This window comes from Pinus tabuliformis, chromosome 3_2 (assembly GCF_031772625.1).
Source record: "Pinus tabuliformis cultivar Carrire ecotype Pingquan chromosome 3_2, CPIR1, whole genome shotgun sequence".
Taxonomy (NCBI): Eukaryota; Viridiplantae; Streptophyta; class Pinopsida; order Pinales; family Pinaceae; genus Pinus; species Pinus tabuliformis.
In genome coordinates this window covers 412466980-412755337 of record NC_142302.1, presented here as the reverse complement: position 1 = coordinate 412755337, position 288358 = coordinate 412466980, and the positions used below count along the sequence as shown (strand labels likewise).

The 288358-nt window shown below is 39.3% G+C and overlaps 3 pseudogenes; all 3 read left to right on the top strand.

Annotated features, from left to right (window-relative positions):
• The first annotated feature begins 55086 nt into the window (after positions 1–55086).
• On the top strand, positions 55087–55997 carry LOC149181129 (ubiquitin carboxyl-terminal hydrolase 14 pseudogene; annotated as a pseudogene).
• Positions 55998–60672: 4675 nt separating this feature from the next.
• LOC149181128 (ubiquitin carboxyl-terminal hydrolase 14 pseudogene) lies at positions 60673–61528 on the top strand (annotated as a pseudogene).
• Positions 61529–61537: 9 nt separating this feature from the next.
• On the top strand, positions 61538–183606 carry LOC149181127 (uncharacterized; annotated as a pseudogene).
• The last annotated feature ends 104752 nt before the right edge of the window (positions 183607–288358 follow it).

Sequence of the window (288358 nt, the reverse complement as noted above, 5' to 3'; positions counted from 1 at the left end):
AAACAATGATGGGTAGAGGGGAACCAATGGGAGTTGAGAATGACTTGAGTTAAAAACTCTTTAAAACTCCAAATCCTAAGGGAAGAAAATTAAAACGAAATTAAACTAACACAGACCTTTGTCATCGGGCTAGGATAGAAAATTATATGCATCAAATTTTTAGTTCTAAGTGATAACAGTGGCTCCACTTGGGATAGTGTGCTCCTGTAGTACACTAAGAACTCGCAGGTCCAGTGCTTTGTCCAATTTATGAAAACATAAACAGAGTTGACAAGCATCCCTTTCTAGCTTTGTGAGCCTTCACCTCGGGCTTGAGCTTCTTGTTCAGCTTGTCATTTATTTGCAACAAAGAAAGACTAATAAAACGGTTATATACAATGTTTGTGAGATACTTGGCAGAAATTCAATCAATTGTAATGCTTTAGGAACCTGCCATTAACAGGTCCTCCAGCATATGGTGTTCCATCAATCTCTTGTAGAATGTAGGTGTTATTCCCATGGAAAGCAGAAATTTGATATGGCCCTTTCCACAAATTTTCAAATTTACCATGTTTACCTTTCTCCTCAATTCTAGCTTCCCATTTCAAGACTTTATCATGAATCTGGAATGTAACTTCTTTGATCTTTTTGTCAAATGCTCTCTTGATCCTGTTCTGGTTTTGTTGATGACTGTCAAACACCTCATTTCTTTTCTCTTGTAAAGCTATTAGCTGGTTGATCCTTCGTTGTATAGCATTTGGTTCCTCTTCTAGTCCTTGAATCAACTTCATTACTGGTACTCCGAGGGATGTGGGAAATATAGCCTCTGCCCCATATACTAGCTCATATGGTGATGTTCCAATGGACCTCTTTGTGCAAATCCGGTCAGCCCACAAAGCATATTTCAGTTTCAAATGCCAAGCTTTTTTATTTTCTTGCAGCAGCTTCTTAATGATTCTCACAAGACTTTTGTTTGATGACTCAGCCAAACCATTTCCCTGTGGATAATAAGCAGTAGAATGTCCAAGGGAGATGTGATACTGATGACAAAAATTAATCATTCTTTTTGACTTGAAAGCTTGAGCATTGTCTGTAATGATCTTGATTGGGCAACCAAATCTTGATAATATATTGTTTTCTAAGAAAGAAATAATCACTGAATCATTTGCTTGCCTTGTGGGTATTGCTTCTATCCATTTTGTAAAGTAATCGGTGGCTGTGAGAATCCAGCGATGCTGTCCTGATGAAGGAGGATGGATTTCCCCTATAAAGTCTAATCCCCACTGCTGGAAAGGTGCTTCAACATAAATAGGAACCAAGGGCATTGGCATAAGCTTTCTCTTTCCTTCAAACACTTGACATTCATGACATGTGGCTATCTTTTTATAGATATCTCTAAACATAGTTGGCCAAAAATAGCCAGCTCTCAAGACCTTGTTTGCAGTGGCTTTCCAATAGTGATGTCCTCCACAATCCCCTTTATGAAACTCATCAATTACTTTATCAGCTTCCTCTTCAATGAGGCAGTTTAATAATATTCCTCCTGCATCTTTCCAAAACAAATTTTGGTCATACACAAAATACCTGAGAGATTTCAATTTGGTAAACCGAGCTTTGGATTTTGAAAGATTATCAGGAGCTCTATTATGCTGCAAAACAAATGCTATATCCTTGTACCATTCTGAGATCAAGAATTTTTCATTTATCTGGACCAATTCCTCTTCATTTTCAGAAATTTCTGAGATTTCTGTGCTTAAATTAATATCAATACAGTCCAGATTTGACTGAGTCAACAATTTGGCTAGGCCTTGACCCTTTACCAACTTGGTGGGTTTGATCTCAATATCATACTCCAACAGTTTTGCTATCCACTTTCCCCTTTTTCCATCTGGATCAGCTTGTGTAAGAATATCTTTAATAACAGCATTTGGGACGTATGCAACAATGTGAGAGTGCAAAACATAGATTCTGAAATCCTCAATTGCTTTCACCAATGCATAGGCTTGTTTCTCTAAGATATTATATTTCAATTCAGCATTGGCCAATGTCTTGCTAAAGAAAGAAATGGGTTGTTCAGTACCTTGACTTCCTTTTTGCAATAAAACTCCAGCAATTGTGTCTTCAGAAGCGAATGTAAAGATAAGGAACTCCTTGGTAAAATCCGGGCTGATGAGTACTGGCGCTTGAGTAAGTGCCTTCTTGATCTCTTCAAATGATTTCTTTGCTTCAACTGTCCATTTAAAATCTGCTCCTTTCTTTAACATCTTTGTTATGTTCTTGACAACTTCAGCAAAATTAGGAATAAATCTTCTAACAAAGTTAACTTTCCCAAGAAAGGATTGAATCTCCTTCTTACTCCTTGGTAGATCTAATTTTTGAATTGCATTAACTCTATTAGGATCAATCCTAATTCCTTCTTCAGAAATAATATGACCAAGCAGTTTGCCAGAAGTTAGAGCAAAAATACTTTTGGTTGGGTTTAGAGAAATACCAAACCTTCTACACTTCAGTAGGACCCTTTCAAGGTGCTTTAAGTGGTCTTCTTCCTTTTTTGAAAAAACTGTGATATCATCAAGATAAACCACCACTGATTTGTCCTTTTCTTCAGCAAAAGCAATATCCATTGCTCTCTGGAAAGTGGCTCCTGCGTTCATGAGGCCAAAGGGCATCTTTGCATACATGAATGTTCCCCATGGTGTAGTGAAAGCTGTTTTCTCCTGATCATCTGGGTGAACAAGAATCTGATTGTACCCTGAGAAGCCATCAAGCATAGACATCCTTTGTGAACCAACAATGTTTTGCAGAATGAAATCCATTTTAGGGAGAGGGTAATTATCTTTCAATGAAGCTTTGTTTAAGTTCCTGAAGTCTATACAAATTCTGATCTCTCCATTCTTTTTCCTGACTGGTACCAAGTTAGCAAGCCAATTTGAAAATCTGATTGGGACAATAATTTTAGCATCAAAGAGCTTTTTCACTTCTTTTTCAATCAGTGGCATTAGAAGAGGATTAATCCTTCTTAGCTTCTGCTTAAAAGGCTTTTCATTCTGCTTAATAGGAATGGTATGTTGTATAATTGAAGAGTCATATTGTTTCAAGTCAGCATAGCTCCATGCAAAAACATCAATGAATCTTTTCATCATCTCAACATATTTAGTCTTCATATCAGCTGAAAGGAATTTGGAAATCTTGACTATTTTAGGCACAACCGAGTCACCTAAATTGCAGTTTTCCACTTCCTCTTCATTAGCTTGTAGTCTTGGTGCTTTGAACACATCATTTTGATCAAATAATTTTTCAAGGGAATGAGACCTTTAGGAATTAAGTTGTTTTGTAACTGTAAGACTTCAGAACTTTCCTTTGACTCTATTAACATATTCTGCTGATCTATCTGATTGTGCTCAAACTCTTCTTTTAATTCAATGAAGTTCCTTACCTGCTGATCATCCTCAAAAACTTGCCAATTTGTGATATTATCCGGTATGACTGGTCTATGGCGAACCTCCACTTCATAGCTTTCAGAAGAATGCTTAGGAATAATAAAGAGACTGGCTGAAACAGCAAGAGAATCTGCAATAGAGTTTTGATCTCTAGTTTTGATGCTGAAGGAATAGGATTGAAATTTTTCCAACATTTCCAACACTAAATTTCTGTATGCTCTCATCCTTGCATCTTTAGTTTGATATGTACCTTCTACTTGTTTAATTACCAATTCAGAATCTCCACAAACAGCAATGTTTTTTGCTTTCAACTTTATCAAGGTTTCCAAACATAAAACCAGAGATTCGTACTCAGCCATGTTGTTGGTACAATCAAAGTTTAATTTGTATGAAAGAAACTTACTTTCTTCAGTTGGACTAGTGATCCAAATTCCAGCTCCTGCCCCTTCTTTTCCTGCCGATCCATCAAAGTATAATGACCAGCAGCCCATGATGTCCCTTTCATCTCCTTGCTGCCCTTCTTGACACTGATTTTCCGCAGGTTTATCTTGTGATTCTCTTCCAACTGCTTCATTGAAAAGGATAGCTGATCCAAGACCAGTATCACATGAGTAAATAGGAAAATTCTGAGGCTTTTCTTTGCTGCTTACCATGTAGGCCATCCTTGTTTCGCGATACAACCTCCTTTGTTCACCAAACACTGGGATGGTAGCATATGTAAGATCCATCTGCATTGTGCCCTTGATTTTTGCTGCCCATGACCTTGAAAGAAGCATCCCAAACTTTGGTGGAATGTCTGCAACAACAATGTCCATAACAGTTGTTTTTGCTGGAATTTGTGTGAGCCCCACAACAACATCTTTTATCAAACCAATGCAATGGACTCTTTTTGAATCAAAGGAAAATAAATCCTTATATGGCCTAGTTACCTCTAACCCCAGTCTTTCCATGATTACCTTAGGCATGAGATTATGTGATGCCCCCGAATCTAACATAGCATTATGTAGAGTCATATCATGAATGGTAATGCTTATGTAGAAAGGGGGAAACTCTTCATTTTGTTCATCCTCAAGTCTTGGACCCAAACAGATAATAGGATTATCTTCTTGTACATTTAGGATATCAGCCACTCCTGGTTGTGAATTAAGCATTTCAACAATTTTGCTTCTGTATTTGTCTACCTTGAGAATTTCATTAAAAGGGACTGATATTTTAATTTTTGCAATCTCATTCTCAATATTAAAAACAGAAGTAGTCTTGTCAATTTCTTTGGGAGGAGAAGAAATTTGAATATCCTTTTTGTCAAGAGGAGAATCATCTTTACCTTCAACTACCTTTGATTTTTCCTTTTTATCATCAGCTGTCCTTGATGTATTCTTCTTGAGCTGTGCTTTGTTTGCTGTAATAGGAACATCTCTATTCCTAAGATTATACTGCTTTTGCATCTCAAAGATAGCGTGCTGATAGCCCTTTAAAAAATCTGAAGGCTCTTCTCCCGATTTTATCATGCTGGACTCATCATGTTCCTCCTTGGTCAAGAAAATCCCTGACACTTCTTCATCAAAACAATGGATTGATTCCTCAGGGACTTCAGGTTCATCTTCTTCATCTACCAAATTTTGCTGGAAGGGAGGTCTCACTGGAGGATCTGCCTGCTGATTTCTGTTGTCTCTTGGCCTTTGCTGATTCTGAGGTCTTCTGAACTGAGGGTTCCTGAATTGAGGTTCTTGCTGTGCTGGAGGAGCAGAAGCATTTCCAAGAGCTAGTCGGTCCATCAATTTCTCCATGGTTTTCATCATTGTTTCAAACTTGTCTTCTTGAGCAGAGGTAGAAGGCTTCTCTTCTTCTTTCAGCTTGGTCTTTGCCATCTTTGATTTCTTAGCAGCAAGCATATTCACCTCTACCTTAATTGCATCATTTTGCATGTCAGCAAGAGTGGCAGACTCTCTTTCTCTGAGTAAAAGAGAGAAATCTGAATCAAATGATTCAGCATATCTCAATTGTGCCAAAGCTCCAGGAGGTTTCAAATGAGCTGGAATAGAATTGTATATTTTATTAAACCTCTTAGAGAAGTTTTGGACAGTTTCCTCTGGAGCTCTCCTAAGATTGTTGTATTCAGTAAGGGCTTGGACAGGGTTGGTTTTGTTTCCCCATTTCCTTAGAAAGCTGTCTTCAAATTCTACCCAACTATGAATACTTCCGGCTCTAAGGGCTTTAAACCATTTTCTGACTTCCCCAATGAAGGTTTGAGCAAACAATCTTAGTTTTACATCTTCATCATCCACTTCTTCCCTGTCAACAAAATCATTGAACCTATCCACGTGTTCCTCTGTTGTAATATCTTCATCTCCTCCCCACGTTGGAATTCTGGCAGCATATTTACTAGGAAGATCATGTAAAACATCAGGGAGAGCTAGAGGAGCATACCTAGCAGGTATAGCCATAATGAATGGAGGAGCAGTGACAACAGGTATTGTATGACCAGTGGGACCAGAACTAGTGTGAGATAGTGTCTGAGGACTATTTGGACTAACAGAGGCAGAAGATAAAGTACTAGTACGAAAAGGGCTATTTGGACTTTGCAAACCGCTGACAAAGGAACTCCAATTTGGGAGAGGTAAACCAGTTTTGGATTTGAGCAAAACTTCAAAAGGATCAAGCTCTTTGAGTTGGTTCAAATCTTCTTCTTCTAATAGTAATTCTGAAGTAACAACCTCCCAAAACTCTTCCTTATCTTTTTGTGACACTAAGGATGAAGTATCAATGCCTCTTTTTTGCAAATCTAAAATAATTCCAATAAGCTCTTCTTCGTTCTCAGACCTCAACAATACCTCATGAATTTTATCATCTACAATTTTATCTTCAGGACTTCTAGAAAATTCAGGGAACAGAGATTTTGATACAAATGAAGTACCTGGTATATCAGGAAATCTTTGCCTGCTCCTTGAGATGGTGTTCGGATTATCCACAGGAGTAGGTGGATTTGGGTCAGGATTACTCCTTGTATATCTTCCTCTCGAAGCCACCTTTTTAAATTTAAGATTGTATGGAGTCACCAAGGTAGAATGCAGCCTCGAAAACCCTCTGAGCTCCTGCTACCTTCAGAAGTTCAACTTCATAGTTTCGGGAATGAGTAATCTTCAGACTCCCGGCAGACGCACCAAAATGTTATCTCAAAATCAGACCCTGATAGGCTGCTGGTCAGGTTGACTCTAAGTAACTATTTCAAACCTACTTTAGGCTGAGGCTTAGCCTCCTCAACCTGAGAGGGCTCTCTCTGGATGGGTTAATGATTTTGATTAAGATAAGATGGCTAACTCTTTGTGAAATAACTGAGACAAATATGGATGCTGGAAAAACATTAAACAAGTTTCCATTGGGCCTATGGAGTCAACAACATCTTAGTAAACAATGATCTTGACTTTACATAGAAGTCAGGGCATTCAACATTTGAATATTCAGAACACAACTCATATGGAACCACAGTTTATAAATGCATACAGGAAATCATAGCACAATCAGTGAATTCTGAGTGATTATACATTTATACAACTGTAAAAAATTAAGGAAAAGACAAGATCACACATTCTGAACATAAAAATCCTTCATGAATCCTGAGAAGTAAAGCCAAATTATATTACTGAAACTCTGTCTTTACATAAACCAAATACAATGCTTTGTCATAAAGTTTTCCAACCCTCATTACATTGTTGTTTCAGCTATATATAGAATTCTTATTCTAATTGATCGAGATTCCTCCTCCAGCATGAGGGGAATTCGATAACTACCTCTAATGACACCTATCAACTATTTAACTAACTAATAAATACAATAAAGTGCTGACTGGAGCTTTTTTTAGAGTTCTAAATCTACTATGACTCTAACTCCATATTATATGCATGATGGCTTCTCCTCGTTCTTTGACACCTGGTCCTCTTTCAGTTTGGTTGAGATGGCTGAGATGGGTATTTAATGCCCCATGTTGACCTTGGATGTTGAAACTTTTTAACTGCTCAGAAATATTAGGAGGTTACCCTTGCTTCTCGGCTTCAGTTTTTTCCAAAATCTTCGAATGCTCAGAAACATGTCTTTTAGCCTTTAATTACCCAAAATGTGGAAGACTGCCACGTTTTTGATGCGCTGTAAGCTTTGTCCATGAACATGTGTGTAGGCAAAAGTTTTTTGCAGGCCAACCGTTTGATATATCTTGAACGGTGATCAAGGGACTTTTATAACAAAAATTTAAAATCAAATTTGAATATTCAACCTTTTAAAGCATCCACCTGTCTTGACCTGATTGACTGTTGACGGCTCCAGATGATCTCTTGCATTCCCTTTAGGCGTTTCCTTTTCAAAATTCCCGCTCATAATTCAAACTGTTTGATTTACGTTAAAATCATCACTTTCAGCAGTTTCGTAGCGCGCTACGAAACTGCTGAGTTATTTAAAACAGTTTGCCTTTGACCCGAGATTTTTATCAACCGAATATTTGATTGCCAAAAACTCCCTTCAACTTTCCACATGTTGAACAGGGATTTATATTTCCTCAGAGAAATAAGATTAAGCAAATTTGTCAAAAATTTGAAACAAAACCTTACTTGAAGTGAAAACTCATTTAGCAGGCAGTCGGCTTAGCTGTGTCTTCAAATCTTCAATTTGTTTCCTCATAGCTCTATTCCCAGCTCTCAGTTGCATATTAATCCTTCTGATATACTTGGCTTCTTTGATTTCTGGTACTGTCCAGGTGTCAAATTGTGCATGGCCATCAACCACTGAATTCAACTGAGCTTCTACAGCTTCATTCCCTTTCCATAAGGTTTTATAATATTTTGCATGTATGGCTGCATGTTTTCTAGCGGCCTTCTTCAATTTAGCAATCTCATACTTGGCTGACTCCAATTGGCTTTTCAAGGCTGCTATATTTTTTTCTTTAACTGTAATGAAGGTTCTGCCTGTGTCTTTTTGTGTTCCTTCCCCTGTTTCCTCTGTTCTCGGCAGTGCTTCCTGTACTTGTTGGAATCTCCTTTTCATAGGTCTTCTAGGTTTAAAAATGAATTCTTCATCTGGCTCATCAAATTTAAGCCTTTTTGAAGCCTTGGATTTCTTGGTACCTTCTTGCTCTGACTGCATCAATTCAATTTGGACTGGTAGAGACTGCTCGAATTCAATGGCCTGTAATAAATCATTCAAATTTGCCTTGGACACTGGGCTCTCTTCAACTGCTACAGCTTTACCTTTTTCCTTATTTATCTGGCTTCTTGTTCTTACCCTTGAGACTGCTTCAGATGTGCTTGTTTCAGGTATAGTCTTCTTACAATGAGCTTTTCCCTTAGTTGATTGCTGAGGTTGATCTTGAATGATTAGTGGCTTCAATGGTTTTCTTAGTTGTGACTTTGGAACCCTTTTAGCTCTTGCTTCTTTTTGGAGCTCAGCTATTGTAAAATCTCTGGCCGGTTGTGGAGTGAGGCCAGTCTTGCTTTGGAATCCAGCCATAAAAATAAAAGAATTCCAGTCTCTGTCTATCTTTTGGAGGCCATCTAAAACCAGCAGCTTGATCAAACCATGATGAAACAAAGAGGTTTCAGAATCCTCTTTCCTCAGCTGTACCTTATCACACATATTACTCAAGCTACGGAAAAGATAAAACGGCAAGTCTATGGAGACCTTACCGGTGAAATGCAAAAGTAGTTTGAAATGGTAAGAATAAACCTTGTTATACCTTCCTTCACAAGTCAAATATTTCTGAATGCAGGTGAGTAAGAGAGCATAATGTTCTTTGACATAATTCCTGGGCACTCCCCTACTTAAATCTTCATTTACATAATCATCCTTCAAAAACTCCTTGCAAGGATTCATGTCAAATTTGAAATTTTTGAACCATTCCTCTTGTCCCCTTGGGATCTCTGTCACAGCAGATATCACTTCTGGAGAAACCTGCACTTCTAACATAGCTACCTTTGAATTCAAACCAGTGAATTTAAGTTCAAATTCCTTAGTTACCTGTGCATGCCCTCCTTGTAACTTTTTGCAAAAGTTCCAGCACCCGGCATTTTTAAATGCTTTCTTCACCTCTTCATTCCTCAGCGTTATATCCAGGCCTTCAGGTTCAGTCCTTAGAGGTTTACCGGATCTGTGCTCTTTTTTCTCCATTGATTCTTTCAGATCTTCACAAACAATGACTGCCAGCTCCAGTTGGAATTGTGACTCGGCCTCGCTTGATTATCAGCCTCGCTTGAATTTTGAAATTTTCCGTTTAAAACCGTTCAAGATATAATCTTGCAGATTTGTCATTCATGCAAGACTTACGGCCATCATTAAGGTTTATGCACGGTGAAATTTCTTGGGAATGATAATACATGCGTATCAACATATCTTAGTGGTGGTGATAGTGGCAATGAGCGTTAAAACGTGATAGGAGAGATATATGAACTGACATGAGAAGACATGGCTGATGACTCACCTAACGGACTTGACATTTCGGGAAAGATTCGCTGCGGAAGTACGAATCCATGATTTCGCAGCGCTGTTAGTTTTAAATTTTGATGATGCGCTACGAAACTGCCTAATCATGATGCGCTGCAAAACTGCTTAATCATGATGCACTGCGAAACTGCTTAATCATGATTGCGCTGCGAAACTGGCAAATTGGAATTGTGCTGCGAAATTACTAAAAGACACGGTGGCTCTCATAAGACACAGAGGTGGCTACAAAACAATGATGGGTAGAGGGGAACCAATGGGAGTTGAGAATGACTTGAGTTAAAAACTCTTTAAAACTCCAAATCCTAAGGGAAGAAAATTAAAACAAAATTAAACTAACACAGACCTTTGTCATCGGGCTAGGATAGAAAATTATATGCATCAAATTTTTAATTCTAAGTGATAACACTCCTTTTGTAGTGAAAGACGAAATTTTCTCCTGCATTCAGATTCTTCATCACCAAAGTTGTTACAAATCAAACATTCTACTTCATTTTCAAGAGGAGAAAAGTTATCATAGGAACTTTTTTTGATTCCTATAACACTCTTTTGATTGTGTGCTTCTTTATTGATGATGGTTTTGTGAGAAATACATTGAGCAACCTTATGCCCAAAGTTATGACATGAAAAACATTGCCCATTAAAGAAGTTTCTACGATTATAGAATCTTTTGGTATTGTTTACCTGTTGGTTGAAGCTTCTACTGATATTCATCCTTGGAGTAAATTGGGTATGATTTACCTGATGAGTAATTTTAGGCCTTTGCTAACGATTGACATATTGTTCACTAGTCTTTGCTACATCAAGATAGCTTTTGGTGGAGGCTAATGACTTCTGTGTTTGAGATGATTCTTTAGTATATCCAAGAACTGTGTTTATCATATCCTTTAGCAAATCTAAGATTAAGATATTTTGTCTTCTCAAGTTCTTTTCTTAGACCCACAAGTTCACATTCTAGATTTTCATTTTGTTTTTCTCTTTCAGTTAGTTGGTGAGTCAACGTATCGATGATTATATTCTTTTCTTCTAAGCAGATTTTGAGTTTAGTAATTTCTTCAAGAAAATATTCCTCTTCTAAGGCATCCAAGAAATCATCATTGTCATAAGCCATGAGTAGTCTATAATCTTGGCTAGTATAATCTTCATTACTATTGGATAAGCCATCACTATCTTCATGCATATAGTAACTCCTTATATTCACAATCTGTTTTCTATTTCTTTCTGCATATTCCTTTCCTTTTTCATATTTATATTTATGAGGAAATTGGTAGCATAATGGCTGACTTTACCACAAGCAAAGCATTTGAAAGGTAGCTTACCTCTGAATCTTCCAAAACCCCATTGAAGCTTCTTGACAAAATTTACCCCATCTTCTTCTTCTGAAATGTGTTCTGATTCATTGTGGTCTTTCTTTTCTTTTCCCTTTGCTGACGCTTTAAAAGCATCTTCTCTCATATCTGATGGACCTCCTTTTCTCATTTCAACTATAGTTAGGATTCCATGGAGTTGAGTCACAATAATAGTTTAAAGATCTTGTTTTTCTTATATGGAAGACACTTTTGACTCAAATTTAGAAGACAAAGATCTCAAAATTTTCTCAATTAAAGTAGCTTCCTTTATCTCTTCACCCAAATTCTTCATATAATTAACAATATCATCTATACGTAAAAAGTAACTAGAATATCATCACTATGCATCTTAAGGGTTTCATACTGAATTCTGAGAGTTTGAAGCTTAGCACGTTTTACCTGAGAGTCTCTTTCATAGCTTTGAATGATTTTGTCCCATATTTCTTTGGCTATCTTGAGCTGCATGACTTTGACAAATTCTGATTCTGACAGACTTCCCAATAATGTATTGACAACTTTGGCATTGGTTTCATATAACTTCTTACCTACAGAGTCTGTAGGAATTGTTGCTAGAAATTGATATCCTCCTTCCATAATTTCCCAAACATCGGCTCCATGCGATTGTAGATAGGCTCTAGTTCTTATTTTCCAATATACTAAGTTTCTCCCATTGAAGATTGGTGGTCTAATAGATCCCATGCCTTCTTGATTATTTAATGTGAAATATCTTCCTTCAAGCAATCAAGCTTCTTCTAAAGGACCTACTCTGATACCAATTGTTGGAAATAATACTGAGAGGGGGGTGAATCAGTATTATCAGATCAATAATTTTTCATTTCCCAAATAGATTTATATATGTTACTTTTGTGAACTGAACTAGCATGTACACGCTACTGTGATTAGTGAAACTAGCGTATACCCATAGAACTTGTGATTTAGTTAATTTATCATGTGTTGATCTATAACCAATGCATCAATAACTTATTAAATAGTGCAGTCAAAATAGAATAACCATCACACATAAGTAACACACATGAACACCAAGATTTAAGGAGGAAACCCAATGTGGGTGAAAAATACCTACTGTTGTCATCTTTGTCTTCCTTTAATAATAATAAAATCTGTTTGCAATCTTGTACTGGTGTAGACTTATACTAGTATGCAGGCAGCCACCTGCTGAAGGCTACAACCTTCTCTCATTTCCCAGCTTCTACTCGAAGGGAGATACAACCCCCTAGCTCTTGTACTAGCCAATTTGTTTACTAGTACGTAAGCACCGACCTACAGAAAGCTACGACCTTCTCCCTTCCTCTAGGGACCAAGTTTCATAAATTTTTAGATTGGATGCTATTGGTACACAACAATACACATGAAGGCCTCATTTCATCAAATTTTCATACTGGACCCATCAGAAACTTTGAAACTAAAAATGCATCGACCAACAATCAATTAATCTTACCAATCAGATCATTATCACAAGAAAACTGTGCTGAACCTGCATCGTCATTCAGAACCAGCCGCAACCTCAAAAATCATGCATAAGAATGTATACGCTAATTTATTGAACCCAACCTGCGTGTATATGCTACTTCCTTTAATAAAACCTACGTATACGCTCAAAACTACTGAAAAATAAAACTTTTGAATCAAATCTATACCAACCAGCAATATACTGAACATCTACTATCAATTTACAGAGCCTTACACAGGTAGTAGCAGAGATCACCCTTCTCACTTATACAATCAATAAATCATATATCAAACTCCTCATGCATTCAGTTTTACATTAAGGTCTAATAAGACTTCATTGACAGAAAATAGTAAAACAGCAGCACTAGTCAAATAGATCAGTTATCCCTGAACAACATACTTTTCTTTTGCATATGCAACTTGGAAGAGTCGAACCGGCATGTATACGCTACTTCACCAAAGTGAACTAGCATACAGATCTTTAACTCATAACTTCACTTCCATTCCAGACTTCAGACAAACCCAGATCATGACATTCAAAGAATAAAACAAGTGTACACAATTAGATCTGGCCCAACCAATATCAGATCATTCAATGATAAGTCATTTTAGGTCTCATTATCCTGATCCAACATTGAATTCAAGGTGCACAAAATATTTCAGATCAAATCACCAACATAGCCCCTGCAACATAAAATATACTTCAGATAGAAATATTCCTTAGAAACTCTTTTTACTTATGCACTTTGGCAATATGATCTGCTCCTCATATAGTTTTATGCCTTTCTCAATACCTCAGACCAAAGCCACTTAGGACTCATGGTATTCTTAGGCAGGATTAAATAGTCGTTACTCCACTCAATATTATGGGCTAATACCATGGTATTGACCCCTGGTATTCTCTACTCTTGAAATTCCTTGATTTTCCAGCCTATACGCACTTTTCCTCTTGCATGAATGCGTGTCTACATATACCTACTTTTTGTTCTATGGACCTGCGTGTATACGTTGTTTTGACTAAGTGTACCTACATATACATATTAAACTTCTTTTCACCATCCTTTACCTTCAAATTCTTCATTATGATTAGTATACTTTAGTTCCATCTTCCTATTCTTCTATACCAATGCCCTGTTACATCGGAATGGATCTATTTACATTGTGGGTTGCCTTTCATCAAAACTGAATTGATCTATGAATGATTTGCCATCAACGAGAACACTTGTATCATAATTCCAACAATAGATGGTATTAATTATGTTATGGCTAAAGTGTGGGACATAGAACATATTGAGTAACCTTGCATGCTCAATTCTAGCCACCCACTTCATTGGCTCAAGCCTTATGACACCCACCTCCTTGTAGTAGACAGATTTCAAGAATTTACTTGGTTCTAACTGAGGAAACTTCACATGGTCGCCCAAATCTCAATGCTCGATCTTCCGAAATGGTACATGGCCCAGCAAGTTGCCCTCAACAGGTACTTCCTTCGGCAGCAATGGTGTGAATACCTTGTATTTCAATGAGTCTAGGTCCTTAGTCACTTTGGCAGTGGATTTCCTAGGGGGTACATATGGTGGTAGCCAAGTAATTGGCTTCACATCCTCTACGCTAATGTCATCAATCCCCATAGTTAGCTCTTCTTCATCGAGATCCAGGGATTCTGTTAGCTAATTATTATTATTCATACAACCCTCCTATCTAATCTCAGTTGGGTTTTTGCATGGTGATTATCAAACTGGGGCTTTCTATGGTTTCTTCTACTTTTCCTCTCCTACTGCAGAGGTAATAGGTTTTGGCCTCGGCGACCTAGGTGTTTTGGTAGGGACTGGTGGCGTTGTAGTCATCTTGTCAAGGCTCTCCCAGTATAGTTTCTTCTGCCACTCAGAAAAATCTGTCTCAAACCCAAACCTCTTCTGTGAAAACTCCTTCTCTACTTTTGGCCAATCGCGTCCAGACATAGAACAGTTATCGATGTTCACACTTAGGCACAAAATATCGAGACAATCTCTATAGAAGATAAAATGGGGAGTGGGATGCTATATTTATAACCATTTTTGAATTTAAATCCATCTATTCCCTCTAGATCTCCCTCATTAATTCTCTTTTGGCAGCAGATTTCCAAAGATATGCTCCTTAAATGCTTTCCCCCACTCCCTTTAACAGAAAAATAGCCATCTAATCACCTACAGTGTTTTCAATGGTCACTTTTTGGCCAGGATGCATGAGACACACCTTACTAGTGTAGCTCTATCATTGTAGCTCCCATTTGCGCCTTTCCTCCTAACCATCACGCAACCCAATCTCTATTTTGAATTGTTCTCCTCGCAGGATGGTTTATAGTCTTGTACTTACTTCCAACTACCAGGAGTACTAAGACTCTTCTGCATCCACATAGTCATTACGCAGGAGTGTGATGTACAACTTCAACTGGCTTATATTGATTCTTCCTAGAAATAGCTCCCCATTTAGCTTCACGAGCTAAACTGCTCCCCCATCTATAATATCCTTCATGATATATGGTCCCAGTCAATGCATCTAAAACTTTCCTAGGAACTTAGTAAACTTGCTTTCATATAGCAATACTAAATCTTCATTTTTAAAGGTTGATTGCTTAATGTGGAAATCATGCCACACCTTTTCTCTAGCATTCTGCACCTGCTGATGAAAACCTACCAAGAATTTATCTTCTTCTAACTCAAGTATATGTGCGAGGCATTCTTCCATTACATCTCGATCTGCCATCTCTGTGGCTGCAACAATTCTCAAAATGGGCACTATGTATTCCATTGGAATCACTGCTTCTTGTCCATAAACTAGTCAAAATTATTTCCATCTAGTCAACTTCTTATAGGTAGTTCTATATTCCCAAAGAACAATTGGTATGTGCACATCCCAATTTTTCCTATTCGCATTACAGATCTTTGTCAAAGCATTCTCTAGGATCTTATTGAAAGCTTCAATTGTTCCATTTGCTTGAGAATGGTATGGTGTGCTCTTCTGATGATACATATGGAATTCCTCTATGAAAGCAACAATCATTTCATTCAGGAAATGTGAACCCCTATTGTTCATCAACATCTTAGGACAGCCAAACCTAACAAAATGTATTCAAATAAAAAATTCACTATTGTAGCTGCATTGCAATCCTTTACGGGCTGCGCCTCAGCCCACCTGGTCAAGTATTATGTCATCGTGATGATGTAGCACGCTCTTGTATTTTTTCCTGGTGGTTGATTAGGTCCCACAAAATCTATTTCCCATTTTTCAAATTCCTATAACGAGACCTGTGGGTTCAGAGACAATTCATCCCTTTGCGATAACTTCCTAGTCCTCTAAAAACATCACATGCCCTACAATATTCCTTGAAATATTTGTGCACAATTTCCCACCATAGCCCATCTCACAGGATCTTCTGCATAGTTTCTCATCGAGCATAATTTCATCCAACAACTCTTCCATGCATTTCAACGAGGATGCTTTGTATTTCATAATCTGGTACATACATGTGTACAACTTCATCTGACCCCATTTTATACAAGTTCACTACAATTACCGAAAAATCGTAGCTCTGACCACCAATTCCTTCTTCTATTGTATCGTATATCGTTCAGGAGCTCCATCTGTAGACATGAATTGGATTATGTCTGCAAAATGTTCATCTGCAACGCACATATAAAAGAGATGCGCACTAGGCAATCCTTCATCCAGGCTTGTAGGTTCTTTGCCATTCTCAATCCATGAAAGGTGATCCGGTCTAGCATTTAATCTTCCTGGTTTCAGAATTACTTCAAATTCATACTCCTAAAATAGCAGTAACCACCTACAAACCCCCCCCCCCCTCTAACACACTCTTGTTGACCAGGTAATTTATAGATGAATGGTATTTATACATTTTGAAGTCCACACCCAACAGATAATGTCTAAGCTTCTAGAGTACATATACCATCATCAATCTTTCGTGCCCATGGTTGAATAATTCTTCTCCACCTTAGACAATTTTCTACTCACAAATGCAATCGGGTGGTCGATATCTCTTGTGCCTGGTTGGGTTAAAACTTCTCCTAGCACTATGCATGATGCATCCACATGTACATGAAATTCTTTCTTTCAATCCAGGAATACCATAATGGGTGTTGTAAGAATCTTCTCCTTTAAAACATGTAATCTTTTCTTGCGATCATCATCCTAGCAAAATGTCGCATCTTTCATCAATAATTTCTCCATGGGCATTGTTATATGCATGTATGCCTTAATAAATTTTCTATAGTATCCTTTCTGGCCCAATGTTACGCGCAATTATTTTACATTCCTCGGGGGATCCAAATTGATAATAACTACAATTTGGAAGGCTCCACCATCAAACCTTGCTTACAAACAATGTGGCCCAAAAGTATTCCATATGGTATGCAAAATATACACTTCTCCAGATTTAGGGAGATATGACAAAATTTACCTCATCTTCTTGTTCTGAAATGTGTTCTGATTCATTGTGATCTTCCTTTTCTTTTCCCTTTACTAATGCTTTAAAAGTGTCTTCTCTCATATCTAATGGACCTCCTTTTCTCATTTCAATTATAGTTAGGATTCCATGGAGTTGAGTCACAGTAATAGTTTAAAGATCCTATTTTTCTTCTATGGCAGACACGTTTGACTCAAATTTAGAAGACAAAGATCTCAAAATTTTGTTAATTAAAGTAGCTTCCTTTATCTCTTCACCCAGATTCTTCATATAATTAACAATATCATCTATACGTAAAAAGTAACTAGAAATACTCTCATCACTATGCATCTTAAGAGTTTCATACTGAATTCTGAGAGTTTGAAGCTTAGCACGTTTTACCTGAGAGTCTCTTTCATAGCTCTGAATGATTTTGTCCCATATTTCTTTGGCTGTCTTGAGTTGCATGACTTTGAAAAATCTAATTCTGACAGACTTCCCAATAATGTATTGACAACTTCGGCATTGGTTTCATAAAACTTCTTACCTACAGAGTCTGTAGGAATTGCTGCTGGAAATTGATATCCTCCTTCCACAATTTCCCAAACATCGGCTCCATGCGATTGTAGATAGGCTCTAGTTCTTATTTTCCAATATACTAAGTTTCTCCCATTGAAGATTGGTGGTTTGATAGATCCCATGCCTTCGTGATTATTCAATGTGAAATATCTTCCTTCAAGCAATCAAGCTTCTTCTGAAGGACCTGCTCTGATACCAATTGTTGGAAATAATAATGAGAGGGGGGTGAATCAGTATTATCAAATCAATAATTTTTCATTTCCCAAATAGATTTATATATGTTACTTTTGTGAAATGAACTAGCATGTACACACTACTGTGATTAGTGAAACTAGCGTATACCCAGAGAACTTGTGATTCAGTTAATTTATCATGTGTTGATCTATAACCATTGCATCATTAACTTATTAAACAGTGCAGTAAAAATAGAATAACAATCACACATAAGAAACACACATGAACACCAAGATTTAAGGTGGAAACCCAATGTGGGTGAAAACTACCTAATGCTGTCATCTTTGTCTTCTTTTAATAATAAGAAAATCTGTTTGCAATCTTATACTGGTGTAGACTTATACTAGTACGTAGGCACCCTCCTGCAGAAGGCTACAACCTTCTCTCATTTTCTAGCTTCTACTGGAAGGGAGCTACAACCCCCTAGCTCTTGTACTAGCCAATTTGTTTACTAGTATGTAAGCACCGACCTACAGAAGGCTATGACCTTCTCTCTTCCTCTAGGGACCACGTTTCATAAATTTTTAGATTGGATGCTATTGGTACACAACAATACACATGAAGGCCTCGTTTCATCAAATTTTCATACTGGACCCATCAGAAACTTTGAAACTCAAAATGCATCAACCAATAATCAATTAATCTGACCAATCAGATCATTATCACAAGAACATTATGCTGAACCCAAAAACCCGCATCATCATTCAGAACCAGCCGCAACGTCAAAAATCATGCATTAGAATGTATATGCTACTTTACTAAACCCAACCTGTGTGTATATGCTACTTCCTTTAATCAAACCTGCGTATACCTTCAAAACTACTGAAAAATAAAACTTCTGAATCAAATCTATACCAACCAGCGATATACTGAACATCTACTATCAATTTGCAGAGCCTTACACAGGTAGTAGCAGAGATCACCCTTCTCACTTATACAATCAATCAATCAGATATCAAACTCCTCATGCATTTAGTTTTACATTAAGATCTAATATGACTTTATTGACAGACAATAGTAAAACAACAACATTGATCAAATAGATCATTTATCCCTGAACAACATACTTTTATTTTGCATATGCAACTTGGAAGAGCCAAACCGGCATGTATACGCTACTTCACCAAAGTGAACTAGCATATAGATCTTTAAATATTAACTCATAACTTCACTTATATTCCGGACTTTAGACAAACCCAGATCATGACATTCAAAGAATAAAACAGGTGTACACAATTAGATCTGGCCCAACCAATATCATATCATTTAATGATAAGTCATTTTAGGTCTCATGATCTTGATCCAACATTGAATTCAAGGTGCACAAAATATTTTAGATCAAATGACCAACATAGCCCCTACAACATAAAATATACTTCAGATAGAAGTATTCCTTAGAAACTCTTTTTACTTGTGTACTTTGGCGATATGATCAGCTCCTCCTTATATAGTTTTATGCCTTTATCAATACCTCAGACCAAAGCCACTTAGGACTCATGGTATTCTTGGGTAGGATCAAATAGTCATTACTCCGCTCAATATTGTGGGCTAATACCATGGTATTGACCCCTGGTATTCTCTACTCTTGAAATTCCTTGATTTTCCAGCCTATACTCACTTTTCCTCTTGCAGGAATGCGTGTATACATATACCTACTTTTTGTTCTATGGACTTGCGTGTATACGTTGTTTTGACTCAGTGTACCTGCATATACATATTAAACTTCTTTTCACCATCCTTTACCTTCAACTTCTTCATTATGATTAGTAGACTTTAGTTCCATATTCCTATTCTTCTATACCAATGCCCTGTTACATCTGAATGGTTCTATTTACATTGTGGATTGCCTTTCATCAAAACTGAATTGATCTGTGAATGAGTTGCCATCAAGGAGAACACTTGTATCATAATGCCAACAATAGGTGGTATTAATTATGTTATGGCTAAAGTGTGAGACATAGAACATATTGAGTAACCTTGCATGCTCAATTCCAGCCACCCACTTCATTGGCTCAAGCCTTATGACACCCACCTCGTCGTAGTAGACTGATTTCAAGAATTCACTGGGTTCTAACTGATAAAACTTCACATGGTTGCCCAAATCCCAATCCTCCATCTTCCAAAATGGTACATGGCCCAACAAGTCACCCTCAACAGGTACTTCCTTCAGCAGCAATGGTGTGAATACCTTGTATTTCAATGAGTCTAGGTCCTTAGTCACTTTGGCAGTGGATTTCCTAGGGGGTACATATTGTGGTAGCCAAGTAATTGGCTTCACATCCTCTGCGCTGATGTCATCAACCCCCATAGTTAGCTCTTCTTCATTGAGTTTTGGGGGTTCTGTTAGCTGCTTATTCTTATTCATACAACCCTCCTATCTAATCTCAGTTGGGTTTTTGCGTGGTGATTATCAAACTAGGGCTTTCTATGGTTTCTTCTACTTTTCCTCTCCTACTGCAGAGGTAATAGGTTTTGGCCTTGGCAACCTAGGTGTTTTGGTAGGGCCTGGTGGTGTTGTAGTCATCTTGTCAAGGCTCTCCCAGAATAGTTTCTTCTGCCACTCAGAAAAATCTTTCTCAAACCCAAACCTCTTATGTGAAAACTCCTTCTCTACTTTTGGCCAATCCCATCCAGACATAGAACAGCCATCGATGTTCACACTTAGGCGCAAAATAGTGAGACAATCTCTCTAGAAGATCGAATGGGGAGTGGGATGCTGTATTTATAACCATTTTTGAATTTAAATCCATCTATTCCCTCTAGATCTCCCTCATTAATTCTCTTTTGGTAGCAGATTTCCAAAGATATGCTCCTTAAATGCTTTCCCCCACTCCCTTTAATGGAAAAATAGCCATCCAATCACCTACAGTGTTTTCAATGGTCACTTTCTGGCCAGGATGCACAAGACACACCTTACTAGTGTAGCTCTGTCATTATAGCTCCCATTTGTGCCTTTCCTCCTAACCATCACGCAACCCAATCTCTTTTTTGAACTGTTCTCCTCACAGGATGGTTTATAGTCTCGTACTTCCTTCCAACTGCCAGAAGTACTAAGACTCTTCTGTATCCACATAGTCATTACGCAGGGGCAGGATGTACAATTTCAACTAGCTTCTATTGATTCTTCCTAGAAATAGCTCCCCATTTAGCTTCACGAGCTAAACTGCTCCCCCATCTGTAATATCCTTCATGATATATGGTCCCAGTCAATGCATCTAAAACTTGCCTGGGAACTTAGTAAACTTTCTATCATATAGCAATACTAAATCTTCATTTTTGAAGGTTCGTTGCTTAATGTGGAAATCATGCCACACCTTTTCTCTAGAATTCTACACCTGTTGATGAAAACCTACCAAGAATTGATCTTCTTCTAACTCGAGTATATGCGCGAGGCATTCTTCCATTACATCTCGATCTGCCATCTCTGTGGCTGCAACAATTCTCAAAATGGGCACTATGTATTCCATTGGAATCACTTCTTCTTGTCCATAAACCAGTCAAAATTCTTTCTATCTAGTCAACTTCTTACAGGTAGTTCTATATTCCCAAAGAACATTTGGTATGTGCACATCCCAATTGTTCCTATTCACATTACAGATCTTTGTCAAAACATTCTCCAGGATCTTATTGAAAGCTTCAATTTTTCCATTTTCTTGAGAATGGTATGGTGTGCTCTTCTGATGATACATATGTAATTCCTCTATGAAAGCAACAATCATTTCATTCAGGAAATGTGAACCCCTATTGTTCATCAACATCTTAGGACAGCCAAACCTAACAAAATGTATTCAAATATAAAATTCACTTTTGTAGTTGCATTGCAATCATTTACGGGCTACGCCTCAGCCCACCTGGTCAAGTATTATGTCATCATGATCATGTAGCGCACTCTTTTCTTTTTTCCTGGTGATTGATTAGGTCCCATAAAATCTATTTCCCATTTGTCAAATTCCTATAACAAGACCTGTGGGTTCAGAGACAATTCATCCCTTTGCGATAACTTCCCAATCCTCTAAAAAACATCACATGCCCTACAATATTCCTTGAAATATTTGTGCACAATTTCCCACCATAGCCCATCTCACAAGATCTTTTGCATAGTTTCTCATTGAGCATAATGTCATCCAACAACTCTTCCATGTGTTTCAGTGAGGATGCTTTGTATTTCATAATCTGGTACATACATTTGCAGAACTTCATCTGACCCCATTTTATACAAGTTCACTACAATTACATAAAAATCGTAGCTCTAACCACCAATTCCTTCTTCTATTGTATTGTATATCGTTCAGGAGCTCCATCTGTAGACATGAATTGGATTATGTCCACAAAATGTTCATCTGCAACACACATATAAAAGAGATGCGCACTAGGCAATCCTTCATCCAAGCTTGTAGGTTCTTCGCCATTCTCAATCCATGAAAGGTGATCCCGTCTAGCATTTAATCTTCCTGGTTTCAGAATTACTTCAAATTCATACTCCTAAAATAGCAATAACCACCTACAAAATCCCCCCCCCCCCCAACACAGTCTTGTTGACCAGGTACTTTAAAGATGAATGGTCTATATACATTTTGAAGTCCACACCCAACAGATAATGTCTAAGCTTCTAGAGTACATATACCATCGTCAATCTTTCGTGCCCATGGTTGAATAATTCTTCTCCGCCTTAGACAATTTTCTACTCGCAAATGCAATCGAGTGGTCGATATCTCCTGTGTTTCGTTGGGTTAAAACTTCTCCTAGTGCTATGCATGATGCATCCACATGTACATGAAATTATTTCTTCCAATCCAGGAATACCATAATGGGTGTTGTAACAATCTTCTCCTTTAAAACATGTAATCTTTTCTGGAAATCATCATCCCAGCAAAATGTCGCATCTTTCTTCAATAATTTATCCATGGGCATTGTTATATGTATGTATGCCTTAATAAATTTTCTATAGTATCCTTTCGGGCCCAATGTTGCGCACAATTATTTTACATTCCTCGGGGGATCCAAATTGATAATAACTACAATTTGGAAGGGTTCACCATCAAACCTTGCTTACAAACAATGTGGCCCAAAAGTATTCCCTATGCTATGCAAAATATACACTTCTCTAGATTTAGGGAGATCTGATACTTCCTACAAGTATCCAACATTAGGCAAAGACTTGAAACATGATTTTTAACTAACCTAAACACCATACAATCATCAAAGTATACGTTCAAGAAATTGTGAATAAATTCCTTAAAGGCGACGACTACCACCCTAGAAAAGATTGCAAGGGCATTCTTAAGTCCAAAGGGAATAACTATATACTGAAAAGAGCCCCATTCTATGGAAAAGGTAGTCTTACTTCAATCTTCTGGCATAATCTTGATCTGGTGATATCCTAAGAATCCATTTGTAAAAGAGTATGATTCTTTATTGCCAATGTTCTCAAAGACTTCATATATGAACGACTTAGGGAATGGATCATGTACACAAGCATCATTCAAATTCCTTAGATCTATGCAAATTTTGATTTTTCCCTTTGTCTTCTTCTCCTGAACCACCATAGGACTAACCCAGTCTGATTCATCTACGGGGTCAATAATTCTTGCTGTGAGCATCTTATCTAGCTCTTCGCGCACCTTTTCTTTGTATCTAGGATTCAATTGGTATGGGTGCTTCTTTACTGGCTTCACATTTGACTTCAGATTGATCTTCATAATGCACATAACACCTACCATCCCCTTTAGATTAGAGAACTTTCTTGGAAACAAGTCCCAATATTCCCATAATAACTCCACAACCATGTCAATTGTGTCCTCATCTCAGTAACCACCTATATTCATGAACTTTAGGTGTGCTTCTGACCCAATGTTCACTTACTTGGTCTTTAATGGTTTTGAAATATTAGGAACCTCTACCTCTACCTTAGGCCCAACGACTTTGCGTTGTCCCTCGGACTCAGGGATACTGATGTTCATGGGGTCTTCCTCACCTTCTTCTATGGTAACATTGTAGCATTCAAGAGCATGTCACAATTGTGTACTCCAATCAGGTTGTACCCATGTGATAGGCTTTACAAGCATTCTGAATATCAAAGCCTTGATTTCTTGTAATGCATCATCAATACATTTGAATCCGTCCTCAAAACTGAAGGTTAGCAGAAAGATTTCCTTCACAACATCCCACTCTGCGGTTCCATGGCGCAACTTTGTTTCTAAATACCAATTCATCGGAATAGTATCCAATATATGGCAGAATATATGTACCCATTCAGGCTTTGGTTCTTCTCCCCATGCCTTCGTCCAATGAGATAGATGCTCACGCGGGTCATCCTTCCCTATATATTTTCAGAAATATGGGTATTTTTGTATCCAAATCACAACTTCATAATCCTTTGGTACTCCTTCCAATCTGCAGAGATATTATTATGTGTACCCCACCATTTGGTAGTCGTAGCTCTTAGTGCAATTTCCAATGACTAGAACTGATGCTCCTCCAGTACATCCCTTTCAAGTTTCATACCTTAGTGGATATGCACCATAGTGATTTAGTAAGTTTGTTGCATCACAATGTTGATACTTCATGCAATCTATTCTACCAATGCTCGAGCTCCTCATCTGAATCTAAGTTGTAGGAGTTGTCCTTTTCCCAAGTAATTCTTCCATCCATCGTAGGGTTGATCCAATGCTCATTCCATGTAATAAGCTTATAGATCTGCTCAATATCATCCTCATCATAGTAATCCTGGACTAGTTTAGTATATCGTGCACCCTCGACTAGATCCATAGGAACAATGACTCTCAGTTCCTTATTCTCAAACGGAATGTTGCGCTTCTTCATGTTGATGACTACATTCATATTAAACACCCAATCGATTCAAAGAATTTCTAGGTAAGGATTACTATCATCTAGTATTTAGATTACCTTAAATCACATATAGCGCGAGCCCCTTCAATGTCTACAGTTACTCCATGTAAGTGTCCAATAGGAATAATATTTTGTTGGTTCACCATTCTCAACTGAATTGAGACCACTATAGCGACGTCTTTCCCATTCTTTCCCAGGTATATTTAGGAAAAACATTCGCATCAGATCCCAAATCTAGGATCACCTGGTCCATTTCAAATTCTCTGATTTGTGTAGTCAATCTCATCTCCCAAGCAGACCTTTTCTTACTTTTGTCTACTTTGTGCTTTGATATTTCTAGTCCCTTAAGAGCTTCATGTAGTTCTGTATGAAGGATGTCAATACTGAAGAATTTGTTTCCTATGTAACAATGATCTCTTCATGTTTTTCTCTTCTTCCACTTTGCTTCTTTGATGTGGAAGATCCTGAATCCAAAAAGCTCTTCTTCACCTCCATAAATGTTTCTTTTGCCTTATGAAAATCGAATTTAGTATCTTTGTCAGTAGCTCTGCACACCCCTGGATTCCATTCTGGTTGTTTCCCTGTGGCTTTATCTTCCCTTGTAGCTATTCTGCTTCATGTAACTATATTAATGTTAGGGCCATCCTCGTGTGGTTCTGACTTCATCATCTATATGTTCTCAGTGGGTTGTTGGTTCTTCTTTTCTTTGATCATTGCGATATAGGCCAATCCTCTATTACATGGTTGAACTTTTAGCAATACTGAAAAGAGGGGTGTGTCAGGTTTTTACAATCTCACGCAAAGTGGCCTGGTTCCCCAAAATTGTAACAAATAATCTTCCCGTAACCTCTTCCAGCTCCTCCCCCTCATCCTCTTCCACAACTATGGAATTCTCCATTCACTCTAGGTGCATCTTGATCCTGCTATGGATGTGTCTCAACTTGAAATCTATATGTCGGAGTTATGTCCATCATTAACTCATAGTTTCGACAATTACGCTCATCATGGCCTACAGACTTACAAAAAATGCAGAATAATTGTTGGGGAGTTTGAACGAACTTCTACAACAAATGGAAATTTTCAATTGAGTTTTTTCCTATTATTTGGCATATAGTGCACCATGGCACTAGATCATTATTTGACCTAGTAGAATTTTCTGCCTTCAGGAGGATAGGACCTCCCACAATTAGATAGTTCTAATATACTGGGCAATGATCCTTGTCATGACCATTTACTTTGCAATTTAAGCACCATACTTTAGAACGGATCTCATTTTGGACCTCTTTCCCCTTTTTGAGATCCTGCTACTCCATATGCAGGATAGCCAACTGTGACTGAATCTACTGCACTCCCAGATTCATATCCTGAATAGGAGAGGCCTCCAACTTCATATAAATTTCCAGTGCTTCAACCTGTGATCCCAACTTTTGTTGTGACAATGGTAACCTTAAATGAGGTAACAACATAGAAATATACCATCCCTTATGCTACTCATCTGAAATCTGTAGGTGAGCCTGTTGTAGAAAAACTTTCAGCCTTTAATTAATATCCCATGCAGATTCATTCACATTCTACTTAATTTCTTTGACCTCAGTCACATACTAGGCTTGAGATTTTGGCTTTCTGAATTCATTATTCAGAGCATATTTTGTGTCTTTCAATCATGCAGCTGGATGACTTGTACTATACTTGATATACCAACTTAGTGCCATGTCTTGCAATGTTATAACTGTTATCTGCTACAAACTTCTAGAAACCATCTGCTACAAACTTGATGGTGGAGGTGGAGTGGATATAGTTGGTATTCCCACAGTGCCCTTATCTACTGCCTACAGTGCACCTCTAGGCATCTTTAGACTATTACTTTCTTCTTCGTTGTCGGATGCTCCCAATAGAGGATTGTACTCAACAATTGTATTGAGATATTTTTTGAACTGTTTCCCACTTCGCGTATCTCTCGTCGAACCTCTTCTAAACATTAATTTGGTGGCATCACCCATTTGTTACACAATAGCATTTTAATCCAAGTTTTTAGAAACTTCAGATACTTACCTCTTTCTCCTTTCAAAAATCATCATTTATCTTTGCTATAACTGATAGATGTATTGATCGTGAATTCAGTAATAAATCTGACCAAAATATTATCAATCCAGTAATCGACAACCTTCACGACCTTGTATTCTAATCCTTCCAAGTGCTTCACTAACTCTGGAGTCCATATAATAAGGTTATCCAACTTCCAGGTAGGTTGACCATTCACCGATTTAGCCAACCATTCATATAATTCACACGGAAGAGAAAATAAGAAAACTTTGTGTTCTTCTGTATATAGATATCTATGAAATCACTCTTCTTTCAACATGCGCAGATTTCTATTCTCTTGAGCTATAAACACGTGCAACTTCTGATCTATCCACTTTTCAATCTCCTTCTTAGTTGGTATCTACTTATGCCACATCACATGTCCCTCAAATAGATCCCAATCCTGGCAACAGAACCATTTGTTGGCCTGAGGGGGCTTGGACCCAAGTTCAGAGTTAGTTGCGTTGACCAACAAAACCCTACACTACCGGCTCTTTTGGCAACAAGCCATGCAGTGTAGGCTGTAATATCACTCAAGGAAGTATTGGGAGATGTTAGAATCAGGTTCCCGCATCCAAAGGGATATGTGATGTGGTTTCTATAGGTCTAGGGATTATCTTGACCTTCACGAACCGTAACCCTTGAAACCCAGAACTTACAGTAAATGACAGTAAATAGACTTATTTCCTTCATCGGTTGCAATAAACATCCATAAAATCATATAAATAAACAGATCTATGTCTTTGCAAATCTATTAAGTACTTTTCTTGATTAATTTCATTCAACATATCATAAATACAGTAAATTCATATATAAAATAGTAATACATAAATGCACATATAGTTCAAAATAGGTCTTTATTATGCTTCAAATCTTCACTTACAACTCTTTCCAACCCTATGCCTGCACACTCACCTGCAGACTTCCCAAGGTCTCGGCACACAACCCTGCAGGAGACTTCCCCTTCGCCCAAGTACACGTAAGATAAAATCAAAATCAACTCATGCACTTCTCTCTTAGCTCTCTTATGACTCCTCTATGACTTCCTTTTATAATCCTCTTCATTACAATACCATGGTTCGCGAACCATGGGAGGGTCTCAAAACAACTTGACTTTAACAAATTAAGTGGCTTTGACCTTCTTAAATCCCCTTTGATTCCTATTGACTTGTGCTACTCACACTCCGGTCCTCAAAATGCAGAGACTTTACAATAAATTTAGCAAAACTTAACCAGATTTGACCCACGTAACCACGTCCCAACATCTACATAAAATATATATATATATATATATATATATATATATATATATATATATATATATATAGATATATATATATATATATATATATATATATATATATATATATATATATATATATATATATATATATATATATATATATATATATATATATATATATATATATATATATATTTTTTTTCTGGGGTGTTGCCCCAGACCCCATGATGCATGGAAAGGATATAACACACACCCAACAAAGAAGCCGAAGAAGGAAGATGTGAAAGATATTTAATATTAAAGAAGGCATATTTTTTGTCAAGTTCTTTATTAAAGTTGGTCGTTCCTTTAGGATAGTATGCATTGTTGTTGACTATAGAAGAATCTTAATTTTTTATGGAATCATAGATAGAAGCATGTGATAGTAGCATACTTATATTTTCTTTGTAGAAATCATATAGCCTTTAAGAATAAACAGATATACCATTTTTCATATTGTTCATCTAGTCATTATCTAACATTATGTTAGAGTTAGTCATGTTGCTAATATGGATCATCATGATCCTTTGAGAACTATCATTTTGGAGGTTCTTGGGAGATCATTATAACAAGGTTAGCATAAATTCCATATAGTATGGAAATAATACTTTCTAAAGGATGAAGGAATGCAATGAGCCAAGCTGCAGGCTCATTATGAGATATATAGCTAGATGATGAAGTAAGAGCATAAAAATGCATATTGAAAGTAACTCTTGGATAAGATTCATATGTGAAAAATCTTGTAACATGATTTGTATGATTATGTGATGTTTTAAAGGGAAGAATTTTACTTACTCAAGGATGAATAAAGAATTAATACTTTCTCTAGATTATGTAGAATAATGATTAACATCCAGTATAATCTACAGAAGAAAAGTTCTAACTTGGTAATCAAGTTTGATCCTTGGGTGCTTTTATGCACGAAGGAAGATTCAAATGGAGATGGACCATGAGGATGTTGATGCTTGATGAGAAAGTCATCATGGTGAGGTTAGTCTAAGTTTAATTGTTTTTGGTTATCTCGTTAACATATTATTTTTCTACTTGGAAAGATATTGCAGGAATACATAAAGAATGTTGAGGAAAGCTCATCATAGGATACCTAGAAATTATGAAGTCAAGATATATCCATCTTGAGATTGAGAGGTAGTAGTGCAAGAAGATAACTCAAAGGTCAACAAAAGAGATAAATTTCGTGCAACATCTATGATTAGCTTAATGTTTAAAAAGGCTCAATGTAATACCTTCATCTATGTTGTCTAGATGAAATTGATGAGAAAAATAAATAACTTCAATATTATCACAAGTTGAAGAGTGAATATGGCTCCATGATACCTTGAAAGGAAGTAGGCTTGATGCAAAGGAAAAAGAGGGAGCCATGTAGCTATGAAGAACAATTAGTTGTTACTCTTATAAATAAAATCTATAAGGGTTGTGGTCTTAACTTCCCAAATAGAAAGGAAGTCTATAATCTTCTTTGGTTTTGAGAGGGAGAAAAGGAGCCTCCTTAAATTGGAGAAAGGATCTATTCTCTAATAAAAATGAGAATAAGGATATCCTCTCTAGTTGAGAGGGAGTGATGTTGGAAATCATGTGCATTCTCTTCTTCATGTGTCAAGAACTTCACCGGGACTAACAACTATAAGTTTAAGTGAAGGTCATTAAGAGAGAATGGTAGAGGATTGGATAATCATTTGTAGTTTCCTTGAGGATAAAGCATCCAATAAAGGAAAGGAACCGACATTGTTTGACGATGGGATAAGTATTCAAGATAAGAGTGTTTGAAAAGGACCAATATTCTTTAAGGATTCAAGAATGAAAATCCAAGATAATAATGGTGCTAAAAAGACATACCTTGTGAACATATATATGGGGTGTGTACCTATAGGTAGTGTGGTATCACATGTAAAGCATCCTAACGCAATCCTCTTGAATGAATTTGAGCTTGGCTAGTTTTTTCTCAAGGATAACTTTGGTCATAATGATGATGCTTAGGAATCTCTCTTGAAAATGGGTATAATGATGAATAAATGATTATGGGTATTGTTGGAATATCTCTTGAAAATGTTCAATCTAAAGTTAGAAGATACAAAGAAGGTGGAGTGAAGGTTTAGAAGGAAAAAGAAGTAAAATAAAACTTGTTTTTGGGCTCTATATCTCTCACACATGTGAAATTATATGGTTTCCATAGATATAAAGGAGGTTGAAATTCCAGGTCCAAATTGCAAAAGAGTGTGTTGCAGTATCAAGTTGTTGGAGGAGAGAATAATTTATCTTAACCTCATTGACATTAGGAGGATATGTTTTTCTCAAAGGAAGGTCTCTTCAAGAAGCTATATTAGGGTCTGTGTAGCAACTACAAGGCAAAAATTATAGGATGAAGTTGTAGGAAGAAATTACAGGGCAGAGGTTGTGGTCAAAGTTGAAGTGAGAAGCTAGTTCTATTGGAAGGGTTGAATTGGTACATGGAGGAGGAATTGATTTATATTTTGGGTCTTTGTTTTCAAAATTTTAGTAGATTCTATAAGAAGAGAAGAGTTTCTAGGTTTTCTCCTTGAAGGGGTTTTGTTGTGGCTTGGAGCCTAACTTCTGTGTCCATTGTATTTATTATTTTTCTCTTGATATTTGTTTGATGAAGAAGATCTATTAAATAAACATAAGAAGGGTAATAAATCTCACAAGAAAGTATTAATTCTAAGGAAAACTTAATCAATAAGCTTCCACATTGCATTTTCCAACAATACCCATAATCATTTATTCATCATAATATTGTCAAGGATTTGAATTACTTTTTGTACCCAACACCAGAGTTTCAAGTGATGGTTATAGATGGAGGAACTAAAAATTGCGTTGGGCAGTGTCATAATACCAATCTAACCATGGGGGAATATGTATTGAATAGTCCAATGATTTTCATTCCAATGGGTGGTCCCGATGTTGTATTAGGAGTCTAATGGTTACAATATCAAAGGAAGATAAATTTTAATTTCCAAGAACTTTTCTTGAAATTTTTTGGTAAAGGAAAGGAAATTGAATTAAAGGGTATCACTAGGAAACATGGAAATATAATTATTTCTAATGTCATGAAAAATATTTTTAAGAAGTTACAACGAGGTGTAATTGCACAAATATTATCATTAGATGTTCAAACAATTAAGCCTCCCATTTTTCCAGATCACCAAATAGTGCCTCAAAAATCATTCCAAGGTATTTGAGACTCCCAAGGGTCTCCCACCTATTCATGATCATGATCATGCTACTCACTTGATTCTAGTAAGTTCTCCTCAAAACATTAGAGCTTACCGATATCTGTATGCCTAGAAGAGTGAAATTGAATGTATGGTTACAAAAATGCTAGAGGCATGTATAATTTAACCAAGCCAAAGTTATTTCTTTGCTCTAGCAGTATTGGTACACAAGAAGGATGGATCACGATGTATGTGTTTGGATTATAGGGAGATAAAAAAGCTCACTACAAAATATAAATCTCCCATTCTTGTCATCGATGAATTCTTGAATGAATTACATGGAGCAATTTACTTCACCAAGCTTGATATTCATTCAAGATATCACTAATGAAGACATTTTGAAAACAACATTCAAAACTCATACAGGTCATTATGAATTTTTGGTCATGCCTTTTGGCCTTAGTAATTCACCTTCCAAATTTCAAGGTTTGATGAATTCCATTTTCAAATCCTTCTTTAGAAAATTTGTTTTAGTATTTTTTGATGATATACTAATCTACAAAAATTATGGAAGGATCACGTTCAACATGTTGACAAGGTTCTCAAGCTATTGGAGGAGGAACAATTGTATGCAAAAGGGTACAAATTTTTCTTTGGGGTATAGGAGGTGGAATATTTAGGTCATATTGTATCTAATGAAGGTGTTAAGGTATACCTTAACAAAATTAAACCATTAAGAAATAATTTAAAAAAACCCCTAATTTATGAGAAGGAAATGTTGGCAATTATACATTCCCTGAAGGAGTGGTGCCCTTAGCTAATTGGAAGATACTTCAAGTAAAAATAGATCATGATAGTCTTGTATACTTCTTAGAACAAAGACTATCTTTAGAAGGGTAAGAAAAATGGGTCTGAAAGATGTTGGCTCATGACTTTGAAATCATATACAAGAAAGGGAAGCAAAATGTTGTTGCAGATGCACTCGCAAGAAAGGATGAGGATGTGGATGCATTGCTCTATTCCATTTCTGTTATCCAAATTTATTGTATAAATGAAGCAAGGGATTAATGGAGGAAATATAAAGAGGTGTGGACACTCACTCGAAAGTAGAAACAAGATCCTATTGCATCTGATACTTTTATTTGTAAAAATGATGAACTATGGTACAAAGATCTCTTATATCTATGTAAGAACTACAAACCCAAAGAGAAATTTATTTTGGAATCACACACCTTTCCTATAAGAGAGCACTCAATATTTTTAAAACTTACCATATGGTCAAGAAGGGATTTTTTTGGGATGGCCTTAAATTTGGTGTTCAGAAGTTTGTGGCTGAGTATTTAGTTTTCCGACAAATTAAAGTCAAGACAATTAAAACTCAAGGTATTTTACAACCATTAGCTAATCCAAGTCAACATTGGCAAGAGGTATCAATGGATTTTATCAAAGGTCTACCCACGTCTGAAGGAAAGAGTTTCATTATGGTGTTAGTTGACAGACTTACCACATATGCACACTTTTGTGTGCTTTCTCATCCTTTCAATGCTAGTACAATTGCTACAACATTGTTGAAACAATTCAAAAGTTACATGGAAATAAAAAGATTATTGCAAGTGACAAAGATCCCATTTTCATTGGAAAATTTTGGACATAATTACTTTCTTATCTTGGTACTCAATTGGTTCATAGCTCATCTTATCATCCTTAATTTGATGGGAAAATTGAGATAGTGAACAGACTTTCAAAAGAATATCTTCGTTGCTTTGTATATTATAAACAAACACAATGGGTCAAGCGATCACCTCTAGAAGAATGGTGGTATAACACTCCCTTCCATACTACAACAAAAATGACCCCATTTATGGTGCTTCATGGATGCCATCCACTATCCATCACATCATCTCTAAGAGACAGTTATAAGGCTCAAGTAGTGGAATATCACATCGAGCATAAAAAACATGTTCTCCAAATATTAAAGGATAATCTAACTGTAGCACAAAATCAATTGAAGCAATAAACAAATCAACATTACAGCAAAATAATTTTGACTTGGGTGATTGAGTATTTTTACATATACAACCATACAAACAAATGTTACTCAAGCAAGCTAATAAGGATAATAAATTATCACTCAAGTACTATGGCCTTTATAAGGTATTGCAAAATATTGGTAATGACCGCATACAAATTGGAGCTACCTACATCTTCACAAATATACCCAGCTTTCCATGTTTCATGTTTGAAGAAGATTATAGGTGACAAGCTTCTAGTTCAAGCTATGTTTCCAGAACTTGATGAGGGAGGAATGAAAAATAATATTGGAGCCTGAAGAAATCACAGAAATAAGAATCTGGCAGCTACAAAATCGATCAATTTCAGATTATCTCATTAAATGGAAGAACTTACCTACTGAATATTCCACATGGAAGGATAAGTGTTTTATACAGAAGTATCTAGAACTACTCAAGTGTTGAGGAAAATACTTTTTGAAGGAGAGGGGCATGTTAGGTCCCTTTAATACTAGTGTATCTCCCATATTTTTATTTTGTGTCCCATAAAATCCCACTATTATTATTATTGTGCCCCATAGAAGCCCAATATTGTAATTATGTGTCCTTACATTATTATTGTTATGTAGGCCCTCATTATATTTTTACCCTTTAGACTCCTATATATAATAAGGAGTTTTTTTCATTTGAATCATCCAATAATTGTTCAATTATGTGATGTAAAAGGAGGTTTCACCATTAAAGAGGATTATTTTCAAGTTGTTGATCTATCTTTTCTTCTGTTTTTGTGCTCTGGTTACATAACAAAAACACCCACAACCTTAAGGCATCTTCGTGGATTTCTTGGATTGACAGGGAATTATTGCAAGTTTGTTAAGAATTATGGGAAAATAGCAACACCTCTAACAAAATTACTAAAAAAATATGCATTTATTTGGACTCCATAAGGAACTAAGGCCTTTGAACATCTTAAAGAGGCAATGTGTCAAGCTCTGGTTTTTAGCTACACTAGACTTCACAAAAACCTTTATTTTGGAAAGTGATGCCGTAGGAAATGAATTGTTGTTGTTTTAATGCAAGAAGGAAGACCCATTTCCTTTGAAATTCATCCAATCAAGAGAAAGTATTTACAAATTCCTATTTATGAGAAGGAAATGTTGGCAATACTATATGGATTGAAGCAATGATTTCCTTACCTAATTGGAAGGCACTTCAAGGTAGAAACATATCATGATAGTTTTAAATACTTCCTGAAAAAAATATTATCTTTAGAAGAGAAGCAAAAATGGGTCACAAATATGTTGGGTTATGATTTTGAAATTATCTAGAAAAGAGGGAAGAAAACTATTGTTGCAGATGCACTCTCAAGAAGGGATGAGGATGTGGAGTCATTGCTAGGTGTCATTTATATTATCCAACATAATTGGATAAATAAAACAAGGGATGAATTGAAAAATGATGAAGAGGTATAGACACTTATTCAAAAGTTGTATCAAGATCCCTGTGTGCCTGATATATTTTTTTGGAAAAATGTTTCACTATGGTACAAAGATCACTTATATCTATGTAATAACTCTCAACTCAAACAAAAGATTCTTTTCAAATTTCACACCTTTCCTATAGGATGACACTCAGGGTTTTTAAAAACTTACCACAGGGTTAAGAAGGATTTTTTTGGGATGGCCTTAAATATGATATTTAGAAGTTTGTGGTTGAATGTTTGGTTTTCCAACAAAATAAATATGATATTGTTAAGATCCTAGGTCTTTTACAACTATTAGCCATTCCATGTTAGCATTGGGAGGACGTATCAATGGATTTTATCACAGGTTTACCCAAGTCTGAAGAAAAGAATGTCAACGATGGTGGTAGTTGATAGATTTACCAGGTATGCACACTTGTATGCACTATCTCATTCTTTCAAATCCAGTACAATAGCTATTGCATTTGTGGAAATAGTTGAAAAGATACATGGAAACCCAAAGATTGTTGTAAGTAATAAAGATCCCATTTTCACTCGAAAGTTTTGGACAAAATTATTTTTTTGTCTTGGTACTCAATTAACTCATAGCTCATCTTATCATCCTCAATTTGATGGGAAAAATGAGATAGTGAACAAATGTTTGGAAGGATATATTCATTGCTTTGTATTTGATAAATACACACAATAGATCAAGTGGTTACCTCTAGCATAATGGTTGTATAACACTTCCTTCCATACCACACTAAAATAACCCTATTTATGGCACTTTATGGATATCATCCACCATCCCTCACATCATCTTTGAGAGACAATTCCAAGGTTCAAGCAGTGGAAGATCACATCTAGCATAAACAACAAGTTCTCCAACTCTTAAAGGATAACATGAATCTGGCATTGAATCAAATGAAACAATAGGAAAATTAACATTACAGTGAAAGACGCTTTTATGTGGGAGATTGGGTATTTTTATAGCTACAATCATACAAAAGAATGTCCCTCAAGCAAGCTAAGAAGGATAATAAATTATCATCCAGGTACTATGGCCTTTACAAGGTGTTGCAAAAGATTGGTAATATGGCATACAAATTAGGGTTTCCTGCATCTTCGTGAGTACACTTAGTTTTCCATGTTTCATGCTTAAAGAAGGTTATAGGTGACAAGCTCGTAGTTCAAACTATATTTCCAAAACTTGAAAAGGAAGTAAAAATCATATTTAGCTTGAAGCAATCACATAACAAGAATCTGAAAACTATGAAATATATTGATTTTATAGTATCTCATTAAGTGAAAGAACTTACCTAATAAAGAATCCACATGGGAGGATGAGTATTTTATTCAAAAGCATCCATAATTACTCAAGTGTTGAGGACATCACCTTTTTGAAGGAGAGGGGCATGTTAGGTCCCCATAATACTATTGTATCCCCTTTATTGTTATTGTTGTGCCCCATAAAATCCCTATATTTTTATTGTTGTTCCCATACATTATTATTGTTATGTATGCCCTAATTATATTTTTACCCCTTAGACTCCTATATATACCAAGGGGGTCTTGTCATTTGAATCATCCAAGAATTGTTCATTTATGTCATGTAAAAGGAGGCTACCCCCTTGAAGAGGCTATTTTCAAGTCATTGATCTATATTTTCTTCTTCTTTGTGATCTGGTTACATAATGCTGACCCACATGGAGAGGCACATACAATGTGAATTCAACCTATCAATTCCCCTAGGTACTAGATTAGAGAAGCTTGCCCTAGTAACGTCATGTGAATCCTAGATGGATACTTGTTGTGTTATGATTTTGATGGTTTTTTGGTACCTCAGGAACCTTTTGTTGTGGATAGCACAATATAGTTCATCTAATGTAAATTTTTTGGTAAATCACCTGCCGGCTAACAAATATAGTAAGAGCGAGGTTGGTATAATTTTGAAAAGTTGTAGAAAATAACGTAAACTTTTAACTTAATGAAAAATTCTTGACTTACAAAAAAAATATAATGTATATTAAAAAGTATAATATAACCTAGGAAAACAAGGAGAATAAGAAGATAATTGAGTGTAAATAGAAAAAGAGAGAAAGAAAAAAGAAGATCAAAGGGAAATCGAAAAACACACAAGAAAAAGAAGATGAAAATTAAAAGAACAAAAAGGAGCTGAAAGGAAAACCAAAATGGAAGAAAACACTAAGAGTAGACAAAAGAAAAGGGATAAAAATAAAATAAGAATATAATAATGAATTATAAAGGTGGGGGAAGGAGGGGGAAAAGAGAAGAAGAAGGAAGGAAAAGGGGAGGAAAAGAAGGGAAAGGAAGAGGGGAGGGAAAGCAAGGTGACCACAGAGATAAAAAGGAAATTAGGAAAAACTATGGCTCAACAAAGGAGGAGCTTAAGAGGATCTAAGTTAAGTTATTGGATGAACTGGATTGATTAATTAGTGTTAGTCAATTCCTACTACTTTCAAGGCCACCATCTCTAATTAAGTTCCCTGGGTTCTTAATGATTTCCAAGACTCCTCTTGCACGTCGCTTGAAGTTTTGAGTCTCCATGTCTAGAACCTGAGTGTCATCAATGGCCACATGATTTTTTGTTTGGATCGAATGTTTATCCAGAGTTGAAGAGTGAATGCATTCATGTTTTATGTCAATTATCTATTCCCTTATTCTAGACTTGAAGGATCTCCCTATTTCACCAATATAGATATTTCCATAGGAGCATGTAATTTTGTAAACCCATTTACATTGGTGATTATCAACACTATCTCTAATCGATTTCATCTTGTGTTTCAAAGTGCTCAAAGGTTTGAAAGATGTTATGATATTCTTCTTCTTTAGGACCCTCATGATTTTATCAGTAATCCCTTGAAAATAGGGGAGGTAGGCCTTCCTAGCAATGTTATCTAGAGGATGGGTATGGCATGACCTTCTCTTTGTTCCAGAAATAGCCTTCTTAATTGATTCATTTGTTATAGTCAATATTCTTGAAAACCTTTTTTAAGTGGCCAATTTCTTGCTTAAAATGTTATCTGTTGGATATTCGTGTTGTTATTGTAGCTAGGGTTCTTAACATTCCTACAACTAAGTTCCCACATGCCTACATTGTTACATGTAGTGTGGAGAGTAGAGGTAGGTTTCCAAGTTTTTCCCCTATCAATATTTTTCTATTTTCACATTCTGCAAGAAAAATGTAGAGAATCTTGTTGCTAATTTCTTCTCATGGATGAATATTTACATTCCCAAATAGCCGCATCTAATTTGAAGTGTGTAACCAAGTTTTAAAATTGTTATAACCTTACATTCATTTCCACATCACACATACATAATGAAAAATTCATAGAGTCTTGTTGTTATTTCTACCCGTGTACAATTTACCAAATTCCCACAACATTTTAGAGTGTAGACCTAAGATTTTTAGCCATTCTTCCCTTACATGCATTTTCGACAGTCCACATGTAGAATGAAAAGTTCAGATCCATGTTTCTCTTTATCCCCATGTCCAAGTTCTTACATTCCCACATCATTGTATAGTGCAAAGTTGAGCTTTTGAATTGTTATTTCCTTACATGAATTTCCACATTCCACACCCATAATGAAAAATTTAGAGATTCTTTTTGGTATTTCTCTCCATGTCTAAGTTATTACATTCCAACATAATTATAAAGTGTAGATATGAGATTTTGAAATGTTCTCCCCCTTACATTCATTTCCAAATTGCACATGAAAAAACAAATTTCAGAGAGTCTTATTTCTCTTTCTTCCCTGTCCAAGTTCTGACATTCCCACATCATTGTAGAGTGTAGATCCAAGATTCCAAGTTGTTATTCTCTAGAGTTTTTTTTTTTTTTTTTACATTCTATGTGCAAATTGTAATATGTAGAGAGTATTGTTGCTCTTTATCCTCATGGTTAAATGCCAACATTCTGGCTTTCAACATCAAGTGAAAATTACAAATCCAAGTTTCTAGGTTTTAAGTTTATGATGCTACTTCCAACACCTTCTTCCTTGCACCCCTTGCCTCTTATACTAGGTATATCCATCTACACTATTGACGGTGCTACAAGCATCCTTTAAGAAATTTTCTTCCATCTTTTCCTAGTTGGTATCTATCTCTTGATTGGTCATTGATGTACCTTCATTGAACATATGTTCAACCAACTATTTTATTTATGTGTGACATGAAGGGTGATGAGCATAGGGATGCAAGAAATGTAATTGGTTATTATTTCCAAGTCTAGATAGAGTGACCAATTATCCATCAATGTGTCTAAAAGGATTCCATTTAGAAATGATTTAAGAGAATTTACTAGAACAAGAGAGTCTCCCTCTAGTATAAAATTATCATATCCTTATGTGATTAGTACACAAAGCCATTTTTCTAGAGCTACTAGTTCATCTTAATTGTTTGTATTTATCCTAAGGAATCCCAAAGCACACTAAGAATAAGTCACAAGGCATCTCTGAAACTTCCCCTCTACTTATGGGGTTAGAGTTCTCTTTTGAGGTCTCATTCAAATTTAGTTTTATGAAGTCCAAGGATTGTGGGGACCATGTTTCCAAGGATTTAGATTGAGGAGAGGGTGCTTTAAGTTTCTTTTTCAACTCCTCTAATTAAATTCCCAAGATATGGATAATACTTTTCTCATTATTTGAGCAATTTTTTCTTTTTAATATCCATGATATTAAGAGTTTGGTTTCTTTTCCATTTTGGGAGATACTAGCCCACGACTCCTCTATACATGTTTGTTCCCCCTTGAATATGTGTTGGTTTCATTATTTCCAACATGACCATAGAATATATCCTAGAAACGGTTAGAAAACCTCATTTAATATTGGGTTTACAAAAGGAGTGGAGTGGAACACCATTCTTTTAAAGTCGAGAAAGTATCATGTCTTTTTATATCTATTTTCCCAAAAGTTAGGGTACATTTATCCCATAGGAGATCAACCTGGTTACATTGGTTGAAGAGGTGATTCATTGTTTATGGATATTCTCTACACATGAAGAAGAGAGATGGGCTTTTCTCCTCATGTCTACCTCTATCTATGTTTAACATGATTGTCCTTAACTTCGATGTTTCTTTTCTTGTAGTTGTATGTCTAGAATCTCAATTCTTACTTGAGTTATTGTTGATGGTCATGTATCGTTTTTTTCCTAAGATTTCCATCTAGTGTACATTAAATCTATCCTTTCCTAATAATATTGATCAACAATATGCTATTTTTGTGGAATCCATTTGTAACTTATAGGATATTTTCTTGTTTGCGTAATTGTGCCCACTACTCCTAGGAGTTGTTTCACTAAGAGGGAAAAGTAACCATTTATAAATGCCTATAAGGATTGATTTTGAAGGTTGTTTTCTTCCTCTCATTATTAGTCAAAATATGTCAAATCTATAAATCTTGGGTATTTCCCCTCCATTCTTATGAGGTATGTTTCTTACATCAGACACATTTTTTGCACCATATTTTACCCCATAGTTTCTTTGCTATTGGGCCACTTCCACATGAGATTTTTTGTTAGAAATGTATTAGGGATCTAAAGGTCATGAACTCCTAAGCCTCCTAAATATTTTGGATGAGTTGAAATTGTCCTAGGCTACAAGAGCCCATTTTCTTTGCCCTTTAGAACCTCTCTAGGGAAGCGAGTTTTCTACATTTTTAAGGATTTTAGAATTTTAATTGTTGTTAGAATAGAAGGCCACTATTTCTTAAATTTAGATATTTATGAAAAATATAAACTAAAATATCATGAATTTAAATTCTTAAAGTGTTAATATTTGCCTTCCTAAAGTGAAAAATTGGGTTCTAAAATAAAAAAATATTGGATTCCAAATGTGCTAATTTTGAATAATTTCAAACCTAAAACATGCACATTTTATTCCAAAACTTTGACTTTTGGTTTCAAATTACAATTTATATTCAAAAATGGGATATTTGAAACACAAAAGTTTCAGATTCAATTCCAAATGTGTGAATTTTGATATCTAAAAGTGTCAATATTTTTTTTCTGAGGAAAGAAAGTAATCTTCCTATCAACTTGAAGGCAAGAGTGAGGTTGTTGATACTAGGCTAACCCATAATTATACTCACTTAGGAGTGCTTGGTTCAAATCCATTACAACAATATTATTTAAGGAATCAAAGATAAACATGTCACTAGTGGGTATTTGAACCTTGGTAGCTAGGATAACAATTATTTTACTCAACCACTTCAGATAACCTCACAATGACTCTAAAAGTGTCAATATCTAATTGCTACAATATGTATTTAATCTTTTTTTTTTTTTTGGCTTAATGCATATCTAATATCTAGATCTAAGATTGATTATAGATGTTAATATACTATTTTTGTTTGTGCATGCATAATATCACAATGAAACCCATTGCTAAATATATCAAGATTGAAGAGATGCAATAAAATAAAAACACGAAATACAACTAACATTATATTTCTAAGTTGTAGTTTTTATTAAATATAAGGGAAAATCACTTAGAAATAGTTTCATTCGTCAACATCACCCTCACTTTCAACATTATGCCCCATCTATCCTTGTTGTGCCTTAATTATTGTAAGGAATTTCTTAGTTATTTTTATTTCTCTCTTGTCCATCCTACCCTCAACATCCATGACCATATGATGTTATTAACATCAATTAATGTATTTTATTCTAAACCAACGACATGTTGTTGCTTTTAATTTAAAAAATTTCATACATTTTTGTTAACATTTGATGTTCTAGTGGGCTTCCACTAGTGAACCTCTACTTTTAAAACTCAATAGTATTATTTGGATCTTAATAAAAACTTCTCTTTGACCTAGCTCTCCATATTGCACAATATTGACTTAGTGATTGTACTATGAACAATTATCCATCTACAACATCATCCTTTGAAGGAAATGAACTTCTAGGCTTGTTACATAGAGGTATATATCAACTATGGAATTTATAGGAGAGATGTTTCCTATTTCCTGCACTTTGGATGGATAGAAATTGGTTGTTGAGTTCTAAGTTGGTTGTTAAGTGTTAAATGAAGTGTCGAAAGCTTTATATATAGTCTTGTAATACATAAATTTAGATGTCAATATTGTTTCCCACCATTATTAATCGGTTTCTTCCATAATGAAATATATATTTTTAACATGTAAAGTCCCCCATCCCATTATCATCTCATTCCTACCTCCCTTTAAGAGCCAATCACGTGCCAATTACCCCTAGTACCTTATTTTTTGGGAATTCCCCTTTTTCTGTATGGGAAATTCCCACCTAGTGAAATTTATAAATGCATGCTTAAATGCAATACACATACACATGCATATTCTAGTATGATTCTTAAATTAAGATTTCAGTTACATTTCAGTAACATTTATAAGCATTTCAATTAAAATAAACACAAAAGACAATACGTATCTTTTAGTTTGGGCTCAACTGGTTGTAGACCTTTAACATTCCACTTGGCCATAGATAATTCTCTTCATTTTCTCTTAACAATGGGTCACCCCCGTTATGGGGGTTTTACTCCATGAGCTTTAAGTTGCTCAAATCATGGTACATGCTAAATGTTGTCAACTAGACAAGGTACCAACCTTGGTAGCCTCCAAATAGCAAACTCACATTCGCCATCAATGCCTACCTTAGCTAGCCAGGGATGTTCAGAGTCCTGTAGCTCTTGGAGTTCCACTACCCTCATGGGTATTCTAGGTACCCTTCCAAGCCCTCACATAGCTAATGTACAAATCAAAACAACCTCCAATTGAACTTGTTCACATTCCCCATCAATCTATACCCAAGTGATGAACACGCTTCTTTGCACCTGTTATCACTCAGGTTGTGCCACCAACTTTCAATGTGCCTTACTTGGTTGAACATAAATGTTCAGATTCCTACAACTTCCAAAAGTTCTTATACCCTCACGGGTCTTCCAGGTACCCTTATAGGCTCTCATTCCATATCTATCTTCATGCTTCCATGGATTACCGAATCCATGCCGTCTACAAGAATGGTTGAATATACCCCTTCATGGTGCAAACATACTTCCTTTTATATTCATGGATTTTTTTAGCCAATTGGAATTCACCCAATCCACTTAGTGGACCTTATTTATATGCACATACATTTTTTCATGATTATTAAATCATATGAGCCTATTTCTACTCACACATGGAGTCTACATCCATTATATTATTTTATTAACATGCATGTGTTATCACAATTACATTTCCAAGCCTTATTTCCTCAAAACACATATACAATTAACAACATGTATGTCGGGCATATTAGCATTGAAACTCAAACACACATGTACACAGGCACAATGCCCCTCAAATGTTCTAGATCACCAGCCTATGTTTCACATATACATGTTATTTATGTTCTAGGGACTCAGTAGGGGTGTTACATTCCCCAATAAAAATTAAACACTTCTATGTTCAGAGCAATTTATCTATCTCCTCTATGAGGTTCCCCCTTTTACTTAAAAAATAAGAGGTTTATATACAAGATTACAATATCTCTTACATCCTTCTATATTTCAAATTTAAAAACAATGTAATTACAATGATAATAATAAAGAGACTTTTATTTGGGGCAGATGGCCGACCATAACAAAACTAATATTAAAATAAAATAACATGAGAAAATTTAGGATTATGTCCCAATTCAAGTAGGTTCTTCCCCAAGTAGAATGACAACAATTTTCATCAGAGATTTCACCTATGATATACATAAAAAATAGTTAAAAAAAGAGTATCAAGCACATAAGGTTGTTACAAAGTTAGAAATTTTGTAACATCCTTTTATTATTATTATTGTATTTATTCTTAATTTATTAAATAAAAACTCAAAATAGCAATAAAATCTTACCTCAAGATTAACCGGGAAGAGATATGAATTAAAAACTTCATTTAGCATTTTTGGTTCTTGAGAAATGGCCAACTTGACTCTGGTAGACTGTAATATAATGTCAGTGTCTGGTCCCTGGGAGATTTCAACATACTGAGTAGGCTCATGTTGTTTGGGATTTATATGATGGTTACAAGAAACCCTTAATTGCTCGTTCTCCTGGGTCAATTGTTTAATTTGATGGGTGAGTTGTGGAATAGTCATCAAGTATTGTTGATGCCAATAGAGATCTAACAACGCCTCAGAAGCAACTTTGTGTCTTTAAATTGTGGTGAATTTCTAGTATTACAAGGAGAACCTTGATATTGGATGACATATGTATTAACCTTATTTGGCTAAGTTTCCTCAAGATCTACAATATTTGGGTCACAAAGTGGTTTTTTCTTGTTATGAAATAGCCTGGAAATTTTCTTATTTAACAATTTTTCCACTAAATGTGTATTTTTATCTTGATGAGACTGATTATCTGTACACTGTGTTTCAGGGTTGGGATTGCAAGAGTTGACTTGAGGCTTATCCTTTTTAACTGCAAGTTTACCCTGTCGGATGGACACCTTTTGAACTGCACCTTCTTCAATAATAGGTTTACTATTTTGATTTTGACACAACACTAGGATTTCAGGTTCTGAGCCTCCATTTTCTCTCTTCCCCAAAGACACAGGTTTTGAAACAGACTGAGGGTCATTGACATGAGTGTCATTTACCAAAGGCCCGATAAGAGCATCGTCAGTTTCTATATTACGGTCTAAAGGCACCCAAGGGAAAAACTGCTCAGGTTTGGGTTTGTCAACAAAACCATTCTTTAATAGGAACGACTTGCATTCTAAACCTAGTTTCTTCAATTGAAACTTAACCAAAAATGTAAATAAGCCATGATGAATCAGATAGCAATGGTTATGTCCCTTGTGGTATATCGAAGCCATCTTAATCAATAATACATACAAGAAATGTGAAAGATTTAAAGGAGATGCCAAGAAAACCATTAACAATCAAACATGATATAAAAACACTGAACTGTATAAACCTTCACATGCTTTCTACGTTCTGAAAAATAGTAATGTGTTTCACCATTTGGGTTTTAAATGGGTAACTGGCATAACTTTAATGTCATAGGTATATCCTCTTTTGGCCAACAATTTCTTCGAGTGAACATTCTTAATTATCTTGGTCTTCAACCATTTTTCACCTTCGAGAGACAAACATGCATCTTCAACAGTAAACCTAGGATCCACTGTAAAATGAATGTCCCCAATTCTAACCCTAGAACTATTGAAAGAGGTTGTGATAGCCTCAATGATTTCCTAGTTATGTCCTTGGAAAAATTTCAAGAATTCAAACCATCTAGCAGTCTGAAATGATTGAGCACAGTCCTCATAGGCTTCCAACATATCAATTCCCTCGGTCTCAAATCATACTACTCACGACATGGTGAGACAATACAAGATTTCCACATTATAAGATGACTGTAAAATAAGAAAACCCTTAAAATATTAACTTGTTACCGGGAGAGAAAAAACCCAAAAGAGATCAACAAAGACAACAAATGGAATGGACATTGAAAACTTTAATTACTTCAAGAAATGAATAACAAGGTACATACATGATAAGGCTTGAAATCTCGACCATCGAAAATCAACAAGTGCACAGGGTGATCTCTATTGTACTAACACCAATTTTAATTGCCTTGATAATCCAATTTCCCAAACCTCATGAACAAAACCTAATTTGAGAGGGTTCAAAGCATGATTATGATGTTAAGAGACAAGGTCTTAGAAATAAATTTCGAATCATACTCCGATAAGTGTTAGGTATAGGTTTAGATAATAATCACACCACCATCACAATATGCATGAAATACATAGGTTAGGATTAGGTAGATAGGCCCCGAAAGGTTATAACAAAGAAAATGATATTTTCATTTGAGCATACCATAGAAAATGATATTTTCATTTGAGCATACCATAGAAAATGATATTTTCATTTGAGCATACCATAGGATACAAATTTAAAAAAAAACACACATTAACAGGGATATATTAGGGATTGCTACAAAATTTGTGAAATTTTGTAATAATTTCTATTTCTTTCATATAATTGTCATGTGCAAGTTCAAATGCATGAGAGATTATAACCTTGGGAATACCATTATCGATGTTTTGTAAGATATTATCAAATAAAATCAAAACCAAAATGTGCAATGAAATGAATTCTTAGGTAACCAAAACACAATAAAAACACAACTCAAAAATCAAATTAAAAATATTGAAAATTGAAAAATAGGGGGCCCATATCATCAACAATGAATGAGATGGGAGTGGTTGGCCTGTCCACAACTTGCAACTCATTAGGAAGGACCAATTTTCTATGCTTTAAAATTAAAAGAAAAATATTAGTTGATATTAAAAGTAAGTGGTAGATGTTGGACATGTTTCTTTCCACTAGAACTGCATATAAACAAGAGCCATAAATAATTACAGAATTAAGAAACCAAAATATAAAATTTGAAAGGAAGCTCAAAGTAAAATAGAAAATTAATAAGCATATTTTAAAAGAAATACTAGTTAAGAAATTTACTTCAATGCCATTGGTAGAGCCACTACTTCCAGTAGGCATCCATAGCCTCGATAGGGTTACCATTTAACTTGGATGTGTAAATATCCCATTTGTTTAGTATTCAGAGTTAGTAGTATTGTCATATACATATTTATTATTCTTGTTTTTCTCCTTTTTTTTTAAAGCACTAATTGAAATCCAATGTTTAGGCTTGGTGACCTATAAGATAACATTGCCATTCACAATACGTAACAAATGTGAACAACCTAGCTTGTGACGAGACCCCACAAGGAAGTCCCATGGCTTGGTGACCATATACGGAAATATATCATTTATTAGAATCTTATGATCATGGTAGGTAGGCTCATGATGAGACTCCCTATCTTTCAATTAATAACTTTTAATATTTTTGAATTAAACTCTGAAATTTTTTAGCATTTCCTTTTAATAGATGGGAAGACATATCCAATCCTTAAGAGAGGGATGGCATAAGAAGTTTCAAGTAACTCACCTAAAATAAATATAGCCAACGAAATTTGGGACATAAGCTTTCTGGAAAACAAGAGCAAAATTTTTCCTGTAACATATTTCAGCTGCTTTGCCAATTTACATATCTAGAGAAGCAAATTGAAGGAAATATTTCAATCAATTAGCACAAATAAGCATACACTAGCTGAGGGCTTTATAAAATTGTGTTGTAGACTGATTTACCATGGAATGAAACAATGTAAAGTAATCAAAACAGAGCACTCAAAAAGAAATAAGAAAGGAAAAAGAAAATGCAATCAAGAGAAAAATATGTACAAGTGTCCAATAAGATGGACTATGCAAAATAATTTTTCAGAAGAAAACCATTTACAGGAAGTGACTCAGACTGTCCTTCCAAGTTTTGCAGGCGAAATGTGTTGTGACCCAACCTTTTTGTAATAGTGTAGGGTCCAATTCATAGCTTTTGGAACTTAGTGTTCTCTCCTTTGTCTTTATGGGCTTTGTCCCAATTTAACACCAAATCACCAACCTCAAAATCTCTCTTGGAGGAAGATTTATTGTCGAACCAATGTTTTACCAGTTTTTGATGTTGGTCAAATTTAGTCTTAGCTCTAAGTCTCTCTTCTTCCAGCCTTAGTAATTCATTGATCCTATTTTCCATGGCTGATGATTTGAGTTCCTAAACATTTTGGGACAATTGAAGGGATGGAAATAAAATATGAGGTGGCAAGATAACTTCTCTACCATAAACCAAAAAGAAAGGAGAGTTTCCAATGGAAGAATTTGGAGTGACCCAATCAGCCCACAATGCATTAAACAAAGCAACATGCCAATTTTTCTAGTTTTTATATACAATCCTTTTAATAATTTGAAGCATATTTTTATTGGATGACATAGCTAAACCGTTACGTTGAGGATGGTAGTTTTTCGAGTATTTACTTTTTATTCCTTTATTGATTTCATATAAATCTAAATCATGTGATGAAAAATACGACACATTAACAAAGACCAAATATTGAGGAATGCCAAAACATGAAGTGATATGAGTTTCAGAAAAATTTATAACCTGATTTTCTTTCAGTACACGCAGTGGTGCTGCCTCAACCCATCTTGTGAAGTAGTATGTTGTTGTTATAATATACTTGTGTTGTTGAAATGAAGTAGGATTAACAGGGCATGTAATATCTAAGCCCCATTGTTGGAAGGGAGCGTTAATGGAAACATGTTGCAAAGGAAAGGCATGCTTACCGAATCTGCCAACAACCTTTTGGCATATCTAACACTTTCTCAAAAAAGCATGAGAGACCCTAAACAGGGTTGGATAGTAATAGTCCACCCTTAATATTTTGTGAGCAGTAGTCCAACCACTAAAATGGCCTTCAAGAGGACCTGAATGAAGTTCATGAAGAACTTTAGAGGCTTCCTCTTGCTCAAGACAACAGAGCAACACTCCATCATAATTTCTCCTAAAAAGAACATCACCAATAAACTAATATGGGTCAAATTTTAGTCGCAACACCCTTATTTGGGTTGAATTTAAATGTGATGGAGTGGTACCATTTTTTAGATAAAAAATTATATTTTCATACCAAGAATCAAAATGATGATCAACGCACAAAACTCCATTCTGAATAAAACAAATTTTGTTTTCAAGAGGAGATTGATAATGACCAACAAAAGAATTATTTATGGGAGGAATAGATTAAACCACCAACTTGTAAAGACCTTAACTTATAATAATCTGAGCAAGTTTAATTTCAATATCAAACTCTTGCAAGGATGTCATCTAGTGTGCCCTCTTTTCCCCGAGTTCCTTTTGAACAAACAAGTTTCTAATTGTAGGGTATGGTACTATTACTTTTTTCCTTGATTTTAATAAGTAAAAGTGAAAGTGATTGACTGCTTTATAAAATGTGACAACTTGTTTTTCAACCACTACATAATTTAATTATGCTCCTATAAATTAGGAGATAATAAAAGCAACTGAGATTTCTGCATTCTAGTCAACTTTCTGGATATTAAGGACAATAACATAAGTTGAACATAGGCAAAAGTGTATTAAAGTAACTTAGAAAAATATGGGCTTATAATAGCATGCGCTTCTGAAATAGATTGTTTGATAGTGTCAAAATCCTTTTTTTGAGGCTCATCCCACCTAAAAACAATAGTCTTTTCAACCAGTTCCTGAAGGGGTTTAAAAATTTCTGAAAAACTTGGGATAAAGTGTTTTACAAAGTTTATTTTACCCAAAAAGGATTGGACTAATTTCTTAGAATTAGGAGGCAGTAAGAATTTAATTATCTGAATCCTCTTTGGTTCGGTCATAATTCCATCCTTAGACATGATACATCCCAACAATTTACCTTTGGTGATTGCAAAAATTGATATTTTGGGTTTTAGGGAGATTCCTATTTTCCTGCATCTTTCAAATACAACTTTTAAATGTTGGAAGTGGTATTATCTATGTTTTGAAAAAATGGTGAAATCATCAAGGTATATGACAACAAGTTCATTGATAATTCATCTAAAGGCTATGTCCATGGCACACTAGAAAGTCACCCCAACATTTATTAGTCCATAGGGAATCTTCTAGTGTGTGTGAAATTACCCCATGGAATCTTAAAATCGGTTTTCAACTAGTGAGCTATATTTACCATAACCTAATTATGTTCTAAGAAACCATCCAAAAAGGACAACATCTCGAATCCTAAAATGTATTGAAGAACTTGTTCCATGGCTGGGACCTAGTAATGATATTTTTTAGAGACTTGATTTAAATTTTTGAAGTCTACACATAAAGGGATATTACCATTTTTCTTTCTACAGGGGATAAGATTTTCACCCCACTATGTATGTCTCACTAGAAAAAATATCTTGGTTGAGAAGAGCTTATTTAGCTCTTGTTGGACAGTTGACTCCACATTTGGATGGATCTTCCTTTTTTTTTTGAAAAGGTTTACTCTAGGGTTTTATAGGAATGATGTACTACATGATATTTGGGTCAAAAGTCTTAAGATCATCATATGTCCAAGAAAATACATCCTTGCATCACTTGAATAGATGGATAAAGTTACCCCTTTCATGGGGTCAATAGTTGACTCCTAAATTAACATATTGGGAGTGTTCTTGTGCGCCCAAGTTTATGAGCTCAGTTAACATGACATAACTATTACTCTTAAAATTAACCTTTTTGAATCTATCATGTAAATCATAAAGATATTCTATCCTTACAATGGACTTAGGTACTGGTTCTACCATTTTAAGAAGCTCATCAAACAACTGCTCTTTATTTTTCTATGAAAAATACTATAGATTTCACTCATGTGTAACCTCGTTAATGACTGAATCCTTGAAGGTGCCCTCCATATGTAGGAAATAAATGATCTTTCTATCATCATCAAACACTTGGTAGTTAGAAATTGTGTCTGGTACTAATGGTTTAAAAATAAGTTCAACATAAAATGGACCAAGATTAAAATTTTCAACGGGAATTAATTTTGAAGAAACATTTTCCAACAAATCAGCGTCTTGATTAGTTGTTTGAGGTATAGATTGAATATTAAAAACCAAAAATTTTGACGTTAAGTCCCATACCTAGTTTTTATAGGCTTTAATATGAGTTGTGTAACTATTAGCTTGAGGGGGCCTTGACCTAGGTTTAGAGTTAGCTGCGCTAACTAACAAAACCCTACACTATTGGCCCTTCCGGCAACAACCCGCTTAGCATAGGATGCAATCTCACCCGAGGCAATATTAGGGGATGCTAGAACTAGGTTTCTACATCTAGAAGGCTATGTGACATGGAGTTAGGACGTTTCTTCAGTTCAAACATGATCTGACCTTCGCATACCCTTATCCATGAAAGCCCCAAACTTAAAGTGATTTACAGTTAAACAGAGTTATGAACTTCACGTAAATGTCTAATCCTGCATAAAATGATGTACAACAGTAGATATATATTCATGGAGCACTTAAGAAAAAAATAGAGATAAATAATATTCAATTGTGCTTAAATATAGAAAACACACAAGTATATAAATTGGACACATAATTACTTCAAATATTATTTATTACTTCAAATCTTCCATATACAAAATTTTGAGATCATGCAAACGTACTTGTAGGGGCCCATGCACTTAGTTGTGGAATTACCAAGGTCTCTGTGCACTCAGCTGCAGGAGCCTTCCCCTTCACAAAAAATACAGAAAGGCCATACCTTTACAGACTTAAATCATATCAAAATCCAATTCTATTGATTTATTTATTAGACTTGCTAAGACACCCTTTTATATAATTTTTCCCATTACAATACCATGGTACACAAACCATGGGCGAAGTTGAAAACAATACAAAAACTAAGGAGTTTTGACCTTCCTAAAGCCTATTGACTCCTAGTGACCTGCACTACTCGTGCTCTACTCTACAAAATGTGGAGACTTTACAATATCTTATCAAAACTTGACCAGGGGACCCTATCCCAATAGGCCCCGAACACAAAGATGTCACTCATCCTTGAATCACTCTGTTGTATATCCTCGATGCATGCTTTGAGGTCATTCAATTTAGATTTCAAGGCTTGAAGTCTTGTTGTACTCTACACAGCGACCTGTCGAACCTCTTCAACCAATTTTTTTGTAGTTGGCCCTATGACTGCTAAACTCATCGTCCTCTACATCGCTAAAGGGATTTTAATTTTCTATGGAAATTCTACGACAGTTGGATTTCTTCGTTGACCCATGGATACATCCTTGCTGAAATGATAGAGGCCTTCTGACATAGCTCATCAATTTGAGTCTATATGAATTTCCTTTCTTAGAATCTGGTGAACATCCACACAGGTGCTAAGGTCTGAGATGTTGCCCTGATCTCATCAAACTGAAGTTTCTTTTCATAGATGTGAGCTTCAAGTTTCTGCAGATGTGGGTCCTCCTGCATCAAGCCCCGCATTTTCATTGTACTTTCAAAAATTTGGCTACAGTCGTTAACTGCAGTGGCAAGAATTTCCATACCAGCTTTAATAGTAGCCTCATGCCTCTGTCGAAATTCTGGAAGGGTGGTAGGTTACAGCTTCATCTGAAGCTCGGCGATCTACAACGTTAGCTCAAACCACTACTTTCCTACCTTAGCCTTAGATTCTTTTACTATGGTTGCCAGCTTTTGTAATTTCTCACCCAAAGTTGTCTCTATTGGAATCTAGAGCTCTAGAAGATCACTACATACCTGCGTTATTTATGCTTCTAATTATTGACTGCGCGCAACGATCTCTTCACATTCCTTGAGTACCTACACCTTTTTAACGAAAATTTATTGGTTGTTAGTCTTGACTTCACTAATAACCAATAATGCCCACTATTCCTGGACCCTAAGCTCATCCAAGGCCCCTTGATGCAGCTCATGTAATGACTGAATGGGGAGCGCCACAAGGTTAAGGCTCATGTTCTTCATATGTAGTAGGTGTGCCCTATCTTCTAAAGTGTCAACAGGTAATGACCCCTCTAGAAAGTGCAATGTGTGGAGTTCTGTGGTAATTACTTCTCATAAGGTTGCGACACTTGCTTGTTTCAAGCTCGCTTGACCCACACTCGCTTGAACCATGCTTGCCTATCGAACATTGGTATGTACCTGCAATTCCTGAAGGCCTTGTTGGACATTTTTCAAGATGGATTGGTATTTCTCTTCTATGTGCCCCCAGATGTCTTCCATTGTGGATCAGAAAGTATCCTGAATTTCATCAAGATCCCCCTCCATAAGGACCAGTGGCTCTACGCTGGTGGAAATATTTTAGTTTTGTTTCTTCCATTCACTGCTATCACTCTACTTATGTTGCTTCTTGATAATGAATGAAGAATCAAAGTTTTATGTGCCCATAAAAGGGTCTTTGCCACCCTTTTCCTCCTCAACAGTTTCTGTGCCGATTGTGTGCTCTATCTCTAGCATACTTGTTTCCTCCAGGTCAATCATGACCTTCTTGGGATCCTTTTTGCGATCCTTCTTGGGACCCTTATTCTCAGCATGTGTTTTTGCAACGGTCTTGCTTGTACCTGCTACTATCATTGGCTCATCCAAGGTGAGACAATCACTCGACCACTTACTGTTGATAACCAAAACATGTTCTTCTACTACCAGATATGGTACTGCATGCCACTCTTCTGTCAAATTGTTCTTGGCACAGAGATGGACATTGTGGAAGTCAACCTTGAAGTTCACAACATCACGATACTAAGAAAATATGGTAGGTGATAACTGTGACTGTTGATTAATCACTATGCACAGATATGTTTCAAATAGAACCCAGAACATCTTATTCTCCATGGCCCTTGTAGGATCTTTGGATTCCCATAATGAAGCATATAATAAAATTCAAAGATATCTGGGTCCATTGTGGGGAACTATGATTCCTCTAGTGCTCTCCAAGTGATTAATGCAATCAAAAGCAATAGCCATGCATAATGGAATGACTTGCCTTCCTTCTATGCTTCGTGGTAGTCATCCAAGAATTCCTGGCATAGGTACCTTACCCTGTTGAAGTGGACCCCCTCACTATACTATGCAGCGAAGGACACAATAGGTGCCAACACTTCATCTGAGCGACACTTTAGCATAATCTTCCTGGCCAAAATATAGGCGGAAAATTGCAGAACCTCATCGTTGATAGAGCTAACATCGTAGCCCCGAGACTTCTTGATTAATCCAAAGTCACTCTTCATTTGATATGCTAGTTTCTTATTCCATGACTTTTCGATAAAAGTGTCATCCATATTCCCCCCTTGACAGGGCAACGCGGTAATTCGTTTGATCAACATCTCATTAATAGGGATGGGCTTGCCTAGCCATAGGCACCCATCATGGACCAATGCCAACAACTGGCGTACACAAATATTTTTGATGATACTATGCCTGAAATGGGGAACATACAACATGTCCAACAAACCCACATGCTCAATTCCAGCAGTCCACTTCATAGGTTCAACGCATGTGACACCTGCTTCTTCATAATAGATAGATTTGAGGTACTAACTAGGCTCAAACTGGGGATATTTACTATGATAATTTAAATCCAAATATTCCATCTTCGATAATAGTACACTAGAGAACATCCACTTCATTGCAGCTTCCACCTACGACATCTTCAAAAGCATCACGCAAGCATCCTTCTTCGATAAAAAATTTCCTTGATAGAGTAGTTTATAGTCATGCGCTCTCTTGCAACTGCCAGAAGCACTAAGACTTTCCTGCTATCATGTAGTCATTGGGTAGGGGTGGATTCATCCCTATAAACCTTTAGTCTACTCCCATTAAACATGGTAGTGAATACTTCCCCATTCAGCTTCGCGAGTTGAACTGCGCCACCATCTGAAATATACTTAATTACATACGGTCCTAGCCAATGCATCTGAAACTTCCTCAGAAATTTTGTAAAATTTTTGTCACATATCAAGACCAAATCACCATTCTTGAAAGTGTGCTTCTTAATGTGATGATCATGCCATACCTTTTCTCTAGCTTTCTGCACCTGCTGACGAATACCAACCAAAATGCAGTCTTCCTCTAATGCAAGTAGTTGCGCTAGGCATTCCTCCATTACATTTCAATCTATCGTCTTCATTATTTCTAGGATCCTTAGGCTGGGCACTATGTATTCCATCAAAATTACTACTTCTTGTCCATAAACTAGTCAAAAGGGTGTTTTCCTAGTCAATTTATATAAGTTATCCTATATGCCCATAAAACCGCTAATATGCGCACATCAGAATCATTCTTATTAACATTGCAGACCTTTTTGAGGGCATTATCCAAGATCTTATTGAATGCTTCGATAGTGTCATTCACCTAGGGATGATACGGTGTTATCACCGCATAAATCCTTTTAGCAGTTTCGCAGCGCAACATGTTTTAGGTGATTTCGTAGCGCATAATTCATATTGCGCTACGAAATTGGGGATTTGTTTGAATCCATAGCCAATATTTCGCAACCGACAAAGCATCATATCAGAGAGTCCACCTAGTAATTATGTTGGGTTTTTCTTTGGATCAACACCACCAGACAACCATGGGGAAACAATGGCATCCTCAAAGCTTGCATCTTTTCCTCATGGATCATGTCTTGGTAGTGGCAGTTTTGCTGGAAGTAGTTCGCCAGTTGGTTCCATGCCAAAGTCTTTTCCTCCTTTTCAGCATCCAAGTCATGAACTTTAGGAAGATCATGGTTTTAAATAATACATTACTGTCTGTGTCTCAATCTCAAGCAATTTTGGAGTACCATTATCAGCATGTATAGCGAGTTTCTCAGCACCAGAAGAGGTGCATGATTTTTATAAGCACTGCACTGAATGCTAAGACGACAGCAGTTAAAACTGTTGGTCTAGCAACATTTCCTGAATATTTGGTACTACATATGCACAAGTTTGTCATGGAGGCTGGTTGGGTTCCTAAAAAACTTGATGTTTTTATTGATGTTCCTGACACAATAGATATCAGCCATATGCATAGGTAAGGTTTGCAACCAGGAGAGGAGCTACTATCTGAAAATGTTCAGAGTGGGCCTTCAGCCAGTGAACCTATTGTGTCACAGCTTGCAGCCATGGGTTTTCCTCATCTTCATTGTGAAAAAGCTGCAATCAATACCTCAAATACAGGAAATGAGGATGCAATGAGTTGGTTTCTAAGCCACATGGAGGACCCAGATATTGATTCACCTATATCCACTTGAAGGAAAAATAATACAAGCTGATTCCACCCGTTGATGAAGAACTCGTGGATACTCTTGTCGGATTTGGATTTGAAGCAGATGTTGCTCGAAAATCATTAAGAGCCACAAGTGGTGATATTGAGAGAGTAGCTGAGTGGATCTTTTCTCGGCCAGAAGATTCTGTTGGCATGCACTTAGACGTCAATTCTAACAGTGCTCCTAGCACATCTGACCAGGCATTACCAGATGGAGAAGGAAAATACAAGCTTATGGGATTTGTAAGTCACATGGGCACGTCTACTCAGTGTGGACACTACGTAGCACATATATTTAAAGAAGGAAGATGGGTCATTTTCAGTGACTGTAAAGTCGCAGTTTCATCTGAAACCCTAAAGGATATGGGATATCTGTACTTGTTTGAATGTGTTCATGGACATGCTGGAACAGCTTAGGTTGAGAACAACACATTTCGTTTTCTTAGTCAGTGTGCATTTGGAAAGAGTGAGGGTTTCATCGAGGATGCCTTGGCTAATCTAAGCGTAGGGCAAGATTATGATGGAGAACTAGGAAAAGAAGCAAATGAACTAAGCTGGTTGCGACAAGGTGGGAATTAATCTCAATCGCCATTCAAGGATGGACGGGATCGACCTGCATATACACGGACTGGAGAAATATAGGGGATGATTATGCTGGAACCTTTAGCATCACCAGAAATTTAGTTGTTGAATCATTAGTCTTTTATCTGTTGGATGATAATACAGAGGAGGCCTGTCGTCTTCTTCCAGAAATTGTCAGTCCAACTACACATCCGAAAGTGGCACGTGTTTTACTTGAAAGGAAAAATCCAGATGCAACTTTGATGATCTTACGTTGCTCTGGATATGATGACCAGTTTGGAATCACAGATTCAGTCTTCCAGAGGACAGGTGTAGTTGCTCTTCCTGAGGCTGTGACGGCTGTCAGAGTCAGGCTTGAGTGTGGACTTCTAGCTGAGGCTTATCTTTATCAGGAAACACACTATCAACGAGTCAGAGCAGAGCAAACAAAACATCGTCAAATGACAGATGGAGTACGTGGAGTAGAAGATATGATTAGGTGTCGGGATTGGCTTACAGAAATGGAGATTCTAGTGGGTGAGATATGCTGGTTATGTATTAGAAGAAAATTAGTGGATAGGATGATTGAGTTGCCTTGGAACAGCAATGAGGAAAAGTTCTTGTAAAAGTGCCTTTTAGATAGAACTGTTCAAGATCCTTCATCTTCTACTGGAAATCTTCTAGTTGTGTTTTTCATCCAGCGATGTCGCTACCCTGAAGCATATCAGATTCATAAAAGGCTTTACGACTTGGAACAACAATCTATATCCCAAAGTATTGATAAGAAAATGGTCGAGAGAATTGAAGTTGCGTGTGAATGGAGAACGCGGTTGATTGAAAAATGTATTGAGTTGCTACCAGAAATACAGCGTCGAGATCTAAGAAGTGGAAATATTTCTGAATGTCCTGTTTCTCCTTTAACAGGAGAGCAGTACCAACCTTTTGATATGGAAATAGAGCAAACAATATTTTCCGCTGTTTCCAATCCATCTGCTGAGCAAATCTTGTTGATATTTGAGCCATCAGTTGCATATCTTATCATATATCAGGATTTTTGCTGTGTTATTCAGTATTCCAGTCTCATTTTCAAGGGAATCATTTCATAGCTGCCGACCCTGTTTTTGGTTGCAATCAAGAGGGAACTATATTAGCAAAGTTACACAATCTTACTCTTGCATTTTCTGCAGAAAGTTCTGTGCAGGAAGAACTTAAGAGGGAGAGCACTGCTGATGTTGTAACCATATTGATCAGCTACATTGTCATGTTTGCCTACATATCAGTGACACTGGGTGATATTTCACCACACTTTTCACCTCTTTATGTTTCATCGAAGGTGTTACTTGGTTTGTCAGGGGTTCTTGTTGTTGTCCTTTCGGTACTTGGATCTATTGGGATATTCAGTGCACTTGGAGTGAAATCCACTTTAATTATTGTTGAAGCTATTCCATTTCTAGTGCTTGCGGTGTTAGTGGACTTCTTACTGCAAGTGACTGCATTTGTTCCTCTTATGACATTTGATTTGATAAGAACAAAAGGAAACAGAGTTGATTGCTTTCCTTGCATTAGAGTTAGTCCATCAACAACTGAACGTGAACATGATAATTTGGGCAGGAAGCACCAACAACCTGACCTTTTGGTGCAGTACATGAAGATTTTGGTGCAGTACATGAAGAATATCCATGCACCTGTACTAAGCATACCAGCAGTGAAAGTTACAGTCCTATTGGTGTTCAGTGGTTTTGCTTTTGCAAGCATTGCATTAACTACAAGGCTTCAACCAGGTTTAGAGAAACAAGTGGTACTTCCAAGAAACTCTTATCTCCAGGACTATTTGTCACTCGAGCTGCAAATGACTCCAATATTACACCAAATGGCATGCTTCTTTGGATTCAAACATTTTGAGGCAAATCAAGGACTGACAAACAGGGGCAGTTTCCTATGTTTCAGGAGATTGGAAAACATGTGACATTAAAGACAAACATGGAACCTTGAAGACCCATCACAGCCATCGCCAGAAGGAGAGCAGATGTCAAAGAACGAGAACCATTGTAATTAAAGCCATCATGCATAACACGATGTTAGAGTCCTACTTGATTTAAATCTCTTAAAACTCCAGTCAACAGTCAGTTGTATTTATTAGTTAGTTTCAAATGTTAGTAGGTGTCATCATAGGCAAAATCGAATTCCCCTCATGCTGGAGGAGGAATATCGATCAGCTAGAATAAGAGTTATATATATAGCTGTAACAGCAATGTAATGGGGGTTGGAAATTTTATAACAGAGTACTGTTTTGGCTTATGTAAAGACAGAGTTCAGTAATATAATTTGGTTGCTTTTCTTCTCAGGATTCATGAAGGATTTCTATGTTCAGAATGTATGATTTTATCTTTTCCTTAATGTCTTTTACAGTTGCATAGATGTACAATCACTCAGAATTCACTGATTGTGCTCTGATTTCCTGTGTGCATTTATGAGCTGTGGTTCCATATATGTTGTGTTCTGAATATTCAAATGCTAAGTGCCCTGACTTCTATGTAAAGGCAGTACTATTGTTTACTGAAGTGTGATTGACTCCATAGGCCCAATGGAAACTTATGAAATGTTTGTCCAGCCTTTATATTTGTCACTGTTATGTCACAAGAGTTAGCCATCTTATTCTTAACCAAAATCAATAACCCTTTGAGAGAGCCCTCTCAGGCTAAGGAGGCTAAGCCTTAGTCAAAAGATTGGTTTGAAACAGTTACTTGAAGTCTTCCTGGTTTGCAGCCTTCCAGGGCTTGATTTTGAGATAACATTTTGGTGTGTCTGCCGGGAGCCTGAAGATTATTCATTCCCGAAATCATGAAGCTGAACTTCTGAAGGTAGCAGGAGCTCAGAAGGTTTTCGAGGCTGCAAATCTACCTTGGCGACTCCATTGTTGAAGAATTCAAAATTCATACATTCATGGTGATTCCACTGGAGTTATGAAGGACCCAGATGCTACCATTCTTATTTCAAGGTATGCATGCATAAATTTTTCAGGAATTCATGGTTTCCCAAATCATTTTCCCAAGGATGCATATTTTCTAAGGAATGGTCCAAAATTCAATGGAGAAGATTTGAGTTTAACTTTGAAGCATATATCAGATTTCTGTGATTTTACAGAGCTTCTTAGAGTTAAACATGAGGATGTTTGCATTAGCTTGTTCTATGATTCATTTCAAGGGAAATGTAAACAGTGGATTGAAAGCTTTCCTGCCAAATCCATTAAGTCATTTGAAGACTTTTGGCTTATGTTTTTGGAGGAATGGATGGATAGATCAGAGTTGGTGGCAAAATCTCCTTCAATTCAAGGTTTCAAACAATGGAATAATGATCATAGTAATGGAGAAACAGATGAAAATTTTTCTTTGTCCTTGTCCTCGTATTTAAAATCATTTGAGTGTAAGGCAGAGGATAAGATGAAATTTTTGGATGAAGTTGCTGAGGACATTGAGAAAGACATTGAAGGTTTAGAAGGTCAAATCCAGGCATATAGTTTTCATAATCATGATCGTTATTTTCAGAAGCTTTCTATGGCAGAACACAAGGAGAGAGTGTTGCTTCCCTTCTCTTTCACGATGGAGGAAGTGTACACTGTTGTTGAAGATCAGTTTGCACAACCAGAAAGTTACAAAAATCATCAAGCTGATCATGTATTCTGGGATCCTATAGCTGACTACATGGAAGATTTTTACTCTCCAGTGTTTCAGTTTTTCTATGAAGATCAAAGGCAATTTCAATGGCAGTGGTCATCACAATATCATAGTGGCTCTGAACTCTGATGCAGTCAAAAAACTCAAATGTCAGATAAGACAAATGATTGGCTACATTGGCAATTTCACATTGATTGAGCTGAAAGAAATTTGAATTGTTAGGGTAGGTAGGTAGGAAAATGCAAATAAGCTCAAGGTTGACTGAGCATTTTTTTTTCAGTAGATGTAGATTTCTTTCTTCTACGATGGTCATCAAGCTTAAGCCCGAGGTGAAGGCCCCAGAAGCTTGACAGGGATGCTTGTCAAGCAAATTTCTTTTTGTCATAAATGGATAAGGCACTGGACATACGAGTTCTTAGTGTACTACAGGAGCACACTATCCCAAGTGGAGCCACTGTTATCACCGCATAAATCCTTTTAGCAGTTTCGCAACGCAACATGTTTTAGGTGATTTCGTAGCGCATAATTCATATTGCGCTACGAAATTGGGGATTTGTTTGAATCCATAGCAAATATTTCGCAACCAACAAAGCATCATATCAGAGAATCCACCTAGTAATTATGTTGGGTTTTTCTTTGGATCAACACCACCAGACAACCATGGGGAAACAATGGCATCCTCAAAGCTTGCATCTTTTCCTCATGGATCATGTCTTGGCAGTGGCAGTTTTGCTGGAAGTAGTTCGCCAGTTGGTTCCATGCCAAAGTCTTTTCCTCCTTTTCAGCATCCAAGTCATGAACTTTTGGAAGATCATGGTTTTAAATAATACATTACTGTCTGTGTCTCAATCTCAAGCAATTTTGGAGTACCATTATCAGCATGTATAGCGAGTTTCTTAGCACCAGAAGAGGTGCATGATTTTTATAAGCACTGCACTGAATGCTAAGACGATAGCAGTTAAAACTGGTGGTCTAGCAACATTTCCTGAATATTTGGTACTACATATGTGCAAGTTTGTCATGGAGGCTGGTTGGGTTCCTAAAAAACTTGATGTTTTTATTGATGTTCCTGACACAATAGATATCAGCCATATGCATAGCAAAGGTTTGCAACCAGGAGAGGAGCTACTACCCGAAAATGTTCAGAGTGGGCCTTCAGCCAGTGAACCTATTGTGTCACAGCTTGCAGCCATGGGTTTTCCTCGTCTTCATTGTGAAAAAGCTGCAATCAATACCTCAAATACAGGAATTGAGGATGCAATGAGTTGGTTTCTAAGCCACATGGAGGACCCAGATATTGATTCACCTATATCCACTGGAAGGAAAAATAATACAAGCTGATTCCACCCGTTGATGAAGAACTCGTGGATACTCTTGTTGGATTTGGATTTGAAGCAGATGTTGCTCGAAAAGCATTAAGAGCCACAAGTGGTGATATTGAGAGAGCAGCTGAGTGGATCTTTTCTTGGCCAGAAGATTCTGTTGGCATGCACTTAGACGTCAATTCTAACAGTGCTCCTAGCAAATCTGACCAGGCATTACCAGATGGAGAAGGAAAATACAAGCTTATGGGATTTGTAAGTCACATGGGCACGTCTACTCAGTGTGGACACTACGTAGCACATACATTTAAAGAAGGAAGATGGGTCATTTTCAATGACTGTAAAGTCGCAGTTTCATCTGAAACCCTAAAGGATATGGGATATCTGTACTTGTTTGAATGTGTTCATGGACATGCTGGAACAGCTTAGGTTGAGAACAACACATTTCATTTTCTTAGTCAGTGTGCATTTGGAAAGAGTGAGGATTTCATCGAGGATGCCTTGGCTAATCTAAGCGTAGGGCAAGATTACGATGGAGAACTAGGAAAAGAAGCCTATGAACTAAGCTGGTTGCGACAAGGTGGGAATTTATCTCAGTCGCCATTCAAGGATGGACGGGATCGACCTGCATATACACGGACTGGAGAAATATAGGGGATGATTATGCTGGAACCTTTAGCATCACCAGAAATTTAGTTGTTGAATCATTAGTCTTTTATCTGTTGGATGATAATACAGAGGAGGCCTGTCGTCTTCTTCCAGAAATTGTCAGTTCGACTACACATCCGAAAGTGGCACGTGTTTTACTTGAAAGGCAAAATCCAGATGCAGCTTTGATGGTCTTACGTTGCTCTGGACATGATGGCCAGTTTGGAATCACAGATTCAGGCTTCCAGAGGGCAGGTGTAGTTGCTCTTCCTGAGGCTGTGACGGCTGTCAGAGTCAGGCTTGAGTGTGGACTTCTAACTGAGGCTTATCTTTATCAGAAAACACACTGCCAACGAGTCAGAGCAGAGCAAACAAAACATCGTCAAATGACAGCTGGAGTACGTGGAGCAGAAGATATGATTAGGTGTCGGGATTGGCTTACAGAAATGGAGATTCTAGTGGGTGAGATATGCTGGTTATGTATTAGAAGAAAATTAGTGGATAGGATGATTGAGTTACCTTGGAACAGCAATGAGGAAAAGTTCTTGTAAAAGTGCCTTTTAGATAGAACTGTTCAAGATCCTTCATCTTCTGCTGGAAATCTTCTAGTTGTGTTTTTCATCAAGCGATGTCGCTACCCTGAAGCATATCAGATTCATAAAAGGCTTTACGACTTGGAACAACAATCTATATCCCAAAGTATTGATAAGAAAATGGTCGAGAGAATTGAAGTTGTGTGTGAATGGAGAACGCGGTTGATTGAAAAATGTATTGAGTTGCTACCAGAAATACAGAGTCGAGATCTAAGAAGTGGAAATATTTCTGAATGTCATGTTTCTCCTTTAACAGAAGAGCAGTATCAACCTTTTGATATGGAAATAGAGCAAACAATATTTTCCACTGTTTCCAATCCATCTGCTGAGCAAATCTTGTTGATATTTGAGCCATCAGTTGCATATCTTATCATATATCAGGATTTTTACTGTGTTATTTAGTATTCCAGTCTCATTTTCAAGGGAATCATTTCATAGCTGCCGACGCTGTTTTTGGTTGCAATCAAGAGGGAACTATATTAGCAAAGTTACACAATCTTACTCTTGCATTTTCTGCAGAAAGTTCTGTGCAGGAAGAACTTAAGAGGGAGAGCACTGCTGATGTTGTAACCATATTGATAAGCTACATTGTCATGTTTGCCTACATATCAGTGACACTGGGTGATATTTCACCACACTTTTCACCTCTTTATGTTTCATCGAAGGTGTTACTTGGTTTGTCAGGGGTTCTTGTTGTTGTCCTTTCGGTACTTGGATCTATTGGGCTATTCAGTGCACTTGGAGTGAAATCCACTTTAATTATTGTTGAAGCTATTCCATTTCTAGTGCTTGCGGTGTTAGTGGACTTCTTACTGCAAGTGACTGCATTTGTTCCTCTTATGACATTTGATTTGATAAGAACAGAAGGAAATAGAGTTGATTGCTTTCCTTGCATTAGAGTTAGTCCATCAACAACTGAACTTGAACATGATAATTTGGGCAGGAAGCACCAACAACCTGACCTTTTGGTGCAGTACATGAAGAATATCCATGCACCTGTACTAAGCATACCAGCAGTGAAAGTTACAGTCCTATTGGTGTTCAGTGGTTTTGCTTTTGCAAGCATTGCATTAACTACAAGTCTTCAACCAGGTTTAGAGAAACAAGTGGTACTTCCAAGAGACTCTTATCTCCAGGACTATTTGTCACTCGAGCTGCAAATGACTCCAATATTACACCAAATGGCATGCTTCTTTGGATTCAAACATTTTGAGGCAAATCAAGGACCGACAAACAGGGGCAGTTTCCTATGTTTCAGGAGATTGGAAAACATGTGACATTAAAGACAAACATGGAACCTTGAAGACCCATCACAGCCACCGCCAGAAGGAGAGAAGATGTCAAAGACGAGAACCATTGTAATTAAAGCCATCATGCATAACACGGTGTTAGAGTCCTACTTGATTTAAATCTCTTAAAACTCCAGTCAACAGTCAGTTGTATTTATTAGTTAGTTTCAAATGTTAGTAGGTGTCATCATAGGCAAAATCGAATTCCCCTCATGCTGGAGGAGGAATATCGATCAACTAGAATAAGAGTTATATATATAGTTGTAACAGCAATGTAATGGGGGTTGGAAATTTTATAACAGAGTACTGTTTTGGCTTATGTAAAGACAGAGTTCAGTAATATAATTTGGCTGCTTTTCTTCTCAGGATTCATGAAGGATTTCTATGTTCAGAATGTATGATTTTATCTTTTCCTTAATGTCTTTTACAGTTGCATAGATGTACAATCACTCAGAATTCACTGATTGTGCTCTGATTTCCTGTGTGCATTTATGAGCTGTGGTTCCATATGTGTTGTGTTCTGAATATTCAAATGCTAAGTGCCCTGACTTCTATGTAAAGGCAGTACTATTGTTTACTGAAGTGTGATTGACTCCATAGGCCCAATGGAAACTTATGAAATGTTTGTCCAGCCTTTATATTTGTCACTGTTATGTCACAAGAGTTAGCCATCTTATTCTTAACCAAAATCAATAACCCTTTGAGAGAGCCCTCTCAGGCTAAGGAGGCTAAGCCTTAGTCAAAATATTGGTTTGAAATAGTTACTTGAAGTCTTCCTGGTTTGCAGCCTTCCAGGGCTTGATTTTGAGATAACATACGGCATGCTCTTCTGAAGGTACATATGGAAATCTTTTGTTAAAGATGAAATTATTTCATTCAGCAAATATGAACCTATGTCACTCATCAAAATTCTTCGGGCATCCAAACCTTGACAGAATAAAATCGAATATGAACTTCACAACAGTTTCCATGCTATAATCCTTCACAGGATGTGCCTCAGACCACCTGGTTAAGTACTCCATTACAATGATAATATAATGTGCTTCGTCATCTTCCCTAGTGGTTGGATAGGTCCAAAAAAGTCAATTTCCCATTTTTCAAATGCTTGTAGTGTGACTTGTGTATTTAATGGAAGTTCATCCCTTCGCGATCGTCTCCCTGTCCTTTGACACACATTGCATGTGCTCCAGTATTGCTTGGAATCTTTATGTACTATTAGCCACCATAATCCTGCTTGTAGGATCTTCTGCATAGTTTCCTTGCCTGCATAGTGTCCTCCAACGAAAACACCAGGTACTTCAGCTAAAATAATGTGTATTTCATATCCAGGCAAATATCAGCATAGAAATTCATTTGACCCCATCTTACATAATTTCCATACAATCAAAGAAAAATATGGAGCTCAGACAACTAATTCCTCCTTCTGCTATGCCACATAACCTTCAGGAGCTATGCCAGTAGATAAAAACTGAATAATGTATGCAAAATGATCACCCACAACCTTGAAAGCAAAGAGCTGTGTGCCAAGTAATAATTCATCAATATTTGTAGGCTCTTTGCCATTATCGATTTGAGAAAGGTGGTCTGGTGCAACATTCAATTTCTTAGGCTTCACAAACACTTAAAAATCATATTCCTGGAAAAGGAGCAACCATCTACACATTCCCCCCCCCAAAAAAACAGGCTTATTGACCAAGTACTTTAAAGTTGAATGGTCCATGTACATCTTAAAGTGCGTATTGAGAAGACAATGCCTGAATTTTTGTAGTGCATAAACCATGGCCAATCCTTTTCACTCTGTGGTTGAGTAGTTCTTCTTGGCCCTAGATATTTTTTAACTGGTGACAATAATCAGGTGATCAATATCTCCTCCCCCTGGTTAAGTTAATATGGCTTGCAATGCTACAAAGACACATCCACATGCACATGAAATTCCTTCCAATTCAGGAATACTAGGATTGGCATTGTAACCATTGTTTCCATCAAAGTATCCAAGCTCTTATTACAATCATCATACCACCAAAATGTAGCATCCTTCTTTAATAACTCCTCCATGGGCATAGTGATCTATGTCTATGCCTTATTAAACTTTCTATAGTACCCAGTATGACCCAATGTCACACATAGTTTCTTTACGTTCCTAGGGGGCTCTAGATTTATAATTACAATGATCTTAGTAGGGTATACCATCAATCCCTGCTTACAGACAACATGGCCTAACATTATTCCATAAGGTACACAAAAAATGGGTTTCTTCAAGTTCAAGGAGATCTGATACTTCCTACATGTCTCCAACATCAAGAATAGACTAGAGACATGTTTGTTGATGAACCCAAACATTGTCCAATCACTGAATTAGACTTCCAAAAAATTATGAATAAATTCCTTGAACACTACAATAACCACCCTTGAGAAAATTGCAGGAGAATTTTTTAGTCTGAAAGGCATGACTGTTTATTAGAATGACCCCCATTATGTAGCAAAGGTAGTCTTGCTTCTATCCTCTAGCGCAATCTTAATTTGGTGGTATCCCAAGAATCCATCTATAAATGAAGAAGCTTCTTGTCTGCCAACATTCTCAAGAACTTCATCTGTAAGCAGTGTAGGGAATGGATCATGTACGCATGCATCATTTAACTTCCACAGATATACAGAGATCCTAATGTCACTCTTCATTTTCTTCTCTTGGACCACCATAGGACTGACCCATTCAAATTCTTCCACAAGCTCAATTATTTCAGCAACGAGTATCTTATCAAGTTCCTCCCTTACCTTTTCCTTGTATTTGGGATTCAACTGATATGGGTGTTGCTTAACTGGCTTCGCATCAGGTTTCAAATTGATCTTCATCATACCCGAATCTCCTACTATCCCTTTCAATTTAGAGAATTTAGTTGGAAATAAATCCTGGTATTCATGTAATAATTCAGCGACCTTATCCACTATATCTTCATCCCAATAGTCACCAATGTTCACAAATTTTGGTTCTGCTTCTGAACCAATGTTTACCTGTTTTGTGTGCTTCGGTTGAAAAATATCAGGGGTCTTCGCATTAAGTCCACCAACTTCATGTTTTCCCTTTGATTCAAGGATATTAATATTCCTCAAATCCTCATCACCTTCCTCCATCGTGACATTGTAACATTCTAAAGCATTTTGTAGTTGCATACTCCAGTCAGGTTATACCCATGTGATAGGCTCTATGGGTTTTTGGAAGATTGCTCCTTTAATTTCCTAAAGTGCTTCATCAATGCATTCAAACCCATCTTCAAAATTGAATGTCAGCCAGAAACTTTCCTTCATCTAATCCCAATCAGTGGTCATGTGCCACAACTCTGTCTCTAAATACCAATTATTTGGGATAAAATCGAGGGTATGAATAAAGATATGCACCCACTGAGGTTGAGCTATTTCACCCCACATCTTACTCCATAGAGTCAGATGTTCACACGAATCATCCTTCCTGTGTGTTTTTTAGTGAGTTAGGTGTGTGCGTAGCCAAATCTTAATCGAATCATTCAATGGTATTCCTTCCAGTAAGAAAAATTATCCTTGTCTGTACCCCACCATCTTGCAAGCATAGCTCTCAATGCTATATCTAAGGCATAGAACTGATGTTCCTCTGGTACATCCCTTTCAAAATGGTCAAGACATATATTGACATCATCCAAGCCATCATAATAGGGGAACTTCCATACCTCAGTAGATATACATCGTAGTGACTTTGTAACCCAAATACATCATAGTGTAGATATCTCATGCAACCGATTCTGATAGTCTTCTAACTCTTCGTCTGAGTCTGATTGGAAGGAACTGTCCTTCTCCCAGTTGGTCCTTCCATCTACAGTTGGATTGATCCAATCTTCATTTCACATATTTAACTTATATATGTGCTCAATGTCTTCATCTTCATAATGGTCATGGTTTGTTTCTATGTATCGCACACCTTCAGCTGGATCCAACAGGACAATTACTCGAACCTCATTATTTTCAAATAGCATGCTTCGATTAATTAAGTTAATGATTGTGTTCATGTCAAAGACTCAATCAATCTTGACCAACGCTAGGCATGGATTACTTTCATCAACTATCTCAATAAATTTGAAACCTTCCAGTGCTCTTCCGCCTTCAATATCTATAGTTACTCCATGCAGATGACCCATTGGAGTTATTTTTGTTGGTTTGCCATGCATAGCTGAATTGGAAACCACTATAACTTAGGCTTTCCCATACGTTTCCAAGTTTTCTTCGGCAGTGCCTTAGCATTAGAGCCCAACCCTAGGATTACCTGGTCCATTTTAAAATCACAAATCTGTGTATTCAACCGCATGTCCCTACCAGTTTTCTTTTTTGCCCTGGTTCACCTTATTAACTGCGCATTGTTATGGTAATAGCTTATCCTTTCTGACACAATTATCTATCAGCTCTTGCAGTCCTTATACTTCCTTCTGATCCCATAATAACTTCATGCAAGTCTGCAAAAACAATTTTAACACCGCGGGATTTGAATCCTATGTCACAAAAGCTTCTCAGGTTTCTCCTTTCATGAGGCTATCGACATCTCGTTCTGAGATGTAGAAGCACCTAGATCCATAAAACTCATTCTTGCCTCCATTAACATCTCTTTTTATCTATGTATATCAAACCCAACATTCTCCTCACCAGCTTTTCGAAACCATAAATTTGATTCTGGCTCTTTTCCTTCGACCTTGTCTTCACTAGTGGCTACATCACTTTGAATGACTACGTTGATACTAGGATTGTCTTCATGCGACTCAGATCTCATCATCTAAATGTTCTGCGCCAGCTATTGGTTCTTCTTCTCATGTATGTTCGATATTAAGACTAGGCAATCTTCTATAATATGATCAAATTGATGACAATACTGACAAGAATGGTGTGTTCGATTCTGACAGTCATGTGCAAAGTGTCCTAATTCTCAGTAATTGTAAAAAATAATTTGGCCCCAACCTCTTCCAACTCCTCCTTCTCATCCTCTTCCCCATCCTTGGAACCCTCCATGAGCTGTAGGTAAGCTTTGATCATTCTGCTCATGGTTTTCATCCCGCATTCTATATAGCGGAGCCCTGTCCATCATTAGTTCATAGATTCAACAATTCCTTTCATCATGACCAACCAATTTACAATAGTTACAAAAAGGTTGCTTTGGATATTGTATAAATTTATGTAATAGGGAAAAATTATCTATTGAATTTTTCCCTGATACATGGAAGATTCTACGACAGGTACTTGCACCGGTGCTTGATCTAGTGAAAGATTGTGGCTTCAGTGGGTTAGGACCTCCTGCACCTATATACTCTCAGAATACAGGCAACCTTGCACTTGATGCACCAAACTTCAGAATGTGCTTCCGATTTAACCTCCTTTTCCTTCTTTAAATCATACAACTCCATATGCAGGTTTGCTAGCTACAACTAGATTTGTTCGAATCTTATATTCATATCCTGGACCAGCAAAGCTTCTAGCTTCATCTCGATTTCCAACGCTTCGGCCTAAGACCCAATCTTCTACTGAGATAACGATAATCATAAGTGAGGTAATAATGAAGCTATATATGAGTCCCTATGTTGTTCATCTGAAATATGAAGGCTAGCTTGGCTCAATAAACACTTAAGTCATTGATCTATATCCCATGTAGACTCATTAACCCTATTCCTGATCTCCTTAATTTCGGTCACACACTATGCTTGCAACTTCAACTTCCTAAATTTTGCAATCAACACATCCTTCATTTTAGCTAACGAAGTAGTCACATGAGTTTTATTGTATCTGATGGATGAAGTAAGTGCTCTATCCTGTAGGATGTAACTAGTTGTGCATTATTCATGTCATCATCGTTGATCTACTACGCTTTCCACACAACCTCTGTGATGAACGAAAACTAATTCAGATCCTCTGATCCCTAACCCCTGAATACAATAATTTTTATTGTATTCGCCATACTGAATAGAGGAGGTGGAGGTATAGGTGTAGGTTTATGAGGTGAAGGTGAAGGAGGACATGGAGTGGATCAATGTGGAATTCTAGAAATACCCTAATTTATTTTTTGTACCGCACCTCTAGGCGTACAAGGGCTATTTCTTTCTTCTTCACTTCTAGACTCTCCCAATAAAGGAATGTATTCACTCTTGATGAATTTGTGTAGATCTACTCTAAATCGATTTCCACTTTGCATAGATCCAGTCTGACCCCTCTTAGACATTAAGGTGAAGGCATAATCCCTTTTTCACACAAAAGAATTTTAGTCTAGGTTTTTAGTGATTTTAGGTACTTACCTCTCAGACCTTTGAAGAATCATCACTCAGCTTCCCTATAAGACATAGATGTATCTATTGAAAATTCAGTGATGAAGCCACCCAATATACTATCAATACAATAATCAACAACCCTTGGAACCTTATATTCAGATCCTTCAAGATGTTTGACTAATTCTAGAGTCCACACAATAGGATCATTGTGCTTCCAAGTAGGTTCGCTATCCGCTAATTTGGACAGGCACTCGTGTAAATTTCAAGGGAAAATCGAAAAGAAAACTTCATGTACTTCTATGTAGAGATACCTATGTAACCACTTTTCTTTTTACAAGCGCGGATTCTGCTTCTCCTGAGCTGCAAAATTGTGTAACTTCTGATCTATCTACTTCTCGATTTCCTTCTTAGTGGGTATCCACTTACGCCACATCACACATCCTTCAGATAGATCCTAGTCCCAACAATGGAATCATTTGTTTTCTTGAGGAGGGTTGGACCCATGTTCAGAGTTAGCAGCACTAACTAACAAAACCCTACACTACAAGCCCTTCTAGAAACAAACTGGTTAGCACAGGCTACAATCTCACCCGAGGTAGTATTGGGGGATGCTAAAACAAGTTTTCTGCATCCAAAAGGCTATGTGATATGGAGTTATGGAATTTCTTTAGTTTAGGCCTGATCTGACCTTTGGGAACCCTTATCCATGAAAGCCCCAAACTTAAAGCGATTTCAAATTAAACAAAGTTATGAACTTCGTGTAAATGTCTAATCATGCATAAAATAATGTATAAGAGTAGATCCAGATCTTCACAGAGAAATTAAGAAAAAAATAAAGATAAATGGCATTCAATTGCACGTAAATATAGAAAACACACAAGTATATAAATTGGACACAAAATTGCTTCAAATATTCTTTATTACTTTAGATCTTCCATATACAAACTTTCCAGATCCTGCACACACAACTGCAGGAGCCCGCACACTCAGGTGCATGAGCCTTCCCCTTCACCAAAAATACAGAAATATCGTACCTTTACAAACTCAAATCATATCAGAATCCCATTCTACTAATTGATTTCTTAGTCTCACTAAGACACCCTTTTATATAGTTTTTCAATTACAATATCATGGTCCACAAACCATGGGTGGAGCTTAGAACAATACAAAAACTAAGGGGCTTTGACCTTCCTAAATCTTCTTAAGTCCCAGTGACCCGTACTACTCACACTTTGCTCCTCAAGATATGAAGACTTTACAATATCTTATCAAAACTTGACCCAGGGGACCCTGTCCCAAGAGTAACACCCTCTTGTCATGCTTACCCAAGCTAATCGTCCAACTGGGGTAAGCATGCGACAAAGAGTTACTATGATATGAGTCAACTCACCAAGTATAGTTAAATAAGTGGAACCACTGACAAGACTAATTCGACCTTCCTCGGGAGCTACAAAACCTTCAGGAGATAACAAACCCTTCCAGGTGCCCAACCCATGAGACAACTTAAACTTTTGTTGATCTAGACCCCTAGTCACTTCCATGACAAGCCACATATGTGACTGAGACTCTCTAGTCACTCCCATAGAAAGGCATGCATGCAATTGTGGCCCTTTTCAGGCAATTCTGCATGAGTGACCCTGGAGTTTGTGCCACTTTTTCAGGGCCAGGACTGAGGCTACTACCCATAAATTCATGAAACTTCCAGAACTGATAAATGACATGAAAACAATGCTACTAATGTAAAAACTTGAGCAAGGGCTTGATCTGACCCCTACTGTCCACGACAAGTATTTCGTCAAACATTTCTTAAACATGAAATCTACAGGTCATAACAACATATCTCAACATAGGGACCTCATACTTATTTGAGAATCGTCAAGGAGGATTGATATATCCTCCCAATAGATTCATTTTTATCTATTAGGCCATTCATTCATTATTATTTCATGTAATAACCTAAATATAATGAGAGCCATACATCAATATTATCATAAAACATACTCATAACAAATAGATAACTAGAGATATAACAATTATGAAACAACTATTAGCATCACATACTGAAGAGCACATTTACTCATGAAAATACCAAAGGAAAAGAAGCTCTTATTAACATATGAAAATCCAACCAAGTTAGGTACTTCAGCGTACCACCCGAACAAAATCTCTCTTTCATATAATCACTCTCATGCCATATTCCAAGGATGAATGTGGGATCTAATGGAATAACCAAGAACACCAAACCAGGGTTTCTAGAGGTCAAACCACATCAACCCTCAACCAATGATTCCACCTCATGGTTAGACATCACTAACCATCACCAGATCAGTCTCTACCCAAGCGATCCAGGGCTCTAGAGATTTTGTTCCAACCAAGGCTTCCAAGACTAGTAACTCAACCCACAACTGTTGTAGGGATCAAGAGAATTTTTCCAACCAAGGCTTCCAGGACTAGTAACTCAACCTACCAAGGGCTCCAGAGTGTTTTTCCAACCAGGGACTCTAAGACTAGTAACTCAACCCAAGCTGTTACAAGGCTTCCAAAACGTTTGTCCAACCAAGGATTCAATAACTAATAACTCAACCCACAACCATAAGGAACATGAGAACCAACCATAAAAAAAAAGGGAAAACCCGCAACACCATGGCTATCCAGGAAATGGTAAAGCTAGGAAAAAGCACTGTTAATCCAGGAAATCCTCCATGTCAATGAAAACTCATAACCAAGAAACCACATGCATGTGTCATGCATGAAAAAACTACCAAGGAAACCATACATGTGATTTGGTACCTATAAAGTAATCCAATTGTAGATGTTGATCACATTGTCCCCTTTTTATTTCCTTCTCTTTTTTTTCCTTCTTACTCCAAATCCTAGGTATGCCACACTCCTCCAAGAGTGCTCTAAGAAAAATCTTAGCGTGCAAGAGTATGAGAGAGATAATAGAATAGAGAGCTCTGAGCTAAAGCTAAAAAAATCCCTGTGACCTGATGCTCATAAGCCTGTTTATCATTGAGGCCTATATTTCTTCATTTTCCTTCACTTTTCCTTCCATTTTTCTCACATGCAATATTGTGACCTTTTAGCTTCCTTTTCTCCTATTTTCCATTATTTTCATAAATAAAATGCCAATTAATGCCTCTTTTCCTTTGCCATTTCCTTTTCCAATTTACTTAACCATAAATGAACTAAAGTCACACCTCGCTAGGATTTTTTTTCCCACCATTAAGCTTGGAATATGTGTCCCATGACCTTGATCTCCTATTTTTTTTTACAAGGAAATTCAACTAGGGGTTGTTACAGAACCCTCCCCCTTGGGGGAACACCGTCTTGAGTGTTCAATGAAATTTATAACTGGAAACTGTTGAAAACCAAAACATATTGCCCACGGAGCTTTATAACTCAGCTCGTTGCAATATTTACAATGTCATCCTACTAAAAACATAAGAAACATATCATTTACTTGAGATTTATAACACAACTCATTATGGTATTTACAATAACAACCACATATACATTCATGCAAATTTTCTTCAACTAGAAAATAACCATATTGTATATGTAGCTTTATAAACATATCTCAAAACAATATTTACAATAATAAACACATATACACATATGCACATTTTCTCAACCAAAAAATAAAGGATATGATGCTCATATCAACAACAAGGGAAACCATAGGCTCACACCTCCACCTTTAAAGCAATACCATGATTCACCTCCTTCCTAGGAAGTCAAAAATCCACTACCAAAGTCAAAGTTACATCCAATGTCCAGCGCTATAATCCTGCACCACTTGCCCTCTTAGTGAACAGTTATCAACTCATTGTTCCAGGGCACACTCCCAATGTTCATATGATTCCATCTAGCAATGCTAATCACAAAAAAAAATCCATCCTCAACCTTCCCTTCTCTGCTCATAGTCCCTCACGCAATAAGGTCACCCTCTTCCATGCAGTCAAACACCTTCCAAGTTTTGTGGGAATCCCCTTCTCTGCTACACAGTCCCTCGGGAAACCCCTCCCTTGGCAAGGTTTCCTCACATTGGAAGGTCCAAAAACCAAGGCATATCCCTACCTCAAACCATCATGCTAATCATAGCATGATCATGTAAATCAATGGACACTATTGGGTACTATTTTCCCACAATAGCCCTGCTCTTGAAGTGCTTTACCAGCATACTACCGCATGTTCCAATTCCTTTTCCTATTGCCACTAATTATTGTGGTTAGTTCCAACCACCAAACTGGGCATTTTCATGCTTTCCTATACCAAGCACATAATTTCCATCATATTCAAAATAAGTTGAAATAAATTCACATCATACCTCATCGGTGGCCCATCAATAAGGTACACTTGTAATTTTGTTCAATTCTTGTCACAACATTTCAAACTAGTTGTTTGATCAAATAATCATGAATAAGCATTTCACATTTGGTTAGCTCAAAATTAAACCATCATAAATTAGAATCCTAAATCATAAATCACATGCATAACACACACTTAATTTTGTTTCCACACCTGGAAAGCATCCAATGCCTTTTCTTATCTTCAATCGTGTACACATACACACAACATACAACATCAAACAATATATGCACCTACACCCAACATACAACACAGCACATACACCTACACCCGATGTACAACATGATACATACACCTACACCTGGTGTATATCACAACATAGTACATATATGTACACATAGTACAATAGAATGAATACACATGTCATGACACCACGACTACCCAATGCACATAAATAGTACCACATGTACACAACACAACATGTATGACATGCAAAAAATAACACATGTACTCTAGTACCACATGTACAACATGTACACATCACCACATGTACTCTACACCACCCATACAAAGTGTACATGACATGTACACAACACCGCCTGCACATAGCACCACATGTACAACATGTACACATCATCACATGCACACAACACCACATGTACAATCATGCATACAACCCCTTATGTACATAGCACCATGTGTACAACATGCACACAAGACCATATGTACATAGCACCACATACACAACATGTACATAGCACCATATGTACACAACACCGCATATCCAACATGTGCACAACACCATATGCACACATCACCACATATCCAACATGCACACAATAACATATGTACACAACACCAATATTGCACATCCTAAGACCACACTATCCTTATCAAGTGACCTTGATTCTAGTGTCTTATCCATGCTTGTACTAGCATGTCGTAATGCACACTACTTTCATTCCGCTGATGTACTCCTCAGCATAGCATTTCCATAACATAAACATAGACATAGCATAATCACACAATATCAAATCATAACCACATGATATTGACCTCATGGATTTTTCAGGACTAGTCTTCCCAATTGATTCCTCATAAGACCAGGAACGTCTTCATGCCATTCACTTGCATACGTAATCATTACTCTACAATCATGATCCTTGATGACACTGTCAAACAATGACATATATACATACATACATACATATAAACATTAGCATAAAACTATCACGATCTCTAATGACCCTGTCAGAAAATGACATACATACATACATGTATACATATATAGACATCAACATAATCATGATCACAACATAAGGTCAAGTTTAATAGAACCCCCTTTATCCATGCACAACATTGAGAACAATAGTTCCCAACTTAGTGAAGGAATCTGAAGCCTCAAATCCATTTACTTTACCTTTCCTAATTACCTTTCTCATGACTGTCCTACCACCATCCATTTACCTCAATGGACCCAACCAATCCAACTATTTGTCATACTCTTGCCTTCGGTTTCCCATATACATGCACCAAGATTCATCTGGGTCTTATATTATCTGTCAGGTTTCATTTATCTTTCCCCGAGCTCCATTAACTTCCTCCTTCCCAACCAATTCCCAATACCCTAAAAACACAAAAGGAAAGAACAAGACGGAAGCAAGAAGAAAACCATGAAAAACCAATAATAATATGACACCACAAATAAAATGGCATTGCCATACACTATACATAAAAAAAAACTACAAATCAAGCAAAAACAAATCACAAAAGACAGAAAGAGCAAAACTAGAAACATACACCATGACTTAATTCCCCATGGAGTCCTAATTCTTCTAAGGGAAATCTCAACCCGAGCCTTCTTCAAGATTTCATGGCAATATCTTTTTCCATGCAATCCCCTAGATCATACTTCCATAAACACACAACTGTTAATGTATAAATAAATATAACAATATATTGCTTACCTTACCTTGTTGTACCTAGCACGCTGACCTGTAACTGATCCTGTACACATATCATCTCTCAAGGGACTCCATTCCCTTGACAAATCCAACCATAACTAAAAACCAGTTGTTATACCCGTCAAATACATGTTTAGAAATATAACATATATCAACATAATGTAAGAGAAAGTCTAGGTTAAGAAGGCTTATTGTATTCATGCAAAGAAGTCAATCATTTGGAATTGTGGTTTCCAAACATGGCCAAGGAATTCTCACCCAATTCCTTTCTTTGACCTTTCATTGCTACAATTGAGTCTTATTGTTTAATATCACGTCATATAACTATTATTTATAAAAAAATAAACTATTTCCTTGTCATGCTAATACCAAACATGTTTCCCTATAACTACTCACACATGTCATTCACATGTTCCAAATATCAAGGTATCATGTCTATTAATTTGAAATCATCCATAATCAATACTAAAAACCATGTCATAATCAAGTCACCATCAACAGTCATAGTATTACAGCTACCACCTACTTACACTCAAGTGCATATCAATTGTCTCAGCATATAATGTGTTAGTACAACCATCTTAAAACAAAATCAGTCATTCGTGCAATATTATAGACACATACTGCCCACGGGGTTTTGGATTGACGGTGAATGGGTGCCTTGTTAAGACACTCCTTGCGATAGGTCACCGGTTCAAATCCCCCGTGGGTACTTAGGTTAGTCTTAACATAGAAAAAAAAAATATTATAGACACATACTCATATCATGTAGTTAATCAAACATTCAAACAAACTATAAATGTACCATGCTAGATAAATCAACTAGATGACATAATCAAACATTCAAACACCAAATAGATGACATAATCAAACTCATACCTCAAAGTATCTCAGGGGAGGCTATAACATATGCACAAGTCAGTGCACATTAGTACGACACAATATCACAATTATATTGACTCATACCTGAGTATCGTAACCATGGCCATTTGCATAGACTAATCCAATTTAACACGATACATATCACATCAATATATTAGGTACAATGACGATAACCATCATGCATATGAACATAATTCATATAAAAACAATTTACTATCCTTCATGACTAATATACGCATGTACATGTGATCACATTGATTAACTAACATCTATCATACATGTAACCACAACAACCATAGACTAAAATACATGTACATAACCCTAATTATTATAACAACCATTAACCAACATATCTACATACCCACCATAAGAACTTGTATGACAATATGCTCTTACCCCAAAGTATAGTGTTGCAACCTCACTTTAATGATTTTCATCTTGTGCTCTATCTAAACCATCACATCATGATGATGATGACATAAGATGCAACAATAAAGTTCCACAATGAATCTTTGACCTAATATACATGCATAACCATAACCATGACAAGATATCCATAACAACATATAGACACTGACATGCATAACAAATGCATATACAACCGACATGCATTCATGACAAACACATCACAACAACAACATCATCAACTCCTACATGGAAACACAATTCTAACAATGACTACCACCATGCATACATAACAAGCACATCTACATCCTTCATGCATGCATGACAAGCACATTCCTCCCATCTAGGCCAAGGATTGAACCATGTTTTGATACCACTTTGTAACACCCTCCTCCCACACTTACTCAAGTTGATGGTCCAACTAGGTTAAACATGTGATGAAGAGTTACTATGATATGATTCAACTCCCCAAGTATATTTAAGGAAGCGTAATCGACAAGAAAAGACCAATATGACCTTGCTCAGGAGATACAAAACCTTCAGGAGACAACCAACCCTTCCAAGTTCCCAACCCTTGAGACAACTTTATGTTTTGTTGATCTAGACCCCCTATTCGGTCACATAAAAATCCATGCTTGTGAATGAGACCCTACAATCACTCCCACAGCAAGGCATGCATGCAACTATGGCCTTTTTTAGGAACTCCTATGCCAACAACCCCAAGTTAATTACCACTTTTTCAGGGCCAAGATTCATGCCGGTACCTAGAACTTCATGAAACTTACAGAATTGATAAATGGCATGGAAACAAGCCTACTAATGCAAAAAACTGACCAAGGACTTGATCTCGCCCCTATTAGCTATGATAGGAATTTTGTCAAACATTTCACAAACATGAAATCTACAGGTCATAAGAAAATATCTGAACATAGGGACCTCATACTTATGTGAGAATCATCAAGGAGGATTGAAATTTCCTCCCAGTAAATGAATTTTTATCTATTAGGTCATTCATTCATTATTATTTTATCTACTAACTAAAACATGATGAGAGCCATACATCAATATTATCATAAAACATTCTCATCACTAGAAAATAACCAAATATATATCAATGATGAAACAACTTTTTAATCCACATACTTACAAGCACATTTACTCATGAAAATACCAAAGGAAAAGGAGATCTTATTAACATATACAAATCCAACCAAGTCAGAGACTTTCATGTACCACCCGACCATAGATTTGGTTGAACCAAATATCTCTTTCAACCAATCACCCCCACACCATATTACAAGCATGAATGTGGGATCTCATTGAATAGACCAAGAAAACCAAACAATGGCTTCCATAGGCCAACCCACCTCAACTTGTAACTAGTTGTGAAACAAGTGTTTGAACAGGTGTCTGTGGTGAACTCTGAACAGGTCATTGAATCAGTTGCTGAACAGGTGTTTGTGGAATTCCTTAGACAGGTTGTTCAACAACTGTTTGAAGAATCCCCTAAACAAGTTGCTGGACAGGTACAACAATACTTTGAATAGGTATTTGAGGAATAGGTTGTCTAGTAGGATGAACAGGTTGATAAAATGGCACTTGTGGAGAAATTGGACCATATTGTTGAGTAAAAGTAGGGTTCCAAATAGTATTCATCCTAGCATAAGGAGTGCCATGCAAAGTTTGATTTCTAGCAGGTTGACGTAGCCCAAGATGAGGTATTTGACCATAAGTTCTGGTAAAAGGTTGATCCCCAACAATAGGTTGTCCTCCAGATGGAGGATAAGGTAGTTCCCCCCTAGGATGGTAATAAATACTGGTTGGGGTTACTAGAGTTACGAGATATCACATGAATTTGTTGGTCTGATGTTGTAAGTGCTTCAGGCATGGAAGTCATGCTCTCAATAATAGACATAGATAAACCAGATGACCAAGTAGAAGGTTGACGAGAAGAAGAATCTCCTGAAAAACTCCGAGTAAGTGATTGGTATCTAGGAGGAAATGATGAACCACCATACAATAGTGATTCCAGGGAGTTGGTAAACATGGATGAATCAATGGGTTGGCTCCCAATAGGAATTTTTAACATAGTTATTTATGGTGAATAAAAAGGAATGTGTGGTGGTGACAAATTCTGACCTAAAAAATTTAAAGTGGTATAGTACCAAGGGTCAAGTCGGAAAGGAGATAAAGGAACTCTTAGGTCAAAATATTCACTACCAGTAAATGGAGAATGAGGTGTTTCTACCTCTTTGTTTCTCATAATATCTTTAATGCTAATTAACCTAGGAGGTAATCTAGTCGTAATTATTAGCCACCTTCAAGGTGAAGGTGGCTCAAGAGTAGGAGCTAAAGTAGAAAAAGGTGATTCAGGTTGAGAAACTTTAGAATCAGGTCTTCTTTATCTAGTTGGGTTAGTTCATTATCTGAAAACTTCACCAGTATCAGATTTAGTTTGAACTACTTCGGTAATCTCTAGGCTAGAGTGAACTAAGCCTAATTCTATTTCTTTTGTTGGTTTCACTTCGCTTTCTACTATTCCATATTGTAAAAATTTTGATGTTTCAGGTTCTTTTGAGGTTTTAGATCATGTTGACTTTGAACTTTCATATTTTATCTTTTCCAATTGACTAGGTGTGTATTCAGGTGGTTTTCCTTGAATTCTACATGACAGCCTTGGTAATTCAGCTAGGATGAAAATTTATCACAAAATCAAATAATATTCACAATCCAATCCTAAGGTCTCTAAAAAGTAAAAAACAAACAATTTAACACATGCAAAAAAAAATCTAAGGGTTCAAACCATGCAAACACGTTTTTCATAGTGGGCTCACTATTTGGTGATGAAATCCAATGTTGTAAAGATCAAAGTGAAAGGTGGCTATAGATAGAGTGAGTGGAGTTGGTTACACTAACAACCTAGTTAATGAAACAATTTGGTGCAAGTGCATTTATGCCATCTCGAGTGAAGATTTCCCTCCAAAAAGTCCAAGTGAGTCTAGTCAACATCTATTCCATGTACAACATGGCCTTCCATATGTCATCACCTTGGGTAATAACCCTAATATTATGGCCACTAAGGTTACAAACTACAACAATTCAACCTGGGGGAATAGTCGCATATCAGACGTACACGAAAGGGCAGAGTAACAAAGCTCAACACCCTTGAAAGCTCCTCAAGATGGTTAATTGGAGGTTTACTTTCAAGTGACCTCAAGTACCTTTCAGCACCATTGTAATACATGTAAATCATTGTACCATAACCATTGAAGTGGGTATGATCACTTCACTAGGTTTGATATGATCTCGTGCTTGACTCTTTTGTAAGGGAAGCTTCCTAGAGAAAAATTGTAATAACTACAGTTATCTCCCTATCGCAAGATTCTAATGTTTGTCTGCAGCTTTGGAAATTTTACATACTACCTTATTCCAAATCCCTACAACCTAATCTACTATAGGTGGAAAATAGCCCTAAGAATAAAAATTTCTAGATTTTTTTAAATTAGCATTGATTTTAGGAGATGTAATTTACTCAGAGTTGATGGATGTGAAACTGATGAAAGTATGACTTGATGCAAATCGTAATGCAATCGAAAATGAAAATATAATATTTTTGTTTCAGTGAAAAATCTATCTGAGGTAAGGAAAAATTCTTTCACTTTTTCAACTGAAATATAAACAAAAACTCTTAGAACCTTGCTATATTACTTTTCTTTAAAATGTAGTTATCCAATTTCAAATTACCCAACATTGAAAAATAAATTCAAATTTTTGGTTTTCCCAAATAACACAAAAATAAAGAAACTCTCCTTTAATACAATCACTTACAAATTTGAAAAGATGCAATGAGAAACCAATAATCACTAAAATTGAATTTTCCCTAATTGAATGCTATAAATTTTCTTGCAGTAATAGATTCACTTCATGAACAATTCAGCAAATACAAAGAAAAATGACTTTTCATTTCAGAACAAGCATAAGAAGTATCATAAACAATGCCTAATCTTGTAAATCATTCACTTTGACATTCAAAATAAAATTTGGAAAAGAGAAAGTTGGGCTCAAAGCCTGATCTAATCAAGAGAAGAAAGATAGGTAGTAACCACAACAGGACCAACAAATCTCTCTTTTGATAGTTCAACCATTCATGAGACAAGTCTCTACACCAATTTGTAAAAACAAGACCAAACACAAGAAAAACCAAAAATAACATTTATTCAAACTGAAAAACACTCACAGGAGGCTCAAACAAGTGTAAAACAACATTTAAAAAAAAAAAGTTCGGATTTAAAGAGGAAATAATTAAGTTTCTCAAAAACTCCAAATGTGTGCACATGCTCTGGAATAAACCAGTATGCATAAGTTTTGTTGCTGAAATGTAAGTTTTTAGAAGTGTGCATTATGCCTAAAGTATAAGTGTGCACAACAGGGAAATTAAGAAAAAGTAAAAAATAAATAAAATCTAGGCCACAATCCAAATTTCTAAAATTTCCAGACACTCTACGAAGGCTTGTGTAGTAGGTTGAAAAGATCAAACTATTGGACAATTGGCATTGTCTAGATGGCTAGTGGCCTAGTGGAGGAATCTGCTAGTGTGTTGGCATTGGTGTCAACAATCATGTTGGGGAGATGTGTTGGGAATTTGGAATTGATTTCAACCAAAATAAATTGGATGCTTGGTGTAACAGATGTTGGTAGTGATGGCCTAAAAGGAAGTCTGTGGTAGATGCAAGCTTCATGCAGAGGATCACCATGGTGGTTGTGAGTTTAGTTGTCTAGAGAGTAAAGGAGAAGAAGAATGGAAGATATTTTGGAGCCATATTAGAGATATAATATGGTCTCAAAACCTACATCAAACCTTCTTGATTGGAAAGTTCTCTGAAACAGATTTCCAACGATATGCGGAAGTCCAAAAATGGACTCCGAGATCAGAAGTTATGGCTTGCCGATGACCAAGGACTTTAAGTCTTAAGAAGGCTAGAATATCGGAGGTCTTGGATATCAGATATCAATACATCTAGCAAATTGACATATCAAAGATCATAATGTAGGAGTTCTAGCCTATCAGCACATTAAAAGATCAGAGGTCAGCATATCAGTGCATTGTTGATCGGAGGTCAGCGTATCGACGCATTAGGAAATTGGAACCCCAGAGATCGGCGTATTAGTGAATTGGAATGTCATAGGTTGGCATGTCAATGATATCATATATCGAAGGTGCGATACATCAGAATAGGTTGTATTAAAGGTCGGAGGATATCGAAATCACAGATATCAGTGTATCGGAACATCGACATATCGGGGATCACAATATTGAAACTTTTCAAGTCATGAACCTTTAAAATGTTGCGATATAAATAAGTGTCGATAAACCTTTAAAAGGGCTGAGAAATTCCAAAAGAGAATTAAGAAAGGATTTCGATACAAAAGCAAGGTTGATAGGTCCTACTCTCTCTCCTCTAGTAGGACACATGGCAGGATATGATTGGCTCCAAATAGGACTCATGGCAGCATGTGATTAGCTCCAATAAAGAAAAGTGGTAACTAACCTCAGCATGATGTGACAGTACAACATGACACTTGGCAGGCATATTCAACCTTATTGGGTAGGTTAATGTGCCAGAACCAAGTGATATATGTCACAAATAAGGAGTCACCGCGTGGAGTGATGTTATCATATTGGAAGTCGGCAATCGGAGGTTGAATACATTGGAGTTTGGAAACATTATGATATAGAGGGCTTTCGATAATTGGTTGGCGCATGGTCGTGAGTGGTCAAAGAACTAAGGGTATATTGTAGTTGACAAAGGTAGAATGGCCACCGACAAGAGTTTGGAGACTTAGCACCTTAATGCTAAGCGATAGGTCACAGGTAGCCATCCTATAGTGAGAAGCGTGGTAAGGGCTAAGTAGAAGGATCTTGAAAATCGAAGGATTAGGATAGTGGAACCTCAGAATAGTTGGTTATTGAAATGTTCTGATGGAGGAAGCTTTCGATATTGGGCAGGCTCTTGTTCATGTAAATCCATTTAGCCAAGCGTGCAAAGCATAGCATAGGAAAATTGGCCCCCGGCAGGAACATTGCACTACTATGAAGTTGTGATGTGGAATTTCTCTGATAGCGTAGTATAGAGAGTTAAAGGCATATGGGTCGGAAACTACGATATTGAATGAAGGCACATAGGAGTTGGTCTTAGGAGTAATGGAGATTGTCAAATATCATTGTGTCAAGGTAGCAAGGACCACGATCTTTGAGAAAGAGTGTTGGGTATGCCTTGAGGTGAGACAAGCCATCTCTATGCTCCAATGCATGTCTTTAGTGAGGTAAATTAAACTATGGGACTCATGAAGTAGTGTGTAAGTCATCTGATAATTAATGTCCCAACATGGAGCTCGATGCAGTCAGGAAATGAAGAACTGCAAGGCCTATCTCTATTTCTACACTGAGACAAGAAGCTGACAGGAGACACAACAACAGCAAGGAAGGCCATGCCTAAGTCCACTGAGAAGCCATGTTGAAGGAAAATAAAGCTATGCGAAACCATGAATCATCAAGGAGAGCCTCAGTGATAGGAGTCTTGTTCACAAAGAGGACTGTGCCTGGTTGGAGTGTGCAGGTGGATAGAGAATTGATTTTTCAGTATGGGGAAACAGTTAATTGCCCATTCTCATGGTTAATGCAGTGGTAGTTACCAAGTCAGACACAGCAACAGAATGGAAGAACCATGCTAAGGTACACTTGTGCAGTGTGAATACAGGACAGAGTGGTTGCATCGATCGGGGGGTAGTAGAGGAACAAAACCTAGGAGCTCAGATGAGAAAAATGGGGGGAACCAACATAGTTTCCAGAGAGCTAAGCTGAAAAGCTTTGAGGGTGCACTATTATGTATGGATGAGTGAGAGCATGTTCTGCAAAGAGAGGTCAGAGGTTGAGAGTGCTTATGCAAAGGCAAGAGACCCTAAGAGGTACGTTTTTGTGAGTAAAGGCAGAATTTCCCTGTGCACTGTGTGTAAGGCAGAAGTTTCCTATGATCTGTGTGTAAGGCTAAAGTTTCATGTGCATTGTGGGAAAGGAAAAAGGTGTCTGCATTGTGTGAGTAAGGCCATAGGTGCCTGTGCAGAGATATAAGGAAGAGAGTTGAGTTCGTGTTGATGAAGAGTAGAGAACAAATAACTATGTGGACTATGATGAGTGATTGTTGTTGAATAGATCAGTGTGACGTTGCAAAGTGAGCAGAGCATGAAGAGAAGAGAGCTGATATAAGGTAGAGTGGTTGCCAATTACAAAGAACATCATGTTCTTATTTCAGCGTGAGCTAGAGCCTACATACAAGAAGGAGGCACTTCCATCTCTAGTGGGTACTTGAGAAAGCTTGGAGGTTGGTGCCTCCTGCAAGTTGGTGCTTTCATAAATCCAAGGAGCTGCAAGTTGATGCTTACAAAAAATCCATGAAGTTGGTGTGTCACATGGTTCTTCTAGTAATCTGGACAAGGATCTACAAAAAGAGGGAGTTGGTGCTTCCTGCCAGTGGGTGCCAGCAAACAATCAAAGGTAGGTTTGTGTCTACATACTAAAGAGGTTGGTGCCTCTTGGCAAGTTGGTGCTTGCTAAACAAAATGGGTTAGTGCCTCCCATGAGTGGGTTCTCACAAACAAATAGATGTAATTAAGTGGGTGCTTAACTTACATCATAAAAAAACAACAAATTTGGTGGTTTTTTCCCTCTAGGTTTCCACGTGAAAAATTGTGTCAAATGTATGTTGCTCATGTGATTTTTGTTTGAACTTGTGGGTCTAATATATTATTGGTTCATTTTTTTTTGTGAATGTATTCTCTCACAAGTAAAGTAATATAAGAAGGGACTATAAGCATAATAAGAAAAATATTAGAGCTTCTTAATTACTGATTCACACCCCCCTTAGTAACTCCTTATTCCAACAAAAACAAGGAACACTAAAGGAGACTGAGACAATTCCCCAGTATGGCCACCAATTTGTTATGTGAACTTATCCCTCTTGCAGACAAGAGCGATCTCCCTAGACTTCAAAGAACCCTAGTAACAAGAAAATAGGAATTTCTACCTTTCTCTAGAATCTGATTGACTAAAAGAAAATACAATGATAGAGGCCTCTTACCGATTAAAAAAATTATTGATCAAGCCCCTTTCAAAGATTTCGTCCATTTGCTTCTTGATGCCTTAGAGTTCCTCTCGTTGATCCCCACAACTTCTCCATAACATCCTGAAAGAGACCTACATAGACAAAGGAAAACAAGAGATCAAAGCATCCAAAATATAATCAAAGAGATAAATGGACTAATTAACCAATTATAAATACAACCCATGTAGGCGATCAAGGAATCCTAAAAACTAGATCAACAAAGATGTAATTAGGAAAGAACAATTTCTTTTATATTAATAAACTGGAGAAAATCCTTACAACCATATAACCTTGATGTTGCAAGTCCCTTCTGCAATCTCCAACCCTTTCCCTTGTAAGACTAACCTTCCAAGCTAATATCAATAGCATAAACCTACTACCAATAGTCCTCTCCCAATCCTCAAACATGTAGTAGCTTTATAAGCCAAGAATGGGAAGTTATGGATCCATTCTCCAAGGGATGAGATCCACTATTAGTGGGATAGGTGTTCCAAAAAGGAAGGGGAGTTTCCCCATGATGGGAGGGATTAGGGCTGAATAGGAACCCATTCAAAGCTTTTTGGTTGGGATAGATGTTACTAACAATGCTTCTAGACTTTAATTTTTATTTTTACATTCGTTGATTCATGTTCGCAGGTCATAGTATAAGACATTGAATATTGTGCGCAACTTTTAATGGTATTCTTTGTATGAATAGAATTTAACTAGGAAAATGTGAAGGTCACCAAAAATAGGATTTTTGTACCAGGGGATCCAGGAATTCCACTTTCTTTGCGATGATTTAGATTCTAACTTTGCAGTGGAATGTCTTGGGACACATTTGTGGATAGCAAAAGGTCCAAACCGATGGTCATTTTCCTAATGCGACAAAATGATGCATAAGACCATGTGACACTTATTCAGATCCCCTTCCTCTATATATATATATATATATATATATATATATATATATGTATATATATATATATATATATATATATATATATATATATATATATATATATATATATATGTATATATATATATATATATATATATATATATATATATATATATATATATATATATATATATATATATATATATAGATATATATATATATATATAGAAGAAGACTTGTCCTCCCTCCAAGGACACCATTTGAATCACACAAGAGACACACTTATCTATGATCTCAAGCGAAGAAAGACAAGACAAGTGGAGTGAAGTTTTTGTGGCTTATTTATGTTGAAGAGGAGAAAAATTTTGTTGAAGAAGAGTGAAAGACTGTGGGATATATTTATGCTAGAGGAGAGATTTCCTGTGATTATATATCTATGCTAGAGGAGAAATAGTTTATGATATATTTTTTGTGGAAGCCATCAAAAATATATGATGCATCTTTGTGGAAGCCATTGAAGGTCTGTGGTAGATCTTCTATGGAGGATGGAAAAATATACTCTTTGAAGAAGACAAAAACCTATGGTAAATACCTTTATGGAAATTTATGAGTTCTTATGGAGAAGAAGCATGCCATCAAGCTAGAGTTTCATGTGGCTTGAATCAATATACTTTTGAGTTTGTTGAAGTGTGACCATGGAAGAAGAAGGTACAAACTAGGCCTTCATGACAAACATTAATCAAGCTACTCAACAAGGATCTTATGGAAAAATAAAGGAGGTATGACTTGGCATCTTTGTGGTTTTCTTATGGAAGCATCTTGCTGGTTAGTGTGACCATTAACATTGAATTGATGTATCTCTTGTTGGAATAAATATTTCTATAAGAATAAGGTTGATGGGTTTTCCCAGGGTAAAAATCTTATGTCTCTCTTGTGTATTCTGATATCTATTTCTTCATTGTTCTTATGGTTTAATTTTTGAATGTGTAATTTATTATGATACATTATAGTGCTAAATAATCTACATAATCAAAAGTAATTATCAAGTTTCAGAGATGAGTGCTAGTGTATTTTGCACTTATAAAATCAACATGGTATTAGAGACATGGTAAAGGAAATCCTTTGGAAAACAAGTCATTTAAGTCATCCTCTAGGGCTCAATTTTGTTATCTATCCCTAGCTCATGAACTCACTGAAAGAAAGGTAATTTTTTGTTTTTTACTACTCTATGTGCTGGTAAGGAATGACGAATTATCAAGCCTGCGAGATAGTGACAAAATGTTTTAAAGAAAGTAGAATAGTCTCTAAAATTTTTTAAAGGTCTCAAATATTATCTAAGTAGGTTGAAGGGGAATCAAAAGTCTATTTCAAAGGACCAAGAGCCTTAGAAAATAGACAATTATCCCTGCCTGAGTTTCAGTCAAAGATTGAAATTTCTTCCAAGTATCTCAAGACAGTTTGAAAGGCCTAAGACCATTAAGGGGTCAAATACGCCAGTCCCATCTCAGACAGGATGAAAATTTCTTAAGTATAGTATAGAAGCCAAAGGGAATTCATGTTTCCTTAGGAGATCGAAGAATATCAAAAGTAGTAGTCCAAAAGTCCATAGTCAACAAAGTTATCTTTCAATCTACTCAAGGTTTCTATCATTACAAGAGGGAACATCTCTGATAGTACTCATTGAATATATAAAGGATATGTGTCACCTTGACATATAAAGACTCTCTCAAAATATGGTTGGTAAGCCTAAAAGGTAGGATAAGAAGAATGAACAAACCTACATTAATGCCAAAAATGTTTGACATCTTGAAAATTAATCAAATTAAATTATTCTCCTTAAATTTGATCTCTAAAGTTTCTTTCTTAGCTAAAGGAAGTTTAGTATTGATGTTACTCAAGATGGATTTGTTCTTCAATTTAACATTTTGCTTGGTTTCTAGTTCTCATACAAAGAATACTACAACAATAAACTTTCATGATCTAGTCTAAAGTTTGATGCCTCCTTGAACTCTATGAACGTAATGAGTGATATAAAAGTACAATACGGGCTAAAAGTGCAAAGGATAGTATGTATTTTACTAAACGTTCAAAGAGGTTACAAAAGTATGATGTTGAAGACTTAAAAAATGTAAAGCATCAACAAAATTTATTTTTATGAATCTTGTTATTGCACATCAAAGGAAAGAGGATTCACTATCACTAAATATGCCTTGAAGATGATGCATAAGACAAATCGTTAAAAAGAATGCAAAGCATTGATACGATTTGCTAACATAGACCTTATACTATGACAAGGGAGTATTGAATTAGAATACATGACAAGAGGATGAGTTCCTCTTCAAAGTCTAAAGACTGAAATACAAAACTTGATCAAATTATGTTTAGTAGAATGGTTGAGGAAGAAATTTTGATCTCAACACAATATGATATATTGCTAAAGGATTGAGACTTGGTGGCATTTGACTGTTGGACTTGCAAGAAAATTTAAGGTTTGGAAGACTAAAAGTCTTTCTAGATTCTAGGGTTTTGGATATTGGAATATATAGTGTTTGTAAACCCTAGCAAGGGATTGAATAAAATAATTCATAGGGTTATGGACAAAACCATAGGATGAAGCATTTCCACTAAAAGAAGAAACCCCAACTCATGCAAGGAAGGTATGCTATCATGATAATGTTGAATACAGAGATGTTTTATAAAATGGATGCAAGAAGTATAAGATCAAGAGGGAGCTGATATTCTTGTTAAAAGATAAGTATTCCATATCTCTCCTTTAAACATTAATATTTTTTATTCTCTAGTAGTCACTTGCTTTTGTATTCCTTGTTTGGTTGTAACTATTTTTCCAATACCTCCTAGTGCGTATTGTAGGTATATGGTAAAGGTTGTATAGGTTTTGATAGAAAATGATAGAAAGGACAAAGAAAACGTTGTGACAAAAGTTGGATTCAAAGGGAGCAAGTTCTAGATTCAGAGGGAATAGTTTGATCATCAATCTTGAAGTATGTCTTGAAGTGACATATTGTTAGTACACATGCGTTAAAAAGATCTTACATGGAAGAAATATTTGAATGTGTCATAGAGTAAGAGGAATTGGTTGTTGAATTTGATACAAATAGTTTTTGTTTGATGTACTACTTAGGATTGAAAGTTGTTGGGTCCTTCATTTTTTCAGAGAAATATGGAAAACATGTTTGCAGAACAATTTTGGGGGAAAAATGGATAAAGGCACTAGAATTAGGTCACTATAAATTTGAATGTGAAAGAAAATTAAATATTAGGACCTCGGAAGCCAAAAAAATAGGAAAGTGCACTCATGGAAATAGGAAAACTCAGTTAATTTTGAAAGGATCAACAATAAAAATGGAAAAGGCACGAAGATTTTGTCAAAGAGGACCAAATCAAAGGTGGGATCAAGCAACCTTCGCAAGGACCTAATCAAGTGAGCGAGCCTATAAAAGGAGATGTATAGGAACAAATTAGGAAATATTTTTGATAGACGAAACTCAGATCCATATGTTATCCATCGTTAATAATACTTACCTATAGAATTATGCATATCATAGAAGTTTTGATTCAAGTATTGTAGATTCTGGTGTAGTATTTGATCTGAGAAGGTTGTGGAGATTTTTCTGATCCTTGATGTAATGGTTGACAATATTAATAAAGAAATAATTTTTGGGAAATTTTGTATTGCTTAACTTAATGACTGTATGGACCCTTTTCAAATTTCTTGACTCTATTATGGTGTCTCTATGTATTTTTTCTGAATGCATGTCTCGGTTATTATGTTGTCGCATAGGATGATTGGATGTTAATGGTGTAAACAATATCATGACAATCCTAGTTTTCCAATACTAATTTAGATCCCTTATCTATTTTCATGGTTCTAACTCTCCGAGGATGAGACACTCCTTAGCATAAAGGGAGTGAAAATGTCAGCGAAAATATAGACTACGATGGCCATATTTGTTGGCAAGATTAGGTCGAACCCTGGGTCCTCATTTCTATAAATTTTTCACTAACAAACGTTTTTGTTTTCAAGACCCTAAGCTTTAAAAGGGATCTAGATCATGGTGTCTAGAATTTTTGGTAGAGGTATTCAGACTTTGTGGCATGATAAAGTTGACCATTTTATTTTACAACAAGCTCAACTAAGGTAAAATAACCTAGTGTTGAGAAATATAAAGGGAAATTATTAGAGTTATTTATCTTCTTTAATAATTGTTTATGATTTCTTTTTACTTATCTTACTTATTAAATTCACTTGTTATTATGATGTTTTTGTATCATCAAACAACTACCAAAATAAGAAGAACAAGAACACATAATATAGGCTGCAAGCTAGGGCCAAAACCTCTCCACCTTAGAGGAAAACCCACAAATATCTTCTCTTCCTTATAGATTCTTCAATTGATGAATTCCAAGACCTTTAGACCAAGACCAATACCCTCCAAGGCCAAGGCCAACCTTTCTAGGGCTAATTATCTTCCTAACCTTTTTCATCTTCCTTCTTCGTTTCCTTTCTTCCTCTTATTAATTTGCTTGAATGAGCGAGATGAATGTGCTTCAAGGAGGTCGAATTTACTCCTTTATATAGGCTTCTCAAAGGTGGATGTGGCTCCTCAAATTAGGCCGACTTTCTAACTGCTAAGCTGACTTGATCTTGGAGGGTATTTTGACACTTTTAAGGAAAAAATAATTTTCTTTACAAGTTACAATGTGCCTGAAGGGATCTTGAACTTATGACAATGACTCTTTTGACTTCTTGACCTAGCAAAAACCCTAGAAGCACTCAATGGGTGCTTGACCTATAAAAGTAAAATACCTTGAGCATGAAACCCACGCTCCAAAAAATATAATAATAATTTTCTTTCATCTTACAGTTTATAAGAATCAAAAGTAAATTTCATATTTGTAAAGACCAAACCTAGTAACACATTTTTCAACCACGAGACTGGGTTAAACAAGAAATTATGTATGTTGATCCTACCTGTGACCAATACAAAATATTATGGTGAGAGTTTCCTAAAAAGTTACAAGGTTGGTCAAGATGGTTGCAAGTCAAAGCAGGGGTTGGAAGTCAACTTGGGCTTTGTAGAGATTGGTTGACAACTGATTTGGCTTAACTCCACTGATTAGACACAAATATAACAAGGGTTGTTTATTTTTGGGTCAATGCGACATTAGAATGCTATATTGTTGAGTTTGCAGCCAAAGATCACGAGTCCTTTTCTAGAGTGGAACAATTTTTCAAGTTCTGATTGCATGGAAGATTATTGAAAGAGACCCCTCTTTGGATCAAAGTCTTAATGGTTAAACAAAGTATGCTACCATTCCAAGAATATTGAATGGCAACTAAAAAACATTAGTGTTGGGGGACGAATTTAGGGGGTCGAATGTTGTGCACTTGCAGAAGATGAAGGGTTGTTGCGATAGACCAATGTTGGCTTGAGGGGGCTTGGACCTAGATTTGGAGTTAGCTACGCTAACCAACAAAACCCTACACTACCAACCCTTTCGGAAACAACCCACATAGCGCAGGTTGCAGTCTCACCCAAGGCATTATTGGGGTATGCTAGAACTAAGTTTTTGCATTGAGAGGGCTATGTGATGTATTTTTATGAAGGTTTAGGGCTTTATCTTGACCTTCGCGAATCCTAATCCTTGAAACCTAGAACTTATAGTAATTAACAGTTAACATATTTTTTTCCTTCGTCCATTGCACTAAACATGCATAAAATCATACAAATAAGCAGATCTATATCTTTGAAATTATATTAAGTGCTTTTCATGATTAAAGGGATTCAAAAGTTCATAAATATCATAATTTTAGAATTAAATAGAAACACATAGATACACAAATATCACTTCAAAATATGTCTTTATTATGGTTTAGATTCTCAGATACAACTCTTTTCAATCCTATGCACACAACTGTAGGGGTTCACACACTCAACTACAGACTTATCAAGGTCTCTGTGCACACAACTACAGGAGCCTTCCCCTTTGCCCAAGTACAAAATACTCAAAATCAAACTCAAAACATGTACTTCTCAATTTCTTAGCCTTCCTACAACTCTTCTATAATTTATATTCTTCCTTCATTACAATACCATGATCCGCGAACCATCGGTGGGTCACAAAACAACTTTAGTTTAACAAATTAAGGGGATTTGACCTTCCTAATTCCCCTTTGACTCCTATTGACCTGTGCTACATGCGCTCCGTGCCTCAAAATGCAGAGACTTTACAATATCTTAACAAAATTTAATAAAAACTGACCGAGGGGACCCCATCCCAACAGGCCCCAAACACAAAGTTGTGACTCATCCTGAGCCACTCTATTGGTGTTGCCTCAACCTTCGCTTACAGGCTGTTGAATTCGAGATTCAACGCTTGAAGATCTATTGTTCTTTGCCCGACAACCTAGGAAACTTCTTCGACCAATTTCTCCATTATTGGACCTTCAATTGCAAAGCCCATGGTCCTTTGTGTCTGTTAAAGGGATTTTAACTTGTTCTGGATGTTCTGTGATAGTTGGCTTGCTTCATCAGCCCAAGGCTACATCCTTGTGGAAATTATAGCCTACTTCCGACACAACTCATCAATCTAAGTCTGTATGAATTTCCCTTCTTGGAATCTAGTGAACCTCTACACAGGTGCTAAGGTCCACATTGTCGCCTTGATCTCATCAAACTACAGTTTCTTTTCACAGATGTCTGCTTTAATCATTTGCAATTATCAGTCCTCCTATAGTGAGGCCCACATTTCCATTGTCAGCTTAAATAATTGGCTGCAATCCTTGACTGTAGTGGCCAAAATTGTCATATTTGCTTTAATATTAGCTTCACACTGCTCTCTAACCTTTAGAGGTGTGGTTGGCTATGACTTCAGTTGAAGCTCTAAAATCTGCAGTTGTGGCTCAAACCGAACCTTTCTAATTTCCTCCTTGGATTCCTTCACTGCAACAAAAAACTTATGATTTTCTCTATAGAGGCCACCTCGGCTGGAATTTGGAGCTGAAGAAGCTTGCTACACACTTGGGTAAGTGCCACCTCTAACTTCTTATTGTGGTGCATCATCTCGTCACGAGTCTGCAAGGCCTGCGCTTTCTCTACCAAAATATATTGATTATTAGATTTACCTCTTTGATAATCAATAGAGCTCATTTCTCCCAGACATGGAGCTCATATGAAATTCCTTGGTGCGGCTTGTACAAGGTCTGGAAAGGAATTGCTGCAAGGTTGATACTTGTGTTGGTCATATTCAGCAGCTTGGCCAAATCCTCAGTTGTTTCAGCATGCAGGTAACCCTATGGAAGCATTATTGTGCACAGGCATGAAGTTAGTTCTACCTTTGATGTCCCACTCACCTGACTTTGACTCGCACTCACTTGAATGACACTCGCTAGGATAACTCCTGTCTAGACCTGCAATTCCTTCAGGCTTTGTTTCACTTTGTATAGTACTTGCTAGTAGTGGTCCTCGATGTGCCCCCATATATTTTCTATTATGGAGCAGACAACATCGCTTATCACATCAAGATCCCCCTCCATGAGGGCCAACGATTCAATACCTGCAAACTTGTTAAACTTCTCCTTCTTGCGTGGCCTTGTCGAACTACACTTTTGTCTTTATTGATCTTGAAGGGGGACTCTAAATCCTTCGATTCAACATAGGGGTCTTTGCCCCCTTCCTCTTCATTTTCGGTTTCAACTTCAACATCTATGCACTCTGTCTCAGGTTCTTCGAGGTCAATGGTGACCTGCGATGTTGCTACTTGCGCATCTTTTCCCTTATTCACTTCCTTCTCTTTCGTAGAAGCCTTTTGTGCTTATGTGTGTTTATTAGAACCCTTCTGTGCTTCTTTCTCCTTGTGTTTCATGGCCTTTTTTGTAGCTGTTGTTTTCCCCATTTCTACTTCTACAACCTTACTTGTTCCCACAGCTTTGCCAGATTGGGTGTGCCAATCGCTTAGATATCAACTAATGACCCCCCTAATATCATCCTTTGCGACTAAGTAAAGAAACTTGTACCATGTTCTCTCAGCATCCCTCTTCATGTGTGTTATAGGGAAAAGTGTCTATATAGAACTGCTCTATCCCACTAAGGTGTGACAGCTGCCTTAGAAACAAACAGAGAAAAGCTACTTTCATTTTTCCTTTATGAATTATAGATAGAGAAGAACAAGAAGACCAACCTCTGTCTTGCGCTAATCTCCTGATTTGATTCCTCTCTTCTTTGATAGTCTTTCGCTACCTGCTCCCTTGCACGCCCAACTTCACAAAGTACCTGTAAGATCACAGTAGCATAGCACTATACAAAGACATGGATCTATAATCATAAACAATCTAGGATCAGATGTAAATTGACCATACAAATGTAGCAAACATCAATGACACAAGAGCATGGAGGAAAAATTGGCATGGAGGAAAAATTGAATAGCTTTTATTGATAAACAAGAAAGAGCCAAGAGGAGTTACAACCATTTGTTCTGACCCAGCATCAACCTCTCAGTAAGGAAGCCCCTCTTCACTCATACAAAGCTTAGATCACCCAACAATCTGATTTTTGTCTCAAGAAACCAACAGCAATTCCTTACAATATGCAAAATTCCAGCCTCTCGGATCTCTGGGATGAGGGATCCATATATAGATATTTGTAATGGAGATGAGTCAGCTTATGATTTGATTAGTGTCTTCCCTCTGATAGTTCTTGCTTCCACTTGGAGATTGATGATCTCTTACTCATCCTTGGTCGAATTCAAAGAGGCAAGTGTCACAGGAGAAGATTCTGGAAGCTTCCATTGCCTCTCCACCTCGCGGAATGACACTGCCATTTGTCATTTCTCGTCCATCGCACCCCATAGAAGGGCTTTTTGAAATTAAATGCACCCACACAGTGTATTTAGGTGAGATGCAACGCACTTGGCCAGTGGAGCAGCTGAAATGATCCTGTTTTGACCAATTCTGAGCAGTTTTTCATGGAGAACTTCTGGGAGAAGCTGTAATCTGTTGACCTTGTTCCTTTAGGGGTTAGAACAACACTTTTAGGGACTTAGGAGCCCTTGGTTTATGGAAATTTCATGCTTGGGGTTGTAGTTCCCAAAAATGTCTATAACAGTTGCCCCCTAAAGCATGAGGTCGTTAATCTTTTGATGTCAGGTGAAATGCTTTATTATGAGGATCCGAAGTTCTTTCAAGATGGGAGGAGACCTGTAATAAGATACAATACAATACATTATCTTCATAATATTGTCATGATCTAGCTGAGGCGGGCATTCCCATTCTCAGCTCTATAAATTCATTTTCATGTACATAGGATAGACAATCGTCTGAGTGTAGACTGATGATTCTGATAGAGCCATCATCCTTTTGATTGGATGATTATCTGTGCAGCAATGATGTACATTTGATGTCTTTATTTCCTTGAATATATATCGCAGCTCGGATGGATGAAACTAGATCCGGGGTCTTCAATCTCGTTCAATCTTCACTCGAAGTACAAGTCGATCCATGTGAAAGCTGTTCTGGAGTCGAACATGGAAAGACATCACCTGATTACCAGCCAATGATGTAAGCTGTTAACATGCGCAAGAGAAATCACCGATAATGATAATGACCCTCAAGGTACTGCAGTACAATTCACGTGGTGTGAATAAAGGACTTGGCGTCGAACACCACGCAAAATCTTTCGGTCGAAGGCCATTGATGTAAACCTGTTGCCGAAAGTGAGAAACTTGCCATTGGGGCATGCAAGCTTCAAAGTACTGAATGGGGTGTTCCTAGATCAACTTCTTGGATAATGAGCTGATGTCGACAAGAAGTGATCTGTCACAGGAGGGCCTTAATGAATCCCACATCAATGACACGGAACGAAGCAAATGATTTTAATGAAGATGAAAACGATCTGGTGATATAAGGTTCAGGGTGGCGGTCATGAAAGAATGGAGTATAAATGTATGGTAGTGGGTGAGATACAGGTGAATTCTCTGAATGACTTCTCTTGAACATATCGGCGACACTGATGTGATGGATTGGTAGCATTAACCCCAAATGTGGATGGTATGATGGGACCATGGTGATGTGACTGGTGAATGAAACAACCCAACCCGACTCAGACGCGGAGTGGAAGTGTCATGTTCAAGAGCGACTTGCTACCAACAAAGTTTCTTCAAGTTTTCTTCCCAATTTTCCCCAGTCATTGCTGACCGGTACCTCTTTATTTTTGTCAAGCTTGAGGAGGATAACATATGCTTGTTCTATAATTTTCCCTTCGGGCAAACCCATCGCTATGTTTTAACGAGCCTAGCGATAGTGAAACTCGTTCTCGTCTATAGACAAGTTTGTCGCTATTAAACTTTTAACGAGTTTAACGACAAAGATAACTCGGTCCTTTTCAATTTTAGAGAGTCTGAAAAGGAACGTAAAGGTAACTCCAAAATTCCTTTTTCGTCATCTAATCCCTTAAGTCTGAAAAAGTATAAAACAATACAGAAGGGATGAATTTTCGATACTTTTAACGAGCCGAACAAAACAAGCACTCGATCTTTTTGTGTAATAATCTCTGAGGTCCAAAAAGATTAAAATTTAGGGGAGAGATAGCACTTCCGGTCCCTTTAATGAGCTAGAGAGGCCAATGGCTCGGAAATCTTTTCATATTTTACGAGTCAGTTAAAAAGAGCTTAAAGGAGACTCGTCTTTTGAGGGATGAGTGATAAAATGGATAGCAACTCATTCCAGGTAAGGTTTGGAATTTTCCAATCACGGCAGTGTTACAAGGATGGCTAGTGAAATCACTCTTCGCAGCTGTTCCTCAAAATGGGTAAACAATCAAATGGAGGTGAATGATCGGTCAATGCAAAAGTGGAGGTGATGGTGCAAACACGACCAAGGCTTTAATGGCTGAAGTACTACATTCATGATGGTTATTTATCGGTGAATAGTTCATTTTTTAATGAGCTTAAACGCGGGGGGAAACATTTGCTCATGTCTTATGTTTATTTTTTAACGAGCTTGAACTATGTGCTAAAACTGCTCGATGTGGGTTTATTTTTTAACGAGCTTGAACCTTGCGGTAACACTGCTCGATTAATCCAGTCGTATAATAAGAATGTCCCATATAAAATGGCAATTTTTAGAGTTTTACCCCACATCCTTTCTTTATGCAAGTTAGGAAATGACCAATCCAAAAAACAGATAAATGATCGCTCTTTGCTTGCACTCCAAAAGGTTTGCATGCCCCCAAGTATAAAACAGAGTTTCAAGGTTACCCCTTCTTTCTTCCATTAAAACATTATTTTTACCGAGAGAGGTCTACCTCTTACAGGTCACCCAAAGATTGTTCTATTCACAGCGCAAACAAAACACTTCTTCGGCGATGTCTGCCGAAATAGACAAAGGTGAGTGAAGGAGGCTACTCCACTCACGTAACTTTGACAAGAGAATCTTGTTCTAGAATAACCCCCTCTTCCAATCACATACGGGAGTACAGACTAGTCATATTCTCTCGCGGAAACCTAGCTGTTGGGGGGAAAAGTATCTAATGCAGAATGCCTCTATCCCACTCTGAAGGTGATAGTACTCCAGCAACAACTGAATGCAAAGCTATTCAAAGTTTCTTCTTTATGAGATGAGAGAGGGAAGAAAAGGATGATCTACTAACCGTTATCTTGCGCTAATAGTCGATCCAGTCTTCACTCCTTGCTGCTTGCTCCTAGCTCCTTGCCCTTTCACCGGCCCAGCTACACACAGATCCTGTAAAAGCACAAGAAAAGGAAACTACAAGAAGCATACATCCATAATCGATTATAGGATTAGCATAAATCAAATATACAAGCATCTATTCATCATAAAGACACATGCATATAGAAGAACTTCAAATACTTTATTGATAATAGAAGTAAAGTTCTGAGAGAGTTACAACCACAATGGGCCCAATCCAGCAACACCTCCCAGCTGAAAGAAATCTCCTCTTCACCTCCTTCAAGAAAAACACCCAATAGCTCTATACACAAACCAACAACACTTCCTTACTTACACAAAATTCCAGCCTCCCTAGACCTCATGAGAGAGCTCTATATATAGGGTTTTGGAGAAAGGATGAGTCATCTTGAGACTGGCCTGAAGCTGACTTGTGTCCTCTCCCACTTTAGTTAATCTTCAGTTCTTGAGTCCACTTGGAGAATCTTGCTTCCACTTGGAGATCAAGACTCTCTTACTCATCACTAGGCGAATTCCTTGACCCAAGTGTCAGTTTGGAAGCTTCCTGGGCAGTTGACACCTTGCAGAATGACTGTGCCACTTGGCCAATCTTGCCCAGCGCAGGTAGCCTTCATTAGTTTTGACCTTCAGCGCAGGTACAAGGAGGAGCAGTTGACATTCAGCGCAGATGCTCAGTGGAGCAGCTGACATGATCCAGAAATAGCCTGTTTTTGAGTGTTTTTGGGTGGAGAACTGATTCTCAGTGTTGTGGTTTGTAGACCTTGTTCCTCTAAGGGTAAGAACAACATGTTTAGGGACTTTGGATCCCTCAGATTATTGACATTTCATGCTCCATGCTGTTAGGCACAAAAATGTCTATAACAGTTGCCCCCTAAAGTATGAGGTCGTTTATCGGGTGAAATGCTTTATTAGGAGGATCCGAAGTTCATTCAATCGCTGAGAGGTGCCCTGCAATAAAAATACAATAAAATACATTATTTTTCATTCTGCTATCATGATCTAGCTGAGGCGGGCATTCCCATGCTCAGCTTTATAAATTCATTTTGGTACACATAACAGACGACCGTCTGATTATAGACTGATAATTCTCTGCTGAAATTATCATCCTTTGAGTAGGATGATCATCTGCTGCAATGATGTACATATCAAATGTCTTTATATTTCCTGAATATATATCGCAGCCCGGATGGATGAAACTAGATCCGGGGTCTTCAATCTCGTTCGATCTTCACTCTAAGTACAAGTCGATCCATGTGAGAATTTCGCTGAAGTCGAACATGGAAAGACATCGCTTGATTACCGGTCAATAATGTAAACCGTTAACAAGCGCGAGAGGAATCACCAATAATGACAATGACCCTCAAGGTACTAAAGTACAATTCACATGGTGTGAATAAAGGACTTGGTGTCAAACACCACGCAAAATCTTCTGGTCGAAGGTCATTGATGTATACCTGTCGCCGGAAGTGAGAAACTTGCCATTGAGGCATGCAAGCTTCAAAGTACTGGGGGGGGTGTTCCTAGATCAACTTCTTGGATAATGAGCTGAAGTCGACAAGAAGCGAACCGTCAAAGGAGGGCCTTAATGAATCCCACATCAGTGACACGGAACGGAGCTAATGACTTTAGTGGAGGTGAAAACAAACTGTGAGATATGATTCAGGGTGGCGATCATGGGTGGATGAAGGATAATGTATGGCAGTGGATGGGACACGGTTGACTCTTTCTGAACACATCTCTTATACATATAACGACACTAATGTGATGGATCGGTAGCATTACCCCAAATACGGATGGTTTGGCGAGGACCATGGTGATGAGACCGGTGAATGAAACAACCCAACCCGATGTGGTACGGAGGACAAAGTGTCATGTTCAAGAGCGACTTGCTACCATCAAAGTATTTGAGGTTCTCCCAATTTTTCCCCAGTCATTTCTGACCAGTACCTCTTTATTTTTGTCAAGCTTGAGGAGGATAACATATGCTTGTTCTATAACCTGCCCTTCGGGCAAGCCCATCGCTATGTTTTAACGAGCCTAGCGATAGGGAAACTCGTTCTCGTCTAAAGACAAGTTTGTCGCTATTTAATCATTTTAACGAGTCTAGCGACAAAGACAACTCGGTCCTTTTCATTTTTAGAGAGTCTGAAAAGGTACAGAAAGTTAACTCCAAAATTCCTTTTTCATCATCTAATCCCTTAAGTCCGAAAAAGTATAAAACAATACAGAAGGGATGAGTTTTCGATAACTTTAACGAGCCGAATAAAACAAGCGCTCGACCTTTTTGTGCAATAATCCCTCAGGTCCAAAAAGATTAAAATCTAGAGGAGGGATAGCTCTTCCGGTCACTTTAACGAGCTGGAAGGCCAAAACTCGGCAAACTTTTCATATTTTACGAGTCGGGAGAAAAGAGCTCAAAGAAGACTCGTCTTTTGAGGAATGAGTGATAAACAGGGATAGCAGCGGATTCCAGGTACAGGTTGGAATTTTCCAATCACGGCAGTGTCACAAGGATGGCTAAGTGAAATCACTCTTCGCAGCTGTTCCTCAAAATGGGTAAACAATCATATGGAGGTGAACGATTGGCCAAATGAAATGGAGGTGGCGGGTGCAACACGACCAAGGCTTTTATGGCTAATAAATTTACGATCACAATGGTTATTTACCGGTACTGGGTTCATTTTTTAAAGAGCTTGAATGCGCCAAAACACTGCTCAAAAGCTTATGTTTATTTTTTAACGAGCGTGAACTATGACGCTAAAACTGCTCGGATCTCGCTTTTCTATTTTTTAACGAGCATAAATTCCGCGGTAAAACTGCTCGAAAGCTTATGTTTATTTTTTAACGTGCATGAACTATGACGCCAAAACTGCCCGATGATAAGTTTGCATGCCCCCAGCATAATAATGCAAATCGAGGTGCATGCATCTTGGTCACTATTTAAGCATAGTAACGCTTGAGGTACAGCCTGTTACGGGGCTGCGCCAGTGGAATTCCATCGTAATCCATTCACTCGTAGGCTCCTTTTGCTAACACCCTTTTAACAATATAGGGGCCCATCCATAAGGACTTGAATTTGCCTGCTCCCAATTTATCGGATTCTTGGTCATAAAGCAAGACCAAATCACCTTCTGAGAAGACACGGGGTTTGATATTTTTGTCAAACTGAGCCTTGACTCGTTTCTTATGAGCTTCGTTAGCCAAAGCGGCGTCACGACGGGTTTCATCCAACTGGATTAATTCCAAGAAACGAGCCTCTTCTTCTGAAGTTCCGGGGAGGAGGTCGATTGCGAGTTTAAGTGATGAAATTTCGCACTGGATTGGTAAGACTGCTTCCAGGCCATACATCAGTTGAAAAGGTGTGAACCCGGTTGCGTTCTTTACCGAGGTCCGGTAAGCCCACAAAGCTGAGTACAGGATTAGGTGCCATCTTCTTTTATGAACCCCAATCATCCTTTGCAACATACGCTTCAGGACCTTGTTGATTGCCTCAACTTGTCCGTTGGCTTGCGGATAATATGGGGTAGAGCTGTCGTGAGATATCCCTAGCTTGGCAGCTAATTCGACCATCATGTGATTGCGAAAATGCGACCCATGATCTGTGACTATAGCCTGTGGTACGCTGAACCTAGCGACTACATGATTGAAAAAGAAAAGGGCAGCTGTTTCACCAGTGTTATCCAATGTAGGCATCGCCTCGGCCCATTTGGTAAAATAGTCAACAGCGACTATAATATACCCATGCCCCCCGGTCGAGGTGGGGTTACATTGCATGAAATCGATGCCCCACTTGGCGAAGGGCCCAACAGAAACTATCGGCTGTAAAGGTGCGGGTGGTTGTCTGGTTTTGCTATCAAAGATTTGACAAGCATGGAAACTTCTGACTGCGGTATCTTTGAACATGGTTGGCCAGAAGTATCCTGCTCGTAAGATTCTTTGTGCTGTTGCATATCCAGACTGATGCCCCCCACACACGCCTGAATGACAGTCATTCAGGGCTTTTTCGGCCTCCTCATGGGTAAGGCACCTCCTCAGAACTGTATCGACACCACGACGGTAAAGTGTATCACCGACGATCATGTAGTCTTTTGCTTGGTATCGTATACGTTTTTGTTCGGAGTGAGAGGTGTTAGGCCTGAACTTTTGGGTTTGGAGATAAACTATGATATCTCCATACCACTCATCGCTTACAGATATCAGAAACAAACTTTCGTCCACGATTGACTCTTCCGAAGTTTCATCGTTGGATAATGATGGGAGATCGCATAACAATTCTGCGAAAACTAGAGCTTTCTTTGATTTGGATTTTACAAATTCCAGATCAAACTCTTGAAGGATCGCTATCCATTTTGAATATTTGCCCCCCAGCAACTGTCGCGACAGTATGTAAGTCATGGGGTTGCAATCTGACAGGATGGTAGTTTTCCGAAAGAGGACATAATGTCGAAACCTTTGAATCGCTTGAACAACTGCAAGCGCTAGTTTTTCAACATAAGAATATTTACTTTCTGTATCGTTTAAGTTTTTACTTAAATAATAGATAGGATGTTCAATTCCATCGACTTCTTGAACTAAAACCATCGCAATGGTCGTATCCGCTACAGCCAGATACAGGTTAAAATCTCTTTGATAGTCTGGGGCGTACATTAATGATGCTTTTACTAGACAATCTTTCAGAGCGTCAAAGGAAGCTTGCGCCACCTGGTCCCAGACAAAAGGTACATCCTTTTTCAAAAGACGAGTATAACCTTTAGCAAGTTCTGCGTAATTTGGAATGAACCTCCTCAGAAAGTTTGCTTTCCCTTGGAGTTTCTGAATCTGAAGCAAATTTGAAGGTGGAGGCAAATTAATGATTGCCTGAACCTTACATGGGTCGAGACGAATCCCATCCTTAGAGACTACAAAGCCAAGTAAACGACCAGAACTGACGCAAAACACACATTTGTGTAGATTGAGTCTTATCTTGTAGTGTCGGCAACGTAGAAATATCGCTCTTAAGTGCTGCAGATGATCAGTCCGCTTTCGCGAATGAGCCGGAAGATCGTCGAGATAAGGTTGAACAATGTTCTTGATGTCATGGAAGGCATAATTCATCGCCCTCTGAAACGTCGCCCCTGCGTTCTTTAAACCAAAGGGTAATTTTCGATAAGCGAATGTGCCCCACGGACAAATAAATGCAGTCTTTGACTGGTCCTGTGGGCGGATATTTATTTGATTATACCCGGAAAATCCATCCATAAATGAAAAGATTTCACATCCGGCGCATTCATCAATTATCTGGTCGATGAAGGGTGTAGGGTAGTTGTCCTTCGGACAAGCTTGGTTTACATCCCTATAATCAACACACACTTTGATCGTCCCTTGTTTTTTCATAACAGGGACAATATTCGATACCCAATCGGTTAGAGGAACCGGGTAGATGAATCCAGCATGGAGGAGTTTTTCAACTTCCGCCTTAATGGCAGCGGCTTTCTTCGGGTGCACTTGCCGAAGCTGTTGCCTTACTGGTTTGACATCAGGATACATTTTAATTTCATGTTCAACGATACTCGAGTCAATGCCTGGCATTTCATCATATGACCATGCAAAGACATCTCTAAATTCGCGAAAAAGAGCGTTATATATTTCCAGTTCTGAAGGGGAACAACCTTTGCCGACATAAATATTCTCTACAACATCTGTTTTGGTCGAAATATTTATGGCTATAGTCTCCTCAATATTGGATAGGTTTCGCTCGGAATCCACCGTATTTACAGTATTCGTTAGGAATTCAAATACTGAAGGGTGATAAAGGTCACTTTGAGTATCTTCTTCATATTCCGGAAGAAGGGAACGATGGTGGCGATCATTCCATGGTGCCCCCTCAATCATCATTGATTGTAAGATTCCTTCGTCAGTCCCATGTACTTTAGACCAAGGATCTAATGGGGTTTCATATTCTCTAGATCTATCTACCCAAACGCTTGACGAGCGTTGATTTGGGCTCGCCTCCCATGCTTGAAACATTGATTGCTACAATATTTCCAAAGGGCTTGGGGGCAAAACCATTGAATGATCCATGTTGACCTTCGTGGAAGATATCATGCTGCAGGTTGCTACAAGCGGTACATTTCCTATATAAATAGGAGGTGGTAGCGTGAAAGTTCCCATCAATGTGGGATCTTTCAATAATCCTACTCCGATATCTTGAACTGAATGGTTGCTCTCATGGATCATGGGAATGCTTCCTGTAACTTGTGAACCATTAGGGAGGAAATTCTGTTGGTCGACGATCGTAATCCCTCCTTCAAACGGGAATGCGATCTTCCTAAAATAAGTCGACATGACAGCTGCCATGGCATAAATCCATGGTCTACCCAGTAGGATGTTGTAGTCAAGATTTCGATCAATGACTTCTACATCAATTTCTACTGTTTTTCCTCCTAGTTCAACTTTCAAGTTATTAAGGATACCGTAAGGGGTATAAGTCCTTCTGTCGAAAGCTTTTAATGTTGTCAATGATCGAGACAAGGTTGGAGATCCTAAAGTTTTCCAGCAGCTCATCGACATAATACATGTCGATGCCCCCTCATCAATTATCGTTCTGTGAACAGTTTTGTTGAGGGCTTTCACTTGAATAAGGAAAGCTAATTGAGCTGGTAACTGAGGATCATATCCCTTGTGATCAAAGGATACCAGATTTGAATCCTTAGGATCTACTCCACCAATTGCTAATAGCAATGCCTGCCTTTGGGTTGGACAATTTTGCAGCACTTCAAGGGTCAACATAGCGGATGGCGATTGGGCCAAATCTTCCACTATATTATAATGCTGCGCCGCTCTGGCGCGAGGATTAAATGTCGACTTATGTACTACACCTTTTGGCGGTTTTATTGTTAATTCAGGGACGGTGGGTGTAACTTCTGTCGAAGTTGTTGTCGAACTACTCGGTTGATCTTTACCCTTTTCGTTCGACACCTGAGGATTTCCATAATCTTTGTTCCTTGTCGAAATCAAAGCATCATTCTGCTGTTTTGAAACCGACAACATAAGAACTTGTGACGGGGAAGCATTTCCACTATCAACCAAATTTTGACCTGGGTTGGGAAATGGATCAGTTAACACAGCTGATGTTTGGGAACTTTTAAAGAACCTCTTTAACTCAGCTTTGAATGGGCAATTCTTTGTGTAATGATCCTCATCATCACATATCTGACATGGATAAATTTGTTTCCCTTTGCCAGGAGGGTTTGAAGAATCTTTTCCAGGGGATGACTCACCCTGTTTCTTCTTCTTCCCTTTGTTTTGTTTCTTCTTGCTCCCTGGTTGGTTGGTTTCTTTGCCCTTATCTTTCGATACGGCATTTACTTCCGAAGCAAGAATATCTGCTTTTGCATTTTGATCCGAATTCTTCCGGGCTTTCTTTGCGGAAGCCTTTATCGATTTCGTGTTTGCGGTGCCAATCACACCATCACCGGCATGAGAGTCACTATTTGATTTAGGAGGGGGAGGAATTGAAAATTCCAGTCTAGGGGCGTCAGGTATTTTGTCATAGAGTGTGCCGGACTGGGTATACACCAAGTCCAAATACTGTGCACGAGCAATAACTTGCTCCTCCGTCACGACTCCCCCTTTGGCCACATTTTCCGTAATAGCCGGAAGTAACGACTTTATAAACCATTCAGCTAATAGCTGATCAGGAACATATGTTTTCACCATCCTACGACGACGATGCCACTCATGTATATGATCAAATATATGGGTAGCAGTTGTCTGTTTGAAGTTGGTTAATATTTATGTTCCCGTTTCATACCTTATCGGTAATTGAAAGTGGGTTAAGAAAGTCGTGGCTAGGGAACTAAAATTGTCGAAAGAGGCTCTTGGCAATTCAATATACCATTTAGCCGCTGGACCTGTCAATGTCCTCTGAAAAAGGCGAAGTCTTATCGAATCATCGTTAAGGGTGTTCGACGAACACCACAGATGAAAAGTCATCACGTGATTCGACGGGTCTTCACCTAGATTTCCATTGAATTTAGGAATGTCAGATGGAAGTTTATGAGGAATCGCTGGCCACCAAGGGGCATAAGCAATCGGATCGTTGGTTAAACGGTGTAAATCAGGTAACTCTAAAGTTGCCACGAATGGTAACTGTTGATTCAGGTTAGGCGAAGCGTAACCAGGGTACGATGGAATCGCTTGAGCAGTGGGTCTTTGCATACCAGCATAATGTAATTGATGTTGGTATGATTGATACGGTTGGTGGACTTGACCACTGTAAAGTGGTTGGTTTTGACCGTTTTGGATATACGGTTGTCCACTATTCGCAAAGATCTGCTGCTCAGAACCTTGGTACACTTGCTGGAACTGCGGTTGTTGGTATTGTACAAGCCATGGTTGTGATGCTACGTTCTGTTGTGCCATGCTAACCATTGGACCAAGGTGTGGGGTAATTGTACCCGTTTGTACTTGTGTCATCCCACCAATTGGCGATTGTGGTTGCGACCCATGGTCAAGCGACTTTTGCATTACAACCTGAGAAATCTGAGGTTGACATGTAACAGGTATCGCTTGAACTTGAGACACAGTTACAATAGCCGGTGTGGTTGGGATATTCGTCACAGGTACACACTGTTGCATAGAATATACAATCCTTGGTTGTTGAGGTAGCATAGGTACCCAACTACTTGATGCAATTCCAGTATAACCTGAATACTGTTGAGAACTGCCATATGGATATCCTCCCGGAGGAGGTAATGAAAGGGCATACTGCCCCCCATATGGTAGCAATCCGGAACTCAGAGGGATTGTTAGTCCTTGAGGACTAGATGGCCCAAACTGACCTCCATGAGGATCAATCTGTCGAGTTTCAACATAAGAATTACCGGGTATTACTCCGGATGAACAAACTGGAACAGACCATACTGTCGACATAGTCCCTTGGTGGATTCCTTCTAGCTGTTGAGAGCTAGTTGGGACAGCTGGTATGCCGGAAAACATCGTTGGAGTGACGGCAGGGGCTTCTGCTGTCGCTGTGTCATTTGACACAGTCCTAGATGATGACGGTTGTTCAGACATTTTAAGTCTATCCAATAGATTGCCTAGCGATTCTACAGGGACTTCCACTTGTGGTGGATTAACTTCTGATGAAGGAAATAGAGTGACCCCGACTCCAAAATGAGTTGGAATATTTACTTGCGGATCCTCTGCAATTTCCTCTATCGCAATCAAACCCGGTGGAAGAGGAAGACCGTCAGGTCCATAAAATATTTCTGGTGCCAAAGAAGTGGTTGCTTCGACAGCGACAATTGTTTGGGGAACAAAACTTTCTGGACCGGTTACAGATGGAACTGGTTCAGTAAAACAAGTATTTGCCCCCAGACTAGGATCAATATTACTGTCCTTCTGTGGCTGTTGAACTTCTTCTATAGAGGCAGGGTTTCCAGAAATGTTAGGAGTAACCGGAACCTCAGATGTAGTAGGAACACTTGTTCTAACTTTCAAAGGAGATTTTGACCCAGTTAAACGAGTTCGCTTGGCCCGTACTGTTTTCGATTCCGGGGACAAAGACGGTTGACTCGCAAGCCTCCGCGAACGACGGATTTTCAATTGACTTTCTTCCACGATTGTGGATTACTCGATCAACCAAAATATTAAAATGGGAAATTTGTGTTTCCGAATTGAATGAATTTTATTAGACGCTTTTAGACACAACTTGCGTTTTCACTTTTTAAGAGTCGAGAAAAAGCTAAAGATGACTCTAGTCTCCTTCGATGTATTAACGAGCCCTAAGTGACAAATGCTCGACTGGACTTTTTCAGTTATAGAGTTTGAAAAAGGCCAAAAGAAACTGCTCTGGAGTTCTAGGCAGAGGGTGTGCCAAACTTTTCGCAAAACCACAGAATACGTTTTACGGTACGAGTGGTCGTTCTTCGTGAATGCTGTGTTCACTGCATTGCGATCAGTAGGGCGGCCGACACGGTTTCCTATTGGATAAAGGCTTTATTCCTATAGGGGTCTCCCAATATATACGCGACGGTACGTGGGAGCACAAATCCGTATTAGTGCCACCGACTCTCAGGAGGAATCACCCACCTTCGTCGAGACCGACAGTCACTACGTTTAACGACGCCGGAACACGTCTCTAGCTTAGACCTCTAGATGTTTGCATTATGTTTCAAAGCGTTGTTAGGTTCATTGAATATATTTTAAGTTGATCTTTTTAAAGTTTGCCTTTCAAGGTTCACCACGAGATGTATTGATACAAATTCCTAAATGCAGTCTAAGATGAGAAGCAAGCTTTTCAAATCTTTTCGACTTATGAAAATATTAACTACTGAGGGAAAGAGAGATAAAATCATTTTCACACAGATCAAAGAGCACTCGCTAATGCACTTTTTCCCTAAATCAACATACAAACTTAATGCAAAATGCAAAAATGCAAGTATTTCTTTTCTCTTCCTTAATGTTTGATGAAATACAGAAAGAAAGTTGTTGTATAATTTCGAATTCAGTTTCAAGCGAAAGCAAACAAGTTTGTCCAAAATCGAAAGACACCTTACGATTCACTTGTTTCGACACTTAGAAATATATAAATTCAAACCATATAACGAAAGTGACAAACTCAATCAGCTATGAACAACAAATAAACTAACTCTTAAGATCAGAACGACACTCAATCACAGGTCTAGATCTAAGAGGTCAATGCAAGACTGGTTCACTTTCGTTATGGGAAACTGTAAATGACACAAGAAATACAAAAGAACAAATACAGTTTCTTTATACAACTGAGGCGGAATAATGACAAAGGAAGATGATTTCAGATAGGCCTACTGACTGGCAACAAACAGCAAAAACAATAGTGAAAACAAGGCAAGACACAGCAGGAAACCTCAGTAACTCAAGCCAAGACTGGTCCAGCGCAGGTGTAACACTGCCTTTTTGACCTTCAGCACAGGTAGCCCCTTCGGGAACTGCGCTGAAATGCAGACTGCCTTTGTACAGCCTGCAATGAAGAACGAGACTTTCGTCCGTCTTGGTTTCCGGGTCACAGATTGCTCAAAAATTCACAGTTTTTGCTCAAATCAGAAGCTATCAGTCAAGGACACACTAAGGGATGTAAAGGAGGATGAAAAGCTATCACTAAGAGCTTATTAGAGTCCTTGTGGATCAGCTCTTCAAATCATAAACTTGCCCAAAAACTGAGCTAGAGTAGCTGCCCTCTACTTTGTGTTTGATGGACTCAAACACAGTTCGATTCGGTACTCCCTTTGTTTATGAAATGAATAGCAAGAAACAAAACAAACCAACAAGAAAGTTTTGTTCCCCAGCGGAGTCGCCAATTTGTTGGGGGGAAAAGTATCTAATGCAGAATGCCTCTATCCCACTCTGAAGGTGATAGTACTCCAGCAACAACTGAATGCAAAGCTATTCAAAGTTTCTTCTTTATGAGATGAGAGAGGGAAGAAAAGGATGATCTACTAACCGTTATCTTGCGCTAATAGTCGATCCAGTCTTCACTCCTTGCTGCTTGCTCCTAGCTCCTTGCCCTTTCACCAGCCCAGCTACACACAAATCCTGTAAAAGCACAAGAAAAGGAAACTACAAGAAGCATACATCCATAATCGATTATAGGATTAGCATAAATCAAATATACAAGCATCTATTCATCATAAAGACACATGCATATAGAAGAACTTCAAATACTTTATTGATAATAGAAGTAAAGTTCTGAGAGAGTTACAACCACAATGGGCCCAATCCAGCAACACCTCCCAGCTGAAAGAAATCTCCTCTTCACCTCCTTCAAGCAAAACACCCAATAGCTCTATACACAAACCAACAGCACTTCCTTACTTACACAAAATTCCAGCCTCCCTAGACCTCATGAGAGAGCTCTATATATAGGGTTTTGGAGAAAGGATGAGTCATCTTGAGACTGGCCTGAAGCTGACTTGTGTCCTCTCCCACTTTAGTTAATCTTCAGTTCTTGAGTCCACTTGGAGAATCTTGCTTCCACTTGGAGATCAAGACTCTCTTACTCATCACTAGGCGAATTCCTTGACCCAAGTGTCAGTTTGGAAGCTTCCTGGGTAGTTGACACCTTGCAGAATGACTGTGCCACTTGGCCAATCTCGCCCAGCGCAGGTAGCCTTCATTAGTTTTGACCTTCAGCACAGGTACAAGGAGGAGTAGTTGACATTCAGCGCAGATGCTCAGTGGAGTAGCTGACATGATCCAGAAATAGCCTGTTTTTGAGTGTTTTTGGGTGGAGAACTGATTCTCAGTGCTGTGGTTTGCAGACCTTGTTCCTCTAAGGGTAAGAACAACATGTTTAGGGACTTTGGATCCCTCAGATTATTGACATTTCATGCTCCATGCTGTTAGGCACAAAAATGTCTATAACACTACCCTATACCCGAAGTTTTCCTGCCGAAGCAGACCAGGGTGCATGCCCCGTGGGTTTCAATCATGTCCCCCGAATCGCTCGCACTCATCAGGCGGGCGGACTGGAGATTGAGACATTTCTTGCGTGAAAAGACCATTTAGGGATGGTATATGACTATTTGCTATTCGTGATCCGGGGAATGAAAGCTGGTCCACGAGCTTGACCACTCTTCCTTCGTGCGGAAAACACATTACTCTAAAGAGTGAGGAGACAATCGCTCCCATGCAATAAATATAGTCTCGTCCAAGGAGTAGATTATAATCGAGGGATCCTTGAACTACCATTACGTTCATGTGAACGGTTTTCCCCCTCAATGTTATGGGCACATTGGGAAGGATCCCTAATGGTCAACTGGTTCCTTTATCAAAGCCTGTTAGATTTCTCATCTCAGGCAAAAGCGATGGCGAACCAAGCACTTTCCAAGCAGTCGAGGAAAGGATACTCACAGAAGCCCCCTCATCTATGATGGTACCAGCCATAACCATTCTATATATTTGAACAATGATTCGGAATGGTACACTAGCTGGTAAACGGGGTCTGCCTAGTTGATTCCAGTCGAAGGAGACAACTGGGTTGCTTAGAGGTGGGACCGAATAAACGGCCAGGTACGACTCTGACGAACTTCCTTCCTGCGGTAAAGGAACGGGTAAATTGCCCCCATGTTTATTGGAGTCTGTGCTTATGAAAAGAATTTGGACGGTGTCATCCTTGTTCTCTTCGGTGACTATATCATCTGAAGATGGAACCTCTGAAGGCAAGACTGGGTCAACTGCCGCCTCGACCTTTTGACTTTCGTCTGGTCTGGGTTCAGATGGTTTGTCTTCAATGATAGATGCTTCAGCCGACCACCTGAGTGGGCCAGCTGGATTTTCAACTAGTGACGGACTCGGCAAGAGTTTTTAATATCCAGGAGGAAGTCGTAGCGGTGAAACCAGACGATCGTCCAAAACTCTTTTAGCATCGTCTAAGAAGGGACAATGGTGGACGGCATGATCGCCTTCGCACAGTTTACAAGGAAATCTATATTTTCCTTTTTGTCCTGGGGTTTCACTTTCACTAGTCGACGGTGTGTTTTCAACATGATCATCAGAGGTTGACGACACCAGGTTGTGCAAACGAGGAGACCAGTCCCTTAAGATCCGAGGGATGCAAGGACAATCTCTATGATAGTGGTCTCCTTTGCAAATGACACATGGCGATTTAGGCCTGGTCAGTGCAGTGTGTGGATTTTCGCTAGACGACACTCTTTTGCCCCCATTCGCTTTTGGCTCCTTCTTCTTCTTCTCTTTCTTCTTCTTTTCCTTTCTCTTCTCAGGTACTTGACTTTTGGCTTTACCAGCCCCATCAAGCGAAGAGGAGGGAGGAGAGAAGGAATTAGAGGAAGTAGAAGGTTGGTGGGTAACTCTGGACTCGTCTAGTTGCTGGTTCGATTGTTTAGGAATTGCGGTGTTCTGAACGACAGAGGTTGAGAAGAGCCATACAGGCAAGCCGATTGTCAGTCCTAGAAGCGACAATGTGGCCATATGGGGTGCACCAACATCTCCCCAAGAGGAGAAGGGAATAGGATTTCCTCCAAGGGGAATTCCTTGGTTGGTGGATTCCATTTTCTCAACCCAAGATCAACGTAGGAAAGGGTAATGAGTATTCCGTTTAAAATAAATTTTAGACGCTTTGACACAACTTGTTTTTTCAATTTTTAAGAGTCGAGAAAAAAAAAAGGTGACACTAGTCTCCTTCGATTTTTAATGAGCCTGAAGTGACAAGTGCTCAGATGGACCTTTTCTGTTAAGGAGTCTGAAAAGGAATGAAAGGGACTGCTCTGGAAATCTAGGTAGAGGGATTACCAAACCAATCACAAAATTGCAAAATACTTTTTATGGTACAACAGTCAATCTTCCCGAATGCTATGTTCAGTATATTGCGATCGATAGGGCGGCAGACACAGCTTCCTATGGATAAAGGATTAAGCCTGTTGGGGTCTCCCAAAATATACTCGATGGTACATGGGAGCACAAGTCCGTACTGGCACTTATTGCCTCAAAGTGGAGGAATCACCCAACCATCAGTGAGAACAACAGTTACCAGGCTTTAGGACGCCAGAATACGTCTCTAGCCTAGAATTCTAAATGTTGTGCATTAAGTTCCAAAGCGTTGTTAGATTCATTGAATTTATTTTATAGTTGATCTTGTTTATGAAGTTTGCCTTTCAGGTTCACCGCGAGATGTAGATGTAATTCCTAAAATGCAATCTAAGATGATAAACAATCTTTTTATCTTCTTTGTGCAATGAAAATCCTAGCTACTAAGGAAAGAAAGACAGAATCTTTTCACAAAGAGCAAAGAGCACACTCTAAATGCACTTTCCTAAATCAAGCCAATCAGACCGTCTATATGAAAATGCGCATGCATGTATTTGTTTTCGACTTTCTTAGTATATGAATGCTAAAAAGAAAGTTGATGCACAAATCTGAATTTCTTTTCAAGCGACAAATATCAACAAGTTTCTTTTCGAAATCAAAAATGGAGACGATCACAACACCTTACGATTTTGAAATGAATACTTGTTCTTGACACTAGAAAATTACAAATTCAGACCAAAAACAATATTAACAAGATAATCGACCATCAACAGCAATCAAACTCTTTCCTACGATTGAAATCGACACTTGCGACAGTTTCAAATCAAAGGACGACAGTACGATTATGCTACTTTTGCAAAGGAGAACTGAAAATGACTCAACAAACACACACAAAACATCTACAGTTCTTTTGTCCAAAGGAGGCGAAATAATAGCAAGGAAAATGGGTTTCAAACAGACATATACTGATCACAGGCAGCAAAATTCAGGAATAGAACTGGAAAGAATGAATCACAGAAACCAAAACTGCACAAAGCCTAGTCTGATCAGCGCACCTGTAACACAGAGAATTTGAAATGCAGCGCACCTTGTCCACTCGGGAAGTGCGCTGAAGTTCAGATTCTCTAAACAGTACCTGCGCTGGGCTAGAAACAAGATTCTGTTTGGGTTCCGGGTCACAGTTTGCAGTTCAGTTCTTGGGTTTTGGCCGAGCAAAAAGCAATCAGTAATGCAACAATCAGGGGTAGATCTAAGGAGGATCTAAGAGCTATCACAAGGGCAATCAGATATTTTGTGAATCAGTTGTTTAAATGATAAACAGATCCAGTAGATGGATTGAAGTAGCATTTATCTACTTTGCATTTGTTATGGCAAATGCAGTTCGAATACTACCTGTAAGTTTATGAAACAGACAACAAAGAATGATAAACAAACAAACTAATTCGTCCCCAGTGGAGTCGCCATTTTGTTACAGTGAAAAGTGTCTATATAGAACTGCTCTATCCCACTAAGGTGTGACAGCTACCTTAGAAACAAACAGAGAAAAGCTACTTTCATTTTTCCTTTATGAATTATAGATAGAGAAGAACAAGAAGACCAACCTCTGTCTTGCGCTAATCTCCTGATTTGATTCCTCTCTTCTTTGATAGTCTTTCGCTACCTGCTCCCTTGCACGCCCATCTTCACAATGTACTTGTAAGATCACAGTAGCATAGCACTATACAAAGACATGGATCTATAATCATAAACAATCTAGGATCAGATGTAAATTGGCCATACAAATGTAGCAAACATCAATGACACAAGAGCATGGAGGAAAACTTGAATAGCTTTTATTAATAAACAAGAAAGAGCCAAGAGCAGTTACAACCAGTTGTTCTGACCCAGCATCAACCTCTCAGCAAGGAAGCCCCTCTTCACCTCATACAAAGCTTAGATCACCCAACAATCTGATGTTTGTCTCAAGAAACCAACAGCAATTCCTTCCAATATGCAAAATTCCAGCCTCTCGGATCTCTGGGATGAGGGATCCATATATAGATATCTGTAATGGAGATGAGTTAGCTTATGATTTGATTAGTGTCTTCCCTCTGATAGTTCTTGCTTCCACTTGGAGATTGATGATCTCTTACTCATCCTTGTTCGAATTCAGAGAGGCAAGTGTCACAGGAGAAGATTCTGGAAGCTTCCATTGCCTCTCCACCTCGCGGAATGACACTGCCATTTGCCATTTCTCGCCCATCGCACCCCATAGAAGGGATTTTTGAAATGCAACACACCCACACAGTGTATTTAGGTGAGATGCAACACACTTGGCCAGTGGAGCAGCTGAAATGATCCTGTTTTGACCAATTCTGAGCAGTTTTTCATGGAGAACTTCTGGGAGAAGCTGTAATCTATTGACCTTGTTCCTTTAGGGGTTAGAACAACACTTTTAGGGAATTAGGAGCCCTTGGTTTATCGACATTTCATGCTTGGGGTTGTAGTCCCCAAAAATGTCTATAACAATGTGCATGGACAAATTGTGAAAATTTTCTTTGAAGTTTGCTACATCTTTATACTACACATGTAGACTGGGTGAAAACCATGGTCGTTGGTTGATCACCATACACAACTCTAATTCAAAGAGTACCTAGAACACATTGTCTTTAATTATGTGATTAGGGTCCTTATTTCCCACAAGCGAGGAAAATTTTGCAGGCTCACACAAGTCTAGATCCGTCGGTGGGAACTGGGAATCCTCAAGCATCCTCCAAGATACCAGCATGATTAGTAATAGTAACCACATGTAGTGGAATGCTTTTCCATCCTCCTGGGCTTCATGGCAATCCTCCAAGAATTCTTGGTAGAGGTACTTTGTGCAATTGAATTGGACCCCTTGACTACATTGCACAACTAAGGATACCACTGGTGCTGACACTTCATCGGTGCGACACTTCCGCATTATATTTCCTGTCAAGATCTGTGCTGTAAAACACACAGCTTTGTTCAATATGGATCTAATGGCATATCCTCGTGACTTCTTCACCAACACGAAGTCGCTTTTCATATGATCCGCAAGATTTTTCTCCTATGACTTCTCCACAAAAGCATCTGCGGGGTTTGCACCCTAATAAAGTAGTGTTGTGATTCTATGGATCAACATATCATCAATTATGATGGGCCCTACCAGCCAGAGGCACCCATCATGAACCAATGCCAATAATTGATTCACACAAATAGTATTAATGATTCTACGGCTAAAATTTTGGACATACAACATGTTGAGAAACCCTACACGCTCAATACTAGTCGCCCACTTCATTGGTTCAAGTTTTGTGACACATGCCTCCTCATAGTAGATCGATTTCAAGAACTTATTGGGTTCTAACTACTGAAACTTTGCATGATCACCCAAATCCCAATCCTCTATCTTTAGAAATGGTACCCAGGCCAACAAGTCACCCTCAACAGGTACTTACTCCATTAGCAATGGTGGGAATACCTTGTACTTCAACAAGTCAAGGTCCTTAGTCACTTTGGCAGTCGATTTTCTAGGGGGGAATATATGGTGGTAGTCGAGTAATTGGCTCTGCATCCTCTATGCTAATATTTTCAATCCCCACAGTCAGCTCTTCTTCATCTAGATCCTGGGCTTCCGTTGGCTGCTTATTTTTATCCATACAACCCTTCTATCTAATCTTAGTTGGGATTGTGCACGGAAATTTCCAAACTGGGGCTTATTATGGCTTCTTCTGATTTTTCTCTTTTTCCATGAAGGCAAAAGGTTTTAGCCTCAGTGACCTAGGTGTGGTGGTAGGGACTCGTGGCATTTCATCCATCTTATCAAGGCTCTCCTAGAAGAGTTTCTTCCTCCACTCAGAAAAATCTGCTTCAAACCCAAGCCCCTTCTATGAAAAAGCCACCTCTATCTCTTATCAATCTCTCCCATACATACAATGCTCGTTTATGCTCAAACTTAAGTGTGAAATCTCAAGACAATCTCTCTCAAAGAAAAGTGTTTGAATATTGACTGGGATGTTATATTTATAGCCCTTTTTGAATTAAAATCCATCAATTCTCCCCAGATCTCCCTCATTAATGCTCTTTTGGTTGTAGATTTCCAAAGATATGCTGCTTAAATGCTTTCCCCCTACCCCCTTTAATGAAAAAATAGCCATCCAATCATCTATAGTGCTTTCAATGACCAATTTTTGGCTAGGTTGCACGGGACCCACCTTGCTAACGCAACTCCTTCATCGTAGCTCCCATCTGCGCCTTCCGAATAGTTGCACAACCTAATCTCTTTGCCAAACTTTTCTCCTGGTGGAGTGGTTTATAGTCCTGTACTTCCTTCCAACTTCCTAAAGTACTAAGATTTTCCTATATCCATATAGTCATCACGTAGGGGTGGGATCACCCCTGCACAACTTCAACTAACTTCCATTGATTCTTCCTAGAAATAACTCTCCATTCAACTTCATGAGCTGAACTGCACCCCCATCCATAATCTCCTTGATGATTTATGGTCCCAGTCAATGCATCTGAAACTTTCCTGGGAACTTAGTAAACCTTCTATCACACATAAACAGTAAATCATCATTTTTAAAGGCACGTTGTTTAATGTGACGATCATGCCACAGTTTTTCTCAATCCTTCTGCACCTGCTGATGAAAACCTTCCAAGAATCGATCTTCTTCTAACTCAAGTATCTAAGAAAGGTGTTCTTGCATTATATGTAGATTTTCCATCTCTATGTCCATAGTAATCCTTAAACCGGGCACTATGTACTCAATTGACATCACCACTTCTTGTGCATAAACTAGTCGAAATGGTGTTTGTTCAATCAACTTATTACATGTAGTTCTATATGCCCAAAGAACAACTAGTATGCACACATCCCAATCATTCCTATTCTTATTACAGATCTTCGTCAAAGAATTGTCCAGGATCTTATTGAAAGATTCAACTATTCCATTTCCTCAAGGATGGTATGGCATGATTTTTTGATGATACATATGTAATTCGTCAAGCAAAGCAATAATCGTTTCATTCAAGAAATAAGAACCCCCGTGGCTCATAAAAATCTTAGGACAACCAAACCTAAACAAAATGTATTCACCTATAGACTTTGTGGCTGTAGCTATGCTGCAATTCCTCATGGGCTGTCCCTCATCCCACTTGGTTAAGTATTCTATCACCGTGATGATGTAGCACACTCCTATCTTCCTTCTTGGTGGCCGAATAGGTTCCACAAAATCTATTTTCCATTTGTCCACTACCGGTAATAAGACTTGTCAGTTCAGAGGTAGTTCATCCCTTTGTGATGGCTTCCCAATCCTTTAATAGACATTACATGCCCTACAATATTGCTCAGAATGTTTGTGCACAGTTGTTCACCACAACCCAGGTCGTAGGATCTTCTACGCAATCACTCTTCCAACAACTCCTCCATGTGCTTCAGTGAAGATACTTTGCCTTTCATAATACAGTACATGCCTATCCAAAGCTTTATCTGACCCCATTTTATATAAGTGTGTTGTAATTATGGAGAAATCTGCAGCCCCAACCACCAATTCTTTCTTGTTCTGCGTCATATATCCTTCGAGAGTTGCATATGTAGACAGGAATTGGATAATATGCGTAAGATATTCATCTGCAACGTGCATAATAAAGAGTTGGGTGTCATGCAATCCTTCATCAAGAATTGTAGTTTCTTCATTATTCCCAATCCATGAAAGGTGATCGAGTCCAACATTTAATCTTCCTGGTTTCAAAATAACTTCAAAGTCATACTCTTGAAATAGTCGCAACCACCTACAAATCCCCCCCCAAACATAGGCTTGTTGACCAGGTAATTTAAAGTTGAATGGTCTGTATATATTTTAAAGTGCACACCCAACAGATAATGCCTGAAGTTCTCGAGCACATATACCATTGCTGACCCTTCACGTTCCATGGTTGAATAATTCTTCTATTCCTTAGACAATTTTATACTCGCAAATGCAAGCAGATGGTCGATATCTCCTATGCTTGGTTGGGTTAAAACTTCTCCTAATGCTATGCAGAACGCATCCACATGTACATGGAATTATTTCCCCCAATTGGGGAACACTAAAATAGGTGATGTAACCATATTTTCCTTCAAAACATCTAATATTTTATGGAAATCATCATCCAAGCAAAATGTCACATCTTTCTTCAATAATTTCTCCATGGGCACAGTGATCTGCGCATATGCCTTAATGAACTTTTGATAGTATCCAGTATGGCCCAATGTTGTGTGCAGCTATTTTACATTCCTTGGGTGCTCCAAATTGATAATCACCGCAATTTTAGCAGGTTCCACCATCAACCCTTGCTTACAAACATCGTGGCCCAAAATTATTCCATATGGAACACAAAATATACACTTCTTTAAATTTAGGGAGATCTGATACTTCCTACAAGTATCCAACATTAGGAGAATACTTGAAACATGCTTTTTAACTAACCTAAACACTATCCAATCGTCAAAGTAGACCTCCAAAAACTTGTGAATAAATTCCTTAAAGGAAATGGCTACCACCCTAGAAAATATCGTAAGGGAATTCTTAAGTCCAAAGGGCATAACTGTATACTGAAAAGATCCCCACTCTGTGGTGAAGATAGTCTTACTTCAATCTTTTGGCACGATCTTGATCTGGTGATACCCTGAGAATCCATCTATAAAAGAGTATGCTTCTTGACCACCAATGTTCACATGTTGTAGGGAATGGATCATGTACAGAAGCATCATTCAACTTTCTTAGATCTGTGCAGATCTTGATTTCAACCTTTTTCTTCTTCTCCTAAACCACCATAGGACTAACCGATTCTGATTCTTCTACAGGGTCAATAATCCCTGATGCAAGCCTCTTATCTAACTCTTCACGTACCTTTGCTTTGTATTTATGATTCAATCGGTATGGGTGATGCTTTACCAGCTTCGAATCTGGCTCCAGATTGATCTTCATAACACCTAGATCACCTACTATCCCCTTTAGATCAAAGAACTTTGTTGGAAGAAAGTCTTGATATTCACGTAACAACTTTGCGACCTTGTCAAATGTGTCCTCAATATCCCAGTAATCACCTATATTCACGAACTTTATTTGTGCCTCCGAACCAATGTTTACTTGCTTTGTATTCAATGGTTTTGAAATTCCAAGCACCTCTAACTTAGGTCTAACAACTTCGCACTATCCCTCTGACTCAGGGATACTGATATTCCTGGGATCTTCCTCACCTTATTTTGTGGTAACATTGTAGCACTCTAGAGCATGGTGTAGCAACATGCTCCATCTAGGTTGTACCTATGCGATAGGCTCTGTTATGGCCTAAATCTACCTCAGGCTGAGAAAGGCAGGTCCAGGGTAACATCAAACCATGCTTAACCTAATAGCTAGCCCTACCAGGTCAGGAGAGGGCTCTCTCCTTATCAATCTCAGGAAAATACGACAAATAAAGCTTGATATGACTGATATAAAGACTAATTTTAGGCTAGATATACGCTGAAAGTAGTTTGATTGAATTTTATGTTGGTTTGTTGGATCAAATGTGAAAGGCAGATTTGGGTCCGAGGAATGAACTTAGTCTTGCATAGGTTTCTATGGGGTGAGGTAGGAAAGTGCTTTAGTACTTCAGATTAGGTGTAATGGTGATTCTTGAGACTGGTGAGGAGTTGGAGAGGGCAAGAATGTGTCATGAGTCCTCTTCAAACAGAAGAAAACATGTAAAACTAATGAAACCCTAAGGTAGAGCACTGCAACATCAATGATTTCCACCTTTATACTTGATTCATTTAGTTAAGCAGAAAAGAGAGAGATAATGGCACACATAAACATATGATAACTTGAAGCACAGAAGGAAAAACAATACTAGGTCACCTTGCCACAAGAATCCCACAAAATGCTGCAAACCCTGGTCTATTTCCTTGCCAAACTGCAGATATGATGTACAATAATTCTCAAAGCATTCACAAGAGTCCAACCTTGACAAATGACTAAGAAAATACATGATATAGACCTCCAAACCACTTGAGCTATCCATCAGGGGTCGAATCCATGAGAAGACGGGTGGTTTCAACCATATCTAAACTAGGAACACAAAAATAGGCAATGGAACAACTTGCCTCTTAAACCTAGGAAACTGATTCATTCAACTCTAAACCACCTACAACTGATGTATCTACCTTATCAAGTCAATTTTTATCATTTTTACATCATAATACATCAATTTACATCATGTCACATCATGAATTTGACCATAAGAGAGAAAAAGTCAAACTAGAAGAAAACTAGGTGAAAAACAGAGTTTTTGAGCAAAATTGGCACTTTTTCGTCCTATGCATAGTGCTTTTTACAAGCTTCTTTTGGAGGGATTCCTAAGGTCCAAATCAGGTACAAGATAGTGTGTTGGAAAGCTCTGTGAGTCTACTTTCTGGAACAACTTGAATTTTTTGATTTGGAGTCCATTTTCCCCTCCAAAATTGCAATTTCCCAAGATTGCTTCCTGTGGCCAAAAAGTGGTAGAGAGGGCATTTTTTAGGTGTTTTTGGCCCTTTCAGAGGTCCAAAACTTGTCAAAATTTCCTAGTAATTTCTGAGCATGCATAACCTTTCATAAGGAATCCAAAAATTCCAAGTTTTCTTCAAATGGAGGTCCCCATCAAAAGCGAGTGCCAAGTGGCACTATGCACCTGCCAGAAAAACCTATTTTTTCCATGAAAAATTCAAAAATGTCAAAAAGGTTATCAAATTTCTTGAAATTGGCATGAGTGATCTATGTCAGGTGCTATGCTAGGAAAATGAAGCTTCAGCCAAGATTTTGAGCTTATCTTGCTCTTTCTTGCTCCTCAAAGTTTTCCTTAATTTGGCTTTTAGGCTTCTTATCCTTGCTTTACAAATCTTGTTTCGTGCCAAATAGTGATAAGCCATGTGGCGCAACATCTTTTTCTCCTTGTTGGCTTTCTCAAGTAGCTTATCCAAGTGGATTTTTATCCTCTCAAGCCATGATTCCTAGTCAGCTTCAATTTCTTGCTCAAGCGGTGTCAATTTGACTTTCTTTCTTTTTGTTGCTTGCCTATTTTCCCTTATGGTTTGCAGCTCCATGATTGTTTGTTTATCCTCCAATTTCTTGTTCTGTTGCTCAAGGTAGTTAATGTTGCACTTAGCCCTCTCAAGGTTAATTGATAAGGCATGAATGTTAGCTTCTTTCTCTCTAATGAGCCCCTTGAGGCTTGAGTTTTGGGAGATCAAATCAATATCCTCCTCCTAAATCAAAACAAAATCTCTCTCCTGACCTTTAGAAGGCCCTTCATCATGCAATGGTTGCTTCCCTTTATCCTGTACCTTCTCTGCTGAAGAATAAGGCAAAGCCCCTTTCACCCTGGGTGAATATAGCATTTGCTTGTGGTCTGATGGAGGAGACAAGACCCCTTCCACCCTAGGTGGAGATAATACTCGTTTTGCAGCTACAAATAGTCTCCTTGTTCCCTTTTCATAAGTGACAAATACTGGTGCACTGATTTGAAGGCCCTCCTTCCTCTTGAAACACTAATGGGGTCACTTGAGGGCCTTTGAAAACCTCATGTGAAATGAAGGTATCCCATGAAATATTCAACAAGCTCAGCTGATGTAAAACAACAATCTTGATCAATGAAAAATGATAAATGCTATTGAACTGTTGAGGAAGAGGTTTCCTTTGCACTAATGTAGCCATTTTCTCAATATTTCTGCATATGAAATAGGGGAGGTTCATCATCCTCACTCTAGTGAAATGCATCAATAATCTAACGTGGTAAGTGTACAAAAGAGAAAAGCTCCCTTCACAGGTGAAATATTTAATAATAATCTTCATGAGTGGAGCATAAGTGTCCTGTAGGTATCTGAAAGGAAAGACCCTATTGATTTGATTTTGATAACTAGCCTTGACATAAGGCTCATAATGCTCTTTGCCCACAAGTTGTCCTTTGTTCCATTGTTCACCCACATTTGGAATACTTGTTGCTACAGTTATGGTTTCAGGTGTCAAAGTGAAGGAAACACCTGCTAAGTTCACCTAGCCACTATGAAGATGAAGGAAAAATAGCCTAGCAAGTTCATGGTGGTATTTCACCCTCTCCACCATCTCACAAAACTGGTAGCAATATTGATGTTTAAAGCATGCTACTACAAGGGGGCAAGCTAGTAACTCTGTGAGTGTGGTGGGCTCCTCCCGGATTTGTTTTCCTCCCTTATGTGGTTTTCTTGGTGCATGAATTTCTTGGGAGGAATCACTCACAGTTTCCTCATCCCTTTCATAAGCTGAATCTGTTTCCATATTTGCAAATGTATAGTGTAAAATGATGAGTATGAAGAGATTTTCTCAAGAATAGGTGACTGTTGTTTTCTTCTTTGGGATTTGATGGGTTGACTAATAATATAAGTGGAAAGGAAGGTTTTGATGTTGGTTGTAGGGTTACTAGGGAATAATAGGGTTTGGAAATGAAGATTAGGGTTTGGGGAATAGTGGGAATTAGGTGTAGGGCTTAGGGTTTGGTGATAGGGGGTAAGATGAGTGTCAATGGGAGAGGAAAAGGGGAAGAAAATTAGGGAAATTTAGTGCAGAGGGATGGGATATGGGAAAATTATGCAAGGGAGTAAAAACAGCAAGAATAACAAAAACTACAAAACCCTAGACAGTTTTGTCAAGGCAACTTTAAAGCAACTTAGGGTTTGATTTTTCACCATTCAAAACACCATCAAGGATGACAAAATCTCTTGCTATGGCAAATGGGAGGGTTTACTTACTTGAAGGGATGGTATTTGCAAATTTGGAGCTTTAGAAAATCGATGGCATGAATTTTAAGCTTGGTTGACAAGTGCGCAGCACCAATGCCCAGGTGCATAGTGCCCATTGAAAACTCTTTGCAAATCCTGCACCTAGTGCGTAGCACCTGGCAGGTGCGTCGCGCGAGTGCCCAGGTGCATCGTGCCGGTGAGAACACTTGAAATTTGCTGCAACTTTCTCCTTTCTCTCCTCAAATGCGATTTTTCCTCTTTCTTTCTTTCTTTTGCACAAAATGAGGTTTTCAAACACTAAGGATCCCTTTATATACAACTTGACTTTAATTTTTCATTTAGAAAAACCCCACTTTCTAAAGTTTCCTTTTCACTTTGCTTTTAAAAAACCCTGGTTTTGCAATTTGGCTCTTTCTTGTCATTTGATGAACTAATGCTTGGATTTTCTTGTCTCTTTGCAGTAGCTGGAGTGCTGGAGTTTGGCAAGGTGACCAAGGGCCACAGATGATGCTTTATTACATATGAAAACAATAAAATTACATAGTATTTTTACATGAAATGGAAAAACCCCTGCTTTCACCTCAAAACAGAGTTTTGAGGTAAAAACCCTTTATGGAGCAAATCATCAGGAAACTTTGTGATTCAGTAAATTTATTAAACATCTTCATGTGACTACTAGCCTGTTATTGAGCTTTTGAAGACCATGGTGGTAAACCCTAGACCTAATGAGATTTGAAAACCCTAAAATGACTTCTGCAAATGAAATGAAATAAAAATGATAGCAGATGACTTGTACATGTGAAAATAGGCCAGTAGATGAAAAGCATGAGGGAAATTGACAAAGAACCACTACCGTTAGATGATCCATGGCCTAATGGAGTGCAGATAATTGGATGAGACACCTAAAATGCATGCAAAAAGAGAAATTTTTATCACTGATGGAGGGATGAAGATACCGACACTAACAAGATCTATAGGTTTTCTGAATATCATAGCCTTGATTTCCTATAATGCTTCATAAATACATTTGAATATGTCCTCAAAACTGAATGTTAGCAAGAAGCTCTCCTTCATAACATCCCACTCTACGGCTCCATGTCACAACTCTATTTCTAAGTACCAATTTGTCCGAATAGTATCTAAGGTGTGGAAAAATATATGTACCCATTCAGGCTATGGTTCCTTGCTCCATGCTTTCTTCCAACAAGCCAAATAGTCATGCAGATCATCCTTTCCTGTATATTTTCAGTAATACCGGTATTTGTGTATCCAAATCACAACTTCATCATCCTTTGATATGTCTTCTAGTCTGCAAAATTGTCCTTATGAGTACCCCACGATTTGGCAGGCGAAGTTCTGAGCACGATGTCCAATTCCTGGAACCGATGGTCCTCCAGTACATCCCTTTCAAATTTATTTAGAAACAAACTTATATCTTCTAAACCATCATAATATGGTAAATTGCATACCTCAGTGGATATACACTGGAGTGATTTAGTAAGTCGGTTGCATCGCATCGTTGATACTTCATGCAATCTATTATGCCAATGCTCGAGCTCTTCATCTAAATCTGAGTTGTAGGAGTTTTCCTTTTCCAAAGTAATTCTTCCATCCACCATAGGATTGATCCAATCCTCATTTCATGTAGTAAGCTTATAGATCTATTCAATATCATCTTCCTCAGAGCAATATCGAATTGGTTTATTATACCGCGCACCATTGGCTAGATCCAGGGGAAAAATGGCTCTCAGTTCCTTCTTCTCAAATGTCATGTTGCACTTCTTCAAGTTGATGACTACATTCATATCAGATGCCCAATCGATTCCAAGAAATGTTGGGTAGGGATTACTATCATCCATGATTTTGATTACCTCAAAATCAGCGATAGCGCGTGCCCCTTCAATGTCTACAGTTACTCCATGTAGGCATGTCATAGGAATAATGTTCTCTTGGTTCACCATTCGTAGCTCAATTGGGGACTACTGTAGTGAAAAATTTCCCATTATTTCCTAGGTATGTTTAGGCAAAACATTCGCATCATACCCCAAATATAGGATCACCTGGTCCATTTCAAATTCTCTTATCTGTTTAGTCAATCTCATCTATCGACTAGTCCTAATCTTACTTTTGTCTACTTTATGTATTGCGCACTTCTAAAGTAGTGACTTGACCTTTCCAGTGTAGTTGTCTATTAACTCTTGCAGTCCCTTCACTGATTTATGGTCCCTAAAGAGCTTCATGCAAGTTTGTAATAAAGAATTCAATACTAAGGGATCTGTCTCCTACGCAGTAATGACTTCTTTAGGCTTCTTTGTTCACCCATTCTGGTTCTTCGATGTGGAAGCTCCTAAAACTAAAAGCTCCCTTTTGCCTCAATAAATGTTTTTTTTTTTCCTTATGAAAATAAAATTCATTATCTTTGTCAGCATCTCTATGCACCCATAGATTCTCTTCTGGTTTCTTCCCTATGACTTTATCTTCCTCGGTAGCTACACCACTTCGTGTAACTATATTAATGCTTGGTCTATCCTCACATGGTTCTGACATCATCATCTCGATGCTCTGAGTATGTTTTTGGTTCTTCTTCTATTGCATCTTTGCGATGAATATCGGAAAATTTTCTACTACGTGGTTAATCTATTGGCAATATTAACAAGAGGGGTGTGTCAGGTTCTGATAATCTCACACATAACAGCCTTGTTCCCCATAATTGTAACAAATAATCTTCCCATGACCTCTTCCAGCTCCTCCCCCTCATCCTCTTCCTCGTCCCTAGAATCCTCTGCATCCTGCAGGTGCGCCTTGATCCTACTATGGGCATGTCTCAGCCTATACTCTATACGTTGGAGTTGTGTCCATCATCAACTCATAACTTTGGCAATTTCACTCATCATGGCCTATAGACTTACATAAATTGCAAAATATTTATTGGTGAGTCTATACAAACTTCTGTAACAAATCTAAATTGTCAGTTGAGTGTTTTCCTTATATTTTGCACATAACACACTAGGGTACTACACCATTACTTGATCCAGCGGAAGTTTCCAGCTTCATGGGGTTAGGACCTCCCCCAATTAGATAGTTTTGATATATTGTGCAATGATCCTTGTCATGACCATTTCCTTTGCACTTTAAGCACCATACTTCAGAATGGGTCTCATCTTTTACCTCTTTTCCCTTTCTGAGATCCTTCAACTCCATATGCAGGTTAGACAGTTGTGTCTGAATTTGTTACACTATGAGATTCGTATCCTAAATTGGTGAAGCCTCCAAGTTCATAGAAATTTCCAGCGCTTCAGCCTACAATATAATCTTCTACTATGACAATGGTAATCTCAAATGAGGCAACAACATAGCAATATATAATTCCTTATGTTGTTCATTTGGTATATGTATATTAGCTTATTGTAACAGACATTTCATCCTTTGATCAATATCCCATGTAGATTCATTCACCTTCTGCTTAATTTCTTTGACCTCAGTCACATAATGGGCTTGATACTTTTGCTTTCTGAATTCATTATTTAGCACATCCTTTGTGTCTTTTAATGACACAGTTGGATTAGTCGTACTATACTTGATACACCAAGACAATGCCCTATCTTGCATGTTGTGGCTAGTTGTGCCTTTTTAAAATCATCACCCGTTATCTATTGTGACTTCCATACAACATCTGCTACAAACCATATTTGATCAGGGTATTTTGGTTCGAGACCCCTGAATATAGGCATATTCATAGTGTTTTCCATACTAAATAGTGGACGTCGTGGTGGAGGCTTAGGTGTGTGAGGTGAACGTGATGGGGGAGGTGGAATGGATGGATGTGGATTTCCTGTAGTGCCCTGACCTATCAACTTTGGTGCACCTTGGTGTGTCTTCAGATTATTACTTTCTTCTTCACTATCAGATGCTCCTAACATAGGATTGTACTCAACAATTGTGTCTAGGTCTTTTCTGAAATGTTTCCTACTTCACGTAGCTCCTGTCGAGCCTCTTCTAAAAATCAATTTAGTGGCATAACTCGTTTCTTACATAATAGCATTTTAATCTAGGTTTTCAAATACTTCAGACACTTACCTCTTAGTCCTTTGAAAATCTAGCATTCATCTTCGCTATAACTGGTAGACATATCAATTGCAAACTCAGTGATAAGTTTTCCCTAAATACTATCGATCTAGTAATCAAAAGTCTTTGTAACCTTGTGTTTTGATCCTTCTAGGCACTTCACAAACTCTGGAGTCCACACAATAGGGTAAGCCAACTTCCAGGTAGGTTGATCATCCACCAATTTAGCTAACCATTCATATAATTCATATGGAAAAGTGCAAAAGAAAACTTCGTGTTCATTTGTATATAGATATATCTGCAACCACTATTCTTTCAATAGGGGCAGATTCCTATTTTCTTGAGCTACAAACTAATAGTTGAAAGAACCCCACATCACATGTCGCTAAGATAGATCCTGGTCCCAGCAACATAACCATTTGTTGGCTTGAAGGGGATTGGGAATAGCGCATGCTGCAGTCTCACTCAAGGTAGTATGGGGATGCTAGAACCAGGTTTCTACATCTAGAGGGCTATGTGATGTCTTTTCTACAGATCTAGGGATTTATCTTGACCTTCGTGAACCCTAACCCTTGAAACCCATAACTTACAATAAGTAACAGTTAAAAAATTTATGTCCTTCACCAATTACACTAAACATGGATGCCATCATACATATAAGAAGATCCATGTCTTCGCTATTCTATTAAGTACTTATCACAATTAGAGGCATTCAACAATTCATAAATACCATAATTTCATAATTAAATATAAACACATAGATACATAGATATCACTTCAAAATATTTCTTTATTATGATTCAGATTCTCAGATATAACTCTTTCCAACCCTACACACACAACTACAGGGGCCCGCACACACAACTCCAGACTTACCAAGGTCTCTGCACGCACAGCTGTAGGAGCCTTCCCCTTCGCCCAAGTATATAATAAAAAATCATACTCAAATCATGTACTCCATTTCTTAGCCTTCCTATGACTCTTCTATGATTTATATTCTTCCTTCATTACAATACCATGGTCCAAAAACCATGAGCGGGTCTCAAAACAAATTGAATTTAAACAACTAATGGGATTTGACCATCCTAATGCCCCTTTGACTCCTATTTACCTACACTACTCATGCTCTGTGCCTCAAAATGTCGAGACTTTACAATATCTTAACAAAATTTTAATAGAATCTGACCCAGGGGACCCTGTCCCAACAACCAGGAAGAGTTTTGTAAGGCACAAGATTTAAAAGAATTATGGAGGATAGTTGACAACTAGAGAGAATGTAGGTTGTGAGAAATTAGGTGGAAAAGAAGAGAGTTACAGAGAATAGGAGAAGCAATGATAAGTTCTGCGTTGCAGAAATATAGCATGGATAGTTCTGAGTTGTAGGGAAAATGAGAGAATGAGGGATCTCCTTCTCAATGGAAGTGTTACGAGAAGCTTAGATGCGACCAATAGAGTCCACTCAGAATTAGAGGGATTTTTTATGCTTGAGTTGTATGTCCATCTGATTATGATGTCTAGTGAGAATACTCCAGTAGATGATGACATGAATTTTTTAATGAGACGATTGTTCTTTGAAGATGATTTTGTTCCTGTTTGTGATATCTTGCAATGTAGTGGCACCACTCCTCCTCTCCCTAACTTTCCCGTGGTATTGTATCAAAGCACTGGTCAATTCTTTTCTAAACTAAGTAAGATTATAAAATTTCATCAAGTCTATTCTAAATATACCACTTGCAATTGTAGTGGAGGAAGTAGTTCTAGTAGTGGTGTTCAATCAATTTCAATTAATCACTTTCATCCAAGTTCCAAGTGATTTATAATTTTCCGGCCTAGAAAATCAATCAGGGCCGGAAATATGGTCAAATCGCTTACCCAATACCCAGAATTTTCAGGACAAGGTGGCGAAGATGTTGAACAACATTGGTATCTATGTGAGGCACTCGACAGAATCCTGATGCCACCAAAATTATTGAGTTCCAAACTACTTTAAGAGATATGGTCATTGTATGGTTTATTAAGTGGATTAATGCAAATCCAAATGTCACTATGGTTGTTGTTAAATGAGAATTTCTTCAAGAATTTAAGGTACCCCAGTCTAATCAACCAGGATTGGTAGGATTGTTAGATATTCATCAAGGAGAAGGAGAGTATGCTTAGCAGTGTATGCAACGATTCAAATATGATATCGATAAGTTACCCTACCCTATTGATCCTTATCATCATAGGGATTTCTTTGTTAAGTCTTTGTTACCGATGACTAGCATTTCATTGTTGCAATAGAAGATCAACACACTACAAGACAATTCTTTGGAACATGTGATGTAGATTGAAGCAATCGCAGGATACCCTCAAGATTATAAATTGGGTCCTCCTTCTACTAACCCTTTTATTATGGGACTTTAGAATCATATTGTCACTCTTACTCATAAATTAAACGATCTTGATCCTATGTGACCCATGAGGCCTCAGGACTTGTGCACACACTGCCAATTTGAAGGGAATCGTGTCATAGAATGCCTGCAGTTCAGGGGTTAGGCATAACCTAGTCTTCCTATGGGACCACCTTCTCTGTTGCCACCACACAAGCCAAGAGTTGCCAAATCTCTTTAGCAATATCTTATCGGGGTCCAACTCAATATCAAGCATATGCCCCCATCAAGGTATGTCTATAAATGAGTTTTATGAAATTTGTAGGTCCTTTGGTCATTCACCCAAGTTGTGCCCCATTATACAGAAGTATTCCAATGTGCCCAACAATATATTTTCTGAATTATGTGTATCACCCATAGAGAATTTAGATCAATGTCAGCCTTTATATGCGTTGGATGATCGTCTATATCATACGAATTTCTGAGTCAATGAGTCCTTGTGAGGTCGAGGAGGAGGAGCCTCTAGGGGAGGGAGGAGAGCAAGAAAAGGTCCAATCAGATGCTATAACTGTGACCATGAAGGTCATGTCGTGAGGTAATGTCCCATCCCAAGAATACCTTGTTGTTCATATTATCGAGTGAATGCATATGCTAATGAATATTTTTCAATGCTTATTTCTCACTGGGAAGACAAAATATAGGTGAAGGGAATCAATATGATTAATGTTGAACCATGAGAATTAGAACCACTTGTGGAGACAAATATTAACATTGTGACCAGAGGAGGAAAAATAATGAGGGTTGATGTTGGAACTTATGAACAACCAAATATCATAAGGCCAACATCACCAAAAATATCCTATGATTCCAATCAATAGAAAGAATATTACCGAGATGAAACTGACTTATTTTAGAAATTAGTTTCTTCTCAGGGTCCTCTAGTTGAATAGCAAGAAAAATTATAGACTAAAAGTCCCAAACCATAACAAGAGGTATCCTAACCAATATTAGACTAGCTTAGATTATTTCTACAAATTATGAATGATGAGAAACTTATTGGTCAGTTGCGTAAGATATTCAAAGTTATTGTGAAGGATGACCCATTCTTAGAAGAAAATATTTCTTCTAATCTTCTTGAAAGGCATTCCAGGTGGGTCCAGCGAAATAAGAATACAACATGAAGAGAATTCAGTGTTGATGCTAAGGTTGTTGGTTATCATATCAAGGACTCCATGTTGGATCTCATCTCAGATGTCAACATTTTACCAAGAAAGATGTGGGAAGCACTCAAGAAACCCAGATTAGTCTTTTCACCAATTCAATTATAGAGGAAAATAAATATGTATTCTACCTATTGGGAGATTGGAGGAATTTGAGGTTGATATTACAGGTGTTAAGGCTTATGACGATTTCGATGTAATAGACATCATGGGTGATAAAGATCCATATCTCGCTTTATTGGGAATTGAATGGGCATTTAAAATTTATGTAGTTATTGATCCCAAATGAGAAAATATGACCTTTGAGGTTGATGGATATTGGGTCATAAAATTTTTGGTTCCATATCAAGGTCCTAGATTGACCAAACTCATAGATGATGTTGAAGAACCTAATTTTTTTGATTAGTTGTATCAACTCACTACTGGGAAAAAGGAAGATTACATTAACCCGACAATTGTTGGATCTATCATTTGGAGAAGTGTTCAAAGTACAAAGGTAGGGTCAAATGTTGTGATGGAAGATTGGTAGTAGGGAGGTCACAAGCCTCATGTGTGAAATTATACAACTATCAGATGCCTGCGTTGGATTAGTACAGAGATACACAATTATCATGTTTTTAATTGTACTAAACCTATTGTGAATTTTATGCAAGAAGTTGATTCCAAAATAGAAGAAGGTCAAAAGATCTCTTTGATGAATGTTTTGTTTCAAGAAACTCCCGCAAGATGGTGGCTAGCCCATAATAACCAGTTCCATGATTGGGATACTCTCAAAATTGCTACGATACATAGATTCTCGACTCCAGGGAATACTTTCAATAAGATTCCTATTTATGATGGACGTACTAGCTGGCAAAAGCATGTACAAAATTTTTGTTCGATGTCGACATTCGATGATTTAATAGTTGTGATGTGGATGCATTAGTTTATGCATACCTTGGGAATTATTCTATGAGACTGGTACTTGAAGGAGGAGTTGAAGAGACAAACAACGGGTTGGAATATAATGATTGATTAGTTTTGCAAAGATTTTTCATTTTGAGATATTGATGAAAGGATCATTGAAGCTTTAAAAGCTATTAAAATGGTGTTATTCCCATTTGAAAATTCCCTGGCATAATGCAATAGATATGGAGATTTTGTACATCAATATGACTAAGGCTTCCATGAAGCAGTAGATTGTAGGAAAATTGATAAAGAACGTGATGATGATTTGGAAGACTTAAGGCACTTTTATTTTAAATAATATGAATCGGCGAGATGGATAAAGGAACACCCTATCACAAATGAACCACATTTTCAGCCTCTAAAAATGGAAAAGGTAAATATTGGGAGAAAAGAGAAACCCAAACTTGTTGTCATTTGTGACTATTAGGACTAGGAAACTACCAAAGAAGTTTTTGATCTACTCAAGGAATATGAAGATTTATTCCCTGTTTTAGTTTCTAAATTAAAAGGCATTAAAGGAGATATGGGGGAGATGAAGATAGATTTGAATATGGATGCAAAACTAGTTAAGCATCGACCTTACAGATAAAGTCTAAGGGTCAAAGAAAGGGTCAAAAAGGAGATTAACAAGATGTTGATTGTAAGACTTATATTCCCAGTTGATGAGGTTGAATGGATAAATCCAATTTTCATCCAAGATAAGAAGATTCCCAAGAAATATGGGTGTGTGTTGATTACATGAGCCTTAAATATTCTTGTGTACATGATTCATGCCCCACCCCTTTCAGTGATGAATTTTTCGAAAATGTTGCAGCTAATGAGGCTTATTCCTTCACTGATGGATTTTTTGGTTACCACCAAGTCAAGATTGCAGAAGAAGACAAGAAGAAAACTACATTCACCACTAAATGGGTTCTGATGCTTATAATGTCATCCCATTCAGATTGAAGAATGCTCCTACCATCTTATCATGAATTGTGATAGCTACCTTTTGAGAGTATATTCATAAGTTTCGTGAGGTTTACATGGATGAATGGATAACTTACATCCTGATTCTTGCTAAAGAAACATTCTAGTTTGTTATAAGTTATGTTTGATAGATATAGGAAGCTTGAAATCTCTCTAAATTTGAAGAAATGCATTTTTTTGTCCCCTTTGGAACTTTATTGGATCACACAGTGTGCAATGAAGGAGTATTTGTAGACCCTGCCAAATTTATGGTAATACTGAATATGTCGCCACCAACTACTATGAATTAGTTGTGTTCGAAGCTAGGACACGCCATATATTATCATAGGGTCATCCAGAATTATGCACTAATCAATACACCTTTGGAGAAGATTTTAAAGAAATATGAAAGTTTTGTTTGGTATGTTGAATGTGATTATGCATTTGACACTCTCAAAGAGAAACTAGAAAGTGCACCCATTTTGGTTTATCTTGATTGGAATAAAGAATTCCATGTTCATATATATGCATTCCGGATTACATTGAGGGCAATTTTGACATAACCAGGAGAAGAAAATTTGGATCATCCCATTTATTTCGGTAGTAGAAAACTTTTTATTGTGGAAAATAGTTACATAGCTATAGAAAGGGAAGCCCTTGCTATGGTGTACTCACTCCAGAAATTCCACCATTATTTGTTGGGAGGTCCATTTAATTTTTTCATAGACCACTCATGTTTGAAGTTCTTAGTTAATAAACCTATGCTTGAAGGGAGAATTTGTCAATAGCTTCTCCTATTCCAATAATTTGCTTTTGAAATCATTGTCAAGCTAGGAAGATTGAATATGGGTCTAAATCATCTATCTTGTCTTGAATCAAGAGAAATCAAAGATTCATTTGATGATCAATTTCCTTATGCCCACTTATTTTGAATTGAAGCAGTTACTGATTACCTAGAAGATATTGCATTATTTTTTGCAACAGGACAATGTCCAGATGACTATACTTCTACTCAAATGCAGCATATGGTTGTTTTCACCACTGACTATGAAGTGATCGTAGGAAAATTTTATAAAATGGAGCTTGATGATATTCTGAGAAGATGTGTATTGGATCATGAGAGGGACAATGTTCTCTGGGAATGACATGCAAGTGTTGTAGGAGGCCATGTTGGAGGAAAAACTATTGCACGAAAGGTCTTACAAGCTAGGTTATGGTGGTCAACCTTATTCAAGGATGCCAAAGAATATGTAAAGTAGTGTGACGTTTTCCAAGAGGTTGGTCGACCATCTCGATGAGATGAGATACCTATACACCCATTTTTGGCTCTTGAAGCATTCGAAAAATGGGTGGTTTATTTTTTTGGGCCTATATACCCACCTGCTTATCATTCCCATGTAAGATATATCATTACCGCAACAAATTACCTGACACATTGGGAAAAGGAAACTCTTGCTAAATATTACACCATTAATATCGTTGAGCGATTCATTTTTGAGAACATAGTCACCAAATTTGGATGTCCCATAATCCTTACTAGTGATGAAGGTTCTCACTTTATTAATGAGATAGTTCAGACACAACTGCAGAACCTTATGATACAACGTCACAAGAGTAGCCCTTATCACTAACAAGTAAATGGAATTCCTGAGGCTTTTAATAAGATCTTAGAAAAGGGTCTACTAAATTTTTTTTTGCAAATCGGGACAATTGGAATGAATAGATTCCAACAACGTTATGGGATTATCACACAACCTCTAAGTAGTTGCATAAGTATATGCCTTTTCAATTGGTTTATGGAAGGTAAGTAGTAGTCCCAGCAGAATTTATAGTTACTAATTTTTTTATCGCTCCATTTCAATTGGTTTATGGAAGATAAGTAGTAGTCCCAGCAGAATTTATAGTTACTAATGTTTTTATCGCTCATGCTACCAATATGTCAGATGACGAATCTATCATGGAGATATTTCAAGACTTGTGGCAATTGGATGAATATTGCTTCCTTACAGATTTCCATCAAACTGTCAAAAAACAGAGACAAAAAGGCTTGGCATGATTGGCATATTAAGAAGAAGTCATTTTCTATTGGGGATCAGGTGCTACTCTACAACAACAAATATCTAAAGCATTCTATTAAGCTACAAATGCATTGGTTTGATTCATTTTATGTTGTATAGATTTGAGATTCTAATGCTATCAAACTTGCTCAGTTTGATGGTATCATTTTTCCTGGATGGGTGAATGATGCATGCCTGAAGCCTTACTTTGGCTCATAAGCTTCTTTTCTTTAGTTACTCTCTAAAAATTGAGTATTAAATAGGTTACTAGGATAAATGAGTCATTTCTTTTAGTTAGAATTTGTTCCTTTTGTCAATTGCGTTAGTTTTAGTCAGAGTTAGTATCATTTTCCTTATCGTGTCAATAAAACCTTTTAGTTGTGACCCACTGAAAAAATTGTGGTCGAGGAGGTTTTGTTGACTCCTGTATTTTCATTTACCATTAATTCCTGTCATTTTAGTCATTAAGTCCAATCTTTTCATAGTCACTTCATGATTGATTTACTCGTATTCCTATAGGATATTTAGTTAATTCTTGATCTTGTTTGTCAATCATTTAAGTCCTCGGGAAAATTTGAGGGTTTTTATCATAATTATGAGGTATTTTGGGTCCGCAGTGAATTTATGGGGTAACAGTTCAGTCCTTTCAAACTTTCGTCATGAGTTTCTATATAACCCTCAGTATTTGTCATTTTCATGCCATTCTACTTGTGTGCTTCTTGAGTCTTTCATATTGAATTTTGTGTCACCCCTTTTTAAGTCTCTTTTTTTTTTACCCCTATAAATTTTGCTTATAGTCATCACCCTACTACCATGGGTCACCTATCTAAAACTATCTTGTCCCTCTTTCCCATCGACTCTCATATTCACACCACTGATGATCTCCTCAGGAAGTATGACAAAACTACCCTAATTGATAATGACCTCTTAGACCATGTCCTCTTCCCTTCCCTTTGGAAAGAAGTTTTTATGGAACCTAATTTGAGACACAATCCCCATTCTACTCTAAAAATTAAAACTGAATTCCTCTCGTTGAAGCAGTGATCTTTATTGATTTTGTGAGAACTGCTTATTTTTTATACCACAAGGGAGGTCATGTGATGCGCTGAGTTCTTAATCAATCGACTTCATGGAGGTTCGTTGTGGCTAGATCAAGAATATATGATCCATTTCCAAGACATTCACAGGCTCATATGATTGTTTGCACATGGCTCATATGTTGCTACAACATTCTAGAAGGTTTCAAAATGGGGCAAGAAATCTTGTATGAATAACCTCTATATCAAATATCGCACTCAGAGGAAGGTCTGAGGAGAATTTATTGACTTGATCAATAATCCACCCATCAATATCGCTTGTTCTATTATTTCCAACAAGCTTATGTTACATTATACAAGGGGCGAATGCTCACTTGATGATATCTTGGTTGCAGAGCCTTCTATAATAGGAGATCATCTCAATTGGTCCAGCTATCTGCTTAATGAATTATTTGAAGTTGTCGAAGATGTTTAGGCCAAGGTGACTTATTTTATTTTTGGATATTTTATTATTCTTCTTGCTATGTTCAAATGGTTCCTGTTGTTCGGCCTTGAAATTGTCATTCGCTTCCATTACATTTTCACTTATATTTCCATGTTGTCACCTTCACTTCACCTCTATTTCATTACATTCACCTCCATTTCATTACATTTACCTTACCATTATCATTATTGGGTGACATTTATGTTTTCCCAAACTTTATTAATTCTTAGCATTTTTAAGTGAATTTATGGTTAAAAATTAGAAAATAATGTGCATTATGACACAGGTGTTGTCCTTGATGGCAACTCACTCAGATGACAAATCACAGTTCAGTAGGTTAACATCAGAAAGTTCAGATTAGAATGAAGAATGAGATGTATACGTAGGTTCACCATTGGCCAAGCCGTGTATACATGCGTTTTCACTATATACAAGTCGCGTATATGTACACACACACTTTCACAGAATGAAAGGCACATATATCTTGGAAAACTATGTATTGGTCCAAGGTATTTGGTCCATGGTATTTTGATCCATGGTATTGGTCCAAGGTATCTAGTTTAAGGTATTGACCCTAGGTATTGGGTCCAAGGTATTGGTCCTAAGTGGTTTTGGTCCACGGTATTGAGTAAGGCCTAATACTATAAAAGGAAGGGAAGATCATTAGGCCAAGGTACTCAAGTATTGAATATCTAATGAAGAGCAAGATCTAGTGTACAAGTTATTGGGTTATGGTGCATGGCTGGATCTAAACCAAGGATGAACCTTAGCACTTGATGAAGGATAAGATCTAATGATGGGTCAAGATCTTAAGGTTTGAAGTGAAGTATCTTTATGTGATTTGATCATTTATCTGAATAGCTGGCGCATGTTGTAGTCTATAAATATGATGATTTGGGTATAACTAAAGTCTGGAATTGTTGTAATGTTTAAATCATCATTTACAGATCTATACACAAGTTCACTTTAGAAAAGGCGCGTATACATGCTTGTTCTGCATATCAAAATAACATATACATCTTAAATTTGATTTGCAGATCTTTACGCAGGTTCACCTTGAGAAAAAATCATATGCACACAGGGTCAACACATGGAAGTGGCGTATACCTTATAAAATATGTTTTAGCTGCTTTTGTTTTCTCTTGAAGTGTTCTTGGTTTTGGCTTGGATTCTGGTTACTATATTTTGGTTACAACATTCTGAAAGATTAGATTAAAGGGTTGTCAAAGTGATTGATTGATACAGTTGTGGTTGGTGCAAAGTAGATTGATTGTTGCAAATATATTTGATGATAGAATAATGTTATTGATGGATCCAGTTTGAAAATTTATGAAACGTGGTCCCTGGAATAAAATAGAAGGTTGTAGCCTTCTATAGGCCGACACCTACGTACTAGTAAACATATCAACTAGTATAAGAGCTAGAGGGTAGTAGCTCCCTTCCAGAAGAAGCTGGAGAATGAGAGAAGGTTGTAGCCTTTTGCAGGTAGAAGCCTGTGTACTGGTATAAGTTTGCACCAGTACAAAAATTGTAAGAAGATGTTTCTTATTATTAAAAGAAGATAGAGACGATTGCAGCAGGTGGTTTTCACCCACATTGGGTTTCCACCTTATATCTTGTGTTCATGTGTGTGCTTGTCTGTCCTGTTTTTACTACACCTGGTTATTGTTTCTGTGGTTCTGATGCACTGATTAAAGATCAACATATGATGAATTAACTAAATCATAAGTTTGCAGGATATACGCTAGTTGTCTTAAACACAGTTGCATATACACACGAGTTCCATTAACTGAAGTAGTGTATATGAATCTGATTATGGAAATGAAAAATTGTATGACTTGCTAATACTAATTCACCCCCCCTCTCAGTATTATTTCCAACAATTAGTATCAGAGTAGGTCCTTCAGAAGAAGCTTGATCGCTTGAAGGAAGATCCATCATCATGAGTAATGAAGAAAGAGAGGGATCCATCAGACCACCAATCTTTGATGGAAGAACCTTCGTTTATTGGAAGGTAAGAACCACAGCCTATCTTCATTCTCTTGGAATAGATGTCTAGGAAATCGTGGAAGTAGGATATACATTTCTATCAGCAATTCCTACAGATGCAGCAGGTAAAAAGCAATATGAAACTAATGCCAAAGGTGTCAATAAATTATTGGGAAGTCCATCACAATCAAAATTTTTCAAAGTTATGTAGCTCAAATCCTCCAAAGAAATATGGGACAAAATCGTTCTAAGCTATGAAGGAGACTCTATGGTAAAACGTGTAAAACTGCAAACTCTCAGAATTCAATATGAAAATCTCAAAATGCACAATTATGAAAGTATAGCTATTTAGTTCTTACGTATAGATGAGATTGTTAATTGCATGAAGAATTTGGGAGAAGACATAAAAGAAGTTACTTTAGTTGAAAAGGTTTTAAGATCCTTGTCTGCTAAGTTTGAATCAAAAGTATCTGCCATAGAAGAAAAGTAGGATCTTCAGACTATTACTATGACACAACAACATGGAATCTTAACTACTTTCAAGATGAGAAAAGGAGTTCCATCAGATATGAGAGAAGCCGCATTTAAAGCTTCAAGAAAAGAAGAACTCAATGAACCAGGACATATTTCAGAAGGAGAAGAAGAAGAAAACTTTGTCAAGAACCTTCAACGGGGTTCCGGAAGATTCAGAGGTAAACTACCTTTTAAATGTTTTTCTTGTGGAAGAGTCTGTCATTATGCTACCAAATGTCCTCATAAAGATAAGTTTGATAAAGGTAATGAATCTACAAAATGGAATAGAAAACAAAGTGTAAGTAAGAAGAGATACTATATGTATGAAGATAGCGATGGTTTATCAATTAGTGATGAAGATGAAAATAGTAATGACTATAGACTTCTAATGGATTTTGAAGATGATGATTTCTTGGATGATATAGATGAAGATGACCTTTATGAAGAAATCTCTAAGCTCAAAATCTGTTTAGAAGAAAAGAATTTGATTATAGATACTTTAACATTCCAACTTGCTGAAAGAGAAAAACACAATGAAGAACTAGAATGTGAAATTGTGGGTCTAAGAAAGGATATTGAGAAAACAAAAGCTCTCAATATTAGATTTTCTAAAGGATCAGAAACCTTAAATGAAATTATCAAAGTGCAACATTCTCCTCTGATAAAGATAGGTCTTGGATATACTAAAGAAGCATCTCAAGCATTGAAGTTGTCAACCTTCACTAAAAGCTATCTTGATGCAATAAAGAGCAGTGAACAGATTGACAATCGTCAACAAAGGCTAAAGAAAATCACCAAGTAAATTAGGCTCAATTTACTTCAAGGATGAACAGAAGCTACAACCAACCTCAAGTAAATCATACTCAATCTGCTTGAAGAATGAATATCAATAGAAACTACAATCACCAGGTCAATAGATTCAATAATCGCAAGAACTTATTTAATGGCCAATGTTTTTCATGTCATAGCTTTGGACACAAAGTTGCTCAATGTGTTGTTTACAATACCATCATGACTAGAGAAGCACGAAGGAATGTGACAGAGATCATGAAAAGGTCCTACAATAACTTTTCTCTTCTTGAAAATGAAATAGAATGCTCTATCTGCAACAACTTTGGTCATGAAGAATCTGAATGCAAGAGTAAATTTCAGCGAACATATTAGAAGGAGCAAACTCCATTAAGTCCCAAAATATGGAAAAGGAAAGAACCACAAATAAAAAGATGTGGTATAGCCTTGTATGCAGAAGGACAAGAAAATTAGTGGTACATCGATAGTGGATGCTCAAAAAACATGACAGGTGACAAAGAAAAACTTCATTCATATAATGCCTTAGAAAAGGAAAAGAAGGTCTCATTTGGAAATGAGACTCCTGCTGTCATAAAAGGTAAAGGCTCTGTTCTCTTAAAATAAAAAGTTAAAGTTGCGAATGTTATGTATGTTGATGGTCTAAAACATAACCTATTGGTGTCAATCAAATGTGTGATCAAGGAAATGAAGTAGTATTTCAATCAAATGGATGTGTTGTTAGTGAGCTTGATACAGGAGAAACCATGATCAAGGGTATAAGAACTCCAAACAACTTATACATACTCAAGGGAGGACAACAACAGTGCTATCTAAGAAAAAATGATGAACACTAGCTATGGCACAGAAGATTGGGGCATCTAAGCCTCTCTCAAATAAGAAAAGCATGCAGATTCTAGGCTGTTCGTGATCTTCCTGATATCAACATTCCATAAAATACAATATGAAAATCATGTCAATTTGGTAAGAAAACCATATCGTACTTCCCTGAAAAAGAAGGATCAGCTAGTAAGCCTCTTGAACTTCTTCATACTGATTTATGTGGACCATCAAGGAAAAAATCACCTCGTGGAGAAGAATACTTTATATTGTTCATTGATGATTTTTCCAGAATTTGTTGGATAGGACTTCTAAAGCATAAAGATGAATTATTTGAAAAGTTCAAAGCCTTCAAAGCTTTGGTTGAAAATGAATCAGATCGCAAAATCAAATGCCTCAGATCTGATCGAGGAGGGGAATTTACCTCGGATGAATTCTTTGACTTTTGTGAAGAACATGGAATAAAAAGGAAATTTCCCCACCGCAAGGACTCCTCAGCAAAATGGAGTGGTAGAAAAGATGAACAGAACTGTTCAAAAAATGGCTCGTATTATGCTAGATGAGTTTGGAACTCCTGCAACCTTCTGGGGTGAGGCTGCATTCGCTGCCATCACTATTCTCAACCAAGCAAATGTTCAGGTAAACAACACTCAAACTCCACATGAACTTTGGTATGGTAAGACCCATACTGCAAAATACTTCAAAGTTTTTGGAAGCAAATGTTACATCGAAAGGACTGATGAAAAACTTGGTAAGTTTGAACCCAGAGCAGATGTAGGTATTCTCCTTGGTTACTCTTCTCAAAGTAAAGGATATAAATGTTATAAAAAAAGACTTGGGAAAATTATTGGAGTATTGATGTTGTTGTTGATGAAGCATCCAAAAATACAAAAAAAATAAAAACCGAAGATTATGAAGAAGATGAGGATTATCCTCCCACATCAAATCAGACTAATTCTGAAGAAGAAACCAATGAAGCACAAGAAGAAGAGATAACAGTAGAAGAAAAGACTCCATCTAGGTATGTTCAGAAAAATCATCCATAGACTCAAATTTTGGGACAGAAAGAGGCAGGTGTGCAGACAAGAAGAACTATTACAGAAGCTTCAAGCTCTAACATTGCTACCCTCCACTGAACCTCAAAATATAAGTGAAGTATGCAATGATGAATGTTGGTTCAAGGCCATGAATGAAGAACTTGAGCAAATTGAAAATAATAATACTTGGGAATAAGTTCATAGACCTCAAGATAAGAATATCATAGGAACTAAATGGATATTCAAAAACACGCTGAATGAAAATGGAGAAGTTATTAGAAACAATGCCAGACTTGTTTGTAAAGGATATTGTCAACAAGAAGGTATAGATTTTGAAGAAACTTTTGCACCTGTTGCTAGACTTGAAGCCATAAGAATGTTCCTTGCTCTTTCTAGTTTTTAGAAATTCAAAGTATACCAAATGGATGTAAAATCTTCTTTTCTTAATGGAGACTTAGAAGAAGAAGTCTATATTGAGAAACCAGATCAATTCATTCTTGGAAATTATGCAAAACTTGTATGCAGACTTAGAAAGGCTCTCTATGGTCTAAAACAAGCTCCAAGGACCTAGTATTACTGTCTTGACAAATATCTCCATCAACAAGGTTTTTCAAAAGGATCAGCTGATACAAATCTATATACAAAGATTGACAATAATAAATTGCTAATACTTGTTGTGTATGTTGATGATATCATTTTTGGTAGCAATGAAGAAGCCATGAGTCGGAATTTTGCTTCGGTAATACAGCAAGAATTTGAAATGTCCCTGCTTGGTGAGCTTACATATTTTCTTGGTCTTCAAGTTAAACAAAATAAAAATGGTATTTTTCTATCACAAACCAAATATCTCAAATAGATCTTGAAAAAATACAGCATGGAAGATTATAAACCAGTATATACCCCAATGGTAACAGGATGAAGTCTCAGCGCAAATGATGAATCAACAACAGTACATCAACCCACTTATAGATCTATGATTGGCAGTCTGCTTTATCTAACAGGTACCCAACTAGACATCATGCATGCAGTAGGAATGGTTGGAAGATTCCAAGCAAATCCAAAGGAATCACACCTTCAGGCAGTCAAAAGAATTTTCAAATATCTTCAAGGAACACATAATTTTGGTTTATGGTATCCTAGAGATACAAATCTTACACTTCATGCATATACAAATGCAATTGGGCAAGAAGCATCGATGATAGAAAAATCACTAATGGTGGTGCATTCTATATGGGTTTTAGATTAGTGTCTTGGTTCAATAAGAAACAAAGTTCCATTGCATTATCTACAGCTGAAATAGAATATGTGGATGTTGCATCTTGCTGCACACAACTCCTTTGGATGATGCAAGCATTGCAAGACATTCAGATCACATGTAATCCACCCATCTCCATTCTATGTGATAATAAAAGTGTCATCCGTATTTCAAAGAATCTAGTCATGAATTCCAAGACCAAGCACATACCCATTGAATATCATTTTCTACGTGAACAAGTGCTTGAACAAAAGCTCAAATTGGACTATGTTCCCTCCAAAGAACAAGTTGCTAATATATTCACCAAACCACTGCCGAGAGAGACATTTGAATATCTCAGACAGAAGGTAGGTGTAGTTGATGCATCATCCTGCTATCAAATCCTATCTGGTTTAGAGAAAGGTGGTTATACGTGAGTTTCATGAAGCATAGTCATGCACATATGCTAGTTTCTGTGGATACAATCGCGTATATGTTGGTTGAAGAAAAGCAGTGGGCCAGACTCAGGAAGAAAAGGGTCTGATATGGTTCAATGAATTATCTACTCTGTTTGATGATGGTTATAGTCTGTGGATGACATGTGGAAATATGTTGGCTCTCATAAGTTGATGATATCTTGATGTATATCTGATTGATAATGATGCCTTGATAACTCTTCTATTATATGAAATGATCAGATCTGACAATGATCATCTGCCACAGGTTCAAGGGGAGCATATTCTTCTAATAATGCATTGTGGGCATTATCTTAGAAGATTTTGGTACAAATTCACACAGTTGTTTTTTATTCAGGTGGAACAGGTTCAGAGGGAGAACATGGTTGCTAGTCTAGATGTTGATTGACAGATGATGCTAATGATAGTTTCTGATGACTATCATGGTCTTGTTTAAGATATTTGGTCTTTGTTATATATGTCATGTATATTTTTTAATGAAAAGGTCATGAAATGACCTAATTTTTTACCCCACTATGCATGGGATGGATGATGTAATGTTTCTTGTTTTGACATGTATAAACAATTGGTATATCCCCACTAGGTTGGGAGATGGATGTATGTATGAGCCATTGGTGATAGGAAGGTCGTTTATGTATGTATAGAGTCATGTTATTCAAGGGGAGCATGGATTCGATCATGGAGCTCAATCAACACTCTTCAGCATATCAGAGAATTCAGCATGTACTCAGGGGAAGCATAACCCTTTTCCCTTGATGACAAAGGAGGAGAGTTACTTCGGGTTGCCTTCAAGTCCAAAGGGAGAGATTGTTGGTATTATGACACAGATGTTGTCCTTAATGGAAACTCACTCAAATAACAGATCATAGTTCAGCAAGTTAACAACACAAAGTTTATATCAAAATGAAGAATGAAAGGTATATGCAGGTTCACCATTGGCCAAGCCATGTATACATGTAGGTTCACTATATACAAGTCGCATATATGTACACACACACTTTCACAGAATTCAAGGCGCATATATCTTGGAAAACTAAGTTTTGGTCCAAAGTATTTGGTCCATGGTATTTTGATCCATGGTATTGATCCAAGGTATTGAGTAAGGCCTAATACTATAAAAGGAAGGAAGGTCATTAGTCCAAGGTACTCAAGTATTGAATATGTAATGAAGAGCAAGATCTAGTGTACAGGTTATTGGATTATGGTGCATAGCTGGATCTGAACCAAGGATGAACCTTAGTGCTTGATGAAGGATAATATCTAATGATGGGTCAAGATCTTAAGGCTTGAAGTGAAGTATTTTTATGTGATTTTATCATTTATTTGAACAACTGACACATGTTGTAGTCTGTAAATATGATGATCTGGGTATAACTGAAGTCTGGAATTGTTGTAATGTTTAAATCATCATTTACAAATCTGTATGCAGGTTCACTTTAGATAAGTCGTGTATACACGCTTGCTCTGCATATCAAAACAGTGTATACATCTTAAATTTGATTTGAAGATTTGTATGCAGGTTCGCCTTGAGAAAAAAGCATATGCATGTAGGTTCGACACATGGAAGTGGATTATACCTTATAAAATATGGTTTAGCTTCTTCTGTTTGCTGTTGCAATGTTTGGGTTCTGGCTTGGGTTCTGGTTACTGTATTCTGGTTATAGCATTCTAAAAGATTAGATTGAAGGGTTGTCAAAGTGATTGATTGATTCATTTGTGGTTGGTGCAAAGGAGATTGGTTGATGCAAATATATTTGACGATTGAATAATGTTATTGATGGATCCAATTTAAAAATTTATGAAACATGGTCCCTGGAAGAAAAGAGAAGGTTGTAGCCTTCTGTAGGCTAGCACCTACATACTAGTAAACATATCAACTAGTATAAGAGGTAGGGAGTAATAGCTCCATTCCAGAAGAATCTGGAGAACAAGAGAAGGTTGTAGCCCTCTGTAGGTAGAAGCCTACATACTGGTATAAGTCTGCACCAGTACAAAAATTGTAAAAAGAAGTTTCTTATTATTAAAAGAAGATAGAGACGATTGTAGCAGGTTGTTTTCACCCACATTGGGTTTCCACCTTATATCTTGTGTTCATGTGTGTGATTGTCTAATCTGTTTTTACTGCACCTAGTTACTATTTACGTGGTTCTGATGCACTAATTAAATATCAACATATGATGAATCAACAGAATCATAAGTTTGCAGGTACGCTACTTTCCTTAGACATAGTTGTGTATACACGTGAGTTCCTTAACTGAAGTAGCGCATATGAATCTGATTCTGGAAATGAAAAATTGTTTGACTTGCTAATATTGATTCACTCCCCCTCTCAGAATTATTTCGAACACTGTTGTTGGGCCTTGAAATTATCAATCACTTCCATTACATTTTCACTTATATTTCCATGTTGTCACCTTCACTCCACCTCTATTTCATTACATTCACCTCCATTTAATTACATTTACCTTACCATTATCATTATTGGGTCACATTTATGTTTTTCCAAACTTTATTAATTCTTAGCATTTTTAAGTGAATTTATGGTTAAAAATTAGAAAATAATGTGCATATGCTTATACCTAACAAGTGGGGTGAGATTGTTAACATGTGTAGGTAAAAAAAATGCTTCTAAAAGACCCTTATGTGGCCTCCCAAAACCAAATTCGAATTTGAGTGGAGAAGATCATGGGATCATGAGGATATGTGTCTCATTTCCTATTTGTATTGAAACTCTAAGAAGACATGTGTCTTATAGTTTTCTATTTTGATTGTAACTCTAGAGATATGGGGAGAGGTTCATGGACTCTCATTAATGAGATAGCTGTTACACTAAAATTTGTCACCATGACTGTTTGCAGTCAGTATGGCTCCATCAACTGTCATACTATCCTCCTTGGCAAGTCTTATACCTCTGCTTCTCATGTCAAACTCCAAGAAAGAGAGAAAGTCCTTAAAAAGTCAATTAACTCTGGTTACGCAGTTTCTCTTAACCTTACCTGTGTGTACGCACCTCAAGTTCACAATACCTGCGTACTTGTACGCTCTGTCTGTAAAGGGGTGGGTGCGTACTCCTGTAAAGGTCAAAAGGTGCGAGTTTTACTTCAAAAAAGTTACTTGTGGTTGAATCTAGAGCATTCTAGAAGATGGTTTGACGTGTATTGAGCGCCTCCAGATGGTTCATGTATCCCTATGAAAGAGGAACTTATCCCATCAAGAGGGGAGCTATCCCATTGAAAGAGGGGCTTATCCCATTGATGGTGGACCTGATTAACTTCCTCCAAAGCATTATAAATACAGGCATTGGGCCAGAGGGAGGGGAGGTTGAAAGCTGAACATTCCTAAGGGTAGATGCTGCTGAAATTAGGACTCCCTTATAGAGCTTGAGAGGAGAGATTCCCATCCTTTCTTAGCTTCATTTGGAAGTGGGTGAGCTGATCAAAGTAAAGGAGAACTCTTGCTGGACCCTGGGAGGGACCTGCACAACACCAAGGCACTGGTTGTAATGGTTTCTTTTGTTTCCAATTAATACAATTAATTTCATTTTTCTCAACAAGTTGTTATATATAATTTGTTTCATATACTCCTTGGTCTTTATGATGAATATGTTTTATTATATGAGTTATTCAGGTGCTATGTAATCGTTTGCTTGTTAGTGAATGCAGGTTTCAAAGAGAAGGAGGAGCTCATCGGGATCGGAGAGGCTGGACTACTACAAACAGCGTTGGACTAAAGGTATGCTTTAAACACCTGGTTGCTTGTATTTTAAATGCATATTTAGGGAAAGATAGTGCTTGATTGTTTTTTTTGTCACTAGAAAGCCTTAGCTTCTAGGGAGGTCGGTTTTGTTCGCAAAATTGACTCTTTCCGCATGACAAAATGGCGACCATACTGGGGAATCCATGGATTTGATTGATTTCTCTTTTGATTGATATTTGATTTGAGAAAAGTCGATTTCTTTCTGGTTTTTTACTGATTGACTGTGAATTTGGGTGGAATAGCTTAGGGTTAAATTAGCTTTTATTTTTCTTGGTTTTGCAAGCAGTACGCACCCTCTGCGTTAAGCATAGTGCGTACCTGTACGCACTGCAGCTTTGTACACAGAGCGTGGCCGCACCTGTGCAAACAGGTTGCCTGCGTACCCTGTCAAAAGTTGAGAAAATTCCAATTTTTTCCTTTTTGCCTCTTAGATTTAGTTTATAGTTTGTTTTTTGCTGCCCAGATCCACTGGTTACCTGTCAAAAGTTTTCATCTCAGCTTGTTTCATTAGTATCAAGGGTTTTAGTGAAATTCATAGAAGTTCTAGCCCTAGGTTTGATTTTTGCATTGGTCCTGTAGTGACTTTGGCTTTAGAAGTTGTAAAACCTTGGATATCCCTGGTCTTTTCAGTCTTCTTAGGAGTCGGACCTTTCATAAAATCCACCTTTGCGAGAAACCTACCTTTGTGTTGTCTCTTTGCGGAATTTCGAGAAAGCTTGTTGTTAAAGCTGTGAATTTCATTCTTAAGAAAAAAAACCAAAGATTTTGATTTTTGTTTTTGACTAGTTTATGATTCTGCATGAACTAGTCCTTGGTTGAATTGTAACTGAGTAAAACATCCTGGAATTATATTTTGTAGGCTTTTACCTCATTAGATTTGCTTCTAGGTAAATTTCTCTTAGACTTGCTTTTAGGTAAAATTGATTTGATTTTCATAGATTTTTTAAAGTTGATTTTTGTTAAGTAGTTTTACATGCTTTATTAATATAGGAAAAATACAAAAATATCTTTTGAAGAAAAGTTTGTTTTAGTAGCATTTGAAGTCTTTGAAAAGAGAAAGGAATTTTCGTGAAATAATTAGTGTTCATGTGTTGTGTGCTTTGGAAAAGATAAAGAGATTGTTTCTTTGATTTTCATTGCCAAGAAAGTTGTCTTTATAAATTTTGCATTCTCCAACTCTCTTAGCTAGGGAATTCATTGAAAAAGAAAGATAGTTTAAATCATCTTACGTGCATATTTTTAGTGGATTTGAGTCGAGTCTACACACCATCAGTTTCATCTTCACTACCTTTTGTCCTAAAGAAAAGCCATAAAAATTAACGCTTAAAGTAAAATTTACTTAGTAACTTTTTATTTACTAGGGCTCTGAAACACCAATATAGATCAGGCTAGTGTCTTGGAGTAGGAGAGTAATTAACTCTCCAAGACAGCAAAACCAAACAAGTAGCTCATCTTGTGATAGGATAAATCCAATAGTTACATTTATGCTCTGGGAAAGCTCCTCTTAAAGGAGAAGCACGAGATTGTGTCCGAACCAGTGAGGGGATCAATCCTCCTTCATTGGGAACGACGCCAGATACGCACGTACTACAAACGGTAAATCTCGGATTGACCATTGTCGAGGAGCCTGGGGTCACTTGTCGGTAAACCTTGGATTATTGTCAAGGAGCCGACAAGGGGATTGAGCTTGATACTCTGCCCTTGCGTGCTATCGGATCGTAGACTGTTCCCCCAGGTATATTTGTTGCTGTTGGTGACCTTAGTGACCATTATCTTTAGGGTTCTACCCAAGGTGACGGTGGAGGGAAGATCCCACTGTACCTGGAGCAGACGTCGGCTAGACTCACTTGGATTTTCCGGGGGGTTCACTTCACTCGAGACGGTTAAAGTGGAGGAACTTGTGTCGGTCTATTCATTAAGCAGGTTGTCGGGGTAACTGTTCCACCCGCCACTTCTGTACTGAATTCGGCGATGTTGGATTTCATCACCAACTAGTGTTTTCGGTCCGGAAGGCTACTGTTTGTGTATGGTTTGACGCCCTATTCTTTAGGCGTGTGATTCGAATTTGTTTGGTTCTTTAGAGACTTTAGGCGGTTTGCTTTGAGATTTTACTTTGTTTGCGTGTGCAGTAGTTAAAAGTTTTTAGCTGTGGCTGAATTACCGAGATAGTACCGTAGACTTCGGGGCCAACCTCCTGAAGACGTCCCGGGTCATTACGAAGGTTTGAAAGTCCTCGTAACTCCTAGTGGCAGTAAAGTAGGTTCACCTGAAGAAGGAGAGTCTTCGTTGGTAGTTCATCCTGATTACCAAAGTCTAGAAACAGGTTATAATCCTGAAGCTATTGCAGTTTCCGAGCTTGCTGGTAGTTTTTCATCTACTAGTGATATAGGCGAAGAACCTGAGATATCTGAACCTGTTACTCCAACTTCTAGTGCTCCTGATTCACCTAGGGTAGAAAGAGTCATCACCGAAAATCTTCCTTCTGGTTTGATAGCTATTGAAGAACTTGCTCCAGAAGAAGAAATAGGCGTCCCTATCCCTGAAAATCAACCTACTATTGATCTAAGGGAGCGTGAATCCATTTTTTACAATCCACCTAGAAGTACTACTTGGTATCTTTCTTTAACTAATTATCTGGACAACTCAGGGTTAAGTTTTTCTCCACCTCGTGCTCCTTATCCACCTGGAGGTATTTATACTCCTGTAAATATGTCAGGTCAGTCGTCTATGTTTACTCAATCACCTGAATCTTTTTTGTATGGCGGTCCTTCTATTCCCTCTGGGTATCAGTCACTTTCTGGTACTTTTGCGGGAGCATCTCCTCAACCCATTGAACATGGGTTATTAACTGGAAACAATGGTAATAAACCATTGAGCGTAGGAGACATTTACATGATGTCAGGTTCAATTCCCAGTTCTCAACCTCAAGGTGGCCAGTTACCGCTTGGGGGGTAGCCTCAATTAATGCCTGGGGGGCAACCTCAAGGACAGTATGTACCCGTGGTGCAGTACATTCCTCAAGGTCAACCCCAGCCTCAATATGTACCCCAAGGTCAACCTCAGTACCAATTTATACCTCAAGGTCAACCCCAGTATCAGTACTTACCTCAAGGGTATCTACCCCAAGGCCAGTACTCGAGTCAAGGTTTCCAACCACCCCAAGGTCAATCTTATGTTCAAGGTACGGGAAATGTACCTTTCAGTTATCAATCCTACCCTCAATCCGGTTATGGATCTCAATATCCTCAACCTGTTATGGGTCAATACCCCGGAATGAACATAGTGTGGGATCCATCGCAAGTTCAACAGGTATTGTAGCCAAGTGTACAGTTGTCATCTCAAACTGGACAACCCTTAGTTTCTGGTTCACCCCAGCAACCAGTCCAGTCTAATGTTCAAACTTCTGTACCTTCGGTAGTTTCTCAGTCTGGGCCTATTGCACCTAGTACTACATCTCAAACGACTGCTGCAACTACCGCAACATCTGTTCAATCTACCCCACTTACTTCTGGAGTATCGACAGCTCCGGTTTCTACTGTCTTTGTATCTACTCCTCAGACATCTTTACCATCGTCTGGATCTACAATTCAAACTACGGTTCAGATGCCTGTAGGACAACCTGGTTTGAGTACGGTTGTCACAAGTCAACCACAATTCACTTATCAACCGTACCAGGGACAGTACCAATACGGGCCTGCTGTCCAGCAGCCAGTTTACCAGTATCAACCGTATCCTGGGTACACTTATCAACAACCACAACAACCCCAGTACGGTCCGGTTAATCCTGGTTTTCCGGGAGGATACAATATCCCGAACGCGATTCCTATTCCTAGTTATCCTGGATATCCTCCTCCTGGGACTGGTCTCGTGACCCAGAGTTTTAGGGATCCTAATCGGCAATTACCATTTATCGCAACTTTGGATTTACCAGACTTGTCGCGCCTAACGAACGATCCAATAAATTATCTTCCGTTTTGGCCGCCAATGCCAAATAAGTTGCCCAGTGACATACCCAAGTTCGAAGGTAAGTCTGGAGAGGACCCGTCGAATCATGTGATGACTTACCACCTCTGGTGTGCCTCTAATTCCATCTCGGATGATTCGATCCGCTTACGTCTTTTCCAGCGTACTCTCATTGGTCTCGCGGCCAAGTGGTACATTGAGTTACCACGGGCCTCTTTTTATAATTTTAGCCAGTTAGCTACCTCGTTCTTAACTCATTTTCAGTTGCCGGTCAGATATGATAATGGTACGGAGTTACTAACTTCGTTAAAGCAATCGACCTCCACTTATATTTCCGATCATATTCATGAATGGAGACGTCGAAGGCAGTTAGTGAAAGTTTTTATCCCGGACCAGATCTTAGCTGAATGGTTTGTTAAATCATTGTTACCGAAGATTACTGAAGACGTAGCTAAGGCCGGAGTAGTTACTGAGGAGCAAGTGATTGCTCAAGCGCAGTACCTTGACTTAGTTTACACTCAGTCAGGTACGTTACACGAAAAGATCCCAGATCTTCCTAAGTCAAATCAAATCGCTGCTGCTCCTTCGGGGTCTCATGCCGCTGATGGCATGATTGGTACGGTGAATACTAAAAGCAAGAAGAAGTCTTCAAAGAATTCTTCTCCTATTATAACCTTACCAGACTCCCCGACAGGAGACTCTTCTGCTGAAGTTTCCGCTGATATTCACGCTGTAGAGTCATCTACAGCTAAATCAAAATCTGGTGGGAAAAAGAAAGGCAAGAAGAAGAATAAAGCAGACAAAACTCCAAAGGAGAAAACTAAAAAGTCGGAAACCAATGACGAAAAACGCAAACCTCGATATCCTTGTCTTATTTGTGAAGAGGATCATTTTACAAGAGATTGCCCTCATCGGGCCGAGGTTGTGAAAATCGTCAAGGGTTCCCCAACTCCTCCTGTTTTGAAAGACCCATTTCCAAAGCAGGAGAGTAAGATGATAGGTTCTTCCTCGAGTGCCAGTGAAGAACCCATATTGATGATGTCTCATGTACGGATTGCGACTCGATCACAAGATTATGGTAGTAAAAGTCCTATTGATGGCAAAGAAGCAGAATCTTCTCATTCTAATCCATCAACCTCAGCTCCCGGTTCCGATCCACTACAGATCGAGAAACCTAACCCAGACTTAGTAATCAAACCGCCCGCCAAGGGTGTACTTCGAAGGTCTGCTTTCAATCCACATGCGAGAGCGGCCCAGAATTACAACATTGTTGAGGATTTAGCTATTTCACCCTCAGCAATGTCGGCTTTGGAAGTGCTACAATCATGCCCAGCACAACGCAAATTACTTTTGTCGGCTATAGGAGTTGTTGATATTCAGGACCCGAACCTAATAATCTTTGATCTAGAAAATAGTACACCGCGTTTACCTCATCAAATGGCTTTCCAGATCCCAGTGATAGTCAAAAACAGGCCTATTCATCGGACTGTAATTGATGAGGGAGCTTCCACGTGTATTATGTCGATACAGTGTTGGAGATCGCTTGGTTCTCCTTCACTAAATCAATCCCCGACAATTCTTAAGGCCTTTGATGGCCGTGGGTTTCATCCTTTTGGCATTCTTCAGGATTTACCTATAGGGGTTGAAGGAAAAACCGTTAGTCTAGATGTGGAGGTGGTTGATGCCCCTCTAGACTACAACCTTCTCTTGGGTCGCAGTTGGTCTTACGCTATGACAGCAGTCGTTTCATCGGTCTTCCGAGTAATAAAGTTTCCACATAATGGCAAGATCGTAACAATAGACCAGCTGGCTTACTTTTCATCCGACCCAGCCTCTTCAGAGAGTATTCAGCATGTCGGTAAAACGACTATCCCTTACAAGGATGTTGGAGTAGGATTAGTTAAAGATGCCGGTTTACTGGGAACTTTTCCTTTTCCTCCAATCAACGCATTGTCTTCGTTTGCATCCATTCATATGATTACATCAGACACTATTGTTTATGACGATCCTTGGATCATTCCTTCTGAATCTGATATAGACTCATTTGGTGATGCTATGCCTTTGAGTCCATATGAAATTGCCTATGAAACCGTGCAGTCTTTTACCGACCCGCGTTCAACCAAAATCGACCGAATGAATGTGGTCCGTGAGGAATCACTTTTCACATCAACCTCGGAGATAATAGCGTTTCCCGAAGTTGTGTCATCTGACGAGCAACTTCGTGAAGTCCTGTGTGTAGACGATTTACCATGGGAAGATCTCCATCACAGATCTTCGTTCTTACCTGAGGATGATCGTTTTGAAAATGATTTCTCATCAATATTTACAGCTGAATATGTCAAAGAAGCTCAGAATCCAATGAAACATCCTGATTCAGAGCTGAATTTGGGAAACATCTCTCGCACTATTCCCATTGACATTTCAGTCAAGCTTGGAATTGTTGAGAACATTCATATAGGTGCCTCGTGTTCAGATGACGAAATTCAGACATACAAGGCCCTATTTCAAGAATTCCGTGACGTGTTTGCCTGGTCCTATGAGGAAATGCCAGGAATTGATCCCGCGATTGTTGTTCATGAGATCAAGACTTACCCGGACGCTAAACCCGTCCCGCAACGTTTGCGTCAGATTCACCCACGAAAAGTGGCTGCAATTAAAGCAGAAATTGAGAAGCTGTTGAAAGCAGGGTTCATTTATCCGATCCCGTTAACGGATTGGGTATCGAATATTGTTCCGGTTAACAAAAAACAGGGAACAATAAGAATATGCATCGACTATAGGGACATTAATCGAGCTTGTCCAAAGGACAACTACCCAACACCCTATATCGATCAAATAATTGACGATTGTGCCGGCAGTGAAATATTTTCCTTTATGGACGGTTTTTTTGGTTACAATCAAATCAATATTCTCCCTGCCGATCAACCAAAAACGGCTTTCATTTGTCCATGGGGGACATTTGCTTATTGCAAATTACCTTTTGGGCTTAAGAATGCCGGAGCAACTTTTCAAAGGGCGATGTCTTATGCGTTTCATGACATCAAACACATTGTACAACCATATCTCAATTATTTGCCCGCTCATTCATTACATCGAGCTGATCACCTTGTCCATTTACGAGCAATTTTCATGAGGTGTAGGCATTATCGTATCCGGTTGAACCCACACAAATGTGTCTTCTGTATAGAAGTGGGACGATTGCTGGGATTTGTAGTTTCGAAAGCCGGCATTCACGTCGATCCCTCGAAGGTAGAAGCTATCATCAAATTGCCTCCTCCTTCGAGTCTTCGCCAACTCCAAAGTTTGCAGGGGAAAGCAAACTTTTTATGACGATTCATTCCTAACTACGCCGAGGTTACAAAGGGTTTTACCCGGTTGTTGAAACAGAACGCTCAATTCTCTTGGGATGAGATAGCTCAAAAATCTTTTGATGCACTCAAGCACGCATTGACCCATGCACCGTTGCTGCATCCTCCCAACTACAACCAGGATTACTTTTTGTACCTCGCCGCCGCTCATTCCACCATTGGAATGGTCTTAGTATAGGAAGATGAATTCGGAACGGAACATGTGATATATTACCTTAGTCAGACGTTAAATCCAACTGAACTCAAATATTCACATGTGGAGAAATTGGCATTGGCAGCCGTTCAAGCTGTCCAACGTTTTCGTCACTACATTCTACTCCGTAAAACTACAGTCATTTCGGATTGCAACCCTATGATCTACATTTTGACTAAACAATTGCTAGGGGGCAAATACTCTAAATGGATCGTTATCCTGCAGGAGTTTGACTTGGAGTTTGAAAAATCTATGTCTAAGAAATCTTTAATTTTTGCAGAGTTAATGTGTGACTTCCCGCGTGCTGACACGGAAACTGTGGCAGAGGAACCCATTGCGGACGAATCTTTGTTTCTCATCAGCACTTTAGATCCGTGGTATGGGGATATCATCGTCTATCTCCAGACCCAATCCTTTCGGCCCGAAGTTTCAAAGTCGAAACGTCGGAAAATTCGATTCCAGTCCCAACAGTACAAAATTATAGGAGATACTCTTTATCGCCGTGGGGCGGACTTGGTTTTTCGACGTTGCTTAACTCACGAGGAAGCTGAAAGGGTTCTGAATGACTGTCACTCTGGAGCGTGTGGCAGTCATATGTCTGGGTATGCCACAGCCCAAAAGATATTGCGCGCTGGCTACTTCTGGCCGTCCTTGTTTAAAGACTGTATTACTGCGGTCCGAAAATGCCACAACTGTCAAGTGTTTGATCGCAAGATGCGCGCTCCACCTGCTCCTCTCCACCCTATAATTGCCGTTGGTCCTTTTGCCAAATGGGGTATCGATTTTATTACATGTAACCCTCACTCGGCCGGGGGGCATGAGTATATCATCCTTGCGGTAGATTATTTTACTAAGTGGGCCGAGGCGATGCCTACATTCGAGTCAAACGGCAAGACAGCTGCAATTTTCGTATTCAATCACATTATTGCTAGGTTTGGTTTCCCACAAGCGATAATCACTGACCATGGGCGCCATTTTCGAAACGTTATGATGACAGAACTTACAGGCCAGCTTGGTTTGCGTCACGATAGCTCAACTCCTTATTATCCACAAGCGAATGGTCTGGTTGAGTCCATCAACAAAGTTTTAGTTATCATGATCCGACGAATCATTGGTATTCATCGGTCGAATTGGCACAACATGTTATTTTCCGCGCTTTGGGCGTACCGAACCTCAGTGAAAACATCAACAGGGTTCACTCCTTTCCAACTAGTTTATGGTTTGGAAGCTGTGCTGCCCATTGAATGCGAAATCCCGTCACTTCAAATGGCCATCGAATTACTTCCAGCTACTTCTGAAGAGGAGAAGCGTTTATTATACTTAGCTCAACTAGATGAGACTCGACGTGATGCTGCATTGGCGATCGAGACTCATGCAAAACGTATGAAAGCTCAGTATGATCGAAATGTGACCCCTCGAAATTTTTCGGAAGGAGACCTAGTGCTATTATATGATCAAGCTAACGATAAATTAGGTGCTGGAAAATTCGTTCCTATGTGGCATGGACCCTATATTGTCAAGCGAAAGCTAGCAAAAGGGGCCTATGAGCTGGTAGACTTTGACGGGGACTCTTTGGGTAAACCCAGAAATGGACTTTACCTAAAGAGGTATTATGCTTAAATGATGGGTATGGAGATTTTAGTTAGGTTAGGTTTTTCTTTCTAGCTGGTGTGTTTGTTAGTTTAGACAGTGTGCTTAGCTTAGAGAGTGTGCTTTTCGTCGTTATTCTGCTTATCTTGGTTTTACCCTTGATGTTTGCAGATGTCGATGCCTCTCCAAACATACATTGGATTCGCTGATGGTGCTTGTCGTAGTACATGGAATATCTCTTCCGCAGCTTGGGTTATCTATTCACCCTCTGACGAGTTAGTTTCTATGCATGGGGTGAGCCTCGGTCAAACAACAAACAACATTGCCGAGTACAGTGCAGTGATTGAGTTATTGTCTGAATCTATTTCATTTGGGATTCGGAGTTTGATAGTGAGGTTAGATTCTGAACTCGTTGTATTACAGCTTAATAGAGTGTATGCCATTAGAAATCCAGTGTTATTAAGATTATTTTTGAGAGTGCGTCTCTTGGAACGTGAATTTGATTACATTGAATATCAGCATATTCCAAGGTCTTTAAATACATTAGCAGATGCAATTGCTTCTCGAATGTTAAACAGACATTTGCAATAATCATACATGTAAATTTAAAAACATTTCATCACACATGTTTAACAAGATAAGCCGGTAATAATGATATATATAGATAGGAGTGTGTCAAAAAATACATTGTCTTCGATCATAGGTTGAAAAAACACCTTATGATCGGCAAAAATGATAAGTACAAAAAACCAAAATGTCACATGTGTCTACAAAAACGACCATCCAATCACTGGTGATGCTCTCTATATGACACCACTGCACGGGCTACCCTACACAAGAACCTTCTAAAAGGTCCTGGGACTGCGACTACATAGCGTTGAAGCCTGATAGGAATATCATCTATAGTAGTCTCTGGTATATCTGCTGTAAGACGCTCTAGGTCTTGTTCCAACTCAGCTAAGGTCTCTGTGGCCTCGTCCCGTGGGGCCGGTGCCGCTGCAACTGATAGTCTCCTCTCGAAAGGCCGGAGATTGGCTGGACGACGTGGGCCTACATCTGCATTTTGAAAATTATTACTGTCAGTTTTGAGACGATATAAAAAACAAAAAAAATAGATAATTTAAAAACTTGTGAAAAGTGAATTACCTGTGTCATCCCATTGTTCTCCCGGTGGAAGAACCATGTCCGGATCTCCACGTAAATCAACTCCGGCATAAGGAAAATCCTGTATAGAAAAGACCTGGTCCTCCAACCAGTGAAAGTACTCCGGAGTAAATCAGACAATCTCCGTGCCCTCATCAGGATGACGGGCCATAACCGCAACCCATCGCATCAATTTAGGCTCTCGGGAAGCCCAACCTCAACAGTGAGCTGCTGTGGGATCAACATCGGAACCCTCTCTAAGGCAAAACTCACAACTAAAGGCCCATAACCAAAAGTCTTTAGCTGTCCGTTTTTGACTCTAGTCAGTTGGCCCTTTATATTGGCCAACACAGCATCACACCAGTTGAAAATGGTGCCTCGATAGCAATCAATCGCCATCCGCATCTGGGATCCAGTAGCAATGTGTAAAGCGGCAGCCCCGCAAAGTCTGGTAACTGTAAAAGCAATCACCATAAGTTCAGATTGGGATATAGTTTTGATCTCTATCCCCTTCTCCTGAGACTGAGTGTTGCACCACTCTAGTCGGAGACTAGCGATGGACTGGCCACCCGGCCTAGTCCCAAACAGAGTCAAGTGTTCGCCTCCCTTGGGCAAACCAGTGAGGAAGTAGATATCTGAGGGCTCTATCTCGAGCTAGTGCCCTCCAATGTAAAAGCACTGGTCCTGAATGTTCCATCTCTCTACCAGCCACTCTAGAAAGCACACCTGGGCCCTCATGCCAGGTATGGCCCAGTATTTGTAAAGGCCGCATGCCTTCAAAGCATCAATGGACGGTTGATGACTAATGGCGGCCAAATCAACATCTTCGTGCTCTCTCTCGCGCCAATCAAGCATGGTGGGCAATCTACACACCAGAAAACATCCATTAGAATCCATAAAATCAAAAATTGTTGGTCCAATTTGGAGAATTTGGGGTTTGTAAACCCTTTGCGCGGAGTACGCACCCCGCCTTTAGGAACAGAGCGTGGGTACGCGGGTTCCTTTAAGGCAAGGTGCGTACGCCTGCCATTTTCCCAACTGAGAAAATGTCGGGGTACGCAGGTCCCTAGTGTGGCACCTGCGTACCCCGAAAGGCGGATCTTGAAACCCCAAAGCCTCCAAAAAATGACATCTAGGGCCTAAAAACAAATTCTAAACGGATGAAAATGAAGAGGAGGATGTTGTAGAATACCTGAAAGAGACGGCGTTCGATTTCGACGGTCGGATTCTCCGCAATGTCCACGGGAAGTTTCTTGCCAAAAGCCCTTTTTCTCTCCTCAACAGTAAAACGGTAAAAATGAATTGGTAAAAGCCCTTTTTATAGGTTTTTTGGGTAAATAAATGGTAAATTTGTTTATTTTTCACCATGAAAAGGTATTTTTCAAAGTATTTTTATCTATCTTAAACAGGTATGAGTAATGTGTTGGTTTTTGTGCAGGATAAAAGGATTTTCAGGGAAAATTGTCATTTTTTACAAACAAAAACATCAGAGTCATCTTTAAGCCCTTTTCTGACTCCTAAAACATGAAAAGATTGCCGAGCGTTTCTTTTACACTCGTTAAAACGGAATTAAAAGACGGTCCTCTTATAGCCCTTTTCTGACCGTAAAAACATGAAAAGATTGCCGGATTTTTGTCGTTTCAAATTCGATATTGGAAATAAAACGACGTGTCCTTGATCGCTTTTTACTTTTCAGGTCAAAGACACTAATTATGAAAGTACTCCTTGGTCGTAAAGATCAAGCGGTTCTCTCAAGTATTATTTTATACTTTTTCGGGCTTGGGAGACACAAATTTACGAAAAAGGTCAACCCTGGAGTCTTCTTAAGTTTTTCAGACTCTCTAAAATTGAAAACGCCGAGTTTCTCCTATACTGGACTCGTTAAAATTTCACAGTAAAGGACCTGTTCGATTACAAACAGGAACGGACCACTCCTTCTTAGGGTTCGAATCTAAACTAAGTTGGACTCATCCGAAGGATGAGATTATAATCAAGCAAATGTTATCCTCCTCAAGCTTGTAAAAAAAATAAAGAGGTACTTGCCAGAAATGGTGGGGGAAAAGAGAGAAAAATGAGCCTATTTTTTATCCTTTGTCACAGAAAAACCTTATCACCACTCTTGAACACGACACTTTTCATTCACCTGGGTTGGGAAATCCTTTGCCTAACAGTTGATCAAACCACATTGAAAATCTTCAGCCGGTTCCGGGTATTAACTTTGGGTCAATTGTCACCAAGCCATCTGTCGTGTCGTTATGTGTTCAAGAGGTCACTGCAAATAAACCATTCATCTGCAAAATACCTGTCATCCATCTCGACCATCCCTGAGTCAGTCCTTACAGCTACATTTCTTCAACTTGATCTATGATTTCGTGTTGTGGGCTTGCCTGCAACGGGTCGCTTTCTATCGACATCAGCACATTATCTAGAAAGATGACCTAGAAATCGTTAGTACCTTGAAATCTGCATGCATCAATGGCAGGTTTCTCGCCTTTGACGACAGTTTACATCATTGACTTTCGATCGAAGGATTCCGTGACATGTTCGACATCAACACATTCATTCACATCTCATGGATTGTACTGGGTACTTTGAGAACCATTGACATCACTGGTGGTCTCTCTCACACTTGTTAACAGTTTACATCATCGACTGGTAATCAAGTGGTTTCTACCATGTTCGACATCAACTCATTTATTCGCATGGATAGAATCGTACTATTTCGGGAAGTAGAAATGAAGACCTTGGATCTAGTTTCCACCATCTAGGCTGCGAGGAGTTTTGTATTCATTATATAGTAGACTAATTATAAACAGATGGTTGCGTCCATACTGTGTCTACAAGAGTCTATGATTATGATGTACTGCGAAATCATTCCTATATCAGAGCAGTAGTTAGTTTGTTAGTTAAAGTTTTCAATCTGAGTATGGGAATGCCTACCTCAGCGATGATATGATCTTATATATGTATTTTGTGTTGAATATTTGCAGGTTCCGACTGGGCTCTCCACAAGATAATCCTTGAAATGATAAAGTACTTCACCCTTCCTAGATGATATGAAACCCTAATCTACTACAGGCTTCGCACTTTAGGGGGCAATCTGTTACACTAAAATTTGTCACCATGACTGTTTGCAGTCAGTATGGCTCCATCAACTGTCATACTGTCCTCCTTGGCAAGTCTTATACCTCTGCTTCTCATGTCAAACTCCAAGAAAGAGAGAAAGTCCTTAAAAAGTCAATTAACTCTGGTTACGCAGTTTCTCTTAACCTTACCTGTGTGTACGCACCTCAAGTTCACAATACCTGCGTACTTGTACGCTCTGTCTGTAAAGGGGTGGGTGCGTACTCCTGTAAAGATCAAAAGGCGCGAGTTTTACTTCAAAAAAGTTACTTGTGGTCGAATCTAGAGCATTCTAGAAGATGGTTTGACGTGTATTGAGCGCCTCCAGATGGTTCATGTATCCCTATGAAAGAGGAACTTATCCCATCAAGAGGGGAGCTATCCCATTGAAAGAGGGGCTTATCCCATTGATGGTGGACCTGATTAACTTCCTCCAAAGCATTATAAATACAGGCATTGGGCCAGAGGGAGGGGAGGTTGAAAGCTGAACATTCCTAAGGGTAGATGCTGCTGAAATTAGGACTCCCTTATAGAGCTTGAGAGGAGAGATTCCCATCCTTTCTTAGCTTCATTTGGAAGTGGGTGAGCTGATCAAAGTAAAGGAGAACTCTTGCTGGACCCTGGGAGGGACCTGCACAACACCAAGGCACTGGTTGTAATGGTTTCTTTTGTTTCCAATTAATACAATTAATTTCATTTTTCTCAACAAGTTGTTATATATAATTTGTTTCATATACTCCTTGGTCTTTATGATGAATATGTTTTATTATATGAGTTATTCAGGTGCTATGTAATCGTTTGCTTGTTAGTGAATGCAGGTTTCAAAGAGAAGGAGGAGCTCATCTGAATCGGAGAGGCTGGACTACTACAAACAGCGTTGGACTAAAGGTATGCTTTAAACACCTGGTTGCTTGTATTTTAAATGCATATTTAGGGAAAGATAGTGCTTGATTGTTTTTTTTGTCACTAGAAAGCCTTAGCTTCTAGGGAGGTCGGTTTTGTCCGCAAAATTGACTCTTTCCGCATGACAAAATGGCGACCATACTGGGGAATCCATGGATTTGATTGATTTCTCTTTTGATTGATATTTGATTTGAGAAAAGTCGATTTCTTTATGGTTTTTGACTGATTGACTGTGAATTTGGGTGGAATAGCTTAGGGTTAAATTAGCTTTTATTTTTCTTGGTTTTGCTAGCAGTATGCACCCTCTGAGTTAAGCACAGTGCGTACCTGTACGCACTGCAGCTTTGTACATAGAGCGTGGCCGCACCTGTGCAAACAGGCTGCCTGCGTACCCTGTCAAAAGTTGAGAAAATTCCAATCTTTTCCTTTTTGCCTCTTAGATTTAGTTTATAGTTTGTTTTTTGCTGCCCAGATCCACTGGTTACCTGTCAAAAGTTTTCATCTCAGCTTGTTTCATTAGTATCAAGGGTTTTAGTGAAATTCATAGAAGTTCTAGCCCTAGGTTTGATTTTTGCATTGGTCCTGTAGTGACTTTGGCTTTAGAAGTTGTAAAACCTTGGATATCCCTGGTCTTTTCAGTCTTCTTAGGAGTCGGACCTTTCATAAAATCCACCTTTGCGAGAAACCTACCTTTGTGTTGTCTCTTTGCGGAATTTCGAGAAAGCTTGTTGTTAAAGCTGTGAATTTCATTCTTAAGAAAAAGAACCAAAGATTTTGATTTTTGTTTTTGACTGGTTTATGATTCTGCATGAACTAGTCCTTGGTTGAATTGTAACTGAGTAAAACATCCTGGAATTATATTTTGTAGGCTTTTACCTCATTAGATTTGCTTCTAGGTAAATTTCTCTTAGACTTGCTTTTAGGTAAAATTGATTTGATTTTCATAGATTTTTTAAAGTTGATTTTTGTTAAGTAGTTTTACATGCTTTGTTAATATAGGAAAAATACAAAAATCTCTTTTGAAGAAAAGTTTGTTTTAGTAGCATTTGAAGTCTTTGAAAAGAGAAAGGAATTTTCGTGAAATAATTAGTGTTCATGTGTTGTGTGCTTTGGAAAAGATAAAGAGATTGTTTCTTTGATTTTCATTGCCAAGAAAGTTGTCTTTATAAATTTTGCATTCTCCAACTCTCTTAGCTAGGGAATTCATTGAAAAAGAAAGATAGTTTAAATCATCTTACGTGCATATTTTTAGTGGATTTGAGTCGAGTCTACACACCATCAGTTTCATCTTCACTACCTTTTGTCCTAAAGAAAAGCCATAAAAATTAACGCTTAAAGTAAAATTTACTTAGTAACTTTTTATTTACTAGGGCTCTGAAACACCAATATAGATCAGGCTAGTGTCTTGGAGTAGGAGAGTAATTAACTCTCCAAGACAGCAAAACCAAACAAGTAGCTCATCTTGTGATAGGATAAATCCAATAGTTACATTTATGCTCTGGGAAAGCTCCTCTTAAAGGAGAAGCACGAGATCGTGTCCGAACCAGTGAGGGGATCAATCCTCCTTCATTGGGAACGACGCCAGATACGCACGTACTACAAACGGTAAATCTCGGATTGACCATTGTCGAGGAGCCTAGGGTCACTTGTCGGTAAACCTTGGATTATTGTCAAGGAGCCGGCAAGGGGATTGAGCTTGATACTCTGCCCTTGCGTGCTATCGGATCGTAGACTGTTCCCCCAGGTATATTTGTTGCTGTTGGTGACCTTAGTGACCATTATCTTTAGGGTTCTACCCAAGGTGACGGTGGAGGGAAGATCCCACTGTACCTGGAGCAGACATCGGCTAGACTCACTTGGATTTTCCGGGGGGTTCACTTCACTTGAGACGGTTAAAGTGGAGGAACTTGTGCCGGTCTATTCATTAAGCAGGTTGCCGGGGTAACTGTTCCACCCGCCACTTCTGTACTGAATTCGGTGATGTTGGATTTCATCACGAACTAGTGTTTTCGGTCCGGAAGGCTACTGTTTGTGTATGGTTTGACGCCCTATTCTTTAGGCGTGTGATTCGAATTTGTTTGGTTCTTTAGAGACTTTAGGCGGTTTTCTTTGAGATTTTACTTTGTTTGCGTGTGCAGTAGTTAAAAGTTTTTAGCTGTGGCTGAATTACCGAGACAGTCCCGTAGACTTCGGGGCCAGTCTCCTGAGATTGTAACCGTGGCCGATTTGTTGAGGAAGTCCTGTAGATTTCAGGGCCAACCTCCTGAAGATGTCCCGGGTCATTACGAAGGTTTGAAAGTCCTCGTAACTCCTAGTGGCAGTAAAGTAGGTTCACCTAAAGAAGGAGAGTCTTCGTTGGTAGTTCATCCTGATTACCAAAGTCTAGAAACAGGTTATAATCCTGAAGCTATTGCAGTTTCCGAGCTTGCTGGTAGTTTTTCATCTACTAGTGATATAGGTGAAGAACCTGAGATATCTGAACCTGTTACTCCAACTTCTAGTGCTCCTGATTCACCTAGGGTATAAAGAGTCATCACCGAAAATCTTCCTTCTGGTTTGATAGCTATTGAAGAACTTGCTCCAAAAGAAGAAATAGGCGTCCCTATCCCTGAAAATCAACCTACTATTGATCTAAGGGAGCATGAATCCATTTTTTACAGTCCACCTAGAAGTACTACTTGGTATCTTTCTTTAGCTAATTATCTGGACAACTCAGGGTTAAGTTTTTCTCCACCTCGTGCTCCTTATCCACCTGGAGGTATTTATACTCCTGTAAATATGTCAGGTCAGTCGTCTATGTTTACTCAATCACCTGAATCTTTTTTGTATGGTGGTCCTTCTGTTCCCTCTGGGTATCAGTCACTTTCTGGTACTTTTGCGGGAGCATCTCCTCAACCCATTGAACATGGGTTATTAACTGGAAACAATGGTAATAAACCGTTGAGCGTAGGAGACATTTACATGATGTCAGGTTCAATTCCCAGTTCTCAACCTCAAGGTGGCCAGTTACCGCCTGGGGGGTAGCCTCAATTAACGCCTGGGGGGCAACCTCAAGGTACACAAATTGTGTCTGGGGGGCAACCTCAAGGATAGTATGTACCCGTGGTGCAGTACATTCCTCAAGGTCAACCCCAGCCTCAATATGTACCCCAAGGTCAACCTCAGTACCAATTTATACCTCAAGGTCAACCCCAGTATCAGTACTTACCTCAAGGGTATCTACCCCAAGGCCAGTACTCGAGTCAAGGTTTCCAACCACCCCAAGGTCAATCTTATGTTCAAGGTACGGGAAATGTACCTTTCAGTTATCAATCCTACCCTCAATCCGGTTATGGATCTCAATATCCTCAACCTGTTATGGGTCAATACCCCGGAATGAACATAGTGTGGGATCCATCGCAAGTTCAACAGGTATTGCAGCCAAGTGTACAGTTGTCATCTCAAACTGGACAACCCTTAGCTTTTGGTTCACCCCAGCAACCAGTCCAGTCTAATGTTCAAACTTCTGTACCTTCGGTAGTTTCTCAGTCTGGGCCTATTGCACCTAGTACTACATCTCAAACGACTGCTGCAACTACCGCAACATCTGTTCAATCTACCCCACTTACTTCTGGAGTATCGACAGCTCTGGTTTCTACTGTCTTTGTATCTACTCCTCAGACATCTTTACCATCGTCTGGATCTACAATTCAAACTACGGTTCAGATGCCTGTAGGACAACCTGGTTTGAGTACGGTTGTCACAAGTCAACCACAATTCACTTATCAACCGTACCAGGGACAGTACCAATACGGGCCTGCTGTCCAGCAGCCAGTTTACCAGTATCAACCGTATCCTGGGTACACTTATCAACAACCACAACAACCCCAGTACGGTCCGGTTAATCCTGGTTTTCCGGGAGGATACAATATCCCGAACGCGATTCCTATTCCTAGTTATCCTAGATATCCTCCTCCTGGGACTGGTCTCGTGACCCAGAGTTTTAGGGATCCTAATCGGCAATTACCATTTATCGCAACTTTGGATTTACCAGACTTGTCGTGCCTAACGAACGATCCAATAAATTATCTTCCGTTTTGGCCGCCAATGCCAAATAAGTTGCCCAGTGACATACCCAAGTTCGAAGGTAAGTCTGGAGAGGACCCGTCGAATCATGTGATGACTTACCACCTCTGGTGTGCCTCTAATTCCATCTCGGATGATTCGATCCGCTTACGTCTTTTCCAGCGTACTCTCATTGGTCTCGCGGCCAAGTGGTACCTTGAGTTACCACGGGCCTCTTTTTATAATTTTAGCCAGTTAGCTACCTCGTTCTTAACTCATTTTCAGTTGCCGGTCAGATATGATAATGGTACGGAGTTACTAACTTCGTTAAATCAATCGACCTCCACTTATATTTCCGATCATATTTATGAATGGAGACGTCGAAGGCGGTTAGTGAAAGTTTTTATCTCGGACCAGATCTTAGCTGAATGGTTTGTTAAATCATTGTTACCGAAGATTACTAAAGACGTAGCTAAGGCCGGAGTAGTTACTGAGGAGCAAGTGATTGCTCAAGCGCAGTACCTTGACTTAGTTTACACTCAGTCAGGTACATTACACGAAAAGATCCCAGATCTTCCTAAGTCAAATCAAATCGCTGCTGCTCCTTCGGGGTCTCATGCCGCTGATGGCATGATTGGTACGGTGAATACTAAAAGCAAGAAGAAGTCTTCAAAGAATTCTTCTCCTATTATAACCTTACCAGACTCCCCGACAGGAGACTCTTCTGCTGAAGTTTCCGCCGATATTCACGCTGTAGAGTCATCTACAGCTAAATCAAAATCTGGTGGGAAAAAGAAAGGCAAGAAGAAGAATAAAGCAGACAAAACTCCAAAGGAGAAAACTAAAAAGTCGGAAACCAATGATGAAAAACGCAAACCTCGATATCCTTGTATTATTTGTGAAGAGGATCATTTTACAAGAGATTGCCCTCATCGGGCCGAGGTTGTGAAAATCGTCAAGGGTTCCCCAACTCCTCCTGTTTTGAAAGACCCATTTCCAAAGCAGGAGAGTAAGATGATAGGTTCTTCCTCGAGTGCCAGTGAAGAACCCATATTGATGATGTCTCATGTACGGATTGCGACTCGATCACAAGATTATGGTAGTAAAAGTCCTATTGATGGCAAAGAAGCAGAATCTTCTCATTCTAATCCATCAACCTCAGCTCCCGGTTCCGATCCACTACAGATCGAGAAACCTAACCTGGACTTAGTAATCAAACCGCCCGCCAAGGGTGTACTTCGAAGGTCTGCTTTCAATCCACATGCGAGAGCGGCCCAGAATTACAACATTGTTGAGGATTTAGCTATTTCACCCTCAGCAATGTCGGCTTTGGAAGTGCTACAATCATGCCCAGCACAACGCAAATTACTTTTGTCGGCTATAGGAGTTGTTGATATTCAGGACCCGAACCTAATAATCTTTGATCTAGAAAATAGTACACCGCGTTTACCTCATCAAATGGCTTTCCAGATCCCAGTGATAGTCCAAAACAGGCCTATTCATCGGACTGTAATTGATGAGGGAGCTTCCACGTGTATTATGTCGATACAGTGTTGGAGATCGCTTGGTTCTCCTTCACTAAATCAATCCCCGACAATTCTTAAGGCCTTTGATGGCCGTGGGTTTCATCCTTTTGGCATTCTTCAGGATTTACCTATAGGGGTTGAAGGAAAAACCGTTAGTCTAGATGTGGAGGTGGTTGATGCCCCTCTAGACTACAACCTTCTCTTGGGTCGTAGTTGGTCTTACGCTATGACAGCAGTCATTTCATCGGTCTTCCGAGTAATAAAGTTTCCACATAATGGCAAGATCGTAACAATAGACCAGCTGGCTTACGTTTCATCCGACCCAGCCTCTTCAGAGAGTATTCAGCATGTCGGTAAAACGACTATCCCTTACAACGATGTTGGAGTAGGATTAGTTAAAGATGCCGGTTTACTGGGAACTTTTCCTTTTCCTCCAATCAACGCATTGTCTTCGTTTGCATCCATTCATATGATTACATCAGACGCTATCGTTTATGACGATCCTTGGATCATTCCTTCTGAATCTGATATAGACTCATTTGGTGATGCTATGCTTACATATGGAGCATCTCGATTCACCATCTCTCACACTTTTAGATCAGCTACCTAAAATTTGTGTGATTTAATTTCTTTTATAGATTAAAGTTCATTTGCTTTCTTAGTATTAGTTTTAGAATGACTGTGTAATCTTTGCTTTTCTAAAAACATTTCAACAGGAAAGATTTATGTATTTTCCAATTGGATTAAGTTTGAGGCAAGAGCTCATAGTTATTTATATTCCTTTTATGTTTCATTATTTACTTTCTTAGATCAAACTATCAATTCATTGTATAATTGAATAAAAGATTAGGGCAAGAAGGTGACTTCAAATTGGGTGATTGAATGTTCAAGCTATGCTATCATTGAGCTTTACTTTTTTGTGCTTTTATATTTTATTTTAAGATCCTCATTTAATTGCACTAACTGATATTCATAAAGATAATTATAAGAAATTGATTTAATCATATTTCAAGATTAAATGGTTGAATATTTAATACATGCAATTACTGAGTTATTTTCTGCACACTTTACTTGCTTTTCTAGGACATTAGAAGTTAAAGTAGAAATAGTTGTTTACACATCATCTCAAGAAGGTAAAACTTCATAATTAAATGTTGGAGTAACTAAGTATACATTAGTTGTTTTTTATTTCACAGGTTAGTTGAATTTCATGTTCGTTATTTGATTTCATAGATTAGATGAATTGGTTTTCGTTATTTTGTAGTTAGATTGATCTAAACTGAAAGATAATTTCTAGTGCATATAGTGCATGCATGCTTAATAAGTTTACGAAACCCTCGGGTTGACAAATTAAATGACATGCAATCACTTTGCCCCAACATTTTTGCATCGTTGCCAGGGAAATGTGCATAGGAGCTAGCTTTCAGTTCAAAGTGTATTTTATTTGTTTTTGTTTTTACTAACCATTTATGGACAAAGGGTCTAGAGTGCAGCCCAAAGAATACATTAAGGAATGGTATCAAAAAGTAGTTATGCCACAATATTCATCAATTCTTCAAGAGATCCTTGTGGCAAATCGAAAGGTCAAGTCGATTTTTCATATCCTTACAAATAATCAAGTACATTTTTCAAGTTTGGATGTGAGCACTTCAAAAATTCTAATCCATAAATGGCTTCATTGGAAGCATGAATATACTAAAAAAAAAAAATAGATAGGAAAAATAAAATTAATTTTTATAGTTTTCAGGATAAATTTGATATTTTATGGTGTAGTAAGAACCGCCCATCTACTAACCCTTGATAGGAAAAATTTGCAATAAAACAAATGGTTGAGAACAAGGAGCTCAAGTGAAGATCACAAATGATAATTTAAGGTATGAGATCAAGCCTTTTCATTTTATTTTTGCAAAATTTACAGAGGAATTGATTGATAAAATCTTAACTATGTTAACAAAATAAATCTCCCAAGTATGCTCTCCTTCTGCACTTCGTGTGACCTGGAGGATTAGAAAAAGAAACAGTTTTGTTAGTATATCATAAAAAATTATTTAGCTACTGCAAGACTTGCAAATCCATGTGCAAAAATCCTTACCTCTGTAATGCAAGAGTTGTCTATGGGATTACAAAAACGATGTGGTTAGATTTCTTCAAAGTGCTATCCCGTCTTTAGATTTCGAGTCCCCCAAAATTGTCTATAGGATGATTGATATAGTTAGATCTTCCCTTTTCCTTTGCTAGAAGACATCCATGTAGCCATAAGCCCAACCTTCAAAACTTGCAAATCAAAAATCACGGGAACATTTCTAGAAAACATAACAACATAAACACACGATTTTAAGATGCAAATTCTGAGCAAACCAGGATGAATTTGAAAAAACTGAGGCATGGGTTTTCTCTAGAACAGGGTAATTAGGTAAATTTTGAGCGATTTTCTAGATTTTGCAACCATTTAGGAGAAATCTGAATATTGATTTTTGCAGAAAACGAAATTGTGAGAAAGCATAAACTGTCTTTACACATGATTTTAAAACAATTTTTCTGAGAAAACCAGGGTGAATTTGAAAAAACTAGGACATGGGTTGTTTCTAGAATGGGATGGATTTAATAGCCCAATAATGGTTTCCTCAGATTCCTAACCATTTGGGAGAAAACCACAGTTCTTCAGACCATGTTTGGTGAGGAAAACAAATTTTTTTTATACACGAGGTTTTGCTGGCAATAACAAATTTAATTCACTAAGACTTGTAATCAAACAATGACTCTTGCTCCTCTTCAACAGATTTACCCTCCTTACATCTTTGAACACTTGGAAAAAATTTCTAACTTAATGTTGCACCCATTTGTATACTCATTTTGTCACGTGTTAATGCAGTCAGGGAGTGATTCTATTTTGAATGCTATGAAGCGTGAATACACAATCAGTGAATTCAGATTTGTGGTTGATACAACAAAAAACTATAATTTTCAAATATTGAATGAAAAAAATCATTTTATTTGTGAAAAAAATTTAAAAAATATATATATATATATATATATATTGTGATGATTAATAAATATGCAATCAATTTATTGAAGCAATTTATAAAGCAAAAAATACTTGCAAAATTTGATTGATTTTTTTTTTGTACAAGTACTTTTTCATATTTTTTTCGCTTCAAATATTTTTGACAGCATGTTATTTTTGCAGCACAAATGACGATTCAATAATGACTTGCAAAACAATTGGAAAATTATTTAGATGATTTATGAACATTTGGAATTAATATTGTTGCTGTGTATTTTTCTATGAAGTTTTAACTTGCAAAGCACAACAAATCTTTGTGATGCCAATTGTTTCACTGAGCACAGTGCATGAAGTCATCTGACAACAAGGAGTTAATTTAATTTTCATGGTTATTTCTTAAAAATGGATTGTTATCAATATCATGAATTGGACTGAATATAATATTTTTATTTTCCTTAATATTTTTTATTTGACATTTACATTTTGCATAAGAATCATAAAGTAATTTGACCATTTCTTTTTGAACATACTTATGTTCTTTATGTCAAGTTCTTTTTCAGGTTTGGGATGATCGAATGATCATTGAAGAAAACTAATTGTGCGCACAATTGGTCTTCAAAGGACTGATTCCATGAGAAACATAAGAACAAGTCCATGTACATATCCACCAAAACCATTACCTTTCCTCCCTTTTGAATTATAAATCCAACCAAGCAATTCAAAGCAAGCCACAGTCATTTTTCCCAGCAAGAGTGAGTTGTTCATTTTCCTTTATTCACATGCACTTTCCGCCTGACCCACAAATAAAAACAAGAAGATCACTTACATGCTCATTGCCCATTGTCATTATTATTTTCCATTGTCATCTTCCATTTTCATTTTTCCTTTCCTATCCTTTTTTCGTTTCCCAAATAAAACTTGCTTCAATGCAAATTATTGAGTCCATAGTCCTTTGAGTCTAAAATCCTTGCAAAAACACCTCGAGGCTTGCATGCCTTAATGGCAAGTCCTCATGTCGATGAACAATGGGAATACATCAATGTACCTTGTTCATCAGATCTTCTAGGTACTCAACAACAACAAAATCATCCGTACTTATCAAGATGTGTTTGGGCATCTTGACTCTCATTTTCATCAATGGTGAGAGTTCTCGTGTTGACTAGTGGCATCCATTAATGGCCACTAAGTCAAAAAATTTCTTCTGTGTTCGACTTCAGAACATTTATTCACATAGAAGGAATTGTTCCAATGAGTTTTGAAGACATGAAGACTATCATTTTTAGCATTTTGGAGCAAATGTAGAATATATGTAGCTATATAACCAGATGGAAGCTATGGAATCAAACAGTAGCTGCAGAACCTGATGGCAGTTGTGGAATCAGACAGAAACTGTAGAATCAGATGACATATGTAGAATCAAATAACAGCTGCAAAATCAAATGGCAGTAGCAGAATTAGCTCTATTCCACAACAGATTCAGCAAGTTTTGATAAAAGTAAATAAAAAGTCATCTTGACTCTTTTCTCCATGACTTGTCCAACCACTTGAAGAAGATTATGATCAGAATTTTGCAGCCACCACACATGCAGCTCATTCATTTCTAAAGGGTAAGTTAAGGTATGTCATTTTCTAACTTTTTACCATAAAATTCCTTGACAAACTAGAATGATAATTTTTGGAAAAAAAACATTTCTATTCCTCATCTCATAAAATTTCCAATATCATCAGTTGGGGGGGAGACATTAATATTCATATTTTTCCATATTCATATCACATTAAAAAGCCGACATACTTTCAAAAGATATTAACTATTACATTTTTGTTATGAGCATACAAAGGCTTTTCCAAAGTACTAAAAAAATCATTGGATACAAACACAATCATGGTTGTCACATAAGAACCAACTAAATGCAATCCAATAAAGATATACTTTGCAACAATAATCAAATTATCATTATGCAAAGTTCAAAGATCAAAAATGAATGCAACAACAAAATATGGTTGTAACACAAGAACCAACCATGTTGCAATTCAATTAGAAGATTTTGCAAAAGTATGAAGTTATCAAATGATATCATGTATAGTTAACCCAAAGCTCAAGGATAAAAAAGAATTAATGTAATAGATTACATGAGGACATGCAATAGCTTAAGTTGGGGGGTATGTTGGGGCTTGAATTTGTCATTCACTTCCATTACATTTTCACTTATATTTCCATGTTGTCACCTTCACTCCACCTCTATTTCATTACATTCACCTCCATTTCATTACATTTACCTTACCATTATCATTATTGGGTCACATTTATGTTTTTCCAAACTTTATTAATTCTTAACATTTTTAAGTGAATTTATGGTTAAAAAATAGAAAATAATGTGCATATGCTTATACCTAACAAGTGGGATGAGATTGTTGACATGTGTAGGTCAAAAGGAAGCTTCTAAAATACCCTTATGTGGCCTCCCAAAACCAAATTCGAATTTGAGTGGAGAAAATCATGGGATCATGAGGACATGTGTCTTATTTCCTATTTATATTGAAGCTCTAAGAAGACATGTGTCTTATCATTTCCTATTTTGATTGTAACTCTAGAGATATGGGCTGAGATTCATGGACTCTCATTAATGAGATAGCTTCTCATCTTTTTGTATAAATAAGGGAAGTTTTTTCCTATCATTTTCATGTGTAAAATTGGAGTTATGCTCAAGCTTTGAATACAGAATTAGATTGTGGCACCTTACTCATGAATGTTCCTTGATTTTGACTTGTTTTTTCTTACATATGGAACATCTCGATTTACCATCTCTCACACTTTTAGATCAACTAGCTAAAATGTGTGGGATTTAATTGCTTTTATAGATTGAAGTCCATTTGCTTTCTTATTATTAGTTTTAGAATGACCGTGTAATCTTTGATTTTATAAAAACATTTCAACAGGAAAGATTAATGTATTTTCCAATTGGATTAAGTTTCATGCAAGAGCTCATATTTATTTAGATTCCTTTCATGTTATGTTATTTACTTTCTTAGATCAAACTATCAATTCATTGTCTAATTGAATAAAATATTAGGCCAAGAAGGTGACTTCAAGTTGGGTGATTGAATGTTCAACCTATGCAATCATTGAGCTTTACTTTTTCGTGCTTATATTTGCTTTTAAGATCCTCATTTAATTTCATTAATTGATATTCCTAAAGATAATTCTAAGAAATTGATTTAATAATATTTCGAGATTGAATGGTTGAATATTTAATACATGCAATTACAGAGTTATTTTTTGCACACTTTACTTGCTTTTCTAGGACATTAGAAGTTAAAGTATAAATAGTTGCTTACACATGATCTGAAGAAGGTAACACTTCATAATTGAATGCTGGAGTAACTAAGTATACATTAGTTGTTTTTTATTTCATAGGTTAGTTGAATTTCATTTTCATTATTTGGTTTCATAGATTAGATGAATTGGTTTTCGTTATTTTGTAGTTAGATTGATCTAAACTGAAAGACAATTTCTAGCACATATAGTGCATGCATGCTTCACAATTTTACAAAACCCCCAGGTTAACAAATTAAATGACAAGTAATCACTTTGCCCCAACACTTGCCTAGAGGAATATATATGGCACATGTTGTTAATGATTAGTTGTTCACTTATGCTTATGTCCCCTGGCACAACACTGAAGATCCAATGAATCGTGACTTTAATGAGATTTCCTTTGAACACTGGTACACAAAAATGGTCGTTGTCACCCACAATGTCTCATGAGTTCCCCTTCCACTAATGGCCTGTTATTCTCATAATTTTTTTTTTTGGATTAGTCATAACAACTATTATATTTGGTCAATCACCATCAGTCAAGCAACTTTATCCATGCAAAAGTTTTCATTCTATCTTAATGAGAATGCCTTCAATAATGAGTTCCTTTTATGGCCTGGCATAATAGCTATGCAGTAGGAAGGTGAGGCTCTATATTCATTTGATGTTATGTGCTCAAAGGATTTTGTTGAGGATGCCTCGTCTTCCTCTTGAAAATAGTCTACTGACACTGATGAAGGTCTCCAGTTGCTACTAAAGAAGGTCCAAGAATGTATCTCTCCAACACATACAACTTGGATGAAGGTAGGTTCCCTAATCTAGAGAGTTACTACTATTCATGTTATTACACCTATTTTTATTGCCCTACCAACCATTTTTTCTACTCTTCCTCCATTTACCAACCCCGCCCAACTTTCCCCTCGCAAACCCCATAAAACCAACTATGTCTAGCCTCATCGATCTAAAAAACAAGGGTACTGCAGCCACCACAGAGCCCGTCATGCCCATCACTAAAGAGCAACCCCCTTCACCACATTCTTCCCCTAATGCATCGCCAAAAACCTTTGAAGAAACCTTTTTTGACCGACCCGATTTTGATATGGGTTTTGATGAAACTACCACAATGGACATTGACCCAGCTGTTGTCACTTACGAAATCCCTATTTTGTTTGCTTCCACTATTCCACCTCTGCTATCATCAGTTCTTGAGTCATTTGTTCCCACTTTTACTGTTCCCTCATTCTGACATAGTTCAATTCTCTCCACTAAGCAGGTTTCTACCTTCATTAGTTACCCTAAGAACTGCAAAAAGTCCTTTCCCTCTTTTCATAGTACCATGACTTCGTTCCTCTTCTTACAACACCCATCATGCTAAATCTTCACCAAGATATATGCAAAGAGCATAACCAAGAGTGGGAATATTCTCCCTAGGGCCAGTAAAACAAATCAGTTTCCAATGGCCAACTAGTGCAGGATAGGTTTCCACTATCAGATACCCTCATAGGAGATGAGCTTCATACATGGTATATTCCACAACTCTTTCAGTTTATTTGTGCCTCTGCTACACAACTTGAAGACCACCTGGTCCATGCAGAATCACGTTGTACAGACCTTTTTGCCACATGCGATCAGTATCAATAGTAACTCACTATGGTTGCAAGCGAGCGTGATGAGTTGTGGATGGATAAATCCTAGTTGGATCAACATATTTAAAATATGAATGCCAAAGTTCAGTCCATGTGGCTGACCCTTACCGAATTTTTCAATGAACGTCTTGAATACTTTGTCACATGTTCCCATGTTGAACATTGTGACTTTGTTGATGCGGCTTTCTTGAAGTTTGTTACACACAATTAAGAATTATAGGACATTGTCAGTAAAATTTCTCAAGCACTCCCAAATATGGCTACCGAGTACCGTGAGAATATTATTCAAGATATCATTATTGCATTAGTAGTCAAAAAGTCACATTTTGCAATTTATGTATGATTCTCATGAGTGGTGTTCTTTCATGGAAAAATCAACCTGTTTATCCACTTCAAAAGAATGTCAAGAAGACCTTTGCTCAGGATATAAGCACCTCTTATTTGGCATAGAAAAAATAACTCTTGGTGCAAACAAATGAGTTAGATGCCCATACCAATTAGAGAGAAGATGATTTACAGTTCACCAAGTGAGTTTTTCGTGACCTTTGTCCAATTGTGTAGCATCACTTTATCACCTTGCAGGTTTTCATTATGAATGTTGAGGAACAATTTCAAGAAATTATCTAGTCTCATCTTTCCAAACCTAATTCCGAGACCATTGCACAGCTTTTGGGTCACGTTTCTACCATGTTTGAAACATGGAATGTTGTTGTTTCTGCTTATACCAATTTTAAAGATGATGTTTTGAAGACAGTACTAGAGTTGTTTCCTTCATTTGAAGTAGAAACAGTTGCAAGCAAGGAAGCATGGACAAAGAAAGGATAAAATACACCACCAAAAAATTGACGTGAAGGTGAGTCAATAGATTATGTTCGGGGCCTATTGGTACCTTCAATTTTTGGGATAAATATGGAAAATAGGTTTGCAGAACTGTTGCGGAGGACAAATGAATAAATCCACCAGAAGTAGGCCATCATAAATCTGAATGTGACAAAAAATTAATTATTAGGACCTGGGCAACCAGAAAATAGGAAAGTGCGCCCGAAGAATCAAGAAAGTAGGGTTAATTTTGAAAGGATCAATAGGACAAGGAAAAAGGCACCAACATTTCGTCAAAGAGGACCAAATCAAAAGCAAGATCAAGCAACCTCTCCATGGACCAAATCAAGTGAGTGAGCCTATAAAAGGAGATATATAGGAAAAAATCGAGCAATCTTTTCCATAGATAGAAACTTCAATCCATACGTTATCCATCGTTGATAATACTTGCATGTATAATTATGAATCTATGCAGAAGTTTTGATTCATGTATTTTAGAATTTGGTGTAGTATTTGATATGAGAAGGTTGCACCAATTTTTCTGATCCTCGATGTAATGGCTGGCAATATTAATAAAGAAAGGAGTTCAGGGAAATTTTTGTATTGCTTAACTCAATGATTGTATGGCCCCTTTTTAAAATATTTTGTCTCTGTTATGGTGTCTTTGTGTATCTTTTATGAATTCATGTCTTATTTATTATGTAGTCGCGCAAGATAATCAAATGTTAATGGTGTAAAATATATCATTGCAATCGTAATTTTCAAAATTTTAATTTAGATTCATCATCTATTTTCATAGTTTTGGCTCACCTCGGGTCAGGTACTATGATGACCATATTTGTTGGCAAAATCAGGCCAAACCCTAGGTCCTTGTTTCTCTAAATGTTTTGCCAATATAAGTTTGGAATGATGGACTGTATTTCCATGATGAACAATTTGAGTGTGAGCAGTTGATTGGCTCCCTAACAGGCTAGACATTTTCTTTGTAATGTTTATGAATTTATCTACATGATACTATGGTTTGAGGTGTTGCAATATTATATTGACTGGAATTATGAAGAATTATCTGGTGGATAGACATTCTTCTTGTTTCAATTACCATGACCTAAATTATGGATATTATCCTTGTGTCAAGTATTGTGGTTAGAATTAGGAAGAATAGTCTAGTAGAGGCTACTCGAAAGAGTATGTTCCTTTTAAAGTTTTGGCCTAGTTACTCATAAGAAGAGGTTCCTTTTCAGTATCAGGCTCCATCACTCATGGAGTAATACCATATAGCATCATGTCTTGGAATGAACCCTGTGGTGTGAGTATATGGATGTCCTCTAGGGTTTGACTAACCCTGTAAAGTTGGAACGTGGATGTTCCCTAGGGTTTAATACTGGTAATGGAAAACATGTACTAGTTTGTATACAATGAGGTTGAGACATTAAATTTCCATGACACATGTATACAATGAACATCTCTATCTCCAATAGTGGAGTGTTGGAGCCACTCCTTACTCCTCAAAAGAACTAGTTTGTCTCTCTAATGCTTTGCGGGAGGAACCAAGGTGAAAATTTCCTTATCTTACAATGAGGATGTATATATAACAATGAGGAAGTGATGCTTCACCTTCCTTATGACTCTTCATCTACTCTCATGTTTGTTTTACTTCCTATAACTTTTCAACTTTATATGACTCTTCATATTCCATACATGTCCTTTGGACTTCCACTTTACAATACATTTTAAAAACATAATTTACATCATTCACCACAATTGTTGGCTACGTGGGGCCTGACACAGGTTTAGCAGTGAGTTTAGCCAAGAAAATCCCGGTACCACTGGCCCTTTTGGAAACAGTCCGCGGAGCGTGGACAAAGGTCTCACTCGAAGTAGTATGGGAGAGTGTTGGAACCAAGTTTCCGCACCCTAGGGATGTCTTGATGAAGGTTTTGTAGGTTCGCGAACCTAATCTGCGTGCTACGCTGCTCCCACCCAGCTTTCTATCCTTCATAACTCATGCGCACCTTTGTATTATTCCAATCCCATCCTTATTGTGCTATTATGTTAGTGCTTACTTAGTTTGTGCGGGCCCAATATTCTTATTACTTATTTGATTGCTAAATTAGTGCGAGTATTTGAAAACAATATAAATGCATAAAGATAACTAGAACATAGAAATATAGATCTACAAACAGATGCATAATATTTTGAATCAATCTTATCTTTATTAATACTCAAGTTCTGTTATAGACCTAACTCTGCCCTGCACACTCAGCTGCAAGGGTCCACGCACTCAGCTGCAAACTCTACTAGACCTCTGCGCACTCAGCTGCAGAGCCTCTTCCTACTACTACGACCGAATACGCTTTAGATTTACTTCTATCTTCTAACCATGCCTTTGCATCTATCTGATACTTCTCAAAACTAAGACTGACTTTACACTTAGAGCCTCACTCTCTTTATACAATCCCATTGTCCATGGACCATCAGTAGGCTGACACACTTTACATTAAATTACATCTTAGGGCAGACAACCCTAGACTCTCACGCTTTGTGCCCACATTTTGCGGGGCCTTTACATTACACTTTACCAAAATTTGGGCTTCAAGCCCCAAAACATGCTATGGGGGGATCTGCTACCCAACAGGCCCCTAACACAATCATTGTAACTCATCCTCGAGTCACTCTGCTGGTGCGGTGATCTTTGCACGAAGTTCTTCCAACTTTGTTTGTGTTGTGCGCAGGTCCGCAGCGCACTGCTCTACCGTCTATTGGATCTGCTCCATTTCTGCTTCTGAATCATCTTCTTCTGACTTAATTCTCTAGTTTGGTGTCGACTTCTAGTACCTATGTTTATAGTCCCGCACCTTTTTCCGACTTCTTGGGTCATGAAGACTATGCTTTGGTCGGTTAGTCAGATAGTCGGCCCATCCGTGTAGGGCTTCAGGCGACTGCCATTTACTCTTCCGGGGAAGGGTTCTCCATTAAGTTTGACTAGCTAGACCCTGCCTCTGTCTGTGACCTCTTTTACCACATATGGTCCCAACCAATGCATTCTGAACTTTGCAGGAAATGTTTTGAACTTGTTGTCATACGGAAACACTAAATCATTTACCTTTAATGTGCGCAACTTGATATGGCGATTGTGCTAGGCTTTCTCGTGCTATTTCTGTGCCTACTGATGGAATCCTGCCAAAAATTGTTCTTCCTCAAGTTCTTCCAATTGCGCAAGTCTCTCTTCTAGGCTTTGCGGTCTGACATGCCTGTAATTGTTGCTGCAAATTGGGTACGATGTATTCCATTGGCATGAATGCTTCTGTGCCATAGACTAACCTGAAAGGTGTCTGACCTGTCAATTTTTTGCACGTGGTTATGTATGCCCATAATACGGCAAGTATTCGCAGGTCCCAGTCATTTCGTTGTGCGTTGCATACTTTGGTCGGTGTGGTTTATAGAATTTTGTTGAATGATTTTACTGTCCCATTAGCTTGCGGATGGTATGGTGTACTTTGCTGATGATACACCTAGAAATCCTCGGTGAGTGTGTTGATGGTTTCATTCAGGAAGTGCGTTCCGTGATCACTCATTAAAATTTTCAGGAAACCAAACCGTGTCAACACGTTGTCGAACAAAAATTTCGTAGTTGTAGTGGCTGTGAAGTCCTTAACCGGCTATGCTTCTGCCCATCGAGTCAGGTATTTTGTCACGGTGATGATGTAGCGTGCACCCATCTTCCCCTGAGGTTTGATTGGTCCCACAAAGTCGATTGCCCATTTTTCGAATGCCCGCAACATCATCTATGGATTGAGTGGCATCTCATCCCTTCGTGATGGTTTCCCAGTCCTTTGACATATGTCACAGGCCCGACAGTGTGCTTTCAAATCTTGATGTAGGGTTGGCCACCATAGCTCAGCATGAACAATCTTCTATGCTATCGTGTGGCCTACATAGTGTCCTCCTACAACCCCCCCATGTGCTTCCATGAGGATCTATCCTCGTTGAAATTCAGGTACATATCTTTTCAATATCTCATCGTTTCCCATTTTGTAGAGGTGCCCCATGATGACAGAAAAGTCTGTTGCGCACACCATGAATTCCTTCTTCTGCTAGACTGAATATTCCTTTGGCGCAGTCCCTTTAGTTAAAAAATGGATTATATCTTTGAAGTGGCCATCCACGACGTCCACTGCAAAGAGCTGTGCATCAGCTAGTCCTTCTTCCATATTTGTTGGCTCCTTGCCTATCTCAATTCGTGATAAGTGATCCGGTCCTGCATTTAGGAATCCCAGCTTTACAATGACCTCAAAGTCATATTCTTGAAATAGTAACAACCATCTGCATATGCGCCCCCCCAACACATGCTTTTTCACCATGTATTTTAATGTGGAATGATCGGTATACATCTTGAAGTGCCCACCAAGTAAGTAGTGTTGGTATTTCTGGAGTGCGTATACCATTGCCAATCCTTCACTCTCAGTAATAGAATAATTCTTTTCAGCATTGGACAGTCATCGGCTCCCAAACACGATCGGGTGATCCACGCCCTTCGTGCCTTCCTATGTAAGTACTGCTCCCAGCGCAATACACGACACATCAACATGTACATGAAATTCTACGTCCCATTTTGGGAAGACCAGGATGGGAGCGGATGCCATTTTCTCCTTAAGAACATCCAAAATTTTCCTACAATCATCATTCCAACAATATGTAGCATCCTTTTTCAATAATTTTTCCATTGGCACTGTTATTTTTGCATATCTCTTGATAAACTTTCTATAGTAACCAGTGTGCCCCAAAGTAGTGCATAGTTGTTTGACACTTTGTGGCACTTCTAGATTGAGAATAATGACAATCTTCACAGGGTCCACCATCAGGCCTTGTTTGCAGATCACATGGATGAGCAGGTTTCCAAAGGGGACGAGGAAGGTTCACTTTTTAAGATTCAATGCAATTTGGTGTCATCGGCAAGTATCCAACACCAAACGTAAGCTTGCTATATGGTTTTTAACTAATCGGGTGTTAAGCCATGGATCAAGTGTCGGTAATACCGAGGAGAGAATGAATCATCGGATCACTTCATGTCTAGAACATATCATGACCGTCAGATTGTAAGTTACAAAAGTACATAGTAAAGAAACAAACTTTACCTAACTCTACACTAGACCAAGTTATACTTAACTATTTCCTATGTGTCGGAATATCCTAACATCCCCCCTTAAGAACAACTTGGGATAGGATTGAAGGATGTACAAATATGACACAATAGGAGAAGGAAGGAGGCACTAGAGCCTATCCCCCCTTAGTGACAACTTCCTGAACTCCAACCATAAATTGAAGTTTAGTAAACTTCTCCTCTGTGGGAGACTTTGTAAATATGTCTGCAACTTGATCATCTGTTGAACAATATTACACCTCAAGAACATGGTCATGAATGAGCTTTTTGATGAAGTGCATGTGCAATTCAATGTGCTTGTTGCGTTGATGTTGGACTGGATCTTTGCATAGTTGAATGGCACTTTGATTATTACACCAAAGTGTATTCGGATGCTGCTGCTGAAAGCCAAAATCTTATAGGATCTGACGAAGCCACGAGGCCTCTTTACTAGCTTCTACGACACCATGATATTCTGCTTCTTCTGAAGAAAGAGAAATGGCACTTTGTTTCTTGCAATCCCATGTAATAGGTCCTGAACCAAGAGTTAACACATAACCTGTAGTAGGCTTCCGATCATCAGGATCACCAGCCTAATCGGAATCAGTGAAACCAACCAATAGAGGAGATGCTTCTGCACTGTAATGAATCCCAAACTGAATTGTACCTCAAACATAATGAAGTATTCTTTTAGCTGCTTTCCAATGACTTTCATGTGGGTTTTGTATAAACCGAGCAATAATGCCAACAACAAAGGAAAGGTCAGGACAAGTATGGGTTAGATACAAAAGTTTTCCTACAAGTTGACGGTATAAGGTAGCATCAACTTCAAGGGAAGTAAAAGTGAGTGAAATTTTAGATCCAGATTGAAAGGGAGAAGGGGTTGGCTTATAGTCTTCCATGTGAAAATGGTGTAGAAGATCACAGGCATACTTGGATTGGGAAAGGGAAATACCTTCCTTGGATTGCAAGACTTGAAGACTAAGAAAATAATGCAAATGTCCTAAGTTTGTCATTTCAAACTTCTTTTTAAGGTTGGACTTCACATGGTTTATAAGGTTGGGATCACTACCAGTAAGGATAAGATCATCAACATAAATAACAAGAATGATAAGAGACTTTCCCACGTTCTTGTTGTAGACAGTATTGTCAGAGTGACAACTAGAAAAGCCAATTTCTAAAGGAAAGCTATCCATTTTGGCATACCAAGCTCGAGGGGTTTGCTTGAGACCATAAAGGGATTTCATAAGTTGACATAAAAGGATGGAGTCTATTTGTATAAAGCCAGTAGGTTGTTCCATATATATTTCTTCATGCAAGAAGGCAGATTTAACATCGAACTGATGGACTTCCCATTTGAAAGAGGAAGCAAGGGAAATAACAAGGCAGATAGAGTTCATTTTGGCAACAAGGGAAAAGGTTTCAGTATAGTCAATGCCTTAAACTTGTAAAAAAACCCTTAGCAACAAGACAAGCTTTATGTTTCTCAACTTTTTCTTCTGGGCCATACTTGGTTCTATAAACCCATTTGCATCTAACAAGTTTTAGTCCCTTTGGAAGAGGAACAAGCTCCCATGTATCATTTGCCAATAATGAACGATATTCTTCATTCATAGCTGCATCCCAATCTGGATGGCCTGAAGCTTCTGCAAAGGTGTCAGGATCATAATTCGTTGAAGCTTGAGCTAGTAAAGAAGAGGCTCTATCAAATTGAGAATGTGTGCGACGTTGATCTATAGGATCACTAACAAGAGCACCTGCTACACCCTGAGTAGCACAGACCCATTTTGGAAGCTGAGGAACTGAAGGAGGATCTTGAGAAGGTGGGGGAGGATTGTCATCCTTGCTGCCATCATCTAAAGAAGAAATATTTTCAGAAGTAGAAGGGATAGAGAGAGGTAGCACATCCACCGTACTAGGCTCGTAAGCTGATATATTTTCAGCAAACTTTACATCTCTACTATTGATAACATTTTTGGACTTAAGTGGAATAAGTCTATATCCTTTGACATCTTCAAAATATCCAACAAAAATACATTTTTCACTCTTAGGTTCTAAAGCTTTATGTAACTCATCTGGAATAGGGGTCCATGCTTCACTTCCAAAAACACGAAGTGACTTACATTTGGTTTAATTGAGCTCCATGCTCCATGCTTCTTCTGGAGTGGTGTTCTTTAAAACCTTAGTAGGAGTGTGATTTACTATGTAATTTGCACAGTTAATTGCTTCTACCCAAAAACTAAGACTAAGTCCTTTAGATTGAAGCATACAATTAGCCATTTACTTTAAGGTACGATTGTTCCTTTCAGCTACACCATTTTTTTATGGAGTATATGGAAAAATTTGTTGCATTTCAATTCCATTCTCAGTGCAAAAGTTGATGAATTTGTTGTTAACATATTCTCCGCCATGATCAGATCTTAGCTTAAGAATTTGATGTCCATATTGTTTTTCAACAAAGGCATTAAAGGCCAAGAACATGTTAAATACTTCACTCTTGAGTTTTGAGAAGTATACCCAAGTGCATCTGGAAAAATCATTAATGAAAGTTAATAAATACTTGTAGCCAGAATCAGAAAATGAGTCAAATAAGTATATGCTTATGGCCCTCAAATCAGAATCCAAGAAACAGGGTCTTACGGACTTTGAAGAGGAAGAAGAGGAAGGAGTGGTAGACCTTGAAGGAGAACTCATCAGTTCCCTTGAAGAGTTGAAGAAATCAAGAAAGAAAAACAAGTCGTTGAAGGAACAATTGCAGTGTGTAGGAGAATTGCATTTCTTCAGGGAGCTCTGAGGCGGCGACCATGGCGGTCCAGAAACCCTAGCCTGGGACCAGCAATCTCTGTGACCTGACGCGCTTGCAGACCCGGGATACAACACTTGGGGCCCTCCTGGGAACAGATGATGGGGCCACTGCCCTTGGGCAGGGCCAACTGTCAGGTTTAGCGCTCGGGGCTCGCGGCGACGGTCGCGGTGTGAACTCCTGTCACCTGGGGCTCCCCTCCATTAGTCTTTGTTTTATCTTGGGTGGTCGCCATCCTACGGTTAACTGCCTACCCGTAACGCTCACCATCACCCGCCTTCAGCTTCCTTCGCAACCGCCGGGTTCGAACACGGGCCCTCTCATGCATCATCCGACTGACACGATGAATGAAGAGGAACTGTTAGACTATGGGGAGGACCCCATGCCTAACCAAGAAATATGGGCTCATGCCTCCAGACCGCTGATGCTGCCGCGTAGTGTTGCTTGGGGAGGAACGGCTGGCACCTCCACTCGTCCTGAGCATCTGTCGACCACCGGGAAAGACAAGGACCCGATACTTACGCCCTTGGACGGCGGCCTCGAATGCCCACCTCTCTCGCCGGCGACGCTCCAACTGTTGGGAACAAATTTGCTGGCATCGCCTTCCCTGGATGCCCCCCTCCATCAGCCTTTTCATTCTCCCATTCCCTCCCCCCTGATTCCCCCTCCCCCTGATAGCTCCCATTCCCTTTCGGTATCGTTTATGCCGCTGAACAAGCGATTGCCTCCGACTCCTGGGCCAAATCCGCTGGGTATTGGCACCTCGGCTCCCCGATCCCCAATCCGCTCTGGTTGTTTTACCACGCCCACCCCAGCTCAGTCTATTCACTCCGCACAGCAAAGCACCTCGGACCCATGCCGTAAGTTACTTCGGGAGACTTTAGCTGGCAAACGCTCGGAGAAGTTTGCCAAAGGGAGGTGCCTCAAAGCCAACAATTCAGGATTCAAGATAAACCTGGGACCGGAAGCTCCACTTCCGGATATTATGGATGCTGCGAGAAAGGTACTGGTTGGAAGAGTTCGTGGCAGGAACTACTCGGCGGAGCGGCTGAAAATGTGGGTGGAAGAGATATGGGGTCCGTTGCTCAAAGAACTTCCGGAGGTGATGGTCCTATCAAAAGGCTGGTTCGCACTTCATTTCTGTCACCAGCAATTTGCGGAATGGATATTGGGTAAATACTGGCATATCGAGCTTATGCCTGTGCTACTGAAAAGATGGGACCCTCTATTTGATCCTGATCGGGAACATCTGGGTGCTGGCCCTGTATGGGTTCGTTTACCAGGGCCGCCATGGCAATTTTGGAGCCCCTATGTTTTCAAAAGAATTGGTGACACTCTCGGTACTTATCTGGAACACGACTGCTCATATGAAAATACTGGTAAGCGCTCCATGGCACATATATTGGTTCATATGGATACAAGGCCGGGTCTGGAGGAGGTCATAGAAATTTACCATAATCATGTCACCAGAAAACAGATCTTGGATTATGAAGGGGTTCCCTTCCGATGCCATAGATGCCATAAGACTGGTCATCTCTACAAGGACTGCCCCTTGATCTCTGGCGGGGGTAAGGAGAGCTCTCATGGGCCAAGGGGCCATCCTCCGGCAAAACCAAGGGCAGCTGCCAACTCAAAGGAGGATGAACCGGTACAAGGGGACCGGCATACTAAGGGACCAGGGGACGGTGGGAAAAAGAGATCTTCCAGGAAGTTTGCGGTGCCTGCTACTGAACCCCCACGCACCAGGTCCAAGACAGCAGAAGCAGCAGCGAAGACGATGGAGCCGGCATCATCTCATTCAGGTGCAATTTCCTCTCCTCTTTATCATCCTTCCTGTTTGAATGATTTGCATTCCAATTTGCACTCTGTCCACAGAACCACCCTCTCTGAAAGTGTCTCTTTACCCTCTATCCATTGCCCCATTGAACCCCCATTACGCACATTCTCCACTACTCCCCCTTCCTTTATCCCGGAGAGCGTCGAGTCGGCATCCCCGACCTCCTGTTTGGCCCCCGGAGGGCATCACTACCTCTTACGCTCCAGAACCATTCCCAAAATTATGGGACTGGGCACCTCCCCAGGACGGCATCGCAAACATAAGAGAGGCAGGCCTACCAAAATCTCATTTGCGAAACTATCTGCGGTGGCAGATGTGGCATCGGGTCGACAGCAAACTATAGAGCGGGCGCTTAGAGCAAATGAGCCCAGGAACAGAGTGTCCCCATGATTTGTCTCTCTTTTAACTGTCGGGGTCTTGCCAGCCCCAAAAAACGTCTGGCTCTCAAGAGGCTCATCCTTGAATCAAAATGTGATATATTATTTCTCCAAGAAACCCTCTGTCCCTCCGAATTCGCGACCCGATGTCTCCTCTCCTATCTCCCAGGATGGCAACTACACGGGGTTGACGCCTGTGGTCGATCTGGTGGGATGCTCATCGGCATTAACTCTAAATTGCATAGACCTCTATCGGCTTGGGGAGGTAGGGGGTTCCTCGGCATGGACATCATCCTGGGAGAATTAGGCCTTCCCATCAGAATCCTCAACATATATGGACCCAATCAGAACAGGATTGAATATTGGCAAAAGTTCCTCTCAGCTGGACATATTACTCAGAATACTATTATTGGGGGTGATTTTAACTTCTCCTTGGGTGCCGGGGAGTCCTGGGGGCCAACTGCTCAAGGAGATCCCATTGCGGTCCAAATGACCTCACTACTGGAAGGTCATCAGTTGGTGGACATACCTATGAACAAAATACTTCCCACTTGGCACAATCAACGGACTGGGGAGGCAGCACTTGGTAGGAGGCTGGATAGATACATGATGCACGAGGCATTAATACAGAATCTTCCACTATACAGACTGTGGGTTAGCAATGGGGGATTATCTGATCATCACCCCATCCTGCTTCAAATCAGTGGCAACATTCAGAAACCGCGTCCCCCCTACAAATTTTTTGCCGGACATCTACAGGACCCTGCTTACATCAAGATGGCCACGGACTTCTGGACCTCACAGCCACAGTTGAGGGAAGGGAGGAAAGCCTCGGACTTTTGTGACAGGCTTAAGAAGCTCAACAGGATGACCGAACTCTGGGCCAAACAGAAGAGGATTAGGGAGGATCAGCACCTGAAGGACCTGGAAGACAGAATTGGCCTATTAACTGATGAAAGGGGAACTGGCTACCAGACGGATGGAACTAAAGCAGACCTCAGTCATATGTTGGAGGAAAAATCGAAAATTCTTAAGGAACGAGAAGAACTCTGGCGCCTAAAGAGCCGAGCTATATGGCTCTCAGCAGGGGACAACAATACCAAATTCTTTCACAACATAGCCAATGGCAAAAAGGCTGCCAACACCATCTGGCAACTTCCAATGGAGCCTGATGGCTGGGCAACCACCCATCACCAATTGGCCAGGCTGGGGATTGCTCACTTCAATGGACTCTATTCGGCACCAAATACTGTTAACCTTCCAGAGATCATCAGGATCGCGGGCAATTTTCCAAGATTTGTATCACAGGAGGAGGCAGAGGAACTTTGTCTTCCGGTCAGTGAACAAGAGCTTGAAAGTACTCTTAAGTGGTTTAAAAAGGACAAGAGCCCAGGACCTGACGGATGGCCAGTGGAATTCTACCTGGCATTCTATGAACTGATGAAGGTCGATCTACTTGCAGTAGTGGAGGAAAGCAGAATCTCGGGACATATCCACCCACCCTTGAACCAGACCTTCATAGCCTTGATCCCAAAGTCTGACGAGCCTTCCTCCTTCAATGACTTCCGGCCTATTTCCCTCTGCAACTGTCTTTACAAGATTATAGCCAAAATCATTGCTAATCGCATTAAGCCAATTCTATCCTCTCATATATCCGCTGAGCAATTTGCCTTCCTAAAGAATCGACATATTTATGAGGCCATTGGTACCGCTCAAGAAGCCCTGCACTCCATTAAGCACAAGAACCTGAAAGGCATCACTCTGAAAATTGACCTTGCCAAGGCCTTTGACAAAGTTAACTGGTTATATTTGAAGATGATACTTACTCACTTAGGGTTCCCTCAGAATCTCATTAAATGGATCATGGGCTGTGTTACTTCGGTTTCTTTTGCTATTCTTATCAATGGAGCAGCCTCAGCCCGCTTCCATATTTCCAGGGGGATCAGACAAGGATGCCCGCTATCACCATTACTTTTTCTCATAGTAATGGAAGGGTTAAGCAGGCTCATAGTGGCAGCAAGAAGATCTGGTGATATTAGCGGAATAAAAATCACAGAGCAGTTTACTCTCACCCACCTCTTGTTTATGGATGACATCTTAATTTTCCTGAATGGCAGCATCAGAGACAGCACTGCCCTCAATGATATACTACTTCTTTTTTGTAAAGCTACGGGAATGGAAATAAATGTACAGAAATCTACCAGTTCCTTGATGAACTGCTCTCAGCAGGAAAGACTTCTGGCTGGCCAATTCTTCCCATACCAGGAAAACCAGATTATTGATGGCCTTAAGTATCTGGGATTCAGATTGAAGCCGGATGGTTATAAAAATTCTCACTGGTTATGGCTCATCAATAAAATTGAACGAAGGATTATGGGTTGGCAGCACCGTTTACTTTCAAAAGCAGGCAGACTTCTTCTGATCAAGACTGTTCTTGAAGCCACCCCTGTTTATTGGATGTCTCTGACCTGGATCCCTAAAGGAATTACGAACAGGATTAGACAAATTTGTTCCCGCTTTCTTTGGAATGGAAACAAAAAAGGAAGGATATTTGCCTGGACCAAATGGACCACTATTGCACTGCCAAAGCAATGGGGGGGCTGGGGATTGAAATCCCTACCGAAGTTTGCACTCGCACTTACAGCCAAACAGGGTTGGGCCCTTACCAAGATGGACAGTCTCTGGGCCAAAGTCATCCATCATAAGTACATTTGGCCTTCTTGCTTCACGGAATGGCTCCGCAGACCTTCCTGGAATCAACAAGGCATATCAGTGGTCTGGCGCGCCACCCTCAGAGCGATGCCCCTCATTCGTGATAATCTTATTTGGAGGGTGGGAGATGGCGCTCAGGTACGAATTGGCCTTGATCCCTGGCCTGGTTCGGGGAATGCGCATATTCTACCTAGAGACCTGATACTTCACCTCAACAATAGAGGATTCAAATTCTTGGCACATATTGGCGACCGTGAACGCTCTACTATATTTTCCCAAGCTTGGATTAACAACAGGCATGGGTTAATCCCGGAGGAATGGACGGAACAATGGAATGGCTACATCCGTGCTCTCATTGAATCTCACATTAAACTACGAGAGGAGGTCGATCAACTTATCTGGGCCCCCGCGAAGTCAGGGACATACTCACCTAAGCTCGGATATATCAGATTAATGGAAGACAGGAAACCTGCAAATTTGCTCGACTGGTGGAAAGGTATATGGTTGCTACAGGCGCAGCCCAGGAATAAACTGCTCCTTTGGAATATTCTGTCAAACAAACTTCCTACTGGTGATTCACTCAAAAAGCGATCCATTGCAGGACCCTCATGGTGCACATTATGTCAGTCAAATGAGGAAACATCGAACCATGTTTTCCTACACTGCGAGACTACAAAAGGTATCTGGCATCAGGTCACACAGAGCCTCAACATCAGGATGGTTTGGCTTGGTGAGGATACCATTTCTGCCTGGGCAAACTGGAAGGCTGCATATGCCTCTGAAAAGGCACTAAATCTCCCAGCGGTGATATCTGGCTTCATCTGGCAGAGTAGAAATGGCTGTATCTTTGAGAATCGTAGAGTTGACCACAATTTCATCATAACCTCCATCTGTGTTGCATATAATGAACTGCCTTTTGTAAGCTCGCCCATCCGTAATAGAATCATCCAGCCTGAAGTCATCAACAAGAATATGCCTTGGGCATACTTTGACGGAGCTGCGCCACCACATGGATGCGGTGGAGGGATTGTCTTACATATTACTGAGACACATTATTTTCATTTGAGATTGGGTCTGGGACCGGGATCAAATAACTATGCGGAACTTATCACCCTGAGACACCTGCTTTATTTTGCCCTTTCCAAGAATTGCAGACAAATTCAAATATTTGGGGACTCGAAAAATGTGATTGATTGGATAAACAATAAAACTATCTGTCATGCATATTCATTGGAACATATCTTGGAAGAAATTGTTTTTCTAAAAACACATTTTGACCAGATCACTGTTTCTCACATTTACAGGGAAAGAAATGCGTCTGCTGACCAGCTTTCGAAAGAGGCGGCGGATCGTCCTTTAGGTGACTGGCAGATTGACGAACACTCAGCAGAGGGAGCACACCGGTACTATCATCGCCCCTACATGGACGGCCAAGAGATAGGGGGTCCTCCCCTAGTCTAGTTCCCTATCATATTGGGAGCTATTTTTTGTATATCAGTATTTCTATTTGATCGGTTACTAGATGGATGGACATATTGATGTATATATCATATGGACTTGGACACTTGATATTTTTTGTATATTGGGGACTACTTACAGGGAATCATCACCTCATGATATTTCCTAGATACCTTTTTGGATATATATATCCAGGATACTACATTGTAACGTGGCTCTCGCCACCATACAGCATATGCGGAGGCATTTACAACATGTAATTACTATTAACATCTTTTTAATAGAAATTACGAACTCTATTTTCCACCGGAAAAAAAATACTTGTAGCCAGAGAATGAAACAACTAGAAGTGGACCACATAAATCACTATGCACAAGCTATAAAGGGGTTGAGGCGTGCCAAGAGGCACATTTTTCAAAGTTATCCTGATGATGTTTTCTGAGTACACATCTGGAACAAACACCATCTCTGAAAGATACCATTGGAAGACCTATCACCATATTTTCATTACATAGATTCTGAAGCAAGCGATAGCTTAAGTGACCAAATTGCTCATGCCAAAGTTTTCTCACTTCATCATTATGAGCAACAAATACCGAGGAAATATTTGATGACCCAAAGTTGTTAAACTTATACAACCTTGTAGAATCATCAACAATGCCAGTAGATAAAATCTATCTAGGATCTCTTAGGTCCTTAATTACAACATCGTGAGGTGAAAATTCAACGATTTTAACTTCCACCTGAATGAGTTATCTGATATACAAATAGAAGGTTGCAGGATAAGGTTGGAACACATAATACATCATTAAATTAACCACTGTCTATATGAACAATTCCAGTCCCTACAACACTAAAAGATCTACCATCACCAACATATATATTTTTGGTGTTATAGTCATTTAAAGAAGAAAACATGGCTTTTTTTTTGGCCATGTGATAAGAAGTTCCAGAATCAATGAGCCACTCATGAGAATGAGAGGATGAAGATACATTTAGTGCATAGCCAGACCGAGATGCTTGACAACCACATGCAGAAAGTTTTATTCCTGAAGATGAAGTTGAAGTTGAAGAGTGGTCCAAATGGATGTTATGTGTCTTCGTTGTTGCTTCCAAGGCTTCCATCTTCTTAAAGCATTTGGATTCTAAGCATCCATCTCGATTACAAAAGTGGAAATGTCTATCAGTATTCTTCCCTTTGTTTTTATTTGCCTTATCATTTTGTTGAAATGATTTTTCATTTTGAGACTGAAATTGCTTAGGACCCTTGTTTGGTTTAGGACCATTCTTTTTAGGATACGGCTTCTTAGGATTCTTTGAATTTGGTTGCTGCTGAGCGATTAAGGCTTTCTTAGAAGAGTTTCCAAGATTAAGAAGACCAAGATGTAAGAGTTTTTCTTGTTCTCTTATTAAAAAATCACAAAAGGCATCAAAGGAAGGGGACTTGTAGTCTTGTCCTTGAGAAATGAAGGCTTCTCTTGTAGAATGGAAGGTGGAAACAAACACAGAATAGGCTGGTCCCAACTTAGTAAGATTGGAATAGATAATACTACCAACTTCTTTCTTAACCTTAACACCTTCCAAGAGAAGTCTAAGGGTCTTGAACTTGGACAAAAAATCTTCAATGGAAGAAAAATTATTGGGGTCCAATGTAAGCAACTCATTTTTGAGTTGATGGGCTCTAATTTCATTTTTAATTCCAAAAAATTTAGTGATTTGTTTCATTGCTCATTAGGAGTATCAAGTTCTGCGCTATGGAATCTAAGGTCTGGGGAAATAGACATCCCTATCAACCCACGTGCTTGATCTTGCCTATTTTCCCTTTTCGCTGCCTTATCTTCATCTTGAGGTTTGGTTTCTTGGCTTGAGGCTATTCTGTAAAGACCTTTACTTCTAAGTAAATCCACAATGTAAGACCACCATTGGAAGTAGTTGGTGTTGCCAAGAATAACTTGGAATTGAATTTCCATTTTAATAGGAACTGAAGCAGTGGATGTTAAAACTAAGCGTTCCAATGGAAAGATCTTGAAAAATTAGGCTGATTTAAAAAAAATGGCTTCCGGATGAAGAAATTATGGCGTTTTGAAGAAAAGTTGTTGAAGATGCTGACAAAGTGCGTGAATGTGTGGAAATGAATGATAATGTTATATTTAAAAAAAAATCTCCCCCCTTTCCAAACATAAATCTAAATAGCTCACTTTTAAAAAAAATTATGTGACTCACTTTTATAAATAAGTGAAAGTCACTTTTACAATGGTACTTTATGAGCTACCCTCTAAATTGTAACTTAAATAAAAGATATAGAAACTTTAGAATAATAAGTGACTCACTTTTTATAATGGGTGAGAACACTTTTACATAAAGTAATTTTAAAACATAAGCTACGTGTTTTTTGAAAAAGTAACTCAACAAAAAGAAAGACTTAAACTCAAGGCCTCTATTCTCATAAAGTAACTTTAGACCAAGTGAGCTAGTTTAAAAAGTTAGTAATTTTTGAAAAAGAGGAAGGGATTTTTTTTTTTTTAGTCACTGAAGCTTTGGGATGTGTGCTTACTTGACAAAGCTCTTTTTGCCTACAAAACAAAAAACACCAAACCCAACGTGAACAAAAAAAAAAAAAAAAAAAAACAAACAAACAAACAAAAACAAAAACAAAAACAAACCTTACAACTTGATGTTAGCTTTACCCAGAAACTAAATATTTTCCTCAATGTTTCTGATTTTCCGAGATCACACTAAGGCACGGCGGAAAAGAGCATATGCATGAGAAAAATATTTCCTTTATGTTTCTGATTTGCCCAGATCACACAGAGTCGTGGGGCAAAGAGCATACGTAGTAATGAAAGGTGTAGATCAGGTAATAAAAAAACAGAGAGCTAAATAAACCGAAATAAACAAAGAGAAAATAACTAAAAACTGCAAATAAACACTATATACCTCCAAATCTTAAAAATGACGTAGCTAGGGCTATTGGAAACCTTTTCGTGTCAAACAAAAGGGGTTCCTCACTGGAACAAATGCTCCTAACAAAATAGAGCAATCCCCTCGGCCCGAAAGCAATCAGAAACAGTAGATCTACAAACCGACAGTTGGATGCAGTTCTACCGGCTTCATATTTGGATCACCAACAAATGCGACCCTCAAATAGCTTTGATACCATGTAGGAATTTACAGGGTAATTTCCTCAGACAGAACACCAAAGGACACAACTCACAAACAAATCACAGATCAATACACCAGTATTCTTAACGTGGTTAAAACCCTCAAAGAGGGAAACAGTCCACAGCCTGAGCCAATGCAGCCACTTTAGGCAATTTATAAATAAAAGAATGAAAATTTACATAAACTTCTCTCATGAATGGTTAACCTACAAATGACCCTCAATTCTCTTTAAATAGAGATCATGGGCCAATCGGGTGTTAAGCCATGAATCAAGTGTCCGTAATACTGAGGAGAGAATGAACCGTTGAATCACTTCATGTCTAGAACATATCATGACTGTCGGATTGTAAGTTACAAAAGTACATAGTAAAGAAACACATTTTACCTAACTCTACACTAGACCAAGTTATACTAATAGAGTGCATGCATGCACCAACTGACTGATAACTCACAATTAGTTCTTCAAACAGTTTGGAACTAATTTAATTGGACTTAACTTAGTAAATTGAGCTAACTAATTACAACTCAAATATAACTCAATCTTATCTCCTTAATTAAAGGATAATCTCCTTAATTTAAGGGATAATTGTTGCATGACTTCAGAAAGACTTCTAACTTGAATTTATCCAACTAATTAATCCATAATGAATTAATTAATTATTTCCAAGCAGCTGGTGAGACTAAATTCGAATTTAATTCACAATTTTAATTCAAGGACAAATTAAAATTGGAATATATTGGATTCTATTTTTATCATTTGTTGTTGCTATTTTCAACATAATTCATCAATGACAGGAATAGGAAAATTATATTTAATAGTGAACTTGTTGATCTCCCTATAATCTGGACACATGCGCCATGATCCATCCTTCTTGTGCACCAATACTACTGGAGCAGAGAAAGAACTTTGACTAGGTTGAATTATACCAGCCTCTAGCATTTTTGCAACCATATATTCAATTTCACTCTTTTAGGAATGGGGATATATGTATGCCCTGATGTTTGGAGGAACACTTCCTGGAATCAAATGAATAACATGATCACGATCATGAATAGTTGGGAGGCCTTCGGGAGTCGCAAATACCTTGGAATGTTTTTCCAAGACTTTTTGGAGATCTGGAGAAATATATGATTTCGATGTGGGAACCTCTAGCGAACATAATTGTGCAATTACGCCTCATTGTCCCTTCTTTAGAAGCTTTTTCATACCGTTAGAACTGATTATCTTTCCTGGTTTCCCTGCAATACCTCTTAATTCAACTTCCTTTCCTTCTGCACAAAATTTCATGAAAAGTTCTTGAAAATTAAAAGATGTTGTACCCAAGGATTGTAGCCATTGGACTCATAGTACAACATCAGCACCACCCATTGGAATGGAAAGCATCGGGTTATTCAATACATATCCTCCCATGGATAGCTTGATATTATGGCACTTTTTAGAGCAATTTATAGTTCCTCCACTTGCAACCATCACTTGACACTCTGGTGCTAGATATAGGAAGCAATTCAATTCCTATGCTATCTTACAATGAATAAATTTATGGGTACTTCCCAAATCAATCAACACTATTACCTTTTTCTTCTTGATATGTCCTTCTATATTGATAATTTGAGGAGTGGTAATTCCAGCCAATGCATTACAAGATATGGTCGGATTCATTTCTTCTTTCTCTACGGTTTTTTTCCTAGTGTATATCCTCTTCTTTTGACGTTTATTGTTCCTTTTCTTCCTCCTCTTCACAATCTATGTAGAGTAATTTCTTCTTAGCACACTTATGACCTTTACTGTATTTTCTATCAGAAGTGTAACAAATCCCTTTTGCTCTTTTTTCTTCCAATTGTTGTGGTGTCAACCTTGTAGGTTGTGGAAGGCTAGGGGAAACAACACTTCCATCTTTATAGTTGTGAGTGGTAGGCTTCCTGGTTACCATAATTTTGCTTTCCATTTTTCTTGCTAACCTAAATGCCTTCTCCAATGAATCAGGTTCCCAAAGGCAAACCTCATGTTGGAATATCTTTTACCCTTATGTTCAATTTTTGGAAGTCCTCAATGTGCTCCATCATTGAACCCTTTTGTTTCAGATTTATCAATTGGCTAAAAAAGGTGTTTCTTTTTGTATCTTCATAATGTGCCATCATTTCTTCCATAAAAATTTCCCTAGTGACAATTTGTTTACGAGAGAAAATCCATCAATACCATACAAACTGATTTGGTTCCAAATATAAAGTTGCAATACGTACCTTTTGTGTGTTTTGCACATTATGGAGACTGAAAAATTGCTCCATCTGTAGTATCCATGTTCCGAGATCCTTGCCATCAAACTTCCTCATATCGATCTTTGGAACATGGTAGGCCTTCAATCCAATGTTAGAGTCTATGAAGTCATGATTAACATTTATTTTGTTCTCATCATGAGTTTCCTTTACTACCTTTTCTTTGTTTGTAAACATTTCTTGTAGCAACTTTGTCAAATTTGTCTTCAAATCATCCATTTTGCCTTCCATATTAGCTTCCAAACCATCCATCTTAGCTTCCACGGCATTCATATTAGCTTCCATACCTTTCTTTAAACCATCTATTTTATCTTCCACACCTTTCCTTAAACCATCCATCTTAGCTTCTGTTACTTTTTGTGAGAGTGAATTTTATTGCACTTGGTCTCGTAATTTTAATATATCATGTTGCATTTCTTCCTCTTCTTCATGAGTCATGCTAGAGCTACTAGGTTGCTTACTAGGTGTTTCCATTTTCTTTCTCTGGGCCATAAATTAATGTTAATAATGCTTCACTATTCCCTTTGAATTCCTTCAAACTAATTTTTCAAACCAATCTTATGAAAAATTTAAAAAAAACTACACACCTTTTTTCACTTTGTAGGAGCTCGATATTGAATCTACTGTATATCTCTAATTGTGGATCTCCAATATCTGAAATGGCCTCCTGCGGTATCCCTCTGAGTCCTCTTTCTAACCCTGCAATTCTGATCAATATTGGATTCTCCAAGGAAGAGTTATGTCAAATCTCCCACGGTGACCTGATTATAGATTGATTCAGTAGACGAATTTGTACGAAGTGCCATGTGTCATTGCTTCGATCTTAGTACCTAAAACTGATATATAGAAAACTAAAGCCTATCCTCTTTCTGAAAATTCTTACTAAATTTCAATCGGATGCTCAGAACAAAATTTATGACGATTTTCCCCAAGTCACCTGTTTGAGATATAATTCGGGATCTTGCCAAAATCCTAACTTCCTTGGATCATATCTTCGAAATTATATCGATAAAAGATTTGAGATTCAGAACCGACTTTTAGAGAAATTTCTTCTGAAATGGGTTTTTTGTGTTGCATCTGAAACATCGCAAAAAAAAAAAAAAAATATAGCGAAAATTCCACGATGACCTGTTTGGAACAGCGAAACCCTAGAATCCAAAGCTCTGATACCAAATGTTATGTAACCAACTCACAAAATAGAATAAAGATAGATGAAAGCCTTCAAAATCAGCGTCTTCGAGGTGGAAACCTCCTTTACATTACACAAATTAACAATTCTTGGATGATACAAATGACTAAACCTCATTTCTATATATAGGAGTCTAAGGGATCACAATATAATCAAAGTTGACACAACAATAATAACATAAGGGCACATTAATAACAATAATGGGTTTCTAGGGGGCACACTAATAACTATATGGGGACAATAGGGGCACAATAATAACAATAAGGCCTACAATGACAATAGTAATGGGGGAATCACTAGTATTATAGGGACCTAACATTGTGAAATGTTACACCACTGATTAAATATATGGATGATCAAATATATGGATGATTAAATATTATAACGAAGAGATGTGAAATGTGATGATATAACAAATTAATTCAAACATCATATAAAAATTCACTAATCAAAATTTAATTTATATGAATACTATTATAAGATATATGTCGATTTTTTAATGAATAACATATTTTAAAAAAATCACAATAGTTGCATTATCATAGGTCAATGTTTCTAAAAAGAGAAAATGGATACTGGGACATTGTATATTAGTGTGCACCACTTTGAAGCCACTTTGAATACTAGTTTTTCAAAAACAATATTTACAATAATAAAAAATGGTATCCCAATGTGTTTGTAAAAAAATATGCACCTGTAAGATAAACATTTCGTGCACTGGTGTGATTCACCTTTAACACACTGGTGCATCATTGCCTTTAACGCAATGGTGCATTAGAATACTTAAAAGAACCGATATTTCAAGATTTCTTGTGCCTGCCTCGATGCCTTTTGTGAAAAGTATAGCACCGAGGCTTTTTCAATGACATAAGCACCAAGGCGTTATACTTTTGAATCATCAGTGTTGTTTATACAAATCAGAGCACCAGTGCATTGTTATGCATAACTACTTGGTGCGTTAGAGAAGATAAAAGCACAGGGGCTACAATATATTTTTACTTGCATGAGTGCCCTTTCTGAAAATTACTACCCAACGCATTTTTGGAAGACATAAGCACTGATGTGGTATACTTTTCAAGCACCATTGTTGTTTGCATTCAATGCCCTGGTGCCTGGTATCATATATTGTATGAAACAATGCATTTTTATTATTAAAGCATCGGTGATTTTATAAATTTAATGCAATGGTGCTCCATATGTTTGTTTCAAGTCTCAGTATTTTTATTTAAACTTACACCACCAATGATTTTATATTAGTAGCGCACTCTTATTAAAAAAAATTATAATACGTATGACCACATATATTTTTTTAGTTGTGATGAAGTTCTGTTATCATCTCCACTAAAATATCCACTACCACAAATGGATGTTGTAGTAAAGATTTTTTTGACAAGTTTTGCCAATTTTACAACACTAAAAACCTCCATTATAACCTCTGCTAGAAGGTATTTTCCTTGTAGTGGTTGAAGGGTCCACATATATTTTGAGAAACCAACCATCTGTAACAAAAGAATTCCTGATACCTTTTCAAGGAATGCTTTATCAATGGTCTGAAGCAAGAGATAAATACACAAGCCTTAATGGCTTGTCCTACTACTTGGGTGGAAGCCTTTTAAAGAGCTTGAGATGCCTAAAAGGTGGTGAATATTGAAATTAAAAAAACCCCATTTATTCCCCATTCTTGACCTATTATTTCTCTCCCTACCAATCGCTCCTCTCCATCCCTCAAGATCCACACATTAACTAATGTTGAAATTGTAGAGTGCCAACTTAAAGGTCTCTACGACAATTGTGATGATAAACATTTTCCTGGGCATAAAGGTAAGGAGATAAAACTCCTTATGGGCATTTCTAGTGATGAAGCTCAAGCTATACTTTTGGAGATTTTTCATCCACCCACTAAAGACATCCCCCCATCTATTCTATAAGATTTGGAACCTCGTATCTCCATACATGACTTAACATGTATTTTGACTCCTGAAACCCTCAAATTGATTTGATACATACAACATCACAAATTTATTGTGTTAATTAACAACAATTGTACCCATAACTTGATTCATTATCCAATAGCACAAGAAACACATTGTTGCATCCTTGGTGTGAACAACTTCCAAATCATGATTGCTGATGGAGGTTGTATGAAAGGTGGTGGTAGTTGTGAAGATGTACGGTTTCAAATGGGTGATTATTACTTAAAAATCCACATTTTCTATTGAAATGAGTGATTTCCACACTGTCTTGAGTGTTGAATGATTATATGCATTAGGTCCCTTCATCGTGGATTTCTGTGAGTTATACACGAGTTTCTAGTATAAGGGGAAAAGCTACACTTTCAAAGGAATCACAATCAACTCATTGGACATCATCAACTCCCATGGTATGGAAAATAGTATCAAAAAAGGAAATTCCTATGTTGTGGCTCAATTCCATTCCATTCAATCCTTTGATATACCATTTCAATCCATTCATCTTGACATGTTGTTAATCTTGGCCAAACACCACTTTATCTTTGAACCTCCCCAAGGACTACCATCCTCTTGAGGTGAGAATGGTATTTCTATAATGCTCATAGAGAGTATCTTCCCACCCCATGTATGCTTGTATCATGATCCATTTTCCCAAAAAAGGAAACAAAAAAGCTAGTTCAAGTGTTTCCAACCACTAATTTCGTCCACCCTAGTAAAAGCCTTATTATTCACCAATCATCAAGGTCTTCAAGAAAAAAATAAGTTGGCACATGTGTCCTAAATTTTGAGCTCTCAACAAACTAACAATTAATAATAGGTTTCCCATTTTAGTCATTGATGCTTTTGGATGAGTGTTTGGAAGTGGATCCCCTGCGTAATAGTTTTGGGGCTTAAAGACCACAATTTTGGGTAATGGTATTGTAAAGGCTTGGCGAAGTGTGCAGAGCACGAATTGTAATGAGTCAAGTCAAAGGGTTGTCCACCCTAAAATATTGTAATTTAATATAGAATGTGTCGGCCTACCCATGGTCCGCGAACCATGGAAATGTATAAATAGAGCGAGGCTCTAGGTGTAGAATTCAGTTTTTGGTAAGTTTTGATCTTAAGTGTTATGGGTTTTTAATGCGATATTCGCTCTGAGTCTATAAGTCCGAGTCGTGGGTCGTAGTAGTAGAAGAGGCTCTGCAACTGTGTGCACAGAGGCCTGGTAGAGTCCGCAACTATGTGTGTGGACCCCTATAGCTAAGTGCATAGGGCAGAGTTGGGATTGTAACGAGACAGAAGTTAATAAAAGCTAAGTTGATCCTGAAATATTGTGCATCAATTCGTAGATCTGTTTGTTTATACTTCCTTTATATGTTTATGCATCTCTTTACTATTTATGGTTCCATTCACTGGTTATAAAAGTTGAATGATTGATAAAAGATTACTAGGCCCATAAAATTAAGTGAAATCTATAATAATAACATAGTAAGGTTAGAGGATCTACATAGTGCCCCTTTGTATTCGGTACAGAGCTAAGCGAAGGTCAGACAGCTGCACAGGAGATGCACTAGGACGCAGGATTGTTTCGCGACTTTTCCAGATCTCATCAAGACATCCCTAGGGTGTGGAAACTTGGTTCCAGCACCCTCCCATACTACCTCGGGTGAGACCTAAGTCCGTGCTCCACAGACTGTTGCCGAAAGGGCTGGTAGTTTCGAAATTTGTTTAGCTAAAACACTTCTGAACCTGGGTCAGAGCCAACAAGCCAACAAATGGTTCTGTTGCCAGGACCAGGATCTTCCTAAGGTATGTCTGATGTCGGAACACTAGAACCCCATGAAGAAGGAAATTGAAGATTGGTTGGATCAGAAGCTTCACGAGTTTGTGACACGGGAAAACAGAACTCCGCAAATATTTGAAAAGAGGTGGCTGGATCACTACGTATATAGTGAAATCCATGAGATCTTTTTCGCGTCCTTCTCATCAGAGTTGTATGATTGGATCGCACAGTTAGCCGATAGACAGGGAAGGTATAAGCTCAATCAGCCGGTAGTGTGGACTCCGGAGCTAGTGCGCAGGCTAGAGGCATCAAAAGATAAGATCACGCGAGCCGTGGACCATTGGCTCGACTGGATAATAGGAGGGTTTATCACTGAGTTTGCGATAGACACGACTATGAGTTATAGTGAAGCAGAACGACGTTTTCTCAAGGGACCATGAGGTAGGTACATCAAATCCCTGAATACCTGGATTAAGATGTTGTTATGTGAAAAGCGGGTTTTTCGAATACATTAATGAGTGGAATGACGTGAAGTGGAAAGATCTACAAAGGGATCAAAGGGTTAGGGAACAATCCTTTAATTTCACCCTCATGAGCGGGCGAGGAAGAGCGCACTCAGGTTTCGTCGAGAAGTGCGGTCAGTTTGATAAGGCAGTGAATTCCACAGTTATCACCTCCACTTATGCCTTCACCTGCTTCACCTACTTCACCTCCATCTTCACCCACCCCACCTCCACTGCCCCCACAGTTCAACATGGCAAGCACGATCAAGCTACTCGTATTCAGAGGAATAGGGAATGAGGATCTAGACCAGTTTTGGTTCATGGTAAGAGCAGTGTGGGAAGCACAAGGGGTCACGGATCACAACATTAAGAAGGCCACATTGGTTAGCGCATTGTAGGATCATGTGATGACATGGTATATCAATCACTCAAATGATCACCCAAATGTAGGAATAGCAGAGATCCAGAATGTGCTAAACAGAGAATTTAACCGGTCAAAATCAGAGACACAATCAATCATCAGATTTAAAGAGATCGTGATGCTTCCATGTGAAACCCCCTAGGATCTGGATCAGAGGCTGAAAAGTATGATCCGCGAGGCTAATATGACGATGACGGATGAGCAGCACTGTGCGTGGTTTGTGGCAACTTTGACACCACACATGAGAACGGCGTTGTCACAGCAGAAGCTTTCAACCCAGGCATAAGCGTTGGAAATGGCGATGAGGTTGCATGAAACACCGATATAGGATCTTGGATTGGGAGTCCAACAAATCCATGCGCAACTATAAAATCTATGCTTAGAAATGTAGAGTTTGAAGCAGGATAGGGCGCCGCAGTCAGAGGCGCACGAGGAAGTGTGGTGCATAAAACGCAAGGGCTAGGGCCACAATAAGGATCACTGTTTGGTATTCGTGAACTACTTGGCAGGAGGGGGACCAATGCCGTTGAGACCAGAAGCATAGACAAGGCCAAGTGTGGCACCCGCGCTCTAGTGCGCGATCTGTCAGGTGGGAGGAAAGCACATGACGAACAACTGTCACTTGTTGCAGAAGTATACGCAAACTCCCCAGCAGCTGTTTTTCAATTTTTGTAGATCAGTGGGCCACAATGAGCGTACTTGTCACAACTACGAGTTAATGATGGAGAGAACCCCAACATATAGAATGCAGATGGAAATGTGAGGCCTTGGCCCAGGTGCGGGGATGGTGCATGCTAGATTTCAAGGGTGAGGTTGAGGACGAGGAGGAATGGGGCCAGGAAGGGACCGCGAACAGTTAATCTGTTACAATTGCAGAGGACCAGGACATTACGCCTATGATTGTACCAACCCAACAAGAATATCTTGTTCGTACTGTGAGTAGTTTGATCATGAAATGGTAGATTGTCCTACGTTGATCGCACAGATGTGTGAGAAAGGGGTACTACAGCCTACTCTGACTCGGAATATCTAAATGATGAGGTCTAAACCACACAAAGAAGACCCCAACGTAAACATGGTGCTCAGAAGTGGTGTGACCACAGGGGAAGACAAGGGGAAGTAGCCCGAGGAAGATACATGGGTTCACAAGGCTCCTACAAAGGAACATGAGTTTGACTTGGAACGCACAAAGGAGATGTTTATGGAAGCTAAGAAGATCTTCTTGGAGGCCTCTACTTCAGGTAGTAAGGATCAACGAGAGATAGGAATGGATCCTTCTATGCTAACTACCTTTTTAGAGACATGCTTGAAATTGTTGCGTGATAATAAGGCGGTTAAAGGACTACATGAGTTGATAACTAGGTGCGCAAGGTTAGGGGAACCACGCATAGTCCGGAAGATGGGAAAGCATACGTTGTGCACCAGGGAGGAAATGATATTAACGGCAGATTGGCAAATATGAGATGGATCAGGTAATCCTAGACCTGGGTTCAAACGTGAATGTGTTACCAAAGCAGACATGGGAACGCATGGGCAGGCCCACATTGCAGTGGTCCCCTATTTAATTACAAATGGCAAACCAACAAAAGATCTTACCATGGGAAGGTTGCAAGGGGTAACAATGGATATTGAAGGCACAAGCACGCAGATGAACTTTGAGGTAATAGAGATTGTGGATGACAGCAACCCTTACCCCACATTGCTAGGAATAGACTAGGCCACTGATATGAATGGAGTCATCAACCTGAAGAAGCGAAAGATGATATTCAAGAAAAAGTCCCTACGCGTAGTCATTCCACTAGATCCAGCTAAAGGAGTGCACTAGACTAAACCCATGCGTGATGATGGAAGTGATGATGAGCTGGATTGCATCTACAAGATAACTACCAGGAACAGGATTGGGTGAATCCGACTGTAGATGGAAGAATCTCGTGGTAGCGCATAGGTTCCTGCACCTTGGATTCAGATGAAGAAGACAAACGCTGGCACAATCGATTGAACAAAGTAACAATGCTGAATTGCAACATGATGACTAGATCACTATGTTGCGTAACAGCCCAGGCCCGAGATCTACTGACATATGATGGATTGACAGTGGTGGATAAATTCTTGAGCAAGTTTGAGAGCGCGGTACCGGAACAATAGCAGTTCGATGCACTGAAATGGGCGTTGCGTGCGACACGTGCGCATTGATGGGGAACACATCAAGGAAGTTTTAAAAATTGGCATGGCTGCAAGAGGATGATGCGACTACGGTTTAGGGAACAGATACTATGAATAGTAGATAAATACAATGGATACGATGACCCGCACACGCACCTCGCAAAATGGACCAAGGCCTATGGAGAAGAACCTCACCCTGAATGGGATCATTGGTGACTTAGGGATGATGAACATTAATCTGAAACTGGATGTGAATCCAGTTAAGCAGCGACCTTACTGGTTGAATCCGAAGTATAAAGAAAAGGTTCACAAAGAGTTGGAAAAAATGCTTGCAGCAGGAATAATCAAACCAGTGGAAGAATTTGACTGGGTGAGTCCCATGGTAGTGCAGGAGAAAAAATAGAAGGGCGAAATTCACATCTACATGGACCTCAAAAAGCTCAATGATGCATGTGCTCATGATCCATTCCTGACGCTGTTTACAAATGAAGTAGTATAAAATTTTGGTGGATAGGAAGCTTACTCATTCACGGATGGTTTCTTAGGGTACCATCAGATCAAGATTGCGCCGAAAGATAGGAGCAAGACAACCTTCACAACCGAATGGGGTTGTTTTCAATACACTGTTATGCCTTTTGGACTGAAGAACGCACTAGTGATATTTTCACATGTAGTGGTGGCCGCGTTCAAGGAATTCATCTACAAGTTTTTGCAGGTCTATTTCAATGATTGGACTGTATTTGGGTTAGTTAAAAACCATATAGCGAGCTTACGTTTGATGCTGGATACTTTTTGACGACACCAGATTGTGCTAAATCTTAAGAAGTGCACCTTCCTCATCCCCTTTGGAAATTTGTTTGGCCTTTTGGTCTACAAACAAGGCCTGATGGTGGACCCTACGAATATTGTTGTTATTCTCAATCTGAAAGTGTAACGAAGTGTCAAATAACTGCGTGCCACGTTGGGGCACATTAGTTACTATCGAAAGTTTATTAAGAGCTATGCACAAATCATAGCACCAATGGAACAGTTGTTGAAAAAGGACACTACATATTGTTGGAATGATGATTGTAAGAAAAGTCTAGAGGTTCTCAAGGAAAAAATGGCATCCGCTCCCATTTTGGTCTTCCCAAAATGAGACATCGAATTTCATGTACATATTGATGCGTCATGTATCACACTGGGCATTGTACTCATGCAAGAAGGTGCAGAAGGCATCGATCACCCGATCGCATTCACAAGTTGAAAATTGTCCAAAGCCAAAAATAACTATTCCACTACTGAGCACGAGGGATTGGCGATGGCATATGCGCTCCATAAATACCGCCACTATCTACTTGGTGGGCACTTCAAGATGTATATCGATCATTCTGCATTGAAATACTTGGTGAACAAGCCTATGTTGGGGGGCGCATATGCAGATGGTTGTTACTATTTCAGGACTATGACTTTGAAGTCATTCTAAAGCCGGGACACCTAAATGCAAGACCAGATCACCTATCACGAATTGAGAATGGAGAGGAGCCAACAAATTTGGAGGAAGGACTACCTGATGCACAGCTCTATGCAGTGCATGTCGTGGATAGCCACTTTGAAGATATAATCCATTTCTTAACCACAAGGACCCTGCCGCAGGGATATTCAGTCCAGTAGAAGAAAGAATTGGTGATACGCTTGGCGGATTTTTCTGCCATCGTGAGGCACCTCTATAAAATGGGAAACAACGAGATATTACGAAGATATGCACCTGAATTTGAACAAGGATAGATCCTCATAGATGCACATGGTGGGGCTACAGGAGGCCACTATGCAGGACAGGTGACAACACAGAAGATTCTTCGCGTCGGACTATGGTGGCCAACCCTACATCAAGATTCAAAATCATACTATTGGGCCTGCGACGCATGTCAACGAACTAGGAAACCATCACGAAGGGATGAGATGCCACTCAATCCACAGATGGCACTGCAGCCATTTGAAAAATGGGCGATAGACTTTGTGGGGCTCATCAAACCTCAAGGGAATACGGGTGCGCACTACATCATCACCGTGACAGAGTACCTGACTCGATCGACGGAAGCATAGCCAGTTAAGGACTGCACGGCCGCTACAGCTACAAAATTTTTGTTCGAAAACATGTTGACACGGTTCGGGTACCTGAAAATTTTAATGAGTGATTGTGGAATGCACTTCCTAAATGAAACTATTAGCGCACTCACTGAGGAGTTCTAGGTGTATCATCAGCAAAGTACGTTGTACCATCCGCAAGTTAATGGGACAGTAGAAGCATTCAACAAGATTCTAGAGACTGCGCTAACCAAAGTGTGTAACACACAACGAAATGACTAGGACTTGCATATACCTGCCATATTATGGGCATACAGAACTACATGCAAGAATTTGACGGGTCAGACACCTTTCAGGTTAGTATATGACACAGAAGTAGTCATACCCATGGAATACATTGTACCCAGTCTGTGGATAGCAGCGATGATAGGCATGTCAAACTATGAAGCTTTGGAAGAGAGGCTCGCGCAATTGGAAGAACTTGAGGAAGAATGGTTTCAAGTGGGATTTGATGAGCAGGTACAGAAACAACACGAGAAATATTGGCATGATCGCCATATCAAGTTGTACACGTTCAAGATAAATGAATTAGTGTTTATGTATGACAACAAGTTCAAAAAATTTCCTAGAAAATTCTGAATGCATTGGTTGGGGCCATATGTGGTGAAAGAGATCACAGACAGAGGCACGATCCAGCTAGTCAAACTTAATGGAGAGCCCTTCCCAAGAAGAGTAAATGGCAGTTTCCTGAAGCCCTACACGAGTGGGCCGGATGTATGAATAACCGACCGAAGCACAGTCTCAATGCTCCAGGCAGTTGAAAGAAGGCGTGGGACTATAAACGAGTCTGTAGGAGGACTGCGCGGAAAGTAGGTTCCGCGTAGGGCTAGTATGTCACAAGGATCATGGTCACACATAAGGGGCTACATTGCTATGTGGATAGGCTAGAAAGTGACCATTGATGTCACTGTTCATTACAAGATGGTCAATTTAAGACGAGGAGCAGACGGCGGGCAATTAAGACATGGAGTCAGAACTAGATTTGAAACGATCTGCCACCAATATAGCATTAATGAGCCAGAAAAGGGGGGAACGGTCGAATTTTAATTTCAACGGGCCTATAAATCACAACTGGTCATCCATTGAACAAACTGTGGCATCTTGAGAATTAAGTTATTGCGCTATCCAATAGATATGGACCCGTTGAACTTCGACGCTTTGAGAGTAAGCCCAGTGTTTGCAAAAGAGACGCAGGACCTTCGGGACAATGTAATGTTGACAGCCAAGGATACCATGCTGAGCCCAATGCCAATGGTGGGAGATGTATCGGAAATTCCTAGAAAGGTAGCAGGACCGGTCCGAATGTCGCCATGAAACTCACGGTCTGGTAAGCAATCTATGAAAGATAAGGGCAAGATAATGAATCTTGAGACAAAAGACAAAATTTCAATTAAGAGTTCGTCTCTGGGCCTCGTGCCCACGATGAAACTTGAAGATTGGGACCTCGTGGACAGCAACAACTCTCTTGCAAAAATGCAACACAAGCTTCAGCAGACATTAAGTATATTGAACCAGAGATCGCAAGCTTGCTGCTCTTGCACAAAAAGTTCACGCATTTGACATCTCAGCTAGAGCTAAAATCCTATGAGGGGTCACTTTTTGTTAACCTAGCAGAGCAGAATGAGCATAATTTGTTAAGCGAATTAGTAGGTGTTTCAGGGAAAACTAGTGTCAATTCAAATTGCTAGTCCCACTAAGATGGGTAGCTATCTTAGAAACAAACAATGAAAGCCTTTCGAGAGTTCCTTTAAGTGTGATAGAGTAGAGAGAAGAAGAGAGGACCAACCTGGATCTTTCGCTTTGATCCTAACTTGATTTCTCCTTTCCTTGATATACTTTACCACTCCTCTCCTACTTGTCCTGCTTCAAAGAGTACCTATAGTCTGTAGAGTCAAAGTAACAGAAAACCATCAAAGCATCTCCATCTAAAACATCATAAACAATGCGGAATCAGAAACACATTGACCATACAATTACATTCATAAACAATAAGATTCATAGACATATGATTATATGGAAGAAAACTCAAATAACTTTATTAATAGTAGTGAAAGAGAGGATTACAACCCAGCTGTCTGATCCAGCATCATCCTCCCAGTGTAGAAGCCCTCTTCACCTCATGAACAAGCAAATCACCCAACAATGCAATGTCTCTTCTCACAGATAAACCAACAACACTTCCTTACAAAATACAAAATTCCAGCCCCCCGATCTCTCAGATGAGGGATCCATTTATAGATGTCGGGTGTGAGTTAGCTCTGGGTTTTTGATTAGTGTCATTCCACTGATAGTTCTTGGTTCCACTTGGAGATTTCTTTGATCTCTTACTCATCACTGGGAAAATTCAGAGAGGCAAGTGTCACAAGAGAATTTTCTGGAACATTCCATGATCATCCACTTAGCAAACTGTCTCTGCCATTTGTCTATTCTTACTCATCACAACCCATAGAAGGCCATTTCAGTATGCATCGCACCTAGCTAGTTTGGCAGCCAGTATGCATCGCACCTTGACCATGGAGCAATTAGTATGGTCTAGTTTTGGCCAGTTCTGAGTAGTTTTTCAGGTGGAGCTTCTAGGAAATGATGTAATCAGTTGACCATGATCCTTTAGGGTATGAAAAAAAAAATTAGGGACTAAAGAGCCCTTATTTTATGGACATATGATTTTGGGGTTGTAGTGCCCAAATATGTCTATAACAACTGCCCCCTAAAGCATGAGGTTGTAAATTTTCTGATGTCGGGTGAAATACTTTATCATGAGGATCCGAGGTATTCGTACTGGAAGGTGACCTGTATAAGATACAATACAATACATCATCATCATATTATTTTCATGATCTAGCTGAGGTGGGCATTCCCATGCTCAGCTTTATAAATTCATTTTCATGTACATAGGACAGACAATCGTCTGTTGTTGCAGACTGGTGATTCTTTACATGAAGAGTCATCTTCCCTGGCTTAGATGACTATTTGTGCAGCTTCTGTGTACAATTGATGTCTTTATTTTCCTGAATATATCGCAACCCGAATGGATGAAACTAGATCTGGGGTCTTCAAAACTCATTCAATCTTTGCCCAATGTACAAGTCGATCCATGTGAAAAGATGTTTTGAAGTTGAACATGGAAAGACATCGCCTGATTACCAGCCAATAATGTAAGTTGTTAATAGAAGCGAGAGGAATCACCGATAAAGATGATGACCCTCAAGGTACTACAGTACAATTCATGTGATTTGAATATATGAGCCAATGTCGAACACCACGTAAAATCTTTCGGTCGAAGGTCATTGATGTAAACCTGTTGTCGGAAGTGAGAAACTTGCCATTGAGGCATACAGGTTGTTTCTACGTCAACTTCTTGGATAATGAGTTGATGTCAACAAGAAGTGATCTATCGTAGGAGGGCCTTGATGTGTCCCACATCTACGACATGAAACGGAGCAAATGATTTTTGTGGAGGTGAAAACGATCTGATGATATAAGGTTTAGGAGTGGCAGCCATAAAAAATGAAGGGTGGATGTATTGCAGTGGATGAGGTGTTTGTTGGACAGTGAATTCTCTGAATGACTTCTTTTGAACATATTGGTGACACTGATATGGACTGGTAGCGTTAACCCCATGGATGGCATGGAGGACCAATGGTGATGGTGAATAGAAGAACCCAACCCAACTCAATCATGGTGATGGAGTGAAAGTGTCATGTTCAAGAGCAACCTACTACCAATAAAGTTATTCAAGTTTTCTTCCCTTTTTCCCCAGTCATTTCTGACCAATACCTCTTTCTTTTTGTCAAGCTTGAGGAGGATAACATATGCTTGGTCTATAATTTTCCCTTTGGGAAAACCTGTCGTTTTGTGTTTAGCGAGCCTAGTGTCAGTGAGACTCGTTCTTGTCTGGGTGGACAAGTTTTTCGCTATTGTTTTAACAAGTTTAACGACAAAGATAACTCAGTCCTTTTCATGTTTAGAGAGTTTGAAAAGGGATGAAAAGGAAACTCCAACAGTCCTTTTTTGTGGCATAATCCCTTAAGTCCGAAAAATTATAAAATAATGCAAAAGGGATGACTTTTCGATCGTTTTAACAAGCCGACAAAGACGAGCGCTCGATCTTTTTGTTTAATAATCCCTCAGGTCCAAAAATATTAAAATATATGAGAGAGATGGCATTCCCTTTACTTTAACGAGCTGGAAAGGCCAATGGCTCGACAATCTTTTTATATCTAACGAGTCTAAAAAGAGTTTAAAAGGGACTCATTTTTTAGGAACGAGTGGTCTTTCCAGGTAGCAATCGGTTCCAGGTAAGTTTGGAACTTCTCAAAACATGGCAGTTTGAAGAGGGTGGCAATCAGAATCACTCATCGCAGTTGTTCCTCAAAAGGGTAAAAAATCAAGTGGAAGCATATGGTTGGCCAAATGAATGGAGGTGACGGTAGGAACACAACCAAGGTTCAAAAGGGCTGATAGCATGGAGATCACAAAGGTTATTTACCAAAGGTGGTTTCATTTTTTAATGAGCTTGAAGCAGGAGAAATTATGCTCAGTGCAAGCTTATTTTTTATGAGCTTGAACCTTGCGGGAACATTGCTCTTACCAGTATTTTGAAAATGTCTCTTGGTAGATTTATTTTTTAATGAGATTGAACACTACTATAACATGTGCTCATTTGTTATAGACATATTTGGGCACTGCAACCCCAATCACAAATGTCCATAAACCAAGGGCTTCTAAACCCCTAAAAGTGTTGTTTCATACCCTAAAGGAACAAGGTCAGCTGATTACATCATCTCCCAGAAATTCTCCATGAAAAACTACTTAGAACTAGTCAGACCATACAGACTTCTCCATGCATAGGGTGCGATGCATCTCACCTATTACACACGGGGGGTGCGATGCATACTGGAAATCCCTTTTGTAGGGTGTGATGAGTGAGAGAAGACAAATGGCAGAAGCAGTTTTCTAGGTGGAAACCCAAAGAATCTTCTAGAAATTGCTCATATGACACTTGCCTCTCTAAATTCACCCAGGGATGAGTAAGAGATCTGAAATCTCCAAGTGGAACCAAGAACTATCAATGAAATGACACTAATCAAAATCCCAGAAGCTGACTCACTCTCCTGTAAACATCTGTATATGGATCCCTCATCATGGAGATCGAAAAGGCTGGAATTTTGTAATTTGAAAGGAAGTGTTGTTGATTTCTCTTTGAAGACATTGTTGGGTGATCTTGCTTTGTATGAGGTGAAGAGGGCTTTCATGCTAGGAGGATGATGCTAGATCAGAAAGCTTGGTTGTAATCATGTCTTCTACTACTTCTATTAATAAAGCTATTTGAGTTTTCCTCCATATGCTTGTATATCTTTGAATCTTGTATTTGTATATGCATTTGTATGGTTAATGTACATCTGATCCTACATTATTTATGGTTATAGATCCCTATGCTTTGATGGTATTTTTCTGCCTTGACTCTACAGGTGTTCTTTGAAGCAGGACAAGTGAGAAAGGAGTGGCGAAAGCTCTATCAAGGGAGAGAGGAAACAAGAAAGGAGACTAGAGAAAGACTGAGGTTGGTACTCTCTGCTTCTCTCTCATCTATCTCTCATAAAGGAAAACACAAGTAACTTTAGTTTGTTTGTTTCTAAGATAGCTACCCGTCTTAGTGGGACTAGCAGCTCTGAATGAACACTAGTTTTCCCGATAGCAAAATGGTGACTCCACTGGGGAGCGAATAGTTTGTTTGTTTTGTTACTCTTGTTTTCTTTATAAACTATAGACGGAGCCTGAAGTTAAGCCAGCTAGCCTTCGAACTGCTTTTTCCATGCAACTACAAAGTAGATCAACGCTGCTTCAGTCAATCTTTGGGTTGTTTTATGAACTGAACATCTAGCTTGCAAACATCCTAAGTTCCCTAGTGGTAGCTCAAATAACCTCATTAGATCAGCCCTTATGCTTTGTGTTTACTGACTATCATTAGCTCAGCCTAAATCCCTAAACTTAGATTCAAACTGTGAGTGAAAACCAAGCACAGTCTCATCCCTGGACCATCGCATTGTCTCTTCTTGGAAACCTGGATGCATCGCACCTCCCATGTGTTGCAGGTGAGATGCATCCCTATTTTCCTATGTTACAGGTGCGATGATTGAATGAGACTGTTTCTGCCTCCAAATTTTGGTTTTTTCTTCATTTTCTTCAGCTTTATTCAGTAGTTTTGTTGTCTATGATCAGTATATCTCTTTTGAAACCATCTTCCTTTGCATTATTTAGCCTCCATCAGAAGGAATTGTGAATTTTTTTTATGTATTTTTCATCATTTACAGTTCTCCTTTGCAAATAATAGCTTAATCGAACTGTCGTCTTTTGATTTGAAAGTGTTGCAAGTGTCGTTTTTCGTCAAGAAAAAGAGTGTCACAAAGCATTCCTCTTTTAGATAGTCGATTACACTTTTGTCGTTATATTTGATTTGAATCATTAGTATTTCAAGTGTCGAAAGCAATTTTAAATTCGAAATCATAAAGTGTCGTCTTGGCTTTACTTTCGTTTTTGAAAAGAAAATTGTTAGTATTGTCGATTTGAAAGAAAATAGTTCAGATCTATACTTAGTTTTCTTTTTTTCATTCTCACATTAAGGAAACTGAAAAACAATACATGCATGTGCATTTGCATTAATACTACATGCTGAAGTTGATTTAGGAAAAGTGCATCTAGTGTGTGCTCTCTACTCTATGTTGAAAGAATTTCATTTCTCTTTCCTTAGTAGCTAGGATTTTCATTACAAAAAGAAAGTAAACAACTTTTTATCATCTTAGATTGCATATTTAGGAATTGTATATCTACATCACACGGTGAACCTTAAAGGAAAACATATTAAGAAAGATCAACTGTAAAATAAACTTCAATGAACAGAAAAACGCTTTAGAACTTAATGCACAACATTTAGAAGTCTAGGCTAGAGACATATTCCGGCATCATAAAGCCTCGTAACTATCGCTTTCATTGTAGGTTGGGTGATTCCTCCTCTTTGAGATAACAAGTGCCAGTACAGACTTGTGCTCCCATGTACCGTCGAGTATATATTGGGAGACCACAATAGGCTATATCCTTTATCCTTAGGAAGCCATGTCTGCCGCCCTATCGATCGTAATGCACTGAACACAGCATTCGAGAAGATTGACTGTCGTACCGTAAAAAGTATTCTGCAATTTTGCGACTGGTTTGGTAATCCCTCTGTCTAGATTTCAAGAGTAGTCACTTTCGTTCCTTTTCAGACTCCTTAAAAGAAAAGGTCCATCTGAGCACTTGTCACTTTAGGCTCATTAAAAATCGAAGGCAACTAGAGTCATCTTTAGCTTTTTCTCGAATCTTAAAAATTGTAAAAGCGAGTTGTGTTAAAGCGTCATAAAATTCATTTAATTTAGAATAAGATTTTCCCCTTTTTATTTTTAGTTGATCAAGTAATCCGCAATTGTGGAAGGAAGTCAATCAAAACCCCGTCGTTCATGGAGACTAACAAGTCAACTGTCTTTGACTCTGGAAACAAACCATTTCGGGCCAAGCGATCTCGTTTAACTGGGTCAAAGTCTCCTAGTTTGTTTGAAACTTGTGTTTCAACATCCTCAAAAACTCCAGTTACTCCAACTATTTCTGGTATCCCTACCTCTACAGAAGAAGTTCCACAATTACAAGATGACACTAGAACTGATCCTACTGTAATGGTAAACACATATATTCCTGAACCAGTGCCATCTAGGACTGATTCGGAAGGTTTTGACCCTCCAACATTTGTCGCTGTAGAGTGTGTACCTTCTTCGGCACCAGAAATATTTTACGGACCTGACAGTCTGCCTCTTCCACCTGGATTGATTGCAATAGAAGAGATTGTGGAGGATATTCCATCCAGTATCCCACTACATTTTGGAACTAGGATCCACCTGTATCCTTCTAATTCAGAAGATAGTCAACCTTCATCTCAAGTTCTTGTAGAATCGCTAGGAAGTATTTTGGATAGACTCAATATGTCTAAACAACCATCGACATCTAGGACTGTGTCATCCGATATAGCAGTAGCAGAATTTCCTGCCACTATTCCGACAATGTTCGTTGGTATACCATCTATCCCAATTAGCTGTCAACCGCTAGATGGAGTCCACCCAGGGATTGTTTTGATAGTATGGTCTCTTCCCATTTGTTTGTCTAGAATAATATCTGGAATTTCTTATGTTGAGTCTCAGCAAATTGATCCTCCACAACAGTATCAATTTGGGTAGTCCAGTCTACAAGGACCAATTTTTCCTTTGAACACTAGATTGCCACCATATGGGGGGCAGTATGCCTTTTCATTGTTCCCTCCAAGAGAACAACCATATGAGAGTTCACAACAGAATTTGGGTCAAGCTGGAATTGCATCCAGTGTTTGGGTGCCAATACTGCCTCAACAGCCAAGAGTTGTATATTCAATGCAACCAAATCTACCTGTGTCAAATATTCTCACTACACCAGCTATTGTAACGGTGTCGCAAGTACAAGCATTGCCTGTTGTATGTCAACCTCAAGTCTCTCAGGTCGTAATACAATAACTTCTTGTCTCAACGACTCAACCAAAATCACTGATTAGTGGCTCCTTAACTGAAGCGACTTGGGCTCAAACAAGTACTATCACCCCTCATCTTGGTCAAACATCTAGTATTGGACAACAGCAAATGGCTTCACAACCATAGCTGGTGCAATATCAACAACCACAATTCCGGCAAGCTTACCGAGGACCTGAGCAACAAAGCTTAATGGGTAATGGGCAACCTTATATTCAAAACGGTTACCATAAATCATATCATAATGGTTATGCCCATCAACCTTATCAAAGTTATCAGCATCAAATACATTATGCTGGTATGCAAAGACCCACTGCTCAGGCAATCCCATCTTATCCTGGGTATGCTTCACCAAACCTGAATCAATAGTTGCCTTTCGTTGCAATGTTGGAATTACTAGATCTGAATCGGCTAACAAATGATCCAATTGCTTACGCCCCTTGGTGGTCGGCGATTGCTCATAAACTTCCATAAGATATTCCTAAATTCAATGGAAATCTAGGTGAAGATCCGTTGAATCATGTGATGACCTTTCATCTGTGGTGTTCGTCCAACACTCTCAATGATGATTCAATTAGACTTCACCTCTTTCAGCGAACGTTAACTGGTCCTGCAACAAAATGGTACATCGAATTTCCTAGAGCTTCATTTGATAACTTCAACACCCTTGCCACAACCTTTTTAACCCATTTTCAGCTACCCATAAGGTACGAAACAAGAATGGAGCTTCTTACCAATTTTAAGCAGACAACAGCCACTCATATATCTGATCATATTCATGAGTGGTGATGTCGTCGTCAAATGGTAAAAACATATGTCCCTGATCAACTGCTAGCTAAATGGTTTATTAAGTCATTATTACCTTCTATTATAGAAGATGTGGCTGGGGGGTGGGGGGGAGGGGTTTGTCACTGAAGAGCAATTCATTTCTCGTGCGCAATATCTAGACTTGATTTATACTCAGTTTGGCATGCTCTACGACAAAATCCCTAATGCTCCTAGACCAAAGTTTTCCGTTCCTCCTCCTCCTCAATCAAACAAAGACTCTCATGTTGATGATGGCGTGATAGGAACTGTTAGCACTTGAAATTTCACCTCAGGCTGAGAAAGGAAAACCTCAAAGCTACATCAAACCATTCAGCCTCGTAGCTAGCCCTACGGGGCAGGAGAAGGCTCTCTCCGGTCAATCTCGGTAGATCTTCAATGGGATGAGATGACCAACATGGTAACACTGATATTAGGCTAGTAACTTATCATAAAGATTGATTTGGGGGTTTTTGGGGTTTTTGGTGGCAAATTGAGGAACTGCAATTTAGGGTGCGGGGATTGGACACAGTTTCTGCAGGGGGGTCTTTGGGGCAAGGTAGGAACCTGTATTGATGTCTTTAGCTGAAAGGGATGATTAAGAAGAAAGATGAGAGAGCTAAAGAGAGCAAACAATGGATTTGAATTCTCTTTAGACAGCAGAAAACATAGAAATTAAACAAATTTAAAAGCAGAGCATGGCTAGCATGAATTCTAACTTTATCACTTCATTTGTTTAATATGCAGCAGTATAGAAAGGAAATGAATCACATAACAAAGCTTACAATAACATGTAGAAACACACCATCAACACATGAGTCTACAAGAATCCCAAAGATGACTGCAAAACCCTGGTCTTCCTTAGCCAAAAATTGCAGAGATACAAGTGAAATATACAATGATAGCTCCTCCCTCAAGAGTCCAACCTTCCAACCCTTGAAAATGACTAAGAAAATACATAATATAGGCAAGCCAACCTCTTCCCTTGCCTCTAGGGGTCGAGCTCATCCTTCTAGGAGCTATTTGAACCACTTCTAAACTAAGCACTACAAAATAGGCAGTCAAAACAACTTGCCTCTATAAACTTGGAAACCAGTTCATACATTCAATTTTTACCCTTTACATGAAAGAATCTTCTAGAAAAGTTAAACAAGTGTAAAAGTATCCAAAAAGTGTCACAATTACATCCAAGAGGACCACCATCATCCTCAAAAAGTCAAACTGAAGCCAAACTGCGTTTTCTGGGCTGAACTGGTCAAATCTGGCAAAATTTCCTCAATGGGTCGCGCACATTTTCTCAACGGGTCACGCACTTTGGAGCTCTGTTTGGAGGCCTTCCCAGTGTCAAAATTGGGTGCAGGATAGCTCGTTGGAAAGGTATGTGAGTCTACTTTCCAACCCAACTAGAGTTTTTGAATTTGGAGTTCATTTTCCCAGTCAAAAGTCAATTCTCCCAAGACTGCTTCTGCAACTCAAAAAAGGGGCAGAAAGTCAAATTTTGCATGTATTTTGACCTTCTGGAGGCCCAAAACCCCATAAAAACTAAAGTCCATCCATGGGCATATGTAATTTTGCATTACAAATCTAGAAATGTTGAGTTTTTGCAAAACGGAGCTACGATGACAAAGGGTCTCACCGGGGGTGAGACCCGTTGAGAAGCCAAAAACTGTAAATTTCCCAAAAATACCAAAATTACCCAAAATTCTCAAAATTTTTTGGGATTTGTGCTGTAGCTGAGCTAGTGAGTGCCATGATCTTTGAGGGATGCCTCCGCCAAGATACGGAGTGGATTGGTCTTTTTCTTCCGCCTAAGAGCCTCGAACAACCTCCTTTGGAACATTTTCATTTTGGCCTTGCATACATGCATCCTTGCCCCATAGTGATTCTTCATGTTTCTCAGTGGCTTTTTCTCTTGGTTGGCCTTAGCCAATAGCCTCTCCAAGTGGGAATTCTCCTGAATGAGCATTGACTCTCGGTCAGCAGGCAATGGATCACCGGGTCTTCTACGGTTCAAGACTCGGTCGCTACGAATCCTCCATAGCTCATCAAGTGCTTTCTCCTCCTCTAACTGTTTGTTCCGCTGCTTCAGGTAAGTAATATTCCATTGGGCACCCTCAAGTCTCCTCTGTAAATCATTTCCAGCCCTGAGATGCTGAATGATCTCCTTCGCCTCTTGGCTAGGAGAACTGGCCTCAAGATCAATCACCGGATCCTCATGAATCATGGGCTCTTTGCCCCTCTGTAGTACCTGTGCTGGTGAAGAAAGCGAGGCCCCTTCCACCTGATGTGGAGATAACACTCGCTGAGCTAAAGATGAAGGTGAGACTCCTTCCATCTGCTGTGGAGATAGTACTTGCCTAGCTGCTGCAAATAAGGCCCTTGGGCCTTTCTGATAAGTGACCAAAGGAGTGGAGCTGACATGTCTGGTCTCAAGAATATCATGCTACTGTGATGGCCTTCCCTCCTCATGAACAACCTCAGGGGGTGAAAGGGATAACCTTGAGAGCAGCAAAACAAAACCCTATCTCTACTTGCATTTTGACATTTTTAAAGCAAATATACATGAACTTCTCATTTCAACTTGATGGCATTAAAACATATTTCCCATGCTCATTTTTCTCTATCAAGCAAAATACTTTGATGATCAGAGGCCTACCTACAACCTTGAAGAGATTTGGGGTCATTTGGCAGCTTACTGGAAAATTTCTGTGGAGAAATCTCCAACGGGTCGCGCCCCTCCCAACGGGTCGCGCACGTTGATTTTTTGAACTGCAGAAGAGCTCTCAACGGGTCGCGCACCACCCAACGGGTCGCGCTTTTGCAGGAGGATTTTGGAGGCTTTTCCAGTGTCGGAATTGGGCACATGATAGCTCGTTGGAAAGGTATTTGAGTCTACTTTCCAACCCAACTGGAATTTTTTAATTTGGAGTTGATTTTACCTATCAAAAATCAAATATCCCAAGACTGGTCAAAAAGTGCCAAATGAGGCTGCCTCAAGGAAGAGTGCTGTTGCAGTCAACTTTTGAATGCCTTCCTCAACCCCAAATTGAGCTCATGATAGCTCATTGGAAAGCTCTTTGTGTCTAGTTATCATTTTATCTATCAAGAAAATCATTTGGCCAACCAAGCTAGGATAAAACTTGATTTTCCCAAGGTCACTTCAGAGGTGTCTGTGATTCTCCTGAGGCAACGATATTCTTGACATTTCTCTCAAACCATGACACCTGTGAAAAAAGTGAAGGAGGTTTTTCTTCTTTGGAATTTTCTAGACAAAAACCTCTCTCAGTTTTCCAAAATCATCTTTTATTGCTCTGGAACATCATTTGAGTGCGACTTGTCCCGATGTGTGAAACAAGGAATTTTGTCGAAATGGAGCGAAATGAAGGGGATAGGGGGCTTCTAAATTCTTGGGGAAATTTTTGGAAGTAGGGAGGGATGTTAGGAAGCAGGGGAAAGTGGAATCTCAGATATTGAGTGAGGGGAAGGGGTCCAAAAGGGCAAAACACAGGTCCAACCTAGAAAATTGCCAGGTTGTAGCTAGAAACTAGGGTTTGTGCAAAAATGAAGAATTTGGCGGATCTAAGGGATGGGAAGTGTTTGATAAGGTACTTTAAGGATAGGGGAAGGTGTATGAACATCAGGAAAAAAGTTTTTCCGATGATTTGACCGTCAAAGAGAAATTGGCTTTCAAAACCCTAGGAGAGGGAAATGACCTTGCCAAGGCACAACTGAAGCATGAACAAGATGTAAAACGACTCATTAGACACTGACATGATAATGACAACCCTATGAATGATGATAGACTCAGCTGAATAGTGACATGGACTGACATTTGGACAACTTTAGAAGGAATGAAAGAAAACCCTAGACCTAATGCCTAATGACCAAATTTTGCTTGAAGACTCACTGAAATGACAAAATTTGACCTTGACACTTCAAAATCACTTTGTAAGAGCATGTTTGATCACTGGAGGAAGGCTGTAAAGACTGACACTAACATTGGCTCCAATGGGGATGGTAGCTCCTTGGAGGTGCCAAGAACCTCAGACCTCTGGGAGAGCAGACCAGTGCATTCAACCATTGGGCGTTGGAGTCATTATTTCGGCAAACGACATAAGATTTTGACTCATTTATTGAATGATAACTTGACTGAAAATTGACTGAAACTTAACTAAAGCTTGACTCAAACCGACTCGATGGCAAACTGAAATAACTTGAAAAACTCACTCAACAGACCAAACACAAATGACTCATGACTGACTTAACTAAAACAAGAGAAGGGCAGCAGTCCATCAAGATGTGAAATCATGATGACAACCACCGGTGTTTCTTACAAGACTATATACATCAAACTATATCAAAATGCCAATGCAACCAATCAAGAAGATGGCTTCTTGACTGATTCTCCCACTCAGATCTCATGATCAACAATAGATACTGGTAACTGGGCATCCAAAAACATAGCTGACCATGATCTCCTTCATCACTGAACATCGCAATAAACACTGTCACTGCTGGCTGCAACAAACTTGCTAGAGGATCGTGAAAAACATGAAGATTTGCCACTGCCACCTCCTGCTGAAAGAACAAGGTATCCTTTGCTTCAAATTCTGATATGCCTTCATCATGTGCTTCGGAAAGAGTATGTTCCTGGTCCTCAAAAAATTCTGAACAAGTAGATGAGCAGATCTCCTCTTGAAATAACATTTCAAAACATGAGACATATGAGGAAGAATCTGAAATGGAATCCTGAATGATCTGATCTTTTGTAGTTTGAATACATGGTAGGTTATCCTCATGTGATATGACAGCCAGATTCTCATTACATTCATCAAACATGAGAAAAGAAATTTCAGATGTTTCGTGAAACCCAACACTAACATTTCTATCAGCTACCATAGATTCATCAAGAGAAACCTTTTCACTTACTTGAATGAAGATGTCATCTTGCTTTTCATGAGCTGGCTGAATTACCTCCTCATGCAGGCTATGTTCTGATGGCATGAGGACATTTGGATCAAGAACTTTGTCCATGATCTCAACAACAAAACTCTCCTTTTCAGGATTCGGCACAAGGTATGCTTGGTCATCACAATCTGAATCTACAATTGAAGTAGCTTTCCTAACATTATCACATTCTGCAATCTGGTTTTCTTCTGTGGGCAGATCTGAAACAAGCTCTTCTCTTTCATCAATTACAGCCATATGACCATCTTCAACCTGCTGATCTTGACAAGTATCCTCTAAGATTTCTATGTGCTGCTGAAACGGCTTTTCATACAGGGCTTCCATGATCTCTTCATCCATGAAATTATCATCTTCATAAAACTTCTCAAGGCTTTCAATAAAACTATAGGCATGCTTGCAACAGTCTTGAACTAAATTCAATGATGGATAAGAGTCCTTATATCTTTCAATGAACATAGCATGAAAATCCTTTAAATAGTAAATACAAGCAGGTGGCAAACTTTCATACCATGATTGGGCTTTACCTTCCAGAGTGGCCAAGAATATCTTCATCAAGCAATCTTCAGGAAAATCCACCTTCAACTTGCGAATATGCATATGAAATCTAACTAGATGAAGAGCAGCATCCTTCTTACCATCATCATTAAATGTAGGCAAATTCCTTGACCAATCTACCTTCGGAATTTTATTCGGAAAGCCTGGAATGTGATCTCGGCTCAAGGGAGCGTATCTTCTTGCAATCCGATCCATCTTGAAAATCTCAAAGCTACTGATCTTTCTGCAGTGAAGTCACCATGAAGCATTGATCTCTGGAGTTTTCAGTGAAGGAGTCGCCAGTGAATGATTTCAGCCTTGCAAGTGTCTGATCGTTGTCCACTATCAACAATCAGATCTTAACTCGATACATGTACTGGGGTAAAATACAATCGAAGTGCTGTATTCACAAGCTCACGGAGATTGACTGAAGCAGCGTTTATCTACTAACGCTGATGTAAAACAAGAGCGTTTTCGAAGGCTACCTGGCATAACTTCAGGCTCCATCTAAGACTTATGAAATAACACGTCAATGAGCAAAGGATTAGTTGTTCTCCCCAGTATGGTCGCCAGTATGTTAGCACTTGAAATTTCACCTCAGGCTGAGAAAGGCAAACCTCAAAGCTACATCAAACCATTCAACCTCGTAGCTAGCCCTACGGGGCAGGAGAAGGCTCTCTCCGGTCAATCTCGGTAGATCTTCAATGGGATGAGATGACCAACACGGTAACACTGATATTAGGCTAGTAACTGATCAGAAAGATTGATTTGGGGGTTTTTGGGGTTTTTGGTGGAAAATTGAGGAACTGCAATTTAGGGTGCGGGGATTGGACACAGTTTCTGCAAGGGGGTCTTTGGGGCAAGGTAGGAACCTGTATTGATGTCTTTAGCTGAAAGGGATGATTAAGAAGAAAGATGAGAGAGCTAAAGAGAGTAAACAATGGATTTGAATTCTCTTTAGACAGCAGAAAACATAGAAGTTAAACAAATTTAAAAGCAGAGCATGGCTAGCATGAATTCTAACTTTATCACTTCATTTGTTTAATATGCAGCAGTATAGAAAGGAAATGAATCACATAACAAAGCTTACAATAACATGTAGAAACACACCATCAACACATGAGTCCACAAGAATCCCAAAGATGACTGCAAAACCCTGGTCTTCCTGCAGAGATACAAGTGAAATATACAATGATAGCTCCTCCCTCAAGAGTCCAACCTTCCAACCCTTGAAAATGACTAAGAAAATACATAATATAGGCAAGCCAACCTCTTCCCTTGCCTCTAGGGGTCGAGCTCATCCTTCTAGGAGCTGTTTGAACCACTTCTAAACTAAGCACTACAAAATAGGCAGTCAAAACAACTTGCCTCTATAAACTTGGAAACCAGTTCATACATTCAATTTTTACCCTTTACATGAAAGAATCTTCTAGAAGAGTTAAACAAGTGTAAAAGTATCCAAAAAGTGTCACAATTACATCCAAGAGGACCACCATCATCCTCAAAAAGTCAAACTGAAGCCAAACTGCGTTTTCTGGGCTGAACTGGTCAAATCTGGCAAAATTTCCTCAACGGGTCGCGCACATTTTCTCAACGGGTCGCGCACTTTGGAGCTCTGTTTGGAGGCCTTCCTGGTGTCAAAATTGGGCGCAGGATAGCTCGTTGGAAAGGTCTACGAGTCTACTTTCCAACCCAACTAGAATTTTTGAATTTGGAGTCATTTGCCCAGTCAAAAGTCAATTCTCCCAAGACTGCTTCTGCAACTCAAAAAAGGGGCAGAAAGTCAAATTTTGCATGTATTTTGACCTTCTGGAGGCCCAAAACCCCATAAAAACTCAAGTACATCCATGGGCATATGTAATTTTGCATGAAAAATCTAGAAATGTTGAGGTTTTGCAAAACGGAGCTACGATGACAAAGGGTCTCACCGGGGGTGAGACCCGTTGAGAAGCCAAAACCTGTAAATTTCCCAAAAATACCAAAATTACCCAAAATTCTCAAAATTTTTTGGGATTTGTGCTGTAGCTGAGCTAGTGAGTGCCATGATCTTTGAGGTATGCCTCCGCCAAGATACGAAGTGGATTGGTCTTTTTCTTTCGCCTAAGAGCCTCGGACAACCTCCTTTGGAACATTTTCATTTTGGCCTTGCATACATGCATCCTTGCCCCTTAGTGATTCTTCATGTTTATCAACGGCTTTTTCTCTTGGTTGGCTTTAGCCAATAGCCTCTCCAAGTGGGCATTCTCCTGAATGAGCATTGACTCTCGGTCAGCAGGCAATGGATCACCGGGTCTTCTACGGTTCAAGACTCGGTCGCTACGAATCCTCCATAGCTCATCAAGTGCTTTCTCCTCCTCTAACTGTTTGTTCCGCTGCTTCAGGTAAGTAATAGTCCATTGGGCACCCTCAAGTCTCCTCTGTAAAACATCATTTTCAGCCCTAAGATGCTGAATTATCTCCTTCGCCTCTTGGCTAGGAGAACTGGCCTCAAGATCAATCACCGTATCCTCATGAATCATGGGCTCTTTGCCCCTCTGTAGTACCTGTGATGGTGAAGAAAGCAAGGCCCCTTCACCTGATGTGGAGATAACACTCGTTGAGCTGAAGATGAAGGCGAGACTCCTTCCACCTACTGTGGAGATAGTACTTGCCTAGCTGCTGCAAATAAGGCCCTTGGGCCTTTCTGATAAGTGACCAAAGGAGTGGAGCTGACATGTCTGGTCTCAAGAATATCATGCTACTGTGATGGCCTTCCCTCCTCATGAACAACCTCAGGGGGTGAAAGGGATAACCTTGAGAGCAGCAAAACAAAACCTTATCTCTACTTGCATTTTGACATTTTTAAAGCAAATATACATGAACTTCTCATTTCAACTTGATGGCATTAAAACATATTTCCCATGCTCATTTTTCTCTATCAAGCAAAATACTTTGATGATCAGAGGCCTACCTACAACCTTGAAGAGATTTGGGGTCATTTGGCAGCTTACTGGAAAATTTCTGTGGAGAAATACCCAACAGGTCGCGCCCCTCCCAACGGGTCGCGCACGTTGATTTTTTGAACTGCAGAAGAGCTCTCAACGGGTCGCGCACCACCCAACGGGTCGCACTTTTGCAGGAGGATTTTGGAGGCCTTCCCGGTGTCAGAATTGGGCGCATGATAGCTTGTTGGAAAGGTATTTGAGTCTACTTTCCAACCCAACTAGAATTTTTCAATTTGGAGTTGATTTGACCTGTCAAAAATCAAATCTCCCAAGACTGGTCAAAAAGTGCCAAATGAGGCTGCCTCAAGGAAGAGTGCTGTTACAGTCAACTTTTGAATGCCTTCCTCAACCCCAAATTGAGCTCATGATAGCTCATTGGAAATATATTTGTGTCTAGTTATCATTTTACCCATCAAGAAAATCATTTGGACAACCAAGCTAGGAGAAAACTTGATTTTCCCAAGGTCACTTCAGAGGTGTCTGTGATTCTCCTGAGTCAACGATATTCTTGACATTTCTCTCAAACCATGACACCTGTGCAAAAAGTGAAGGAGGTTTTTCTTCTTTGGCATGTTATAGACAAAAACCTCTCTCAGTTTTCCAAAATCATCTTTTATTGCTCTGGAACATCATTTGAGTGTGACTTGTCCCGATGTGTGAAACAAGGAATTTTGCCGAAATGGAGCGTAATGAAGGGGATAGGGGGCTTCTAAATTCTTGGGGAAATTTTTGGAAGTAGGGAGGGATGTTAGGAAGCAGGAGAAAGTGGAATCTCAGAGATTGAGTGAGGGGAAGGGGTCCAAAAGGGAAAAACACAGGCCCAACCTAGAAAATTGCCAGGTTGTAGCTAGAAACTAGGGTTTGTGCAAAAATGAGGAATTTGGCGGATCTAAGGGATGGGAAGTGTTTGATAAGGTACTTTAAGGATAGGGGAAGGTGTATGAACATCAGGAAACAAGTTTTTCCGATGATTTGACCGTCCAAGAGAAATTGGCTTTCAAAACCCTAGGAGAGGGAAATGACCTTGCCAAGGCACAACTGAAGCATGAACAAGATGTAAAACGACTCATTAGACACTGACATGATAATGAAAACCCTATGAATGATGATAGACTCAGATGAATAGTGACATTGACTGACATTTGGGCAACTTTAGAAGGAGTGAAAGCAAACCCTAGACCTAATGCCTAATGACCAAATTTTGCTTGAAGACTCACTGAAATGACAAAATTTGACCTTGACACTTCAAAATCACTTTGTAAGAGCATGTTTGATCACTGGAGGAAGGCTGTAAAGACTGACACTAACATTGGCTCCAATGGGGATGGTAGCTCCTTGGAGGTGCCAAGAACCTCAGACCTCTGGGAGAGCAGACCAGTGCATTCAACCATTGGGCGTTGGAGTCATTATTTCGGCAAACGACACAAGACTTTGACTCATTTATTGAATGATAACTTGACTGAAAATTGACTGAAACTTAACTAAAGCTTGACTCAAACCGACTCGATGGCAAACTGAAATAACTTGAAAAACTCACTCAACAGACCAAACACAAATGACTCATTGTTACACTAAAAAATGTCACCATGACTATTTACAGTTAGTATGGCTCAATCAACAGTCATGCTACCCTCTTAGGCAAGTCTTATGCCTCTGCTATCCATCTCAAACTCAAAGAAGAGAGAAAGTCTTGTAAAAAAATGTGTTTATCTCTGGGGACGCAGGTTCTCTCAAGCCTTACCTGCGGGGACGCTCACAATGTTCACAAAGGCTGCGTCCTTGGACGCTCTGTATGTTAAGGGACAGGTGCGTCCTTCTGTAAAAGGCAAAATGCGCAAGTTTCATCTTAAAAAAGTTACTTGTGGTTACTTCTAGAACTTTCTAGAGGTCGGTTTGATGAAATGGATGCACCTCCAGTTGGTTCATGTATCCCTATTAAGGAGGAACTTATCCCATCAATAAGGGAGCTATCCCACCCAAAGAGGGGGATTATCCCATTGATGGTGGACCTGAATAACCTCTTTACAGCACTATAAATAAAGGCATTGAGACAGAAGGAGGGGAGGTTGAAGCTATACATTTTCTTTGGGTAAATGCTGCAGGAATTAGGACTCCCATTTAGAACCTTGTGAGGAGAGATTGTCTTTGCTTGATTCTACTTGGAAGTGGGTGAGCTTTGTCAAAGTGGAGGAAAACCCTTGATGGACCCTGGGAGGAACTTGCACAACACCAAGGCCAGGTTGTAAGAGTTTCTTTGTTTCGTTATTAATACAAACTGGTTCATTTTTCTCAATAGCTTGTGTTAATGAGTTATTTCATGTGTTCCTTGGTCTGCATGTTGAATATATGTTTTATTATATGAGATGCAAGTGCTTGGTAATTGTTTGATTGTTTGTGGTTGCAGGAATTGATGTGAAGGAGGAGCTCATCCGGATCGGCAAGGACGGACTACAACAACAACGTTTTGGAATAAGGTAAGCCTAAACACTTGTAGTTTTCATGTTTTAAAAGGTGTATTTAGAGAAAGATCGCTCCATTTTGTCTTGTTTGTTGCTAGAGAGTTTAGACTCCTAGGGAGGTCAGTTGTGTCCGCACAAACGACTTTTTCCTCCACGACAAATTGGCGACCATACTGGGGAAGCCATTAATGTGAAAGTCTTTTCCTTTGTGTGAACTTTGCTCTGAGAAAATCATTTTTATTTTCTGGTTTTTGACTGTGAGAATTAGTATTTGGGTGGCTTAGCTTTAGATTTAGATAGATTTGGTTTTTCTTAACTTTTCCAGAAGGACGCACCCTCTGAGTACTGCACAGTGCGTCTTTGGACGCGCTGTTGCCGTTTGCACAGAGCGGGCCCGCGCCTGTTCTAACGGGTTGCCTGCGTCTTCCTGTAAAAATTTAGGAAAACTCCATTTTTGCTTTAATTGCTTTTAGATTTTGTTTTTTCTTAGTGTTTTCTGCCCAGATCCTTTAGTACCCTGTCAAAAATTTTCACCTGAACTTGTTTTGTGAGCTTTGAGTGTTTTAGTGGATTTCAACGAAGTTTAGGCCTAGGGTTTGATTTTTGAATAGGTCCTATAGTGACTTTGACGGTAGAAAGTTGTCCAGCCTTAGATCTCTCTGGTTTGTCAGCCTTCTTAGAAGTCGGGCCTGTCGTAAAGTCTCCTTGTGTGAGCAGCTTGCCATTTAAGTTGTCTTTTGGGTCAAATTTTGAATTACTTGTTTATAAAGTGTTGATTTCCATTTTACAAAAGAACAAAAAGATTAGAGTTTTGTTTTGACTAGTTTTTGGTTCTGCAATAAGCTAGTCCTTGATTTGATTGTGATCAAGTAAAACACCTTAGAATAATCATTGTTGGCTTTGCCTCATTAGGTTTAATTAGGGTAATTTCCTTTTGATTTGTTTGTTTTTATTTTTTGAGTGAATTTTCATAGATTTCATAGTTTGCAATTGATTTTTATTAAAATAGATTTATGTTTTTCGTTAAATAAGAAAAATACAAAAACATCTCCTTTTAAAAGTTTTGTTTCAAGTAGCATTTAAAGTTTTTGGAAGAAAAAGAGTTTTTTCGTGCAAGTAAAGAGCGGTCATGTTTTTATGCTTGGAAAAGACAAACGAATTGTTTCTTTGATTGTCTTTAATTAAGAAGTTGCTTTTATAAAAATTGCATTCTCTCAACTTTTTAGTTAAGCAATTCATCGAAAAAGTAAAGTAGTGGGTAAATCATCCTAGGTGCATTTTGTAGTGGTTTCGAGTCGAGTCAACACACCACTGGTTTCACTTCCATCACCTTTTGACTTAAGAAACAACCTTAAAAGTAACGCTTAAATTAAAATCAATCTAGTAATTTTTATTTTTCTAGGGCTCTGAAACACCAACATAGCTTAGGCTAGGGTCTTGGAGTAGGTGCGTACTTAACTCTCCAAGACTACAAAACCAAACAGATAGTTTATCTTGAGTAGAATAAATCCAATTGTTTCAATTGCACTCTGGGAAGGCTCCTCTTAAAGGAGAAGCACGAGCTCGTGTCCGAACCAGTGAGGGGATCATTCCCCCCTCGTTGGGAACGACGCCAGACAGTACGTATTACAAACGGTAAACCTCAGATTAACCATTGTCGAGGAGCCAGGGGTCACTTATCGGTAAACCTTGGATTACTATCAAGGAGCCAGTAAGGGGATTGAGCTTGTTACTCTGCCCTTGCGTGCTGTCGGAGTTTAGACTGTTCCCCCAGGTGTAATTGTTGTGATTGGTAACTTTAGTGACCATAATCTTTAGGGTTCTACCGAGGTGACGGTGGAGGGAAGGTCCCACTGTACCTGGAGCAGACGTCGGTTATACTCACTTGGATTTTCCGGGGGGTTCACTTCACTTCGAGACGGTTAAAGTGGAGGAACTTGTGCCGGTCTATTCATTAAGCAGGTTGCCGGGGTAACTGTTCCACCCGCCATTTCTGTACTGAATCCTGCGAGGTTGGGCCTAATCACCAACTAGCGCTTTTGGTCCGGAAGACTACTGTTTGTGTTTGGTTTGATGCTCTAGATTCTTTAGGCGTGTGCTTCAAATTTGTTTGCTTCTTTAGAAGACTTTAGGTGGTTTGATTTGAAATTTTTACTTTGTTTTCGTGTGTTGTAGTTAAAAATCTTTAATTGTGGCGGAATTACCGAGATAGTCCCGTCGACTTCGGGGCAAGTCTCCTGAGATTGTTACCGGAATAGATTTGTTAAGAAAACTCCGTAAATCGCGGGGTGAATCTCCTGAAGACATTATGGGTCAGTACGAAGGGTTAAAGGTCCTTGTAACTCCTCCTAGTGACAGTAGAGTAGGTTCACCTGAAGAAGGAGAATCTTCCTTGGTAGTCCATCCAGATTACCAAAGTTTAGAGATAGGTTATAATCCCGAAGCTGTTTCAGTTTCTGAGCTTGTTGGTAGTTTTTCGTCTGCTAGTGATACAGGCGAAGAACCTGAAATATCTGAACCTGTTACTCCAACTTCTAGTGTTCCAGATTCACCGAGAATAGAAAGAATTATCACCGAAAATCTTCCTTCTGGTTTGATTGCTATAGAAGAACTTGCTCCAGAAGAGGATATAGGTGTCTCTCACCTTGAAGGTCAACTTACTATTGATCTAAGGGAGCGTGAATCCATCTTTTACAGTCCTCCTAGAAGTACTTCTTGGTACCTTGCGTTAACCAATTTTTTAGACAACTCAGTAGGTTTTTCTACACCTCGTACTCCTTTTCCACCTGGAGGTATTTATACTCCTGTAAATATGTCTGGTCAGTCGTCCATGTTTACTCAAAGTCCTGAATCTTTTTTACACGGCGGTCCTTCTGTTCCCACTGGGTATCAGTCACTTTCTGGTACCTTTGCGGGGGCATCTCCTCAACCCGTTGATCATGGGTTATTTGCTGGAAACAGTGGTAATATACCATTGGGTGTAGGAGACATTTACATGATGTCAGGTTCAGTTCCCGTTTCCCAACCTCAAGGTGGCCAATTACCGCCTGGGGGGCAACCTCAAGGTACACAAATCGTGTCTGGGGGGCAACCTCAAAGTCAGTATGTACCTATGGTGCAATACGTGCCCCAAGGTCAACCTCAGCCTCAATATGTACCCCAAGGTCAACCTCAGTATCAATATCAACCTCAAGGATGGCAACCCCAAGGATGGCAACCTCAAGGGTATCAACCCCAAGGCTATCAACCTCAAGGGTACCAACCTCAAGGTCAAGGTCAACCCCAGTATCAGTATTTACCTCAAGGTTATCAACCTCAAGGTCAATACTCAAGTCAAGGTTATCAACCGCCTCAAGGTCAGTCATATGTTCCAAGTATGGGAACTGCACCTTACAATTATCAATCCTACCCTCAATCTGGTTATGGATCTCAGTATCCTCAACCTGTTACGGGTCAATACCCTGGAATGTTAGTGTGGGATCCATCACAGGTCAACAGGTGTTGCAGCCAAGTGTACAGATGGTTCCTCAAGCTGGACAACCCGTAGTTTCTGGTCCAACCCAGCAACCGCAACCTGTCCAGCCAAATGTTCAAACTTCTGTAACTTCGGTAGTTACTCAGCTGTCAATTGCACCTAGTACTCCATCTCAAACGGCTGCTGCAACTACCGCTACATCTACCATACTTACTTCTGGAGTATCGACGGCTCCAGTTTCTACTGTCCCTGTTACCACACCTCAGACATCTTTACCGTTGTCTGGATCTACGATTCAAACCACGGTCCAGATGCCTGTAGGTCAGCCTGGTATAAGTACGGTTGTCACTACTCAACCTCAATTTGTTCAACCTCCGTACCAGGGACAGTACCAACATGGGCAAGCTGTCCAACAACCGGTTTACCAGTATCAACCGTATCCTGGGTACACTTATCAACAACCTCAACAACCCCAGTACGGTCCGGTTAATCCTGGTTTTCCAGGAGGATATAATATCCCAAATGCGACTCCTGTTCCTAGTTATCCTGGATATCCTCCTCCTGGGGCTGGTATTGTGACCCAGAGTTTTAGAGATCCTAACCGGCAGTTACCGTTTATCGCAACTTTGGATTTACCAGACTTGACGCGCCTAACGAACGATCCAATTCAATATCTTCAGTTCTGGCCGCCAATGCCAAATAAGTTGCCCAGTGATATACCCAAGTTCGAAGGTAAGTCTGGAGAGGATCCGTCCAATCACGTGATGACTTACCACCTCTGGTGTGCTTCAAATTCTATCTCGGATGATTCGATCCGCTTACGTCTTTTCCAGCGTACACTCATTGGTCTCGCGGCCAAGTGGTACATTGAGTTACCACGGGCCTCTTTTTACAACTTTAGCCAGTTAGCTACCTCGTTCTTAACTCACTTTCAGTTGCCGGTCAGATACGATAACGGCACGGAGTTATTAACTTCACTAAAACAATCGACGTCCACGTATATTTCTGATCACATTCATGAGTGGAGACGTCGAAGAAGATTAGTGAAAGTTTTTATCCCGGACCAAATCTTAGCTGAATGGTTTGTCAAATCATTATTACCGAAGATTACTGAAGATGTAGCTAAGGCCGGAGTAGTTACTGAGGAGCAAGTCATTGCTCAGGCACAATACCTTGACTTAGTTTACACTCAGTCGGGTACGTTACACGAGAAGATTCCGGATCTTCCAAAATCGAATCAAATCGCTGCTGCTCCTTCGGGATCTCATGCCGCTGATGGTATGATTGGTATCGTGACTACGAAGAGCAAGAAGAAGTCTTCCAAGGCTTCAAATACTCCAATTATCACTTTGCCTGATTCTCCGACAGGAGAGTCTTCTCCTCCTGAACTTACCGCCGACATTCACGCTGTAGAGTCATCTACGGCCAAATCAAAAAACGGTGGAAAGAAGAAAGGAAAGAAGAAGGCTAAAGCAGACAAGGCTCCAAAGGAGAAAACTGAAAAGTCGGAAACCAATGACGAAAAACGCAAACCTCGATATCCTTGTCTTATTTGTGAAGAGGATCATTTTACGAGAGATTGCCCTCATCGGGCCGAGGTTGTGAAAATAGTCAAAGGTTCTCCCACTCCTGCTGTGTTAAAAAATCCATTTCCAGAGCAGGAGAATAAGATGATAGGTTCTTCTTCGAATGCCAGTGAAGAACCCATTTTGATGATGTCTCATGTGAGGATTGCGACTCGATCGCAAGATTATGGTAGTAAGGCTCCTGTTGATGGTAAGGAAGCAGAATCTTCTCACTCTAACCCATCAACCTCAGCTCCTGGTTCCGATCCACTACAGATCGAAAAACCTAACCCAGACTTAGTGATTAAGCCGCCCGCCAAGGGTGTACTTCGAAGGTCTGCTTTCAATCCACATGCGAGAGCAGCCCAGAATTACAACATTGTTGAAGACTTAGCTGTTTCACCTTCAGCAATGTCGGCACTCGAAGTGCTGCAATCATGCCCAGCACAACGGAAATTGCTTTTGTCGGCTATCGGAGCTGTCGATGTTCAGGACCCGAACCTAATGATCTTTGATCTAGAAAATAGTACGCCACGTCTCCCCCATCAAATGGCTTTCCAAATTCCAGTGATAGTAAAAAACAGGCCTATTCATCGGACTGTGATTGATGAGGGAGCTTCTACGTGTATTATGTCGATTCAATGTTGGAGATCGCTTGGTTCTCCTTCGTTGAACCAATCCCCCACCATCCTTAAGGCCTTTGATGGCCGTGGGTTCCGTCCGTTTGGTATTCTACAAGAATTGCCTATAGGGGTAGAAGGTAAAACCGTTAGTCTGGATGTGGAAGTGGTTGATGCCCCTCTAGACTACAACCTTCTTTTGGGTCGAAGTTGGTCATATGCTATGACAGCGGTCGTTTCATCGGTCTTCAGAGTAATTAAGTTTCCACATAACGGTAAGATCGTGACTATTGATCAGCTGACATACTTTTCATCCGACCCAGCCTCTTCAGAGAGTATCCAGCATGTCGGTAAGACGACAATCCCTTATAGGGACGTTGGTGTAGGTTTAGTTAAGGATTCCGGTTTACTGGGAACTTTTCCTCTCCCTCCACTCAACGTAGACCCTTCATTTGCAACAATTCATATGATTACATCAGAAAACATTATTTATGATGATCCTTGGATTGTCCCATCTGACTCTGAGATAGACTCATTCGGTGATGCTATGCCTTTGAGTCCATATGAAATTGCTTATGAAGCTGTCATGTCTTTTACCGACTCGCATTCAACCGAAATCGACCAAATGAATGTGGTCAGTGAAGAATCACTTTTCACCTCAACCTTAGAACGGATAGCGTTTCCCGAAGTCGTGTCATCTGACGAACAACTTCGCGAAATCCTAAGTGTAGATGATCTACCATGGGAGGATCTCCATCACAGATCTTCGTTTTTACCTAAGGATGATGCATTTGAAAATGATTTTTCATCTATCTTTACCGCTGAATATGTCAAAGACGCTCAGGATCCAACGAAACATTCTGATTCAGAGTTGAATTTAGGGAATATTTCTCGTACTATTCCCATTGATATTTCAGTGAAGCCCGGAATCGAGGAAAACATTCATATAGGTGACGCTTGTACAGAAAATGAAATCTAAACTTACAAGGCCCTATTCCAAGAATTCTGCGACGTGTTTGCCTGGTCTTACGAGGAAATGCCGGGAATTGATCCTGCCATTGTTGTTCATGAAATAAAGACCTACCCGGATGCTAAACCCGTCCGGCAACGGTTGCGTCAGATTCACCCTCGAAAAGCGGCTGCGATTAAAGCAGAAGTCGAAAAGCTGTTGAAAGCAGGTTTCATTTATCCGATCCCGTTAACGGATTGGGTATCGAATATTGTTCCCGTTAACAAGAAACAAGGAACAATAAGAATCTGTATCGACTATAGGGATATAAATCGAGCTTGTCCAAAAGACAACTATCCTACGCCTTATATCGATCAAATTATTGATGATTGTGCCGGAAGTGAAATGTTTTCCTTTATGGATGGTTTTCAGGCTATAATCAAATCAATATTCTACCTGCCGACCAACCAAAAACGGCATTCATTTGTCCATGGGGGACATTTGCTTATTGCAAGTTACCTTTTGGGCTTAAGAATGCCGGGGCCACTTTTCAACGGGCGATGTCTTATGCATTTCATGACATCAAGCACATTGTGCAACCGTATCTCGATGATTTGCCTGCTCATTCTTTACATCGAGCTGATCACCTTGTCCATCTACGAGCAATCTTTATGAGGTGTAGGCATTATCGAATTCGGTTGAATCCCCACAAGTGTGTTTTCTGTATAGAAACAGGTCGATTGCTGGGATTTGTTGTTTCAAAAACCGGCATTCGCGTCGATCCCTCGAAGGTCGAGGCTATCATCAAATTGCCTCCTCCTTCGAGTTTGCGCCAACTCCAAAGTTTGCAAGGGAAAGCGAACTTTTTACGCCGATTCATCCCAAACTACGCCGAGGTCACTAAAGGTTTTACACGGTTGTTGAAACAGAACGCACAATTCTTTTGGGACGAGATTGCCCAACAATCTTTTGATGCACTTAAACACGCGTTGACCCATGCACCGTTGTTGCATCCTCCCAACTACAACCAGGACTACTTCTTATACCTCGCAGCTTCGCATTCCACCATTGGAATGGTGTTAGTTCAAGAAGATGAATTCGGAGCGGAACATGTGATATATTATCTTAGTAGGACCTTAAATCCCACTGAGTTAAAATATTCGCATGTGGAGAAATTGGCCCTGGCAGCCGTTCAAGCTGTCCAGCGTTTTCGTCACTACATTCTTCTCCGTAAAACTACAGTTATTTCGGATTGCAACCCTATGATTTATATCTTGACAAAACAATTGCTAGGGGGCAAGTACTCTAAATGGATTGTCATCCTGCAAGAGTTCGACTTGGAGTTCGAGAAGTCCAAGTCTAAGAAATCCTTAGTTTTTGCGGAATTGATGTGTGATTTCCCGAGTGCTGACACAGAGACTGTGGCAGAGGAGTCCATTGCGGACGAATCTTTGTTTCTTATCAGTACTTTAGATCCGTGGTACGGGGATATAATCATCTATCTCCAAACCCAAACCTTTCGGCCTGAAGCTTCCAAAGAAGAACGTCGAAAAATTCGGTTTCAATCCCAGCAATTTAAAATTATTGGAGATACACTTTATCGCCGGGGGGCAGACTTAGTTTTTCGACGTTGTTTAACTCACGAAGAGGCTGAGAGAGTTTTGAATGATTGTCACTCTGGAGCATGTGGCGGTCATATGTCTGGGTATGCCACAGCTCAGAAGGTGTTGCGCGCTGGCTATTTCTGGCCGTCTATGTTTAAAGATTGTATCATTGCCGTCAGGAAATGCCACAACTGTCAAGTGTTTGATCGCAAGATGCGCGCTCCACCTGCTCCTCTCCACCCTATAATTGCCGCTGGTCCATTCGCCAAATGGGGTATTGACTTTATTACTTGTAACCCTCACTCGGCCGGGGGGCATGCGTATATCATCCTCGCGGTTGATTATTTTACTAAATGGGCCGAGGCGATGCCTACATTCGACGCAAGCGGCAAGACAGCTGCAGTTTTCGTATTCAATCATATCATAACTAGGTTTGGTGTCCCACAAGCAATCATTACTGACCATGGGAGCCATTTTCGAAACATCATGATGACTGAGCTTACAAGCCAGCTTGGTTTGCGCCACGATAGCTCTACTCCTTATTATCCGCAAGCCAACGGTTTGGTTGAGTCTATCAACAAAGTTCTAGTCATCATGATTCGACGGATCATTGGTATCCATCGAACGAATTGGCACAACATGTTATTTTCAGCGCTATGGGCATACCGAACCTCAGTGAAAAATTCAACAGGGTTCACTCCTTTCCAGCTAGTTTATGGCTTGGAAGCTGTGTTACCCATTGAATGCGAAATCCCATCACTTCAAATGGCTGTCGAATTACTTCCAGCTACTTCCGAAGAGGAGAAACGTTTATTGTACTTGGCTAAATTAGATGAGACTCGACGTGACGCTACATTGGCAATCGAGACTCACGCGAAACGAATGAAAGCTCAGTATGATAGAAATGTAACCCCTCGAAGTTTTTCGGAAGGAGACCTAGTGCTATTATATGATCAAGCTAACGATAAGCTAGGTGCTGGAAAATTCGTTCCTATGTGGCATGGACCCTACATTGTAAAGCGAAAGCTAGCAAAAGGGGCTTATGAGCTAGTTGACTTTGATGGGGACTCTTTGGGTAAACCCAGAAATGGACTTTACCTAAAGAGGTATTATGCTTAAATGATGGGTATGGAGAAATTTTTAGATAGGTTAGATTTTCTTTCTAGCTAGCGAGTGTGTTAGTTTAGTCAGTGTGCTTAGCTTAGAGAGTGTGGTTTTTCGTCGTTATTCTGGCTTATCTTGGTTTTACTCTTGATATTGCAGATGTCGACGCCTCTCCAAACATACATTGGATTTGCTGATGGTGCTTGTCGTAGTACACGGAATATCTCTTCCGCAGCTTGGGTTATCTATTCGCCCTCTGACGAGTTAGTTTCTATGCATGGGGTAAGCCTCGGTCAAACAACGAACAACATTGCAGAATACAGTGCAGTGATTGAATTATTATCCGAATCTATTTCATTTGGAATTCGACGTTTGATAGTGAGGTTAGATTCTGAACTTGTTGTATTACAGCTTAATAGAGTTTATGCCATTAGAAATCCTGTGTTGTTAAGGTTGTTTTTGAGAGTGCGTCTCTTGGAACGTGAATTTGATTACATTGAATATCAACATATTCCAAGGTCTTTGAATACATTAGCAGATGCAATTGCTTCTCGAATGTTGGACAGACATTTACGATAATCATGCAAGTAAATTTAAAAACATTTCATCACATATGTTAAACAGATAAGCCGGTAATAGTGATATATATAGATAGAAGTGTGTCAAAAAATATATACATCGTCTTCGATCATAGGTTGAAAACACCTTATGATCGGCAAAATGATAGTACAAAAAGTCAAAATGTCACATGTGACTACAAAAGTGACTAGTCAATCACTGGTGGTGCTCTCTGTATGACACCACTGCGCGGGCTACCTTACGCAAAAATCTCCTAAACGGTCCAGGGACCGCGACTACGAAGCGCTGAAGCCTGGTAGGAATGTCGTCCATAGTAGTCTCAGGTATATCTGCCGTGAGACGCTCTAGATCATGCTCCAACTCAGCTAGTACTTCTGCAGCCGCGTCCTGTGGGGCCGGTACCGGTGCAGCTGGATGTAGTCTATCAAAAGGCCGGAGGTTGGCTGGACGCTGTGGACCAACATCTGCATTTTGAAAATTTTACTGTTAGTTTTGAGACGATATATATGAAAAATAAAAAAATACATAATTAGAAAACTTGTGAAAAATAAAGTACCTCTGTCATCCCATTGTTCTCCCGGTGGAAGAACCATGTCCGGATCACCTCTAAAATCCACTCCGGCATACGGAAAGTCCTGTATCGAAAAAACTTAGTCCTCTAACCAGTGAAAGTAACTATCTGAGAATCGAACCACCGCCGTGCCCTCGTCAGGATGCCGGGCCATCACCGCAACCCATCGTATCAGCTTTGGCTCCCGAGGACCCAAGATATCAACAGTGAGTTGCTGAGGGATCAGCATTGGAACTCTCTCCAAGGCAAAGCTCACGACTAGAGGCCCATATCCAAAAGTCTTTAGTCGTTCGTTCTTTGCCTTGGTCAGTTGGCTCTTCATATGAGCCGACACAGCTTCACACCAGTTGAAAATGGTGCCTTGGTAACAGTCAATTGCCATCCGCATTTGGGATCCGGAAGCAATGTGTAAAGCGGCCGCACCGCAAATTCTGGTAACCGTGAACGCTATGACTTTGAGTTCACGCAGAGTGATGTGTTTTATCTCTATGCCTTTCGAATGGTGAGCCCCAGGTGTGCACCACTCGTCGCGGAGACTATCAAGGGATTGGCCACCCGGCCTAGTCCCCGCAAGACTGAGTTGCTCGCCTCTGTTCGGCAAGCCAGTGAGAAAGTATACATCCGAGGGCTCTATCTCGAGCTGGTGCCCTCCTATGTAAAAGCATTGTTCTTGAACGTTCCATCGCTCAACCAGCCATTCCAAGAATCTTACCTGGCCCCTCATGCCCGGTATGGTCCAGTATTTGTATAACCCGCATGCTCTTAGGGCATCCAGGGAAGGTTGATGATTTATTGCAGCTTCATCATCCTCTACATGCTCTCTTTCTCTCCAATCTAACATGGTTAATGCCCTGCACACCAGAAATAGTCATTAGAAATTGATTTGGGAATTTTTAGATAGTTATTTGAGGGGGTTGGGGTTTTGAAATGCGCGTTTCACGGAAGACGCACCCCGCCTTTACAGCACAGGGCGCCCGGACGCGGCTGGCCTAAAGGCGGACTGCGTCTTCCGACCATTTTCCTGTATAGGAAAAAGTCGGGGGACGCGGGTCACCCGAAGGGCACCTGCGTCCGCCGAGAGGCGCATTCCAAAACCAAAACCCCCCCAAAAAATGAAACTAAGACCTAAAAATTAATTCTAAATGGATAGAAATGCAAAGTAGGATGTGTAAAATACCTGGATAAGACGGCGTTCGATTCCGACGGTTGGATTTTCCGCAGCGACCACGGGAAGTTTCTTGTCAAAAGCTCCTTTTTCAACCTCAACAGTCAAACGGTAAAAATGACATGGTAAAAGGTCTTTTTATAGGTTTTTTGGATGAATTAGTTCATTTTTTACCATGAAAAGATGTTTTTCGATGTATTTTTGCCTATTTTAAACAGGTATGAGTAATGTGTTGCTTTTGTGCAGGACAAAGGGATTTCGAGGGAAATTGTCATTTTTCACAAACAAAAATATCAGAGTCATCTTTTAAGCCCTTTTCTGACTCCTAAAAAACATGAAAAGATCGCCGAGCGTTTTTTTACACTCGTTAAAACGGAATTAAAAGACGGTCCCCTTTTAGCTCTTTTCTGACCGCAAAATCAGGAAAAGATTGCCGGGTTTTTGTCGTTTCAAACTCGATAAGGAAATAAAACGACGTGTCCTTGATCGCTTTTTACTTTTCAGGTCAACGACACTATTATGAAAGTACTCCTTGGTCGCAAGATCAAGCGGTTCCCCCAGGTATTATTTTATACTTTTTCGGGCTTGAGGGACACAAATGTACGAAAAAGTTCAACGTGGAGTCTCCTTTAGTTTTTTCAGACTCTCTAAAATTGAAAAACGCCGAGTTTCTCCTATACTGGGCTCGTTAAACTTTTACAGTAGAGGACCTGTTCAATTACAAACAGGAACGAACCACTCCTTCCTAGGGTTCGAATTTAAACTAGGTTGGACTCGTCCGAAGGATGAGCTTATAATCAAGCATATGTTATCCTCCTCAAGCTTGTTAAAAATAAAGAGGTACTTGCCAGAAATGGTGGGGGAAAAGAGAGAAGAATGAACCTGTTTATTACCTTTTGTCTCAAAAGAAACTTTATTACCACTCTTGAACACGACACTTTTTCATTCACCTGGGTTGGGAAATCTTTTACCTCACAGTTGATCAAACCACTTTGAAAGTCTTTAACCGGGTTCCGGGGATTAACTTTGAGTTATTCGTCACCAAGCCATCTGTCGTGTCGTTATGTGTTCAAGAGGTCTGCAAGAAAAACTTTCATCTGCAAAATACTTGTCATCCATTTGACCATCCCTGAGTCAGTCCTTACAGCAACATTTCTTCAACTTGAACAATGATTTCGTGTTGCGGGCTTGCCTGCAACGGGTCGCTTTCTATCGACATCAGCACATTATCTAGAAAGATGACTTAGGAATCGACAGTACCTTGAAGTCTGCATGCATCAATGGCAGGTTTCTCGCCTTTGACGTCAGTTTACATCATTGACTTTCGATCAAAGGATTCCGTGAAGTGTTCGACATCAAAACATCTATTCACATTTCACGGGTTGTGCTTGGTACTTTGAGAACCATTGACATTACTGGTGGTCTCTCTCACGCTTGTTAACAGTTTACATCATCGACTGGTAATCAAGTGGTTTCTAACATGTTCGACATCAAATCATTTAATCACATGGCTAGAATCGTACCAATTCGGGAAGTAGAAGTGAAGACCCTGGATCTAGTTTCTACCATCCAGGCTGCGAGGAGTTTTGTATTCATTATCTATGTAGACTAATCATAAACAGATGGCTGCGTCCATACTGTGTCTACAAAAGTCTATAAAAATGATGTACTGCAAGATCATTCCTGTATCAGAGTAGTTAGTCCATTAGTTAAAGTTTTGAATCTGAGTATGGGAATGCCTACCTCAGTGATGATATAATCTTATACATGTATTTTGTGTTGAAAATTGCAGGTTCCAACCAGGTCATCCACAAGACAATCCTTGAAATGATAAAGCGCTTCACCCTTCCTAGAATTACAAAACCCTAATCTATTCCAGGCTTCGCACTTTAGGGGGCAATCTGTTACACTAAAAAATGTCACCATGACTATTTACAGTTAGTATGGCTCAATCAACATTCATGCTACCCTCTTAGGCAAGTCTTATGCCTCTGCTATCCATCTCAAACTCAAAGAAGAGAGAAAGTCTTGTAAAAAAATGTGTTTATCTCTGGGGACGCAGGTGCTCTCAAGCCTTACCTGCGGGGACGCTCACAATGTTCACAAAGGCTGCGTCCTTGGACGCTCTGTATGTTAAGGGACAGGTGCGTCCTTCTGTAAAAGGAAAAATGCGCAAGTTTCATCCTAAAAAAATTACTTGTGGTTACTTCTAGAACTTTCTAGAGGTCGGTTTGATGAAATGGATGCGCCTCCAGTTGGTTCATGTATCCCTATTAAGGAGGAACTTATCCCATCAATAAGGGAGCTATCCCACCCAAAGAGGGGGATTATCCCATTGATGGTGGACCTGAATAACCTCTTTATAGCACTATAAATAAAGGCATTGAGCCAGAAGGAGGGGAGGTTGAAGCTATACATTTTCTTTGGGTAAATGCTGCAGGAATTAGGACTCCCATTTAGAACCTTGTGAGGAGAGATTGTCTTTGCTTGATTCTACTTGGAAGTGGGTGAGCTTTGTCAAAGTAGAGGAAAACCCTTGATGGACCCTGGGAGGAACTTGCACAACACCAAGGCCAGGTTGTAAGAGTTTCTTTGTTTCGTTATTAATACAAACTGGTTCATTTTTCTCAATAGCTTGTGTTAATGAGTTATTTCATGTGTTCCTTGGTCTGCATGTTGAATATATGTTTTATTATATGAGATGCAAGTGCTTGGTAATTGTTTGATTGTTTGTGGTTGCAGGAATTGATGTGAAGGAGGAGCTCATCCGGATCGGCAAGGACGGACTACAACAACAGTGTTTTGGAATAAGGTAAGCCTAAACACTTGTAGTTTTCATGTTTTAAAAGGTGTATTTAGAGAAAGATCGCTCCATTTTGTCTTGTTTGTCGCTAGAGAGTTTAGACTCCTAGGGAGGTCAGTTGTGTCTGTACAAACGACTTTTTCCGCCACGACACTCATGACTGACTTAACTAAAACAAGAGAAGGGCAGCAGTCCATCAAGATGTGAAATCATGATGACAACCACCGGTGTTTCTTACAAGACTATATACATCAAACTATATCAAAATGCCAATGCAACCAATCAAGAAGATGGCTTCTTGACTGATTCTCCCACTCAGATCTCATGATCAACAATAGATACTGGTAACTGGGCATCCAAAAACATAGCTGACCATGATCTCCTTCATCACTGAACATCGCAATAAACACTGTCACTGCTGGCTGCAACAAACTTGCTAGAGGATCGTGAAAAACATGAAGATTTGCCACTGCCACCTCCTGCTGAAAGAACAAGGTATCCTTTGCTTCAAATTCTGATATGCCTTCATCATGTGCTTCGGAAAGAGTATGTTCCTGGTCCTCAAAAAATTTTGAAAAAGTAGATGAGCAGATCTCCTCTTGAAATAACATTTCAAAACATGAGACATATGAGGAAGAATCTGAAATGGAATCCTGAATGATTTGATCTTTTGTAGTTTGAATACATGGTAGGTTATCCTCATGTGATATGACAGCCAGATTCTCATTACATTCATCAAACATGAGAAAAGAAATTTCAGATGTTTCGTGAAACCCAACACTAACATTTCTATCAGCTACCATAGATTCATCAAGAGAAACCTTTTCACTTACTTGAATGAAGATGACATCTTGCTTTTCATGAGCTGGCTGAATTACCTCCTCATGCAGGCTCTGTTTTGATGGCATGAGGACATTTGGATCAAGAACTTTGTCCATGATCTCAACAACAAAACTCTCCTTTTCAGGATTCGGCACAAGGTATGCTTGGTCATCACAATCTGAATCTAGAATTGAAGTAGCTGTCCTAACATTATCACATTCTGCAATCTGGTTTTCTTCTGTGGGCAGATCTGAAACAAGCTCTTCTCTTTCATCAATTACAGCCATATGACCATCTTCAACCTGCTGATCTTGACCAGCATCCTCTAAGATTTCTATGTGCTGCTGAAACGGCTTTTCATACAGGGCTTCCATGATCTCTTCATCCATGAAATTATCATCTTCATAAAACTTCTCAAGGCTTTCAATAAAACTATAGGCATGCTTGCAACAGTCTTGAACTAAATTCAATGATGGATAAGAGTCCTTATATCTTTCAATGAACATAGCATGAAAATCCTTTAAATAGTAAATACAAGCAGGTGGCAAACTTTCATACCATGATTGGGCTTTACCTTCCAGAGTGGCCAAGAATATCTTCATCAAGAAATCTTCAGGAAAATCCACCCTCAACTTGCGAATATGCATATGAAATCTAACTAGATGAAGAGCAGCATCCTTCTTACCATCATCATTAAATGTAGGCAAATTCCTTGACCAATCTACCTTCGGAATTTTATTCGGAAAGCCTTGTTGGAGAGGTAAATCCCCTCTACGGATAGAGGCTATCCCTACTAGCCCAGCAAGGGTCTAGCAACAATCACACAATGCTGCTATGCATGTTCCTAATTACAATTAAACGAGAGGCAAAGAGCACCTACTTGGATTCCAGCGCTGTCGTTTGACGAAGAGATGCTGCCTTCGCTCCTTCGCTTTGGCTGGTCACAATCCTCCGCGATCTCCGCGAATAGATACCTGCACACACGAAGAGGAAACAAACGCAAGCGTGAAATCTAGTAAAAGCAACCATACATCAGTCAGAAAAGATGTAATTCACATTTAACCATTGCAAGTACAAATGAGAATGGAACAATAATAGAAGTCATCTATTATTAATCAAAATAGAGAAGAGTACAACCAAATGTTCTGACGTCGGTAACCTTCTCAGGAGGGGCCAGTCAGCATGTATCTCAAGCATTCACCTTTGAGGATGATTCTCCCAAGACAAACAACTCTCTCTCACATACAAGCAACACAAAACAACCTTCCCTAAGAAATCAATCACTTCCACACCTAGCACACCAAATACCTATGGTAGCAGCAATCTGAGCACTATAAGCTCTATACAATCCAAGCTATGTCTAACTATCCAAAAACAACTGCTCATGGTAATGGTGGAAGTTTATATAGGAGAAGGAGCCTCCTAAAAGGGTGGAAGGATGAGCTTATCCTGGAGGGAAATGGTTGCAAAGGGTCGAACAGACATGCCATAGAAGGGAGTCGACATTCACAAAGCTAACAACCAAGCCTGGAGTTATCTGGAAGGCTGGTTGTTTGAACAAATTCGCCCAAACTGGATCAGCGCGGATTATGAGGCAACTGACGCGATGGCGCCGCGTCTACATAACTAGGACAGTCATGTCAGCGCGGAAGGACACGGGAAAGGCGCGCTGGCGACCAGCGCGGAAAAGTGATGTCCTTCCGAGCTGGCAGCGCGCGAGATACACTATGGAGCGCCAGTCATCGCGGGTATTTTGCAAACAGACGCGCTGATGAACAAAACTTTAGGAAAATGGGTTATTGGGCCAGTTCAGAAGGCATGAAGCTTAGTGATTGGCACAGCAGGGTGACTGACAGGAAGGCAGTGACAAATTACTGTGTAACAGATGCCCCCTAAAGCATGAAGACCGAGAGAGTGGGAGGGGTGAAATGCTTTACAACACACGCCGAACTGGAACACCACCAGGAAGGACCGAAATATCTCTGATAATCAAATACATGCAGTCTAGGCATGGGCGCAGCCATCCAAAAAGACATGCGAAAAGGTCTGTGGAATGGACGCAGCCACCCAGCTAAAGAGACCATAATAATGATAAGGTATGGTCGCAGCCATCCATGAAGACTCAGGTATGGGCGCAGCCATCCATCAATGAGTCATATAATGATCATCCACAAGATCGCAACCTGGACCATAACAGACAGGGATCCAGGGTCTTGCGCTCCGTCCCGATCCGAACAAAGTACAAGTTCAAGCATGTGAATACATGGGTTGAAGTCGAACATGGATGAACATTGTCTGATTACCAGTCAATAATGAAAACTGTTAACAGACGCGAGAGGTACCACCAATAATGACAATGGCCCTCAAGGTACTATAGGTACAATCTGTGGCATGTGAATCAATGAGCTGGTGTCGAACACCCACGGAATCATTCGATCAGAGGCCAATGATGTAAACCTCGCGTCGAACACGAAGAACCTGCCATTAGGGCATGCAGGCTCTAAGGCACCTGAAGGGAGTCTCTAAGTCACCTTCCTGGATAATGAGCTGAAGTCAACAGGAAGTGACCTTGATCGAAGGTGGGCCATAATGATTCCCACATCATCGACGTGAGACAGAGGAAGAATGATTTGTGTGAGATAGCAGATGAGGTTGTATTATTGCAGAGGTCAACTTCTCTTGAACACATGGCGGCACTAAGACGGGTTTGGCAGTACTTGACATCAAATGAGCAGAGGATGTGGTGATGACGGCAATGAGCAAATGAGAGGCCAAAAAGGATAACCCAAACCCATGGAGGCCAGTGAAAAACAAGATGAGATGGTCCCACCCAGACACGAAGCAGAAGAGTGCCATGTTCAAGAGCGACATACTGCTGACACGACTATGATTACAGTTCCATTTTCCCCACCATTTCTGGCAGGTACCCCGGTTATTTTTGGATGACAAGCTTGACGGGGATAACATATGCTTGAAGAGTGTCATTTCGACAATATCCGATGTCATCAAGTGTTTAACGAGCCTGACAAAGGAAAAACTCGGCGTCTTTTCTTGTTTAGAGAGCCTGAAAAGACAGCAGAAAAGAAGACTCCAGGGGGGGTCCTTTTTCGTACAGTTGTGTCTCTCGAGCCCGAAAAAGTATAAAACAATGCTCGAAAGAACCGCCCGACCATTACGATCGAGGAGTACTTTTCGTAAATAGTAACTTCGACCCGAAAATGTAAAAAAGCAGTCAGAAGTATGTCGTTTTGGAGCCAATAACGAGTGCGAAACGACAAACACCCGGCAATCTTTTTACTTTAAACGGTCGAAAAAAGAGCTTTAAAGGCGACCGCCTCTCATTTCTTTAACGAGTCGAGAGGGGTACTCGGCAATCTTTTCATCTTTAAACGGTCAGAAAAGAACTGAAAGCAGACCTCCATTTTTATTCTCTTTAACGAGTCAAAAAAGGGAAAAATACTCGGCAATCTTTTCACATTTTACGAGTCAGAAAAGAAGGTGACTCGTCCTAGAGGAACGAGTGGTATAAAGGGTAGCAACTGGTTCCGGTGATGGTGGAACTGTTCAAAACATGTAATGGTTAAGAGGCTGGCTAATAAAACCACTCATCGCTACGGTTCCTCAGGAAAGGATAAACAACCAAGTGAGAGCATATGATCGGCCTAAGAGATGGTAGCAATGGAATGTCATCAACCAAGGCTCATCTAGTAGAATTCAGCGGATAAAAATAGCAATCACGAGATGTAAATCGGGTATGGGTTCATTTTTACACAAGCTTGAACCGTGGAGAACTTTGCTTGGATTCGATTTCATGTTTACACAAGCTTGAAACGAAAAACTATGCTTGTTATAAGTTCGCATGCCCCCAGCATAATAATGCAAATCGAGGTACATGCCCCCCAAGCTTCATTGCATTCGACAAAGTGGATGGAATGAAGGTTCACTTTCGAGATCTTGGAAAGACTCGACTGGGATTTTACGAGATCTTTAATCAAAGACTCGATCTGAAAAGGGAGTTGTTTCATTTTTTTAATGAGGTTGACACAGTAAAAGAACTATCCTCATAACCCTTGTTTCATGTTTTAACGAGCTTGACACAAGATCAGGAACTATGCTCGAACACCTCGTTGCATTTTTTAAGGAGCTTGACACAGGAAAGCGAACTATGCTCCGACCAGATCCAGTTTCATTTTTTTAAGGAGCTTGACACCGGAAAAGAACTATGCTCCAACCAGACTTCATCATAATGAACGGGAAGTGGAGGCCCCCAAGAAAGTGGCTCCGGAGGAAAGGCCGACATCTTGGAAATCAGGACCTAATGCCCCCAAGACACTATGCACGATGGTGTCATCACTAGGTACGGGCACAGGGTGCGTGGCCACGTAGTTGATTTGCGGCGAGGCAGATGCAACTTGTGGATGAAAGCCAGGAGGGAAAGATGAATGCACGGGAGGGGCTTGTGGACGAACGAACGATAATTGATCGAACGTCACGATTCTTCCGTCGTGTGGGAAGCAGACCACACGGAAAAGTGAAGAAACAAGGGCTCCCATGGCATACACATAATCACGACCAAGGAGAAGACTGAAGTCTAGAGAACCTTGGGTAACTGAGATGTCTATATAGACAGTCTTGCCCCCCAAAGTAATAGGAAACTTTGGAAGGATCCCTAATGGCTGACTCATTCCTCCATCAAACGCGGTGAGATGCGGCGCGACAGGTACAAGCGATGGGGAACCCAAAGCTCGCCAAGTAGTAATGGGCATGAGACTAACCGATGCTCCTTCGTCTAACATAGTGCCGGGCAGCGCCTTATTGCAAGCATAGGCGGTGACCCAGAAAGGCACATGGGACGGAAGGGGAGGGGCAGTCAAACGACTCCAATCAAAGGAGATGACCGAACTACTTGGTGGCGGAACCATATGGTTGCCCCCCTGCTCAGAAAGAACCGAATCTAAATCTTCCGGAGAGGTTTCAGTAGAACCTTTATCAAGCTCGGGAGAATCCGAGGAGACGAGAAGAACATGAGAATTTTGTTCTTCCGAAACAGAGTGGGTGAGAGGAGGTGAACTCGAATCAACACCCTTTCCGACCAACGGCGGGTCTGGAACAGGCTGGGAACAGCCAGGTTCGGGAAGAGAGGCCTGGACAAAAGGGGAATCTGAAGCGATTTGTTTGTGAACAGGGGCGCGATCTACAGCTGTGGAAAGACGTTGATAACCAGCGGGAAATGGATTCGGAGGAGCAGCAAGACTTTCCAACACAGCAGAGGCTTTATCCATGAGTGGACAAAGGTGAAGGGGATGTTTGCCTTCACAAAGTCGACAGGGGATTCGAAACTTCCCTTTCTCTTTACCATTCCCAACTGATGAGGTAGCATCGCCATGATCATCAGTGGACGATGAAGGGCGGGCTGGATCGTGAGGCCAAACTTCTAATACCCTGGGAATGCCAGGACAATCACGAAGCAGATGGTCCTCCCTGCATAATCGACAAGGAAACTTAACCTTCCGCGGAGGAGCAGAAGGTGACCCGACTTCAGGTGTACTGGAGTGGATAGCTGGACTCGAGAGGGGGACTTTGTGTGTAAGCTCTCCCTTATGAGACTTCCTCTTCTTGGTCTTCTTCTTCTTCTTCTTAGCCACCTGGTTATGCGAATCGAGACTTTCACCAGGCGAAGTCGAAGATGAGGACGTAGAAGTAGGGGTCGAAGGGGAGAGGTCCACCTTAGGATCAACATGATGTCGTTCAGGTGGAGGGACTGATGGACTAACAACCGATACGGTAGGGACCAAAGAGGTTGAAAACAACCACACAGGCAACCCGACAGTTAACCCTGGTAGGGACAACGTCGCCATATACGGAGCACCAACATTCCCAAGAGGAGGGAATTGTCCTAGATCCCCATCAGAGGGGGAACCTGGGTTAGTGAATCCCGGAAAAGTTGCCATAGCAAACGAAAACGAAACCTACTCAAGCTAACGCACACAAGATCTAACCAAGTGATGTTATCGTGGCCAAATTAATTTTAAGACATAAGAACCAAACTTGACCTTTTCATGTTTCAGGAGTCGAGAAAAGGACGAAAAGATGACTCCAGTCTCCTTCGAATGTTTAATGAGCACGAAGTGACAAGACGCTCACAGGCACCTTTTCATTTAGGGAGTCCGAAAAGGATCAAAAGTGACTGCTCTGGAGACTCTAGGTATAAGGTTTACCAAGCAACCCGTAAAACTGCTTATACACCTCAGCACTCGTATGAGAGCCAAGGACTTTCCGTACTGCAGTCAATCTTCCCAAATGCTGTGTTCGGTGCGTTACGGTTCACGAGGCAGCAGACTCGGCTTCCTATGGATAAAGGATAAAAGCCTAGTGGGGTCTCCCTATATACGCGACGGTACGTGGGAGCGCAGTCCGTGTTAGACCACTATCGAGTCACAGAAGGAGGAATCACCCAACCTAATGTAAAACAACAGTGACTATGTTTAAAGACGCCAGAACACGTCTCTAACCTAGACCTCTAGATATTTGCGCTTAGTTCCAATGCGTTTTTAGATTCATTTGGTTCATTTTACAGTTGATCTTGAGATTAAGTTTCGATTTCAAGCTCTATCGTATGTTCGCTCACAATTACCTAGATGCAATCTATATGCCAAAAAATTCCGTTTTGTTCGATGAATTCTAGCTACGAGAGGGCAAGGAATTTTTAATCAAACAAAACAAGTACAAGCAAACAAGCAACCTAATGCAGCTAAAAGCAAGGAAAGGAAACTTTTTCTTTTGAAAATGCAAATCAACGAAATGTTCTTTTCCTTTTCAATTATTGAATACAAAGATACTAGTTTGATTTTTTTTCAATGGCACAAAGCACCTAAAATGAATTTTGAGGAACAGGAACACCAAGCAAAAAAGGATAAAATCACTTAATGAAAGCACACAAAGTTCCCAAGACACCAAAACAGTTTCTCCAAATCAAAGGAAAAACAAAGGCTTGTACGAGCTATGTGATCTAAGCCCAACAAGGCAAGCAAGGATTCAAACAAGGAGGAAGCGAATGTGAGCTGATCGATCCAAACAATCGTAATCTATGCTTGGTAGTGAAGAAATCGAATCAACATAAAAAAGTGGTTCAATAATCAACACTAAAAATCAACCAGCAACAAGCAGTGAAAAAGCCTCAAGCAAATCAATAAGAGGGTTGTGGATGAATGTTGAATAGACAAGTAACCCAAGCAAACGGTTTCTCGATGAAACTTCTAAAGGGCTAGGTCACATGGTCTAAAAACACAAGAGTCACTTGAATGAAATCAAAGAGAGAGCATCCCTTAACCAAAAAGCAATCAAAACAAGCTAATGAGGGACAAGAAACCATAGGGGATAAGAAAGATTGATGAATTCAGGAGATAAAGTTATAAAAACAACTTTTCAGGAGTCAGCGCAAGTTTTACACTAAAAACCCATGTCAGCGCAAATTTTACACAGACCACCCGCGCTGTCAGCGCGACTTTTGCCCAAAAAACCGAGTTGATCTCAGAAAAACACAGTCGTCACGGAATTAAGCTAGAAACCCAAGGTCAGCGCGGGTAGAAAGCTAGCAAGTTGCGCTGACGTCGCGACTATACATGTCTTTTCCGCGCTGATCCGATTTTCCAGGATCATCGCGACTGTTAGGCGTATTTACGCGATGAACAGGATGTTGCAAAAGGGGGAGTGCGATGTCAGCGCGACTGTTAAAATTAAATCCGCGATGGAGCTCAAAAATAGTGACAGGCAAATCAAAACTCCCAAATCAAAACGGCCAATCTTTCAAACAAACAGGGGAATTTCCCAGATCAACCCAGGAAATGCAAAAGACTGATAATTAATCCCCAAAATTTCAAAAAGAGAGCAATCAAATTCAAACACAAAAATGGACACAAGAGACAAAAGGCTGATCCCCAGCGGAGTCGCCAAATTGTTGATGAGGTAAATCCCCTCTACGGATAGAGGCGATCCCTACTAGCCCAGCAAGGGTCTAGCAACAATCACACAATGCTGCTATGCATGTTCCTAATTACAATTAAACGAGAGGCAAAGAGCACCTACTTGGATTCCAGCGCTGTCGTTTGACGAAGAGATGCTGCCTTCGCTCCTTCGCTTTGGCTGGTCACAATCCTCCGCGATCTCGGCGAATAGATACCTGCACACACGAAGAGGAAACAAACGCAAGCGTGAAATCTAGTAAAAGCAACCATACATCAGTCAGAAAAGATGTAATTCACATTTAACCATTGCAAATACAAATGAGAATGGAACAATAATAGAAGTCATCTATTATTAATCAGAATAGAGAAGAGTACAACCAAATGTTCTGACGTCGGTAACCTTCTCAGGAGGGGCCAGTCAGCATGTATCTCAAGCATTCACCTTTGAGGATGATTCTCCCAAGACAAACAACTCTCTCTCACATACAAGCAACACAAAACAACCTTCCCTAAGCAATCAATCACTTCCACACCTAGCACACCAAATACCTATGGTAGCAGCAATCTGAGCACTATAAGCTCTATACAATCCAAGCTATGTCTAACTATCCAAAAACTAGCTGCTCATGGTAATGGTGGAAGTTTATATAGGAGAAGGAGCCTCCTAAAAGGGTGGAAGGATGAGCTTATCCTGGAGGGAAATGGTTGCAAAGGGTCAAACAGACATGCCATAGAAGGGAGTCGACATTCACAAAGCTAACAACCAAGCCTGGAGTTATCTGGAAGCCTGGTTGTTTGAACAAATTCGCCCAAACTGGATCAGCGCGGATTATGAGGCAACTGACGCGATGGCGCCGCGTCTACATAACTAGGACAGTCATGTCAGCGCGGAAGGACACGGGAAAGGCGCGCTGGCGACCAGCGCGGAAAAGTGATGTCCTTCCGAGCTGGCAGCGCGCGAGATACACTATGGAGCACCAGTCATCGCGGGTATTTTGCAAACAGACGCGCTGATGAACAAAATTTTAGGAAAATGGGTTATTGGGCCAGTTCAGAAGGCATGAAGCTTAGTGATTGGCACAGCAGGGTGACTGACAGGAAGGCAGTGACAAATTACTGTGTAACAAGCCTAGAATGTGATCTCGTCTCAAGGGAGCGTATCTTCTTGCAATCCGATCCATCTTGAAAATCTCAAAGCTACTGATCTTTCTGCAGTGAAGTCACCATGAAGCATTGATCTCTGGAGTTTTCAGTGAAGGAGTCGCCAGTGAATGATTTCAGCCTTGCAAGTGTCTGATCATTGTCCACTATCAACAATCAAATCTGAACTCGATACATGTACTGGGGTAAAATGCAATCGAAGTGTTGTATTCACAAGTTCACGGATATTGACTGAAGCAGCGTTTATCTACTAACGCTGATGTAAAACAAGAGCGTTTTCGAAGGCTACCTGGCATAACTTCAGGCTCTGTCTAAGACTTATGAAATAACACGTCAATGAGCAAAGGATTAGTTGTTCTCCCCAGTATGGTCGCCAGTATGTTAGCACTTGAAATTTCACCTCAGGCTGAGAAAGGCAAACCTCAAAGCTACATCAAACCATTCAGCCTCGTAGCTAGCCCTACGGGGCAGGAGAAGGCTCTCTCCAGTCAATCTCATTAGATCCTCAATGGGATGAGATGACCAACATGGTAACACTGATATTACGCTAGTAACTGATCAGAAACATTGATTTGGGGGTTTTTGGGGTTTTTGGTGGCAAATTGAGGAACTGCAATTTACGGTGCGGGGATTGGACACAGTTTCTGCAGGGGGGTCTTTGGGGCAAGGTAGGAACCTGTATTGATGTCTTTAGCTGAAAGGGATGATTAAGAAGAAAGATGAGAGAGCTAAAGAGAGCAAACAATGGATTTGAATTCTCTTTAGACAGCAGAAAACATAGAAATTAAACAAATGTAAAAGCAGAGCATGGCTAGCATGAATTCTAACTTTATCACTTCATTTGTTTAATATGCAGCAGTATAGAAAGGAAATGAATCACATAACAAAGCTTACAATAACATGTAGAAACACACCATCAACACATGAGTCCACAAGAATCCCAAAGATGACTGCAAAACCCTGGTCTTCCTTAGCCAAAAATTGCAGAGATACAAGTGAAATATACAATGATAGCTCCTCCCTCAAGAGTCCAACCTTCCAACCCTTGAAAATGACTAAGAAAATACATAATATAGGCAAGCCAACCTCTTCCCTTACCTCTAGGGGTCGAGCTCATCCTTCTAGGAGCTGTTTGAACCACTTCTAAACTAAGCACTACAAAATAGGCAGTCAAAACAACTTGCCTCTATAAACTTGGAAACCAGTTCATACATTCAATTTTTACCCTTTACATGAAATAATCTTCTAGAAGATTTAAACAAGTGTAAAAGTATCCAAAAAGTGTCACAATTACATCCAAGAGGACCACCATCATCCTCAAAAAGTCAAACTGAAGCCAAACTGCGTTTTCTGGGCTGAACTGGTCAAATCTGGCAAAATTTCCTCAACGGGTCGCGCACTTTGGAGCTCTGTTTGGAGGCCTTCCCTCTGTCACAATTGGGCGCAGGATAGCTCGTTGGAAAGGTCTACAAGTCTACTTTCCAACCCAACTGGAATTTTTGAATTTGGAGTTCATTTGCTTAGTCAAAAGTCAATTCTCCCAAGACTGCTTCTGCAACTCAAAAAAGGGGCAGAAAGTCAAATTTTGCATGTATTTTGACCTTCTGGAGGCCCAAAACCCCATAAAAACTCAAGTACATCCATGGGCATATGTAATTTTGCATGAAAAATCTAGAAATTTTGAGTTTTTGCAAAACGGAGCTACGATGACAAAGGGTCTCACCGGGGGTGAGACCCGTTGAGAAGCCAAAACTTGTAAATTTCCCAAAAATACCAAAATTACCCAAAATTCTCAAAATTTTTTGGGATTTGTGCTGTAGCTGAGCTAGTGAGTACCATGATCTTTGAGGGATGCCTCCACCAAGATACGGAGTGGATTGGTCTTTTTCTTCCGCCTAAGAGCCTCGGACAACCTCCTTTGGAACATTTTCATTTTGGCCTTGCATACATGCATCCGTGCCCCATAGTGATTCTTCATGTTTCTCAGCGGCTTTTTCTCTTGGTTGGCCTTAGCCAATAGCCTCTCCAAGTGGGCATTCTCCTGAATGAGCATTGACTCTCGGTCAGCAGGCAATGGATCACCGGGTCTTCTACGGTTCAAGACTCGGTCGCTACGAATCCTCCATAGCTCATCAAGTGCTTTCTCCTCCTCTAACTGTTTGTTCCGCTGCTTCAGGTAAGTAATAGTCCATTGGGCACCCTCAAGTTTCCTCTGTAAAACATCATTTTCAGCCCTGAGATGCTGAATGATCTCCTTCGCCTCTTGGCTAGGAGAACTGGCCTCAAGATCAATCACCGGATCCTCATGAATCATGGGCTCTTTGCCCCTCTGTAGTACCTGTGCTGGTGAAGAAAGCGAGGCCCCTTCCACCTGATGTGGAGATAACACTCGCTGAGCTGAAGATGAAGGCGAGACTCCTTCCACCTACTGTGGAGATAGTACTTGCCTAGCTGCTGCAAATAAGGCCCTTGGGCCTTTCTGATAAGTGACCAAAGGAGTGGAGCTGACATGTCTGGTCTCAAGAATATCATGCTACTGTGATGGCCTTCCCTCCTCATGAACAACCTCAGGGGGTGAAAGGGATAACCTTGAGAGCAGCAAAACAAAACCCTGTCTCTACTTGCATTTTGACATTTTTAAAGCAAATATACATGAACTTCTCATTTCAACTTGATGGCATTAAAACATATTTCCCATGCTCATTTTTCTCTATCAAGCAAAATACTTTGATGATCAGAGGCCTACCTACAACCTTGAAGAGATTTGGGGTCATTTGGCAGCTTACTGGCAAATTTCTATGGAGAAATCCCCAACGGGTCGCGCCCCTCCCAACGGGTCGCGCACGTTGATTTTTTGAACTGCAAAAGAGCTCTCAACGGGTCGCGCACCACCCAACGGGTCGTGCTTTTGCAGGAGGCTTTTGGAGGCTTTCCTGGTGTCGGAATTGGGTGCATGATAGCTCGTTGGAAAGGTCTTTGAGTATAATTTCCAAAACAACTGGAATTTTTCAATTTGGAGTTGATTTGACCTATCAAAAATCAAATCTTCCAAGACTGGTCAAAAAGTGCCAAATGAGGCTGCCTCAAGGAAGAGTGCTGTTGCAGTCAACTTTGGAATACCTTCCTCAACCCCAAATTGAGCTCATGATAGCTCATTGGAAAGATATTTGTGTATAGTTATCATTTGACCCATCAAGAAAATCATTTGGCCAACCAAGCTAGGAGAAAACTTGATTTTCCCAAGGTCACTTCAGAGGTGTCTGTGATTCTCCTGAGGCAACGATATTCTTGACATTTCTCTCAAACCATGACACCTGTGCAAAAAGTGAAGGAGGTTTTTCTTCTTTGGCATGTTCTAGAAAAAAACCTCTCTCAGTTTTCCAAAATCATCTTTTATTGCTCTGGAACATCATTTGAGTGTGACTTGTCCCGATGTGTGAAACAAGGAATTTTGTCGAAATGGAGCGAAATGAAGGGGATAGGGGGCTTCTAAATTCTTGGGGAAATTTTTGGAAGTAGGGAGGGATGTTAGGAAGTAGGGGAAAGTGGAATCTGAGAGATTGAGTGAGGGGAAGGGGTCCAAAAGGGCAAAACACAGGCCCAACCTAGAAAATTGCCAGGTTGTAGCTAGAAACTAGGGTTTGTGCAAAAATGAGGAATTTGGCGGATCTAAGGGATGGGAAGTGTTTGATAAGGTACTTTAAGGATAGGGGAAGGTGTATGAACATCAGGAAACAAGTTTTACCGATGATTTGACCGTCCAAGAGAAATTGGCTTTCAAAACCCTAGGAGAGGGAAATGACCTTGCCAAGGCACAACTGAAGCATGAACAAGATGTAAAACGACTCATTAGACACTGACATGATAATGACAACCCTATGAATGATGATAGACTCAGCTGAATAGTGACATGGACTGACATTTGGGCAACTTTAGAAGGAGTGAAAGCAAACCCTAGACCTAATGCCTAATGACCAAATTTTGCTTGAAGACTCTCTGAAATGACAAAATTTGACCTTGACACTTCAAAATCACTTTGTAAGAGCATGTTTGATCACTGGAGGAAGGCTGTAAATACTGACACTAACAAGCACAACCAGCACGAAAACCACAAAGGCTACATCTAAGAAGGCCCGTATGATTTTTGGTCAAAATGTGAATGATGAACTTCTTGCCTCAGAGGTTAATGTCGTGTCGACCGACAAAGGCAAAGAACCAAAGCAGCTAGGGGGCAAGAAGAAAGGGAAAAGCAAAAAGAAGAAATAGGATGATTCATCTCCTAAAAAATCTTCTGCAAACCCTTCTGGGCAAAGGAAACCTCCTGGGCCATGTCACATATGTGATGAGGACCATTGGACGAAAGATTGTTTGTATAAAGCTGAGATTAAGAAGTTCTTTAAGAGTTCAAAAACCTCAGCGGTATTGACTGATCTGTTTCCAAACCCAAAAACCAATCTGGTTGCTAGCGACAATGCTTCCCCTTCCCAAGTGCTTATGTTGTCCATTTCGAAACAACAAAATGATGCTTTGATATCGACAAGGAATAAAGATTATGGGAATCCACAGCTATCGAACAACAAGGCTACAGATCAACCTAGTAGTTCGACAACAACTTCAACCAAAGTTGTGCCACCCATCATTCTTGAGCTAACAATAAATCCGCCAAAGGGAGTAGTACAGAAATCGACATTTAATCCTCATGCCCGAGAAGCACAGAATTATAATATAGTAGAGGACCTGGCCCAATCATCGTCCGCTATGTTGACACTTGAAGTACTACAAAATTGCCCCTCCCAAAAGTAGGCTCTATTATCAGCAATAGGTGGGATTGACCCAGCAGATTCCAATCTGTTGGCCTTTAATCATAAAGGATTTGAACCTCAGTTACCAACTCAACTCACTTTCCTCATCCAAGTGAAAGCCCTCAACAAAACTATTCATCGAACAATCATTGATGAGGGGGCATCTACCTGCATTATGTCAATGAGTTGCTGGAAAAATTTAGGATCACCACCCTTGTCAAGATCGTCAATGACATTAAAAGCATTCGATGGATGAACATACACCCTGTACAGGATTTTAAGTAACTTACAAGTTGAACTGGGGGGAAAGACAGTAGAAATTGACGTTGAAGTTATCGATGGAAACCTCAATTACAATATCTTACTAGGAAGGCCCTAGATTTATGGCATGGCTGCTATTGTATCAAATTACTTTAGAAAGATTGCATTTCTTTTCCAAGGAGGAATTACTATCGTTGATCAACAAACCTTTCTCCCCAATAGTTCACAAGTTACAGGAAGCATTCCAATGATCCATGGAAGCTCTCATTCGTTTCAAAATGTCGGAGTAGGCCTACTGAAAGACCCTATCTTGATCTACTACCTCCAAGTAATCTGGTGGAAGTGGCAATAGTAGGAACCTGTAATATGATATCTTCCATTCAGAAGATTTTCGAACATTTTATTAACATGTATCATCAACATGTTTTTCCTCCAATCCCAATAGAGATTTTGTAGTAATCAATTTTCTCAGCCTGGGCGGTAAACCCAAATCAACGCTCATCGAGTGTTTGGGTAGATAGGTCAAAGGAATATGACACCTCTTCAAATCCTTGGTCACATGTACATTCTATAGACGAAGGAATTATTCAGTCGATGATGATAGGAGAGGCACCATGGGAAGATAACCACCATCGTTCCCATATTTCGGATTACAATGAAGATTATTCCGATGAACTTGATCATCCTTCAGTTTTTTATTTTCTATCAAATACTGTAAATACGGTGGATTCCGAGTGAAATCTGTCCAATATTGAAGAAACTATCGCCATAAGTATCTCGATCAAACCTAATGTTGTAGAGAATATTCATGTCAGCAAATCTTGTTCTTCTTCAGATCTGGAAATATATTGCACTCTCTTTCGTGAATTCATAGATGTCTTTGCATGGTCATACAAATAAATGCCAGGCATTGACTCGAGTATAGTTGAACACAAAATCAAGATGTATCCAGATGTCAAACCAGTACGACAACGGCTTTGGTAGGTGCACCCAAAGAAAGTCGCTGCCATCAAGGCAGAAGTTGAAAAACTTTTACATACTGGTTTCATTTACCCGATTCCTCTAACTGATTGGGTATCAAATATTGTTCCTGTGATGAAAAAGCAAGGAATGATTAGAGTGTGCATTGATTACAAGGATGTAAATCAAGCTTGTCCAAAGGACAACTACCCTACACCCTTCATCATCCAGATAATTGATGAATGCGTCGGATGCAAAATATTTTCATTTATGGATGGATTTTCTGGGTATAATCAAATAAATATCCGCCCACAGGACTATTCGAAGACTACATTTATATGTCCGTGGGGCACATTCGCATACCGCAAATTACCTTTCGGTTTAAAGAACACAGGGGAAACTTTTCAGAGGGCTATGAATTATGCCTTCCATGACATAAATAACATTGTTCAACCATATCTCGACGATCTTTTGGCTCATTCGCGAAAGCGGACTGATCATCTGTGGAATTTGAGAGCTATATTTCTACGTTGCTGACACTACAAGATACGACTCAATCCACACAAATGTGTTTTGTGTCAGTTCTGGTCCTTTACTTGGCTTTGTGGTTTCTAAGGATAGAATTTGACTCGCCCCTGCAAGGTTCAGGCAATCATTGATATGCCTCCACCTTCAAACTTGCTTCAGATTCAGAAACTCCAAGGGAAAGCAAACGTTTTGAGGAGGTTCATTCCAAATTATGCTAAAATTGCTAAAGGTTATACACGTCTTTTGAAAAAATAAGTACCCTTCAACTAGGATCAGGTTGCGCAAGCTTCCTTTGATGCTCTAAAGGAGTCCCTAATAAAAGCATCATTAATGTACGCTCCTGATTATCAAAAAGACTTTAACCTGTATCTAGCTGCAGCAGATACAACCATCGCAATGGTTTTAGTTCAAGAAGAAAATGGAATCGAACATCCTATCTATTATTTAAGCCGAAACTTAAATGATACAGAAAGAAAATACTCCTATGTTTAAAAGCTGGCTCTTGCAGCTGTTCAATCAATATAGAGATTTCAACACTATATCCTCTTTCGCAAAACTACCATTTAGATTGCAATCCTATGACTTACATTCTGTCACGTTAGTTACTTGGGGACAAATATTCAAAATGGATAGCTATTTTTCAAGAGTTTGATCTAGAATTTGTAAAATCCAAATCAAATAAATCTCTACTTTTCGTGGATTTATTATGTGATTTCCCATCGTCGTCCAACGATTCAACATCCAAAGCAACAATCGTGGATGAATATTTGTTTCTGATATCATCAATCGATCCGTGGTACGGAGATATAATCATCTATCTCCAAACCCAAACATACAGGCCTAATATCTCTCACTCTAAACAACGACGTACTCGATACCAAGAAAAAGACTACATGATCATTGGTGATACGCTTTACCGTCACCGTATCGATACAGTTCTGCGAAGGTGCCTCACCCATGAGGAGGCCGAAAAAATCCTGAATGATTGTCATTTAGGCGCGTGTGGGGGGCATCAATCTGGTTATGCTATAGCACAAAATATTTTACGAGGAGGTTACTTTTGGCCAACAATGTTCAAAGATTGCATAACCGCAGTCAAAATTTGCCATGCTTGTCAAATCTTTGACTGCAAAACCAGAATACCACCCGCACCTTTGCAACTAGTAGTTGATGTTGGGCCATTCGCCAAATGGGGCATAGATTTCATGACATGTAACCCCACCTTGGCTACGAGGCATGGGTATATCATAGTCGCAGTTGACTATTTTACGAAATGGGCCTAGGCAATGCCTACATTAAACAACAACAACGAAACAGGTGCTCTTTTCTTTTTCAATCATGTAGTCTCTAAGTTCAGTGTTCCACAGGCTATAGTCACAGATCATGGATCGCATTTTTGCAATCACATGATGGTCAAATTGGCTGCCAAACTAGGATTGTCCCATGACAGTTCTACTCTGTATTATCCGCAAGCTAACGGACAAGTTGAGGCCATCAACAAAGTCCTGAAGCACATGCTGCAAAGGATGATTGGAGTCCACAAATGGAGTTGGCACCTAATCCTATACTCAGACTTGTGGGTATATAGAACCTCGGTAAGAAATGTGACCAGGTTTACACCCTTTCAGCTGGTGTATGGCCTGGAAGTCGTCTTACCAATTCAATGTGAGATTTCATCTCTCAAGCTCACAATCGACCTTCTCCACGGAACTTCAGAGGAAGAGGCTCGTTTCTTGGAACTAATCCAATTGGATGAAACACGTCATGGCGCTGCCTTGGCTAACAAAGCCCATAAGAAATGAGTTAAGGTGCAGTTTGACAAAAATGTCAAACCCCGTGTCTTCTTAGAAGGTGACCTGGTCTTTCTTTACGATCAGGAATCCGATAAATTGGGAGCAAGTAAGTTCCAATCTTTGTGGATGGGTCCCTACATTGTTAAATGAGTGTTAGCAAAAGGAGCCTACAAGCTAGTAGACTACGATGGAATTCCACTAGCGCAACCCTGAAATGGGTTGTACCTTAAGCGTTACTATGCTTGACTAAGTGTAGTAACCCCTTCATATGCTTTTGTTACATTTTTGCTTTCGTCAAGAGTGATCGTTTTGGTTAGGTAATCCACTTTTACATTTGTTGTAGATGTTGAACCTATTGGAATCATTTGTTGGATATGCTGACGGAGCTAGCTATAGTATGCAGAACCTATCTTTTACAGCCTAGGCCATTTTTTATCCAAGCGGCGAGTTAGTGAGTTTCAGAGGAGTGTGTATTGGTCGATCAATGAGCAACATCGTTGAGTATAGCACATTGATAGAACTTCTCTCTGATGCCATCGCACGTGGCATACTCCGAATTTTTGTCAGGCTAGACTCACAACTTGTCATCCTACAGCTTAGTGGCATATATTCTGTTCGGAATCCAGTTATCTATCATATGTCCCTAAGGGTCAGGATTTTGGAAAGGCAGTTTGATTCTATTCAATATCAACACATTTCTAGAAACATAAACACATTAACTGATTCATTAGCAAATTATGTGTTAGATAGCCATTTGCAACATTTATAAAAGAAAGCATTTCAATCAACATTTGCATCAGGATCATATAACTTAACCAAAATAAAGCTCCAAAAATAAAAAATATATATAACTATTTATATTTTATCAAATATGTTTTGTGTCCAAGACAAAATCGGTCAGATGACCCAAAAACTCAAAAATCCAGAAAAGCACCCTAGACTAATGGTGCTGGTGATAAAAAGTCACCACCTGTGCAATCATACGTAAGAACCTAGTCCATCGACTCGGCACGCCAATAGTATGGCGCTGTAATCTCAGAGGTAACTCGTCGGTCCTCACATCCTGGATACCAAGGGTGAGACCCTCGATCTAATCCTACAATATTGCAAGGGTCTCAGCTATATCCAGATCACGAAGGACAACCCTCCCTATAGCCTCTCCCGCTGGAACAGCAGCTGCTACCCTCAAGCACACTGCTGGTCGCACTAGTCCAATATCTACACGAATATATGAGTTTGATTAGTCTTGATAGCATTTAAAAGAGATAAGAACATTATAAAAACAATAAACAGAGATATGGTCAGATCTTTTACCTATAACACCCCACTGCTTGCCAACCGGCAGCACCAAATCTGGGTCACCCCGGAAATCCATCCCGGCATATGGATACTCAACAAAAACCATCTCCTGATGGTTGAACCACTCAAAGAAGGCATCAGAGAATGAAATTTGTGACTGACCCGCATGTCTGGCCATAAGATCGACCCATCTCTACATCCGTGGTTTTTTCGGCACTAGCGGTCCGAGTGAAACGTACTATGGTTGCATTAATGGGATCTTCTCTAAGGCAAAAGCAATCAGAATAGAACCATAACCAAAGTTCTTAGATCTTTTGTTCTTCACCTTAGTAATTTTTTCTTTTATAACCGGAAGTACTGCATCACACCAATTGAATACCTTTGGTTCAAGGCATTCCAGAGCATACTGCATATAAGACCTGTTGGCCAAATGGAGAGCTGCACTACCAGTCTATCTAGCAAAGGTGAATAAAATATTCCTCAAGGACCAATCAGTGACATCTCGAATATTGATCTTGTTGTCCCTGCATGGCTAAGATCCATCTCTACAGAATCGGTGAATATAATCCCTCATGGATTCACCTCCACGGGCGGATCCTGATAGTGAGAGAGGGGCACCACGCCTCGATAAACCAGTGAAGAAGTAGATATCCTCCACTATCAAAGGGATGGATTTACCTCGAATTTGGAACACTTGGTTGGTAGGATCCCATGCATCGAGAAAATATTGCAACAAATTGATCTGTTGCCTCATGCTGGATATGCGGGGAAATTTGAGCAAACCACAATTCCGCAAAGCAGTCACCGTACCCGGATCATGTAAAGCAACCACGTCCTCTTCTTCATGCTTGCGTTCATTCCATGTAACAACCATCTTGATCCAATGAATCTCTAAAAAACAAACAAGAGAAGAATTAGGATCCTGATTCAGGCAAAAACAGGCAAAATTTCCATGAAAAAATAGTGCATAAACTTTCCCTTTTGCGCCCATTGCACCCCAGCTGTGTACTGGGTGAGATGCATCCTGACTGGCCAATGGCTAGCTCAGTATGCATTACACCTTTTGATGTACATTAGGTGCGATGGGGAGAGAACGAATTGTTCAAACCCCAGAGGCCCAGAAGAACAGGAAAGCATGCTCAAAATCAGAAAAGGAAAGAATGCAATTGAAGAGCTCAGGGTTAGCTCCTACCTGGTCCAGACGGCACCAAAAATAGTCCACAGAATCTCCCGGAATCAGCTGGTGAAAATCAAAAGGGAAAACACCTCCAGAGCTCCAAAAATCCCAAATTTGAATGAAATGGTAAAAATGAGAGGTAAAAACTATTTTTATGTTACTATTCACATAGTTCAAGTAAAATATGGTTATTTAACTCATTTTTCAAGCATGTATTTACATTTCTAATCAATTTGATGGAGTAATTGAATAGGCAGCATAGCTGTCAAAAGAACATGGTGTTAATGGTGAAATCAACGTCTCTGACTATTATCACGAGTAGTTTTAAGCAATGTTCAAGCTCGTTAAAAAATAAACCTAGCCATGAGCAGTTTTATACGAAGTTCAAGCTCATTAAAAAATAAACCTAGTGATGAGCAAGTGTTCCCATAGAGTTTAAGCTCATTAAAAAATGAACCCCACCTTCAGTAAATAATCTTTGCAATCGCATAATTATCAGCTTTTGAACCTTGGTCGTGTTCTTACCATCACCTCCACTCTTTTTTAGCCGATCATACGCCTCCATTTGATTGTTTACCCTTTTGAAGAACAGCTACGACGAGTGATTCTATTAGCCACCTTCTTTACACTGTCGTGATTGAAAAGTTCCAAACCTTACCTGGAACCTTTAAGCTCTTTTCATCTTACTCGTAAAATATGAAAAGATTGCCAAGCAATTGGCCTCTCCAGCTCATTAAAGCGATTGGAAGTGCCATCCCTCCTCTAGATTTTAATCTTTTTGGACCTGAGGGATTATTACACAAAAATATCGAGCGCTTGTCTTGTTCGGCTCGTTAAAACTATCGAAAAAATCATCCCTTTCGTATTATTTTATACTTTTTCAGAATTAAGGGATTACATTACGAAAAAGGACCATTGGAGTTGCCTTTCCGTCCCTTTTTAGACTCTCTAAAATTGAAAAGGACCGAGTTATCTTTATCGCTAAACTCATTAAAACAATAGCGACAAACTTGTCCATGCAAATAAGAGCGAGTTTCACTGTCGCTAGGCTCGTTAAAACATAGCGACAGGTTTGCCCGAAGGGAATTTATAGAACAAGCATATGTTATCCTCCTCAAGATTGACAAAAATAAAGAGGTACTGGTCGGAAATGACTAGGGAAAAAGGGAAGAAAACTTGAATAGCTTCATTGGTAGCAGGTCTCTCTTGAACATGACACTTTCACTCCATCACCATGATTGAGTCGGTTTGGGTTATTCCGTTCACCGGTCATATCACCATTGGTCCACCGTACCATCCAACTTAGGGTTAACGCTACCAATCCATTTCAGTGTCGCCAGTATGTTCAAGAGAAGTCGCTCAGAGAATTAACCAACCTAGCTAACGTCTCATCCACTACAATACCTTCACTCTCCATTTTTCATGAACACCACCCTGAACCTTATATCATCAGATCATTTTCACCTCCACAAAATCATTTTCTCCATTCCATGTTGTAGATGGGGGATACATTAAGGCCCTCCTACGACGGGTCACTTCTTGTCAACATCAGCTCATTATCCAAGAAGTTGACTTAGGGACAACTCTTTCAATACTTTGAAGCTTGCATGCCTCAATGGCAAGTTTCTCACTTCTAGCGACAGGTTTACATCAATGGCCTTCGACCGAAAGATTTTACGTGGTGTTCGACATCAACTCATGTATTCACACCACGTAAATTGTACTACAATACCTTGAGGGTCATCATCATTATCGATGGTTCCTCTCACGCTTGTTAACAACTTACATCATTGGCTGGTAATCAGGCGATGTCTTTCCATGTTCGACATCAGAACATCTTTTCACATGGATTGACTTGTACTTCGGGCAAAGATTGAACGAGTTTGAAGACCCCGGATCTAGTTTCATCCATACGGGCTATGATATATTCAGGAAAATAAAGACATCAAATGTAAATCACAGTTGCACATATAATCATCCAAACTAAAGGATGATGGCTCTACCAGAATCATCAGTCTGCCACACAGACGATTGTCTATCTTATGTACATGAAAATGAATTTATAAAGCTGAGCATGGGAATTCCTACCTCGGCTAGATCATGAAAATATTATGAAGATAATGTATTGTATTGTATCTTATTACAGGTCACCTTCTAGTTCGAAAAACCTTGGATCCTCATTATAAAGCATTTCACCCGACATCAAAAGATTTACGACCTCATGCTTTAGTGGGCAACTGTTATAGACATATTTGGGCACTGCAACCCCAATCACATATGTCCATAAACCAAGGGTTTCTAAACCCCTAAAAGTGTTGTTTCATACCCTAAAGGAACAAGGTCAGCTGATTACATCATCTCCCAGAAGTTCTCCATGAAAAGCTACTCAGAACTAGTCAAAACTGGACCATACAGACTGCTCCATGCATAGGGTGCGATGCATCTCACCTATTACACACGGGGGGTGCGATGCATACTGGAAATCCCTTTTGTAGGGTGCGATGAGCGAGAGCAGACAAATGGCAAAAGCATTTTGCTAGGTGGAAACCCAGAGAATCTTCTAGAAACTGCTCATATGACACTTGCCTCTCTGAATTCGCCCAGGGATGAGTAAGAGATCTGAAATCTCCAAGTGGAACCAAGAACTATCAGTGAAATGACACTAATCAAAATCCCAAAAGCTGACTTACTCTCCTCTAAACATCTATATATGGATCCCTCATCCTAGAGATCGAAAAGGCTGGAATTTCGTAATCTTCAAGGAAGTGTTGTTGGTTTCTCTTTGAAGACATTGTTGGGTGATCTTGCTTTGTATGAGGTGAAGAGGGCTTTCATGCTGGGAGGATGATGCTGGATCAGACAGCTTGGTTGTAATCCTCTCTTCTACTACTTCTATCAATAAAGCTATTTGAGTTTTCCTCCATATGATTGTATATCTCTAAATCTTGTATTTGTATATGCATTTGTATGGTTAATGTACATCTGATCCTACATTATTTATGGTTATAGATCCCTATGCTTTGATGGTATTTTTCTTCCTTGACTCTACAGGTGTTCTTTGAAGCGGGACAAGCAAGAAATGAGCGATGAAATCTCTATCTAGGGAGAGAGGAAACAAGCAAGGAGACTAGCAAAAGATTGAGGTTGGTACTCTTTGCTTCTCTCTCATCTATCTCTCATAAAGGAAAACACAAGTAACTTTAGTTTGTTTGTTTCTAAGATAGCTACCCATCTTAGTGGGACTAGCAGCTCTGAATGGACACTAGTTTTCCCAATAACATCATTGCCTTTTTATGCAGGCTAGAAACGACCGAACTACAAGGTTAAAGGGTTGAGAACCTACAAACTAAGAAAATCAAAGGTCATTTTTCACTTGCATACAAAGGTTTTCATGCCCCCAAGTGTTTCATTAAAAGGAGAGTTTCCCAGTTACCAAATGGAAGTCCCTGGGGTTAGGCAGGATTGTTTCTATCGGCAGACAAAAACTCTTCCTTTGCTTTGTCCATCGAAATAGGCGAAGGTGACTGGTGTGAGCTTCCAATCACATAACATATGAAGGTGAATGGTGTGAGATTCTAATCACAATCGTACAAAGGAAATAAGTGTTTCAAACTGATCACATAACGTATACAGGAATGTTTCTTCAGTCCAAGCATTATGACCTTTCAAGAAAATCTCTCTTTTCCTCTGGGTTTGCCTGTCGAAGTAGACTAGGTTGCATGCCCCCTAAACTTCATCACATTCACCGAACTACTCACTGTAATTAGGTGGATGGAATGAAGGTTGAAGAGACATCGTTGACTCGAAGAGACCATTTAGGGATGATGGTTGATTCATAGCTGTGTTTGAACTAGGAAATGAAAGTTGGTCGACAAGTTGCACCAGTCTGCCTTCATGTGGAAAACACATCACTTGAAAGAATGTGGAAATGATAGCTTCCATGATATATATATAGTCACGTCCAAGGAATAGATTGTAATCTAATTGCCCTTAGACTACCATCACATTCAAATGAACTGTTTTCTTCTTCAAAGTTATCGATAACTTTGGAAGGATCCCTTAGGATCGTCTGGTTCCTTTGTTGAATCCCGACAAATTTTTTTTTTTAGGCAAGAGCGATGGCGAACCAAGCACTTTCCAAGTAGTTGAGGAAAGGATACTCACTGAAGCCCCTTCATCTATGATAGTTCTAGAAACGATCATTTTGTAAACTTGTTTTATGATTTGGAATGGTACATTAGATGGAAGGCGGGATTTTGCTAGTTGATTCCAATCAAAGAAAATGACTAGACTGCTTGGAGGAGGTACCAGATAAATGTCCGGATAAATCTCATGAACTGGGGAGCTCTCTTCCTATTATAAAGGAATGGGTGTATTTCCCCCAATTTCATTAGACTCTGTATCGACGAAAAGAATTTGAACGGTTTCATTCTCATTCTCTTTGGAAATTGTATCATTTGAAGGTGGGCCTTCTGAAGGCAAGACTAGGTCAACTGCCATCTCAACCAGTTGACTTTGGTCCAGTGTGGACTCAAAAGGTTCACTCTCAATTATAGGTGATTTGATCGACAATTGAGTTATGTCAATCGGGTTTTCAACTAGTGAAGGACTTGGTAAGAGTTTCTTGTATCCAGGTGGAAGTCGTTGCGGTGAAGCAGGACGGTTATCCAAAATGCTTTTGGCTTCGTCCAAAAAAGGACAACGGTGAAGAGTATGATTACCTTCACATAACCTACATGGAAATCTAGCTTTTCCTTTTTGTTTATTGACTTCATTTTTACTAGTTGATGGTGTGTTGTCAACCTGACTATTAGAGGTTGATGACACCGAATGGTGCAAACGGGGAGACCATTCTCTCAAGATCTGCGAGATGCAAGGGAAATCTCGATGGTAATGGCTCCCCTTGCAAATTGCGCATGGAGTTTTTGGTTTAGAAAGTTTAGTGTGTGGATTTTCACCAGATGATGCATGGTTGTTCCCTTGTTTAGCTGGCTTCTTCTTATTCTCCTTCCCTTTCTTTTTCTTCTCAGCTACTTGGTTTTTAGTGTCACTAGTTTCACCAAGCGAAGAGGAAGAAGGGGAAGGAGAAACAAACGAAGTAGAAGGTGAAGGGGTAACTTCAAGATCATCCAGTTTCTTATTAGATTGTTGAGGAATTATGGTGTTTTGAATGACAGAGGTCGAGAAAATCCATACCGGCAAGCCGATTGTGATTCCAAGAAGGGAAAATCTAGCCATATATGGAGAATCAATATCTCCCTAAGAGGAGAAAGGACTAGGATTCCCTCCAAGAGGGATTCCTTGATTGGCAGACTCCATTATCTCAATCTCAGATCAACGAAGGAATAGGGATGTTATTCCGATTTAAATAAAATTTAAGACACTTTAACGCAACTTTCTTTTTCAATTTTTAAGAGTTGATACAAAGCTAAAGGTGACTCTAATTGCCTTTGATTTTTAATGAGCCTGAAGTGACAAGTGCTTAGATAGACCTTTTATTTTAAGGAATCGAAAAGGAACTAAAGTGACTACTCTGGAAGTCTATAGAGAGGGATTACCAAACAGATCGCAAAACTGTAAAATACACCTTGGTGATAAATGATAGAGAACTTACCAAGGACTTATGTATGGCAGTCAATCTTCCCGAATGCTGTGTTCAGTGCATTGCGATCGATAGGGCGGCAAACACGGCTTCCTAAGGATAAAGGATATCAGCCTACTGTGGTCTCCCAATATATACTTGATGGTACAGGGAGCACAAGTCCGTACTGGCACTTATTTTATCAAAGAGGAGGAATCACCCAACCTTCGATGAAAACGATAGTTACCAGGTTTTACGACGCCTGAACACGTCTATAGCCTAGACTTCTAGATGTGTAGTGTTAGGTTCCAAAATTTTTTATGTTCACTGAGATTTATTTTAGTTGATCTTGCTTAGAAGTTTGTCTTTTAAGGCTCACCGTGTGATGAAGAAGTAAAATTCCTGAATATGCAATCTAAAATGATAAACAGTCATTTATGTTCTTTTAACAATGAAAATCCTAGCTACAAAGGAAAGAAGATTATGATTTTTCTTTCATCAGAGAGCATAGAGCACACACTAAATGCACTTTCCTAAATCAAATTTCGCATGTAGTCAAAACGCTAATGCACATGCATGTATTTGTTTTCCACTTCCTTAGTGTGTGAATGCCAAAAAGGAAAGCTAAGTACAGATCTGAACTATTTTCTTTCAAAGCGACATTTCTAACAATTTCTTTTCAAAATGAAAGGAAGACTAAGACGACACTTTTCGATTTCGAAATGAAAATGTTTTCGACACTTCAAATACTAATAACTCAAGTCAAGCACAATGAAAAAAGTAAAATCAACTATCTGGAAGAGGAAGAATGTACAACACTCTTCTTTTGATTCAGAATGAAAATTACGACACTTGCATAAAAAACGACAGTTCGATTAAGCTACTTTCGACAAAGGAAGACTATAAATGATTCACAAATACACAAAAACATTTACAATTCCTAACTGATGGAGGCTGAAATATGTGAAGGAAGAAGGTTCCAGCAAGAAGGTACTGATCATGAACAGCAAAACTATTGAATAGAGCTGAAAACAAAGAGAAAAAACCAATTCTTGGAGAGAAAAAATAGTATCACTCAATCATTTCACCTACAACACAGGGAAACAGGGATGCATCTCACCTGCAACACACAGGAGGTGTGATGCACCCAGGTTGCACCGTTACAGATAGTTCAATGGACCAGGGAGCGAAACTGAGCTTGGTTTTTGCTCAAAATTTGCAGCTAAGTTCAGTGATTTATGCTGAGTAATGATGGACAGTAAAAACAAAGCATAGGGGTAAGATCTTATGAGGTTCTAAGCTACCACGAGGGCACTTAGAATGCTTTGTAAGTCAGATGTTCAATTCATAAACCAACCCCGAGATTGACTGAAGCAACATTCACCTACTTCACAATTGCATAGCAAAGGCGTTTTGAAGGCTAGCTAGTTAACTTCAGGCGTCGTCTGTAGTTTATAAAGCAATCAATAAAAAAACAAAACAAACTATTCATTCCCCAGTGGAGTCACCATTTTGTTGCAGGGAAAACTACTATCGATTCAAACTGCTAGTCCCACTAAGATGGGTATCTATCTTAGAAACAAACAATGAAAGCCTTTCGAGAGTTCCTTTAAGTGTGATAGATTAGAGGGAAGAAAAGAGGACCAACTTGGATCTTCTACTTTGATCCTTGCTTGATTTCTCCTTTCCTTGATAGAATTTGCCACTCCTCTCCTACTTGTCCCACTTCAAAGAATACTTGTAGAGTCAAAGTAATAGAAAATCATCAAAGCATCTCCATCTAAAACATCATAAACAATGTGGAATCAGAAACACATTGACCATACAATTGCATTCATAAACAATAAGATTCATAAACACACGATTATATGGAGGAAAACTCAAAGAACTTTATTAATAGTAGTGAAAGAGAGGATTACAACCCAACTGTCTGATCCAGCATCATCCTCCCAGTGTAGAAGTCCTCTTCACCTCATGAACAAGCAAATCACCCAACAATGCAATGTCTCTTCTCACTGATAAACCAACAGCACTTCCTTACAAAATAAAAAATTCCAGCCCCCGGATCTCTCAAATGAGGGATCCATTTATAGATGTCTTGCAAGGGTGTGAGTCAGCTCTGGGTTTTTGATTAGTGTCATTCCATTGATAGTTCTTGGTTCCACTTGGAGATTTCTTTGATCTCTTACTCATCACTGGGCAAATTCAGAGAGGCAAGTGTCACAGGAGAAGTTTCTGGAAGATTCCATGATCATCCACTTAGCAAACTATCTCTGCCATTTGTTTATTCTCGCTGATCGCACCCCACAGAAGGCCATTTTAGTATGCATCACACCTGGCTAGTTTGGCAGCCAGTATGCATCACACCTTGACCATGGAGTAGTCAGTATGGTCCAATTTTGGCCAGTTCTAAGTAGCTTTTTAGGTGGAACTTATGGGAAATGATGTAATCAGTTGGCCATGATCCTTTAGGGTATGAAACAACACTTTTAGGGACTAAAGAGCCCTTAGTTTATGGACACATGAGTTTGGGGTTGTAGTGCCCAAATATGTCTATAACAGTAGGGGCAATGGAGCAAGAGCTTGAAGAAGCGTTGCAGGAGGCAATGACGGAACAACAAATTGTAGTGTGTCACTCACAAGGATGGTGGACCACGAAGCCTTGGCAACGCAACTTGCCACACTGATGGGTGACTCAAGGGTGAGTCGTGATGTTTGTGTTGGGGGCCTGTTGGGCAGTGGATCCCCTGCGTAATGGTTTTGGGGCTTAAAGCCCACAATTTCAGGTAATGGTATTGTAAAGGCTCCGTGAAGTGTGCAGAGCGCGAATATTAATGAGTCAAGTCAAAGGTTTATCTGCCCTAAAATATTGTAATTTAATATAGAATGTGTCGGCCTACTCATGGTCTGCAGACCATGGGAATGTATAAATAGAGTGAGGCTCTAGGTGTAGAAGTCAGTTTTTGGTAAGTCTTGATCTTAAGTGTTATGGGTTTTTAATGCAATATTCTCTCTAAGTCTGTAAGTCCGAGTTGTGGGCCGTAGTAGTAGAAGAGGCTTTGCAGCTGTGTGTGCAGAGGCCTGGTAGAGTCCACAGCTATGTGCGTGAACCCCTGCAGCTAAGTGCACAGGGCAGAGTTGGGATTATAACAAGACATAAGTTAATAAAAGCGAAGTTGATCCTGAAATATTGTGCATCGATTCATAGATCTGTTTGTTTATGCTTCTGTTATATGTTTATGCATCTCTTTATTGTTTATGGTTGCGCGCACTGGTTATAAAATTTGGATGATTGATAAAAGATTATTGGGCCCACAAAATTAAGTCAGATCTATAATAATAACAGAGTAAGGTTAGAGGACCTAGATAGCACCCCTTTGCGCTCAGTACAGAGCTATGCGAAGGTCAGACAGTTGCGTGGAGCTACACTAGGGCACAGGATCAGTTCGTGACTTTTCCAGATCTCATTAAGACATCCCTAGGGTGCAGAAACCTGGTTCCAGCACCCTCCCATACTACCTCGGGTGAGACCTCAATCCGCGCTCCACGGGTTGTTGCCGAAAGGGCCAATAGTTTTGGGATTTGTTTGGCTAAAACACTTTTGAGCCTGGGACAGGCCCCAACAAGCCAACAATGAGCTCAAGGGTGCTCAATTCATCACCCAACATTATATTTATTCAATTTATCACCAAAATTGTGTGAAAGAGGTGTATATTTGTAAAACTACTTTTCACACTCATGAATTCCATTTTATGATATTTCTAATTCCCTTTTACCTTTGTGATGACTCTTCCAAAAAATACTTCAAACCTTTCTACATCATTTCTCCTCGTCTTTTTTCTTATTGACATATTGATCTACAATAAAACTTGGGAAGCCAATGTCAACCATGTGGATCAACTACTATAACTATTTGTTGATCATTTACTCTTTCTCAATCAATCCAAAGGTGTCTTTGGTGTCTTTAAATTGAAATATTTGGGTCATAATTTTAGTCGTGATGGTGTGCATGTGGATCTAAATAAAATTGAAGCAATGAATGATTGGCTTCATCCCAAAATTCTTAAAAGTTTGAGAGTTTTTCTTGGTCTCACTAGTTATTACTTAAATTTAATAAGGAGCTATGGTAAGAATGCAACTCCCCTCACAAATTTGCTTAAAAGAATGCTTTTAGCCAGTGGAATGATATTGTAGAATGGGCATTGTCAAACTTCAACAATGCTTTGTGTGCAACCCCATTACTCAATATTCTTGACTTCACTAAGACCTTTGTCTTGGAATTTTACACTTTAGGTAATGGAATTGGAGCAATATTCATGTAAGAGGGTTGATCATTGGATTTTATCAATGAACAATTATGTGATAAGCACCTAAGAAAATCCAATTGTGAAAATGACATGATGTCTATATTGCATGTTTTTGATATCTAGTGCCCATGCTTTCTTAAGTAATGTTTCCAAATTAAAACATATCACTGCAACCTAAAATACTTACTAGAGAAAATAATTTCTTCCCCTAGGAAATAGAAGTGGGCCACCAAAATGTTGGGATAAAACTATGAGACAATTTGTAATCAGGGATAGGAGAATGTGATAGTAGATGCTCAAAATTATGAAGAGTAAGAATCCATATTTTCACTCTCTTTCATAGTAGTCATTTGGTTACATGACATCCACATAGAATGGTTAATAGCTCCCAAGTTTTCTAGCATGATACAACAATTTTAAATGGAAACCAATGCATATATGTACACTTAGGAAAATAAGGAGCTTCTCTATAGAGAGAATATTTATTTGAATAAGAAATCATAATTTTTATCTAGATTGGATCATTGTTTTACTTCTCATACATATTGATGCTTTTAGAGTGGAAAAATTGGAGGAATTAGTTTGCAGGGTCATTTTTATCAGTGGTGCAATTTGGAAAATTGGGGGAGAAAAACTTTAGGAGCTTGAGCCTTAAATGAACACTTTTTTTTCTCATCTGGAAATTATTATGGACCTAGGTTCCATAATCTACACATCAATTCCTTTCCAATGACATAAGAATTTCCTCAATCATTTCTCACATATGAAATTCATGCCTCTCATAAGTTGATCTATTGTTATTGACCACCATAATTCAAGAGGATGCCATGTTAGCCCCTATTACTCATGGAAATGGGGCTAGATATGTGAGGAAAATAATTAAGACTCTAGAAGAGTTAAGTTGTAACACATGTTGAGGGTTGAATGTGTCAAATCAAACCCATAGTTGACTAATGTGTTGTGTTATAACTATGACACAATGAGAAAAAGGGGTTTCATTCTATTTGCTTGCATTTGTTCCATAGTAGAGTAGAGTAGCTTCGTGTGGAGAGAGAGAGAGAGAGAGATTATATTAGAGGGATTTTACATTGTATAGCATCCCATGAGCCACAAGTCTTAGGAAACTCCATAAAGAGTACCTTATCCTTTGTACTTACATAATTTCCATTGTAGCCAAAAGAGAGTAGAGTAACCTCACCTTCTAGCTAGGTTTTCTCCTATAAGGGTTTCCTAGAACATATATTGGTGTTCATTGTGGTTTGTGATTGATTGTATTTACATTTGTTGAAATGTGGCAACAAGAATATTCCAATTTTAATTTGTCCTTGAATTAAAATTGTGAATTAAAATTCGAATTTAGTCTCACCAGCTACTTGGAAATAATTAATTAATTCATTATGGATTAATTAGTTGGAGAAATTCAAGATAGAAGTATTTCTAAAGTTATGCAACAGATATCCCTTAAATTAAGGAGATTATCCCTTAATTGAGAAAAGATTGAGTTATATTTGAGTTGTAATTAGTTAGCTCATTTTATTGAGTTAAGTCTAGTTAAATTAGTTCCAAACTATTTAAGGAACTAATTGTGAGTTATCAGTCAGTTGATGCATGCATGCACTCAACTAGTGTACTCCAGATAACTGAAGATTCTCTCATCAAAAACTCATGCATGTCTATTCTGAGAAAGACCCAGTTGAGCTAAATATCAAGGATAGGTTACTATCAATTGCATGTGTTTTCCTATAAAGGAAACTCATCCATGAAGTCAAGGTAAGGCTCCTTGAGGATTGTGCAGTTCTGACAGGGTGTAGGATCAATGTGAGTGATCAATCTTCCACTTGGTAACAGGAGGATCACCCAAGAGAAACTACGCAAGAAAATAGGAGCTTGGAGGGCAGAGAAGAAGGCTTGTGAGAAGCTTTGATTGCCTGTGAGCATCCAGGAGGATTGTACTGAGAACTGGCTAGCTATGAGAGCTAAGGCTTTGTATAATTCTGATGTATTTCCACCTTGTATGGTAATACAAATAGTGGGGTTTTTAGCTGAGGCTTTCCCCAAAGTATTTTCATGTGTCTTGAATGATTGATTCTTCTTCTTCTAGTTATATTGTTCAACTTTGATTCAGCTTGATCTTTAAGATTCTGTAAATTTATAGTAGAAGAAGATTATAGTATTTTGCTTTGGTTATATTACATTATCGGGTTAATCTATAGTCAGATTTTCTATATGGTCTTAGAGGTAGATTTGTAGAGAATTTGCAGAATTTCTAGATGGTATCAGAGGTAGTTGATCTATAGAGAAATTTCTACATGGTTTCAGAGCCAAGTTTATCGAAGCAATGAACAGTATATGGAGAAGAGAATCGAATTTTGAAGTTTGGGGTTGCAGGAGCAAATCGAATTCATATCATAGTTCAAATTGAGATGGGACATTATGCGACTAATTTCCCATTGGAGAAGTCTAAGAAGGGATCCTTGGTAGGATTGGAAGGTGAGCATTAGCCTCTCAGTTTGAAATGGACTTTACCCTCGTCGCATGCATGTTGTCATCAATGATGGGTTGTGTCTCGTATATTGATAGTGGAGCCTCATTCCACATGACCGGTGATAAAAGTTTATTCAGTCCCTTGGAGGAGAAAGACCTCAAGATGCACATAGAGATGGGTGACGATGGAAAGTATAGTGTTTCAAGAGTGGGCACGGTTGCTTTTCAGAGGGAGCATGGAACTCCTCTCACCTTGACAAATGTGATGTATGTGCTTGGACTGAAGAAGAAATTGGTATCGGTCACGATGTTGGAGGAAAAAATGATGCGATGTTGTCTTCAGTAAAGGAAAGGTGTTCCTAAGACACATAGACACGGGTCAGACCAAGAGGATAGGGATTCAGGTGAAGAATCTCTATAAACTAGAGGTATATGATTGTGCAGCACTGAGTACGAAAGCAGAATTGGTGCAAATCCAAGACATTAGCAAGTTGCGGCACAGGTGGTTGGGCCATTTGCATCATGGGGCTTTGAAGATAATGTAGCATATATCTATAGGACTTCCCAAAGTTAAACTTGAGCAAGTTGACACATGCAAAGGTTGTACCTTGGGAAAGTAAACTAAGTCTTCCTTTCATTATCGAGATAGCCAAGCAAAGGCTATCTTAGAGCGAGTCCATACAGATGTGTGTGGACCATTCTCGATAGCATCCAGAGCGAAGCAAAGGTATTATGTGATTTCCATTGATGATTTTTCTCGTAAATGTTGGATTTATTTCATGTAGAATAAGGACCAAACCTTCTCAAAGTTTTGTGAGTTCAAAGCTTTGGTCGAGAAAGAGTCAGGGAAGAATATCAAGGCCTTGAGAAGTGACAATGGTGGAGAATATGTCTCTTAAGAGTTTAAAGACTTCTATGCAATGGAAGGAATTAAACGAGAGTTGATGCCACCTCATAACCCACAGCACAATAGGGTGTCCAAGAGGAAGAACAGAACTATTTTATGGGTAGCACGAGCAATGTTGCATGACCAAGGCCTACCACTTCACTTGTGGGATGAGGCATGCAACATAGTAGTCTATTTGCATAATAGAAACCTGCATCACATACTTGGGATAAAGACACAAGAGGAAGCCTTATCCTGTAAGAGACTAGATGTGGGTCACTTCAGAATCTTTGGCTCATCGGTATATTTCCATGTGACAAAGGATGCACGGAAGAATCTTGAGCCAATAGTAGAGTTGGGGATACTTGTGGGGTACACTAATACACCTCACAACTATCGGGTGTATTTGCCTTTAGTCGAAGGATAGTGGTTCGCAGAGATCTCAAGTTTGATGAGTAGAAGGCCATGCGAGTTTCCCTTAAGAGGGAGCTCCAACTACAGGCTATGGAGGAACAGTTGGTTCCTAGGGAGGAGGAGCCTTAGACTGATGCAGAGTAGCCGCATGTAGAGGTTCTAGGAGTGGAGACATCCACTCAAGCAGAGTCTTCTAGAGATGGACAGAAGTGCACAAAATAAGTTGAAAGATTGTATTAGGATGCGAGAGAGAATGTGGGAGTACCATATTCTTAGTGTAGATAGAGGAGGTCACCTGAGAGGTACACTCGATACATGGCCCTTGCTTGGGAATGTTTTGATACCGAGTCATCTTCCTTTGAGGAAGCAGTGCAGTAGCCAATTTGGGTTGATGCTATGGTGGAGTAGTATGTCTCCATAGTTCATAACAGTGTTTGGGATGTGATTCCAAGACCAGAGAACAAGTCAATTGTGAGTTCCCGTTGGCTTTACAAGGTAAAGCAAGTTGTTGATGGTAGTGTAGAGAAGCATAAAGCAATATTTGTTGCCCGTGTCTTTTCAGAGGTCGAGGGGATTGGTTATGATGAGACTTTTGTACCTATCACAAGGTACTCATCTATCATATCAATGTTGGCACTATCAGCACAGACGGGTTGGAAGATCCATTAGATAGATGTGAAGACTGCATTCCTCAATGGTGAGATTGAGGAAGAGGAGTACATAGAGAAGCTAGAAGGTTTTGAGACCTTTTATCGTGATTTGCATGTGTGCCAACTCAAGAGAGCGTTGTATGGGTTGAAGCAAGCACCTCATGCTTGGTACACCAAGATAGACAACTACTTCATCGGGTTGGGCTTCACAAAGAGTGAAGCGGATGCGAACCTATACAGCATCATCATGAAAGGTAAGTTGTTGATCATCATTCTTTATGTTGATGATCTCATATTGAATGGTGATGGTCAGTTGATCGTGTCTTGCAAGGAGGACCTTGCAAAATAATTTGAGATGAAATACATGGGTCTCATGCATTACTTCCTTGGTATGGAAGTGTGGCAGAAGGATGGGGAGTTGCTTGTGTCTCAAGGCAAGTATGCCAACGAGATACTCAAGAGATTCCACATGGAGAAGTGCAAGCCCATGCAAACTTCCCTAGCAATTAACTAGAGGAAGGAGGATGCTACTTCAGGAGAAGTAGTGGAGGCTACTGTGTACAAGCAGCTTGTGGGTTCACTGATGTACTTAGTGAACATGCAACCAGATTTGTGCTATGCGGTGAACCAGCTGAGTCAAACGATGGTTCAGCCTACCAAGATGTTTTGGAAGGCGGCAAAGCATGTATTGAGATACCTCATAGGCACATCTCAGTATGGATTATGGTACAAACAGATAGAGGGAGTGAAGCTATAGAGCTTCATTGATGCAGATTGGTCAAGGAGTCCAGTAGGTCGGAAGAGCACATCAGGAGGGATTTTCAACCCTGGGTTAGTAATAGTTTCTTGGTAGAGCAGGAAACAGAGGTTGGTTGCACTCAGCTCGCAGAGGCAGAATACATGGTTGCAAGTCAGGCAGCATGTGAGGCCATCTGGATGCGGAAAATCTTAGTTGGTTTGTTTGATCAGAGGATGGATCCAACTATGATCTATTGTCATAATAAAATTTGTATCAAACTCTCTGAGAATCCAATATTTCATGATAGGTGCAGGCACATTGACATCTGGTATCATCATCTCAGAGACTGTGTAGCGAGGAGGATCATGTTGCTACAGTATATTTCGATTGAGGAGCAATATACTGACATTTTGACAAAGGGATTGTCAAAATGTAACTTCAAGTTCCATAGAGAAGGATCGGGGTGGCAGATAATCCCTTTCTTGTTGAGAGGGAGTGTTGAAATGTGGCAACAAGAATATTCCAATTTTAATTTGTCCTTGAATTAAAATTCGAATTTAGTCTCACCGGTTGCTTGGAAATAATTAATTAATTCATTATGGATTAATTAGTTGGAGAAATTCAAGTTAGAAGTCTTTTTGAAGTCATGCAACAGTTATCCCTTAAACTAAGGAGATTATCCCTTAATTAAGGAGAAAAGATTGAGTTATATTTGAGTTGTAATTAGTTAGCTCAGTTTACTGAGTTAAGTCCAGTTAAATTAGTTCCAAATTATTTAAGGAACTAATTGTAATTTATCAATCAGTTGATGCATGCATGCACTCAACTAGTGTACTCCAGATAATTAAAGATTCTCTCATCAGAAACTCGTGCATGTCTATTCTGAGAAAGACCCAGTTGAGCTAAATGTCAAGGACAGGTTACTATTAGTTGCATGTGTTTTCCTATAAAGGAAACTCATCCATGCTGTCAAGGTAAGGTTCCTTGACGATTGTGCAATTCTAACAGGGTGTAGGATCAGTGTGAGTGATCATTCTTCCACTTGGTAACAAGAGGATCACCCAGGAGAAACTACGCAAGGAAATAGGAGCTTGGAGGGTAGAGAGGAAGGCTTGTGAGATCTGATTTCCTGTGAGCATACAGGAGGATTATAATGAGAGTTGGCTAGCTGTGAGAGCTAAGGCTTTGTATAATTTTGGTGTATAATTATTGTTACACAGTAATTTTTCACTGGCCCTGTATCCCCCTGATCTCGGATAAAGTCAATCCGTGAGCGACATCTTCTCTATGTCATACCTCAAACAAATGTGTCCACATCTTCCCAATCATTCAATAAGATTAACAAATGCTCTTTAATCCTAAAGATTGACCCTTTTTACCCATGTTTCAAGATCGTCGTAGGTAAACATCATTCTGCCTGTGACGATTTCCTATAATGAACTAGAACATCACGACATCGTCGCAAGGGTACATTTGTTCCCTGTGACAGTCGAATTTTAGGGCTCGTCGCAAGTCCTCAATATCCTTCTTGCAACGATAGCTCTGAATACACTATTTCCCCGCGACGTCATCTCCGAGTCCTAGTGTTTGACTCGTGATGACCCAGATATGGCGAATTAGTTCAAACAGAATGCTTCTGGGTGATTCTCGAACTAGTTGTTGGGTCAAGGGAGTTCGCCTTTCCTCCTCTGGGATGGTGGTTCCACCTTTTGAGAAACCTCCCTTGGAGATAAGCTCCCTCTCCCTCATTTATGGAGGCTCCTCCTATTATAAAAGCATTCCCATTTCTATGATCAGCTAGTTTTTGGTATTGAGAAAATTGGCTAGTTTTGGTGTGAGATTGATAGTTTGCAGTGTGAATTATTGATAGTCTAGCAATTGGTTGCGGATTTCCTTAGCCTTGTACTAGTTATTTTGAGTAAGAGAGAGAGTTATCAGCCTCTTGGGAGACCCTTTTGAGAGTGAATGCTTGAAGAAACATACTAGTTGGACCCTTCGAGGAAGCTTGCAATGTCAAGGCTTGGTTGTAATCTTTTCTTTTATTCATTTTAATACGATCAATGGTGATTTCCTATGTCATGTGTAAAATATACTTGATAGCTTATGGTTCCTTGACTCTGTAAGTGAATAGATCATTGTTGTGATCTATTATGTGTTTTATTGTTCTCTTGTGTTGTTTCAGGTGAATCGCTCATGGAGGAAAAGGAAACGATAGCTGAAGCGGTACAACGAAAGCTCCATCGAACACCAGTTTGAGGTAGGCTCTTTCAACAATGACTGTTTAAGAAAATTAGTTGTTGTTTTGTCTTGATGTGACTAGTCCCACTCTAGGGCTAGAGGGGTTGCCTCTGTCCACAAAGGGAACATTACCTACATCACAGTGTAGGATCAGTGTGAGTGACCAGTCTTCCACTTGGTAACAGGAGGATCACCCAGGAGAAACTGTGCAAGGAAATAGGAGCTTGGAGGGTAGAGAGGAAGGCTTGTGGGAAGCTTTGATTGCCTGTGAGCATCCAAGAGGATTGTACTTAGAGCTGGCTAACTCTGAGAGCTAAGGCTTTGTATAATTTTGATGTATTTTCACCTTGTATGATAATACAGATAGTGGGGTTTTTAGCTGAGGCTTTCCCCAAAGTATTTTTATGTGTCTTGAATGATTGATTCTTCTTCTTCTGGTTATATTGTTCAGCTCTAATTTAGTTCGATCTTTAAGCTTCTACAAATTGAAATAGAAGTAGATTATAGTATTTTCTTTGGTTATATTTCATTATCGGGTTAATCTACAGTCCGATTTTCTACATGGCCTTAGAGGTAGATTTGTAGAGAATTTGCAGAATTTCTAAAAACATTTTCTCTATTCTAGATATTATCTATTGCATGAATAAACAACAAAAAGTATAAACACATCTAGAACATAAAATGAATTAACCCTTCATAGTATATATTTCATTTTATTTTCACAAATATGTTGTGATTAAATATATAGTGAAATATATACAACAATTTATATACTAAATTTAAATCATGGGTGTTACCTAAATTACATGGATCTCCCACAATAGGTAAATTGGGGTCTCATTAAACATACTAAAGGATCAATTTATTTTTTTTAGGGGAAGGAATGAAAAAGGACACACACAGCTTTGTGGGAATGTGACATTTTCCAATGACACAATGGAGAGATATTGAAACCTCTAGGTACACTCCAAGATTTAATCGTTCCACCTACTATATGGACTAACATTTATGTGGTCTTCATTGTGAGATTACTAAAATTTGGAATAAATCTATAATCATAGTTGTGTTTCATTTTCTTTCTAAATATGTTCAATTTTTTGCTCTACAACATCACTTTAAAACCTCTATGGCCATTCAAGTATTCATGGATAATATCTTTAAACTCCATGGTATGTTACAATCTATTGAGATGAACCATGAGCCCAATTTCACTAGCAATTTTTGGGACGAGTTGTTTTGGATTTGGGGCACTTAATTGAATCTTAACATTGGATGTCACACTCAAACTATTGGTCATACAAAAGTTTTCAACAAGTTATTGGAATCATATTTGTGGTGCTTTACTTCTTAACAAAATTCCCTTTGTGTCTAGTGATTACCTCTAGTATAATGGTGGTATAATACAACCTATCATGGTGCCTCTTGCATGACTCCCTTTGAAGTTGTCTATTTCCAAAAAACCCCATCAATTCTATCCTACACTAGGAGTATCCAAGATGCAATAGGTAGAAAAAATCCTCATACTTTGAATCAACATGCTTTATACTCAAGCATAATTTAGTAATGGATTAGAATATGATGGAGTATCAAGTTGATCAATAGTATTCAAAACACCATTTCAAAGAAGGGGATTAGGTATTCCTTCATTTTAAACCTTAAAAGTATATATTTTTCAAATATAACCATAAACATAAGCTTTCTCCCAAGTTCTATGGCCTCTATAAGGTCCTCAAACATATTTTCCTAGTGGTTTACAAAATGGAACTTCCTAGCCACTCCAAGGTTCATCTAATGTTTCATGTCTCATGCTTAATGTTGGCTTGTGGGGGCCTGACCCAAGTTTAGCATTAGTTAGACAAACAAATCCCTACACTACTGGCCCTTTTGCCATCAGCCTGCGAAGCGTGGGCTAAAGTCTCACCCGAAGCAATATGTGGGGATGTTGGAACCAAGTTTCCGCACCCTTGAGATGGTTGTGATGCCGATTTATCCCATCTATACCTGCCTGCGCACAGGTTGCTTAGCCCTCTGTTCCACCCTTCAGTACCTTTGTGAAAGGATACAATCGGGTTTCGTGCAACCCTAACCTGGGGCCAAAGTCCTTTCGTGTTGCTAGGGCAGCAAACTACAATATCTTCCTAACTAGGCGAAGTGTCTTTATTATTAGATCTTAGTTAGTTTCACGTAAAAAGATGTTCCTACTTACGATTACTTATCCAACACAGTTACATACATTCGCGCATTATATAAGCATTATAAGTGAAATTTATACCCAATATAACATATTAATAAATAGGAAATAAAGGCGTAGAAATTGTAGAATACTTCTCTTTATTGATACTTTCGGACAATTATAGACTCGACCCGCCTTGTGCACTCAGATGCAGGGGTCCACACACTCAACTGCGGACTTCTATGCCTCTACGCACTCAGCTGCAGAGCCTCTACCTACGCTACAACCCAAAACTTAGACTTCTACTCAGAGTTATCTCTCATACATCATATCTTGCTTGCTTTCATTATTCAATTAGTCTGCCCTAACTACTTAGAGCTTAGCTCTATTTATACAATCCCATGGTTCGCAAACCATGGGTAGATCTTCTAAAGCTGACATTACATTTTCAAAATAAGGGCGTACAACCCTATGACTCTTTAACATCTACGCACTCTGTGACCACAAAATTTGGAGCCTTTACATTTGGATTACAAAATTGGACCAAAATATGGGCTTTTAGCACCAAAAATGCCCTTAGGAGATCCCATGCCCAACAGGCCCCCAACACAAACATTGTGACTCGCCCTCGAGTCACTCTGCAAGTGCGGAGATCTTAGCGCGAAGACCTGCCAACTCTATTTGTAGCAGTCGCCTATTTGATATCTTCCACTCGTTGTTCGGTGAATGTTATTGAACTGCTTCTCTGAATCTTCTGCTAAGTTGCTTGCAGTTTCACAAGATTTCCTTCAATGGAGGTTATGATCACATAAGCCTCATATGTCCATGGTTGTAGGTGCACTTTTAAGACTGCTTCTTTATGCTGAGAAGCATCCACCTGTTCCTTGAGTGCCTTTACCTCCTGCATTTGTACGAGCCTCTGTGTAAGGGCAACCATCTGCGCAGTTCCTTTTACCTCATCATACCTTTGTTGTAGCTCGCGCGACTCTGTCTCCAAGCACTCTACATTTGGGTCCTCCTACAGGGTGGTTAGGACTTCGAATGACTATTCAAATAGCTACATGCAGTCTGCCACTACACTGTCAACTGCTGCTATTGTTGTTATAACAATGGTGGTACGTTGTTCCCTGACTTCCGGCGGAGTTGAAGGTTGCGCCTTCAACTCCAATTCTGTGATCTGTAGGTTTAGCTCCAAATAAACCCTTGCCATCTTTTCTTGAGTGTCGTGCACACCTATGGCCAACTTGTGGATGCGCGCCTCCACCAGTTCTTCTACCTAAATGTCCAACTCTAGGACCATCTGGCAGGCTTCCTCCACTACCTACATTATTTTCTTATTCTGCTCCACTGCCTCATTGCGCTGCAGGCCCAACTGCTCAATGTTGATGCACTACTTTCTCATCACTTATAGAGCACGACTCTCCTGGGCCCTGAGTTCCATGGTGACTCCATCCTGTAAGAGGTAGAGCGTCTCCCAAGGGAGCACAACCATGTTCAATCCTACCCCTTTCAAACTGCTAACTGAGGGCCTGTTGGCCTCCTTCTCTGTAGCAAGTGCCCATCTGGTAGCACTATCATGTTGGTCACCCTTGTGTGCAACATCCCCTCAGCAGCTGAAGTGCCAACCGCGAGGCTGGTGAACATTATGCCAACCTATGGAGTGCATACTTGTAACTCTTGAAACTTTGTCTGGAGAGCCCCCACTACCAACTATTGCTGCTCTTCGAACTGTTGGAGGGCCTTCGCGGTGACATCCCTTACTGTTTCACCGATATCATGCAAATCCCCCTCAGTGAGGGTGATTGGGTTGAAATATGTCTTTGATGCCTTTGTTTTCTTTCATGGCACGGCCTGCTCTCGTGGTCGCAGACGCTTGAGTTGGGTGGATGTCATCTGCAAGTCTACGCCACCTTGTTTTGTCTCTGTTTCTGCCTCAGTTCCAAGTGAATGTGACTTATGTCCTTCGCACTCTTCCCCTCCTGTCCTCTGTTTAGCCAATTTCGCAACGTCACTCGCTGCCTAGGCCTTAGCCTCTGCTTCTTCCTTTTTGCGCTTCTCTGCCAGCTATGCCATTTGAAGCTTTGTCTCTTCCTTCTTGGGTTGCGCAACGGACTTATCTGTTTCGACCACGGAGCTTGCTAGAGTGCGCCATTCCGACAGCCAAGACTCAAGGACTATGAAAATTACATCATCAGTCGCCAAGTATGGTAGGTTATGCCATGTCTTCGCAGGGTCCTTCCACACCCTAATAAAAACATGGTGGAAATCCACTTTGAACTCTGCAAAGCTCTTCAAACTGGCATATACTGTGGGCGACAACCGCAGCTTGCGATTGATCCCCATCCTGATGCTCATCTCCATTAAGACCCAAAAGATATTTCTTTATTTTATCCATTGTGCATCCTTGGTCACCCACAGCAAAGCATACTTTCCTGCCTCTGGAAGGTTTGACGTGACTGAAGGGAATTGACTATCTTAAGATAGCTCCCATGCCACCAGTACGATTAACAATAGGAGCCGCACGTAGTGAAATGTTTTTCCCTACTCCTATGCCTTACGACAATTCACAAGGAACTCGCTGCATAGATAGTTTGCCAAGTTGAACTAGACTCCTTCCACACATTGGGCCGCTAGTGCAACCACAGACGTGGGCATCTCATCCATGTTGCACTTCCGCATCACTTTTCCTGCTAGTATTTGTGTCGCTACCTTGACTATGGGGTTGTTAATGCTGGAGATGGCATATCCTCGCTTCTTCTTCTCCAGCTTGAACTTCTTCTTCATTTCTTCTGCGAGGGAAAACTCACCACTTTTTCCTTCTGAACTATTGGTTGGATCCTCCCCTGAGTAAGGAAACCATGTGATTCAATTAACTATTCAGTTGCTAAATGTGATAATTTATCATGATCCGCAAGGTCCCAATCTTCAAACTTTAGGACTGGAACCCACCCTAAGTGCAGTCCCTCAAAAACAATGTCATCTGGGAGCAATGGGGTTTGCAGAGAGCTCTTGTTGTCATCTATGTCCTTCAGCACTTTGGATTTTCCCTTGTGCGGAGGAACATATTCTGCTAACCAGCTAATAGGGTCCGCACCCTATGTTTCAACTTCCATTTCCTCGTCCTTCTCATCCACTAGGATTTCTTCAGATTCCTCCTTATTGGCCTCCAGATTAATGGCCTCCCCATTTTCCTGAAAGGTGAGCTTGGTTCTTTGTGGGTTTCATGGTGAGACACACACTAGGATCATAGCCTGCTTATCATTCTTAGGTCTTAGTGTTCTGGTTGATTTAGGAACCTCAACTATTATTCTGGTGCTTTCTTGGGCTTCTACTACCGCAATTTCCTGCACGGCTTCTTCAACTGTCACTACTCCTGTGTCCATGGCTTCTGCGGGTGTTGACATAGCGCTATTCCACAATTCTTGTAGTGTTTCTGGTAGTTGCTCAAACAATGAATTCGCTTTCAAAGTCTTGAATAATTCTCAATTCATGTATACGTGAGCGTGCAACAACTCAGTTCTCAAATTTCCAAGTGTTTTCCATTTGGACAGGCACTTGTAATTTATAGGGCCTTTTGAATTCAATTTTGACCGTTGCCCCCACATTCGGCCCATTAATGCTAGATTGGTGGCATATTTTCAAGAATCTAACCCATAAATATTTCCTTAAATACATGCCACCAACTCCATTTGGCTTCAAACCGACCATAAAATCATGAATAATGACTTTAACGGTCACTTTCGAGTAGACATGCATGCTAGCACGACTGTCTTCGCACTGTTGCGGGTCCTATGACACTTTGTTGCTTCGCACAATCCTAAAATCGTGCAGCTCTCGGGCAATGTATTTTATAGTCCCACACCTCCTTTCAACTGCCTAGAGTGCTAAGACTGTGCTTCTGTCGGCTATTTAGATGGTCGGGCCACTTGTGTATGACTTCAAATGAATGCCATTCACCTTTCCTAGGAAGGGATCTCCATTCAACTTAACCAACTGGACCGTGCCACCATCAATAATCTCCTTAACAACATACGGCCCTAGCCAATGCATTCTGAATTTCCCTGGAAATTTATTAAAATTACCATCATACAATATCACCAAGCGATTCACCTTAAAGGTGCGCAGCTTAATATGTCAGTCATTCCATGCCTTGTCGTGTTTCTTTTGGACCTACTAGTGAAATCCAGCCAAAAATCTCTCTTCTTTGAGCTCATCCAACTACACGAGCCTCTCTTCCAGGGCTCTATGATCCGTCATACCTGTGCGTGCTACTATGTGCAGACTAGGCACGATGTCTTCCATAGGCATCACCGCTTCAAAATGTATACCAGCCTAAAAGGTTTCTGTCCTGTTAACTTATTACATGTCATCCAATAAGCCCATAATACTGCAGGTATGCGTAGGTCCCAATCCCTTCACTGAGCATTTCATACCTTGGTCAGTGTGTTTTCAAGAACTTTGTTGAATGCCTCCACTATCCCGTTAGCCTGTGGGTGATAAGGTGTGCTCCTTTGATGATACACATGAAACTCTTCCGACAGCATGCTAATCATTTCGTTCAGAAAGTGCATACCTCGATCACTCATCAAAATATTTGGGCATCCAAATTGCATTAGTACATGTTCAAATAGAAATTTCACATGGCAGTCACACCTGTGCAATCCTTTACCGGTTGTGCTTCTGCCCAACAAGTCAAGTACTCTATCGCAGTGATAATGTACCTCGTTCCTGTCTTTCCCTGGGGTTGAATAGGTCCTACAAAATCTATTGCCCACTTTTCAAAAGGTTGCAATGTCATTTACAAATTCAAAGGAATTTCACCCCTCCGTGATGACCTACTCATTCTTTGACATACATCACATGCCTCACAATATGCTTTTGAATCCTAATGAAGGTTTGGCCACCACAACCCTGCACGTAGAATCTTCTGCATGGTTTTTGTCCCTGTGTAATGTCCTCTTGCGGCACCCCCATGCACGTTCACAAGGATGCTGCTTTGTTCAAACTCAGGTACATACCTTCGCAGTATTTCATCATTCCCCATCTTGTATAGATGCCCAGCAATGGCAGATAAATCTATCGCACGCACCACTAATTCCTTCTTTTGTTGGACAGAGTATCCTTTCGACGTAGTTCTTGTTGTTAGGAAGTGTATTATATACTCAAAATGTCCATTTGTGACACGCACAGCAAAGAGTTGCGCGTCAAGTAATCCTTCTTCCAAATTAGTGGGTTCCTCCCCAGTCTCAATGCGCAACAAGTGATCTGGTCTTGCGTTAAATCATCTAGGCTTCACAACAACTTCAAAATCGTACTCTTGGAACATTAAGAGCCAACTGCAAATTCACTCCCCCCAACACAGGGTTATTGACCAAGTACTTCAATGTAGAGTGAAATGTATACATCTTAAAGTGACCTCCTATCAAGTAGTCTCAATACTTCTAGAGCACATACACCATAGCTAGCCCTTCGTACCCAGTGGTGGAATAATTCTTCTCTAATTTGGTCCAAGCCTTCTCCGCCATCCTGTGTTAGTACTGCCCCCAGCGCTATACATGACACATCAACATGTACATGAAATTCTTTCTTCCAATCCGAGAAGACTAGACTCGGCGTGGTAACCATCTTTTCTTTCAATATATCCAGGCTTTTCTTCAGTCATTGTTCCAGTAGAAAGAGACATCCTTTTTTAACAATTTTTCCATCGGCGTGGTGATCTACACATAGCCTTAGATAAACTTTCTGTAATATCCCATATGTCCCAAGGTAGCGCGCAGCTTTTTCACACTCTACGGTGCTTCCAAGTTCAAAATTACCGCGATCTTTGCGGGGTCTACCATAAGCCCTTGTCTGCAAACCACATGCCCCAATAGGTTCCCAAAAGGAATACAAAACAGACACTTCTTGAGGTTGAGCGTGATTTGGTATCTTCAATAGGTATCCAACATCAAGCACAAGCCCACTACATGGCACTTAACCAGTCCAAATACAGTCTAGTCATCAAAATAGATCTCGAGGAACTTATGAATGAATTCCTTGAATGCCATGACAACCACACGTGAAAATATAGTCAATGCATTCTTCAACCCAAATGGCATTACATTGTATTGAAAATAACCCCACTCAGTCGTGAAGGTTGTCTTTCTCCTATCCTCCAGCGCAATTTTGATTTGGTGGTACCCAGAGAACCCATCAATGAAGGAAGTATGCTTCTTGGCCATCTACATTTTCCAACACTTCATTCGTGAACGAAGTTTGGAAAGGATCATGCACATAAGCATCATTCAGTTTTCTGAAATCCACGCATATCCTTATTTCATCCTTCTGCTTCTTCTCTTGCACCACCATAGGGCTTACCCAATCAGATTCTTCCATAGGCTCAATGATACATGTTGCTAGCATTTTGTCTAGCTCTAAAAAAACCTTCTCCTTGTATTTTGGATTTAGGCAGTAAGGCCTCTGCTTAACTGGCTTCACGTCAAGATTTAGGGTGATCTTCATCACTCCCAGGTCTCCGATTATTCCTTTCAAATCTGTAAACTTGGTAGGGAATAAGTCTTGATATTCGCGGAGTAATTCAGTGACCTTATCCACCGTCGCGTCATCCAATTAGTCTCCAATATTCGCGAACTTGGGTTCTTCCTCCGTACCAATGTTCACCTGTCTATTTTTCACTGGCATAGTTATATTAGGGTTCTCAATCTCTAGTCCCTAAACCTCACGGTGGCCTTCTATCTCTAGAATGTTAATCTTCTGTGGATCCTCATCCTCTTCTTTAGCTATTACATTATAACATTCCAGTGCGCGACTTAGTTGAGTAGCCCATTAAGGTTGCATCAGGTCTAAAGGATCCTGCAGTATCCTAAAGATGGCTGCTTTCACCTCTTGTAACGCTTCCTCGATACCATCAAACCCATCCTTATAACTAAATCTCATCATGAATCCTTCGTGCAAGATACCCCATTCACCTGTCCCATGGCGAAGCTCTATTTCTACATACCAATTCATTGGGATAACATCCAGGGTATGACATAATAGGTGAACCCACTCAGGTTGTGGCTTTTCTCCATAATCCTACAACCATTTGGCTAGATGACTGTGTGTATCATCCTGCCCATCATACTTGTCTATCAGTTGCATCTTAGGCTTCCTAAATTGTGTTTGCATCATTTTCCTAAATTCACGCCAATCATCGAAACTTCCCTTATGCGTACCCCACCATCTTGCGAGCGTAACATGCAGTGCCCAATACAAGGCCTGGAAGCATTGCTTTTCTGGCACCTCCCTTTAAAATGCATCCAAAAATATATCTACCTCTTTTAGACCATCATAAATAGGCAAATTTCTTACCTTTGACGATACACAGTGCAGCGACCAGGTCATCATGTTTCACTTCAGCGTAGTTACCTCATGTAACCGCTTCTGCCAACATTTTATTTCTTCGTCGGAGTCCAAAGTGCAGGAACTCTCGTGCTCCCATGTGATCCATCAATCCGCGGTGGGATTCACCCAGTCTTGTTCTCATGCAGTTATGTTATAGATTCAGTCCAGATCATCATCACTCTCATAATCACGGATTGGTTCTATGTAGCACGATCGTTCGACAAGATCCAGGGGTATTATTACATGCAGTGATTTCCTCTCAAAGATCATCTTTCGCTTCTTCAAATTTATTACCTCGTTCATATCAGTAGCCTAGTCAATTCCCAAGAGCGCAAGGTAGGGATGTTTGTCATCAACAATCTCTATGACTTCAAAATCTGACAGCGCGCTCGCTCCC